Genomic DNA, 243,793 nt, shown 5'->3' with positions numbered 1-243,793 from the left:
GTTATAATGGCAATCGTTTATAGCAGCCTATTCTATGGTTGGTATACTGCCATTTTTATGGACCAACAATGTAACTGGTGCAGTTTGGCTGCTGGATGAGGAGCAGGACATCTTTTCCAACAAGGATATCTGAGGGTGGGGGAGTCAGGAACTGCACTAAACTTGGACGGCAATGGAGAAGACTGAATGACAGCCAAGACTGAAGGACAGTCTGCAAACCTGTGCCTCGTAAGAACCCACCCCAGATCATAACTTCAAAATGAACTGATCTCCCGGGCAGTTTAATCAACTCAAAACAGTTTAACAAGCAATAACTTATCCTTTTTGTTGTGAAACAAAGTGCCGTGTTTGCTCAACGCAATCAATAACCAAACTCCTGACAGCGTGCAAATGAGGGCGCAGACAGAGAGCTGTTGACGTTTCGAGAGCCGGAGCTCCATGAGTGTCTCGTCGCGGGATGGGGGGCCGGCGCACACACAGCGCTTTTTGTACGGGCGGGCGAGGCAGCGTCGGCAGGTCAGCGTGGGCTTCGACCACGGCTCGGCGGGTGACACAGACCGCTCATTGACTGAGGAGCTCGCCGTTTGCCCGTCTTCTGCGGGAAACACGCAGGAAATCTGGTATTCCCGTAGGTTTGGGAAGAATAAACAGGGCACTGACCACCAGGAGTTGGCACAGGGCCTGGGTAGCTCTGGCTGCCAATGTCAATGCACATTGCTCCTCTTTCATGACCAAGAGTACACAGTGTCTCTCCTCCCCTCTGTCCGAGAAACAGAATTCATTAATTATGTCCAGAATGTCCCCAGATTAAGCCCTGAAATATGTGGACAAAAAAATGGTATCTGTTTTATTGAACCGTTTAAAGGCATACTTTGCAGGATTTTTACCTTGAAAATATTATAAAACAACCATGCAAAGGCAGATCTATGAAGAACTGGCAATCTCACCCTTTAGGCACTTTTGCCAAATTTGTGGACAAACACCAGTATTTGTTATTCTAAAATATGTTTTGGACATTTCTTGGCATGGCATTCTTTTCTGTGTGGGGACGGGCGGGTGTGGCTACAGAGTAGCTAGGCGCTGTAAAGGCCCAGATACAGTGAAGCAAAAAGACAAGCTGACAGGGCTAATTCAGGAACTAGAGCTAATCGAGGAATTACTTTTCCTCAGTGATGTCAGGTGAAAAGTAATAGGGAGTTGGCTTGTTTTCTGTTGGACCTGTAAGCAACGTTGTCATACAATTTCCTACCGTGAAGAATGCCTGACTTGTTTATAGCACAGTAAAGCTAAGTGCTAGGTTTTCAGGACTGCCGCCTTATTTGCGAATAAAATGCAGCCACATCACCAACAGCTCACATCTCTGAATGGGGGGGAGGCGGGGAGGTAGGATGATTCCAAGGGCCCTGACAAGACAGGGGCTCTAAGAAATACTAGAACATATGATTTTTTGGGGTTGGGGGGGCCTAATGTGAGATCTTTTCACAGGGATCTAAATCCCTGGTGGCGCCCATGACAGCACAATAATATCGCATACCATAAGAACCCGTAGCGTCAAATACAAATGAAAATGCATAGCAGCAGTAAAGCGCAGGCCTACGCAGCGGACGACCCAATTGTTTATAGCAAGGCCCAATGTGGATAGCTAGGCCTAATGATCTAAATCGGCTAATAACATGTTGCATTAGCATTCCAAGCAGGTCAGGGCTTTAATGAAACAAAAGAAGGTTATCCTACCGATTTTGAAGCTCTTCTTTCTCGCCTTTCGAGCTGAGAAGTCCGTAATGATATCACTGAAATCTTTAGATTAGCTAACAACTCACTTTCTCAGGAGTTAAATTAGATAGCTCAACCTTTCTTGTCTCTTGGTGATCTTTTTTTCTTTTACTTTTCTTGAAAATAACGCTCCCCAGATGCGTTAGTAACAGGAAAAGTTAAACAGATTTTCAAGGCAATGTCAACATTCCATAAAACGTGTAACGATCATTTTCTTCATGAGCAGTGAAAGTTCCATCGCGCGTTGTTGTGGAGGATGATGGCTAAGTAGCAAGCATGAGCTTAATTTAACATATGCAGGGAATTGTGGGTGTGTGCGTGCGTGCGCTAGCTAGCAAAAAAAAAAAGTGATTGCAGAAGCTGAAATGTGTGATAAAGCACACTTATTTTATATCAAAAATCTTGTTACATCAACACTGACTTAGCTACGCCGTCGGGTGTAAATGCGTGCAGTACTTATGCAATTTAGCAAGCGTTCACTAAGTGCTAAATTGTTAGGCTATGTTCTCTACGATTTTGCTACAGTTTTATATCTGTAGTTTTGAAGAAAATGCAATGCGAACCATGATGGAAAACATTCTGAGACCATTTTGACCCAAAGTGAATGTTAATACTAAGTGAACGTATGTTAGTGACAGCGAATTCAACATAAATTACACTGGATTTGAGAGGGACTACAGTTGAATGAGTGCCTGGTTGCCAGGTCGCTATGGTTTAGGCTACGTTATTTGCTGGAATCGTGAGGCAATGCATGCACGTCATATCGCTGAGTCTGGCTTTAAACATTTCTATTTTATTAATAACACTTTTATTTTCATTTTAGGGCCAGTTTGTGCCCTCTAATGTTCATATAGGAACCAGAGTCCCAAACCCCCCCCCCCTCCCCCCAAACTGATTTTGTCTTTAGAAGGAAGGCTGAATCTTTGTCCTCTACATTTCATTTTATTTTATTTTTTGCTGAGTATCTCTTGTGTTTTCATTTATAAGCCAGATTATATATTACAGTGTGCTGTCCCAAATTCAACCCCTCCTGGAGAATATTAAATCTTGAAGAGGAATGAAAAAGCAATAAAGGAAAGCAAAGTCAAACAGAAGCAGCTTTAAGATAAGCAGTATAAAGATATGAAGATCACTTGTTCTGTTGGAAAAGAAAAATGGAATAAAAGTTTCTGTTAGAACTCTCCGGAGTATTTTAGTCTTTGATCTTTGTGCATCACAGTCATATCCACCGTCTCTAATCCAGACGTCTGGTTTGGATCTCCCTTTACCATATTTACGGCCCTGACAACGACTGTAAAACAAACGACTGAATGATTCTGAAAATGCCTCTTAGCTCCAAGGGACTTACGCCATGTTTTTATTAAGGTATTCCATTGCTCTGCCTAAAATTACTAAATTAAATCTCAGTGTTTGTTTCAGCACTTCATTAATACATTGGACAAGGGAATCAAGCTTCCAGAAAAACCTTTTTTTGTATTCGTAGGTGAAGTTTTTTCTCTGGATTTAATCTGAGTGCACAAGTTAGAAAATGCACGTCATACTATAGAGCAACAGCACATGTTATCACACTCAGGGTAGGTAGTTGCAGGTGGTTGTAGTTGTTCCTGAGTCATCAGCATGTACCATCCAACGTGCAAATTGCCATATTGGCTACCATTAAAATGTTAGAGTTTAGGTGATTCAGCGGAAACCTGGCTGAAGTTTACTGAACTAATCTTTTATATCCCAGACCATATTGGTCTGCTTTCCATAGCTCCCTTAAAAATCTTCCGACCGTTTCATTGAAAAACAAAGGGTAGTAAATAGCATACAGCCCCTTCTATTGCCTGTGAGCTTTTGTGTGATTTACCACATGCCAGTTCTGTGCCGCACACTGTGCCTTTTCAGATTATCAGGTCCATACAGGCATCTGCCATGTCTGAAAAGGCCACAGGGCAGCAATACAAATCAAGATACAAAATGGCACTCACCTTCTATTCTTCAGGCCCCCTAATGGTATGGGCGGTACTACCCACAGACCTTGGACTCAGCACAACTCCTCCATGTCTTAAAACATATCTGGAAGTTAGCACACAGGGCGCTCATTAGACTTGTCTCTAGCCAACAAGCTGCTATTTCCCTCATCAGATCTCACAACAAGAAAGGCTGATAAAAGGAGACTCCCCATCACCTGATCTCTTATTACACCTTGAACCACATCATAAACCTATTTTATTATTTTATATACTTTCTATGGTTAGCTTGTCTTGTATCTTTGCATGAAAATTCACATAACCTTTCAGTGTTCAGGACAGTGTCTGAGAACAGTGTTGGAGATTAACTGTGTACCATAATTTTGCCATGAGCTAATATGGATTTTGTGAGAACAAACAGCAGCGCAAGTCAATTATAAGGTGCTATATGTATATAATTTTTTTTTTTTTTACATACATTATGCATGTACCATGAATACTTCCTCTGTTTAATAGGTTTTGATACTTTACCATTGTGATGGTACATCTGACTTTCACCCATCATCCATGTCTCTGCTTTGTGTTGCCACAAAAGTATAAGGTTTTATTTAAAACCAGTGCAAACCAGGTTAACAATGCCTTTTAAGTGCTTGGGGATATAGAGTCACTGTAAGATCAAAAATAATTAGCAGTACAATTCTGATGGGAGATAACCTGAGCCCATTTTTTTTCCTCACAAAAAAGGATGACATCTCTGAATGTAGAAAAAATGGTTTTTAACTGGAGAACTGAAATATATGAAATATATTTTTCACAAAACATGGAAACATGGACTACTCAACCACTTTTCAAAGGTTATTCCTAATAAATTAATCAGCAAAGTATATGTGCGTAAGTAAAATTAAGCATGTTGGAACCATTTTTTTCTCTACCGCAACATAAATGTTAACTGCTGTTGTGTAACCTTTTTTCCACCATTTATTTTTGTTTCTTCTCTACCCAGGAAACAAAGCAAACTCTTCCCCCTTCACTCCAGCTGTTTTCAGAATGCCATGTTTTCAGTGAAAACACACAGAGATACAGGTACAGTTATCTTTGTATGACCCTTCAGATTCACCTTTGAGAAGCATGGTTTGCATTCAGCATGGGAGCCATAAAACTCAATGTGTAATAAATAACTTCTTTTAACTTTCAGTGAACGTAATTTCTGCTTGTTATTTCCATTGGTACGAAAACAGTGTTACAATAGGAGATGTTTTAAGGTTGCACAAACTTCAAAGAGAACTGTAAGTGCTGATATTTCTTAATAAAAACATGGTCTGTCAGAAAACAAATGAGAAATGTGCATGGTCTCAATTGCTCTTAAACATGTAGACCTAAACAACAAAAATACTATACTATATATGTTGCACCAACTTCCAGAGTTTTAGTTTCCATAATCTCAAAAACGTTATGCAGGTGACATTATTTATTTATTTATTATTTTTTAAATGCTACTTATTAATGTAGCAGCAACTATCCGTTATCAAAATGATGGGTTTGAGGTGTGAAACTCTTGTGAAGAAAAATTTTAGCAAGAGTGTGAAATCAAGACGAGAGTAGAGCACTCTTCCAGTCAGGGAGATACTTCTTACTCATTGAGGAAATGTACAGGGCTCCAAAGAGGGTTTTACCCACCCTGGAGTTTTCCTCTGACCTCACCAAAACAACATCAGACTTGGATAGCATTCCCGCTGCAGCCTGGTCAAGGCATTCAAGCAATGCTTAGTGTGCAGACAATTAGTTCATTGGAGAGCCAGATGGCTGTGACATAGTCAGATAACTATTTTATGATATGCTCTAGCAAGACCCGTAAGCACTGTCTCCCTGATTCATGTTACACAGGCAATTTTGTTCGTTCTGACATTTCCATCATGCAAACCTTTAACCTTGAGAAAAGACCCTTTAACATAGAGCTGGGTTTATAAGTATATGGTTAGGCACTTCGCAAGAACAGTATACCAGTTGTCCTACTGTTGATTCGATATGAAGCAAAATCCATTCCCATTTGTCACAAACTCGTGCTGAATGATTGTCTGTCCTAAATCACTTTAAAGGTCAAATCTGTTGGTCTGGCTTCTTTATTTGCCCATTTGAAAAAGATATAATGTGGTTATCTTGAAAAGATAAAACTAAACAAAGTGTTCCACTCATAATTGAGAACAGGCCACTACACATCTACAAAGGGATTTAAATGTGCAAAGATCAGTCAGCAATTCCTGCATGGTCCTGGTTAAGACACAGCAACGCTATGGCTGATTCAACATATTGGCTGCCACCCATTCAGATGTTTTATTGACCAGGTAGAGACCTGCTTCTAATCAGACAGCTGGAAAAAGCCTTTTTGGGCTTGTGTTTGAAAGACGGAATGATTCAGTCTTAATGTGGATGAGAACAGGTCATGGTGGGTTGACGGCCAAGTGACTGTAGCAAAAAATGTACTTTCAACCATGATTGATCAATCAATCCATATGAATGCACTGTAAACATTGCACGTTTTTGTTGCCATATCAAAATGATATTCTTTATTATGCTTATTTAACAGGCGTGGAGTTATTTTACTGTATTGGTAAGCTGAGTGTTGAGCACCTACCTGTATACACACTAGGGCAGTCTCATTATTCACATACATATTTTATAATGGGTCACGAATACATTAAAAAAATTATGGAATACAAATAGTACTATATTAATAGAATTATTTTATACAGTATTCAACAGAATAGTGTCTAAAATAAGGCTCAAGGAACAACAGTAAACATACAGAAATTCTCTCACAGAACACAAATGTCACTGTATAGCACACAGCTCTAATACTGCAGTAGAGTAGAGATCAAACTCAATATAAATAAATCCACTATTTATACAAGGATTTACTGGGTTTACTTTGAAAGATCACTGGTGACTCTACTGTTATTAAATATTATAAATCAATGAAAACAAAGAGTCAACATGACTGTGGAAAACATTATATTTATTATATTTGTCACAGCACATTTATAACTTGCAGACAAGAATGATGTAAGTGAAAATATGTTTATTGAAGTGGTGTAATGTAATGCAAATGGATTTCCCTTTTCACATAACAGAGATCCCATTTAGGATGTGTTATTCAGATTCAATAGTGCACCTTCAGTATCATAGAACCATTTGAATATTTCTTTTCAAAGCTTAAGCAATTATTACTCCATGGACAATAAATACTGTACAAGAATATATCTAATACCAATTTTTCTTTTTAAAAAAGCACAAAACATCATGCTAAACAATACTTACATATCATACACAATTCTTTAAACAAAGAAAATGCAGCATTTTTTTTAGCAAGTTATCCCTTTACATCAGTAACACAAAATCAAAATTACAAAATGTTGGTACAATGAAGTATATGTATGTGTATTAATTTAAGATTTCATGTGTATTATATATATATATATATATATATATATATATATATATATATATATATATATATAAAACCTTTCATATATATTTAAATAAAGTGCCTCTCAAAAATGTTATTTTCAAAATGTGATACAATTTCGCATACATTTACAATATTATTCCTGATAAAAGGTTTGTGACGTAAACTTTCAATTTTAATCCAAGTGTACACAGCTGACAAACCACATCTTTTCCAATGATAGCAACAAAGCATATGTGATTTGGAAGAATAAATGAATATATAAGGAACATTAAAAAAAATAATCCAGCAGGACTGTTTCATATAATCCTATGCTTTTATACTGCCATTTACTTTGTCAGTCCTGCATTCTTGAATTCTTAGATAATTATTCCCCAGTTTCGTACTGCAATAAAAAGCAGGTTATTCTGTCCCAAGATTACTTTTTTAGAAATTTAGCACAGGATTAGGCCTACATGAAACCTGAATGTGACTATGTGGTAAAATCGCACTGGAATGCATACTTATAATCTGCATACAAAATAATAACTTTTTAGATTTAAAAAAAAAAAAAACATAATCACGGACCATAGCTATGCAAACCCTGCCGTTTAGGGGTACGTCTCTGCCGCCGGTGAAAAGAAAAACAAGTGAAATTATATCATACAGATGATCAACTCAAACCCCCCCAAAATCTTTCCAATTCTGCCCTGTGCGGTTCTGAGGATCACCAATGCTGGCTAACCTTGAAAGCGGCTGTATCGGACCTCTCTGGTGACACGGAAAGCAGGGAAATGGTTTTGAAACAATCGCTTTTCAAGAGAACCGGCCAAAGTAAACATCAGTGAAAACGGTTATGCGAAAGCTTGCCCTCCCCACCCCCCTTCCCTCCTCCACCCCTCTGCCCTGCTCAGGGAACAGTGTGCTCTCTCACTCAGAGCTGTTCTGAGCCTTGCTCCACAGTGTCATTTGACTGCAACTGACCCTCTGCCCCTGAACCCCTGCCTCTCGGCCAAATGCACCTGAAAAAATGAAGCTTATTAGGAGGATGAAGAAAAGTTCACAGGTGTTGTGCGGTCAGTAATAGTCTGAGACATCACACACACGCACACACGCACACACACACACACACACACACACCAAACGTGCGCGTACAGTGCACAGAATTCAGTAACATCTTCACAGCTGATGCGTACTAAATCATATTCAAGTCTTTCATGCCTTTAGTGAGCTGATATGAAAATACATTCAAACAAATCTGATGGAAGAGAGTCCTGATACCGGTTACCATTTATGAAAAAGTGCATCAGCTGGGATAAGATGTTACCAGACAGAATAAACTTTTTTATTTAAGTCTTAAAAGCACCAGAAATAATCCATACTCATATTTACGTCAAGCTTGAAATAATACAATGATGAATTTCGTCAGATGCATTCCCGTAATACACTCAAGAGTAGTACAAATACTATGGTTTTAAAGCACTGCTTACTGCTGATAGACGTTTGTGCACATTACTAGTTCTGCAAACATACTCCTTATGTGAGCACTGTTTCTAGAGTTAGGATCCAAAGTTAAACTTCATTTCATTAAAACACAATGATGGTAACACCAGCTTTTGCAGTCAATTCATAAGCAATTCAGAAGACAACTAAGTTAATGCAAACGGATACCTCAGAATTACTGGCCAGGACTAGCTGGATTATATCAGGAATGCACTGGTGTCCTCAGAATTACCAGTACCAAATACCAGAATTGAATAAAACATAAAATATCTAAAAATCTTAAGAGAAGACTGCACAACAGAGAGGTATATGGGTTAGCCAGACATTAGCCAGCATGCTATGGTTTCCTTTAGCCACGTACTTGACATAATTATGACAAAACAGTCCCTGAATATATTGAACAAATTAGCATATGACTAAATAACACCAATCGAACCTGTGTGACAGAGGTAACTGTGTTTCATTAAAGTTTAATAATGTCAAATGCATATGCAGAAGGAATATGGTACAGTCACTGGAGTTCGATTTCAATTTTTCAGCTGTGTTCGATTTTTCCAACTATGGCTGCACAATTTGAATCGTTGCAACAGCTATTTGTGATTGGAGCTCCCATGATCTCAACATCCCTTGCTGACCATTGCAAATCTAAACAGGATCTCGGAAGCAGTGCATTTGGCAGATAGTAGGCTATATGTCTGTGTGTCTTTAGATATTGCCTGATCCATATCACAGAAAAGCACACCAGCAGGGAGAAAGCCCCTAACTTGTGAAATGACACCAAAGCTTATCTGTTATTCTTGGAAGGGACAGGCTTCTGTCAACACGGTCCTTTCAAGCTCAAATCATGGTGTTCCGCGTCAACATGTCTCAATAACACAGCTCACCAAAAAACACAATCTGTGAAAGGGAGGATTTGGGCCTTAAAACAACATTCTACACAATCGCTAGCCTTTGATTGTGATTCGGAGATGAGCACTAATGTTCAAAGTGCTCCCATGTTTACAAAGCCATCCTTTTACTTCCAGTGTCACCTCCCACCTTAAGAGAAAAGCGCAACTCCCCCACCCCCTCCCAAGTGTGTGGACTGCATTTAGCACAAAGGCAGAGCTTGTTAAAAGAAAAAAAAAATCCTAAGGGGACTCAATTATAGCTTAGATAGCATAGAGAAATCCCACTGGAAACATAGCTTTAACTTGGTGCCAGTAGGCCCAGACAATCTATCAGACTACTTCAAAATACTTAATTCACTACCTTTTCAGATGATATAATTATGTCCCAGTGCTGCTTCACCTCAAATAGCAATAATTCTGGATATACCTTTCTGTTCTGACTCACTAGATTTTCTCTTGCCACAAAAGAGTGTAGATCTAAGATCCTAAACATGTAAAACCTGCACACATTTAGTCTGATTTCCCATTTTCTCATTTTATATCTTTTTTTTTCCTACATGAAAGTTTCAGCTATGGTCTGAAATCTAGCCTATAAAATACAAGATTAGACATAAGGGCCAAATTGAAATTGGAGAAATATTGCCTGGCCAAAATTAAACCATCCATGAAAAGCAGAATTGGGTCAATCTGGCCTGTGTTTGATCTATCTGGCTTGATCTTACATACCAGACCTAAGCCAATCCAAGAAGCATTATATATGGGAGAACAGAATTAAATTAAATTTGAATTCATTGCATTTTTAGCAGCATGTCCGGAATTCCTTTCGTAAAACATCTTGAGTCTTGAAAAACAAAATGGCCCATACGATCAAATAAATACAGCGCCCACATTCCAGAAGATGGAGACGCACCACCCACGACCACCCCAAGTCTCTTTTCTTTGTAGCAGCACATATGATTCTGTGAAGTGAGCATTTGGAGGGAAGCAGTGCCTCTTGCATCAAAGTCTGTTGCTTTAGGCATTTCCCAAAGTTTTTAAGCCAGTGTTATTTCTGTTTTGTTGAACATCATCAGTGTTAAAGTCATCCCAACCACTGTCCCAATCCCAAGAATGTTCGAGCAATAAATTACCAGCCTAGTATCTATAAAATGTCTGCAGTTACCTGCAACACCTTTAGTTTCCTCAAAAAATTAGTGGAGGTTGGCTTGCAGTAGGTCACTTCTTTCAAGGAAAAAAAAAAGCCTGCCACCACACCTCTCGGTCACCAACACAACGCGCCAGTAAGATGCGATACTCATGTGCACAGACGTGTTTGAGCATTCCACAGTGAGTTAAAATGGTTGAAATCGCCACGTTTGGTGCCGAGATACGTTTCATAGTTTTGGATGACAGGACACTGGACGGAGGGAGATTTTGGTTTCCCCTTTCCAGGGACTGACTCAGTACTCCCTGGCCTCCTCCAGCTCGTTCAGGTAGACGTCCTCCGCGGGGTTCTCCACGCACTGCAGGCCGTTGTTGGGTGGCCGGACGGCGTGGAAGCGGCTCCAGTCCCCCTTGCACAGAATCCAGGGCAGGACGTCCACCTTGTAGTGGAGCTCGGGAGAGAACTCGGTGCTGATGAGGTTGGGCGCTCCGGCGCCCTTGCCTCGGGTGATCAGCTTCATGTGGTCGTTGTAGCAGCAGTGCTGGGCCGCCAGGGTGGTGCTGTCGAAGGAGAGCATGGAGCGCACGCAGAACTTGGCCGAGGGCTTGTAGATGTCCAGCCGCTCCTTGGGCCCGCTGGCGTCGCGCCACCGGTACGTCTTCTTCAGCTTCTCGTCGTAGATGTTGACGGCGCTGTAGACCACCTCCGAGGGGTAGCTGCAAGGGCAGCTGGGGAGCTCCGTCAGGACCTGGTGGAGGTACTTCTCGAGGAAGTCGTTCTTGCAGCTGAGCCATTTTTCACAGCTGTCAACGTCTGTGGAAACATTGGAATCCAAACAAATTGGTTTAAATGGACAAAAAAAACAAAAAACAATCTATGGTAATGGAATATACATTCTGGAAAAATGTTTCACTCACGATTCTGACATTTAGGTGAATCGCCACTAATTTTATCACATAGTTGACAGAATCAAAGAGTATTTATTAATTTAATAAAAAAACTGAGGAAACTTTGCATAGACATCCATGATCATTCAATCTCAATGCCATATCTTTTCACAGAATGAACAAAATGATCCAGGCTTAATATATTATCTAAAAAAAGTCATTAACTTTCTTGCAACTAAAGGACCGCTAAATTACCATAGCCATGTTCAAAGCTCCTAGTCTCCAGCTACCAGCTGAAATATGGGTATATCAAACAAAACTAAAAATCTTCGCTTAAATTACCCTGGATAAAGAGTCTATGTTCAAGGCTGCAGTTACTCTGGAAGACGCTCATTATAAACATTTATGTTCCATAGTGAATTATAGAAAAAAGATTATCACACTTTATCTTGTTATGTTTTTGTACAACATTATTATTATTGTGGAGTGGAGAGAGCTATCACTTTCAAATTTAGCTGAGACAAGTGGGAGGGCAATAAGAAAGAAATGAAGAAAGCAAATAAAATATTTTCTGGAAGAACAGATGGTATTTCACAGTTTCTGTAATGCTCTCAAAGGAGCAATACCTAAAATCACGAATGTGGAGATTTTTTATTTGAGCCGGACTCCAAGTGTTTTTCTATGATTGCAGCCACAGAAGAACCCCCACCCCCCTCCCACACCCTCCCCAAAAGGAACAGGCTATTTAACCTACAGGGGAAATGTGCGTCAAGGTGGACCTTTCGCAGCTGAATCACAGATTCTGAATTACTCAGCGCTGATGTGATCCACATGCTATTACTCCACATTTTAAACATGCTTTTATTACATTTACTTAGGCACATCACGTCATTTACTTAGGCTTGGCATGACTCCATCGTTTAAATATGCGATGCATAAAAATTTTATTTTCATATCTGATGCTTATCAACATTTATTCATATGATGTCATACAACCAGGTGTTACTGATTTGAAGGGGCAAAAGGCCATAGAGTCTCTGGACACCCCAAAAGAGAGTGGGTTAAACACCTTCCCCACTCCTAAACTGCAAAGTGAATGGCTGGATAGGAAATAGAACACAGACTAGTTGTGAAAGAAAAATGAATTTACAAACAGCTTATTAACGTCTCTTGTGACTCCTGTAAGAACAGCTACGGAAGCAGCATCTGGTGGCATGCTAATGGCTTCTTAAAAAGCATGGCAGGATTCCTCACAAAGGAGTATTTTCTACTCCAACTGCGGTTAACATTTGTTTAATTCCTCATCACAGAGCAACAAAGGAAATACTCGTTCTTTCAAATCATACTTACAGGTAAAAACTGCAATACACTGTTTATTGGATTTATTTTAATTTAGATACATTGTCCGAAAGTCACTTTAGTCCCTTGTGTTTGAGGACAAATGAATGTGAGATCCTAGATGCTAGCAGCCTATGCGCTTGATGTATGTGTGCTCCTCAAAGCCATCCCTCGTGGGATAGAGGAGCTTCTCTTAAAAAATTGCTGATCCACTGACCTGCATCAAAAGGCTCCGTGCCATTTTCTGTCTCGTAGGGCATGAGGTCCGTCACAGCGTTCAGGTCATCTGAAGGGCCAGGGAAAGAAACAAGCACACAGGTGAGAGTTCATCAGGACCCTGATCTCAGGTTAGGTGAGGCTCTGTGTGCAATGGGCCTCCAATCTCATAAAAAATGCTCAAATGGCAGGGGGTTGTGGTTGTGAGTGGGGGCTGTATCTGTGCTTGAAACCTTGCCTGCTTATAAAGAGCATGGAAATGACTGGGGCTGCTGACCGTGGGGCTGGCTCTCTCCCAGGAGAGAGAGGTACTGTAAAAGCTTTCATTGAGCCATCTGCGAGGGCCTGGAGCACTGGAAATGCTCATAGTCCTCAAAGGCACATTATGTGAATGCTGGAGTACGATGGCAGTTTCTTAAACACACCGATAAGCATCATATTTATTTAGCTCCGGGGCTGAAATGACCTATGGTAGCAACTGAAAGGCATGACTTCACTGCAGACCTGTTCAAACACCTTTCATCCCTCATTTCCACCTTGCAGATGTTGCATGTGGCAGAAAAAAACCATCAGAAATGGCCCTCGAATACTTCCACTGAACGAATCCGCTCGCTTCGGAGAGGGGAGCTATGCTTGTAGTGGAGAAGCTGGAAAAGGTGGCTCGTGAGCAGCGATGGCACCGCCATTTTAGTGGAGAATGCGGGTGGGTACAAGATGGGGGCAGAAATACTACCTGGGCATCGCTCGAGGTCGCAGGTCCTGGACTCCGTCGCCGTGCAGGCATAGCCACAGGACCGGATCCTCTTTTGGTTGCCATGGCCACATGTGACGCTGCAGGGCGACCAGGCGCTCCACTCCTCCTCCTCCTCGTATTCTGCGGGAGAAAGCAATGCAGCATAAAATCAAACCGTGCTTTAATTGGGCGACTCCTCCTTATCTTTCATCTAAGCCAGGCAAATTCCTCCCCCAGCTGGTGGGTGTGTAATGCAATAAAACCGCGGTCGCAAATTAGAGCTCGAGTGTACGCCTTTTGTCAGGTCTGCATATGTATTTTAACAAGCTGTAAAAAAAGAGAGAAAAGAAAAAATAACTTTAAACGACTGCTGAAGGTTAGCAGAGAGTGGAGGCCACCATATCAAGGTTATATTAAAAATGAAACATTACTTATTTATTCCTGTACCTGCTGATTTTTGGACCTATAAAACTCCATTCTAGCAGAGAAACTATCCTATTAAGTACTCCTCTCAACTTTGTTTCAACCCAAGGCTTAATGATGCATGACTAAATGAATATTACATATTATTTCTGGGTACAATATAAGCTCACTAATGAACAGGATGTAGGCCCAACTGGCAGGCCCCGTTTTTGTAGCAATAAATACATCAATGGCAATTTTTACTCGTTTCAGCAGGTGAAGTCGGCCAATACAAATAGTTCAGAAGAGAAGCACGGTGTAAATGTCGCCATCAGCCACTTCGCTTGCAGTTAATGCATTTTGGCCGTGCTGCCACAGCGTTGTTCACGGAGAGCTACAGACTGGTGATGATGGAGCTCCGATGCTCGCTCGCCAAGGGAAACAACGGTGCGAGGTGTTGATGACATGTCCTATGCTTGTACCTCTATTCTGGAATGCACAACCGCATGACTTGTTTCTGAAAAATGCACTGCTCTAAAAACGGTTCTGAATAACCACAGAAAGTTGGGCATTCTGCTGCAGCACAGGTTCCGATACTGCTAATGAGGGAAGAGCTGGACCATTCCCATTATGAATCAAGTCCAAGACCAATCCAGCCATGCAAAGTGCACTCCATTCCAGTATAAAAGCCATACAGCTTTTCAACTCAAATTCAAAACTCAAGATAATGACTTTGTTAGGATGACTTCCAACAAAGTCACTGAATATGTTCCAGCAGATATATTTAGAGAATAAAACAGAGAGGAATGGGTTAAGTCCAAGGAGGTCACATTTTATGAGACCTTGTAGATAAGCTACACCTCCAACCGCCTCATGCACCAAGAATCCAATATATTTTAATTACTTCATCTTTGAAGATAAGAACGTTCAGGAGGTTACACAGCAATTATAAATCGTACAAATTAACACATTAAAATGCAGTTAACTGAATAAATCATTCAGACCATAGGCAAGAGGAATGGATTTTGGAGGTCTATGGCAAGTTGTAACAAATGAGGAAGAGGAGACCTAGCATTTCCATAAATTCACACTAGAGTATACTGTGCTTTACCCTGACACACATACAAGAGCTCTTGAACAGACAAACAGAAGTCATATCTGACACACAATTTGAAATCTGCCATATATGTCACTACCTCAGGACAATATTAGAACTCTAAGATGCTTCATACAGAGCACCGATCCAGCCCTATATGAGTGTTAAGCGCTTAACATAACTCCAGGATAAACAGTCATGCACTGCTTCCATTAAGCTATCCAGCTATGTCTCTTATCCACCTATCAGGACTCCACCGTTTGTAGCACTAGGTATTTGTAGAAGGATTAAATAAGCCCTCGTGCTCTCAACACAGCTCTGTACATTTCATCGGCCTCTTGTGCCCAGCCTGGTTTTGTCTTCTTTTATATTCTTTCCTATTCTGAGACTTCCTATTCTGCTTCTATAGGAAAAATCTACACACTCACAGAAAACTGAGCTATTTGAATAGCTCTTCAGCAGTAGCCATAGCACTAGCACTCAATACGAGTCCAGTTTGATATTGCCATTGTTCACATGTGTATCATTTCATTTGTATATATACATCATTTTACATGCATATGTATGTACTCGCACACTCACACACGCACACACACACATTGCTATTGCTATTTTTGGATCCGAAACCCACATCAAGGTGAGGGAAACTGGTAAAGTTTAGTGTCCAAGTTTCTCACGAGAAAGCATAAGTTTACATCACTGCTGGCAAACTATAATCGTCTTCCTATTTCTGGCTTGTGCTAGAACAGATCTGTGTGAATAGCATCAATGGCAGCTGATGCAATCGTCTGCATAAGATAGGAGTTGATATCCACGAAACCAGTTTCAATATGGAACCATTGTGAAGGCTTAAGACGCTCTGACACAACGTGGTAACTATAAAGGAAAAATTATTGTAAATCACACTAAACATTTTCATAATAATGAGTGCAACAGGGTGTAGATACCCAAAACGTATGTGGCATGTTATAAAGGTTGCTGCAAATAAAGTGATACATGCGATAATACAATAATGTCCAACTTTTGCATCATGATTCCGTGATACATACAAAATTATGCTAATGTTAGCGTTGTGCATGAATGCCTCTAATGAGTGCACAGCCAGCCCAAAGCCCGCTAAACTATGAGGACCAGATAGTCTGGCTTAGAACCCAATTTAATGTAGTCTGCAGTTTGATACAACCATGCAGCCAGAAGGCACAATGCCCTTTTCCCACCAAAAGCAAAAGAGAGAAAAAAAAGAGGCATAATTTTATGCACAGGCCTAAAAAGGCCTGGAATTCCTGAACGGGCTCAAAAGACCGTGCCGCGCAGTGCAGAGGGCAGCCAGGGTCTGCGGCTCGGGATGAAAAGAATAGCCCAAGCTCCAACTGTCATCCCCAGTCAGGCCCGCGGCCCTAATCTGCGGTCTAATTGAACACAAATATTAGTTGTTTATCCAGTGGGCCAGGCCTCACGCTGCTATTAGCGAGCCATTCGGACGGATCTTCAAAAGGCCGCTCTTCCGAGGACCAGTGTCAACTTCAAAGAGGGCGCAGACAATGCGCTGACGGTCGAGTGCCCACGCTCAGTCACCAACCCGGGGATGGCCAAGTCTCATTCACCCCCTACTCCCTTTCTCTCCGTGTAACCCACTCTCTCTCTTTCACTCACTCTCTCTCACTATCTCAACGCCATCACTCCCCCGCTCACCCTTGCTCTCTCCCTCACTTCCTTTAGTCTTCGGTCAGTGTTTTCAGGGGGACTTTGGGAGGGTTCAGAGTGCCAGAGAATGCCAGGCTTCGGCAGGGGCTGAGCCCAGAGCAGAGGGCATACAGAAATTACTCAAACATTCCGGGAGGACAACAATGGTCAGTTGTTTCCCTCGGCTATTAATAATTTAGCAGAACCCTTTTGGGTGAACTCCTGCAACTGAAGTCCATGCCCCCACATCGGATGCTAAGATCATTTTGAGGTGGCTCCACAATTCAGACAGTTCAGGGGACTTGGTCCAGTACTTTATATTACATTCATTTAGCAAACATTCTAATTATGTGTGATACTGTTTATGCCAAAGTAACTACAATTAATTGGAAGTGTGGCTGTTTAATGAATGGATCCAAACACCCTGTACATGTGTGTATTTTTATGTACATGAGCAGTAGCACAATTTAACCTCAGTTCCCACATTTTGTTTAAAAAAAAAGAATTATTCCTTCCCATTGCATTAACAGCTTGCACATGAGGTGGAGTAAAGGTGAACAGAGGTGCCTCTAAAATATCTTAAATTGACCCCATGGGATTAATTTACTTTGTGTGATGCCACTTCCTGTTTCGTCATCATTTCAGTGAGGCCCTGAAATGATGGGTTGTTACATGGAGTCTAAACCAATAACTTGCACTTGTTTGATGTCCGGGTTAGTCATGTTGGGCATTAGGATGCTGGATGGGCACACCTGTACCTGAAGTCACCTGAGGAAAAAGTATGAGTTTCTGTGGAAATTCATGGAAAAAGGCTTTCACTTGATGCAGTAAAGTTTACCTACACTGAATGTGATCAGCGAGAACAAAACATAATAGAACAGATTAAAGACCTTCATTCTCTAAAAATAATGTATCACAATGATTTATGCCCCCTTTCTTTAAAAGATAAGAGTTTCGTTAATGAGCGTCTCCTCCGTCAACTAAAACAGCCAGGGAACATGCTCCGGGCTGCGTCTCCACTCTACCAGCATCGTCTACGCGCTTTCATGATAAAGTGCATGACGCACCAATAGTCTGCAGCAGATATTTTTCAAATGTCACACAGAGACAAGGAATTCTGGATCTTAGGTTAAAAAAACACATTTTTAAAAATGCACCTCTTAAATTGGGAATGTAGGGGCTATTGTATACCTTACTAGACACATTAAGTCAGTTTCCCTCCTTTTTGTTAACAACTGATAGAAATCAAAAGAAAATCCATGCGGGCTGCCGCGGGAACAACATGTTTATCTTGCAGGCCTTGTGTGAAACCGTAAAGCATAAATCATGTCAGAGAACAGAGGGTTTTCAAGGCCCGCGCTGCTGTTTTAAAACCAAGGAGGAAATTGTTTCAACAAAAAAACGTTCCGAATAACTTGCCGTGCGCTGCGCTCTGAACTCTGATCGGAATATAAACACGCCCACAGGTACACCTCAGCAAGCTGCAGGTTTAAATGGCTTTAATGATTATGTCAACAAACAGAACCTGGGCCCGCCGACTCCATTCTAACCATCGGCAGGCCGTGCAGCACTTAGTTCCGGGCCCCTCGCGACCAGGCAAATGGCGCCTCTGGTTCCCTGTAAGCCCGTGCCATTTAAGGAGTTTCGCTCATGTGTGCAGGCTCATGACCGTGCCGGGTAGATGTAGCCGGCCGCGTGCTCACCGTAGGTGTCCTTGGAGTCCCATCCCTTGTTCCATCGGCCTTCCCAGTCCCCGCCCACGCCGCTCAGGACGGACTCCTCGCTGTCGTACTCCAGCGTGTAGTCCTCCGCCTCCTCCAGGCTCATCCGGCCCGTCCCGTCCTCGCTCGAGTCAGGGTACTCCCAGAACAGGGGCCAGAACAGCTTCTTGTTGCCCAGCCAGTCCACAGAGGACAGGGACCAGTCGTTCCGGCCCTCCTTGGCCAAGTCCATCTCGATCTCTGTCTGAGGGTTGTCCACGACCTCAATGGTCACCTGGATGACAGGAAGTGCACTTGTTATTTCAGCATTATGAGGTAGGAGGAAATATCAAATGGACATGGACACCAAGGGGACTAAAATGGACACCAATGAGACCTTGGTCCAATAGCCTTCATCTGTTTGCAAGGCAAAATAAATAACTTTTTCCTAATACCAATTTGATTGTAAAAGTCGGCCTCCAAAATTCAAATATAAACAGAAGTAATAATGAATTTATCAGTGGTGAATGTAAATGTGGTGGAAAACTTGGGAGCGTGAAGACAGTTAGGGGACACACACCTGTGCTTTTCTACCATAAATACACAGAGATGAACACTGGGACAGCAATGTGAGATTTTAACACTGGTATCGTTGATCAGAAAGATTTCTTTTGAAAACAGAATTGTCATTGGCCACAGCGTTGATGGGCTCATGAATACCCTGCTGTGTTAAAATAAATAACATAGGTGTGTGTTGACCTTTAGTTATTTCTATATAACCAGCTAATGCATGAAAACCAATATACTGGAACTCCAAAATAAGCAAACAAACTGTTGGCAAGTAAACACTGGTCCTTTAGTAGAATCACATCTCATGCCATTATCTCACGGAGGCTGGTGCCAGTTAGATTCACTATCTAAAGCCGCAAGATTTCGTGATACACCCGAAGACACCAGCACAGATGCTGCAGTCCCTCATGTGAGCCTTCCAGATATTTTCCCTGCTAACCGGTTTGCGAGCAGCATGAACAGACACGCCGTCTCCAGCCGAAGTGGGACCTACGACAGATAGCACCGGTCTTGCCGTCCATTCCACAGACAGAAACAAAAAGCTTCTTGTTTATTTCATTGACAGCATAACAATCTGATGGCTGCTGCAACTGTTTACAAAGAAGAGACGGAATCTAAAGTTAGGGATTACACAACTATATTTGTCCCACATCGGGTACAAGAGTTTGGATAAAATTCTCTGCGTCTCAGCTACAAACAAAACTCGGGACACTGCATTCCCTGTGCGAAGCCTGCTTCTTTGATCTGCTGTGGATGGAATGGCAGTGTCCATCAAATGATCACTATTGACCTGTTGACTCTGATTATGTGACATTGCTGCATGTACGCCCTTTCCAAGCTTCAGGAGTTCAATAAATTGCTCCGGAATGAATTTGGCAACCATTGATTTAAGAAGGAAGAAGCTGGTAAAAAAATATACAGCATGGTGTACATTTGTTGCTTCAACTGTACTTTAAACACTGAAGCACTGTGACTCATTTCCTGAAAATAAGATGACACCAAGCATTTTACATGAAGGCCTACACATTTAATCTAAATTTCTCAAGTGCTTCCTGGCTATAAATGGGAAGGCTTATTACACACATCTACACCCATCAGCCTATGAGTCTTATGACTCATCCTGGATCTGAAGATAAGTGATATGCCTCCATTAACATCACGTTGACACGGGAAGAAGATACTCCTCCTGAGCCAGACTGTAGAATTACATCCAGTTCGCAATGTTCTGATCCTTCACAGGTTAGAACCTATGAATTACTACTGATATGATGAGTTAAGAGGACCACTGCAGCAGTGGAGGTCATTAATAACCAAAACCAAGAAAGACTCGTAAAACCAAATGGCTTTGTGTAGTTCATATACAAAATGGCCTGTTCCCTGAAAATGGAAATATTCTCCTAGTAAGAACTATAGCTCTTTTCAATTTTATATGCCTACATTTTCTTAAGATGTTTCCCCTGTAGCCTGACTTAATTTCCTTTTAAATCCACCCACACATAAACCTCATGCTTGCACTAAAAACAAAAGGCTATTTCTTTATTCAGCTTAAAAATTACACTAATACCGGGATCTGTGTTAAGAACATTAAAAACTGCAGTTTTCGCCCTTGTTAAAATAATATGGTGGCCTTTCACCTTTGAGTTTTCTTTGTCCTTTTCTTTTTTTTTGTACCGTGATGCAGATGTTTTGGCATCGTGGCTGAAATGGACTGCATGACTGTAAAGGTCCAGCGTGGAGTAATTTAAGAGGCCTTGCTGACTGAAAACAGCTGTGACAGAGCACAGAGACCCAATGAGAAAACAGAGGCTCTCCCCTGCGGTATCCCCTCAGCCAACTGCACTATGACAGTGGGAAACAATACGCGAGCAAGTTCATCATATGCAAGAAAAACAGAAGCCCAATGAAGGCGTTTTTATCCACCATAATGATTTCAGAAGCACGGATGTATAATGTACAGAAATGGGATCATCTTTCCAGGTCCCACTACAGTAATTCAAAGCAAGTGAAAATCACTCTGATCGCCACAAAGACACACCAACTGGTACACCACACGCACTCACGCACACACAAGCTCTGTTATTATAATCTACCTAGGAAATTAACCATTCATCAGCTTCTGGTTTATATGTGAGCCATCTTGTGCTGGTTAGCTCCAGGTGCTGTTTAAGACAATCCATGTTTCCTGCCATTATCCATTATTATTTTAATCATCAGACACCATTTACCAAACCTCTCCACTGTGCAATAACAAATTTATTTGTGTTATGTGAGGCTGAAAGAATGTATGAAACAGTCATAAATGACTTCAATTTAAAACCCCACAGGGTAGTTATTTTCCAAACGTTGTGCACGGCTTTCACGAGGCAGAAACTATGCATCACAATATCTAATGGGAAAATGATTCTTATAAAAATCCATATAGGAGGTAGAAGTTGCTCCACCAAGTGCTTTAACCGTAAACAATGTAGGTCCATTAGCATGACAGCGTGTAGTCAAAATGCCAATGCTTTGGGAAGCCAAAGCTAACAGTGAAATATGATATGAGCAAACAAATATGCTTGCTTGGCAACACAGTAGAATATCCACTCATTTAACATCAGTTTCTAAAGCCAATCATCAGAGGCCATTGTGTGCATATCCATTTCCTCATCCTACCTGAATGTTTGGGTTCTGGGAGCTGAGATCTGCATTTGCGAGGTCAGGGAAGTTCTTCAGGTCCAGGACAAAGGGCTCGGCCTCCTCCTCTGGTTCTGGTTTGGGCAGGACCCCGTCCGAGCGGCGCTGGGACCACCGCCTCTTATGCCGCCGGGGCGATGATGGGACGCTCTTCACCTGGTTGTGCTCCAGCAGGGCCTCCAGCTCTTGAAGACCATCACTGGAAGCCGCTTGAGGTTTCGCCTTCTGAACACGAAGCAGAAGAAAGACTGGACTGTGTTGGTTTGCATATTTTGCCACAATGCGAGGTGAACTTCAAAATTTATCAAACAAATGAGAGGACGTACACTGGCCATTTATGAAAGTGGACGTTTTGCACTTCCTGATGGAACTCAGAAATCATCTACATTTCAGACTTCTCAATATGAAGTAACATAATTCAGGCCACTAATTAAAGAATAACTCAAGATAGAAAGCAACAGCACAGGTAAGACTTTGAACGGTTTTGTAAAGTGAAAGACACCACACATCCCAATCATTCCCCAGATTACTCAGATCATTTTAAGTAATTGGTCCATTTCTTTTACAGGAGGCTCACATGAAGGTACTGACAAATGGAGTGCCTGCCAGATTTCCCCATTTTAATGAGATGGGGGGTGGGGCCTAAGGCCACTGAAATTCTACAGTAGGTTTTAATCTGTTGTGCCACAAGACCACAAAACAGACGGGTAGGAAGTTGGACCCACTACGGCACAATGCCACAGGGCCAACAGAGCCAACCTGCCGTCCTGCCACAGCCCACAGACACAGAAGCCGTTTTCCAGCCCTGGTCTCAACTCCCAGCATTACGCAGCGGCAGCGCACCTTTTCCCAACCATTCAGATCTGAGCGAAGCCCAACGCCATCTGCAGCGAAATGGCCAACATGCGACAGTGCTTTAGAGCTGGGCGGGTGCCAGGAGTGCCAACAATGTGGTGGCACTTAAAATAACGAAAACAGTTTGAGCAGTAAGAAGAAGAAAAAAAGAAATCACGGTGCAAGAGCAGCCTGTGCCTTTACTGCACGATTCTGCTCTGTTGAAATGAGACGGACAGCCCAGAGCGGGTGAACAGATGGTTGACGTTAGGACTAATGCCGAGCTAAACGGATGGGAACCCTGGAGGCTGACCCAGGATGGCACACGCAGGTAAATCATTACACATTCTGGGATATGCATCTGCTTCATCTGGTTCACTTTAATCTGGAGACCCAAAGTCTGGGAGAAAACTGTTCTCCCATTGTCCTGAATCCACAACACCACTTTAAAAACATAGCCTTATCCCCTTCTAATTTACCATATGACATAATGACAGCAAGATGAAAAGGACCCTGGTTCCCATCCTTTTTAATATACCATAAACAAGGAAATGTCTGATAGGGATGAGTCAAAATAGGCAATTGCTAGATTATTCAATTATTGCAATATCACCTATGGAGTAATCGGATCAGTACTTGAATGCTGGTCATTGCGCAAGACAACAGAAAAATCCAAGCGTTTATTCATTCTGTTTACTATAATATAATGACAACATTCATGAAGGGGAGTCCAGCTGCCAAAATTCCAAGATTAAGAAATAGATTCATTGATCTCAGTCACTGCCTGGATGTGTAAGTGAGTTCAGATCCGGTTTCTGTGATTCACTATTTCCACATAATTTGAGTTCCATTCAGTGCCCTGGGAATGGACTGGAGAAAAGTGGGATTAGCTTTAGACCATCTGAGCGCTGCATTTTAGGAGCAACAGTACACCTACACATATACTGAAAAACAAATCCCATGGGTACAGATCTGCTTAACGAGTCTATACCAATGTTTATACCTGTATACAATGCTCGTATTTGTTTTTGCTTACATATGAGACATGGCAGTTTAGGTCAGTAGCTCTGAGGCATCCCAGCCCTTAAAATAGCTAATGTGTGTCTTTTACAGGACATCATTACCCCTCCAAGCCTTTTATCCCTAGGCCTGGCTTTGTACCTGCAGCCTGGCCTGTAGGGGAAACTGGGAAGGGGCAACGATGGGAGCACAAAGCTGATTTTACCTGCAATTAGGACCAGACAACCGAGTCCTACCACGGCCACTTTAATCCTGACTACCGAAGCACTTCAAAGGGACGGACGAGCCTGCCGTCAGGCTGTCCATGTGACCCGCTCGGCATCAAAGATAGCCGTCTCTGGGCATAAATCACCGGGGCCCGGGAGGGAACGAGCACGCACACACACATACGCACGCATACACACACACACACACACACAGAGTTCAAGAGGACAGCGTCCCAACAGCTCGCTGCTCCCCTGGGGAATGCAAACGGAGCGTCTGTCCTTTTGCTGCCCCCCCCCGGGAGCACGGACGAGCAGAGGCCGCTCCAGGAGCCGGGAGGCCCGGCCCGTCGCAGGCAAATGTTTTGACATCTCCAGTGCCTCTCTTCTCCGCACATCTGGATCCCTGACCGACCCCCATCCGCCCCCCGGCGGAGCGGGGCGCCCTGATCAAAGGCCCCCGCGCTGATCATGTGTAGCCTGCCTTAGCTCCGCTCTCAGGCTGCATCCCGCGCACACGCAAAACATATGTCCCCCCCAGCATCTGCTCGCTCACATAACCCCATCGCAGCGCGCCATTATGTTTCAACATCAAGCAAAAACACACACACACACGCGCACAAGCACAAAAAATGATGTCCAACACAAATTTTCAGTTTCACACAAACATAACTAAAGCAGAGAGCGTTTCATAGAAACCATCAACTGGTAAACAAAACATCGACATGAGACACACTGCCTTACGTTGGCCCCAGAAAGCTGAGGAGCAGGACGAATGATAAAGGCACAAGCAGCATTGGTTATTCCACACATGACAGGCTCCGTTAAGTCGCAGCCGCTGAAACAGGTACGAAGCGACTCTCGGGGCCTGACTTACGCATCACGCCATATCAAAGGCCCGGGGTTCGCACAGAGCCCTTTCCAAGTCACTGCAGAAGAACAATAAACCGCCGCAAAAAATGCAGCCCCTTTGATCACCCCATGAAATGAGGAAGAAAAAAAAAACCACAAGCGCAGGAATGGACAATACAAACAAACCAGCAAACAGAAACGAGAACCTTTCATCCACGCGGCCGATATTTGAAAATCACCCAACACAAGCGGAATATAGAATAAAACTAGGAAAAGTGAAAGGCCTAACGGGACGGATTTCCCCAACTGCTCTGAAAGTCAAAAAAGCTGAAGCATCTCTGGCTGTGCCTGTTACGCAAGCGCTCACAGCAGCACGACTGTACGTCTGGCAAACCAGTCCCTAATTTCCTCCATCGCAGAGCCATAAATATGCGCAGTCACCACTGTGCAAAACCACGGCTGTCAGCTGACAACCGAAGGGCCCATTTCACGCACGCCTTTCAAACTGACAGACTGACATTCAATTAATGCTAATATACAATGTCACCGGACTTACTGTACATACGAGGGACTATCCACTGTGGTCACCAAAGATGGAAAATGCTTTGGAGTAAGGCCAACCCCAAGCTTGCTGGCTTGTGGATTACAGTAAGTTTGACTGCTCTGCATAGTCTTGCATTGGTTCTGAAATTGCACTCGTTAGTATATCACAAATCTGTGCCCACCTACTGGGTTACTTCTTGGGTGTGTCTGTATGTCACCAGGGCCCCGCACATCTATCGATTACCTTAAATGGCTGAACAGACAGTTCCACTTTCAGTTCAATAGCCTAAATTTCTCATTTGAAATGGTAGTGCTTCCATTCTATTTGTGTGATTAAGAATGGAATTTTGTACAGACCTTTTTTGTACTGATATATCTCGCTCCATTCTGATTGTGTTCCACTTGCCAAACCACATTTTAGAGCCTTTTACTAGTACAGGGAGAGTTTCACTGGTGAGAAGCAAGACTTGCCCAAATACACTAATGCCTACACTATATTTGGAAACAGATTTCTTTGGTGTTTTCACAAACTATTACCTTCCCAAACTGAGACAGAAAGCAAATGGGATACATTACGGCAGAAAACCAAACTGCCTTTCATTTTTCAATAAAATACATGAATTTGATTGCTGAAAAGAGGAAACACCATTTTCTCCTACGGCCATGCATTTATTACCATGTCAGGTTACTTTATTCCACACTGGGCGGTTATACAGTTGTACACCTAAGTGTACATGAAGTGAAACCCAAGAAAAGAACACGGGGATGTATTTTACTGCAACTGGCCTGGCCTGGCTTCTCTCAAATGGAAAGACAGACTGTGGGTGTCAATGTTTATTTTGTACTACGTGGCCCCTTATTCTGTTCCCTTGAGGAAATTCATCCTGACACTTTGTAACTGATTAAACAAATGCATTTATTTATAGAGACATTATGAGGGTATTATTACAGCCCCACTCTGCGCTTAGTGTTATTTGTATTGTGAAGCACTGCAATGAGAAGCCCAAACTTTTAACCCGTCCAAGCGCACTTCATGCCACTTTACTCAAGTTGCTGGTTTTGAGTGTGTGTGAGTGAATGTGTGTGTGCGAGAGAGAGATGCATGCATGTTCTTGAGCACACGTGGTTCTGCTGAAATATCTTGCATTTCTTCATTAAAACCAAGAGCATAAGCCCCACAGTACAACATTCAGCACTGGCCTTGCAGTCTCCAGGCACGTACAATACACTTTCATAGACAGATTATGGTATACAGTTTCAGCTTAACCTCAATTAGAACACAGGACATCTGAGAGCCCTCTACCCTTCAGCTATCCAGCGCAGTGATAAAGACCAGCAACTTGAACTTCTGAACGGATTGAAGAATTTGGCACCCTCACAAAATGTGGCATCAGCATCCGCAAGCTTCTAAGAAAGATCAGCGGTCCGTGATTATTTAGTTTTACAATTACCAGAGCTGTTTTCCTTTCTTAGCCGCACCCCCCCCCCCATCCACCCACCCCCACCCCGCACCACATCCAATATCACTGTGAACATTCCATTGAGGAGTCACTGCCTGTTTGTGTGTAAAATGCGGGGTTCATGTTGCTTTCCACAAACATCTCGCTTTAATGACCTTTTTCTACCCATGTGAACCTGAGCTGCTATGTTAACGAAACCTATCACGTATTTCACTGCAAGGGGGTGCGTTTCAGGCAGTGCGTAACAGACCCTGTGGCTGGAGTGTTACATTTTTAAAGGTTCTCCTAGTGTACCCCCCTTGATCCTCAATGCATTGCCAGATGGCACTTTGTCCATTTCAAATGGCCTTTTCCATCAACTTCCTTAATCTATAAAGGCTAAGCATAAATTAATTATATCAAAACCAACTGTCCCAAAGCCACAGACAATGCTCATGAATAATATGAACTCCACAGCAGGGAACAGGAAACAAACAGAAGTGAGGAAACCTCACACTATTTTTCTCTTGCTGCAGCCAATCATTTCAGTAGAGCAAGAACCCTGCACTGAATGTTCTCCCAGTTAACTGAATTATTCCCCCTATACTGCATCAGATTATTTATGCCCGTGCCTGCTGGACGTGTCAAGGGAAAAAAGCAGTCCTACATGACAGATAGATGTAATGCTCCTTCGCCGAGAGAGGGGAAAGCTCTTTTGATTTTGACTCGAAGAGAAAGAGAGATATGGGATGTTACTCCTCCTCCAATGCTGCAATTCATCATCTTTTTATCACAAAATGAACGTGCTTCTGAGCACATTCAGCCACTGCCGAGTCTGGCCTCTTACAAAGGGTGAGCTGACTTCTCATGCCGCACCATTAATGCATCCCGATAGCTGTCCCAGCCCACAGATTACAGGCTCTTAGTTCTTAAAGTAATTCTGGAATCTGTCTGATGCAGTAGCCATAGTTTGCATACTTGTGTCAAAAGAATCAACATAATATTAAAAAGCCACAAGTTGTAGACGTCAAAATGCCTGAAAACATGCAAACTATTTTATAATCACATTTCCATCACAGGAAATGTACGATATCAAGTGCATCAGAAACAGCCAAAAGCAAAAAGCTATGGAACTTCATTGTGTTTTGAGGCAACACACCTCCCTATCCTAGAGCGGATATTCTCCATGACTATTTCCATCCATTGCCTGAATAAATAATCACATTTACGCCATGATAATAATTAGATTAACAACTGGATATCATATTACTGCGAATTTTCCTGCCCAGCAAGAAGAGAGCAATCCCTCGACAAGGGGGTTTAAACAGGTCTTTACAGTATATAAGCATTATTACATCTAACCATCAATTAAGGTTCTAAAGGTATTTAGTGTTAAATCTAAAGATTCTTCCATAGATTTCTAAAGATTAATTTCATATTCCAATACAGGAATGCATACATGCAATGTAATTTACTGAGTTTGAGTTTGTTTCCGTAAGCATTTGGGTAATTATTGCGGGAGTAGAGCTTATTTAAACGCCTAGGCCCTGTAAGACCAAATCAACACAGGCAAATCAACCTTTTCAAACGTTATGCAGTCCAAACCGACGCTGTGACAACGAAGTGTGACTTTGCAAGTGAATGAAAAAATGAAATGACTGTTCGCTAAATAAGTTTAAAGAAAACTATGAGTGATATGCCTATTTTGTCTGTTATTGTTTATTTAGAGAATCATACTTGCTCAGCATTCACATGGACTTCACTGACGAGATGACAACAGGCTGCTGCACTATCGTTCAGTATTCCATGCTTGTTGATAGCCCACCAGTAAAATCCTGGTCATTTGTCTGTAGAGCCTCTTCAGTAATGAGTTAAAATATGCAATCTTGATTTCATGTTATGCTCAAATAATTCAAAAAGCTATGCATGAATGTCTGCTTACATAGTTATGCAGTTTTAGCACCAAGGTGAAAACTGTGGACTCTAGGCTATGCAAAAAGTAGTTCAGTCCACTTCATACAGCGATAAAGTTAAAGTACATTCCATGTGATTAATTAAATGGCTTTATATGATCACATTGCATGCACAGACGTTGCTTCCTTTCAGTTAAAATGGGCACGAAGACGAGGACATTTCATATATGCACTGAAAAAAGTCCAAACACGTGCAGGCTATGAAAAAGTATCCAGTTGATCAATGTCTATATATCAGTACATCTCAGATCGTTTCGGTGAACTCGAAATAAAAAGAATAATACTGTAACGTAAGTTGAAGGCACAAACACGCTAGGCTACTCATTTAAGCAATTTGACAAAAGTTGGCTTACCTCCAAAAATGTGCCGCTTCTGACCTTTGGGGTGCTGTTCTTGTGTTTTTTTGTGGGAAACCCCTTGACCAGCACCAGAAAAAGTGTCAAGAAGACTACCCCGAGCAACAAATCTTTTCCTCTGACTTTGTGCATTTCTTTACAAAATAAAAACCACCAGCTGATAGCTTTTGCGGCTTAATGGTTCGGTGCTATGTGATGCTTGGGTCTGTAGCAGTCCTTTGAGATCTTCAGCACCCAGTGATGGTTTTTTAAAGCAAGCTCCGATCACTACTCTTAGGCTGTGATTTCAGAGTTGTCCTCCACCTTTAGGTTTTTCTTGGTTCTTATCCAAAATGTACAAACCGACGGGGATATTTAAATGTTTGTGATTTCTTGACCGACTGACGACAAATGTAGCGTTTTCGAAATCCTGCAAGAGTGTTTTGTTTCTAATACCACTACACGTTGCGCTTTTCCATCTCCGCTCCGAAGTTCTTTCAAACTTTTTCTCTGGTACTTAAAACATTTTTGTTTATCCACTTCTCTTTGAGGTATGTCCATATGTTAATCCCGTTAAAATTATGAAGGCTTCATGTGTCTCTCCAGTGGTGTGTATCGCTTTATTTTGAATCTCAACACCCCTCCGTTCCCTCTGCTGAACTGGTTTTGAATATCGTTTTACCCACGCGCTCCTTTTGCCCTCAGCGGTGCACGTCGCACTTTTATGCCTCTAACTTCTACAAAGAAGTTACGGATCGTTTGTGGGAGTTCATGGTTGGTTAATCTTCCAGTTAAAAGGCACATGGAGTTAAAATAGTTGGTGACGAGTTTAATCTCTCGCGCGTAAAGTGGAACAACAAATTGTAAACAACTTCTCCAGATTTAGCGAATAATTTCCTTCTAGCTTTTATTTATTGCCCTTCAGTTATAAACCCGTCAATCTACCCCTTTTTCAGATCTCCTGGTTGCATGTGAAGTGTAGAACATCTCTCATCAGCCCCCAGCCCTGTGTGACGTTGCGGAGGAGGGTCCCAGATAGACGCACAATGAAAGAATGAATGAGCGACCAAATGAATGAATTACTCAGGGGAGGCCTTAAAATGGGGACAATGAAAGGATAACATGATAAGGCCGACGAGAGGGGAACAAATAGAGCAAAACAGCGCGTTAATATTATTCAAGGTTACAGCACAATCACAGCAATGTGAATTCCTTTTACCTAATGTATCGTTAATGAAGGCTATGTGCCGGGAAATGCAAATTAATAACGGTAACTAATTCAATTCCTTTGTTCGCACTACAGCTGTGTTGCAACACTTCATACTTACATATTCAAATTTATAGGCCTATGCTATTAAATTCAAAATGTCAGGCTACTCTATTTGTGCATATAAAGACATTTGGAGACATGGAAGTGTTTAAAACCGAGGGAAAGTATTTAAAGTGAGAGAGGTAATCTGGGCGTTTTAACTTTGCATTCGTGTGAGTTTCAAGACAATATATGCCTATAAAATTATCAGTTGGGTATTGAAGGCCTCGTATTAGTGAATTTATATGGTAGGCTACATTTCATACAGAACAAAAGAACAAAACTATGTCACAGTATATCTGTGTCACATGTAACTATGTCTTGTCAGGGGTAAATCTCGAGACAACAATAAATCTTGCAGGTTCCAGTTGCACAGGTCTTGACACAGCAAAACCACATCACAGAAAACCGCACCACACCAAACTCCCAACCCCTCCCTCTACTGCTGTAACTTGTCACATACCCCATGGCAATAAGGGCAAATAAAAATGACAAGATGTATCAAGATTTAAATAAAGTTGGCATATTTTATATATCACTTGCTGAGCATGAGACATGTAGAAGTCAGCCTGCAAATTATCGAACGAATGCTAGATAAAAACATTAATGTGATGTCTTGGAATGTGAAAGGAATCAATATCCTGGTCAAGCGTGGGAAGATTCTGACACACTTAAATAAATACAAAGCACATATTGTATTCCTTCAGGAAGCACACCTCAAACCTGATACAATACCTAAAGAGAGACAGCACCCATGGAGAGGGATATCTTCAAAGACGGGATAGCAATCCTCTTCATATAAAACATAAATTTAACAAAATTTAAGACAAAATTATAGACAATGAAGGTAGGAACATACTTATCTCAGGCCAACAGGTCAACAATCCTAACTCTTATCACCATACAGTATATGCACTAAAGGGACACTTCTTATGCTTAATGTACAACTGGACATATGTTGTGACATATCATCTCAATATTTATGCATGAAAGAAATATAAAGTAAACAAGATTATGTTCAGTCATATTTTAATATTTAAAAGAAGTGAAACATGAGACATTGAAGTGATTCACCAATATGCAGCAAACAGCATTGATCAAAAATATGTGATTTCTATGCATTATTGGTAGCAAGTTACATTAGAACACATACATGTATTTTAAAAGCAGTCCAATATCCAAGACTCTAATTTACTGCACTTTCCCTGACAGTTTGAACATTCAGTTTTGACAGAAGTTATGCGTTTGTCATTACCATGCCATATTTTCAAAATGCAAAAACAATAATACAAAAAAAAGAAAATATATTACTCCAGTAGTGAACTTTCAACTTTAAAGAAAGTAACAGAATGACTTGTATCATTCATAATATAAATAGACATCTTTTTACACTTAAACAATTCCAGTTGACTTTAGGTTGCAATTCAGACTGGTTATAACGTAAGAGTTTACATTCTAGTCATTACTGTATTAAGTTTCACTCTTTCATTGCTTTCTGTCAGATGGTCATCTTCTGACTTCACATTGTTTCAAGTTCTACTGTCAAGCAAAGCAGACAAAAACTGACCAAACACGTTTGAAATATTTTGATGCATTAAAATGTATGAGCAATGGGGGGAGACCAATTCATAAGATTAAGCTGGTCGTTTAAAACTAAATCTGGAATGACTCCTGGTTTTAAGACAAGTCACAAAACAGTGAAATATGCTTAATTCAGCACCTTTTTTTCTGTAAACTAGCAGCTTCAGTTGACTACGTCATACATGCATTTTTAAAGATTAGAAATGATAAAAATACCCATCAGTAGTACTTGCACTGGGAGCATGCAGTCTGTAAACATGCATGCATTTTGACAGTGTTTGGAGCTGCCATTTTTTCCCTTGTGAAAAAAATATGTGAAACTTTAAATAAATCTGTACATAAAAAAGGATGCATCAAAGGCAACTAAGAGCAAGTGCAAGTCACTTTTAGACCGCTCCATGACCATGAAACCAACGCACATTCCTTCAAAGACTAGAAAGCATTTAAGAACACCTTAATTGTCTTTGGTAATGACAAACAATACAGATGAGCACAGATAAGCTTTAAAAAACAAACAAAAATAATCACAGCAGTATAAAATGTAAGATGAAGAAAACCCTCTCTAAACAGTAGCACTTAATCAACAAGATTGCACTTTAAATATATCTGTCCCGTACTGAAATATACAACTGATAGTTTATTTTTGAAAACAGAATAAAAAAATTAGTTAACAGGTCTTAGCCATTTTCAAAAAGCTCTAAGTGGAATCATTTGGAAAGCCATTTTGACAGCTCTGCATGGCTGTGCATGCTGTTGCTCACAGAGGAGTCATTTGCATTGACATTTCCCAAAGCTGCCGATTTGTGTTCCCATCTAAAACATAAAAAATAAAATACTTTGGTAAAGCAAGAAAGATAATGCCTAGATTCAAGTTAGAGATTGGTCCTGGCAGAAATTCAAGTAATACAAAAAGACAAAACTGAAAGCTAAAACTGTTAACAATCAGATATGTGATACATGAAAGAAAGTACACTTGCATTGATACGGAAACAGAAACTTATACACTTTAGTGGTTTTTGGACGGAAATCAGTTCCTATTTTAAAATATTTTGGTTCTCAATTTCTTATTGGCTCCCTTTTTAAAATGTGGCAATCTAAGAGGTTCAGAGTTGATACTGCACACAATCAATCTGGGTACACAAACACACCGACAATCCGTCGTCTGCAGAGTTCCAAAAATAAACAAAAAAGCCACAAATTTAAGTAACAAACCCAACAGTGCTTCAGACAAAAGGAAAAGAAACAGAAAGCGCTCTCTCTCTGGACACTGCTTGGTCCTCATGAGCTCCACGTGTGAAAATAAGGAGGGTAAAAGGGGCTCAGGCCATATATTAAGTGGTTCTGTGAATTTTCACCGAGTGCTTCAGACGAGCAGTGCACGTTTGGTTGCTGTGGAGGACATTCAATCTTCGCTCTCTTCGTATGTGGTCTCTTCATCAAAGGATCGATCCAGCGAGGGAAGTATCCTGCGTCGGGAGTACTTCACATGCAACAGGTCGCCCACCTCGCTGATGACGCTTAATGCCTGTGAACAGGGAGCAGAGAGGTTGGTCATGGCTGCAATGGCTGGAAATGCAAAATCCGCTATGGTGTCAGGTTAAGACAGGAAAACAATGTGCACACAATGACTTCATATCACGCTCAGTGATATGATTGGGGCACTGTGCATGAGCCTTTTATGTTACCCATTAAAAGGGATCAAATAACACGCAGTTCAACAGCATGTGCAAAGCAGTGGGCAATTAACACACAAGCAGTCATTTCAGGCTGGTTTACCAGATCAAGAATAATATATGTGGATCTCATGTGTGTTCAAAAGTAAGCCAGTATGGAGGGAAGATGCAGTTAATAAATCAATCTGACAGAAACAGATCACCAACAGATTTCAATACCACACATGAAAGATTCCACTCTACATTAAGAACAGCACTAGTAGAACTACAGCTTTTGAAACTGCATGGCAAAGACCATCAGAGAAATAGAAGCCAAACCAAAGTCAAGTGAAAGTATTCTTTCGCAATAGAGAACACCTTTCTGTATTGTGTTACTGCCAGCCATGTGGAAGCAATTTGCCCTTTTCTTTCCTCTTTCCTCCACCCCCCCACCCCAAAGTCCTGAATTAAAAATGTTAACCATTTCATGAACATGTGCTTGAAAGGGGACTTATTTAAAACAAGAAAAATGTGGGGTTTCATATGAGGACTTGCTCAACAAAGGCGATTCTATTGCGGAGTGGGGCTTTTTGGAGGGGGGAAAAAAGCGCAATATACTTTTCAGCATGGCTAAATCAAGTGTCCTTGGGGAGGCAGATTAGATGCTCTTTGATCTCCTGCCAAAAAGCAGAGCAACATGGAAGCCATGGTTACGTAAAGCCCTCCTCTCACACGTGGAACGGGGACTAACTTCTTAAATTCATTCATGTCGCACATGGCCCTTTCTAGCTTTGAAGGGGAGCATTAACACGCCTACAAGCTTTATTACAGACTTCCATAACTGGCCTATGAAATCCTAAAATGTGCTCACTGGCCTAATTGAAGGACTGGGGTTCTAAACCGGTACTAAGATACCGAGCGTTTCATTAAGAGGGCGAACCGTGTTGCTCATTTCATTTTAATGACCTCAGAGTTGTAAAATCTCTCAGCCGGCTGTTCAGTGCATAGCTGTTGCATGTATCCTCACTTAACCTGGCAATGCAGTTCAGCTCAGTTTAGCAAGCAAATGAGCTTTTAACAAGTGCCATGTTTATTTCACAATTTACGCCTTTGCTATGGGTCAGGCCGCTTCCATCAAAGGTCTTGTCTGATGGGGAAATTGCAGCATTTGGATATTTTTTGAAGTCTTAAGATGAAATGTGCTAACAGCACAGAATAACATTAGCAAATTCAGCTTGGATTTGCTTGAAGGATGTAAATATTGGCCAATTCCTATTGGCTGGCTACAGAGAATGCTGAGGGGGTTAAAGGGCTGGCTGATTGTGGGCTGATGAGGTGGAGGGCGCTCGGTTCATATAGAGGGAGACTGAAGGCCCTTACCATGTCCAGCATTTCTTTGGTATGCGCTGCAGAAATACAGAAGCGAGCTCTGGACTCAATGATGGGCGTTGCTGGGAACCCAACCACCACCACCCCAATGTTCCTCTTCAGCATCTCCCGCCCAAACGCACTGGAAAAAACCAGAGGGGGAGAAATTAATGCCCGTCACTCAGGTCAATACACCACCTGTGACACTTAGCGATGCGCGAGGCTGCAAACCTACCCGATTTTCGCTGGCATGTAGAGCATCATGGGAACGACGGGGGAGTCGCTGTTCCCGTAGGTGATGAAGCCCATTTCCTGGAGTCTTCTGCGGAAGTACGTCGTGTTCTCCGCCAGCTGCCGAACCCGCTCACGACCTGCGGAGACCGGAATTCAGACACGCTCGGTAAAACTCACCTTTGTCAATGTTTCCAGTCTTTTGTTTTCAAGACAATTAATTTAGGCTATAACGTTATGCCTCAGAGCACTTGCTGGTAATAAAACCATACGTACACCCTGCCAAGTTCAAAATGAATGAGCAACTGGAAAGCAGAAAACCTCCCCGGTGGCGTAAAGTCTCAGATGAAACGGCCAGACAACAGCTAGTGTCTAATCAACTCTTAGCCAACCACAAGCCTATTGAACTAATTAGAACATGTAGATGCTATTCATCTTAAGACTTAATGCCATTGTGACAACATAGCCCTTCACATAAACCCATGCGTGCCTAATGGACCTATCTGCTAACCTTCCATATGTCCATCAGACACTAATATTACATTTCTTCCCACGCCCTCATGTGTTTGGCAGAGAGATTCATTAACTTCCAAAGCAAAGCAGTGCTCCGTGAGTCACAAAACCCACAAATGAATGAAGCATCAAAGCCATCCATACCACATTCATCCCGCGCCATTCCCAGCTCACGTCTGGATGAAGCCCTTTTCCATGCTTTGCATGGCGGTCCCATTAGATGAGGCCGCAGAAAGGAATCGCAAAACCGCGCTCGAACACATGCAGCCTGACAGGGGTTCCTGAGAATGCGCTCGAGAGCACGCGGGCTCGTCCCGAGCCTGACGGAATTCAGAAACGTTTGGCCAACTGCAGAGTGATCCATTCAAAAGGTTACGTTTACTCGTATTGGTTCTCACTTGTCAAACATTCCATGCATGCTGAGGACTTGCTCAGAGGAATCTCCTTTTCCCCAGCCATCTCTCTCCTTGCGTCGGTCAGGCGACCAACATCAGCTTCACACCATGCAAAATGCACTTTTGTAAGTCGCTTTGGCTGAAATCGCCCGCTTACGGACTAAACTCTAAACTGTACATACTGAATCCTACGATTTTGGCGTGCTGCACCGTGAGACAGGGGATCGGCCATCTGTGGCCCGCAAATTCCACGCAGTATCAAACGAGGCCTCGAATGCAAGAGTTTCCATTGAATATTTTTAGCAGGAAAAAGTAAACATCTGGTACCCCCCACGCAGGTTTTGCTTTACAACACGTCTTTCCTGAAAGGAGAGGGGAAAGAAAGCGGTGATCATTGGCGAGGGGGAAAAGAAAAACAGGGCGCTTAACGAAAGTGCAACGTGAGAGCCGATCGCGTGGGACACGTGCGGTCTATCCGACGTGCTCTCGTGAAAAGCGCCTCGACTGGCTGTGAAACTGGAATCTTCCAGCGACCCCCCACCCCCTACCACCGCCGGTGTAAATTGGCCACTGACAGATACAGCAAGTCGTGACCGGGTCACCGGTTCTGTGGCTGAAAATCAACTCTCTGCAATGCGTAATCTTAAACACGGAGCAATGAAACCAGGCCCCGCCACAAACCGCCCCCCCCCGAAGTGTCCCCTTTTAGGAGCAACAGCCAAGGCAGTGATAAATTACACTGACGAATGAGCAGCTTCCACCAGGACAGATCTCATTTGTATGCAATCAACAGCCATTTAAGCCGTATTACGTAGCACGTTAATGCCTCGTGGATTATGTTAAAGCACACCGAATTCCACAAAATTACCCCCAAACCAAAAATATTTCAGCCCCCCCAGCCCCAATCGTATCCTACATGGCCTAATCACCTACCTCACCGTTTCAAAACATGAGGAATACCCTCAAGGCATACCATTAAAGCACATCAGCTAGATGAAGACATACTTCTGAGCGGTCATATTTGTGAGAGAGGGTCTGGTTTGAGCGATCATTCTTCTGCGACTGTTCCAAGATGGGACACCTTATGAACGCACAGTCACCATCATTTGAGAAGAGCATAAAAAAACAAGGAGGTTCCCTCGGATATCTCACCGGCATCGTAAACCACAAGAAAGAATACATTAAATACTAACATGCATCTGAAAGCAATAAAGATTTTAGGGAAACTCAAACTCCTAACTTCAAACCCTTCAGTCAACGTGCATGTTCTTCTTGAAAAAGGGTGCCTCCAAAAGTAAATCTTTCTGGGGTACACTTTCAGCGACCAGTTTCACAATACACATTCTTAACTCCTTCCAGACACTGACTGGAGATTTGGAGTGAAACAGGCGTCTTAAAGAGCTTCCAGATGTGGGAGCCGTATTCCTTTCAAATGAAGGCTTCTCCTCACTTCCTTTTCATCTAGCGGGAGATAATTACAAACGCCCGCTCGAAGCGGAGCGGAGCTCCTGACGAGGGGGACGCCCCCGCAAGGGTCTCGGCCCGAGAGCAAGGCCAGGAAGCCGGGCTGGAGTCAGACCATTCATCTCTCTGATTCATTTGCCATGTTTGTGACACATGTTCAAACAATCCCATGAAGAATGGATGAATCTCCTCCCGCCTTTCAAGCTCTTTTGTGCGCCGGCAGTTGAAACATGTCGTTATTCCGGAAGGAACCCATGTTAGGGGGTTCAAAAACTGATTTAGCAACACTTAAAACACTCAATCTCCATTATATATCCCACTTACCTGAATACAAGAATCTATTCAAACTAAAACCCAATTAAAAGCAATTTACCCTTTAAAAAATAAAACCCTTTAAAGCAATTAATAAAATCACTCGGTAAATAAATGTGAAAAATTTAATGAATTAATGAAAATTTTCCCTTGCATATCTCCACCCACTCATCTTACACTTGGAGTTCTCACTGGAGTTCCTGCAGTTCTTTGAGTAAATCACGAAACACGTGCGAGCGAGAGCAGGAAGGAACAAACTTATCAGAATCTCGACAAATCAAGGACTGCAGGGTGGCGGTAGAGAGATGATCCACGACTCCCTCGCCCGCGAGCCGGACGGCTCAGAGGCCTGCACTCATCCCAAGAGGGGGTCATGGACAAATACACTTTAACACCTAAAACACGTGTCTCTGGGCACCGGCCCGGCAGAAGTCAACACCTCGGACGAAGACAAATGGCTGTCGCTGGCCGGGCCTGACTGAGCACACAAGGTGAAGCCCATCTCGAAGATGCCCTGAACAAATGAGACACATTCTCCGCTACATAACCCCATTCTCTTCCTCAAACGCCTGGGCAGTCTCAGGAATGACAAACACACTTTATTGCACCTGTAGGAGGAAGGCTGGATGGATTTATGAGTTAAAGTAACTCCTTGCAAAGGCTCCTTTGTCGACAGTTGTTTGCACCTAGTGACTGACAAACAAGACAATTATCTTGAACGCATCTGAGTCACGAACAACTACCCTCTGGCTTCCGAAAACACCAGGCAAAGCCCCCGGATTGAAAACGTTCCAGGTTTGATTCTGAGGTTTACCTTTCTGATTGGAGAACTTAGTCAGCCCACTAAGACAACGAAACTTATCGGCGTTTCTTGCATCTGTTGTCACTAAACATGCACATGCTTACAGCACTTGCATACTTTGCACACATTGCCTACATGTGGGAAGTTTAAAATCTAGGTTAACATGAAACAGAACCCATTTTAAATTTAATTGCCCTAGGGTTTGTGCAATCACAGTTTTAATTCACCACAACACAAACACTTCATTTAGCAGTTCCTTTGGACCACAGGTGGGATCCAAGCACTGGGTTAGTTAAAACCAAAGAATACACGTGGGTTATACTGATGAATTATAGTATTTTAAATATTTGAAAAACAGTGAGTAAATGTTAAGCTAATGGACCGATATCTGAAAACGTTGTTGACTGAGTTGTTAATGTCTTGGGGAAACAACAAACGGATTCTGAAAGATTTAAGTTGCATATTAAATTTTTAAAAAATGTTTCTGTGGACACAATCTAAAGTGCATCTCAACTAGGTTTTGGTTCAAGGGGCTTAAAATTTGACAAAAAAAACCAAACAAGAAACAAAACAACTTTAATCACCAACAGACTAGACAAAATGAAAAGGAGCATAAAACAGCAGTGCATATTCAATGGACACTTCTGCCAAATTAGAGAAAGAGTCACTTGCACTCACTGGCCTAACAGCTCCTACTGAATCCGACAAGGACGAAACAACTGAGCTGAAATGATTCCAGGCTTCCCATTGCCTTAAGTGTAAAACAACACCAGCCCAAGTGGGTCTGAAAGGTGTGTGCTCTCAGGGGGACACACAGGAAATCCGCTCTTTACCACCCCCCAACCTAACAAATTTTGATTGGCTTTGCTTTGTGTTCCCTGTTTTACCAGGTGGCCAATGACCCAATTCCTACTTGAAACAGTGTTAATTCTTCACATAATTAGCATCACATAACACAAACTGGGCCGAGCTCTTAGCTCTGTTACTGCGTCGCGTACGCCTTGTAACCCCGTCACGGTACACCATCCTTCGCAAATTTATATATTTAAGGACCCCGAATTGGCAGAAAAGAAAATATTGCTCCATGTTTTACACTTTAAAATTTGGTGGTTATACTGACATGTTCCAATGATGTGCGTCACAATGCACGTTTTGTGGAGCGTGCATATAAAAGCATCCGTGCACATGTGGCTCATCGCGGTCACTCAAACTAAGATGGCAGGAAGGCGAACTGGACTCGCACAGTGTTGCACCTTCCACACCGATTCATTTTGTTCGTTGGGCAATAGATGGGGAAAGTGGTGATCTAAAATAAACCCCCGCCACCTTAAAATATATATACGGTACCAAGGCTTGGTGTTGGGAATGACGAGTCTTTGTCCGGAAGCTAAGTGTGTGTTACATGCCCATTGCTCATACTTGTCTCTTTCCACTTGAATATGACATGAGAAGGATGGCTGTTTGTTGTAGCGGTCCTGAGAAGGCTGATTGGCAGGAGAAGGTTTAGGGCAGTCTCAAAGAATCTGGATACGCTGCCAATGGCGGGTTATGGGTTAATCGTTTCCGTGCATTAAATAAACTGCCAAACATTTTAATTGGAGATTAATGTATGGAGTATGGAGATGCACATCTGTGCAACTGATCAGCAGTTAAGCTTTCCTCTAACCCTTAGTGTGAGGACTGTATACTTGCAAACTTAGACACACAGTTGAACTGAGGCTCACTCCTGGCAAACCATACTCTTGACAGGCCAATACTGCCACCTTGTGTATAACACTTGTATGGACAACACTTTGGCTCAATCTGGGACACCTTGGCTTGTATCAGCCGAAACTGCCAACAGCAATGCCCCCGTTTTCAAACTCACCAATGGTGGTCCCGTCCTCTCCCATAATGCACTTCATAGAAGCGATGATTTGTTCCACCACGGGGGGTGACATGGACGTGGCGTAGACAGCACTGTGAGAATGTGTACGTAGGTAGTCTATCAGCTCCTGTAGAGAGAACAAAGAGTTCTCTAAACATTCAGTTCACTTACATGATTTGGAGATACATTTTATATCATGACATGACACAAATTTCATGATACAAATACAAGTTAACAAAAGAAATTACGTAAATGCAATCTGTTGAGAGTTCTTTAGTATCAGGAGCAGAGTAAGGTCTTTCTCTCGGTCATCTCCATTTTATCAATGCCTACTTAAGTTTTGGTGATTATTTAGGTCAGGATTCTGAGTATCGGCACTGAACATCACAAAAGGCAGACAGAAAGTCCTTTACTGAAGACCTGACACTAAAGCCCTGGGACAAAGGTTACAGTATGAAAATCAGCACAATGCTGAGAGTGAATGTCACGTTTAAATCTGACTCACGCTTACTCAATCACCCACGCCTTGATACAACAAAGAGAGGAGAGGATCATTTAGGCCTTGCTATTGTGAAAGCATTTAATACCAGAGTGCACTTAGGACTCACCCCAAGGTAGCCTGTTATGACGTCGTTAAAACATAAGAATTCGTTGGAAAAACCTCCAGGGTGCTATAATTTCACATAACTTCCTCAAGGTAATCATGCAAACAAACCACAGTAACTGTGCATTTGCAGTAAATTTGCATTTTATTCATGGGAATGCCACACATTGACATTATAATTTATTTTGTATATTTGAATGTAAACCATCCCAAACAAGATTAATTGGTGCTGTTCATTTTTTATTAAAAATACTTTTTTCCAGCTCATGAATTCTGGTGTCCAGATTTCACACTACTTAAACGTTAACACAGGATTCTGCCAAAATGCAGGGGAACAAAAATACCCCACATCCTATAAATGCAGATATTCAAGAGGTCTTTTAAAAAAAAAAAAAAATTTTTTAAGGTTACAACAGGCAATAACCCAGACTTGAACCACAACAAAATTAGTAATTCTGTTTCTCTAAGCCAGGTGTCTTTAGGTGTCTGACATTTGTGTTGTTTATTGATCATAATATTTACACAACCATTGGCAGCATTGCGAGATTCAAAGAGACAGCGTTTCATCTGAATCCCATGTCAAAAACAAGATGTCACGCCTTAGCTAGCTTGCTCAACGCAAGTAAATTAAAATGGAAATTGCTCCTACGGTCTTTAATATTATTAGTCTGTGTGGCAAAAAATTCTCTTGGTCCAAAACATTATTTGTAGTTTATTTAATCCTGTTATTCCGCCATTTCTTCCCACTTCTGTTACAAGCATAATAACAAAATTATGAATGACATACATTTTTTGTGTTATGATTGTGAGTCACATATTATGGCAAAAAAAAAAGGTATTTTCACCACAATACAAGTGAATTTGTGCAAAACGCAGATTCTGAAATGTCCTGAGTTTCAAAGATGCAGCATTCCATGGACGAGCGCGACTGCTGATAAGCACCAGTGGATGAATCCATTCATTACTCAAGGACAATGCACATACGTAACAACCCATATTCCTGAAAAACAACACTGGAGGGGAACAATAGCCCGCTGAGTTGTCAACATGGTCATCAACAGTGTGTTACCAATGTTATCTACCAATGCAATCAGCCTTATTGGCGTCATGAGGAACACAAATGCCTAGGAGACTGGTGAAGAAATACTTTATGAATGACGCAAGTCCTGTCCGGCTTTACGAGGAGCCACGGACAGGCAACTTGAGACTACTGGCTGTCTTAAAGGAGCCGCAGGAGACATGGGCAAGCAAGCTGCTTTTACATGCGCACTTACCCTGCTGTTTTATCTAATGACAGACCGCTCACTCTTCAGGTTGGAGGAGTTATGGTGATGTTGGACCCATAGCACTCAGTTAATAGTATTATATTCAGAATGCCCTAAAGCAAATAATAAATTCACATGATAAATTGAATGAGTGTAGCTAAATTGTCTGAGGATCACATCTCCTTTACCTTTTTTCCTCCAATGTATCCCCCAGCTGACCCAAAGCTCTTGGTGAAGGTCCCCATCATGACGTCCACGTCCCGGGGGTCCAGCCCAAAGTAGTCGACCACCCCTCTCCCGTTGGGACCCAGCGCTCCGATGCTGTGGGCCTCGTCCAGGTACAGGTAGGCCTTGTACTTCTTTTTCAGGGCCACAATCTCAGGAAGTTGCACGATGGAGCCCTCCATGCTGTGAGAAGAGAAGGGGGTGGGGGGCATGGAACACAACAGCCAAACCACAGGGAGATTATTTATTAAGGAATCACAATCAGTAGATTGTAGCAAGTGCAGGCCTTCTCTTTTGCCCGCAAGCATGTAAAAAAATGGAAGACGCACACAGGAAAATGTTCAGTGTTAAATCAACTCTGACACATTTTACTCCGACAGAGCATGCGATATTCTCTTATCCTTTTCAATGCTTCACTATTTTTGTAGATCTAATTTTATATTCATGTGTTATTTTGGTTTGTTTAATCCACTTTTTTCTATTGTTTTGTAAAATGCCTTCGAGCGGTATGTTCTCAAAAGTGCCAGATAAGTGTAAAAGTTATTATTATCATCATTACCTTTATTGGACACAGATAAACTCAAAGTTGAACGAACACTGAACATTTAACTTGGCACCCGCTCAGTATACCTGTAGATTCCCTCCACCAGGATGAGGATCTTCTTCCAGGGTCTGTGAGTCCGGGGCTGCCCATGAACAATGGCGTCTCTCAAGAGCTTCTCCAAACTCTGGATGTCTGAAAAAACCCAACAGTCAATGAGACTCATTATGACTATTCAGCCCTATTCAAATACAGAACATGGTACACGTATTAGGCCTATTAAAGAATTCAGCATCTGACCTGTCTGACCTTGAAATTTTCATCCAATTCCATGCACGCTATACACACAGATATATTTCAATATTTTCATACAAATTAACTGTCCCCCTCAATTACAGGCTAGATGGCCCAGCATTGCGTCTCTCGCAAAGTTAAAATGAAAACTATGCCACTGATGCATACATATCTATGCATGGCTATCTCAGTCTGTCCCATTATGGCATTGTCCATGTTTCAGATTATTTCAGCCCACAGGAAATTAATGCCACAACCAAGCACAGGCCTGGTTCTACAGTTTCAGTGTCACATTAACTTGAAAACTGCATGCTCCACTCTCCGCTGGTAAAGTTAAACATTTAGAGAAATTAAATGGAGGAAGAAGGCTCAGGGCAGTGAACGAATACCGAAAAGGTTACACGCTTTTTAAGCTTGCGGGGCGAAGAGTCAGTATAGGCCAAACACAGGGGATGTTCGTTGTGGACCTCAGATGCTTCCAAAAGCAATAGCTTGAATTATCATTTCTGCCTTGTTCTGAGTCCATTTGAGATGGTGATATAGCTGTGGCGGCGTGGTTGTTTACTTTTGTATCGGCAACCAATCGCTTGTGTAAGCATGTAGATTGTTTTGAGTGTAAACTGTGTTCAAGCTTTAATGTCCCTTCAGGCAGCCTTATTGGATATGGGTCACTTTTTAAATTAGATGTAAACAGGTGGTCAAAAAATAGGATATAGGCAATCAAAACTGGGCATCAAGAACTGTGGTGTAAACCTAGCCTATGAAAATATGGTAACAAGACAACAATACTCACTGCCACTCTTAGCAACGCAGAGTTAACACTCCACTGCTCTTTGTTGATCTGTTTCAGATATAAACCTTCAGACAGAGACCAGTGCTTTGAACACTTAGGAATGGTGGTTGTTGCTAGGCAGTGTAAAGAGAAGAGTAAATCAGAACAGTGCAGAGACAGAAAGCAGGCTCACTGTTGTGTTTGAAGACGCGGATTGTGGATCTGGACAGTCTGGCTCCCAGCACCAGGGAGGCGTGGTTCAGCTCGTCACTCAGGATCAGACAGCCCTGAGAGGGAGGAGCCCCGAGACCGTGTCATCAGCAGTACTCACTTACGCTAAGCTGCTTCCAGAAAAAATATAACTGACAACACAGAGGGATCAGCGCAGACTGAACCAGCACCGGGACTGCATTGCATCACGCTTTCTTAGCACTGAAGGAGCAACACTCCCATTTCACATCACTAAGATAAACATGAATGAGGCGATTATCTCACTCATTTAATCAGACAAAAGCAATGTCAGATTCACCAAAATCTCAGGATCTCATGAAATATGGAGAGTAGCTATTTTAAATAAAATTGTTTTAACACATATAAATAAACATTAGCCCACATTAAAGTTGTCCCAACTTGGTGTGCATCTACAGGAAGGGTTGATAATGCTTCCTTTAATTTATCAATTTCACAATGAAGTGTCAAGGTTACATGAATTTCCCTCCCTAGCCAAAGGGAAGTGAAAATATGCCTCAATCCTGGCAAGTCAGTATTTACACAATATAAATACAAGCCATCAAAGCACGTTCAGATGGCTTTCTTCCACAACTAATCTTATACATTTGTGCAGTAACATTACCATTTTATGATTAAGTGGACAGTAATCCTCTTTGCCTCCTGACTGCCACAATGTCAATGACAAAATTACAATAGAGAAAGAAACGGCCCATCAAATGTTTAATAAAAAAAAATGAAACAAATAAATAAAACAACTCCTCAATGGAGACTCCCACCTGGCTAACCATGGAGGCAACACATTCACTATTCTTCTACAACTGTAGCTCTGAAACATTTACAATCTAATCTTGAGCAGCAAATAATCAGGAAAAGAAAATTACACTATCACACTGGCAGCTGCTGTGTGCTCAACATCACAATGGGGACTCCTGCCCTAAAACAGGAAGTGGCGTTGAAATGGAAAAAATAAACTACGTTGCTCTGAGGCAATCCCGTATCCTGCAGATATTTTGTCTTATCTGCTTCTCTTCTTGTGCAGTCTCAAGGGCTTGAGGTCATGTGCCGGCGCCATGGAGACAGAACGGTAAAGGAAGCTTGTGGAACAGTCAACAGATTCTGTGCCCAGAGCCAGATGAAATTTCCCTTCCGTATTATAAATACCCTATTTAACATTACAGAGCCACACAATGGTCAGTACGACACAACCCTTGTGAGATGATACAGCAGACGTGTCAATGATCTTTTAACGCATTTTAAAATGGGACAAAGGCAGAACAGAAAAGAAGAGCAAGAGGAAGACAGTGATAAGGGAGAGAAAGGGAGAGAGTAAAACTGAGAGAAGAGCTCAGAGAACCTTGTTGTCTGAGAGGGTCCTTCATACCTTGCCAACAAGTGCCGGAATATTCATTGAGTTGGTTGCAAAACCCATGCCAAAGGCCATGGCAGACTCCACTCCCAGGAATTTTGCTATGAGCTTCTCCAGTTCTTCATGCTTGTCCAAGTTACCTGAGCCAACAATATTACACCAGTTAGACACACTTTGACAATATATTTATCCTAATGTTTAATGGTTTAGCCAACCTTTCATGTATCTGCCTCCCTTCTGGTCCCTTTGAGGCTGGTTATTTGGTAGTTAACTGTACATGAGGACTGCGTTATCACGTGATAACTAAGTATTGCATGTTTACATCTAAACAGCAGACTTAAGCTCCTTGTCAGGCCTCATTGAAGGTGAACATCTTAAATTCAGTGCCACTCATAAGCACATCTGTTGCAATGGAATTAAATGATTCCCTGTGGTAGGAGGGTATGAATGGCTTACCCATCTCTTGCCTCGTGCTGCTCACGCCCACTCCGTACTTTTTGGTCAGCTCTGCAGCAGCTTCAGCGCACACCCCAGTGTTCTCAGCAAAGCCCAGGTAATTGTACGAGCCCAGGTTGATGACATCTTTCAGCACCTTGCCTGTGTATCTGAGGATAAATAACCCTTTTTTATCCCCGCCTTGTGCACATCATTAACATATTTCCTTTCAAATAAATTCAATGAATTGTATGTTCTGCGTGCTATTTACCACATGCATACATCCATGTGAAGGAATACATACTAAAGTCCACAACAGAACTGATACTAACACTCAATAATATCAGCAGAAAAGTAGTGATAATTTAAAACTGTCGACATTTAATCATTTGTGTGGCCAACCGGCTCTATCGGAATCATATGTATGTAAAAGGCCTGAAAGGAATCTTGATTGTAAACACTTGTGGTGCAATTGTGCACTTTTCCTCCTGGCATGCACACTTCACGAGGGTGTTGACTAGAACCCCGTGGACAAACGGAACACATCAGAATATCAATGGTCATGACTGATGGCCTCTACTTGGCACAAGCAGCTGCACTCTGACGTGCAGATCCAAAAGAAAAATAAAAGTGGAAGTTATATCACTGGATGTTCCAATAACAGATCCTCATACACTCTGCCTTCTACCAGTGTCTAACAGGGTCCCTGGAGAGGTACAATCTGTACCCTGTGCTGTGATGGGAGTTCCACAAGGATCAGACCTTGGCCCACTGTCTTCTTCCTCTGTGTTAGCTCCCTATGCTTGTTTTTAATCCATAATACCACGTACACATTTATCTTTCACAGCGGGTATGTTCACAGTTTTGCAGATTTGCACCAAGTTAGTGGTCCAGGCCTTATCACACTGCCAGACATGTTGAACACCATGTGAAACTAACATGTAGTTTAACCAGTTTGTTACTGCTTATGAATTAAGACTATAAAAATTGATTCAAATTCAAATGGTGCAAACATGCCCTTTTTACAATGAAGACCAGTTCAAACCTGTGAATTTATCAGACTTCTTACCATACACAGCCAATCAGCTTTCCACCATTTATTCTCAATAAAAATTCCCTTGATTTTGGTCAACTCCCTTTTGCTTCTTGCCTTTGATGTTGACATTTCGAAGACTGTGTGCATTCTTACTATGTTGTCATTATTTAAATACGATGCAGACATGTAGTAGCATTTTAAATATAACATTTAAGACAGGTGATTCCACCCAACCCTGGTCACATTCAGAAATGGAAGCGCTCACTCACTCAAAGGTCCAGTTGTAGTCATGGGACACTCGCTCCACCAGATCCATTTTGGCCCCCGGAACACTGCATATGGGTCGGTTCCAGCTGTCCCGAATTCGCATATACAAGTTTCTAGTGTAAAAGTTTTCAAAATCCTGATAAAGCGGTACAAAATCCTAGAAACAAAGAAAAAGGTGGATGAACCCAGTGATACATCAGTGGTTCATATTAAATATTAAAAAATGTTTAAAACCAAATATTTGCTCTTCTCAAAAATAGTTTCTTGAAATAGTTCCAATGTCAGAAAAAGCATTTATCTTCCTGCAAAGAAATAAATGGCTGATAGCGAAGCAATGAACTTGAATTAGCAACAGGCAATGTTCAAAATTGCCACCAAAGTTCATAAGAAAATGAAACAATGCACAGTAGAAGTTCCTCTGCATTCACGGAGAGAACAAAAGGAAATCCTACTGAATGACTCCCTAAAAAGCCCCCCCCCCCCCCCAAAGTTTCTGCATAAAAACATGTTTTACACAACTATGTTTCCATTCTTCAAGTCATAAGCATCCCTCGTGTCTGAACAATGAATAAGTGTTTCCTTCCCTTTTAGTAAATAAAACTTGACAGAAAAGCAGTTTTAGTGGATAAAGTCTTTAAAAAGCCAATCAAAATATTTACCTTTTGTTCTTCCCTTTCTCTGGCAATGTGGCACTTTTCAATTTTCCATTCCCTCAGGAAGTCTCGAAGGTATCCAAATATTGTGAGAATGCCGTAACCCATGTACGTGAGGACAGCAACCAGCATGGGAGTCTCCTCAAACGTTTCATTGAACGGCCGGTTATACAATCCTCCATTGCAGGCAATATGTCGGACCTAAACGTTAGCAAGACAGTAAGTACAACACCGTTACAAATGTTTACCATGAAGTGGGAAAAATGGGTCAACAAAACAAACAAAGCAGGGTAACAGACATAAGGCATGTTTCAGAACAAATACACTACATGGCCAAAAGAATGTGGATACTGGATACCCCTCCCAATGAGTGGTTTCAGCTACTTCAACCACACCCACTGCTCACAGGTGTATAAAATCAAGCATACTGCTATGCAATCTGCATAGACAAACATTGGCAGTAGAACGGGCCGTACTGAAGAGCTCACCGACTTTCAACGTGGCACTGTCATGGGATGCCACCTTTCCAACAAGTCAGTTCCTCAAATTTCTGCCCTGCTAGAGCTGCCCCAGTCAACTGTAAGTGTTGTTAGTGTGAAGTGGAAATGTCTAGGAGCAACAACAGCTCAGCCTAGGCCACACAAGCTCACAGAAAGGGACTGCTGACTGCTGAAGGGCGTAGCACATAGCACATATTACGTCCTCGGTTGCAACACTCACTACTGCGTTCCAGACTACCCCTGGAAGCAATGTCAGCACAAGAACTGTTCATCGAGAGCTTCATGAAATGGGTTTCCATAGCCAAACAGCCGCACACCATGAGATCACCATGACAAGAGTCAGCTGGAGTGGTATAAAGCACACCGCCATTGGACTCTGGAGAAGGTGAAACGCGTTCTCTGTAGCAATGAATCACGCTTCACTGTCTGGAAGTCTGACGGACTAATCTGGGTTTGGGGAATGCCCGGAGAATGCTACCTGTCTGAATGCATAGGGCCAACTGTAAAGTTTGGTAAAGGAGGAATAATGGTCTGGGGTTGTTTTTCATGGTGCACTTTGAACTTTGTGGCAACAGTTTGGGGAAGGCTCTTTCCTGTTTCAGCATGACAATACCCCTTGCACAAAGCAAGGCCCATGAAGAAAGGGTTTGCTGAATTTGGTGGGAAGAACTTGGCTAGCCTGTAGAGCCCTGACCTCAAACTGGAATGCCAACTGCAAACCAAGACTTATCGCCCAACATCAGTGCCCGACATCACTAATGCCCTTGTGGCTGAATGAAAGCAAATCCCTGCAGCCATGTTCCAAAAGCTAATGAAAAGTCTTCCCAGAAGAGTGGGGGGGACCAACTCCATATTAATACTCATGGTTTTGGAATGTTCAACAAGCACAAATGAATGTGATGTTAGGGTGTCCACACACTTTTAGCCATGTTGTGTATTAATTAATAATAATTAACATGGGTTTTTACCAAACTCCTAGTAATGAACATTTTCATTTATTTAAAAAACAAAACAAACGACAACAAAAAAACAGCTTTCTTTTAGGCAGTCATTTCCATATGAAATGCTCTTATCTGGTGCAACTCCCTTGGATTAATGAGACAACTCAAGAAGAATGTATGGGCCTATCAAGGATACACAGATAGTTTTGCTCTTATGATTTGAACATGCATCCTTCTGATGTATAAATAAGTAATAAAGTCTATAATAAATTCATACACCAAAGTGGTGCTCACCTTGGTTAGTAACAATGCTGGGAAATTATCTGACTTCTAAAATGCATGCACTGACATATTCGCTGCACATACCCTGTAGAAACTACTAAAAGGACTGCATGCATTGGGCTACAGGAGCCTGATTAACATTCAACTTGAAAAACAAGTTTATGTCCCAGCAATGAGCACCTTCAAGCAAAATTTTTTTTTAAAAACGGAAAGTTCTGCAGGTGCCAAATTTTACACTTTGATTAAAAGGGGTGTGTGTGTATTGAACGAGCCCCTCCGGTTTAATACTTTGTGGTTGGACTCACAAGTCTCAAGAACTGACACAATGCAGACTAATCTTCATATTGTATCATGACAGTTGCTTGCAACGCAACAGACTTTCACGAAAATGCGTAACACATGGTTTCAAAAAAGAAATGTATTTGATCCACGAATATCCTAACAATGGGTAGATTCTCAGGTGTTCTTGGATAGACAGCAGCAATTCGGAGACTGGAAATGTTGTGTGCCATACTAATTTTTTTTCCAGGTCGGCGTGTTAGTGGCACGTTTAGCTTTAATAACGGACGTTGCTACAGTAAAACTGGCTGATCTAGCTATGTGGCTACATAAACAACCTAAATCCGTCCCATTGCCTTTTCTTTGAATTAAGGAGGGGGTCGTTCTTCTCGTCCATTTGGCTGTGGTTTTATTTTAGCTTGTCGTACATACATCGTAGAGCCTTCTGCAAATTAAAAGGATTTCTTTGCTATCGTCAACTTGATATCTGCTAACTTCTTGATCCAAGTTAACGTTAGTTCCATCCTCATCGATAGCACAGTCGATCAGCGTAACATTACGTTGCTTCATTTGTGGCATTATTTTACCAAGTTTGATTTGTTTGTGTGAAATCCTTCAAAAATGTTAACTTGGGTATGAATGAGTTGTGCTAACAATACACTAAAACTACTGCAAGAATAGTTAGGCCAAGACTGTTTCACAGATAGGACGCCAGAAAATACTGTCAAAATTAAACAACAAAGCCACGTAGCATAAGGGGAAAAACACATTTAAAATTAACAATTTTCCAATAAATTTCCCGTTTAAAACTCCCCATCAGGCAATTGGTGAGGTGTTCACATAACGCACTTAACGACTATGACAACACAGCTACATGCCAAGTGTGCTATTCAAAAGAATGCTATGCATTTAGCTAGATATCTAAACGTATACATGACAAAATTGATTCCATGCATTAGTCTAGTCTCCAGTCGGTAGCTACGTCCATGGCAGCACTCTAGCAAACAAGTCCAAGGCAAAGCACATGGTAACGTTAGCTTGTACGATACATGTTAACTGGCTCACAAGCAACATTACCATAGATATATATCTGGCGTACGTTAACATTAACCAACGTAACCAGCAATAGCGCAAATCACTAAATAGCACAGTAATGACTAAACAAGAGACGATGACAAGTGATCGACTTGGGCATTTGAGCGCTAACGTGATGTATACCGTTAGGTTAGCTTTCAGGCACTGGAAAGAAACCTTGCCAGCATCTAACGACAACCAACAGAGTTATCCATAAATAATTGGCACTTCAATAATGATAGCAAACTATTCCGGAAAAATCGAATTGTGAGCAGGCTAAATGGATAGAATTGGCAACTGTAACGGCATTAACGTTACACTATCAAGCTTCTGGAAATAGCCTACATAGTAGTCACAGCCCTTCCTAATGTACACCAAATACCGTTGACGACAGGGCCTCACCTTCTCCTCGGGGTAGCAGTACTTGGGCTGCTCCTGTTGGTGGAGGTAACTGTTCTTCACTAAACCGTTCTTCCGCGGCTTTATGCCGTTTATAGCACGGTGGCACACTTCCCCATTTGCTGACTTGTTTTCTGAGCTTTCAGTCATACTTAATAGCATAGTTGAACATATACATCTACATTAACGTGGGTATGATGGATATGAGACGCAGACAAACTCAATATCCCCTCCTTGAATCAACTCTCAAAATTCCACGAGTAGAAACCTGAAAATCAAGCTCTTGTGATATCCGGAAATAAACGCCTGGTCACTGAGAACAGCCAATTATATTAGTCAACATCTACACAAACGAGAAAAATAGGAGTGGCTTACAACTCTACATTCATGAAGAAGGTGGTCAAAACGTCATTGGAAATAAACTGCAATAACCTTTCCAAGGGTGTGGGCCATTCCAGCATGTGACATAGTCATAGAGCTCACCTGCTCAAGGTGCATTGTTCATAAGTAATTGACCAGAAGCTCAAAATATTTATAGACGTCTAAATTTTTTTCTGACAAGCGGAAAAATAATATATTGCAAAGCAGTTGTCCGTCGAAAGAAAAAACGTTTCAAAACTTTCCAATAGGAAACAAGTTTTTGTCTGTAACGCAATCGTAAAATATGATGAAAGGTTTGAAACTATTTTCAAACTATTGCCCTTGTATCATGCCGTGTCCAGTTCTACAAGCGTGACTGGTAGTCTCCCCAGAAGGCAAACAGAATTATGTAGCTGGCATGCAGGGATACACATTTTGCGTTCGCTTGTTTAACAATTCAGTGAATAAATAATGAAACTAATAAAGACAACAACACTTGTTCTTTTTTACTTCATCTAACGCAGGTAAAGAGGAAGCCATCTAGGTAGTAGTAAAAAAAGTAGAAGCTTAGGCTCTGCCAGTCACCTAAAAATGAATATGAAAACGTTTCTGTAATTTTTCACAAGGGAAAAGCTCACTAGCTTTGACTTGGATCCTGTGTATTTCCTCAAAGCTTAAATACAAAGTAGAGGTATGCACATGGACTATGAACAATTCATTAATTGAAAATATATTTTGCACTGATTCAGCCAGAGTCACATACAGTGTGTGTCCAACCTATGATAATAGTGACATTTAAATTCAAAAACAGTAGTAGTGGTAACTAGATAATTTATCATGGAACAAGAAACAATATCTGACAACATTTCTCAGCTCCAAAAACAACTTAATTGCTGCACAACATCTTTTGAGTTGAAGCCAATAGGCACGGAGTACATGTGTAGGCCAAACCCCAGACAAGGACTTATCTTGCATCCATCCAGGGGCTTCTGTACCAGATTTCAGAGATGTGAGTTAGTTAGGACAGAAACATCTGCTGCAGCATGTGATGTCACTCTTAGAGAATAAATACAGTGTGATTAGTTTCCCTGGCTGGAGACATTGGTCTAGTTGAGCAGGCTAATCAGCAGACCTTCAATGTACACACAAGGTTCCTTTTAGCGGTGGTAATTAACTTAGACAGCACATCTCTGCATCATGGGAGGAGACCAGAGTGCTGAGGGAAAGTCAACAGGGACATAGGGACAGCATGCAAACTCCTTGCACACTGAGCTACCCAATTAGGAAGAACAAAGTGATAATAACAATACTTGATGGAAGTAAATGTTTTTTTAAATTAGATATTTTGAGTATTTATATATACTTAAAACACTTTTTAATAGTATTTTAAAAAAGATTCATTCTCCATTTTACTGCTTAGGCTGGACAACAAGACATGAAATAAAAATAATTTTTAAAAGCATTAATGGTCAGTGTTCACTCAGAGGATTCAAAGTGTTGATGGATTTAACAAAATCCATTCCTGTTCCTGCTTTGGTGAATGGCAAATTAAAAATTCCAGGAATGCAAAATGTATTCTTAGTCAATAACAAAGCAAATTGCCAGCTATACTGACCAATCTAGTGTAAGCTTATTATAAATGCCAGTGACCAGGCGACTGTTTCTTTTCCATTAATCACTTGGAGCATCCAGATGATGATTAATGCAGCAAGCAAATTAGCTGAATACATTTCACATTAAACACTGAACTAGCTAAAAAAAAGTCAAAAACATTGATGAGTACAATACGGTACGGGTGGAGACATTTCAGAAAAAAAAAAAAAAAATGAACACTGCACATGGACAGACGACTGTTCTATTATAAATACCTGATCAGTATTGGTGAGGTGTTGATTCTTCAGCTGGGAAGATAATGCATGAAATTCTGTGACAAAAACTGAGAAGTGCAATTTTTATATTACACCAATAAATGATTGCAAATTCTTCAAATAAAATATTTCAATAATCAAGTTCTGCATGTAGAATGTATTCTGAAATCCAGAGAAGGGATATCAAAACTGATACACAATGCTATCAGCTGTTCTACTAAATATACATAACCAAACAATATTTTTAACTAAGGCCACTTGAGTCAGCCATATACAGTGCAGTTTGTAAGTATTTGGATAGTGACACAATTTTTGTTATTTTGGCTTTCTACTGCAGCACATGATTATGCGGCTAAGGTGAAGACTGCTTTATTTTCATCCATATCCAATGATCCATGTAGGAATTGCAGCCATTTTTATACATAAAGCCCCATTTTAAGAGAGCAAAAGTAATTGGACAAAAAACATAATCTGAAATAGAATTATCATATTACTTTGTTGCAAATCCTTTGCATCCAATGGTTGCCTGAAGTCTGCAACCCATAGACATCACCAGATGCCGGGTATCTTCCCTGGTGATGCTCAGCTGGGCCTGTAGCCTACTGCAGCCATCTTCAGTTCATGTTTGTTTCTGTGGTGTTTTGCTTCAGCAAGTGAAATGCATGTTCAGTTGGATTCAGGGCAAGTGATTGACTTGGCCACTCGAGAACAGTTCACTTTTTGGCCCTAAAAAAGTTCTTGTTTGTAGTTTGCTTTAGCGCTTGATTGATTTAGCACTATGTTGAGCTCATTCTTTTGCTGCAGGGTGAAGCACAGTCCAATAATGACATTTTGAGGCACCTTCATTATGTTTGCTCAGTCTCCACTTTAACATCACGAACTTCTCGTAAATATTTAAACGTGCAAAAATAGAATGACAATTCGACCGTTTAAGAAAATACAGGTACCACCAAAAAATGCATATATGCCACTCACCGAAGTTAGTGAAAACGGTTGTGGGCATAGTTCGTCCACACGGTGGGGCTCTGTACACACAATATTTTTACGCCATCGGTCGGTGGACCTCAGTAGCTACTTGTATCAGGAAACTGTAAACAGGTTACACCTGAAAGATGCGTTTTAGAATCATTTTGCGTGACAACGATTAAATGACGTTAATGTATCAATGCAAATGTGTTTTTTTTGTGATTTCTCTCTTTTTAAAAATAGACATTATGATTGTGAAACCAGTGGAAACCTTTCGACCATTGTTTAAAATTAGGTCACTGAGCATTGGCCTACAGCAGACAGAGAGCCACATGCAAGGAAGGATGTATATCTCTCGGCAATAATGAGAATTCAATTAGTTATAGGCTACCAGTTTTGCTCTAGCCGTGTAAGTGTAGAACTTGTGTAAAACCTGTATACAAGCAATATGGTCAAAGTCTGCTAGGCTACTGAGAATGAAACAAGTTGACGCAAGACCACGTTATATAGACTAATTGATAATCATTTTTAGGATACAAACTATCATATGGATGTTATATTCGAAATGTAAGTTATGTTCCCATTAGTTTAGCCTACTTCATCAGTGTTATCCATAATTACTACACCTAAGGCCCAGTTTGTTAAATATTGTTTTACAAATGATTAGCGTTTCAAAACGCATACCAACTAAAATGCTTGATTATTATTTTTATTATTTTTATTTTATTTTTTTGCAGGTTGGAAATTAATTGCCTACTGCCCCTTTAAGAAGGCAGAGCCTTGCATCCAGAAGGCTTGACTGTACCTTCTATCTACCTGCTTAGACTATTTTTCTACTTCTTGATTGGTCGCCTCAACAAAATCCTCTTGAGTAACTTGAACCAAGTCTCTGAACGACGAGAAGGGCACAGGGAATTTCAACCTGGTAAAGGATTGCGGGCAACAATTTGCCTTCAAAAAGTCCTGGCAGGATGAGCGTGTGTATTCGCTTTTATTGATTAATTAGCATCAGACTGCTGTTTCGGAGCAACACGTTTTTATAGCAGAGGAATTTCCCCACGTAAGTGATAAAGAAGTCAGATCTTCGCTTATGGTAGCAATTGTGAAGTGATTGTTTTAGTTTTCAGTTTGCACTGTGGTTACGCTTCAGTCGTTTGAATTTTTCTAGCTGTGGTATTTACAAACGCGCTGACATCACTGTTATGCTCAGACGGGGAACAGCGAAAGACAACTATTAGTGCTGACCGTGATTATTTCTTATCGTTCTCCTGGTCCAGTGGTCAGGGGAAACACTTGCTAGATTTGGAATATTTCAAGCAGGTACCGTTTTCCGTGTAAGTTATCATCGCTTCAGCACCGGGAACGGGAAACCCAAAGAAGCACTGAAACGGGACCTGTCGGCTTTTTGCCCTTTAGTATAAATTCGTTTTTGCGCGTGCACGGCTATCTATTTGGGTCACCTGCTTGAGCTCCCACGCTTTGATTGTTTTTCACGTTAAATTTATTTTAGCTTTACTTCATGTTTCCTCTGAGCTATTTTCTGTATTATGTGTTTAGATATGAATATAATGTCATCGTTACGCCTGGATTAGGCAGGTAATTAGGCTTTTTAAAACCACACTTTAAAAGATAGCGGAATATTAGACGGGAATATGGCTAAAAATACATTGGACGGTCCGAGGGATGATTTGAGCAAGATTCCAGATGAAGAGTTGTTGAAATTGAGCAAGGAGGATTTGATAAAAAGACTGAGAAAGGCGGATAATGAGAAGATGAACTTAATGGTGGAACACGGCAACATGATGAAAGACGTCAACCGTAGACTACAGGTCCACCTTCACGAAATTAGGGGCCTGAAGGAGATCAACCAAAAACTGCAGGACGATAACCTCGAACTAAGGGAGCTGTGTTGTTTCCTAGACGATGACAGGCAAAAGGGCAAAAAGCTGTCCCGGGAGTGGCAGCGGTTCGGCAGGTACACCGCCAGCGTGATGTGGAAAGAGGTAGGCATGTATCAGCAGAAACTGAAGGAGCTGGAGGCCAACCAAGAAACGGTTGTACGTGAGAACGTGGAGCTAAAGGAGATCATACTTATGCTAGATGAAGAGAGGAATGGGGCTGGATCCAGGAGCTCCATAGATAGCCAGTCCAGCCTGACCAATTTGAACGGCGGCTCAGGCACCATCCGAGATGTCGGCGACGGGAGCAGTACCTCTAGTACGGGTAGCGCTGGCAGTCCGGATCACCACCACAACCATCCACATAAACCAAGAGAGGCCAAGACAGGCACCATCAGGAGGTCAATGGATGACCTGTCAGCACCCCACCACCACAGAAGCATCCCAAATGGACTGAATGGTAAGTTTAGGTCTATGACCCTTTTTATACGCTACAAGAAAAATAGTGTGAAGCATACACTGTTGTGGACTGCTCAATGACTGACGACCGTCTGCAGTTCAGACGTTATTAAGATACCCATAAAATCTTACATCACTTTGACGTGAATTATAAACCCACTGGTTTTGCGCCCAAACAATTTGTTGAAATAGATTTAATAAGTTAATCCATGTCTAAATTATACCATACACAGAAATAATAATTTCTCATAAAACGTCATATAGTCTGGTCTGTCTGCAAATAAACTGGCCTAAAACTCCACAATTTCCATTTACATTTGGGCCCACAGTGCACATGCACAGAAAAGTGTTGCAGTGACATCCCAATAGAGTAAATATGCTGTATGTTGCTTTTCTGTCCCAAGCTCACAGCTGTTCAACAAAGGTTTCTGATAAAGCACACTCTCATCATCTCCATAACAAACAATGCTCTGCATCTCTGATTGAATGGGGTCATGGATAATTTGGAATTTCTTTGAAATTTGATAAGCCAGTGCTATATCGTCAAGTAATTTTATACTGAAAGATTTTTTATTGTAGGTGACAGTATACACACATAGATTAATCAGCAGTTATTTCTTGGACAGTTAAGTAACTGCAGAGAAGAGGCCCTGGAAGGGAAGTGATGTGACAAGCTAAACAAATGCAGACTCTGGGATGGGTTTTTATCAGCATGATGCCCCTTAAAAACACTCTCTGTGGTGGAGTCTGGGATTGACAGAGTGTCACATTGTGCTGTGCTCCCAGGAATTCCGGATGATGGGTCTGAAGGAATGGTGTCAGGTGGCGGGACCTGTCATGGTTTGAGTCCTCAAGTGACTAAGGGAAAGGAAAGGATGCTGTGGTCTAGAGTTCATGCAATGTAATGTCCTTGTTACAGACACCTTAGGTATGAATATAGTTTGCTTGTTTTGCAATATATCAGTGACTCTTTGCAAACATCATTAGCTAACTGATCATTAAGATCTTGAATAGCGCCAATGTTAAATAACATATTGAGAAGAGATGTTTCATTGAAAAGATCAAATCTGCCTCCTCACTGTCAACAAAAGAAGCTTTGAAAGTTGTATGCTGTCTCCAGCTCATCTTTCCTGAGGGCAGACAGAACTGATGTATGGAGACATGTCTCCTGTCTGCAAACTTAGCTTACATGCAGTTCTGTGGACACACTTCAGTGGCTTAAAATAAATTAATGTAGGGTTTTGCTCTCAACCTTGCTGTGTTTTGAAGGAACTATTTTTGTTGCTGTTTATTTTACTCACGGTATGTCTTTTTAAGTGTTTTATATCACAATGATTATGATTAACTTCGTAAAATGAATGAAGAAATCCCATCTTGTGCCTCATGTCACATAATTAGATTTAGCCTGTAATGAAGCGCTCTTCTTAATTGCTTTTAAACCAGATTGAGGAAATGAATTCCTCATGTGCTGCTGTCCATTGTTTCAATGGTTGTCAAAGAGATTTTTGACTTGTCATCGGAATGCATTGAACAAAGTCGGAAACCAGTGACCTCGTTAAAGGCCTTGATATCCGGTTGAGGCTGATGAAAAAGCATAATGAAAACTAATGCTCAGTAAGGCTCTAAATGGAGTTAGGAATAGTGCATTCTGTGAGATAAAATGGTAAAATATGTTAATGTTGTTAGTGCTTTTATGTGAGAAGAAATGTTTTCAAAATGTTCTCCACTTTCCCAGATTTTTTTGTTTTCTGAATTTGGGGGCCTTCAAGGGAGGTGATTTTTAAAATGTAATATGTAGCTGGTAGCTTAACTGGTGTTGCATCTCAGTACAGAATAGACTCCTTTTGTGTGGTACATTAAGCTAAAATGTGAGCTCAGTGTTTGGATGCTGTTCTCTGAGAAGGAGAAGTTAGTAGCTGTCTCTTTGTGCAACAGGGATCATGTGTTTTCTGCATAGAGAAAGTCTGAACCTTTGAACTTCCACAAAGTTTGATGGATCTGTGATTCTTTAAATCTGTGAAGCAGCGTTTCAGGTGTCATTCACACGCACATATTCTGCGGGACGGCATCGATGTTCCGCACCACGGCCAGCTCGCCTTGACCACTGATGGATGAGTTATTTAGCGTGTGACAGATTCATTAATCTTCATGTTATGAAAAATGTCTCAAATGTCTCAGTTTTTCTTGGAGCAGTAGTTTAAGGCTGCAGATGCATGTAGCTCCCTCCCCAGCGCTGTCGGGTTATTACGGTGTAGCGGAAAAACGTCAGAAGTAGCACGCAGGTGCTGAATAAAGTGCGGTGTTTTTCTTGGGCAGTGTGTGAGCGCGGGGTGGAGTGTGCCTGGGGTATGCCTCTGGCCTCGCTGCACAAGTGAATGTTTACTCTGTTGTGTAAAGTGAGCCCGTTGAGGACATAGTGTGAAATACCTTTGCTTAGCGTCGCCATTGGTAACCGGAGCAACACTGATCTGGCGGGTGGGCAGGCTGGCCGGCTGGCTGGCTGGCTGGCTGACTGGCAGGGTGGCCGGGCTTTACTTCATCTTTCAGAAAGACGTGTTTACTTTTTGCTGCTGCACACTTCTTCCTCCTCTCAGCAGCTCGGTTATACAGATGGCAGTATTATAATTACCGCCAACCTTTGATGAGAATGTGCTCATGCAAGGTTCCAGAAGGTTCCCCCTTCAAGCAGTGCCAATAGAAAGTCTGTGGATGGAAACTTGTCCTCTCGTGAAGTAGGCCTATAGCTTACATTTAAATTTATTATGGGGAAGTCATGGGGAAGTCACCCTAAGTCAAGTCACGTAACCCGGTACACGGGAACTTGTTCAGACTTTTCATGCAGGAAACTTGCTTCATGTGAGAACTGAATGAGTACCAACAAGGGGCTCACCTATAGACAGCAGGTCAAGCCACAGCTATATGATCTGACCCTGACCTGAAGTCTACAGCGGCAGTATGCAGCTGGCCTTATCTTGCCAGGTGAACGGTTGGCTTAAGGTGGGCCATCCCTCAGTTGGAGCTGTCTTATGTAGTACAGGGTCCTAAATAATCGCTTTCAGCCCAGTGCCTGAAAGGAGTGCATGTTTCAGCTGCGGTGCTTCTTGCTTGAGTGCATACGACACATCGGTGAGCCGAGAGGCAGTATTAGAAATTACAAATGAGATAGACAAAATGGAAAAAGAAGGATGTAAAAAGTCATGACATTTGTCATTTGTCATTATTATGATGGTGCATATTACATCCTTTCCTTCATGCTTGGGAATGGTGATAAAGGTTCTCAGTGACCCCCTTTCAAAATTGGTAAAGTTTTTCCATTTTCTCTTTAACAATAAAAGATAATAAAATAAATGTGTTTTTTCTCTTGTGTTGCCAGTCAACAAGAAAATCAGATCAGCAAAGTGTACTGGGTACAAATGAACAGAACAGTCTCTCAGTGATATACTGGCTACCACAGACACACACCCCCCTCAGTGCTGCAGATCTGAATACTGCATGCTAGCTAGGTGTAGGCATTTAGGTGTTATCTAGGTTTCTGGCTAGCTACAGCATTTAAAAACCCATTACCCCTCTCCCCCCACTTTATTTTATGTCTTAAAGGAAAACAGTGAGCACAAATGGAGAACCTGTTTAGATTTGGATTGAATGTAAAATGTTTGTTATTTGTTAGCCAATAGCCTAATTCACAAAAATCAGTTTTCTCAGTTTAAAAACTGAAGTGAGTATGAGAATGAAGACTGGGTCCCATTTCAATCCCAGAGGTTTACAATATTAATTTTGTCACTCACATGTGTGTACTGTGTTAAATGGCAAAATAATATATGGGATAAGTGTATTGATTATGTATTATGGATGCATAGGGGGTGGTTATATAATTTTGTAGATATAGGCCTACAGCATTGTGCCAGCTGTCCCACAGCTTATGGTCATATGTTGCACTCCCTGTCTGTCGATAATGGGTTTTGGTGTCATACACTCTCCCCCTTTTAGTGGCTTGGGTTTGGCCTGGAGTGCTCTGATTGGCAGAGTTGCTTTCTGAATACAGTGTATTTATTTCCAAGAATGAAATGCAGCTTCAGTGTGTGTGTGTGTGTATTTGTGTGCATGCGCATGTGTGTTTTATGTTTTTGAATAGGACATGTGTTTGTCCAGCTATCCCACTTTAAGTGAAAGGTTGACCTTTTATAGTGAAGGTGGGGGCATTAGTTGCTGCCTGTATTAGCTTTCTGGAGAAGAGAGCATGATTTTGTTAGCATGATGGCTACAGGAATACTAAAGTGGTGGGGGTATAAATTCTGCCACGCTCCAGTGTGTATAGCACACCCACTCAGAGCACGGTTGAGGCAGAAGTTTGTAAATTTATGGAGTGCCACTGTGCTCTGTCTGTCGGCCTGTGTATGAGGCTGATGATTGGGACTGATCAATGCCAGCTTGGTTAAACTGTGGCTGTCTTTGTGTAGTGCCCCCATCTGCCTGTTCTGGGCTGCCTCTGTACTCTTCAACATGCTCCCCCCCCTCTTCTTTCCATCAATAGCTCCCCTTTTCTTTGCCTAACTCTCTCCTCCCCCCTCCCCACGCTCTCCCCTCTTTCACTGTGTGACTCACTCACTCACTCACTCATTCGCTCGCCATCCCTCACTCACTCCCTGTCCCCCTCTGCACCCCCCCCCCATTCCCTCCCCAGCTCTGGTTCCCAGAGTGAAAAATGCAATGGAGAGCCTCGAACAAAGGCCCTGAAAGGAGCATGACAGTTATTTGGAGCTCTGGGAGGCCACGGGGGTCACCCAGGGTTTGGGGTGGAGAGCATCTAGCGCTGGCACATCCTGCTGTCCGGGTAATTGGATTTTTTGCTGATTGCTGTCACTCGGGAGCCAATGGGAGAAGGGGAGGGGCGGGGTTTCACACCCACGGGCAGAGCCCTGGGACGGGACGGCCCAAACTGTCCCGCGAGCGCCTCAGAAATGCAAATGTTAAGGGTTTTTTTCCCCATGTGTGACTCATTTATGGGCATGGCTTGTGACTGCTATAAGCTGTGTATTTGCATCCATGTATTTGTGGGTAAGAGTCAGATTTGATTCTTGACTTGTTGGCTCCAGTTGCAGTGCGATACAATGCGTTCCCCTTTAGTTGAATTCCGGGTTACTTTATGGAGCTTAAAGCAGAAACCCTGGGTTTGGGTTTGTTTGCAGAAGCATGCCTGACTCAAGGGCATTTTGCAGTATCAGCTCTGTCTTTAAGTCCAACCGGGAGGTCTCACTTTAGATCTTACACAACCCATAATTTGGCTCTCATGCAACCCATATTTCCTTTATTTTTACAAGTTCTACAGTCATTATTACGGCTTGGTTCACACAGTGAGATAAAACGGCTCTCTTCATACAGAAGCAGTGAAAATGAGTTTTTCACTGGATAGAAGATTGAATTGATTTTCCTAGTTTTCAAATGTGTTTTTTTTTTTCAGGTTTAGTACACGTGGTCCGAACGCGCATTCTTTTTTATTTCCAGAAATGGTAAACGCTAAACTGACAGAAAAAGGTCATCACCACGCCAAGCTTCGGCGTGTTTATCAGTCCTGCAAATGATCATCATCAAGCTTGTTTCCAGTAAGCCCCTCCATCAGTGCCTGTCACAAGATACGCTGATTACAGAGGCAGGCCAGTTCCCAGCCGCCCTGACCTCCCGCTGGGATAATCCCAGTCACAGGTTGTGTTTGGAGCCTGTGTCTCTCCTTGTGCCAGCGGGAACCTGTGAGCTCCCGGTGCATAAACACGGGCCCCCAGACAGCCCCCTGCGCCACACCGGGGAGAGAGAGGGGGCCGAAAAGCATCCCCGGCCCCTCTCCGGTTTCCCCGGCCAGATTAACCTTTTCACCCAGGCGCATCATTGCTCACTGCCAGTGCGTTTCGGTGCACCCTGGAACTAAACCTGGATGGAAGAACAAGGGGTCATGAGATGAAACAGATGGCCACCAGAGCGTGATAAATTCTTCTCCTAATGTGGAGAGGGACTTTGTTCACCTCCGCTAGCATAAATATCGGGAGGGCATTCCAGTGTTCTCGTTCAGCGTAGGTGGCCCCAGGTTTTCTCAGAGCACATCTTGAGCTCTTTAAGGCTTTCTCAGATCTGTAATTCTTCAGATCACGCTTTGTATTGGTTCAAAACATATCTGAGTGTCTACTGTATTAAAAATAAAAAAGTGGAAATATTAGACGTCCGTACATTGTGGACACGATAGGATTTGTATCCTGATAAAGTATTCACAATGTAATGGTTCCATAATGCGATAAATTATACTGACTCAAGTTTTCCAATTTATTGAACATTAGGAGAGCACTTTAAATTCAAATCACTGCGTTCTATCCAGGACAACAAATACATAAAAGTTAATTGCGTCGCCTGATAAAGCTACAAAATCAAGGCAACATTGTTTTTACGAGACTATTTTTATCTCTGTCATGAGGTAAAGTAAACTTCTACAAATCCGGCTTCAACGGGAGGAGAGGGGAGGCGGATACTGGAGAGGTAGATTAAACCGGTAAAATTAAAATAAGCCGCCAACTGACACTATTTCAAAATGTGAATATGCAAATTTAAATGATTAAACCAACCGTTTTATTCTCTTTTTGTTTTCACAGTGTTGTGAGCATAATCAGATACGGCGGTGGAGGTCAACTAGTCGTAGCTTGCACAAAGTGCGCAAGTACTATTTAATACTGTACTGTGCTCACGTAAGGTTAAGCTGTCAATTACGATTAGAAGTTAACATTAGCATTTAAATGAGGGCGTTAGGCACCCCGATAGAGCTCTTAAGCAGGAGCTTGTCATTTTATTTCACGATACACGTTTCATATCACCGTTGTTTAGCTATTATTAGAAAATAATATTTTTTGTCTCGTCTATTGGAAATATTCAGTCACGAATCACAAGGTATTAAAAGTTCTTAAGGCACTGAATTTTCCCCTTAATTTATCGAACTTTTGAAGCCAAAGATAAAAACAGGGAACAAGTTCACCATTCATCTAATTAAAAATAAGTTGTTTAAAACTTGTTATACTGACAACATACAATCGTGCCGAAATAGCTTTAGACATACACACTCCTCTTAGCTTTATGTGTGCTTATATTTATGAGTTTGTGTTCATTGTCATGTATAAATCTTCTTGTGTTGTTCAGGCAGTTTTGCTTTGCAGGATCATGTCTATGGCTGTAAGTCAAAACTGCTGCCCAGGTGCCATTTAAAAAAGGCAAACAGTTTCTGTGTCTGTCTGACTAGAGCCAGACCCCCCAGCAGGTCACCTAGGGACCGAATGTCTCCATTTTGGTGGTGGCAGGCTCCTGTTACAGACTGCAGATAGTGTTTCTCCATTCTCTTCCCACGGTGAAAGTGAACAGGATCGGGTTCCTGATCACCAGACAGTCCATCAGGCCCATTGAGTTACTAGCACTAGTAAAAACTACAGATTTCTTTCATGTGAAGCAGTTAATCCCAATATATGAGGGCAGGGGAATGCCTGTCTTTACTCTGCGCAATGTGGTTAAATTGCTACCCACATACACGTCTTTGTAAGATGCAGTTAAACCAGGTTTCCTTGTTTAGGTTTTATACTCCTTTTAATGATAATGATTCAGTGGCTGAGACTGAAGTAATGTATTTGGTCTGTACAGGGCTCTTCAATGGGATTTAATATAAGAGCAAAGATGAAGGGAATAAGACTATCTCTGCTGTATTTCTATGTAGCGATACTATATCCTATCGGTAAGCACTGTTGAGAATGTACCAGGTTAGCTAAACCCAGGTCAAAAGGTATGCCTATCTGCGTTCAATATAAAAATAAATTTTCAGATGGTGAGAAAAGATGTTTTGATTGGTTACATTTGAAAAGCAGTTCTTGATTGTGTATTTGCAGGAGACGGTGTAAGGTCAGAGAGACACTGGGAAAGACACACAGATGAAAAGGGACACAGTGAAATTGCCATCTTTCCAACCTTGAATGCTGGTCACAGGGTTCACAGAGGAGATGGTCAGTTTTGCTGAATCTGATATTGAGGAGTACTTGGCTACGCCCAGCTGTCAGGTTTCGCCTCATAAAAAAAAATCCAGTAAACATTGCAGCCCTTCAGAAACAATATTGCAGTCGGGCTTTTTAAATGAGCTTGTAATTGGCTTGTCCCAGTTAAATCCTCAGGCAGCTACAAACAGTACTCTTGGGATCAAGAGGCAATAAACACTTGTGAGGGCACAAATGAAAAAGGGAGTTTTGTAGATCCACAGAGAATCTTTGAAGATTCCTCCATGTTTCACTGTTTTTAATTTCTGCTATTGTTCACGGAAATCCCCTCCTCAGCGATTTGCCCACAGACGACCGTTTTCCATTTTGTAGTCTTATGTAGTCACGTAGTTCATCGGTTGCCCTGAGCGCTGGTTAAAATTGAGAGCCACAGATGGTTTTTTTACGTATGAAAATAAACACTTTTTTTTGCACACAGACATGTTGTTTGTTCAATGGTGAGGAGCTCAATTTCCTCTCTCTGGCAGAATGAAGGAGTGCTCAGTGCTCTCTCTGAAGCTTGTTTATGCGCGCACAGTGGTTCTTGCCCCGTCTCTATTAGCGTTCAGTCTGCTTGGAAAGGTTTACTGCGCAGAGAAAACGGCTGTTTTGTTATGATAATGCCACCGTGCAGAAAGGCCTTTGTGGGCAGAGATGAATAGAGGCCTGGACAAGAAGGGTTTAATTCTAGAAGGAACAGCCACACCCCCCCCCCCCTCCCTTTTTCAAACTCTGCAGCCAGCCCAGGAGGGAGATAGCTAATGGCCTGTAGGTTATGAGGAGCGATTGGCGGGTTCAAATGATGCTCCATAATCACATTGTCAGGATAATGGACACCCCTGCCTCTGCTTCACCGTCTCCCAGGTTTGGCCAGTAATTAAATCTCGGCTCAGTCTGGCTACGAATGTCTCAGACATCTGGTCAGATCAAGTAGGGGGGGTATGGGGGGAAGGGAATTACCTTGTTTTTCTCTTGAGTTAGCGTCTTCAAGACATCTGCAGTGTCCAAACGTTTAGATAACCAAGCTGAGTGGTGAGCAGGACGTCAAATACATTCAGTGTCTGAATTTTTTTATTTTTTCAAAAATTATTATTTCTTATCTGATTGCTGTAGTCTTTGGTGTTTAATGAGTGTAGGTATAGGCCTATATAGACGATGAGACATAAATGACAGTTAGAACATTAATGAAGTGAAGCAAGTTTTCATGTGGCTAGTATATTTTAGGATTGCAGTCTTCAACAAAAGCCTATCAGTGTAAATTACACAAAAATAAATAACTGAATTAATAAATACATTTGCAGGATGCAGGCAAGATGAGATTTGACTACCTATGAATCCAACATTTTAGGTGTTGTTTTACCTATGTATCTGCCCATGCAGAATACTGGTGGTGTCATTGCTTTGAATTACACAGAAGAGAGATTGTTTGAGTTTGGAAGCTAATCTCTTCAGGGCCAGACTAATCCACTTTTTGTAGCCATTCACTGTTCATTTATTAAAGATGTACAACATTGTTTCAGCCATATTTTTATGTGACTAATACTGTTGCTATCATGAATAATGACTTTGTTATATTATAATTATGGGGGACGGGCAGGTTTGGCAACATACCTTGCATTTTCATCTGTCCGAATATTTACATTTGTTTCTCATCTGAAAAAACATTTTCCCAGGTTCATTCAGTAAAGCAAAAGCATATATTGAAAATAAAAGAATCTGGCTTTTATTTGCAGCCTCTCAACAGCATCTTCTGCTGTCACAAGGAACAGAAGATGCTGCAGGGAATATTTCAGCTGTGTTTTTTTTCAAAAAGCGGGTGTGTCGAGATTTCCCGCATTCCTCTGCAAACAATGGCCAGAGCAGAACATGAACAGGCGGCGCGTGACAGGCTGAACAGTGACAGGAAGTGCGCCGCTGCGCCAATCACAGAGTCCCATTAAACACCTGCAGAATCGTGACTCAACAGGAGAGCGTTAGCTCAGCGCCAGGGCCTGGTGCGCTCCTTTACAGCTCTGCAGTATGAAATCAGTGTCAGGTAAATAAGAGAGTGCATGTGCAGGCCTACGCGAACAGAACTTTCGGTTTCCCTCCGCTCTGTAGCTGGGGACTGCCTGCCCATATTGAATTAATTAGCATGTCGTATGAAGCTTGAGATGTTTCCTGTGGTAGTTTTGTTTCATTTTTTTTTTCCTGTGGAAAGCATGAACTCATTGGAAGGAAAAGGGGGCAAGTGGGAGGGAGGCTTGGATTGGCTGCTCTCCATGTATGTGACTGGTCGGGCCTGGAAGGGGTGTGGGGTGCCATGGCGACGATTAACTGCCAGGTCATTGGTCCCGAGGGGCCTGGCAGCGAAGCCACGCTGGGGTGAAAGGCTAGTGATGCAAAGGGGAATGACTGTGGAGATGAGCTGTGGCACCAGCGACTCCCAGAGAAGGACGTTTGGAGGACCACCGAAGGCTTCCTAAGAGCTCGTGTTGTGTTAGTAGGAATTCCTGTCCCACCACACTGGCTTTACAGCCACGGGGGAGGGTGGCACAGTGGGAGAAATCTGGCCTTCTCACAGGCAAAAAAAAAAAATAAAAATCCCACTCCTCCCCCACTTGCCTTGGCTAATGTCGGGATGGGCAGGCAGGCTGCAGGAAGGAGGGGACTGTCTGCAGGCTTGGGACAGATACTTTGTAAGGTGTCAGAGTTGACTACATTAAATTAGACCTTTTAGACATTTTGCAATCACACTTAAAATGATAATTGCTGAAGCCATTCAGGACAGGTACCTTGCTGAAGGCTACCCAACAATAGTGCCCCACCTGGGAATCTGACCTGTCACCTCAGAGTTGCAAGTTTAGTTCCCTAACCATTGTGTTACACTGCTGCCCAGTGCCGGTGTTTAAACTGAAGTGTCAAAAGAGTTAAAGCGAACAGGAAATGAACCTGATTACAAAACCACAATGAGTCACCTTTCACTAGGGCATAATCTGATGTCTTTATATAACAGCCTAATACTCCTGTGAAATATGAAGCCCATAAGTTGGCTTTTCTCCAGTAACTATTTGGCATCTTGTTTTAATCAGTGACGCATTACTAACAGAAATGGCCTCCTGCTTTGTGCTTTCCTGAACAGTGATTTTATTTTAACCTTCATGGCGTGGACCTGGCGATTGCTTCTGCCAAAAAATTGTGTCACAAATCAGAAGAAATCTGGCAGAAAGTTTTGGTCTTTAGTCACAGTTCTACTCTTTGTGTCAGTCAGTTACCCCCCCCCCCCCATTCCACATTCTGGGCATTGGGAATACTGCTGCCACCGCCTGGCTGGAAAAGAGTTTTGGGGTTCCCACTCCGCACCCCCGGAACGCCGAACCATCTGTCCGACAGCATTGTTCTCCGGACAAAGGGCTGAAGCACCCTTCAAAGGCCGCTGCTGTGAATGGGACTCTAGTGTCAGCCGCCTGGCCCGCGGTGGAAGAGATGTCCCCGGCTATCAGCAGGGCCAGAACTGCTGAGCTAAGAATGCATCCCAGACCTGTGTGTCAAGAGATTTTATTTTTAACTGCGCCGGTGAACCCAGCTTTCAAACATTTTCTAAAATGGCAGTAACCCTCTCAGCCACGCTGCACCAAGATAAGGAGGGAGGGTGGGGTGAGGCAAGGTCAAAGGACTTGGTTTCGCTGAGTGTTCGAGTGTTCTCAGCCCCGACGAACCACCACAGTTCACCGAATCCTTTCATCTCGTGGTATTAAAGTTTTATGGAGTCGTTTAGACTTCAGTGCACAGAGTGCCGCTCTTCCCTCACCTCTGCTAGGAGTCCTCCATAAACGTGAACCTCCAGGTAAATGGCGTGACTGTGTGTGGTCATGTTCAGTAGGGATAGAGATGCTTCTTCATAACTGCAGTTTTGTAAGATGGTCAAAATGGAATCTTTTGCATTCAAAATGGGCACTGGGCTAAGACAACAGCCCAGAGCAGCCTGCGTGAGGGAATTTCTAAATATGTTTTTGTATTCTGAACAGATAATGAATTTATTAACTGGTTAGAAAACAACTATAGCCTACAATTGGAGAGACCAACAAGGCACATGGCTGCACGTATTAAATGAACTTATTAAGCAAACATAATACACTAAATCTATGGTTATCTTATGTATCAGAATTTTCCTGGTTTTACCAATGGCTGTGCCACTGCTTGATGTAAGTATTGCATACTTCCAGTAAGGTTCTCAATTGAATGCTTCAATCAGCTACCTCTCATTCAAATAGATCAAGATAGTAATTAGCAAATTTGTGGATGTAAATTACCTTGCTAGCTTTTTTCCAGCTGTGTGAGCTTTCTGGTAGCTGGATGTTGTCAAGAAATATAATCTTTTCTTGTTTATTAGAACAAAAGAAGGTGAAGAACAATTTCAGTATCTCTTACATTGCTGTTGTTATATTTCCAAATGGGGTTAAGATCACTGATAAGATATTTAAATTCCTAGCTTTTGAAAAAGTGAGTGCTTCTCAAACTGTGGTTTACTTCCAGTAGTATACCAGAGTAATTGTGAAATTGTTCTAAGGCATTGGTCTCCAACCCTGGTCCTGGAGAGCTACAGGGTCTGCTGGTTTTCATAGTGACTCTGCACTTCATGAATCAATCAGAGCAGTTGATTACACAGTTAACTCAACTCACCTGGTGTCTTGGGTCTCAACTGGGTGCTGATTTTAAGGTGAAAACAAAAACCAACAGACCCTGTAGCTCTCCAGGACCAGGGTTGGAGACTACTGTTCAAAGGAGATTTGAGATTTTCATCTTTATCGACAGTGAAATGCGATACAAGACCGAGCAGATAAAGTACCTGTCAGAGACAACATGTAAGTGATCAGAGCAGTTGTGTAACCTCTCATAACAACATTACCTCAAGGTGGGAAATATGATAATCAGTGTTGCCAGAAGCACTCATTGAGAAAGTATTCACTTGCACAAAAACAAACGACCAACTGATGTTTTCCAATAAAAACACGACTCTGTGTTTCCTCGCTGCTCATTTCTGTTTTGTGTTTGTCAGGGAATTGCTTTCTGGGCTACATTTGAGTTACATTAAATTTAGCCAGCTGAAAAACATATCGCTTATATCAACATTGATATAAAATTCTGACAGAATGAAGGAAATACTTACTGCCCCATGGAACCCATCCAAATTTGGCATAACACATTGTCATCATGACCACGACCGTTCTCTGCAGCGTGTGTGGGGAGTCTTTTACAGGTTTTTACCTTCATAGTGACGCTGTGGTTTCTATGATCCAAGTGGAAGAGCTGATGAACTGCCAGGACTGTTAGATTGGAGCCTTGTTGAACGCTTATTCCTGTAAGCAGCTCATGCCATTGGCCCCTGGAACTTTTAGCCTGTGTGCCATAGGACAGGATCCATGGTTGTCCCCTGAGGGAACCAATGCACTGGTGTTTACAGGTCTAAATAGACGACCAGTTTCAAAAGCCCTCATGTGTGATCATATTCTGTTATCACCACAGTATGTGTATCAGTATGTGTAGAAGTGGAATGAAAGGATAGAGGAAATTAATGCACTTCCAAATGCCATGACTGGAATGCTTTTGAGCAAAGAGTGGAGATGTTGACACTATTCTTTTTTTCTGAACTTTTGTTTATTCATTTATGTTTTATTTTTAAAGCTGGAAACAGCCAGGTTCAGATCCCAGTATGTTTTCCCCACAGCGAACCTCTGAGTATTACAAGAATGTGAAGCAAGGTTGCAGACAAACTGTAATTTAACGTGATTGTAATATGAAGAACCTGCAATTTGGAAGGTTTAAAGCTCGCAATTGTCCCTCGTTACGGTAGCTAGCAGCAAAAATGGCAAGATTACGTCAACAGCGGCAAAAGTGTTCTTTCGCTCGTCTGTTCAGCTACAGGGTGGTAAGACATGTTGGTACTTGGAAATCCTGTTTGCTGTGTATTGAACATAATTAGGGCCCTTTAAAGCCCTGCAAGCATGAGGAAAGGTTGTTTCCCTGCTGTTCATTAGTAAAGGACGCAGTCAGCAGCGAATCGCAACATGCAGTGCCACTAATCACCAAATCCCCTGAGAATGGAACTGGAATGCTGTTAATTTGAAGTGCCATTTTCTTATATATGTGTGTATTTGAGAATTACTACACCTGTAATAAAGTAGTAATTTCGTCTGACTAATGGTTCAATTACTGTGAGTGCAGAAATTGGCTTTGTGATTACACCAAGGAATGTGTTTTTCTCAGCTGTGTTATTTAAAAATGTAAGTAAAGTTGTAATGTAAAAATGTGACTTCTTGAGCTTGCGTCTTGCCTGTTGCGATAGCTGATTTGTGTTTGTGCTGTCAATTGGATATGAAAGTAATTAGATCCTTTTACATTCAAATGGTAGCCTAATATTTTCACTGAAAAGGAATTTGGACTGAAAGTATGTATTTTTTGGAATGTATAATGTACACAAGGCACTTTATTGTGTTGATAAGCAGATTTTATATTTCTTATGATGGGCATATCTTATTTTATGGGTATCTGCTTTTGCTTATCGTGTTAATGAGTTTCCCTTTCATTTCAGTGTTGGTTCCTCTTTACAAAAATAATTTAAAAAATGAATCAAAGCTAGTTAGTTAGCTTCTGTATCGTGAGCAGGAGATCCTGGTGGAGACAGGGAATTTAGGACTTACTGTGAAGCAAAGTATTCACAAAACCCTCAGGAGAATATGGTTGTAGAGTAACTAGCAAACTTCAATGCATTTTTTGTCTTTTAATCATTAGCTAGTCACCTATGTTTATGCGTTATATTCATGTTTTCTGTTGTCATCTATTATGGAATTGTTGTTTTGTGTCTTTAGCCACAAGGGAAAGCTAGCTACAGGCTCTGTGACGAAAAGTAAACTTGATTTTTGCTGAGTATGAGAAAAATGCAAAGTATGTTGTAGGAAGTGATGATGGTTAATGAAATAATTGGCAAGTTGGTGGTGGGTGGATAATGGCATTCTGAGTAAACATGACTGCTTCTTTACTGGAAATCGACACGCACTCTTTTATAAATATATAAAGTGGCTCTAGAGATGGAACTAGGTCAAAATATTTTTTCTCCTTCCTCTCTATTCAATAACATGTGGGAGTACCCTCTGCCTGTACTTACGTTTCCTTGGAGAGCGTTGTTAATGATAACCAGAGCTGTAGTTTTTATATGTTGATTTTTTTTGTGTGGGATTGTTTTCTGCTGCTTTACTCAAAGCAGAAAAAGACAGGAAATCGCATGCATTTCACAAGTCTCCCTGCTACAGGATCAGTTATTTGCATGACTCCAATGTTCCTGGAGAGCAAACACACACTCAGACACACATGCAGACGCAGATAAGGTTATACTGTGGTTACAGCAACATCTCAGAAATGGACACAACTTATAATTTATAATCCATGAACAAGTGTGGAAACAGGCTGCTGGAATTTTCTGCTTACATTAATTTCCTGCAGGTTCTGATGCCACCCTCCCCCCCCCCCCCAATAATGTTGGACAGTACTTCTAAAGGCCACTAAGTCATTTATGTTTTATGTTTGCAGACGATAACAAATTTGTAAATATGAAACGCTGTCAATCCTCTGTCTACCTGATATTTAATCTTGTCACAGTTATGTCAAAAGAAACATGTTGCATTCTGGGTAATACCAATGAGAAGCCATTTCACTTTTTTCACAGTTTTTTTGGGGGAGCAGTCCTAGTGGGAGTATGGGAATTATAGGACTGGCCAAAACCTTTATCAAATGGTTTTTTAGGATACCTTAATGTCATTGCGATGGAATGTTGTTTACCTATACAGCAAGTTCATCTTTGGTTCTTCTGTCACATTTTAAGTTTATTTAAAATTTTCATTTTAGGGGAGAGTGAAAAGAAACCAACACATTAGTTACCCTATTTTGTTTCCAGAATAGTGCTGGTGATATTCAGTTCAGTTTCTTTTTTTTTTTTTTTTTTTTACATATGCTACATCCAGTCATTTGGATTTCTTTTCCATCGACCATGGAAAGGGAAAGTAAGGAGTTGTCAGATAACAGGGTCTGTTGGTAAAAAGAGGAGGGAAATATAGCACCAGCAGTGCCAGCTAACTTTTTCTCCGCCTCTTTGTGGAAAATGCGAGAGAGAAAATTACCGCCCGCAGATGAAAATCGTTCTGATGGAATGATGTCAGAGGCTGCTGTGGTCTTCGCATGGCACCGTTACTGCTTTCATGCTAAAAGAATCATATCAGACTGCTGTCCTTATATGTTCATTAAGCAACTGGATAATGACCACATAAGAAATAAGACCACGGACTGTCACTGTTTACCGAGTGTTAATATCGTCCAACATGCGTCTCTTTCCTTTTTGGGCCAGTGAATATGTTTTTTTTGTGTCCCCTTGAGATCTTCTGAGGCTTCATATTCTCACCAATGGGTCTTACTTTGATGCTTTTTGTACATAACCTGTCTTTGCCTCCTTTGCAGGATTATTTGTTTGGAGGGTCAGCACAGCGTGAGGCAGGAAGAGGTTTGGAGCTCTGCGTGAAGTACAGTATCAGGCAGGATGCAGACACAGCATGGCTACTGTGCTTTGAGTGTGCCTTTGAATTTGACTTCAGTGAGAAGTGGCAAAAACAACATATTTTCACTGTGAAAGAGGAAGGAGAAGGGACACATTAACACTGTATCCGAACACTTGGGGTTGTGCGCAGAGAAAAGTTGCCATAGAGAAGGCTTTGGAACATGTCCTAAGTGTAACAGGTTACAAGGGTCAGAGGTCAGAATCGAGTCTGTATTTCCTGAAGTTCATTTTTTCTGTTAACAAATGTGCTGCTTAATCAACGAATGTCAAAGAATGGTGTGAACATTTTTTTGTTTGCATGTAAATGAAAGTATTTCACTTGGATACGGGTGTGGGTGTCATATTTCTTCTCTTTGTTTGGACTGTCTTCCTTTTTAGCCCTGGTTAAGGGGAAGCTAAACACGGGCACATGAGCGGTGATGTTATTGATTAAACAGTTACATTGGTGAGAATATTGCTTGCAGATGGCAGGAGGTTCCACTCTTAAGCAAACAAAGTTTCCCCTTGTTCTGGTTTGAAGTTCAGGCGAAAGTGGAAAGAGTCTAGTGCTAGAGCAGAAAAAGTCTGGAAAGCACAGCTGTATCCAAGCAAGACTTTCAGAGAAATGCCAGACATAAGCACAAGATCTAATGTGTAGCAGTTGTGGTGTGTGGGTAAATGGACAGAAAGAGTTGCGTGCATCTCAGGAATATTAATAAAGTCTGTTTCTGAATCATGGTGTTTGGACAGTATAACAAAGGCCACTGGGTCAGAGCATGGAAACCTTTCTCATGCTCATGTCTGTGGGAACGTGCATGAATAGATCTCTAAGGGTGAGAATTAGACTCCACTGAGCTGCTGAGTGTTAGTCTGTTTATGAAAATCGGGAAGATGAAAAGCTCGTTTGTACTTTGCTGACATGACGCGATGGTTCCCTGTATTTAGGTGAGTGACATAGTGACAGTTTAACCTAGGGATGATTTCTGTGTCTTTGTTCTTTGCCTATGCTGTCTGTGCACATATCTGGTGCAGTGGCTAATAGATATTACTAAAGGATCTGAATGTGTTCCATGAGCAGATGTGAGCTTTATGCATAATTGATTAATTTCATTAAAATATGTGTGTTCTTTTTTGGACTGTTTCTCTTATTGTGTGGTAGGACTAATGCTTCAGAGCATTTTGACAGTCTACTGGGTTTAATAATGGTTATAAAAATGCATGTGTTGTTTGAAATCCTTTGCTTTAAATCACACTGTGACTGCTTCATCTCAGCCAGCCATTTGTGTTTGGTTTTCTTGATTATTTGGTTAAGAGAACCAAGGGAAATGCATTTGTATTATGTGTTGGGAAAATGCCAGTTTTTATACAGAGTGGTGATTCTTGTTCTCATCCCACTCCTTCAGTGTAAATGATCAAATTAACAAAGCTCTGTCTTTGGATATAGGCCTCAGAACGTAATAGCTACAAACACAATACAAACATACGGTGTTGGAACTTTGCTGTTGTTTTTTGCCAGGGACCTTCAGTTCTTCCCAATATTTCTCCAAATTGAAGACTAAAAAGCCATCATCACTATATGTCCGTGGTGCGCACCCCCCCCCCCCCCAGCACCCCTCCCTAACTAATTCTCATTTTAACCAAACAACTTATTTTTACTGAAATTTTCCAGTTTGGTGTGATTTCTACCCAATCAGGGTTGGAATCCTCCACTGGCCTCAGACCAGCCCATGGACAGCCCCAGAGTAATGGCTTGGTACTGGCTTGGAACCACAATGCAGTGGTTGCTGCTCTCATAAATTACGGAAGTAGTCGCAGACTTGAGACTTGATTTGCTGTGCTCTGGCCTCGCTTTGGGAATCCCTGCAAGGCTTGTGTTAGCACGCCGTGTTTTCTCTTGTAATAGCATGTCAGAAGATCAAGCCTCTGTTCCATTCAGGGTGAATTCTGCCGGTGCCATGTATCATATAAGGCGTCTGTTGAAATTATTTACGACCAATGGAACCCTTAGGAAATGGCAGACCATGTGAAAGCCTATACATCGCTCGTTCCAGGCCTCAGTATTCATTATGTTTCAGAAAGCGTTTGTCAAGGAAGGCACCATTATGTTTCATTAAATATTCATCAAGCAAGACCTGTTTTACTGCTTGGAAAAGGAGAGCAAGAGAGAGAGGAGCATATGTCCCACTAAGTTAATCTACAGATTTTCTAAATAGGATTACAGGTTTCATAAAATGTAGATAAAATAGCCACCGCCCCTCTAAAGCTAGTTAACGAGGCCCTGTACTGGATTGGCTTTTCCCTTATGTCTGACTATTGACGTACACACTCATTTAAAAGTTCCATTCATATCTCGTAATGGTCTTTATTGTAGCAGAGGGGAAATGTCGAACTGGACCGTGTAGACTTTCAGCACAAATGAGGTTAATAAATACAAGCCACAGGACAGGCAGGATTGCATTGAAAGTCACAGTCTAGTCATGAAGAAGACCTGCTCTGACTTGATGGCCCACAGAAGGTTTAAATGATTAATCTCCCTTTGGCAGTCGTGCAGGTTGTTTGCAGTTTTTTTTTTCATTTTAATTTGTTTTAATTTTCCCATAGCTGCGAATGAAAATTTGAAAGCTAATTACTTTGGTTTTACACAATGACAGACATCTCAGCGCTTTAATTTTAATCAGAAAATGTATGTCTGCAAAAGGTTTATATTACCCTCAATCAGAAAGGATAGCACTTTGTTACCAAATGTTAAGTCGGATCAGCCTGTGGTAACAGTATTGTGTGGAGATAAGTGACAAAAAAAGAGTAAATGTTTTTCCTGAAGTCCCATGAGACAAAACAAGTGCTCTAACAGAAGCAGAAGTACAAAAAACAGACAAACGAGTGAGATGTTGTTATGACAGGAGAGAGTTGTATTCAGCCCACTGGATAAGTAGGCAAAGCCGTGTTAAACCTGGATGTGAAGACCCTCAGTTGTTAGCACCATTTCTGCAGCCAAGTAAATGTAAAAGGTTTGCTCACAGTCACAATGAATGAGATGTCTACCAGCTTTCAAACTTTCTGCCAGTGGTTATCCTCACAGCAGAAGTTGCAGTGATGTAACCCTGTATAAGAACATTAAAAAAACAAAAACAGAATCTGCTTGTGTTTTTCACCTATCGCATGCATTGTGGTTGGGTTTAATCTGGGGCCAACTGATTTACAGTTCATTTCAGAGCACATTTACATACGTGATTCACAATCTAAACCTGCCCTTCTGCAGCAAAGAAAAAAAAACCAACTTTGCCAACAAATAAAACAAAATGGGGACAAGGCAGTGAACGGTGCCAAGATATCAAGGGCTCTGAATGCAGAAGCACTGAAGGCACTTCTCCACTGCAGTTGTTTCTGTGCAAAAGACAGGGCCAATCAATCTCCTAAAGACAAAGGAAGGGACAGAAAATGAATAGAGAATATTGCACTTTGTCTATTGCCAGTCATGCCCTTGAAAAGATCTCTTTTTTCTGGCTTTGTGCTTTGTGCTTGACATTGTGTGATGTTGCAGTTGTGTGTTTTCCTGCCACAAATGCAACATCACACAGCGGGGGCACCACTCTCCTTTTCAGTGTGGAGTGCAATGCCAGTGTTAATTGAGGTGCTAAAATGGATTAGTCTTCCGAGGATGACTACTCTCAGCTATACCTGTAGTGTTCTGAAGGGTGGTGGTGTAGTAGAATGGTTAGAGACCTAGGCTAGGGAACTAGGGTTGTTACACAAAGGTTGTGGGTTCATTTTCTAGCTGAGGCACTGGCACTGTACCCTTGAGGAAGGAATCTAAATTGCTTCAGTAAATAATCTAGCTGATTGTATATGAACATGTAACATGTAGACGTCTGAATAATAGTAAATGCGGTAATATAATGCGGAGTAAAAGAGGTAAATAACTCCATCTTTGTCTAAACAGGTTAAAACATTGTTTGGGCAATATTAGCTGTTGACTTTTGTGGGATTATAACTGCAAATAACATTAAGCTGAGCTACATACATTTTTTATGTTTGCATAATTTACAGTCTTTTTTTGTTTGCATAATTTACAGTCTTCTCATTTTCAGACAGTTCTTTCTTAGTAGTTTCAAAGAAGGCTACATGCCAACCTGAAAATAATTAAAGAAGTTATTTTGCTGACCTTCGAAACTGCAGTGGAATTAAAATACACATTTTCCAGATAGATGTTGTTTTCCGTACAGTAGGCACTTTCCTGATTCCTTGCATCATTCTGCTGGAGGAGAGAAAGATAATAACTTTAGCTGAACTCAGACTTTTGCCTTCAAACTTCAAACTAAAAAAAGAAAGGTAGCATAATTTTAGTATAGCAGCTGCCTCCTGTGTAGGTCTAATAATGGAATCAAGTGGGTCAGGATTATGCCACTTCAACCAGATAATATTAATAACAACACTGCCTCATATCTCCCTCTGCCTCGATAGTTTCTCTGAGTGCTTATACACGCAATTTCATTTGGACATGTCTTAAATTATATTGGGCCAGTCTGGAGTGTACCTTGTGTAAATTCCCTACTAACGTCCTCATAATTATTTTTGTTATTATATAAATAAATAATCTGCAAACGTCTGTTTTAAAATCAATTCTGGGTGCTTACTCCTTTCCAGTTAAAATGTTTGTCACAGATTTACCATAAGGATGCGATCAGTACTCTACTCCGTGGCTGACGTTGTGTTCCTGGCTTAGTCATTCAGGAGAGACACTGTGGTTAATGAGCTGGGCTTGTATTCGGAAGCTCGGAGAATGTAAAGCGTAATGAAACGATGCCAGTGAAGATGGAATGTTCAGCAGGCTGGATTGGGCCTTTGCTGGATCACCGAAGCACACGCGTGTGTATTCCTCCACCCTCTAACACAACGGGACGTACTGTATCGGGGGTGTCGTGTTTAAACATGTTTAAAAAAAGAAAAAAAAAAGAAAAAAGAAATTTGCCGACAGTAGCAGCAAAAAAAACAAAAAACGAGAAAGGTACACTTCCACTTTCGTGTCTCTCAGTTCAGTGAACGCTTGCGACATGCAGCGCCCTTTGACTCACGCTCGGGTTTTTATCGTGTTTGATGGCTGTGTTCCTTGTGGGAAGGACGGTGTCCAAAGACATGAAGGGCGTGCGGGCGGCGGAAGGGCTGTGGCTTTGACTCAGCCGAGTCACGCCGAGAGCCTTCGGTCACTCAAAGCCCTTTTTTGCATTTTGCCCAGTTAAACGGCTCTTAAATAAACACTGAGCGGTCGCCTTCCTGCAGCGCGCCTCCCAGGTCGATAAATCGAGTTGAGGCGATGGCTGCAGTGATTTAGTCTGTAAGGAGAAACCTGTATTTATTTGAGCATAGAAGTGCAACTGAGGCCACCCTTTAATCAACCTATAATACCCTTCCTCCTTTCGTTTTTGGAGTGAAAGTCCGAGTTCGTGATCCTTTCTTCCTGACTCAGCAGTATGTATATGAGCAGTGGTTGCTCGGATGAATTCAAAAAGTGTGTAAGGCCTGAAAAATGTTCCCATTTAAATGTGTAGCTCAAATTTGAGGGCAAAGTGCCTGGTGGCTGGTGGTTAGATTCAATGGAGGACTAGCATACAAAATGTGGCTTTTTTTGCATTGCGGTGTATTTAAAAAAAAAAATTTTTTTACAGCTGTTTGCGGTGGGTATGATTACAGGGACGCAAGCTTTCTGTTTATCTGGGAATGCCAGACACACTTAACATCCCCGGGCTGACGGAGCCCTCTGTCAGCTGAACATATTTACACTGCGGTTACATAAGCAACGCAGCGCCAGCGCTGAGGTCATTCCCCCCCCTCGTGGAAATGTATTCAAATAACTGAACATTGCGGTCATCTAGTGGTTTCATGCAAAACAAGAGAAGTAGCTGGAGATACAAAAGAAGTAGCCGGAGATGGGATGTTCAGAATATCCTCAACCGTATAGATTTAAGAGCCAGAGGTTATGCGGGCCTGTGGTCTATGTAGGAGGTGATAGGGTGTGGTCTGTTTCTCATTTTATCAGATTTGGTTGTCATGGCGAAACGAATGAAACCACAGAGGTGAGGCATGTTCTTGGGAATGGGAAGGGCACGGCCCTTCAGAGTAAATTCAGGTTGCTTGTGAAGGCAGCGGCTCCATATTTGACGCGGTGCATTGGGACACACAGGCCTCTCCCATACTCCCGGTTAGACCATACAGCCATACTGAGAACGGGGCTGTGGGGGAGATGTTCATTGACATTATAATCTTCCCAAGGGCTTAGTAACATAGGGAGCAGGCTCATCAATGCACTGTAGCGTGTCCCAGCTCAGGCCTGTATTGTAAATGTAACGACCAGGATGAATGTGCTTCTTGTGCTTTTTTATGTCCCCCCTGACTGAAAGTGACACACGACCGCTGACACCAATTGAACGTCAGAAAGTGAGGGAGCTGAGCTGAGGTGACTGCAGAAATGAATAAGGAAGCAAAGTCCTCTTCCAATGACGCGATGCTAAATTCTCAGAGCACTGCTTTCAGTATGTCACGCCATATATCGCAGACTTTTTTTTAATAGTGTTCCCGAGAACGTGAAATTTACGAGCCGATGGCACGTTAGAGCTGAGGGCAGAATGTATAAATCCTGTCGCCTCTTGTCAGTGTTGTCTCATAACCTCTTTTGATCCACTGCTGTAAAAGTCACTTTGTCTGAACCGATGCCCTGCACTGCAACGCAGAGGAAAATTAAAAACTCATTTAGTTTTTATTCTCACGTTCCGTCGTCAAGAGCAGAGCTGCCCAACCCTGTTCCTGCTGGGGATCTGTAGGTTTTAATTTCAACCTTAATTTGGCACACCTGATTCTACTAATTAGCAGCTGAATGAGAGCTGTAGCTGTTGGATGAGGTGCGCTTTGTTAGGGTTGGGGTGAAAACCTACAGGACGGTAGATCTCCAGGAACAGGGCTGGGCACTCCTGGTCAAGAGAGATGCTTTGACAGGGGCCTGACAATTACACTGATTATCCCACCATCCTTAATTGAACATTCATATTCTCATTTGTACTTTGTGTCCTATTCTGAAGACCCTATCGGGCTAAATATTAATGCTGCTACTAACAATTTCATATTGCTTAGAAAATTTTATGGCAATGGACAAAAAGAGAATCCTAATTTAATTCCCTGTATCTGCCTTCACACATCTCTTTTTCATCAATTAGGATGTAACCACACTACCATACAAACATAAATCTGCGTATTTATATTTCTATCACTATAGCTGAGGTTAGAGGGTGATGTTAATGACTAGCCTAAAACAATGGGACTCTGTCTGGCAAATTTATACATAAATAAACGTGGCTGCGTCCGTCGCTGAGGGTGCAGAAACTGAGCTTACTCCTAGCTGTCCGGCTTCCTGTAACCGCCCCCTTTTAGATGTAGATAGTTTTACAGGATGTGCTCACTCAATACTCAAATTGTCATTAGCAACCGTGCCAGACGCCCCGTTCTTCCTGCTGGGCTGTACTTTCTCTCCTCTCTGGAGCAGAATGTTCTGTCTCTCGCGATATCGAGCAAACATCACACCTGTCATATTTATCTAAAGGAAAACTAATGATACGGTTGGTATTTATTGCTCATTTTTAAAAAAAAAGAACATTTCATTAGTTTGACCTTGGCAGCATGTAGCTGAGTGTAATGCTTGTTCATGTTTCCCAAAAGTTCAAGTAGTCAATGAAATCAACTATGTCCAAATTTTATGACATGCTTATTTACATGACTTACTTTAAAAGCTAAAAGCTCTCCACTGACAGAGCACTTTATTGTATGATATATTGGAATTTGAATTAAGCAAATCTGATCCATACCTTTGTGATGGTAGTAAATAATTAAGTAGTATAGTATAATAAATACATCATTTGTGCATAGCCTTATTCGCGGTCTTCTACAGTAGAAATATTGAATGTGAATGCATTTAAAAATAATTTTATTTTAAACAAATTCTATTCTTACATAAGAAAGTTCAGAGACCCCTTAACTGGTAAATAGTAGGTTTATTTAATGTAATGATGAGGGATCGGTTTTACTATGAACAAGTTGCAAAACTGCAGACACTTTTTCTGTGAACATTTACGTGAGTTCAGAGGAAGGTAACGCAATGTTTGCTCCTGCCAAACCAAGCAACTGTGACCTTTAAATCGCCTCCAGATTTAGTCAGGTTGGGTTTTCACACAGTTGTCAGACGAGCCAGAGATCGCTTTGATTGCGGTCCAGAGCTTGCAAACCCCGGGGAAGATCCTTGCGCATGCCAGTCACAAATTGCTTTTTGAAGGACTTGCCAGTTCCTTTACTTAAGACAAGTGTCCTAATTGGCTCGCTACTTAATCTGGTTTTAATGCTTAATTTTCTTGATTCGTCACCAGTGACAGAAATTGGTGGGTTTTGCTATTTCAGAGAAGTTGGCTTTTCTCGTTGTACGTGTTGTTTTGGTGGTGTAATACATTGAACGTGCGCACGATGTACGGTTCATCTCTCATGGCTGCTATAAGGTAGGAAAAATAAATATCTGTAGCCTAATAATTTATTACGTCTTGTTTATTTAGATGGATGTAAACCTGAATTCCTTCTTTGTTCAGGGACAAGGTGAAATAGCAGCATTTACCAGAAATAAAATGTGAAGTTAGGCTTCTGCTGTGAAATACTTGAAGCCTAGTTTAATAGTAAAATCGCATATGTGTACTGATTGCATTGTTTTTGATACTGCCATTGCAAGTTATCTTAAAATGTAAATTCAAATGTAATACTACTACCATAAAATATTCATCCATATATAAATGTACAATACAGTGATTTCACTCAAATGTAAGCACTATTTACATGTTAAATACAATATATAAATGAATAATAAGTACTAGTAATATAAGTAAATTATGTATAGGTGTACAGGCATATCTAGTTTGTGAACTGCCAGAATGAATTGTATCAGCTGCTATGTCAGTGCGGTGTTCAGTGAATGTAAATATGAACTTCTTTTGACCTGCTGCATGGTGTGGTCGGTCTAGAACTGAGACTGGGCAACCTGTGTAACAGTAACTCATTGGCGACTGAGACTTGTGATTGAGGTCCATGGATGGCGCAGTCTATGTAGTAGGCACTTTGCAACACCCTGTGATTGATTCCTAATCCGGCTTCATTTGATATGGAGCTGGAGATCACGGCTGGAGCTGGGAATCAGTCTGTGGTTTTCAGTGTGTGGCCACTAGGGCTGCCGTTCCCATCTGAGAGGATTATCCTGGCAGAACTGGCCGTGTCGCACGCAGAAAGGCCCAATGCCACATACGGGCCAGAGGGCGTGTGTCTTTGCCCTGGAGTGGGTTCATTTGCATGCACTGCTGTGGTGTCTTATCTCTAAAGCTGGAGCATGTCCCGCTCTGAATTTTCTACAGCTGCATGACAGTGTTTGTGTGGTACTGCATGAGCAATTATCTTGCATGCATTGGATTGCCCATCGCACAGTGGGTCATATCTGAATCTGCGGGAGCCGCCAGTCTGAGTTTTCAGTGGTCATACGATAGAGACTGTGGCATTTAATCATAAATAAAAATTCAGAAAATTTGCAAATATTATCCCTAAAGACCAATACTATGACGAAATATGGATTCAGGCCCAACACATTGGCACACCATATTCCAAAGTCTTGCTGTGGTTTTTTGAGGTTTTTTCCACAGTAGTCACATGACAGTGACCTCCAATCGGAACAGACCAGCGATAAACTGCAGTTGAAATATGGAGCTCGGGCTGTCCATACTGCTGCTCGATAGCGGTTAACCGCGGCGGTCAGCGAGACCCTAGGCTTCGTTAGGCGGCGAACGCGCGGCGCCAAACGATGAACCCACTCGCGCGGCAAGTGGGTCACCGCCGTGATGCGATGAGAAGAGACGCGGCGAGGCGTTCTCCCCGTGCAGCCCTGCCTCACACCGCCCGCATTATCCACCCCCGTGCAGACACAGACAAAACAAGAGCGCCGCCGAGTTCTGTTAGCCAGAGACCCGAAAATACAGCGCGTCTGTATGTGCCTGTCTGAAATGATACAAAAATGCAATGCTTTTAGCCAAAGGGGTTCTGAGTACCTCATAGTGAACCTGTTTAAGAGAGCACTATGCTTGTTTCTGTGTAGTGAGAGAGATTTCGTGAATTAGTGATAGCGGATTGCTTGGTGGACTTGGGTCTATGTGGCTTACTTGTTAGCTTGTAAGGGCTATGAGTGTGGAACCATGTACCACAAACAACAGCACGGTTGGGTGCTGATAAACAGGACCCTGCGGTCGCCTTTTGTCACTTAAAGTCATGTCAGACTGTGGCTGTCAGTGTGTGGGAGGAGGTGGGGTGGGGGTCCTCTCTTAATCCTCTATGTTCAAAGGAAAAGCACTCAAACAGTTTGCAGCTAATCTTCTGCCTGCTAAGGGTACTGCTTTCCCTTATGCTGCACACCTCCGTTAACCGGGAAAAAAACCCAAAATCTTTACACTTAAAGTTGTGTAGCATAAAAAAATCATACAGAATCTATGGAAGGAATGCAGTAAATGTGTGGTTGAATCTTGACAATAATCGTGTGATTTATCACCATACAGTTTACAAAAATGTTGAATTGGCCTGACCTTTGCGGTATGGAACTGAACGTACTGGCTGTTCATGTCAAACAAATGTTTGCACAAGTGGGCAATTAAGTCGTAACTGCTTCGCAATATAGTACCAATGGAATCTGACGAGTTAAAGGCCAATCTGGATGAGGGAATGTTTGCCTGTCCCCCCAGCATCCACCGCGTCTCCTCAGGAGCGGTGAGCTGGCCGGCGGTCTTAATACTTTTATTTGTGGCTGTGCCGCGAGGACCGCTTCCTAATTGGATTGGGAGCTGGCTGCTGGTCATGTGACCAGATGTACTCTAGTTAGATTAGCGGGTCACAAGAACGCCAAATGCGATTAACTGCGAGCGAGCAGCTTGCTTCAGCCTCCACCAAAATATTCACTACCGTGAAAAGTCAGGGAACTTATGAGTCAGAGGTTAGTGTACTCCTGACACTCTATTATTATCAATCAGTGATAAAGAAATGGCTGTGCCAGTCTATGCTAATTAACATTAATGCAATATGTACTAATACTATTATGTTACTAAATAATAGTGACCCCTGGTGGTAGTAATGGACTTATTTAAATGATCTAATTCATTGAAATGGTGATGAATAAACATGCAATGAGAAAATGTTAGATCTTACACAGCACATCAGACATGTGTGTTTTCTCTTTATCTGAAGAGGGAAAGGGGTCTAAAGGCAAGGCTGTGCTTCGGACCCTTTCCGAAAAGCATTCATCATCGTCATCATCATCATCATTGCACGGTGAGATATAAATCTTGACGTTCCTGCTCTTGAGGCCTGAGGATATCTTCTGTTCCTTGCTCTGGTGTCCGTTCTGCTGATTTCTTGACTGGAGGTAGCAGGTGTTGGGCATGGAGGAACTGCCACTGAAAGAAGGGGGGGAAGGGGGTGTGTAATCTGACCAAGTTCTCCTATGAGGCTTAACCATGAAAGGTGTGTGCAGGACCCACTGGAACACGTTACCTCTCCACACGCGTGTGACTGGCCTGCGGAGGGACCCTCTCTTTACCTCAGTGGAAACCCTCCCACACCCCTCATACCCCTCTTGCCCTCTTTCCCTCTGCTCTGGGGTGCTTTTCACAGGAGTCTCAGCTGGAAAGACATTTCCTATAAGAAGCAGGGTCTCGCTGTTCAGGAGAAGAGACCTGCTTAGAAGCGTGGCCTCTCCCCTTTTGTGCGGTCTGCTTCGCAAACACAGAAACGTCTTTGCTAAGCGTGAACCCTGTTTCGGGTCCGAACCTCGCGTTGAACCCCTTTGCCGGAAAAGCGTGGGTTGAACGAGCATCCTGAAACGGCTGCGCTTGAAGCCGCTAGCCCGCTCGCCGGCGTTCCTCACTTCCTTAGAAAAGCACATTAGGTGTGGGCCCTCGCAGCCCCGCCGCGCGTGTGAAGCCCGTCTGCCCCTCCCGGGGCTCTCGGGCAGCCCTCATTCCTATTCGGCAGGCTTGTCAGATGAAAGGCTCGCACGGAGGAGAGGAGCTGTCTGAGCGGGCCGCTCTCACTCCGAGATAACATGGAGGTCACAGAGAGGTATGCTGGGAATGTGACAACACCTCAGCCAGACAACAGACGGGGGGGACTCAGGGTCTGAAGTGTCACAAAAACGCTCAGCTCCGCTTATGGCTTTAGGAACCGTATTTATACCGTCCACATTTTCTCCTTTGTTAAACTCAGGAAACGGAGCTTGCTCGAAAGTGTAAGTCAGCAGTGTAGCCCGCACAGTGTAGGGCATTAACTCTCTACCTGCTCCCAGAGAGGCGTAGCTTTGAAAGGGAAAATGCCATCAGAAAGGCAGGAGAATGCAGTCATAGTGCAATTAGAGGTGCGAGCTGCAAGCTGTCATTATTGCAGTAATTCCAGGGTTGAGAAATGAAATTTAGGGAGTGTTGATCCAAGTAACAGAGTTAGAACAGAATTTTACCGCTTGGACAGATGTCTTTAATTTAACTCTTCGTGGGAGGCATGCTGGGTAAAGGCGTTGGGTATCACTGGTTAACAGAACGGAGAGCGACTTTCGGATTACTGGACCTTGAATGGCACAAATTGCCGTGGGCGTGTTAAGAGTGGAAATGTTGACTGAAGGACAGGAGTGTAAGCAGCGGAGCACTGTGCGTAAATGTCAGTCTGAGCTGCTGCAGAGATTCGGAGCAGAAATGCTGCCGTGATCCAATGACACCGCGTGATGCTGCCTTCGGGGGCTCAATGGCCAAATGCTGTTGTTGAACAGTGAAAAAAGTTAATATGTGCTTAATGCTGAAATCTGGCTTTGGAACCGTGTTTGCTGTAAGAGCTGTCCTGGTCAGACTGACCTTATTTCATGTGATTTTTTGTTTTTGTTTCCACAGATCCGTCTTCAAATTACATCCGGCAACTGGAAAGCAAGGTCCGGATTTTGGAGGACGATAACAAGCTCCTGACGCAGGTAACAGAACGGACAACACGCACACGATAACTGACAGCAGTGTTTCAGCCGATTGCAATTGCAGACAGTGAAGCACCACCCTGTAGGGGTGCCAGCCACAGGCGGCACTGGCACGATGAGGGTTTGACTCCAGATGGTGGAATATGCCACTACACCACGGAGGAGTGCTTTAGCCACACATATTAACTGACAGTGATGGGGGAGTACTTTAGCCACACATTAACTGACAGTGATGGGGGAGTGCTTTAGCCACACATATTAACTGACAGTGATGGGGGAGTGCTTTAGCCACACATATTAACTGACAGTGATGGGGGAGTGCTTTAGCCACACATATTAACTGACAGTGACACAGGAGTGCTCCTGTTCTCGGAGGTGGAGTAAATGCAGGGTTGGGGAGGCATTGTGGTGACATCACTGCGGACTCTGTGGAGAGTGGTGTATTGGCACCTCGGGCAGCTGGTGGATTGCAGAGACCCCCCTGAACCACTCCCGTGTGGACTTCCACTCCAGAACTTTCTGAGCCCCATTTAGTCCAGGCTTCACAGAGCTGGAGAGAGCTCTGCTGACATTTATATTTTAAAAACGGTCTCATCATAATAGACTTCATGAATGTGTATCACGTTCAATTGCTTTTAATTATGTCTCTGCTAAATTACTGTCTGTGTGTAGGTGGAAATCTGTCTTTCGACTTTTGTACCTAGCCTATATAATTGCAGAAGGGTTATTTAATTCTTTTCTTTGAAGTCTTGGCAAGATTGCCTGCCTGCATTAAAGTTATATAAAGCATGCAGATTATCCAAAACAGCATCTCTTATCAATTTATCCAAAGATAGAAATTCCTCTTGCTGCCACATACCTAGATGCAGATTTAGATGCAGTTTAACTCTTCTTCTGTGTAAGTGTGGTAGCTGATGGCCTGATGGGGTCTGAGGACTTGGATTACTTCAGTCAGTAACTCCCCATGTAATCTCGGCATCTTCATTTGTTAAAAGAGCGTTTACTCATCAGGGAACAGACTTTTTATTTCCAGCTTCATTATTCATCCACAGCTCAGATCGATGTTTAAAATACTGCGGCTCATTTCCAGTGTTGTTGTATGAAACACCAGAGCCTTGTGTGCAGTAATATTTTTTCCATTCAGCATGTAATAACAAAGGGAGCAAGTTATTTTATGTATTTACGTGCGTGCCCTGGTCATACACTCTATGAAGAGGAAGTGGGAAGAAAGCTATGGTTCGGGGCCATGCTGAAAAATCTCACTTTAAGCATCTTTTTTATAGCCTGTGAGCACTGTGTCTGAGTCAGTTACTTTCAAGGCTGTTTGTTTGTTTTTGAAATATATTTTGGGATTTCATGAGTCAGCATTTTTTTTGCGCTGTCCTGAAATGGCACATTCTGTGTGTTTCTAGAACCTTCTTTCTTAGGTCTACAGTAACCCACTGGAATTGTGCCAGTGTGCACCTAAAACTGGAGCCCACCACCTAACATACTTACTGAAATGCACAACCCTGGAGATTTCATGGTCCCACCTGTGGCTGAAGTGTGATTTACAGATGTGGGGTGTGACCCCAGTTAGAATGAAAACCCCCGCCCTGGTCACATGCCCAAACCGGTTGGGAAAACTTGGCACTTAGAGTGTGAAGTGTAACTGTTAGTAACCCATTGTTTCTCCTCTCTTTCCCCTCTCAGCCACGTAGCCGCTATAGTTTACCAAAGATACTGCCAAAGGTAACCCCCCGTGGTGCCATCCTAAAGCATTCTGGGAAAGGGATGTGTTGGTATCTCTTGGGTGCTGGGGCTTTCTTGTCTTTCTTATCTCCTTCTTTCCTTCCTTCCTGGCCTTGCTGCTTTGTTTGTCCTGGGTGAGGAGATTGCACTCTTTCTTCTTGGTTCTCGGCCTGAAGGGTGGCGGTTAGCATGCTATTGTTCTCTAGAACTTTTTCTCCTTTTCTCTCAGCAACCCTTTAAGCTTGCGCTCGAAAGTGTCCGACACGCTTTTGGCGAGCGGCGGGAATGATCCGAGCGGGCTCCGTCATCCGCATGGAGGGAGCTGCTCGCCGATGCTCGTACGGACGATGGGCGAGCTAAATTATTCACTCCTATGGTGGAGGTGGGATCTGCCTTTAATAATGTATGCTGGATAACATGGTGTGTGTACAGGAAACGGCTTCTGTCAATTTTTCATGAGTGTCGTTCTTTTTTGTCTTGGTTTTGTGTTCTCCGTGGAGGAAATGCTTGAAGAAGTAAGTGCTGCCGCTTTTCTTCTGAAAAAGAACACCGGCCATGAAGTGTGTATGTGTGAGAGAAAAATAGAGAGACGGGAGACCTGTACTGCATATTTTAGTAGATTTCTTTGGAAAAGTCATAGTCCACTGAAGGTGGAATGGCACTATGGACACCTGATATTTCCTCTGATATGAAAGCCATGCCCAGCCCACAGTGCAGTGGTTAAATAATAGTGAAATGTCTTCATAACTTTGAGGAGCCATCGCAGTAAAACTTAGGCAGCAGACCGTAGGGCAGTTAGCACTCCACTGCAGCCCAGGCACCCAGCACTGCAGAAGAAAAGAGAGCCTCTTAGCAATGCGCGACACGCGCCTTGCATAAGTGGATACTCCCCCAAATCAGCACACTGGCGGCTCTGCTCTCCTTGACTGGCACAGAGGACGGACTTCAAAAACCTCTCATCCTCGGTGAAAAACTAACCGCTGATTGGCTGCCAGCCTCATGCTTCAAATCTTCCTTTTACTTTTAACCTCCGCAAATCTCAGGCCTGTCACTTGAGCTGCTGCTCACCTGGAGATGAACCCCAGTCACAGATCTCTGGGGGCGGTTCTGTGGTTGCCAGATTGAGGTGTACAAATACACGTCAAAGAGATCGCAGAAAAAGTCTTCATACCAAGCACTGTGTGTGAATGCTTTAGTATTATAATTCCATGATTGTGATGTTATTGTTGTCTGTTTTATATTGAGATTCCTTCACTACAGTACTTCATATCAGATATGAGCGTAACCTTCCACTGCCTGTCCCAGTGCAGCCGGGGGGAGTGGGGGCGGTGGGGGGTGAACAGTGATGAAGAAGTGCAGTCAAAAAGATTCCTTTCTGCTTCAGCTGCCTGTCTGTATCTTTGCATCGCACCGGGAAAAAGAAAAAAAAAACTGTTTTCGACTTTTGAGAACTCCACACGAACGCACGCGCGCACATACACACACACACATGCACAAACACCTACACACACACACCCACACACACACATGCACAAACACATACACACGCACGCACACACACACACACACATATGCACAAACACATACACACGCACGCACACACACATACACACACGCACACACATTCACATGCGCACGCACACACATACATGCATGCACACACACGCGCACACATACACAAAAACACACATACTCACAGTCACAGTAAACACATAAAACAGTCACAAACACTCCCATACAGCACACACACACAAAGCTTGGCTCTCAAAAGAAATGAAACCTAATGTTAATATCTAGCTCAAGAACATCAACAAATCCCCTGTACACATCAGTAGAATCATATCAGTTTTTTGTTGCAGCTGTGGAAGTCAGACACACCTTCCTCAGTAGACTTCTCTTAAAAGGGCGGGAGGCACCCTACTGTTCCTCTCCTGTGTTTTTGGACTGCCTCAGGCAAGTAATGTCTGTTTCAGAGCAACAACATGAGACCCTGAACGCCTGACGGACCGTGGAAAAATCTAATTTAGCCGAATCACTGAGAGACAGGGGTGCAACACAAAGACCCTGAGTGTGGGGGTTTAGGGCACCTTTAATGTGAGGTGCTGGAGACAGTGACAGAAATCATCATTAGCAGGCCATTAATCGGTAAAGTTGCTAATGCGCATTTTGAGACCCACCAGGTCGTTGAGTTTAGTATGGCCCGTTGAAATTGATCGCAGGTGACCTTTCCTCCATCTGGTCATGTTAAATTTTCATTTGGAGAGAAGCTGTCCAATGGCGAATAAAGAAGGCCCGGCTCGCCAGCTAGACATAGCTGAACGATGGCTGAGATCATGCGCGCCATTAGACTGATTCCATAGGTCAGTGCGCGTGTCGGGCTCCTAATTATTTTTATGGCTTTGATTCAGCAGGAGACTCCCCCTCCATCTCTCACTTTTCCCATTTTACTCCTGAAGGTGGGGGGGGGTTAAGGCTTTCCCTTGAAGACGGACCCTGTGAACCCTGAGCTAAGCCAACAATGTGGATTAATGTAGCTCATGAGGTGACAGCGTAAATATGCTATCTGTAGTCTTGAAGGCAGAAATGTTAAAAGTGCACATTAGGGCGCATATGCTAGCAGTCGTCCGTTTGGATGATTTATCAAAATTCATTCTGTGAGTGAAATAAATGGGCTGTGAAGCTGGCTTTGGCTCATGATGAAAAATTGAGTTGGGAGCATCAGGTTCTGTGGCAACTTGGCCACTGCCGCAAATCTGCTCCCTCCCCTGTCACACAGATTAGGAGAAATGGCTGAAGTGTACTCTCTTTACCAAGAGCCGTGGTGTGTGTGTGTGTGTGTGTGTGTGTGTGCATGCGTGTGCGTGTGCTTGTATATGTGTGCGCACACATGCACCAGATTTTGGAATGGTCGAGTGAGAGTCGTAGGTTAGCAACAGCAGACAAAGGAAAGGTGAGGGCATCTCCCCTAAACCTCCTCTAATCTGCTTTATTATGTGACCGTACGTGGGTAAATCCTGCTTCTTACCAGCTAATGGGGAAGTGAAATGCGCTGCCTGTTGGGAAAGGCAGATAACAAGCGAGACTGAGAATGGTTTATCTGGGAAGAGGATTCGTTGCTGGATGTCGAAGTCATGGTAAAATGCGTTTTTCACGAGCGAGACAGAAGACCCGGTTTTGTTTTTTTCCCCTCTCGTTTGTCAGGAGCAGAAAAGGCCTTGAAGTGCTCGTTTTTTATCCATCGATGTACTTGGGCAAACGTGCACATTTTAATTTCGCACCACTTCCAGCACTTACTGACTTGGCTCACGGGACGAGATAATTGCGTGTGACATTTGCGATAGCACAAGGTGGCGCACGGTAGCATTTGGTGGATCAATACGGACCATGCCTTGTAGGGGCATGGCATTTATTAACATCAGCAGATTTGCGCTGTGTGTCTTTCACCAGAATTTGCTCACCCTCAGCGTACCCTGCGCTGGAGCAGTTTCATCAAATTAATAGTTTTCACCACTCGAGCAAAGCCATGCCAGTGTTTGTGTGGCAACAAAGCTTGTGTGATCCAGGGTGTAGCATGAAAATGAGGAAGGGGAGAGGGAGATGTTATGAAATGTCTTGTTTTCCATGTGTGTGAGTTGAATTGAACAGACCAGAGGCTCAGGTGGAGGAGTGTGTTGGCGTACGTGTGTCCGCTCTAGTCCGGGTCAGTGGAGTGTTAGCTGCCATAGCGGGGGGGGGGGGGGGGTGGGGGGGGGGGTATTGAAGCTCTTTCGCCTCCTCTTCAGTAAAGTGGGGCACCTGTGAGCTTCCGCCCCAGGTCCTAGTACCCCCCCCACCCCCCCTCAGAAAAGACATCGGATTCCTACGAGGAGCAGCTGTGGAGGCCTTGTGATGGAGCCTCCTCACCGTGGCCCATGCTCCCCACCCCCCCAGGGGAGCACTTCTCTCCCCGTAAAATGCACCACGTGCAATTTTATGGACTGTTACAGGATGGATGTTGCCTCCTTTGACTCCTCTGGAGTTCCCTTTGGAAAAAACAAGTAGAGAAATTAACTGCCACTTGTGTGATTGGCTAATTGGAGAGGTCGTTTTCAGGGTCAGCGGAAACGCTGAACTCTCATAGGTTTATTGGCTGCCTCGGCGGATCGCCGCAGTCAGAGATTGGCCGACGGGGCCTCAGCCTCTGTGTCTCTGCTGAGGTGATTCTGCTGAGATCTTACCTACTTCTTCAATAAAGTACATTTCAAGGTTGCATTATAGGGAACATTCATCACAAGAAGGGCGATTAACACAGCCTGGCTGACTCTGGGCATTTTCAGAAAATGTTTACCTTTCAATTTCTGCGAGAGTAACTCGTATATGTGCGTACGGGTATTGATTGTTCCACCTCTCCTATCTGTGAATTGTGAAAAAGAAAGTACAGTTGGTGCATTATTGAATTCCGATGTCACCTCTCTCACCTTGGGCGATGCCGTTAGCTAGCGCTGTTAAGGTCTGGTGCAGGACGTTCGATGGCGGGCCTCCTCTGAATTTTCCGCAACCGCCCCCTCCCCCCCTCCCCCGTGTGTCTTTGCCTTCGCAGCAGGGTAACCCTGGCGACCTGAAGACCCTGCGCAAGGGCCTGTCCCTGTACCACTCCGAGTCCCAGCTGTCCTCCCTGCCGCAGTACCCGGACGCCCTGCAGAACGTGCGTACCCCCACCCGCACCACCCAACGATTCGCACCACCCACACCACCCACACGACCTGTACCACCCGCACCACCCACACCACCCACACTGTGGTCTGTTCAGACGTTTAGCTCCAAATTCTAAACACTGAAAGTTCTGTCTCTCTTACCGCTGATGTATCTTATGAATGAATTGATGAAGGGGGTAGGCAAAGCTGGTGCCAGTGGATGTTATTCACTTGGGCACATTTTTTTGTATATAGTTAGAATCTGTTTAAAAAAAGCACTGAAAACTCTTGTTACCAACTGGAAAAGGCTAGCGAAATTTTGAAGATGGAGGGAAAGTAGGAGGTAGCCATCTGGATGCTGTTGAGAATCTGTGCCCTGTTAAACCTCTCTGCCTTTCTGTGCTGGGCTCTTTTCATTAGAATTAAAATCCCCTGGGGGAAAACAAAACACTCAACATACTGCGAGCTCCAAAATGTAATCTTCTGGATAGATCTTAATTTAGCAATTAGCAATTAGCTGTCACAGCAGCAGGCACTTGAGAGGATAAATTGGGAATTGCTTTAAAAAAAATTTTTTTTAAACTTTCAAAGTGGATAGCAGTTCCCATTTCCTCCTACAGCCAATGGGGGAAAAGATGCCTCAAATAGAATCTGCTCATAGCTGACGATGTGCAGTGGCTCTGACTGACAGGCCTCCCAGGGTCTTTCTGCCGTGGCTATCGGAAAGGTCAAACCAGAGATATGGGCTTTGGTCAAACCTTTGTGCTTTCCCATAATGCAGTTTGCCGAGGCAGTGCAGGGTCAAATGGCAGAGAGATGTTAGCTGAGGCCCTTAAATACATGTTAGCTGAACTGAGGCCTTTTAATATATATAAGCACTCCCTGCCACCTTACAAGCTCCAATCTGGCATGGGCCCTCTGGAACACGGCCTGTTTGTCAGGAGTGATTCACCGGTCTCCGGGGCGATCAGGTCCTGGCTGGGGCTGACTCACTCCCTACAGCACACGGAATGCTGGGATTTAGGATACGACGCTAAGGCTGCCGCTTAAAAAGGTTGGGAAAGGATTCATGGGAAGAGCTCTGGAACGAGGAAGAAATATCAGCACAAAGGAGCGTGGGGCTCCTATGCGCTGTGAATGCATTCACTTACTGTTACAGTGTAATTTTTCTCTCTCGCTGAAAAGCTGCAGTTGGGTTTTGTAATTGGTTTTAGGTCTATATGACCACTCTAACACGTGGCAAATCTCAGAGTCAAAGCAAATTGTATAGTTAAATAAACTTTAATTAACTTACAAGTTTAACTCATGCTCTGATTTACATCGTCATTTTGGTGTGTGAAACAAGGACAATAAGGGAATAATGTAATTTGCACAGTATTGATTTTATTTATGTTTAATATTAGTTAAACAGTTTGGTACATTAGAGTTTGGTACATTAGTGAATAATTTTGGATTTGTTTTAGTTGATGCATTTGCTCCTGTCATTTAATTGCCGTGTTTGTAATAGGGTACTTGCTGTTTCTTAATTAGTGGCAGTAATTTGTGTTTTGGAAGGGTCCCAGTGAAACAGAAACATTTATGTGTGTAGTCTTGGAATTTCATTAAACGGTGTGTCGCGCTGCGCTGAAAATTTGCACCTTTTTAAATTGCTGCCAGGGGCAGTGTTTATACTGCTGTGTAGACAGCTAATTTTGGTTCTCCATTTCATTTAATGCTGGCTAGAGCGTGTGCGGAGAACTTCTTATGTGAAAATAAACAGAAATGAATTTTTTTTGGCTGCAACTGTTATTTCTGCAGTGCACAGAAATGTTTTTTTTTTCCTTAATTCTTATTCACGCAAGATCTGCACACTGTCAGATTTGAGGATTTCAGATTTGAAATGTGTTATAAATGATTTATCGCTGCATGTCATGTGCAGGGTTGACAGGAGGCCAGAGCTCAGTTGTGTTCTGTGTGTTTTTGGGCTCTTCACAATGAGCACATGCACGCTCCGAGCCATGTCATCTTCTCCTCAGCTGAATGTGTGCATCACTCCAGAAAGCCTACAGAGGCCGGGCGTTTGTTCTGTTTCAGCCCTTATCAAAGCTGAGAGAAGAAGAGTCCGTCTATATATTCAGATGGAAGGGCTGGTTGCAGGAGTTAAATACTGAGTGCTTTTTACAGTGTTGTCCTCCTCCTTGTTTGGTTTTCCTCACAATTTGGAATGACCAGTCTTACCCTTCCAGTCACCATAATGCCACCTGTGCCCCTGTAGCAGGAGCGCAGTCTCTCCCTGGGTGCGCCTGGAACATTTCTGTGTGAAACCGATGCAGTGATCTCCCAAATAACCCTGGCAGAGATTCAGCTGGCCTGGCCATATTGGGACAGTCCTGATTGTGCAGTGCTGCTGTCGACTCCCGGTGATAATTGACCAATGACCTGGCCCATGTCCAGGTTCACACCTGCGACTGTAGGGCCCTGTTTGAACGAGCTGCTGGGAAAGCTAAAATTTGTCATCTTAAATTTAGGTAAATTTAGAAATTTCACTCATAACTACTGCACTTCCGAATGTCTTTGGAATATTTGTTACTTTGTGATCCAGCTTGATAACTGCGCAATATCGGTTAGAGGAAATCATTTATACCAATCAGGCAGTAAACATTTATTGTTTATTGTTATGTCCCAGCCTGAAAATGGAGGACATTATGAACAGGACCGCAGTGCGTGTGTGAGAACATTCAAACTTTCATCATACCAGTAACAATGAGGAACGCCGCTGGCTCATAAACAGAGGCTTCCTGATGCTGGAGACCTTTGAACTTTGTTTTTTGCGCTGGGAGGCGCTGCGGTATTGACTTTGGCTCTTCCAGCTCAGCGGCGCGTATCGCCCCTGGAGCAGGCCGGTTCCACCCGACTCCGCCGGCCTCCAGCTCTCATTCACCGCCAGGGCACTTCCCTGAGAGGCCAAATTAAGCCAACATTTCACTCTTCAAAGAACATCCGCTGCATGATCTTTTATTCTTCCCCTCCATCGTCTGGCTGATCCCAGGCATGACTAGGCCTTTATTCCCCCCCCCCCCCCGAAACCCACCCACTCCCCTCGCTTCAGTCTTTCCCTTCTCTCTCCCTGGAGTGCTTCTCCTTCTCTCCAAAAGGTCATCGGCAGCCAAGCAAAGCGCCTCTCTGCGGTTTAGCTAATCAGCGAGCTGATTGGCTGTGACAGAGCCGGGGCCTACGCATCAGCGCGGAGGCGCACTTTTCAGGAGACGTCTCCGCGGGAGGGAGGAGCCCATTAGCGCAGGCCGCGTCTCGGCGACACGCGTTTTATTTCTCTCTGTCTTCCGTTCGGCGAGGCGGGCGGACCCAGCCCCTGCGGGACGGTGGGCGTACCTGAGCCGTCTTCTCCTCACCAGGCCTCTGAACGCTCACGTCAGATCGGCCGATCGCGGATAACGCAGCCGCCCCTGCGTGTCGTGCGCCGGCAATGTTGCCGCGGAGACGAGTCGTCGGGGGTTACCTGAAAGCGGGAGCGACAGGCAGAGACGCTGATGTTTCCATTCAGCCCCCTTTTCGTCCCTCTTTCTCTCTCAGGTCTGACGGCAGAATTAGCATGATGATAATTCCACAGAACTCCGCTATAGGAGAAGGCCTGAGTCATACGGTATATCTTAATAAAGGACAACTTTCAGCTGCAGTTTGAAGAGTTCTCATTCACGTGATGTTGCCTGCATTAATTCACAGCAGCATTAGCTGTTTAAAAGCACATTCACATTCACATGCTGGAAAACGTGCTGCCGTGTCTGAATGGGAAAGAATGGGAAATTAGGTGCATCATACAGGGAGGGCATGGGTGGAGCCATAGAGAGCGTGGGCGGGGCCAGGGAGGGTGACATATCATATCCTGAAGCACTAACTCCCCTTAATTAGAGTCACACAAGTTAATCACACAGATGTTGACATGAGCAGCTTCACACACACTGTCTTACAACCTCGATGACCATGAACTCCCCCCCTCGCACCCCTCACCCCTCCCCATCGCCTCATCAAAGACCTCACGCTGCAATTTGGACTTCAGCTGCCCAGAGGCAATTTAAAAAATGAGGAGCGAGCTCTTGACGGGAGCCTGGATACGGAGGCGGGGGCGGGGGCGGGGGGTTGGAGTTTTGTGGTCTATGACCACGGTTAACCGCTCCCTTGTGGTCGCTGCAGCCAGTGAAAGGCCCTCACCTCGGAGCGGGTGGGAGTCATCGACCGCAACACTCCAGGTTCTTTTGCCCTGTGGCCGAGGAGTTGAAGTGCGGGCAGTTAATTAAAACGGTTCATGCTTTTTATTCATCGCAGCGCTTTCCCCCCTCCTGCAGTGAGATGAAATTGCATTTGTGCAGTTATGGCTCTCTATGGCTTACCCCCACCTCACAAACACTCTGAAGACCGTGAGAATTAATCTTACTGGAGATGTAGCCGGATGCCACCCCCCCCCCCCCCCTTCCTGAATGTCGCTGTACCTCTAGTCTCTGGGGGGTATACCTCTCCTGTGGATAAGCTAGCCAGCGAGGGTAAAGGAACATGGGAGACGTAGTTCTTTGGCACATGGATTTGTGTACAGGGACTCTACTGAGGAGTGGTAATGGAGGTGGATCGCTGTGGGTCTAACACAGGGTTCAGTCCAGGTTCTCCCAGCGCTGTTTCCCGATGCTGAATTGGCCCATTGTGGAGTTCCGCTATGCTCCGGCCCCCTCGGAGATGATGATTAATAATGAGCCGAATTAAAGGAGTTTCTGACGGGACGGGCTTGGAGATGGGCCAGCGGCCTTGTTCTGCCTGTTGAATATGGGGGGGGGGGGGGCAGCACTAATGACCGCCTTACCACATGATGAATGAGCGCTAACCCTGGCTCGCTGCCATATTTGTATTCTTGTGGTTTTGTTTGTCCAGTGTGGGCAATGTCCGGTACGGACTCTACTCCTCTGCCTTTGAAATGGATTCTGTCCCCAGTCACATGGTGTGTTGAGTTTGAGCAGTCACATGGTGTTTCTCAGAGCGCTCACAGGAAATAGTGTATTTGCTGAAGATGTGTCCCCGTGAGCGAGGCGTCGCTGTAGCGCCACTTCCTTCTCACAGCTGATTGGCCCTGGCCTGGGTTAGATGGGTGTTTTCTGCGCATTGTTTGAAATGAGATGCTTTTCATGTCTGATGCCTGAACTTGTACCTGTCTGGATCCAGTGACCCTGGCAGGAGCCCAGGATTCTGTGGGATTCATTATCGGTGTCTTATGGTGCGCAAAACATTTCAAACTCTGCTAGTGTAATGTACAAGGGAAGGTTTATGTAGGAGGCATTTTAAGTATGCATACATTTGTGCGTACATGCATTCTTTGTGTGTGTGTGTGTGTGTGTGTGTGTGTGTGAGAGAGAGAGAGAGACAAAGTGTATAGGTGTAGTTTTGTTTTTATGACTATGTTTGTATGTATGCATTTTTGTGTGTGTGCGTGTGTGTGCATGTGTGTGTGCGTGTGTGTGCGCACGTGTGTGTTCTTGCATGCTCAGGTCTTGTAACGTGTTATGCTCTTCTGTCAGCAGGGTTCTGCCAGAACAGCGAACAGCGACACCTCCCCTACAGTGGGTTACCCCCCTTCTGCGCAGAAACCAGAAGCCGTGGTTCACGCTATGAAGGTAACGTGTGCTTTACGCTCTACAGCATGGGCAGTGCCCAGTATACACCCTCACTGAAGGGTTACAGAAAGACACCACCGACATTTCACTCTGGAGATGAAACAGCTGTCCTCAGTTGAGTTTACTTTATTCACACGTACATTTTTCATTTCTTGCTTGCTCTTTCACCAGGCGAGATGTTAGCAGTGAAAATGCAAGGGTCAGCATCTCCGGAGTGTTATTATTACACATGGTTCAAGCAAAATGAAAAGGAAATACAATGGAAGCCTTCTGCTGAGAAACCATTAACTTTGAATTTGAGTGAATTAGACCTTTGGACCAGCTCAAAGACATTGAAGTAACCTTTGTTTCCCCAACTCGCTGGTTCTACTGGTTGTTATGCTCAAGAGTGCCACCATGTGGTGTACCCGAGAATTAGCTGCTCCTGCATTGATAATTATTCAGTTACTAAAGGCTTGCATTCCCAGCCAAACAACAGTCCATAATTTTGTATTAATTAGGTGACTCGTCCATTACATGAAATATGAACACCAATTAAACATTCATAATCAGAGATTGTGTCTAAATCCCATCCGTTATATAATAAATAACCGTTTTTGATTCTATATAATAATGTTACAAAACCTACCTTTGTCAAACAAACTTCAGGAAATCACCTAAATGGATGGTTCCTTTTTGACCCTTCCCCTAGCACACATAGACAGACAGACAAACAGACAGACACACACACACACAAAGAGCAATTATTCAGGGAAGAGTGGATTTAAATCTTTGTGATTGAATTTTCTGGTTGAATTACTAATACTAATATGTGATAGCTGTACAGATGATCATTATGCTTGTTAGAGGACTTGCTAGCCAGCCATGTTTTTTTAAGCAAATCATGCATGTAGGAGAACACAACATACTTCAGATGAATTTATAATTTAATCTCTTTTCTACTAGTTATGCAACCTTGTTATTTGAGCCATTAGTACACTGAGTACAGTGTGTACTATAATGTAACGGAGCCTGTTAGTGCTGTTTATATAATCACAGTACTGGTGTGGAAAGTCAATATAACTGTCACTACAGGCCTAATTTTAATCTTTGATTTGCATTTGGTGTGCTCTTCCTTTTGTTAGAATGTTAGAAGAAGAATGCTTCTGAAAACTCGTGTTGAGATATGTTTTTTATTTGTCCATTTCATGTAGGTCCTTGAAGTTCATGAAAAACTAGACAAGCAAATACCAGAAGACTATGAGGAAGACCTCAGTGAAAAGGAGAAGGCGATCGTCCGGGAGATGTGTAATGTAAGGACAAGAGGACAAGATTCCAGAATATTCTCTATCTCTCTCTCCCACACACACACACACACACACACACAATCTTTTTTATAGAAACTTCCACAGAGCACTAATGAGAGGTTGAAATGAGCTGAAAGAAGTACACCCTCTGTGTTTGTTTGCCTGCTAAATTTGCAAAGTTGCCACAATTTCTAGGAAGGCAGTGTTTCAATTAGCAACACAACAGAGTGCCTCTTTTCACCGGACCTTAATTGGAAGGGATTTATTGTGAGTAGGACGTGGTTGTCGGTGCAATTAAAACAACGTAACGAGGAAAGCGCCTCGTTCCCATCCCGCTTGCATTGCAGAAACTCCATCCAAGTTATAAAAAGAGGCTCCTGATAACAGTGCTGGGCAAAAAAGCTGGCCCCTCTGCGGAGACAAGCGCAAGAGTGGAATCCGGGGTCCATACAATACAGCACTGTGTGCTGATCGGCGGATTCCGTCAGGCCCAGAGTGACAGCGGCCGCTACATGAAAGGCGGCGACGAGATAAAGACACAATGCGATGATTCTTCCCGTCGAACGCGGCGTCCGAGTTCAGGATTCAGAAAGGAGCCCTGTGCGCGTCCTTATGTGTCTTTCATATTTTAAACATGCCGGTCATTCGCCACTAATGAGCTACAGTAATTACGGAGTGTTGCCTAACTGGTGTTGTGTTTTTTTTTCTTCCCCATGCTCCTTTGTGTTCAGGTGGTGTGGCGCAAGCTGGGCGATGCGGCCGGGTCCAAGCCGTCCATCAGGCAGCACCTCTCCGGGAACCAGTTCAAAGGACCTTTGTAGTCGCCTTTCTGGGGCTCAGCGCGAGGGACGGAATTTTTTTTCAGCTGCGTAACCTCGAAAATACGGCAATTCTCAACCAAAATCGATTTTTTTTCTGACTGCCTACTGATCACAAGGCTCCACCTGCTCGACAAAAAAAAAGCTTGATCTTCCTGGACCACTTCAGCTACAGCATAAGAAACTTTTATTGGTCACTAGCCAACTTTTTGGTACCTCAAGTATTTAAGACTGGCAGCTAGTTTTATTTGCCACTCCAGGTATTGATTTTGGGTAAATACAGTGCTAAACTGTGTTTAACTTATTCCTTCAATTGCTTTTAACAGTTATCTTAGAAGATGGCACTGTGGACGTTATCAGGCCATTTGTGGTTTTTTTCAGCATTGACTTTTCGGACAATCTATATGGACGTTGTTTAATGATCAGTTGTGTTTGTTCCAGGTTAAATAAAGTCAATGGCTATTGGTTCGTTTTTGAAACCTACTGTCAAATAGTCCCCTTTACTTGAGAAATAAGTTCATTATAAATGTAGGAATCACTTTTTAAGGAAATATAATGGAATGTAGTGATATGTAAAATACTTAAAAACCATAGCAATACTTTGCTGTCGCTGTTTTTTTCTAGAATGGCCATTTGCGAGATAAGAATTTTCAGACAAGACAAATCCAAATTAATGTAGTCTATGTTCCCAGATTAAAATCTTGTTAACAAATGATGGTCATGTGCTGTGTGTGAAAGTAGATTGGAAGCAACAGCAAGCTGTGCGCACAGTGAAATCACTATTTTGCTGTTCATATTTGACAATCGTATTAGTGGCACTGGGGAAACGGCTTTACTCTCACCCACCTGTGGCTGCATGGCGGAGGGATATCTGAATGAGGAAGGTGTTAATTCGGAGGCCTACGCACAGGGCTTAAGTCTACTCAGACTCTTGTATTTCTCTACTTTTAATGTGTTTTTTTCCCCCAAGAATTTGAACCTGTCATTTTTCAAAATAATATTTCTATTATCAGTCTGTTTAACCCTTAATGGTCTGCTCAGTCGAGCTGTATCATTTCTCTGTGGTGTTTTTCCTTGCTGTGCCAGTTAAAGGGTTGAAACACTCCTTCGTCCAGAATCTTTATTCATGCCATTCATATGGTTATTGTACTTCCGGAGTTCTGATCACATAAATGTAAACGTTGCTGCCACTTTAAACCTATTTAGAAATGTATATTATTGGAATTCTAAATGTGGATGCAGCGAGTGACTCCGCAGTGTGATGGAGTGTGCTTATGGCTGTTGACTTTTGTTGGCATGTGCGAACAAAATATGCAGGTGTCCTGTGAGGAAGGGTAAATGAGCTCTTCCATGTTTGATTCTCCCATTCGCATTGTTTACCCATTGCTTCCTGAAAATGTGTACCCTGTTTATGGGCTTTTAATGCTGAGGTTTTAATGTATATATTAAAAATGACCACACGCAAATAGGGTCAGCTACGTGTACACTCACCTGAGTCTTCAAAATATCTAATTAAGGAAAAGTGACCTTTGTAAGCAGATAGACCATACAACTACTGACTTTTATATGTTATTTCATTTGGATACAAATCAGATATAAAGTAGAATATTTTCCTAATGTTATTCAAATGCACTGCTTCTTTTGTGGATGAGATTTTGATGTTCAATTCAATGTTCTGTTGTATTTTATGTTTACCGGATACACGATAAACTGGAATCCTGACGTATACAGTGCTCTGTAAATACCACTTCCTCTAGAGTACCTGTAGCTAGCATGCCTTTATAACTTTTTTTCATAAGCTATATGTAGCTGGAATGGACTGGCATTTTAGCAAGTTAAACAAATGTTTTAAAAATCAAATATGAAATTAGGCCACTTTTAGATGATTTTGAAAAAAATAAAAATAAAGTACTGGCTTTGTAGTTCTAGTGTTTCTTTGACACATCGTCAACACAGATCACTGTTCAGATCAACTTCAGCAAATTCTGTTGGATTTTGGGCTAAACAAGGTTGCCACCTGCTGGTAAGTATTAAAAGGGACATGAAACGGTTCCCATCTAATTATTCAAACAGCAGTTCCTCACACCCCCGTCTTGGTGGACTGTGACAGTACTTAGAAACAATAGCTCTTGGTTGTGAATTATGTGATTTGTATTACACACTTTCTTGCAAGATAAACAGTAGCATGTTATGTGAAAAGGCACATAGCCTTATTCAGGTTTATATCTTGAGCTAAACATCGTACTTGTGTGCCTTCATTGGCTAGTTTGAGATTGGCTTCCTGATAGGGTTGCTGGCAAGTAAGCATTTACATTTGGGTCAAGTGACAAATTCTTCAGTACTATGCACACTAAAATAATTAGCTGAAAAGGGCTGAGTAAACTGGGTATTTGTGGGGGAGGGACTGTCCACAAGACCGTTAAGCAGGCTGTTTCTTTATATCTGGGCAAAACAAGAAGCATCAAAGCTTGTCGAATCTAACCTGTACAAGTACGGGTCACACAAGTGCTGTGGCATTGAAATTCTCCAGAAAACAGCCCCGGTGTCTGCACTCTGACAACCAAATAATGACACATTTGTAAGCAGACGTTTTTAATGTTTTTTGCTTTGAGAAAAAATAAGTCACATACAGCAGACTTGGACCACACTTCACATTTTACATCAACTACTTTGTTTTCCTTATGGATAAGCCAGAAGCTCAGTTGGAACGGCTCTAAAAAACAGAAAGTGAGACGATGCCTCCTCTAACACTATTTACAAAGAGGCCTCTTGTGCTGAATGGTTCATTCATTCACATGACTTCACTCTTTATTCTCCACAACAGACCTCGGTCAACATTTGGACACGTGAAGTGCATTTTCCCCCCTCCAGCACAATCTCTAGAAATCTGCATAATCTAGTGACAGAAACAGTCAGGATGAATCAAATTAGAAATGTGTGAATGCTTTACGGTGCCTTAAAGGGTGACCCAATTTGTTTTGTCCCCCTTGGGAGTCCAACAGCGGAACAAGCCCAGTTTCTCAAAGCAACATACTGATAACTGTTCAAGAGAACAGGTACAGAAAGTCTTTGCAGAGGAACACCACACAGGTCTAGAGTTACATAGCACTTTCATTACTGTGCTAAATGGGAATTGTGCATGCCAAATTCATACATGACAACAGGGATGGAAAAACACTGCCAATGCAAAAAGAGTCATTCCAGGTTTCACAAAATGGCTGCCTCTAGCTGGTGGACTCCAGTACATATGCCAACTTGCTTCCATTAAGACCAGAAACAGTTCAGACTGCTAGTCGTCACCTTTGTGATGTTCACTTGGATGATTACTGCAATCAGAAACAAAATATTCACAGTGGGACCTAAACTACTCAACACAAATAGATGGAATTGCAAACACCCAAAAAAGTGCATTACCTTCCATCACCCGTTCCAAAAAATATTTAATCTTGTCCTTTTTTCTCAAAAATTATTTAATGTATTAAAGGCACTGTTAACATCTATATCTGACTGTAGGTGTAGCATCCTTTGCTTTTGGAATAAGCAGGTACATCCTCTCCTGTGCTGTTATCTCATCCAACCTCCACGGTTCATACCTGCCCCAGGGGGCAGGCCAGGGGGCAGGGGCGGGGGGACCTGCGGCTGGCCCCCGGGAGGGCCCGGCGGGGGCGGGTAGCTGGCAGGGGGCATGCCCATGCCCGGGGGCGGCACGCCGTGACCCGGGGGCATGTGCGTGGGGGCGGGTAGCTGTGGTTGTAGCCGGGCGGCGGGTAGGCGGGGGAGGGGGGAGGGAGGTTGGGGGGGGGTAAGAAGCAGAAGGCGGGGGGACGGGGGGTGGAGGGTTGGGCGGGTACACGTGGGGGTGGTACTGCATGGGCGGCACGTAGGAGGGGGGCATGCTGCTGTAGGAGGGGCCCTCGGTCTTCATCATGGTCTGCAGGCTCTGGTAGCCCTCCCCGGACATGTAGGAGCTGGAGGTGGGGATGCCCATGATGTAGCTGGAGGGCGGCGGGGGCGGGGGGCGGTGGGGCAGAGGCGGGGGCTGGTGCACGGGGGCTGCGTGGGGCGGAGGGGGCACCGGCCCCTTGGGCACCTCCGCGGCATCTCCCGGCCTCGACAGCTCCGCCTCTACGGGCGGGGCTGACACAGTGGGCGGGGGCTTGCGATCTGCGAGCAAAGATCATGTGACGGTCAAACGCATGCAAAAAAAAATAAATAAATAAAAAGTTTCAGCTCTTCCACATGCAACACCCATCCGCTACATCAATCTTGCACCCAGACAGATCACAACACAAAGCTGTCTACTGTACTGGTTACTCTAAGAACTGTCTTAATGCGCTAAGGCAATAATCAGATTTGCCTGAAAGGTCAGTAGCCGTGCAATCCATTGTGCAGTTATGCAATGTATCACTCTGCAGTCTTGAGAGTCCAACTCTGGGTCATATTTCTGAGTTTTAAAGGCAATGGGTAACATGCGACCAGCTGCTGCTATAAAAAACTGTGTGGATACTTCGTCAGAGAAGTAATTCTCTGGAAAATGACAATGCTGTACAGTAAGCACAGTTCTCGGAATACAGAGAATGGAAGAGAAAGGATTATAAGATATGGCTTCCAATGGGCATTTGCAAATTCATCAGCATGTTCACGGGATAAAGTATGAATTCAAAAAAATAATAGTTTTCAAAAATACAAAGGAAGTTCAATTAGAGATAGAACAGCAAAATACCCTACATTTGTGGAAAACCTCTCTTACAGGGGAGTTGGTAAACAGATTATGAATTAAACGATTTACTATTAACCCAAATTCAGGAAGCAATAGGTATATTTGCACCAGGACTTGTTGCAAGGCAGTTTTACTTTTTAAAAGATCAGTGCATCATGTTCCCCGATATGAGCAGTGTGGGTGAAAGGCATGGATTGATACATCTCCAGGGTAAACTCACCAGGAGGGGGCTGTGCTGGGGGAAGCGGGGGCATCGGACTCTCCAGACGAGGGATTTTGGAGCCAACTTGTTCTGCAAAAGTAAACAAACCAATCCCTACTTTTTAAAAAATGTATGAATACAAATCAATAACAAGAAAACAAATACAGATACTTCTTTAATTCACTGAACTGATTAACTGTCTATAATGGTAACATGACACCAATTTTACTGAAACGAAATGGTAATATTACCTGATGCCTTGGGTTCTTCTTTAGGAGAGGTGGCCTAGTGACAAAAATAACATCAGAAATAACAAACTCTGTTTGAGAACAGCTGGTATAAGAACCAAAGTCTTTCAGTGTGGCTGCATCTGTATCTCAGAGATTTCTTATGGTGGATGAGATTTCATGATTCTCCCACAGTAATAATAATTTTAAAAAACCTTAAAAATTTGAAGGCTTCTGTTGGCTTAATTTTTTGTATATTGTCCTACATTTTTGTATAGCACGGAAAATCCCTCAGTTGCAGGTCACCACACTACCTTCATTTTCACTTGCAAGAGGCAAGACCTCAATATCAGGATTTAAGAAAAAGAGAGGTAAATTACTCAAATATTAATTAGCCAACAATTATAAAATACCCTTTCCGGCTAGCAAGCCAGCTAACTGGCGTTTATCAGAATCAGCTAACAAGCAATACGCAATTAGTTTTAAGGTCATCTTTGCTCCTTTTACAGTCCACAAACCTACAATCAGTCAAAACCATGCATGTGTAGAGATCACTAATCCTTATATTATAAGGATGCGCAGATCTAAATTAGCATGATCCCTAAATTGACTGGAATTATCTCAATATCACAGGATCTGTGCAGTCCCTGATGTGAACTGACAACTGAACATACAGCCTGAAAATCAGTCAGCGGTACTGAAAAAGCACATGGTCATGTGATCTGTGAGGAGCCATTACAAAAAGGGGGAGGAGCCACTTCGAACCTGACGATGCTGCGGTCCACTTACATGGGGCCGCTTCAGCTGGCGTGGAGGGCTGGTCTGTGGAGAGGTCTTCTTGGGGGCAGGGGGGAGGGGTGGGGCCTGGGCCTGCTGTTGGGCCAGGGCTATGGCCTGCAGCTGCTGCGGAGTGGGGATGGCCTTCTCTTTTTCTGACAGCTGGGGTTGCTGGGGGATCTGCTGTTTGCCCTGTGAGTACAGGTCCAGGATCTGGTGGCAGATGTCTATGGTACACAACAATGTGCCAGGTTACCCGACAGCAGACCTATGTGACTATCTATGAAAGCTTATCAGGCAATACAAGGAAAATACTTGAGAGAGTAAACCCATGGACACTTGCACTTAATAAAATAAAACCAAATACATACACCAATTTGGGAGGTGTTTGCATGCATGCATGGCTTTATTAGCTCAAATCTAAGTTCATATAATTAATTTTTTATCCAAGTACTAGTGTCACGAGCATCTGAACACAAGCATATTTAATCTCCACATCTCAAAAGCTTTCAGCACCTTCCAGCAGCTCCACCGGGACGTCCTGGACAAACTGCTCCCACCAGCGGCGGGACGACTGTTTGGAGGTCCACTCCTGGATGTCGAACTTGCAGAGGCGCCCGGCAAGGTACATGACGGCTACGGCAATGATCTCTGACTCCCACTGCAGCGACAGCATGGTGCACAAGCTGTGCAGAGACAGAGATAGGTCTGAGCCTTATGCTGCAGGGACTGGGGATACGCATCGTTCTCAGGACAAAAAAAATCACACAGTGCATCGTGCACATCAGGTCAGAAAACCAGCCCAACAGTATCTCTCACGTACCTGTCATTTACAAAAGTCCAAGCCATCTGCAACAGCTTCTGCACTTTATTCTTGTCACCTGAAAGAGATGAAGCCATGTTTATAAGAGGATTCCTACGAGTCGCTGTCCATAAATGACTATGAATTACATGACCGTACAAGTTAAAAAGTCACTATACAAACCTTTCAGCTGCTTGACATAGCGAAGGAGAAATTGGTATGGATGCTCCACTTGCAAATCAAACTTTATTGTCTGCAATAATATTCTTTCCAGCACCATGACCTCTTCCTGGTGTAATAAAGTGGCACAGAAAATACTTAATAGCACCACTTAAAAGCCAAATCCCCAAAGTAAAAATGATTTTTTTTTTAATCTTAGAATTTCTTATGACGACATAACTGTCAAAGTGATGCAAATGTTATTTTAAAATTTTATTTATTTATTTACAACAGATGCAGTACCTCACCTTAGGGTCATCCCCAAACTGCGCAAACTGCACGTCATTCAATAAACTGCGAGCTGTTTTTATGATGTCTTTACATTTCTTCGGGGTCTCCTCCACTTTGCCAGCAAGGAACAGACAGCACGCCCCAGTGACCTGCAAGCAATATGCACCAGTTGAATTATTGACATTTACAAGCAAACACTCCCTGAATTTATTGGCAATAAAACTAGTTCATCCAGCTGCACTGACAATTAAATGTCAATAGAGTCTGCAAAGATTTAATCCTATACCATGAAACTTACATATCTAGGGAACTGCTTAAATGAGTGAAACATATAGAAGCGATGGAAATAGACGATTCCAGTTGCCAAAGTGTCATAGTGCCTGATAATGTGTTAAGGGCAAAAATGAAATTAACATGCTACCTCTTCTCTTACTACGTAACTATGTTGAAATAACTGCTAGCCACGTATAATTTTAACATACAGAGTTAACATGTTTATGTTATGTCAACAATTGAGAGCGATTTGAAGGCACACGAAGTGTAGGAAAATATGGAGTACAAAATGTAGTCAAACTAATCGAAGAGCGAAAAAGTAAAGGGATCCGTGGAAAAGGATACAAGCCCAGGCGCGTCCCAACGTCAAAAATGAACCGGGCTCCCTCGCGCCTGTATCTGGCCTCAGTCGCAGGATCGAGACCCTCCGACTGAGAGGGCGTATGCGCCAAGTCCTTCTTGTCCCAATACCAACATGGCTTTATGTGGTCCAGGCTTGCAGTCGGATTACCAGGAGTTGAATTCTCCTTGTTTTCCTTCATTTATTGAAGTAGCCAGTCAATCAGCCAGCTAGCTAACAACTTCAAAAGTTGGATAACAGCCAGCCGTAAAATCCCTTGTCTTGGCTAGGTAGGGGGAAATGATAAAACAGAGTTTCTTACAAACATAAACAAAGTCAATTTATTACCCAGAGATACTCACGCAGTCATTTCTAGCACTACCTTAAAAGGAGACTACAATGCAGGTCGTAAGTCTATACAATGCATGCACTTCGAGAAATCGGTGTGAGGATTGGCAACAAGTTGTCTCTTACGACCTTACTGTTGATGGCGATAACCAACTAGAACCCTTAACGTAGCAGTAATACAGTTAGCTAACCAGCTTGAATTCGTCTCATTTAACTTTGCACAACATTTTAATTAATCATCTAGTCAGCGATCTTATGTACGATTCCCGGTAAGAATTGCAGTAGCTTGTCATACTGTATTGCTATAACTGGGTTTAGTTAACCAAGTTCGCCATCAATAAGTTAGCGCAGCTATCTGAACTTTTCGATACCTAGCACGAGTTAATTCAGTGTTAGTATGAAGGGATCTAAACATACCTTGTTCCAGACGAAACCAATACAATTGTTCAAATATGATGATGATGAGACGGCGACAATTCTGATTATTCTTTTCCCGTGCTTTAATTCAAGAAAAACCGCTACTCCTTCTCACAGGGGGCTGCCATGTTTTATTTAACCAACATTCAAGCGTCATCTAACCTCGCCTCAAGCCTGTTGCTCTTTTTTAATCACCCGATTGGCGTATAGATTAACCAATAATAATGTTCGGATCACAGCCTTTTTAGGAAATGTTGTGTCCCCAAAGTAAACCGCCAATCATAGGACACAGAGGGTAGGCTTGGCTGCATGCTGTTGCGCAGTCAAACTTGTTGTGATTTGCAAAAGCCAAATGGACGTGTACAATTGACCTATAAAATCCAAAAGAGCTGAGAGAAAGTAGCAATTTAGACCAATCAACGTAAAGAAGATGCATATATATACATATTATTGATTGAAGGGTTCTGTAAACCTATTGCAAAGCAAATTAACCGGGCCGTACCTTATTCTGCCAATGACAGATTAAATGCGACTCTGTACATATGACGATGGAAAGCCTAGATCTGCCAATTATTGCCACGGAAAACCGTATTGCGGGCGTGGTTTGGTAGTACTGAAGGAAGTTAGGCTGCATTCTCCGAGCTTGTGGGTGAAGAGGATTGAATTCCAGGCTGACAGGAGGAGCTGTTGCAGTCAATTCAATTCAATTGGAAGGTAGTTAGCATGCGAATAATACTGAATAACACTTCAACATAACACTTACACACGCCTTTTTTATAACTGTTGTTCTAGTATAAATGTATGTCAATTGCATTCTTTGTTGCCGCACAGCATAGTTTTAATGTCGCGTGCATAATTGCGAACTAGCTAGGTAGGTAGCTAACGTTCGCAGTCAGGCTAGCCAGTTAGTTGACGTTCACCCAGCCAACAGCAAGTCGCCCTCCGCCCAAAAGTTTATTGGCTAGAAAGCGAAATGCTTGGTCTACAAGATTGTCATATTCTTTCAAGTATTAAATCGCATTTCGCTTTCATAAATGGGTGACATCAAAATGAATGAGGATGACACTACCGTCCGCGCTAGTTTTCTGGCTAGCAAGCAAATCTGACTGTCTAGTAGAATAGGAAGCTAAATTAGCTAGTTTGTCAGATTAGACGTGATTTTATTGCTTGCAAATTGCTCACCACCCGGGTAATCAGATGCTGCGCTAGCAAATGTGCTTGGACGCATGTAACGTTAGTTTGTTTACAGTCGATAGTTAGCTGTTGCGACCTAGTCTAGCTAGCTAGCTAGCTTTCTGTATAGAAATGTCTTATTTGGGATTGAGCTAACGTGTACTAATGCTATGTCGTTGACTTAATTAAGGAAGTAGTAGAAGGGTGGCACTAGCTGGATAAATGGATGGATGTTTGCGATAGAAACGTTTAATTACGTTGATAGCTAGCTAGGTCCCCCCCCCCCCCAATATACTAGTGCACGCGGTTGATGGTAGCGATATTGAAATTGACAAAGTTCATTGACCTATAGCTAGGAGCTGTAGTGAATTTATTGTCGGACAAGTCAGGACGTTGATATATTACCATTGCTTCTGAAGTTTGCTACGAGATGGCCAGCTAGCTAACATTAGTGTCGACTGTTCTATATGCTTTACTAGGGAGCTTGATCATTATTGGGGACTGATATTGCCGTTTTATTGTCGTCAGTATATCTAGCTAGCATCTGTAATACTGCTTGTTTATAGCCTGGTTTATTAGCCGTATGTCATTCGTAGATTGCTGGCGATAAATCGCAAATAGAAATACTTAATTTGATAACTTTTCTTAAACGTAATAAAGTTAACAATTAAATATTTTTGATGGACCGGTAGGGGTTGTCCTCCATTTTGCCTTAGCTAACTAGAGCTTATTCAACCATTTGTGTCACTTAGCAAATGAATGTTGGGCATGCTAACCACAAGTCAGAGTTTAGGATTACTTTTTGCCTCGCAGCCTAATGGTGCATACTTCGTTTCAGCGGTTGATGCATTGGCTGCTTCTTGGCAGCGTCTCAAAGAGCGTGTCGGTAAGGGTGAAGTATAGCCCTCCTTTGTGGACGAAGCTATTGAAACGACTGGAGGCTTGTGCGTCTGACTGGAGAGTGGCAGTCATTTTAGAGGAGAGGAACTTCATGCTTTGTTTGAAAAAAAAGCGGCTTTTATAAACACGAGCCTTGTTCTCATAAACGCATAGTGGTCTTGATAAAGGCTCTGAGTGTATGATTTATTTCTGGTCTCTTATATTTTGCTTTAGCTGTCACAGAATTGACCCATAACTTGTCATTTTGACGCTTCGGAAGAATTGTTAGGTTTACCATCTGTGGTCAATTTAATAGACACCCATGCAGCTGTCTTGGTAACATGTGTTAAAGCAATCAGGTAACAGGTCTGGAGACAGCACAACCAGAGCAGGAACTTAAGAGAAGCTGACACTTGTTGACTCAAAGTGGAAGAATTTTCCCCACATACTTTACAATGTTTCATTCATAGAAAAGCTCCCATACTGCTTGTTTAGTGCTATCAACATTTATAAAATCATCAGCAGAATAAGTTCAAAATGGCATGTAAAAAGAAAATTCTTGTTTTGTTCTTCTTACCCAAAGCAAAGAGTGAAGTGTAGGTGTGAAGTTTTCTTATTGTTGAGCAACTCTATCCATCCCTTACTTTAGAATGTATCCCTTTTCTGTTATTTGACTCTTGATCACCAGTCACAACATCACCACAGGACTGTGTATGTGTGTATGGCAGGGTGCTTGTGATCAATTTAACCCTATTTCTTACAGAAGCATGAGTGGTTGAGGATATTGAGGGAAAGTTATCACTCAGAGATAACACTCGCTTATTTGATGAGTGATGCGTGATTATGAGTTATACTGGCATTGTCAGCCAATCTCTGCTGTCATTTTGAGATTTGAATACTTTATGTTAATGCTTTTTCTCATGTTTACTATCACCTACTGGATAAAAGCATTTGCTTTATGGATGAAGCCCATAGATTGAATAGGCTAGTGTATTGTTCAGCCTTTATTACCTGCATGTAATAAAACACAATTTAAACAGTGATATAATGATTGTGACTGTCTGCTGTTGCCATGGTAACTCAGTGCATTCTTTTATATAATTGAGGCATCCCTGATTTTTGCACTTGGGTTTGCATTGTAAGGTGCTCTGGATAAGAGTGTTTGCTAAATGCTAGTAAAGTAAAGTGCATTTGCAGAGCTTTCTTGATGGTGTGGGATGGTCAGTTTGCACAAAGTGCATGCTTTTGTGACCAGATTATGCCAAGAGTTGACAGTTTTGCATCTCAGAATTGCACTGTACAGCATTTAATCCTGATTACTGACCTACGCTGAATTTGAAAGGGCTGTTTCGGATATAACCTCGTAGCTACTGATGAGACCTGGTCATGAAGTATGTTTAAAATAGTCTGAATACAGTACTTTGTTTCTTGTGAAATTGTACAGATGCCCCATGATTTCATTATAATCAATTTCTGTCAAGGAAACTGGTTGAGTTCTTACAGCAAGTATTGTGTTTGGAGCACAGATTTTGGAGAAAAAGAAATTCAGTGATTCATGCAAGCCTGAAATTCTGCCAGTTCTGAGTTTCCTGTCATTGGACAGGAGTTGTGTATACACAGTGATTAGAGGCTGACTAAGGGGGTCTGTATTTCCAAGTATAGGCCTTTTAAACTGCTGTTGCACTGTGTAGTGCGCCCCCTAGTGAATACTGTGTATAATGTGTATAATGTTTGAGTTGATCTTGGAATACTGTAGTGTAAATTTTTTAAGATTTTGCTCCTTTTTCATGCAGCAATCCTGATCACTGTCCAGGCCAAACATGGGAAAGAAGAGCAGAGTCAAGACCCAGAAATCGGGGACAGGGGCCACGGCAGTGGTGTCCCCCAAAGAGATGATGAACCTGATCTCTGAGCTGCTATCGAGTAAGCACTTTTCATGCAGTTTCAGTCGAGAACGGTTTGAGCGCCTGTTCTGTTATTCCATGCACATTGTGTAAGTTCCATATTAATAATAAATGCCACGTTATCATTGTGCTTTTGGATCGGTCTGAAACTTTCAATGGCGGCAGGTTATTTTGGAGTGGTGGCCCACTAGCGGTTGTTTTCCTTTGAGCCCTCTTCCTCTGGGACAGCGTCATATTTCCTGTAGCAGTGTGGACAGTTCTGCCGGAGGTGTATTTTTCTGGGCTTGGGAACTGTGGAAAATGTGGGGCAGCCTTGCTTGACACCCCACATCGCTTGATTATTATTATTATTTTTTTCTCCCTTTTCCCAGAATGCAGCAGTGCAGCCCCATCTCCAGGGAAGGAGTGGGAGGAGTACGTGCAGATCCGAGGCCTGGTGGAGAAGATTAGGAAAAAACAGAAAGGTGCACTGTATCTTCAGTAAAACGCACACGCTGCACCACTTATTGCTTGTGTAATACCTGCTCCACCGCCTGCTCCTTTTTTTTACTTCACAAAGAGTTCACTGCATACCACATGGTGGAAATGACTATGATCTGTGGCATGAAGTGTACTTTAAGCATTGCTATGAGCTACTGTACGGTACTTCCTGGGAGTAACCGGTAAGTTGAGAGAGGTGGGAGGCTGTTGGCTCATATTACCGCGCGTCACGTTCGCAGGTTTGTCTGTCACGTTCGACGGGACGAGAGAGGACTTCTTCCCGGAGCTGATGGCGTGGGCTGCAAAGAACGGGGCGTCGTGCGAGGGCTTCGAAATCGCGGACTTCGCGGAGGAGGGCTACGGCCTTAAGGCCTCCAGAGACATTAAGGTCTGTGTGCCTCTCTCAGCCACCGCCCTGTTGTGCAAGCGATCGTATGAAACGCATTGTCATCCTCCAGAGCCAGCCATGTGTACCACAGCTGAGGGCTAAAAGGAGCTCTGCTGGAGTGCTTTGACTGATATGAAGGAATAGCTGTGTCATCAGCTGGTAATACACATTTGTGGCAGGTTTTCATTTGGTCAATGTGAAAGTGTGGAAAGAGAACTGTAAATCAAGGGTTTATTTCTGCCTCAGAAGTGTGTGTGTGTGTGTGTGTGCGCATGCGTGTGTGTGTGTGCGTGCCTGCCTGTGTGTGCCTGCTTGTGTATGTATGTGTGATTGTGTGTTTGTGTGTGTGTGTGCGCATGCATGTTTGTGTGTGCATGCCTGCGTGTGTATGTATGTGCGCTTGTGTGTTTGTGTGTGTGTGTGCGCATGCATGTTTGTGTGTGCATGCCTGCGTGTGTATGTATGTGCGCTTGTGTGTGTGTGTGTGTTTGCATGCACACATGCAGAGCCTGCCCTGAAGGATCTGTCCCTTTTCACAGGCAGATGAGTTATTTCTGTGGATCCCCAGGAAAATGCTGATGACCGTAGAATCCGCCAAGAACTCGGTCCTCGGTGAGTGCGCGTGAATAATAAGCAGCTGGAGTCGGCGTGACCCCCCCACAGGTTTATTTTTACCCCCCCGGCTTTTCTTCCTCCGCTTGCGGGAGGTACTGTTATCTGTTTCTGTGAAGTCCGGCAGAACTGAAGAACCTTCCGGAGGGTTCCGCTCTTGCTCTTGAATTCGGGCCCAGGGCCCGGGCCCGGTCTCGGCGAATCAGGCCCAAGGGCCAGACAGAGCATCCGAGAGAGCTTTAGCAGCATAACAGGCTTTTAAAACGCGGCTGTATGTTTTTGCATGCTCGCCGTTAAGGCAAGCAAAATGAGATTGAATTGACTTAAGAGGGTTAGACGGAGACAACTGACTCCCCGTGCCGTCTCCCCAGGCCCGCTCTACAGCCAGGACCGGATCCTGCAGGCCATGGGCAACGTGACGCTGGCCTTCCACCTGCTGTGCGAGCGGGCCGACCCCGCCTCCTTCTGGCTGCCCTACATCCAGACGCTGCCCGGCGAGTACGACACGCCGCTCTACTACGAGGAGGACGAGGTGCAGCACCTGCAGTCCACTCAGGCCATCCAGGACGTCTTCAGCCAGTACAAGAACACCGCGCGCCAGTACGCCTACTTCTACAAAGTCATACAGGTGCGCCCGCTCGCTGCCCGTACCTCAGGACCGCCGCCGTGTCCCCCTCCCCCCTCTCCCCCGGAGGCCAATCGGGTCGCGCAGCCCTGGTCCGCGGTTCGGGGGATATCCACAGGGTGCGCGGACGGGTCACGATGCCCCCATGTGAGTTAATGCGAAATGGGCGCTAGTTGTGGCTAATGAAGCAGAGTAAACAGATTCTGATGATTCACTGGAGCATAATGCGGAACACAAGCTATTAGGACAGCTCATCTTTGCATGCAGAATGAAATCCATATGTGTGTGTGCGTGGGTGGCGTGGTGGTGCAGGCAATAGCACGGTCGCTTCACAGGGAGAAAATGGAGACTCGAAATTGCCCATAGGTATGAGAGTGTGAGTGAATGGCCTGTGGGCCTGGCCATGGATTGGCGACCTGTCCAGGGTGTATTCCTGCCTCCTGCCCAATGCATGCTGGGATAGGCTCCGGCTCCCCCTGTGATCGTGGCTGGGAATAAGCAGTTTAGAAAGTGGACGGTTTGGATGTGTGTGTTTGTTTTGGAAGGCATGTGTACATGATGCTGAAATTGCAGTTGGATTCATGCAGAAGGGACTGAGAGTTTTAGGAGAGGTAACTTCCACTTTTGAATGGTGCCTCTATACACACTAATATGAATATACTGGATGTCCAGTACACACACACACACACACACATACACACACGCATTATTTTTAACTTTGGGAATTGCACATTAAATTACACATCAGAATTAATGGTAAATTATTAATTTATAAAGTAATACATCATTTCGGCTTAGATAATATAATCTTTGGATCCTTGTGAGGTGTGTATTATTGCTACTGAATGCCCAGTTTGTATTTCTTGCTATTTTAAGTCATTTCTGATTGTTGCTAAGACATTTGAGATTTGCTGCTATGTGAAGCAATGCTTCATCCTGCTGTTTACAATAACTCAGGCGGTTTGCTTTTTCAACAAATGCTCCAAATATCTTTCTTCTTCTCTGAATATTAGTGTTAGTAGTAAAGTTTAGTTGTGTTTCTGGAATATTCCAGCACTCATTTTAAGAATGAACCAAAAATAACAAAAATGAACATTCCAGAGTACTTTCCTTAACATAGCCCGTATAAGATTTCCAGCGGGCGCAATGCTAAGTGGCACCATGCTGAACATGGGCTCACTTCTGAGGTATTATATATTATGCTATTTATCAATGAGTTGGTTAGCAGGTTGCCAGTGTTCTCCCAAACAGTCCTGTAAACACACACACGTACCATTCAGTTGAATTATTTTTTGTGTGTACAAGACGGTTTTTGAACAGTATTTGATATATGTTTGTATATCTGGGCAAGGCTTATAGTGAAGGCATATGAAGTCCATATCAGCGTTGAAACACAGTTCTAGCTGGGTTTCTAGCCCAGGTCTTCCAGTGGCCTTTGGCCAGAGGATCTACCTGTTGTTTTGCTCCAGTTAAAGAGGCGGTGTCTGTGGGATCTGGCATGTGCGTGTTGCCCCTCCGAGCAAACGGAGGATGGTGATCCTATATGCATATTCAGATGGAAGTCTATCTCTCTGTACTGCGTGTACACGCATTAGGATCATACTCCCTTCATTAAATATGGACATCCTGTTTATTTGGCTGAATATTTATTTGCATGTTTTTTCTTTCTTCATTTTTAATCCTCTGTGGATTAAGCAGTGCTGTTATTCACTTAACTGGATTGATTTGATACTTTGCCAGATCCCAGCGTTTGACGTTTGTGCTTTTTTAAAGTAAACATGCGGTGGAATTTACTGACTGCAGAAATCTGCGGAAAGCGTGCTTTTCTTTTTCCAGTCATCCAGAGACATTTTGTACTTGGGCTGCTGCAGCAGGGAGTGTGCATGTTTGGCACAGTGACATCAGGGCCAGGAGCAGCAGCTACAGCAGGGAGTGTGCATGTTTGGCACAGTGACATCAGGGCCAGGGGCAGCAGCTACAGCAGGGAGTGTGCATGTTTGGCACAGTGACATCAGGGCCAGGGGCAGCAGCTACAGCAGGGAGTGTGCATGTTTGGCACAGTGACATCAGGGCCAGGGGCAGAAGCTACAGCAGGGAGTGTGCATGTTTGGCACAGTGACATCAGGGCCAGCAGCTACAGCAGGGAGTGTGCATGTTTGGCACAGTGACATCAGGGCCAGCAGCTACAGCAGGGAGTGTGCATGTTTGGCACAGTGACATCAGGACCAGCAGCTACAGCAGGGAGTGTGCATGTTTGGCACAGTGGCATCAGGGCCAGGGGCAGCAGCTACAGCAGGGAGTGTGCATGTTTGGCACAGTGACATCAGGGCCAGGGGCAGCAGCTACAGCAGGGAGTGTGCATGTTTGGCACACTGGCATCAGGGCCAGGGCCAGCAACCTTTGTGTCTTCTCGTGATCCCGGCCTCTGAAGCTGTGTGGACATTCACACCCTTTACTGTGCCGTTTCCCTGCTTTTCTTACCCACTGGTTATCCTCATTCAGTTAAAATGGCTGCTTTGGTGTTTGTCGTTAGTAGAAGTGGCTTAGGCTGGGCTGGATTGCGTAACGTACTGCGGTTTGGCGTGGTCATCCTCCTACCTCTCTGCCTGCCGAGGCCGTGCTCTCTTACCCACAGTTACCAGGGTGACTGTTCACACGTGGTCTTAACCACGTATTGCACTCACGCTTGTATTGGACTGTTGTTGCTTTTGCATGCTTTTGAATTAGAATTTACAGTAATTGTTTTACTCATGTGTAGGCATAGAAGGTAATAAATGATTAATTTGAATCTCTTATTAATTACCTATTTAGTTAAGATCATGGGCTGTTGATGCCCATCACCACTCTTTCTACATACTTTGAGGCAGGAGTCAAAGCTTTTACTGCAAAAACACCTTCCTAGCCACGCTGCGGCTAAACCAGACTGGTTTTTGTTGGCCTTTTAGCACACCCTGTAACAGCTATCTGGACTTCCTCTGCCATGTGGCCACAGCCGTCTTAACTTCTTGTGACTGGTGAAAGAAATAAGGTTTTAAAAGGTTTCCAGCTGTTAGGAGCACATTTAAGATGGGTAAGAGCTGGTTTATGATGCCCTCTTGCACTCAATTTCACTGGTGGTGATAAGCTGCCAGTGACACTGTTGAAAGCCGTGCTGTGCAGTGGCACTTATCGACCACTAGAGGGAGACATGAAACCTACAATGTGACAAGCCTTTGTGCTGTTTAATGTGCAATGCCTGTATGCTTTTAGCAGGTGAACAGATGATTGGCACCTTCTTTATTTTACGCTTCTAGTCCTTATTATCTTGAATTGTATTGTACAATAATAATGATAATTTTTTCCCTCACTCCAGCTAAATTAAAGCTCAGATGTCAGATTTAACAATCAAACCTTTCATTTCAAAGACTGCAGTGGGGCTGTCTTTTATTGCCATGTTTATACTGTAGTTATATTATACAATGGTAGTAAATGTTTTGTAGAGTTGGAGTTCTATTTTTTAAAGGTGAACTATTTACTTATATTTACTTACATGCAAACATTTTACTGCAATTATTTTTTTTTGCACAGATGTTTAGCAGTTGCTACTCTTTGCTGTTAAACTTTGGGCTGGTGTCTGCTTTTCTGACTCTTATGCAACACAACATTTATAATAAAATATAAAACCGTATGGGTGTTCAGAATGCCCCCCCCCCCCCCCCCCCCCCCAAGATACGGTGCTCATTGTTCTGTGTACTGTTTCTTTGGAACTTTAAAACATGGCCTACTTGCCATTCTGTTTCATGCACATTCTACCTCTGAGGCTACTGCATGTGTGGATTGGGGTCATGTGTTCAGTGATATATTCTGTATTGTTTTATACAGATTGCTTTGTAGGAGATGTCGTATTTATGTAGGCCTGCTTCTTATAATTTTGGCACAGGGTATTCCTGTTTCCACTACCAGTACATTATTCAATGCACGCTGAAGTTGCTTGTGCAGGGTGTAGTGTATCCTGTGGGTCATAATATTTGGTTTTTGTGAATATGTGACCGGGGTGAAAAAAACGAAATGGAGGTGAGTATTAATTATTAAATTTTTTTATCCTCCTTTATGATGCCCCAGAGACCTCTTTAATAATTCCTCCCTACAACTCCACTTCATTTGTTTCAACAAAGGAACAAAAGAAAATATTTCTCCCAAGTTATGTGTACAATCTTTGTTGCTGTTTGTTTCTTTCATTAAATAACTGTCAATTAGAAATACGAACATTTGAAATTACTGTCAAGATAAGGCATCAAATATTTATCAGAATGGTAAAATTGTTCTGTGATATTTAATAGTTAATGCATTTGTCATTTTTTTTCTGCAGATATATTGACATGTTTTTCATTAAATGTTTGTTCATTTTCAGCTCAAGGTGTTTAAGAAATTAGAATGTACTTTATTGATTTTTTCTCATCTCTCCTCCTGTCTGTTTTTAATCAAAGGGTATTTTGTTTTAATTTGAAGAAGCTGTCATTTTAAATGGTCTGTAGTTTTGTATTTTAATTTCCTTGCGTTAGTCTTGACGATTAGATTAAGAGACCCTTCCTGTCAGCGTATCAGTTGCTTCTGCTCCTTTGTTTAGTCCTGCCAGCATAATAGATTCCATTATGGCCCGTATACAATTACCTTCCTCCAAACGCTGCCGTGGGAATCCGTGGCACCGTTTAAGTTTTTGGGTCTGCTTGGCCTTCTCTCGTTTCTCCCGTATTTCAATATAAACGATTCAATTTGGTCGAAATACTCGCAATCCCGCCTCGTGAAATTAATTACCGTTCGCCCGCTCGTCTGAACCGCCAACGCCGTCCGTGTCAGCATTTCAAGTCTGAAAACGTCCAGTAGGTGGCAGAAGTGAGCTACAGTTCGAAGGCGGTTTCCTTGGCAGTCATTTAATTGGAAAGGAAGCTTATAAGCGCCTCCCTTTTTAAGCATATTCTGACTTTGGTGTATTGAAATTCTCAGCAGTGTGCAGCTGCGCAGGGCAGAACTGGCTTTGAGCCACGGGGGCAAAGGCCAGTTCTGGCTGGGTTTCTAGCCCAGGTCTTCCAGTGGCCTTTGGCCAGAGGGTCTACCTGTTGTTTTGCTCCAGTTAAAGAGGCGGTGTCTGTGGGATCTGGCATGTGCGTGTTGCCGCTCCGAGCAAACGGAGGATGGTGATCCAGTATGCGTATTCGGGCGGGGCTCTCTTGAGCCAGCGGTGAACCGGGCCGCGCTATTGGGGTTGTACAGCGGGCGGGGCGTGTGGGCGGGCGGGCGATTGGGCGAGCTGAAGGCCCTCTCTCCGCCCCTCTCCCCGCCCCTCTCCCGCTCCTCAGGTTGCGAGCCGGTGTCACTGTAAATGACTAGCGTCAATGTCAGGCTCTGTGAGCCGGCCGCAGATGACCGGACTGGAAAATGAGCCTGTCGCATTGGCTCTGAATTGAATTGACCTGATTGCACCCGCCGTCCACGGCGAGCTGGGGAGAGTGACAAAAGCCCGGGCGCCCCGCTCCTGGAGCCCGGCCCCCCCACCCCCACCCCTCTCCCCCCGCCCGGCGCGCCGCGTCCTCAAACGCGCGCGGGTCCGATGCCACCCCGCCCACCGCGATGGCGATGGTGGAGCTGTGATTGACACAAGCGACGGGGAGCTTTGGCAGAACGCCAGGGTGGGGTGGGGTGGGGTGGGGGGGGTCTCTCCAGATGATCCTCTTGGTGACCCCTGGAGGGCAGCGTATGCAGTATAACCCTGGTGTGCTGTATCCGCTGCCAGTGACGAGCAATTATTTTATTATTATTATATCCACAGTGGAGTAGGAACACCCCCCCCTTTTAAAAACATAAAAAAATATGTATATCTAGCTATTTTTTTTTGCCATGTTGTTGTGTTCAGTTTTATTTTGTTAAAGGACAGCTGACACTGAGCACACCTAGGTCGGTACTTATAATCTCTGCAAAAGCGAAAGCCAAATCAGTTAAAAGGGCAACTGGAAATGGGAAAATTAAAGCTGTACTGCCCTGTGCCTGCAGTGTGGAGTAGCACAGCTGTCTGCTGCGCCTGTGTGTGCGGCTGAATGGCGCTTTGAGCGTTGGGGACGGCCTCCTGAAGGCTAGCAGCCAGTTAGCCATCTTTGCACAGGCTGGCTTTAGCAGGCCTTAGCTGTGCGTGGGGGCTTTGTTTTCTAACTGATTTACAGGAGCAGTCCCCCCCCTCAGCCCGCTGGCTGTGCCAGTGCCCATTCCAGCACACCAGTGAATTCCAGTGAATTACTTTCCACTTGTGATTCTAATGCAGCCAGAGCTCTGCACTGCTCTCTCTGTCATGAAACCACGGCAACCCCCTCCCCAGCCTGAAACCCCACCATGCCCCCCCCCAACCCCATTCTAAAAACACATCTGCCTTGACCATCCCCCCCCCCCCCAAACCCATCCAAGAAAATGCACAAGCTCCACCCCGTCCAGCAGTTGCTCCTTAAACTAGAGATACCCATACCCCCCTCCTGAAACCCCACCAGAGCCGCCACCTTCTCCCATTTTCGCTCCTTAAACTACTCTGGGAATATTGTCCCTCTCCCCTCTCCATCAACTGCACCTGGGTTACTGTTTCTCCTCTCCTGAAGTGACACCAGCCTCCTCTCCCTCCCCCACCCCCACCCCCATCCCCATCCCCTATTTTCTTCACTTGTCTGACCAGGAGGGAGGACTAATGTCTACCCCCGTGCCTGATGGACTCCATCTGTATCATTAATGCATATTCTGCAGTGCTGTTGGGATCATTACTATTATTCCTGGAGATGCTATAGGAGGTTGGCAGTAGGTGGAAAATGGAGAAAACCTCCATGTGCAAAAGATGATTACAGCTGTCAGTGGGGAGATGTTTGAGAAGTTAAGGCGATTCGTATTATTTTGGCCTCCATCACAATGCTGCTCACGAATTTTCACAGCGATGTATGGTTTTGTAAAAAAAAAAAAACGTGTTGGATGTGATTCCTATGCATGCACAATGCCCTTAAAGGTACATCGTCCCCGTTATCGCCATCGGACGTTTGATATGGAGTTAACGGCCCCGTTTCTGCCTCTCCGCTCGGAAGCGGTACGGCATCGCGCTCAACCCCTGGAATTTCCGAGGCCCGGGTTTCCGCTCGCCGGCTCGGCCCGGACGCTTATCTTTTAATGGCTGTCAGTCAGCGCTTGCGAGCGCCACCGCCTTCGTCCGCTACCGTTTTTCTCATTGGGCTGAATAAGACCGGTCTTCCGGAGAATAATTATCCCTCTCAGTAGTATTTAAGGTTGCCTCTTGGCGAACTTTTTCCCCGCGCCACGAGCCGGTGAGCGGGAGAGGCGGGGCAGCTGTAATTAAATGGCGTTTTTTTTCTCTGGGTTAGGTGAGGCAGTGTGAGGCGCGCGGCTGGCAGCCCGCGCGGCGGCGCGGCGCGGCGCTATCCCTCACTCCGCTGTGCGTATGAATCGGCGTCAGAGCCGGACCGTCTCTATTACCCGCGCCGCGCCCATCTCTTCTTCCAGGAGGGGGAGAAATATGATGTGACCACTCACTTACCTTTAGCACCGCCGCAGCCCCCCGCGCGCCCAACCCCCAGTCAGGCGGCGGGGAGAAAAGGAGGCGAAATCAATTCACATCCCAGAGATTGATTCAAGCGGAGAAGCGAAGGGGACTGGGACGACCAGCCATCGGGAGCCGGATCTGAGGCGGGCTCTTTATTCGCCGCTCCGCTTGCCCCCTTGTCTTGCGGAAAGAGCGCGCGCGCTAAGCCTCCGTCTCGCAGTTTGCCGTTAAAGAGATGGATGTGGAATTGAATCGTTTCTCGCGTTTTTAGAGACCATCAAATGCGGCGGGTAGTTGGGCATAAGAGTCGGTTCCTTCAAAATATCCGTCACAACAGATTTATGTCGCGAAAATTAAATTAGCTCGACGCACTACAACTATTATAATGTTATATCCTTTTTTTGTCTCGTGCTCTCATCAAAAACAAGACAAGGTGTCGGGGAACAAAAATGTAAACTCATTGTTGGCAATAGGCTTCCGTTCGGTGGCTGGTGAGGACCACATAAACATCAATAAAACACGTTCACCAAAGCGTCTATATCACTCTCCGATGGATTTATGGCGCAGTCTATTTTTACGACTCATTTTGCATGTTCAAGAAGGGGCTTCTGGAAGCAGAATTAGATCCTGGCGTGTTTTTTTTTTTTTCTCTCTCCACCGGAACGGGAGTTTTTCCTGACACGCGGTGCAAATGAGCCCTTGGAGGGAGAGAGTCTGTGGCTTTAAATGTAGATTTCTGTGGCACCAGTGGCTCTCTGTCTCCCAAATTGATGAAGCAGATTTATGACGGCTGCTGGGCACAACAAATTAAGTTGACAGTGATGTATGGGAGGCTAATGCCATGATGATCCCAGTGTAGCACCACTGGACGCTCCCTGCTTCACTACGCTCTTGTTAGGATCTGTTAGGCAGCCAGATAATGAAATTCCAGTGACTGATTTTTTCCCCTCTTTCTCTCTCTCTCTCTCTCTTTCTTTTTCCCTTCTCTCCCTCTTCTTTCTCCTCTTTTCCTTTAATTCTTTCGGTGCGTTTCTCTCCTCTGCACCTTCAATCCCCAGACTCACCCGAACGCCAGCAAACTGCCCTTGAAGGATGCCTTTACCTTCGATGACTACAGGTTGGTGGTGTGGGTGGGAGAGGCGAAGGAGGGAGAGAAAAAGGAAAAAAAAAAAAAACGCCGCTCGGTTAAAATTGCCTCTTTAAATTAAGAGCGTAGATCGTAACCATGATTTAGAACTGCCACCCAAAATGGGCTTTTGTACTCATTGTTCTTTCATTAGCATGGCATTATCTTTGAGGGAATTATTCATTGTGGGTCTCCTTTTATCTCCCGGTTGTTAAATCTGATGTAAGCTTCTGCAAAATGAGAATAAAATCAGCTTTTGTGACCACAGAGACGTTGTGCGTGTTCTCACCCCCCCGGCTCTGAATATGTTTATCAGACCTGGCTTTGGAGGCGCCAGGCTCTAGCGCAGGCCCGTGTTATTCCGTAGCCTGACTCCTCCATCTCTCCCTCTGCTTCCCAGGTGGGCTGTGTCCTCCGTAATGACCCGGCAGAACCAGATCCCCACCGAGGACGGGAGCCGGGTCACCCTGGCCCTCATCCCGCTCTGGGACATGTGTAACCACACCAACGGGCTGGTGAGACCCCCCTTTCCCCCCTACCTCTCGCACCTTCGGGCTCTACGACATAGTCTGTTCAGTTTGCTCAGGTGCCATCTACTGCTATAATCCACAGCGGGCTTAGTCTTAGTGGATAGATTTTATGAAATGGGATGTTTTAAGGGGATGTTTGATAAATGCTGTTTTGCTATCTTTGAATTTAATTATTGTTAACCACACTCAGTTCTCTGTTAACTCTTACAGACTCCTGGCCTGTGTTTAAAGAATTCATTTATTGTAAAAGTACAAATATATATTCATGTATTTTTGTTGTGAGGTGCACTCTGATATGCAGTCAGATTAGCCTTCAGAGGCACCTCTGCCTTAATGGTGGTGATGGAGCTCAGAGACAGAGAATTAGAGCGGAGAATGTATTCCGTCTCGTCCTAACAGTTTTTCATGCGATTACACACATCTCAAGTGGCCTTTGTTTGAATTGAATTTATACTTCATAGTGCTGGGTGTTTGATTGCAACAGAACAATATATCACCTCCAGTAGGCTTCTTACATATGCACACGGAGAGCTTTTGCATCACGAAGTGAAATTTTATTTTAAAACCGCGAATAAAATCAAAGGGCTAGTCATTAAGAAGTTTAATGAAATGGCGTCCTGTGTATTCCCCCTGGCTTCGGTTTAATGAAATGAGTTGCAACTTCTTCAGATATTTTTCTTTGTTTATTGCTGTAATACATCCGTATATCCCTCTCCAAGGAGAAATTATAAGCAAATCTATGGGTTTATTTCATTTTCTTAATTTCAGCTCATTTGTAAAGTTTTTGCTAACTCAATTTTGGGATTCATATATATGGATATGGCCCTTAATTACACGAGATGCTAAAACAATATTTTTTTCAGTCACTTTCAGTTTGTTAGGTTTATTGTGCATTGCTTCCCTGGAGGCTATGTCATAAAGGCAAAAACCCAAACAATGGAGCCTAAAGATATTTAGTTCAGAAGAGAAATTAGTCTGTTATGTGGTTCCGTGTGGCCGTTTAATTTCATTTGATGTAAAATTTGCACAAAATTGATCTAAAGTAAGTCTAACTCTCTTTGCAATTTTGGAGTATGAGATTGGAGGATTCCTGAATAACACAGCAGTTTTTGAAAGCTAAGAGCAACGTATCGTACAAACAAAATCTGAGAAGCCACCTTGTATTTTTGTGTTTTGAAATCAACGTTTAAGCAATTTAAGCATAATTTAATTCCAACTTATATATTTGCCTTTTTTTCTCCTCAGATCACGACTGGTTACAACTTGGAAGATGACCGGTGCGAATGTGTGGCCCTGCAGGACTATAAAGAAAACGAGCAGGTCAGTGGCGGCTGTGTGGTGTGTGGTGTTCTCTGTGTGAGGGCCGGTGTGCACTCCTTATACGGGCCCTCGCTGGAACCGCGGGGCCTGCCTTTCTCCCGAGCGTCCGCGCTCTCCTCGTGCGTGTGCGCGTGTGCGTCATTCACCCCCGCTCCTCTCCCCCCCCCACCCCCCTCCCCCACCTCTGAGCGCCAGATGCGTTTATCAGCGCGGGACATTACAGGATCCTGAGTGTGGCGATGCCGCAGAGCTGTTCAGGTCCGGCCGGGGGAGAGCGGGTATTGGGGGGAGAGCGGGTACGCTGAGCAGCGCGCAGGCGGGTCAGCTAGCGGCCCGCTCTACTGATTGAGAATCGCGTGATAAGATTCGGGGAGGCGGCTCGGACGGGAAGACTGCGTGGCTCCGGAGCGGGGGCTGTGCTCGGGAGCGCCTCGCCCAGCTGCTCCATCCCTGATTCGTACTTTAGATTTCATGCGTTTGACCCAAGCTCTCAAGGGCTCGGCGGGTGCGAGCTTTAGCAGGTGTGAGCTTTAGCGGTGCAAGCTTTAGCAAGCCTCCCTCCTGGCTTCCCCATTCGCACTGCTTTGGTGGGTGTGATGTAAAGGACTCATCCCCTGCAGAATCACAGTCCTGTGGCCCACTGCTGCCATAGCCCAGCTTCTGTCCTGTTGACCAAAATATCTAACCAGTTTGAACTGCTGTTTTCCACTAAAACTCACTCACCTGCCTTATTCCTTCTTTCAGTGAGTCTAGGTGAGTCTCAGCTAACGCAAAACATCCTTACGGTGTTGCTGCCACGAAGTGCCAATATTATAACCTTGACAAAACATTCCAGTAACATTATGAAAACATTTTGTGCCGGCTGGATAGCCAGGCTGCCTCCATTGGGAACAGCAGCACGTTTTGGAAGCATGTATTTAGAATTTGAGCTAAGGCTAGGTAGAACTCCAAAGGTTTGCACATGTTCCTGATCAAGGCTTTGCACAGCATGGAGGATGGAAGAGCACAACATGGCCAGTGAGCTCCATTTGCTTTTTTTTTTTGTATTTCAGCAACACAAATTATTTTCTTTCTTCTGCCAGTACAGTCCCTTACATTGAATTTGGTCAGTGGCAAATATGTAACTCTAATAATATCCCTTAGATGGTTTGTCCCAGTAGCCAATAAAAGCTTTGTGTATGTTGTGTGCCATTTCTGTAGATTTCCTCAACATAAAAGTTTTCATCCAATTGCATTAAATTGCAAAATGGTGGAAATGTACTGTACTTACTCTTTTGACCCTGGAGTAAGTCTTCTTTCCACATTCCCAAAGGAGGTTTAGAATCAAGATTACTCTACCTGCCAGCCAAATGTAGCCACCGTCATTAAATACATTTCTTGCATTAGATGATATTTTTAGTTTACAAGTATCTACATTTGGATATGTGGGTCTGTTTGCAAACACAACTGGCGATATTTCCTTTTGTGTTCTAATAAAATGGGGATTGGTCATTTAATCGATATTGTGACTGCATTTTCATGCATGTGTGGGTATGATTTGTAATGAACTTTTTTTCGTCGTAAGATGGATTATAGTTCTTTTTATTGCAAGAAAAGAAAATGGAAGTGAGTGAACCTACTACAAAGTGTTACTTCACACCTTCCTTCCTCTCCAGTGAAATCTTCTTCAGTCCAGGACAGTGAGATGCACTTAAACGGAGTCCTTTGGACTCATTTGTCTGACCTGTAGACAAAACACACTATTTTCCCATCTCATGTTCCTTTCTTTTTTCTGCTCCTTTTTAAAAATGTATTTGTGTGGTTCTAATTTTAATTCTTTATCAGTGTTTTTCCTTTGTGCAGGGGCGCTGTCTTACAGTCTTTGCTCTGGGCTCTGTGCCTTTTCTCTGAGGTCACAGACACTCAAATAAAGGGACCTCATAAGTCCTGTTCCCCTCCGTGCCATTGATGGAAATTTAATTTAATAGTTGGCTAAAACCTGTTCCCTTGTTTCAGTGGAAAATGTGCCATTTGTCAAAACTGCACTCGGGTTTTACATGGCAATTCCTTTGCCTGTCCCTCAGATATACATTTTCTACGGGACGCGGTCCAACGCCGAGTTTGTGATCCACAACGGCTTTTTCTTTGAGAGCAACGCCCACGACCGGGTGAAGATCAAGCTGGGGGTGAGCAAGAGCGAGCGGCTGTACGCCATGAAGGCCGAGGTCCTGGCGCGCGCTGGCATCCCCGCGTAAGTGCCGCACACGCACAACGGCTGGCTTATTTTGTCATTTGCATTGCTTATTGTCTCTTGTGAAAATTAATACTGAGTTCTCTTTTTACTGTATGCTGTATACGACAAGGAGCATGCATATGTATATACATACGTAGATATTTACACCATATGCACACACACATACACACACACAGACATGTATGATAATTTCATTAAACTTAACTTTAAAGTATTGGCCTGGGACAATTTTTCAAACTGCTGAAAGTTTCTGAAATCTTTCTGCAATAAATTCCCAGTGAAAACATTCTGTTGGTGAGAAAATAAAGCACAGTACACGGTCATTTGTAAAGTTTGTTCGAAGAAGGATCAATAAGAGTTTTTTTTATGGTGTACTGTAAGGTGGTGCATTCCTTCTGTGTGCCTACTGTAAAAGTCCCTCTGCTCTGCGGTGCGCTATACGGGTTAAATGTGTTTTCCGCGGCGCGTGCTTGGTGAAGCGATGGGCAGGGATAATTTCATTGCGGAGCTGCAAGAGTTCCATAATGCGTTTTCAGAGCAATAATGTCAGTCGTGTCCTGTGCGTCGCCGTCACCGTGATCAATACGCCGAGATTCAGGAAAATATTGCCCTCCAAAAACAATTATTTTCCTTCTTTTTTTTTTTCTCTTTTTTTTTTTTAAAGACGGTGTCACGGTGATGTCTCTCTTTCTCCCTCAAACAAAAAAAGTTATCAACAGAAATGTGGCGGTGGAATCTTCCCAGTCATTAAGCGGTAAATTATAAATGATTGAGTGAGTTTAAAAATGCATCAGGTGCAGTGACCCCTCATCACTTCAGATCAATCAGTTGTCAGGCGAAGGGTGAGGGGTTGGGGGATGGGGGTGGGGGTGGGGGTGGGGGTTGGGGGGGGGAGTTAGGGGGCGGTGCCGGCACCTGAATGGCCGCGGTTGCCGTTGGAACGCTAATCAGGCTGCCAGGTCCAGAGGCGCTCAACCGCGCCTCTCAAACCACCACTTAATTTCGCCCCCGCGCCGGGGCTACCTCGTCCAGGACTGGCCGCGAGCCGGGGAACCCCGCCCATAAAACCCGAATGAACAGCGACGCCGAGAGTCCGTCGGCTGCTTAATGGGCATTAGACGGTGCCGTAATGGAAGGGTCTGATGCGGTTGGCTGACGGTGTCGAAATGGGTGTCCTGCAGGTCCAGCATCTTCGCCTTGCACTGCAGCGAGCCGCCCATCTCCGCCCAGCTCCTGGCCTTCCTCCGCGTGTTCTGCATGACTGAAGGTAAGGCCTCGTCCCGTCACCCTGTCGCCGCCGCCGCCGTCGTCCCCCCGCTGAGGAACGGGGGCTGGCACGCACGCCCCGGCGGCTTCCCAAAGGGTCGCCCGCTATAAAACGGAAGCCGTAATGACTCCAGTCCCGCTCCGAGCTGCGGAGAGCCCCCTTAGGTGTTTAATTGATCAAGGCAGTCCAACAGATGTGGCAAAGAAATGATTCCTGACGCCTGAAATATTTATAAACGTGTGTACAGAACATGTTTGTGTCATAAATTCTCTGAAGCACGACCGTGTCCTCTGGCAAGAGCTCCAAGGCTGCGATATATTATTCAGATTTTCTATGTTAATTTTTAAATGAGCGTAGCCCTGTAGTAGCCCCCTCTTACAGCTCGAGCCTCTTGCTTAGTGTGCGTGTAGCGCAGGGCTTTCTCAGCCCTGTTCCATCTCATTACCGGCTGTGCGATCGCATCGTTCCCCCAGCGCCGCCAGAGCGGTCTGCTTGCGTAATTACCGGAGATTAGGCCGTGGTCACGGAGCCCAACGGGTGTTTCTCACGAGCTGACCTGGGCTTGCGTTCGCAGAGGAGCTGAAGGACTACCTCGTGGGCGACCACGCCATCAATAAGATCTTCACCCTGGGCAACACGGAGTTCCCCGTCAGCTGGGAGAACGAGATAAAGCTGTGGACCTTCCTGGAGACCAGGGCCGCCCTGCTCCTCAAGACCTACAAATCCACCTCTGAGGTGAGGCCCAGCCCTCCACTGTGTCCTTCTAGCGGGGTCTTCTGAAAAGCCCTTCCCAATGGTTCTTCAACTAAAATGGCTTTCATACCTCAAGTGTCGGTTTCACATTCTACTTTTCTAGTTCCTTTTCATGTATTGGGGGGGTTATGAAGTGTTTGCATATATATTGTCTATACCAAGTCCCTGATATGCTCCTGGTGTCTTGGAGCTTGTAGTTGATTTGAGCAGGGTTGGGGCAAGAGCAGGTGGGCCTTCGCTTATGAGTAAAAGGGCTAGAAGTCCATACACAATTACAGTGCTGCCTTGATATAATTTATTCATGTACATAGGCACTTGGTCGTTTTGTTCCACAAAGATCTTCGTCTGGATCTTTTGGCCCTGCCCCTGCAGCGTAGTTTGAGTGCGTCTGTGACATTGGGTAACTTTTTTACCCAGGAGGACCGCCTGCTCCTGGAGAAGCCCGACCTCTCCTTCCACTCGCGCGTGGCCATCAAGCTGCGCCTGGCGGAGAAGGAGATCCTGGAGCGCGCGGCGTCCGGCGGCCGAGCCAAGCGGGAACACTTCCAGAAGCAGCTGGAGGAGGGGGCGCCGCTGCCCAAGTACGAGGAGAGCAGCATCTCCCTGCTGGAGAACTCCGACTCCGACTCCAAGCTGCCCATCATCCTGCAGAAGCTGGAGGAGGCGGAGAGCGCCGAGCGGGACCTGGGCATGGGCGCGGAGCTGGTGGAGGTGGAGGCCGAGGCCGAGCCGGAGGCCGGGGAGGGGCCCCGGGCCCCGCTGCTCAACGGGGAGGGGAAGGCGGTGCACGAGGACGACGCGGACCCAGGTCCCGCCGGCCAAGAGACGGAGAGCGGCGCCAAGCTGGAGAACGGCGGCAAGCTGGAGAACGGCGACGCCGCCTCGCAAAGCGACGACGACCAAAGTGCCAGACGAACTGGAGACGAAGCCAAAGACGATGGTAACTAACCCGCCCCGGGCAGAGCTGCGGCCCTACGGTCCCCTCATTATTTATTTATTTTTTTTCGTCTCTCCGAGTGACTAAAAGAAAAAAAAAAAACAAAAAAAAAAAAACCACCACACAGAAAAGGAAAAAAAAAAAGTAACAAAAAAGGAAAAAAAAGAATGGACTGAAAAGGAAGAACTTGCGGCGGTCTGTTTGTCTCGTGTGGCTTAGATACGTGTGCGCTGCAGACAGAGCCATTCAGCTTAGCGCTGCTCATACTGTATGCACTTAACCAAGCCCTCAGAGATGTGTGCGAGTCCGACATTTTATCTCCTTTTTTCGTTTTTAACAAAGCCACACTGCTGTCTGTTGCGTTTGCATATAGGACAGAAATGCGGGATAATTCTAGGAACACATTTTACTCATAATCAAGGCTTTGTATTTCTAGTGAAGTAAACCTCTTTATTTGAAGATGAGCCTAAGGTAGACCTGAGCTTTGGAGGAACTGCTGGTGGGTCCTGCCCTGGTCCTCAACCGGCATCAATGCCTGAATCATCCTGGGGAACAACCTCAAACCATTCAGCAGGTTATTAAAAAGCAGCTGGTTACCGGTTTGGGTTTAACAAATGATCCGGTTAAATTATTCAGTCAGTTTTTACAGAGTTAGGCAACCTTTTACTTTAAAGCTTAAATTAACGTTTTTCCTTTTATCCCTGAGTAGAATTAGAGTTTTTGGATGAATGTACCTGGAACAGAAACCTGCGTCTGTTTGTTTCCATGTCTCATACCTGGTCAGTGAATTTATTTTCAAACGACAATCTTTCCTTTTGTGTTGGTGTCAGTTCCTCTTTGTTGAGATGGTCACTGTTTTCATCTTGCACTGGTGAATGTGAAGGATTGATTTTTTTTTCTCCCCACTGTCCCCAGGCAAAATATTTGAAATTGATGTTTAAAAATGATCCTGTTATTTTGTATGAAAATATGTGCAGGTATTGATAAAAAGAAAGAAAAAACTTGACAGGTAATGGAGTTACCGTAATTGCTAAACTGATTTGTGAATGTAATTCAGGATTTGAGGTATTGTATTACATAACATGTTTATATTAGCTATATAAAGGTCACTGATAAGCAACAGTGGCAGCACTGCTGTTACCCCTTGGTAAAAAAGTTTAGGTCTATGGACAAGTCGTTTTGGATATTAACAATGCAACTCTCAAGAGCAAAGAATTTTTCTGAATCACATTTCTTTGTGTTGTTACCAGTGTTACATTTTTCATTTGCAGATTTTGTTGTATCGGAAAGCCTTAACAATCTGGTATTCTGTGTTTTGTTTTCCACCTAACAAGAAATATAAATCACAATGCAGCCTTGGCTAAAGATGTGGGTGTAGTATATCTACTTCTCCACTGTAGTGCACCTTCACCTTTTAATCATATCCTGTCTGCACTGTTTTATTATTTTTATTTTATTTTTTTTTAATTTGTCTTTGCCCACAGACAATACGCTGCTTTCTACTATGCTTCATTTTAAGATGGCTTTTGACCGTCAACCTTGCAACAATCTTGATGTAACTGCAGCTCTGTGTATACATTTATAGTCACTGGGAGCCTTGGAGCTTTAACAGTGCTCGAGTCTCATTGTTCAGGGCCCGAAGCGTCGCTATCGAGCCGCGAGCGGTTTCCGGACGGATCGTTCCGCGTTCGGCCGCTTCGCGCGCGAGGCTCGCCGGAGTTCGGCGGAGAGGAGTCGCTTTGCGGAGGATATCTTCAGCGAGCGGGTGGCGCCCGCTCCTCCTTTCAAAACGGGAGATTAAAGTTGGACTCATTTTCCACCCGATTCCTGCGCAGTGTGTTCTTTCCCTCGCGCTTCAGTGCCGCACTTTCGCTTTCGTTTTTTTGCGGTCCGTTGCAGGCCGTTCGGAAACGTAAGAAAACTGCTGCTTTATGTTCTTCCTCTTTGTTTGGGGGGGAAAAAAACTTTTATTTAATTTTTTTTTTCTCCTCCTCACCCCCTAGTCCCATTACAAATTTATAAAAGAAACATTATCTTGAATCATTTAATTCGGGGCAATTAAATTTTGAAATTCCACATTCATTATTCATCCGTTCCAAGATAAAACCCTTTAATTCTTGAATATATTATTGTAATGGGCAGTACTATGGGTAACAGTAAACTATTGCAGCCCTGTACATGTCCAGAATTGTTAGTATTATGCATGTCATGGTTGAAAGCAGGGGCATGTGCTTCGGCTAGGTCTGGGACACTTACACAAAAGTAATCTTGTGCATGAATAATGCACGGTCCCTCTATTAATATACAATAGCACTGGATACAGTTGAGTGGAGATCCCCTTGTTATGCACATATTTACCAGTGTCATCATGTGCCCTTTGCCTAAATAAGGAACCCTTTTTTGTTGTTGTCTGTAGGCATAGTTTATTAAAACACTGACATGGACCCCATGTTCTTAAAATATGAGATTATCAGTGCTGCTGCTACCGTATTTGCAAGGTGAGCAATTCTGTGTTTTGATAGTCATCCAATTCCACCACATTGTGAAATGTGCATGTATTTACTACAAAAGGAATATTTAATGGGTTAGAAACAAAGAATTCTCCTGCCACACTTGGGTGAAACAGGTTACTGTGGGTGTGTGCGCACGTATGTTCGTGTGTCTGTGTGTGTGTGTGTCTGTGGTTGTGTGGTTGTGTGTACGTGTGTGTGCGTGTGCGTGTGTGTGTGGTTGTGTGTGCGTGTGTGTGTGTGTGCACGCGGGGTGGGGGCACCTGATTCCGTCGGAACTCATCAGCACTGAACTTACCGCTCCTGGTTTTCGCTGATCTGAGGTCAGTGAGACCCATTCATTAGTGCCCCGTCTTATTGCCAAGCCAGCCAGTCATACTTAATCACCCGATCCTGGCTGAGTGAATGCAGGTGCATCTGGTGCAGAGTTGGGCTTTCAGGCCAACCATGCATCTGGCTAGCACGAGCATTCACACTGTTTCAGCAGCCAGCGACAAGGGCAGGACGTGTTCTGAAGGCTCTCACGGCGGATGCTCACGCAGGCCTATCTGAGAGCGAGAGAACAAAGGCACAAAGAGCCAGTATGGCTTTGTGCTGCAGCGGTGTGCAGAAAGGCCTGTAGGTCATGCATGCAGCTAGCAGAAGGAGAGCAGGCGTTTGCTTGAGGTTAACCCGGAGGCAAAATGAATGCACGTTTTTTCTATTATGTGTGAAATTAGCCGGGTTCTCTGAGCAGTGTGTATTTTCTCTTTTTTTTTTTTTCATGGTCCGACTTTCCAGTTCCTTTGATGAAGCGTGATGCGGCGCGTATGAATAGAACGCTACCTCTTCAGAATGCAACGGCGTCGCTTCTGTGCGGCTGTCCGTTACCCAGAATTGCAGCCATTACGCAAACCCGCTAACGGTCACATTCGTAAAGCTCACCACCACGCTCATTTCAGCAGCCTTAATGGCCCGGTTGGCTGTCTTCTCTGAGCCCTCCTGAAATGAGGGAACCCGTTTGCCTTCAAACACGTTTCCCCTTTCATCTCGTCACTTCTGAAGAGCCAGGGTTTTCCTTCAGCAGTCGTGAAGGTATTGTTGGCGGCGGCCACCCATGGCCACGGTGCAGTCCTTGAGACGTGTGAGAAAGGGGGACCTCAGAAGTGCTGCAATTTGGCCTCCGGGTAAGGATGCGGACTGACGTTGCCGTGGTCGTTCTTAAAATAAATTTGATGTCAGGAAGTGGGGCTGCTGCGGAACCTCTGCTGAAGTCCCCCTAGCATGCGTGTGCTCTGGCCTGCAGGCTGCTGCAAGTGCCCGTAATGGAGGAGGCCATGTATTATTGAAGAGCCGGAGCAGGAGGACGGCAGGCTCCAGGGCCTGGCTTAGCGTGACCAGAGCAAGGCTCGCATCAGCCACCCGCTTCACGCACGTGACACGCGGCGGAGGCGACCGGAAAACGCCGGATTTCCGTGGAAAAGGTGCGAATGCCTCGCTGCGGTGGAGTTGGGGAAAAAAAACTCGGAAATGGGGGAGGGACTGGAAGCTAGGGCTTCCTGGAGCACCATGTGACCGAAGTGCTCCTCCGCTGTTTAAGATTTAAATAGATGAACAGATACCCACAACAGCAGCAGGATGGCTTTAGATGCATCATGTGTATGATCACCCACAGAGTAACAGAGCCCCTCTGAGCACGCTCAGTGAGCAGCAGTGTACGGCAACTAAGTGAATGTCAGCGCTGCTTTTAAAATGAAATATGAAGGCGATCTTAAGGGGGAACTTTTTGCCTCAATATTGCCCCAGTGCTATTTGTTCTTCTGATTTGAGCAAATGTCACATTCTTTACCCCCGCCCCATCCCCCCCCCCCAATCCCCCCTCGGATCTGGGACAGGAAAGTTTGAGTTTAAAAGGAAATGTATTTAAATTGAACATATTCCGTTAGCTCTCTGCTCACCTCACCACACCTAGCTCAGTTTTAGGTAAAAATGTCTTTGAGGCTTTTTCCCGTTTAGTTATTCTGTCTAACCTAGAATTGTTTTGAAAAGTACAACAACAGCCATTATGCATCCACTTCAATGTGAACCTTTATTTACATTAAGAACCAAACGAGAGGCTATTCAGAATATATATTCAGGAGGAGCTTTCCTGATTTATGCTTATTCAGTTAAGATCATTCATTGTTCACAGTTCTTTGGCTTTTTCTTAATATCATTTTCTCACCTAGTAATTCTCAGAAAATAAATAGACTTAATGTTTTTCTCTGAAGTCCCACCAGCAATTACCACTTGATAAGTTTATTCTTTAACATACACCTGCTTATGCTGCTGTCCTTCCATCCTACTGCATTACACTGATAATTGCTGTTCCCAAAAATCTTGCCAAAGAACAGGACTCTATCCTCAGGCCACCTTAGTTTCCCTGCTACCTCGTCTGCAATACTCTCATTGTCAAGCCTATGAGGGAATATTACAATCAGTTGTATGTCACTCTGGATAAGAGCGTCTGCCAAGTGATTGCAGTGTAATGTAATGGAATATCTGGTGCTTGGGAGCTGTGTGGTTTATTCAAATTCCCATTGTTATCAGCCATTGTCATGAGATGAGACAGCTGGGGGAGGGGAGGACCGTGACCTTAGACTGCGGTCTGGAGTCACTTGCATGTTGAGTGGTCATTCACACGGTGGCTTCCTGCTTCTCCGGTTTCAAATCACGCAAATGTACACATGTACACTACATACACATACCCCGTGTCTCATAACCATCCACTGACCAACTGGCTTGCTCTGTGTGTGTGCGTGTGTGTGACTGAGTGTGTGCTTTTTCTCTTTCCCTTTGTGTGTCTCCAACACACAGACACATATCCATATTAAAGTATGCTGTGACTCCGTCGGATGAACTTAAAATTTCAAGCTCAACGGCAACTTTAATATGTTCTGCACCAAAGTGTTTTATGAACAGTACTGAACAAGTTGAAAACCAGAAACATTCCACATCCAGCGGCATTGGACTATCTTGCTCAAAAGTAGGAGTTCAGCCTGATTTCATATTCTTTTCAGCAAGCGTTATTCAATTTTTAATCATATTTTAGCCAGCTGGAAATAGTATTTTGCAACAGAGAAACTGCTCCATGTATAATTTATACCGAGTCTTGGCTAATGCACTGGGAATGTTTAGCAGCAGAAAAAAACAGGTGATGCAAAAGGACCTCTGGAGAACACTGGGGACATGCAGACATGTCCTGTAATCACATTTGTGAATATAAATATTAAGCTCATAAACAGCTGATAGTGTGGTACCCATAGTGCCCTGCTCTCTGCAGCTTTGTGTAAGCCCCAAAGAGATGTCCGCTGTATGCACCTACTGTAAAAAAAACAACGCAATCTGCAAGGAACACCATCACGGCGAGGCAAAAACTGCATCAAAGCCTCCCATTTTCCTAAACCCCAGATGCAGTCTGTGTGTGAATTCTCTCTCTTCCTCCATTACCGGAGCTGGATTCCGGATTGTGCCCTAGAAACAGGAGGGAGGGGAGGGGAGACGGAGGAGAGGTACGGGGGGGGGGGGGGTTTGTAAGAGCCAGAGTGACCGCTCTGGCACGGCCATCCCCACAGAGTTGTTAATTCTCCCCGCCCCGCGTCTCCGCGCCTCCCCGCGCCGGGAGAGAGGCACATCATTCTCTATTCTCCCAGGTCAGAGTGGGAACAATTAAGTGTGGAGGGCACAGAGAGCGCGCGCGGGCTGGCCGACAGTTGATGAATGTGCGGGCAGGCTGCAAGTGACAATATGCAGACAAGCGAGATCATTTGCAAATGGATGCAGGGAGACAGGAGGAGAGGGAGAGAGGCAAAGTCAGGGGCAGCGGAGAGGGAGATTTTAACCCTTTCCTGGCCTTCCAAGGAGAAAGGAAGACGGCTCCTACCTGTGCGGAGAGAGGCACAGGGAACTGCGGTTTGCTGGTATTCCTTGGAAGGGTTCGTACGCTTTGCTCGCAACAATGAGGGGAACACAAGAGACGGTTTGAATCAGAAAGTGAATTTATTCCCCGTGTCTATTTATGCGCTTTCATGTTTCTTTAAGTCGTGGTTTTTGGACGGTTTTGTGCTTTGAGGCTGAGAGGGAAGAAATCCAGAAATCCCTGCTGGAATGATGCAGCCTGGGTAAATCACTGGTTAAATCTTGATCACTATCAAATGAAAGCCCATTAGTCTAATAGTGATGGAATAAGTAGGGGTGCTATCCAGTCAAGTCCCACATTAATCATGCCTTCTCATAATACATTCATCCAACGCTATCTATATTTAATGCTGAGAAGACACGCTCCAATATTTCACTAAACAGACCCTGTAAATAGACTCATGTAGGAGTGTCAATTTGTTCTCGCAATGAGCAGCAGAGTGAGTCCACTTTACACCGCTGAAAAAAGAAGTCTCACATATAAAATAATAATAATGAAAAAATTACTCAATGATCGGCCGCAGCAGACAGGACTTCATGAAGTCTTAGCTCATTAACCATTTCGACGGGCTCAGGCGAGGGCCCATCACACGCTATATTAGGCCACCTACTACAGTGTTTTTCTGTCACTTAACGAGGCCACTCATTAACCCCCTTTTGACAGTGAAAAGAGGTGAGCTCTTGGTGCTGTTTTTCTCGGGGCGTGTCGTGAGACTCAATCTGACGGCTCTTCTCTTAAATCCATTGTTTTAGACGAGCGAGAAAATTCGTCGTTGGAGCCAATGAGGGTGCGGATCCACCGCGTGGTTCCCATCCCACGTATGGGTCGGTATGCGAGATAGGACCGGCAGCGGTGGACGTCTGGGGGCGCCCCTCCCTCACCTGCCCGCCCACTAATTGACCTCCGAGTGGTAAAATGAGCCTTGGAAAGCGGCCCCCGAGCTTCGATTACAGATGTGACATGTGATCAATCATTGTGTTGATCCTAACACCCTTAACAAGACGTACTTAGGCTTTAAAGGACACTTCCATCGGTGTGTACGTTAGTTAATGTCTCGTGCGCATTTCAACGACCGTCCTTTCTTTGGAACAAACCACTGAATGGACTTTGGCCGTGGTCGACTGCGGACGAAGTTCAGTTTCTCTGTGTCTGCAGCTGCTCTCAAAGCAGCTCACTCTAATTTATTGCACGCTTCAGTTTTTTTATTTATGATATTTCCGCATGGTTTTCTTTGTATTCTTGCGGCTTAAATGCATCGAGTCTGACATCTGATCCAAATGTGTAAAATCATCATTGAGACATTGCAATTGGTACACCATTGTGAGGCATTCGCAATTATCTTGTTTATTTATTGTACACACAAAACATGAAATGAATAATTTGTATAACCTTACTTTTGGCCCACTAAGATTATCGAAAGAAGAAATTTATAAAGCTGAAATCCAATTGAAACGAGACAAACTAATATGACATTTCATTTTTATAAATAATTACTGCCCCAAAACTCCCTGGCGGCCTTGCCTGAAAGAGATCAAACTTCTAATGCTCTTAAAATTGTCTGCCATCTTTTATTTATGACATTTTATATACTTTGTTGCCTCAGAATCCCTCGGAACTCTGCTTCATTGTATCTGATGCAGGCTTCCTGTAATAGAATTGCAATGTGTGGGAAGTGTGCAGAAGTGCTTTTACATTGTGGATTTTTTTAATAACACAAGTGTAATCTTCCTTTATATAGAAAATGAATTTTGTCCCTGGAGATCAATATTTGGACAGGGAAGAGCATGTAGCAACAAAGCAACACAATATGTGCAGCCCTGCTTTTCGTTCAAGTACAATCAATTGCGGGGAGAAATTTTTTTTTTTTAAGGGAGCATTTTATATCGCAGACCAGCTCTGAAATGCCTCCAGAGGAAGATTTGCACATGAGAACTCTGACCTCTCTAGAGTGGACAAAAAACCCCCCAGAGGAAGCGTTTGTGGTGCAGGGTGGTTGTGGTTTGACTTCTTGCCGCAGAACATTTCAGAAAGAAAGACTCGCAGAGAAAGAGAGAGAGAGAGAGAGAGAGAGAGAGAGAGAAACGGTGGGCTTGATACCCAAGAGCTCGGAGGAGTCCAAGTCAAATCCGTTGAGCCATCAAAGCTGGAATGCGAAGGCGGGCTCCCAGCAGATCGGGGCAGTGAGGCTAGAGCAACGTTCTCTGAAGGGACAGTCATCTCCTCTACTGTTTGCACATGCCATCTGTCCAAAGACAGCATCTTAATTGGCGATGGAGCCTCAGCTTATGTCCACCATTGCACTGATTCTGTGGCGTAGGCACCGATGTAAAGCTAATAACAAGCGCTCTGTGTTCTCTGTGCCAGGTTTCCAGTATAGCGTTCCTCTGGCCTCTGCTTTCGGTCCAGCGTCAGTGTCGAAACTGGGCATCAGTCTCACTGTCTCAACCCCGTGTCTGCGCCATGATGTCCTTCCACTGCGCGGGGGGTGGTGGGGCGGGGGGGGGGGGGGGGGGGGACGAACGCGTGGGGTCAGCCTCCCCAGGACACCTCCCCGCCCCTCCCGCGCGTCCCTCCCCGTCCGGGACATTGGGCCTGACAGCCAGTCAGCCGGGCCGGCCGGAGAGCCACCTTGCCACTAGGCATCTCATCTCCTTCCCCGCTACGCGTCCACCTGAGCGGCCATCTCCTGTCACCCTGGGCCGGGGAGCGACACCAGGCTCCGCCCGGGCGGTCAATGGCTACCGTCCCCGTCCATCGCGGGGCCCCCCATTTCTAGGTCAGGCCGTGACGGAGATGTGGTCGGACACCGCGGCCCCTTCCACGGGTCGCCCGCTAAAAGTGCAGTTCACCGACGCCGTGTGAGGAATCAACCTTGATATGAGCCCGTTCTGCTCTCTTTTGTTCTTTACAAAGGGGGAGACAGACGATGGCAGAGAGGCTCGCTTATGCCAGGTCTTGTTGTTGAAGTGATCCAACTTATTTCGCATTACGAGTTACTGGTTACAAGTGTCTGACTTTCCCCTTATCCCACCAAGTAATAAACAGCCAAGCAGTAAAAAAAATATAATTACTCCTGCAGCCATAAAGGAATGTGTGCTGTTGGCAGGCGTAATTTAATTATTGCCATGATAGTAATTGTTGTGTGATTACATCAAACTTGTTTTAGTTCAGACCTTTTCACTAGAGCGCTCTGATAGGGGAAAGTAGAAATTCGCTATATTCCTGGTTGTGTACAGCATAATGCATGTGTCAGCATCACAATGCTTATTGCTTCATTAAAGACTTATACTTTATAGGAATTAGGCTGGTGAACTGTACACAGATGCTATTTATGTATTATTCAGTGAACAATTAATATTTAATTGTGCTTTCATATTGGTCAAATTGCAATCCTTTATATATGAATGTGCTACCTCTCCTGTTATTAATTAGAGTGCTGTTGAAAAAACACATTGCTGGAGTAGTTGTCTCTGTCATAAAACAGATTGTCTTGGTGGAGTTTGGCAAGGCATTATGTTTTTTGGAATCCACATTGTCATTTGAATTTTGCAGTGGAATCAAGAAATGCATTTTTATTCAATATTTTCCATTTTGTATCAACTGAATATTCTAACTCTAGACAAAGCACTATACAATGTCCTTCTGTATGTGTGTGTACCTGTGTGCAAGTGTTTCTGTATATACTAAAGCAGTTACTTTAGGAGGAGACCAGACTCTTTTTAGAACTGACATACTGGCCAAACATTTTCCATGTACTATTCATAAAACATCTGAATAAGCTGTATTGTACATGTACATAAACAAATTAGTGGCCCTCTTAAAATATGCATAACTATTATGAATGCATTATTCTGTCACTTGCAGGAGATAAGCTGACACTTTGCAGATGCACACCTGGACATTATCATAACTTTAAAAGTATGTAAAGTACTTTTTTCTTCTTCTCAATGCCCCAAAGGCCAGTGCGTTAATGGCGAGCTGCATTTGGTCTGTTGAGCTGCCAGTTTTATAGCCCTATTCTAAAGCAGCCCTGGGTAGCCCTATCTGTCTTTGAGTTCTCAAAATGAGAATGGCTGACCAGAAGAGGGCAGTGACGGACAGTTAATGAGATGAAAAGCTTAATTAGTGACACATTCTGGCCTTCCTTGTAGTACAGTAGATCTGATCAGCTGTGCTTTTTTTTTTTTCTAAAGAGGAGAATTCTAAAATTCAGCATTAAGTCAAATAAAGTTATCTCCTGAATTTAAATCAGAGCCTTGCAAACTATGTACGCTCACTTTTAGATAGAAATATTCTTTTTTTTGAGAGTGGAGGACACACAAGCAAATTGAATGAATGTTACAGCACTGCCATTATTAATGCCAAAGAGAAATAGCAGCAATTTCACTTGACCGTGAAGGACTCTTTTGTTGAAATGTGGCAGAATACTTAATAGAGTATCAGTGCAAGTAGAATATATTGTGCCATTTATTTCCCAGTCAGAAAATGTCTAGCCTTATGAGCCTTGCGCAACTGAATCTGTGCATATGGTTGCATGGTTCTGCTCAAGCATGTGGTGCATTTAGACGGACAATAAACCATTGATTTCAACGTCTGCCTAAGAATGAATGCAGGTGAACACGATTCAGCTCTAATTAATTTATCAGCCTCTATAATCTGACTATAATGAGAGAGGAGGCTCAGTATTACCAATGGGTCAAAGCTTATCCAGATACATAATAGCGCATTTCCTAATACCACCTCCTTTAGACTTACAACCTGCATGGCATGCAAGAAGCGATTAGGCTAGAAGTTCAATCAATGCAGACCGATAAATAGCTAACCGTCCCGCTATTTCTCGACTTGAGCTGCCTTTTGATTAGCATATTTGTATTAGCATTGTAAATATCTCTTCCCTCAGCGCAGGCAGTGTTAGGAGGTTATGCCAGAAGTGGGATGGTACGGGGGGGGAAAAAAAGCCTTTTTTTCAGATGCCGAGGAGTGACGGATTCCATAAAACGGCGCGTTCGGTGTGGAAGAATATTGTTGCTCTGGAAGGGAGACTCCGGATTCTGCCGCGCGCATGAGTCGGACGGATGACATTGAGGTGGGAGATAACGCTCAATGACGGAGTGCCCATTTGCGGCAGATCCGCCGGTGATGAATCGTGGGGCCAGCAGGAGCGGGGTTGGGAGCGTCGCAGGAGAAACATGGAACAAGCAGATAGGAGCTCAGGGGCCAGAGCCGGAGCTCTGTGTAAAAGGAGCAAGGTAGAGGCGGCGGCACTGGAAAGGAGGGGGAGGAGGAGGAGAGGGAGGGTTTAGATCCTGGAAGAGAAAAAGAACTTACGATACGGAAAGGTGGGACTTAATCTGCTGTAGCGCTGATGGCAAAGAATACTAGCGGAACTGCCATTTTCCAAAGGGGACTTCATTATTCACCATCAGAAACAGGGGTGTGTTTGAGATAGAGGGGCAGGGGACTTCCATCATAAACACTCCTGATCGCTGACCACGTGTCGTCGTGGCCACGTAATCGTAAAAAAAATCAGCCCGAGGGTCACCCGCCCCCTTTAAAACTTGCCAAACATTTAAGCGAAAGGTTTCAAGCGTCGGCGTGGGCTGTCTGAGGTGAGGATGTAGGTTGAAGCTGGGGAATGTGTGCAGAGCACGCACGCTGCCCAGTGTCGTCCGACTCTTCTGCATATTTATGGTTTTCTCCGCAGGAGGAAGTCACAATTAAAATTATGTTGTTGAAAAACACTAATTTTATCTGCATCGCTGAGCAGCGTTGTTGCCTTGGAAGTATGGAAAGGCCTGGAAAGCAAATATTAGCCCCGCGTATAATTGCACCATAATAGCACACCTCAAGCAATTTCCAGCTGCTTCACACCAGCCAGTTGTGTGAGAACAAAGCCATGTAAGAAAACATCCCTCACCCATTTAGAGGCAGTTTATTGGTTTAGTTTAACGTCGTGTTTTTGGCCGCCCCACTCACACACGGTCCTATAAGTCACATGTCCCCTCAGGTGTGGTCCACAGCACGCCGCAACACGTTTACCCCACAGGCTTTCTTATCACTTTAAACTTCGGGTGACTTCCGTGTTGAGATGCTGGAGTGTGCGGACTGACCTATCCATCACGGTACATTTCCATAGAGCCGTTGCCCTCCACGGTCCCTCTGAGTTGTTAGCTCAAGGGCAAGCAGCCCGGAGGCTGAAGTGCTGCAACGTGCCCCATCTTTTCCTTCACACCAGCCCATAATTACCTTGATCGCATCACTTATCAGGCTTAATTGATCTAGAATAACCGAGCGGTCAAGGTATCAGGCATCTGGTGATTTGATGATTACAGTATTCCAGGAATAGTACAACGGTCCGCCTGCTCTTAAAGTGAACAAACATCCCTGCAATCACGATCTTGTCAAACCGCCGTCACAGATTCTCGTCATAAGACCTTGGATTCTCAAAGCAAGTCTGTGGCCATCGCTAATACCTCTTCCCAAGAGATAAAAAGAAATATGGCCATACCAGTGACCTGTTGGGGGTTTGCGTCTACAATGATTCTTTTGCTTATAATGTGTGTTGTCTAAAAATGACCGAAAGAAGGAGAAAACGGGAGAGAAAATCCAGCACAAACTGCCCCAAACGCCGTACGAGTGGAGTGGTGCGCTCAGGAAGGAATAGATGGTGGCACAGACATTAAAGGCTACTCGCTCTGTGTAATGCGTGGGCCTCCAGCTAAGTTAAATGAAGTTATCACAGCTGTAGTGTTAACAGAGCTGCACGTAATGAGGAATGTTTCTTCTGCTCTGCAGAGGAATAGTGCCCAGGAGGCCTCCCCACTTCCTTCTACTTCCTGGGTAGAGCTGGGAGGATGTTCTCTCTGATCAGAAATGGAACCGTGGAGCGAAGAAACATCCATTCACAACAGACCCGAAAACTTGCATTCACAACAGACCCAAAAATGCACTCGTCGCTGGAAATGAATGCACAATGCAATGGTCATTCTAGTGACAGCATGATAATTGGCATATGGTAATTATAATTGCCATTACCTGATCAAATTTCAATGGTTTTACACAAGTTATTACTAAATTTATTACTTGGTCTTTTTTTCTCCCCCGTTGTCATGCCGGAGAACTGGGAGACAGTGTGAAGGAATGACTAATTAGGTTCCAGTGGTGGTCTTTGTGTTGGCAGAGTGAGTCGAGCCAGTGCTCTTCATCGTGAGGGGACCAGCCGCCCCCCTGGGGTGCAGATCTCTCGTCACGGCACAGCACAAGGGGACTGAGGCGCGGGTGAGGAGCGGACAGCGATGGGGGGGTGGGGGTTGGGGGGTGGTTCAGCTCTGAGCCGCTCACATCTGGAGCAGACACTGTCAGAAGCCATCACAGGCAGCAGTGCCAGCCCCCTTCCCCGTTCCGCTCCCAGGTCCCCCGGCCCACCTGCCAGCCTGCCACAGTGTCCAGGGCTCCGGGACAGGGGTGACAGGTTCACCGCACTCCCTCCACGCCGGCCCAGGAGCGCCCGGGGGCGGCGTCACCGGCGAGGAGCCCCCATCCGCTCCTCTGATATCTCAGCGAGGACCCGTGCTTTGCCTTCCCCCCCCCCCCGCCCACCATCTGTCTGAGGAAAGAGCCCTCCCACCAGCCACACGGCTCCATGCACGTACCCTGCAGAGGACATTCACCCCAAAACCCAGCCAGGTGCCAGACCTGCCGCGGGTCACCCCCTCCCACAGGCTGCTGGAGCCCGAGCCCTCCAACTTTTTATTTTTCCTCAACTCTCAACAGCCGGCCCAGGGAAACAACTTTATGGGATGTTTTTAAACCTTGGGTGAAGATTTCACAGATAAGTTTCACAGATGCATTAGACAAAACTTACCCGTGAGATCCATTGTAAACGCAATAGAAAAAAACGTAAAGATTAACTGAATTTTCCAGATATGTAGTTTCTTATATTGTATTTGACAAATTAGGGGCGAATGGAAATTGGACATCGGCTGGAGAGGATTGTACGGTATTGGAAATGACAAGGATTATTCTATTTGCATAATCAATTTCAATCTCCACCTTTTCGGCAGAATCTCAGAGGGGCTTCTCTGGCTGTGCTGTTCTGTTCCACAGTGTTCCCTATGAGTGAGCTAACTGCTGCATCCATGTCAAAGGCAAGCTGCAGAATAAAGGGAAACGCTCTCCTAAACAATAGTATGTGATTAGATATCTACCTACGGGACAGGAGCGCCCAGAGGACGGCGGCTGAAACGTACCTAATTGTTGTGAATATGTGCCTTTGGCAACATTAAACTTTCCCATTCGGTGCCAGATTTGTGGGCCGCACGTCTCTCTCGGGAACGGTGGAAGTACGCCTGCATCTGACTGCCAAGCAAACGGGTTTAGTCACACTCCGCTGCCATTTTTCTTCTTAAACAATCACATTGCTCCCCGCGTTTGCTCGGCGGGTTCGTCAAAGTGCGAGCCCAGCCGCCCCGCCGGGGATCTCCGAGAGGGGGGTCCTAAAGAGATCTGTGGCGCCCCTGGCATCGGCAACCCAGTTTATTTCTCATTTCGGGGCAAGGGGAGCGACCCGGCGAACTGGCCTCTCCTCTGGCAGTTGATATTGACACGCAGCTGAAGCATGGCGCATCAGAATCCTTTATTCCACACATCTTTTATCGCTTGACAAAGCTTCATCTTTCTTTTTTTATTAAAAAGCAATTAGGGAACACATTCCTCCAGATTAAAGGGAGATTAATGCTTCTTTAAAGGAATGTGACTCGCTTCAGGAGTGATTATTGTAAACAATATCAGTTAGCATACATTGGTGGTTCATTTTATTGGGCGATATGAGAAGTGGAAGTTCAAATTCTGACCCCAAATTTCTTATGTATTTAATCCCACTGGCCTTAGAATCAGAGCCTTTAGCTACAGCTGTACACAATCCTGAAATATCACACGTAAAAACATCTATATCCTAAAATTAACTCCTTACACCATTTCTGAACACATGCCTGTGGGTAGTTTATTTTTGCTGTTAACATTATAGTAACAATGAATTAACTATGTTTTATCGCCATTCATCTACATTATTATTTTTGCTAACATTTATACAAGAAGGCTTTTCTCTTGTCTATCCTTCATAATTTCCTTTCTCATCAAAGAGTGCTCCACTAACTAATTAAAAGACATATGGTTATAGGCTGTAATTGCATTTCATGCAGGTGAAAGACCTAGTTAATTCTGTATGAGATATGTAACTGCACTTCATAATGTAGTCCTTTATAATTATACTTTTATTCATAGATATCTTTGTTGTTAGATGCACATGTAATTAAGTTGAAACACATTACTGCTTTGAATTCCGACTAAATTATCTAAGTGCTCTGCGTTTTTAAAAATATAACTTCAATGCGTAATGCACATCTGATAATGACCAACATGTATATTAAGTACCAGCACCTCCTAATTGTAACAACATTAGTTATTCTGAAAATGCGGTCCTTTTGAAGAAGAAGAAAAAAAACTTACTGATTAAAAGCAGCACAAGTGAATAAGTCAATGCAAGTGTTAATTATGAACACAGCTGAGCTACTGAATGTGGTAACTGCTTCAAGATAAACCTATCATTTGCATTTTCACTTTTAAAAGGAATAATTTAAACTTTGATATTGTTAATTGCTCTTAGAGGCTTGTTCCCTCTCAAGCATTTATTCCCTCTTAAGCACGTGCAAGAATGTATTGAGTGAACTTTTTTTTTTACACTTAAGGGTTCATTTGAATATTCAGCTTCAACACAGATGTGATGTGAACAAATCTTTCAATGTAAAAGTAACTTATGTATATGTATAGGTATGCCCACAGGCAGGCACAATGGCAATTCAAGAGTAGATTGACTTGAAAAATCTTGTAAAAACACACCTAGGTTGAGATGTTTTACTACAGTTCTGTATTATTTGAAAACAAAAACCCTGAACACTGTTAGCATAATCTGAAAATTCAGTAGTAGAACAAGATAACTGCTCCTCCTTGGGAAGAAATTAGGAAACTCAAATGGATGAGTTTAAGGGAAATGCTTTTGTTGGCAGTCTGCAGAGTGTGGTTTAACTGACAGTAGCATATGGAGGTGTTGCTGAACGTAGCATCTCATTGGAAGGAAGTTAAGGAGACTGCCTGTGCTTTCTGCTCCCAGTGCAAGCTGCAGAACTGGGCCCTTAAGTCCCCGAAGCAGTATGCCTCTAATTTGCATATGACAGCTGTTAGCCAACAGAGGGTACTGTTGTATTACAAGTCAGAGGGATATCTCACAGGCCTGAGATGCTAACACCTCTAATTTAACTATTAAATTGATATCGCTGAGCGGTGTTCCAGGTTCAGCTGAAATCAGTAGTTCATAAACACCTCCCTGAAGCTTACCATAACTTGCTCTCCAAATCTCATCCTTTGTGTATATTGTATAGCTTTCAATTCTCACCACATTTCTATCAACTTGACATAAAAGCAAACTATAGCCAACAGAATTCAAAAAGTTAAATGACATGTATTGGCCATTTAGCAATGATTGAATTACTGGAATTTATAACATGTTCAACAACACATTAAGAGGATGTACCGTTTTTCAGCTAAGTTTGAAGACCATCTGTTTGAAAGATATGAAAGTGGGTGCTGACGTCCATTGTAACATTCACTCAGAATATACCTTCAGCTGCTATGTACTTTATCAGTGTTCTGCGTCAGGGAGAAAAGCTTCAGAAGGGAAGATACATGGAGCCTGGCTTGAAAATTAAAGGCTTTTGCATAACTTAACAAGAAAATAATCATTCATAACTACCGCCAATGCATATGAAAATATACTTTGGCACAAAGCTTTAATTTGAATGAGTTCTTTTTAAAAGTTATCTTATTACAAGTTCTAATTTGCACAAACTCGTTCAATAATTTCAACTGGAAAAATGAAAAAGATTCAATATCTCAATGCAAAACATTATGCCGTCAAATTTATCACTGATACCTGAGGTTATTTGTAAGACTTTTTACTTTGTTGTTATATGCTTGTAAAATTCAGGTTTGAACAATCCCCTTATTATGCAAATACTTGTCAAAATCAAGATATTCATTAAGGGTAATTCTACGGAATTTTAATGTAATGTGTCATTTGGTTTTAAGTATTGAAACGAAAGATATTTTACCTGCATCCAATTAAACTCTGATTACAAAGCAGAGGCATTGCAGAAGGAAGGGTTTGTTTAGCATTAACATTAAACCAAACACCACATATATATGCAAATTAACAAGGGCATAAACAGGACATTCTAGCTGAGGCAAAGAATATGGATAACCTCACTTAACTGTCTATAAAAAAGATTTAAATTTTAAATAAGGAGGAAAAGACAGGAAAAATAAATAATATACAAGGGCTTGTACCTGCTGGCTACTTGACTAATGACCTAATCAAAACAGAAAGACAATGAGCCCGTTGTTAGCTGGGACTCCCATGCATGATATTCAGTCATTACTGTACATTATATATTATTACATGATATGTTATTCTGCCATATTTTATGATTAGATAGGAGCACATTTTTTGTGAAACTATTAGAGCATATTAATATATTAATATCTTCCAAAATTATATATACTGTATATTCCACATGTTTTCCCAAAATTAAGACTTCAAGTTTCACTACTATTAATAATAATAATAATAATAATAATAATAATAATAATAATGATGATGATGATGACCACATGATGAAACCACACAATGAAAAACAATGACAATAAATAGTGTGGCACTTATAAATGTACAAATATCCACATTATCATTACACTTTGACTTATTTATTGCATTTATAAAAAGCAATTTACATATTAAACATTTTGCAGAAGTATGAATGTTAACTGAAGCTCTTCAGCAGGAGTACACTTTCAAGAGTAAGGCCACATATCCCAGGACTCAAACCTGTGACCCTCCTGGCAAAATGTATGGTCATTAGCCCACTTCCCGAACAGCTACTGTAGACTGCTACCCTGTTGTGTATTCACCCATACTTCACCCATAATTAATAGAATTTATCTTTCAATCCTGTTACATTAAAGGTAAAATGCAATATTTGCATATGAACCATTATAGCCCTCCTATGAATGCTAAGAGGACAAAGCAGTTCAAATTCTCCTCCAAACAGACGTGGGTGTCCTGTTATACGTATAACAGATAAATCTTTTGGAAGAACATGCAATCCCCTTTTTATTCCATCTTTTTTTGTAAATTAGCTGGAGGAAGCTATTTATATCTCCCCACTGTTGCTGGTAGATGGAGGAAGCGCTTGGCTCAGAGAGTGTCAAGCTGGTACTGAAAGGCTGGTTTCCCGGCCAAAACTACCCTTGAAGAAAAGACTATTTATTGACGGAGAGGAGCGCACCGAAGGCAATATGGGAGAATGAACCGTATAAGAGTCCTATGAATCATTCAATGTAAAATGAATCGCAACAGTGGGCCACCTCAGCTTTCCGAGCATATTTCATGGCTTGCACAACATGGTGGTGTGCTGCATCAACAGCACTTTGCAAAGGCTAACTTTCCTGTCTCGACTGGCGCGCGGCAAGACAAAGAGGTGGGCCAGGGGATAGGATGGCCACGATTTCAACTCTCTCTTCTCCTGTGCGCGAGGAACGACTGCAACTGCTTGCAGTAATATTTATGCAATTGCATCAATTCCGAAGGGTACAATGTCTGAATGTGCAGATCTAAGGTCCATGCAACCTGGAGGAAAATTAAAGACTTTTTATGGGGCCTGCCTCTCTTTTTCTGGGGAAATGAAAAGATAAGAAATCATGCATGCGTTCTGTACAAGTTTTGACATTGACATGGAGCTCATTGACATAGACCTGTGTCATAACCAAAAGCACAAACCTATGATTTTGGATTTGTGGCTGAATAAGTGGACTGTGCGCTGTTCGGGGTAAAGCCTCAGTCCCTGTTCTTTCATGTGCTTTCATACTTTCCTGTCTCCATTAGAAAGTGCTCCTGTGAGCAAAAGATGAAAGACATGACCAGGCCTGAGACTGAATATACAGTCTCGCTAAATGTTTCCAGACTCAGAAAATAGACACGTGACCCTATGCACAGAAATACTCATCTGATATTCACTAAGTCACTCGGTCCCCTGCATCATTTTTGGACATCTGAGAAGTTTCATAATTATACCTAAAAATGATTGTGTGATGCATAAAATAAGCCTTAACTCTAGCACCATTTACCATGAGCACCGCTGCTAGAATTGTGACAGAGAAAGTGACAATGGGAATAATTAATGTCCAGATACAGTAAATGCAGTGGATGTGACCGCGTTCCTGTAAGAGGAGGTCAGGGGTGAGGCGGTTCATCTCAGTGACACAGGCTGGGATTGATCCTGGAGTCCACAGTAAGGGGGGGGGGTTTGGATGGAGCGAGAGGGTGACAGTCTATGGGCCTCGCTGACCAGCGACACACTCCACAGATTGCAGCAAGATGGATCACCACAGACATTGTTTCATCTGATAGAATCAATCAATGGGAGCGCAGCATGGCTCTGCACCCCTGCCCCGCTGCCCGCGGTAACCCAAACTCCGCCGTATCGATAGAGATGGAGGAGCTGCTCCACATCTGTCTGAAAGCAATATCCTACCAAGATGAAACCGGAAAGGATTTCTTTTTCGGTTGATGTTATTTTTTTTATATAATTATTTTGAATATTTTATGGATGTTTGAATAATCTGCCACGGCAAATTATTCTTTTTCCTGTCGCACCACCACCCCACCCCCGTCAATTGACAGTATATGTAAATGGATTCAATGCCCCAGTAGATCTGTCAAGGATCATCACGTGACATTCAGACACCGCATCTCCAAGACCTACGCATCGTTTCTGGGACTACTGTTATTGGCAACCTTCTCCCTTCCAGGGCTGGAAAAGAAAACAGACAACTGCAACAGCCACACTATTATGGAGCCCCCCAATTACTGAGAATGTTATAAACACAGTACACAAGCTCATGGTGAGGAGAGTTGAGTTTGACATCGTGTCTTGCTTAAGTTACCCTTGGCGCTCATCGGTGACGAACGCACATATTTACATGAAGGCTATGGAGAACACACACACAGACACACAAAATAAATAAAATAGAATTTTAATAAAGTTAAATAAATTTTAATTAAAATATGCATTTAAGGCATTTTTGGTATGGAAAAAAATTATCATGAATTAACAAAATGTTTTCAAAGTCTGAAACCAGCAGCAATAAGCATCCCTGTTGGTAGAAATGCCCAATCATGTAGATTTTATATGCTTCAATAAATTTGTAAATCCCCATTTTGATCATAGCAGTCAGATATGATGCAGCCTGTGGAACTTAAATTTGGATGAAATATGAAAACATTCCAGTTTAAATATTCACTATTACACAGTTGTGTAATCAGGCTATAACCTAGTGCTCTCATTCTATGTCTCAATAATAATTTATTCTTAAACCTTTTTTATCAAGTCCAGACTGGTTCATGCAAAATATATTTTGCACACTCCAGTACATAATTTTCCCTTGATCTGTGCAAGTTGATAGGTAGGCCTATTGCACAACGGAAAACTAGTCCATTTTAAAACGTAACTTCTATCCCAGGCATTTGGAATCGTTATTCTTTACAAATAGGCCTATCCTCACGAGCTTGCTTCCAGTAGTGGATTTTCCCCCTTTCCTACAGCTGACCTTGTTTAAAACACCCTAATAATTCAGCAATATAAATGCATGCATGCAAGGCATAATACATGTGGGCTGTCTTGTGCCTTCTGAGTTTCATTTTCTCACGCGCCATACAAGACGTTTTAGAGCACGATATTGTTCCTTTCCACTAGTAAGTGAAATCAGGCGAAGCGTATTACATGTATTCAGCATGTTCATGCGACTCTGTCCTCGTCTCGAGACACTTATTTAAGCATCATATAATGTCTCGCGAATGCAGTGATCAGTCTTTACACACATGTAATCAAAATGTTTCATACTTAGGAGAAATATCAATGTCAAACAAGTAGTAGTGCGATTAACATCACATTGTAACCGTCCACAATTCAAGTTTCCTTGTGATAATGTCCGCACAAAATGGTTATTAATTATGACAAAATGCACCAGTTTAAATCATTTTAAACGAATGTCATGTATTATGCATCTAATTAGACAATTTGTAAGTGACCACGGATGTCACAATATTGAGTGCCGATTTTTTCAGGCGTAAAACAGGTGACCATTAAATGATCCGTTCAAGGACTATTGTTCCAATTTCATCGTATTCTTCGTATTTCATAACCAGGTTCTCGAGATTCCTCTTCCATTGAACGAGACTGTCCCCTTAATTCAAGACAGCACCAACACAAAATAAAACAGCACCTTCTGCAATTTACAATGAATAATAAATCCAAGGCCAGTTGCGCGCGTTAAGGTTAACCACCAAACCCATTTAATGACCTTTTAAAAAAAATCTGCCTTTCAATTAAATAACAGTTAAAATTATTTAAAGGGTTTTCGATTCTGCAAACATATCATATGAAACGCATATCAAAATGTGTGTATGAGGTGGGCTATTGTAAACTTCATACAAAAAATGTATTGTGTTGGGTCAATAATTAGTGCAAAGTATATCTTTTAGTGTTATTAAATCATTTGAACGAGCTCATTCAATATTAACGTAGATTATGATGCATAAATATGATCCCACTTCTAAGAACTGTATAGCAGTCGGCGAGTCGCTCTACTGTTCCCTGCGCGAGTCAGGCGCGCGATGTCCATGTGTACACTCTCACTCCGCACTGCTTTTCTGATGATCCGATAGTTGTAAAAGCCACCACTAGTCGCCCCCAGTGCTCTTGCAGTCTCTCGCAGTCTCCAATTTTTCTTTCTCACTGTAGACTTAACGTCACGTCCGCACTTGAACTTGAATTTTATCCCATTGTACAGAGGCAGACCCAGCCACAGAGAGACAGAGAGCTCCCGGAGAAGCAGGACTCCGCCATCTTCATAGTGAAAGAAAAGAAAAAAAGGCAGGTCTTGTTCTATTTTGAAAGGGGGTGGCAGTGTGTGTCCCCGGTCTCCTCAGTGCCGTACAAGGGGAGCCAGTGTAAAGAGTTGGAGAGAGTGAAAAGTATCTGGCATTCCATACTCTAGGGTAGTGCCAGTGTACAGAAAGAAGAGGTGCCCATCGCTTGGCAAACCCAAGTGCCGAGAGGACGTTGGATTCTTTTTTTCCATTTTATTGTGAATTGTTTTATTTTTTTTCTTTAAGAAACAAGCAAAAGCAACATTAAACCCAACCAAACACCTGAACCACTGACTTGGCGAACAGTGGTGTTCACCGTACCCCAGCTGTCAAAGCACTGCACAGGGCATCGTGTTTTGATTGTCCAGAGAGATAAAGAGACACTCGGAGTGGTTTGCTCGTAACTGTCATTCAGAGGCGTGAAACATCAAGGATATTTCCAGCTTTTTGTGCCGGCCACAGTCACTCGCCATGCACCTTTGCCAGATGGTGTGACTGAAAGAACATTGGAGGTGAAGCCGGGCTGCCTTAGGTCTGGTCATCGGGAAGACTTGAGTGGACTTCAAGGCTAAGTGCTAAGACTCTCGGTTTTTTCGTTGCTTTTCCTTTTTCTTAGTTTTTTTTTTTTAAACAAGGGACCACTATAAAGTCTGACTAAACCGGCGATCCAAGCAACTGACCAGAAGCAGGTCCAAGGAAAAGTTACTGAAGGAAAAACGAACGAAGAAAAGGGGGAAGCGAACAGATCCTTCTGAGTGCAGGTCTCCGGGCGATGCGTGTGTAAATGCCAGGGCAATGTCCCGTCGCAAGCAGGGAAACCCACAACACTTGTCTCAAAGGGAAATAATAACACGTAAGTTGCAGTATTTGTTAATGTTTATGCACACACATGCACCTGAACATTATAATTTTATTCTGCATTTAAGATTTCGATTGATTTCTGTGTTTCCTTAAACAAACTTAAACGACGAATGCATAAGGCTAGTACGACACATGCAATAACATACATCGGAGATGTTCCTGATGTCTTTTTAAAAAGTGAGGGTGAACTAGCCTAGAGTTACATATACAGCATGTAGTTAGGCAAGTTACAATAAAATCAATAAGTATGCTAAAACTTGATATCAAGTCATGAGTAGCCTAACTAAGAATGCACACTTATGATCCATGAATATGCTATATTCATAATTATGGCAACATGCAGTTTATTTAGCCTACTTTAAAAATCATTTCCCTGCCTCACTCTTTTGGAACAAGTCTTAATAAAATTAAGCATATATTTAGTAGTCACGATGGGGATGCAGTGTATTATTAAAGACTAAAATGAAAGTTTAACAACAACCAAAAATAATTTTTGTAGTAAATTGTCTGAACGCTTTGGGGTTTGTTAGGCCGTTGTTGCTTTATTATAAAATATGTGGGAGGAAATGACAACTTTCTCTTAAATAATGGAGGATAATACATTTACTTTACGCCATTAAAAATAAGTGTAACGTTAACAGGGTATGTAAGACTTTGATATGGATAATATAATGAAATTCACACGAGTAGCGTGAACGGACTTGCGCGTGCTTGCAGTGTGCTACTGGTGAATTAAGTGTCGGTGCACCATTCTGGGTTCAGGAGTGTAGACTATCCTCACTGCACACACATTTTAACACAATGCTCATTTAATTCCACTCACTCTGCAACACAACAGCATACGATAGTGACCCCGTGTAGATATCTCTACATGCATAAAACGTGAAGATAAAAAAGAAATAATAATAATAATAATAAATAATAATAATAATAAAAATAATTTTTAAAAATAGGATTATAACAATACTGAAGTCGGATACATTTTACATGTGGCGTATTTTCAAACGGAATAGACGTTTCTCTTTAGAAATATTAGTCTACAAAATGCAAGGAAACAACAAAAAATAGGTAGTGGAAAAAAAAAGCTTGCTCGGAAGCCCTTTAGGCTGAGAGCTTTCCTAAACATGATGCTGGCTCTCCGAATATGTATGTTTTGTTTTACGAGAAAATTAAAATAAATAAATATTATTGAGTTTTCTCCTCCCAAAGTAAATACACCATTCAGAAACCCCCAAGCATCGTGGTGAGACGCTGCCTGCCACCGACGGTACTGCTTACTCTTTTATTTTGAATTTAAACACCATTCAGCATCTGCATTGTAATCATTGTAAGATATTGAGGACAGAACCTATTTATAGAATATTATAGCAAAGGGTCCTGTTTTATCTGTAGGTGTTGGAACCCATGCATGGAAACTATAGACTACCTCAAATAGGTTAAAATGTTTATTAATTGTTTTTACTTCTGTGTAATTGTGGGCCACTTTGTCATTACAGCATTACTTATTTTGGTCCTACATAGATACGTTAAATGTCGGATCTCGCTGTTTTGATATCCAGCTCTCAATTGCTTTAGCACAAACATTTCACTTAATTGCAGGTGTATAGGTAGGTGTAAAATGTCTGGAAACTAAAATAGACGTCTTATAATAATTGTTTCAGGGAAACTCAGTTTTACTTTCCAATTACGCATTCATTAAATGCATCTCATAACGATGTAAGCATTTGCTGGGAAAGCTTCTGAATGTTGTGTCTTACAGTGAAGTGTCTAGATTAAAGCTGTGCAATGAAAGGCATAGCTAGCACAGTGGAAGACAGGAAATTCAGACATTTTACGAGAAGAGCTTTATCTTTGTTGAAGTACTTAACTTAAAAAAATACCCAACACATCCATGTGAATAGCAATACTTTCTTTATTTAGTAGTATGTAATTCTGTTTTTACTGATGCCATTTTGACATAATGCTGCATACATTCATAAGCATGGTTCCAGCTAGTTTACCCAAAGAAATGTGACACTTTTTATGCAGTTGTGCTGTTGATTGCCTCTGAGCAGGGCACTTTTCCCTCTAGCTGTAAATCACATTTTAATCCGTCTTTTGAAGGCATAGGAGAAACAACTTTGAGAGAATCCAACTTTAAGTCAATTAAATCAATCCAGTATTTTCCAAGTGTTTTCCAGTGCTTAAATGCTGTCTTGTTGTGGTCTAATCCAGCTAATTCATAACAGAAGAGTATGATGTAATCCAGCTCAAATCTGGTTTGTGTTGTGTAGGGTTAGAACTGTGTATTCTGCACATTCTGTCCTACACACCATTCTTTCATTTACAGACTAATAATTTTTTGGTGTGCTTTTTAACGGGCTGGCACGTAACCTCTTATTCTGGACACACATTCATCTCCTGTGGGAACAGTTAACAATGATTTAATAACGGCTTTCTGCCTATTATCCAAACTATCATTTTATCCATTCATTTTTTTTGCTGTTGTTCTGATGCAAATAGATGCAAATGACACCATGGGCCAGCACACTTAGGGGCAATAAATAATGAGATTATTCTTACCAGGCCGTGTACGAGGACCTTTCCTGGTACCTGTTAGGTACTATGCATTACAAAACAAAATGGGAACACGCTTATGAGCATTTGTAAATTGCATCTGCAGAGTGGTCAATTTATTGCAATATCATAATTGTGGAGTGTGAATGAAATGGCTCCAGTGTGTTTAGCATTGTAACAATAACTAAAAAGGCCCGTTTTTGATTTTGTGACACAAGGACCTTATATTGTACGGCTGCGGTTATAGTCCATCAATTAATCACACAGACAATTGCGGTGACGATTAATCAGATTTAGTATTCCTGGGTTCTTTTAGAGGCGGGAGTTTTGTGTCCTGCCCCTCAGAATTTGATACCTAAAGAAGTTTCTGCTTGCCTCTCTGTGTTTCACCCATGCCAAAGCTCACTAAAGTCTAGCCCTATGTGATTTAGAGGGACAGATAGAGTGGGACTCCATGATGGCGAGATCATCTCTTTTCTAATGCCTATTTAACGAGGCTGCATGATCGTGCAGGGCCTGTGTCTAACTTGAGCTGCCCTTAGCCGGTATCTGAGGGTCTTTGAAGGAGGGCAGGCGGAAGAGCGAAAGCTAAGGGCTAGGTCGAAAATGTTGATACATGTAAAAACGTTTGCAGTGCACATAGTGCCTGTGATAAACCTTGTTAGTGAATATTGTTTTGCAAGAGGGCACTTTGAAGAGTCTGTGTACACATAGACACAATGGAGAGGTTAAAAATACGCTGAGCCCTTCAGGTTAACCCACGAGGCAGATAGGGAGCTTGAAAGCTGTGGCAGCAGAACCTTTAAAATAGAGTTATAAATTGATAAGCTCATATCTGTACTCTCAGTAAAAAATAAAAAATAAAAATAATAATGAATGTGTCTCATTTGATTATAAACATAGATTTGGCAGTTTTGGGGCTGCGTTGAGGAAAAGCTCACTCCAAAGTGATATGCCACTAAAAACATGGGTCCACAGGTGCATTCACACAGTCTACAGAGAGGTGAACCAGAATTTCTGCATGTTTCATCACTGATGTACAGAAGAAAGAGTGCTCTGTGTTCACTGTCAGATGCACACACACAAACTTACATGCACACATGCATAATACATATAAGCTGTCAACACACAGTCTACACATTGAAACCGTGGTCTTAAAGAAAAGGAATGTATTGTGAGTATGGCAAGAATTTTAGAAGTCTGTGGAAATGTTATATTGATATGGGTTCGTTTTACAGTCCCTTTGAATTCAGTAAAGAGGCTCCTAAATGCGCGTTGTTGTTTGAAACTCTGGGCAAGTGTATTGCAAAATGCTGTAGCTTCAAATGAAAATTTTCATCAAGATAAAAAAGCGTAGCCTCACCCTCCTCACTTTAGGTTTGTGGGAGGTCTTCAGAAAGCTGCAAAATGTGAGTGTACGTCAGCAAGCCAACATGTCGTCTGTGGTATTTAGATTTGCTAACCACTGGTCTGTCAGTGGAGTCAGTTGGAGCAAGTTTTCTTTCAAAGATTCAGTTACACAAGTTATATATATTGTGTGTGATCCCAGCACGAGAGGGCTTCAAACTTTGCTGTGGATGTATATCATATCATATTATTACACATAACTTTTGTTTCTGTGTATGGAGTTATACAGATATGTGAAACATAACCTAGAATTATATGTATAGACATGCGTATGCATATATCTTTGGAAGACGTGAAGGTTTTTGTTCAAATGATGCAATGCTTGTAGGGAAGAGATGTATGAAAATGTGCACACACGATGAAATTGCAGGCTACTACCTGAGATGCATATTTCACATTTTGTTCAAAAATTCAGCGACCGACAGAGAGAGAGAGAGAGAGAGAGAGAGAGAGTGAGAGAGAGAGAGAGAGAGAGTGAGTGAGAGAGAGAGAGAGAGAGAGAAAGCGCGCGCACTGCTACTGTACTCTGCTTCTACACGCCACCTGAGCCACTCATTTGTTTTGTGAGAGACGAATTGTGCTCAGCCATTTTCTGTGTATGTCTGAATATCCGCTTTCTGACTTCTGGTGTAATGCAATCCACCTTCACCTTCAGTGATATGATTTTTTAAAATTTTGATTCTGAATAATATACACAGATTCTCAGAATATGTTTGTAAGCATTCCATTGAATTTTAAATGCAATCATTTTTTCTTTAAAATTAAGGTCTTTATTGTTACAGTTTTCATGACTTTTCATCTATTTTATGCGTTAAACACTATTTATTAGAAAATCACCTTTAAGTCAGACAAAGTGGGCTCAAAAGAGTTTAATAAGATTTATCCTGTTAGCATGGTCAACACTGTTGTGAAGACACTGAAGCTTTGGTTTGAGACTATCTTCGTTTTTTATAGTAATTTGGCAATTTGTGTCAGTAAAATTATGTTTGCCTTTATGAACATTTAAATTTGGTCCTCTTTAAATTGTGGATTGCAGTTCTGCACAATGTGTACACTAATGCACACGTGTGTGTGTGTGTGTGTATGTGTGTGTGTGTGTGGGGTGTGTATGTTTGTGTGTGTGCGTGTGAGTGAGAGAAAGATTGTTTGTGTGTTTCTGTTTGCATGCACACATTGTCCAGAATAACTCGGTAATTACTACATTTCAATTACAGGTATTTCAAAGGACCAAATTTCAATTAAGAAAATTAAAGAATATAAATGTTTAAATTTTTTCATTAAATAATGTTATGTAATGACAAATGCATCAAGGTTGGAAGTTATTATCATGAAGTCTTTGCATTGCATGGGTTAAATTTGGACTTTTACACCTAATTAAAATTTTTGCACTTAAATATATATCAAATACTATTTCATCATGTTCAAAGCAAGAGAAAGAAGCAAATGGTACAAAAGTCCCTTTTACACTTTGCCGAAAGCAGTATCATTTCCCTTCGTAATCCTGATGTCACCGGTAGTGCTAAAAAAGAGGTCTTCAGTCCAGTGAATAATTTAATCGACTCAAAATACATGTCTCTATTTATTTTACTGATAAAAGGCATATTTTCCTGATGTCACACTAGAAATATTGCTGGACTAATGCTATCTGAAGTACAAAGACCTGTTGTGTCTTTCTCCTATAAATATTGTATTCCTACCTTGATTTGATTAGTTTACGACAATTTGCTTTCTTATCATTATGGGGGTTACCTCTTCACATGAGTTTATTTTAATCCTTCCCAATTCTTTGGTTTTGGAGGAATGGGCTCCCTTACAGCAAGTGTGCTGTGTTTGACCTGCTAGGGGGAGCTCTTAGCCTGTGAGTTAGGGTTGTATGCAGTTGTAAAAGTATACAAACATATTTCCTAAATCTTTGTTGTTATGGGGGTTGGGCAAAGTAACTTCTAAGCAGTAGGCTAGTTTTTGATGACTTTCTGGATCTGTGTTCCAGTTGATATTACTATTAACATACCGCTTAGATTAGAAGCATCTTCACCTTAGCGGCAGCTGGTCTTTCTGCATGCTTGGACTTTTTTCCCTCATGTCAATTCTGACACTGAAGGTACAGCTTCAGCAGGCGATACAGACAGTCTCTCTTCTTAAAACTTTCTCATTGTTAAATCATACATTTTCAACCAGAAAAAAAAAGTCATCAGATCAAACTCATTCACAAGCATGAGCCACTATGTCCTTACCCTTGTACATTTTAGTAACGCCTCATTATTGGCACACATTTATACTGAACTGCTTTTTAAATCGAAATGCCTATCAAGTGTTCTAAAGTAGCTGTAAATATAATTATCAATGAAGTGCTAATGACTTGACTGTTTGAAGCCTCTGACAGTGTACCGTGCGTAGAATCAATGTAGATATTCACAGTAGATATGTTTGTGGAAAAGCCTGTTCACTTTGTGTGTGTAAAAAACATATAGTTGGACTTTAGATGATGGTGAAGTGTGACACGAGACAACATACTTTCCCCAAAAGCGGTTTGACAAATTTGTCTGCCTTTTTAGTTTGATTAATATGCACACCGCTTTTCCTTTGCGTCGTCGGGCCATTGCTTGCTCAGAAGGAATCTTCATTTTTGCCGTATTGTAAGAATTGCATGTCTGTTAATGTAAACACTTTTTTTTTTACATTAATAGACGTGCAGACTACTGTTGGACAATAGCTATTTTAATTCTTTTTAACATTTAAAAAAAAGAAAAACCAACTTGGAGGTTATGTTTTGCAGGCATTCACACACCTCTGACCGTGTTTATGTTTTCTGTGACTTGGGTGGGAGTATATTTGTAATGTTAGCACTTAAATAATGCAGCATTATTTCAGTGATACAGTTCTTAGAAAAAGATAAGCTCGGCCGTTTCAGTTGCCGTGCGTTTTGATTCACATTATAAATGAATACCTGATGTCGTAGCGGCCCTAACACCACGACCGGGCTTGTAGCGATGTGAGATTAAGGAGCTTGCTGTGTAACCCCTTTTCTTTCCGAGTGAAAATATTTGGTAATGTTTCCCTGATGAGATTTTCTGATAGAGGGTTAACACAGCTCATACTCCCTCCCACTGGATGTCTTTGTGTTAATCTCATTTTACCTGCAAGGAGACTCATTTTCCTCTTTTTTAATTACACTAAGGCACACTTGCAGTGGGTCGTCTTGGTGCTAGCAATTCCAGCACTGTGCTCTCTAGATGATCTCTGGTTTCATCCTGTTAACAGCTTCACTTACAATACAGGACTATATATATATATATATATATATACTCTATATATATACATATATGTGTGTGTTTAATGTAAATAGGCAGATTTGACCCCTGTTCTGGCCTTGTGCATCTGCTTGTATTGTTCTGGGCCCCACATTACTTTCCCGGTGCATTGTGGTGCTGTTTAACCTGCGTAATTGCACTTGGTATTATCTCCATTTTGTATTGTCTCTGTGCCGCTTCAGCATTTCCAATAATTTCAAGCAGGCTACTAGCGAGGATTTGACATGAATACTAAAAGCATTTTCGATCACCGTAAAACGTTTCAGCAAATACAGCTTTGATTTTTTTATTTTTTTATTTTTTTTGAAGCAGTGGGCATTTATGTCCGATTATAATTTTTTTGTGGTTTTGCAGAAATGGAACCCCAAGTTAAAAATGTGGGGAGACACAGGCTTAGTTTTCATCAGGTATTTATAGCATCGTTGTCTTCGATCTGAATGCGGCCTGGTCACGAGATTAGAAATAATGGTGGCTCAATTAATTATCTGATTAATTTCTCTGAATGCACTTCTCTGAGTCTGTTTTCGGAATTCTGCAAGCTGGAGTGAGTGTGAGAGAGCGTGGGAGCACTATGGGAGGAAGGGCAGAGTCGAGTCTGCATGCTGCACAGCCTTTCTGATAGATGCTCCTGGTCGCTCCAGAGAGGGCACAAAGGGTGTTGCCATACAAGCTTCACAGCCTCATTACTCAAGCTTGTTTGTTTGTTGTGGACTATCTGAACGGGAGGATTTGTCCAAATGCCGCCTGTCAGCCCCCATTCCAAGTTGGGCTCCCAAACGCGGGCTGAATTTCCCCATCTTGATTTGGCGGGGCAGGGGGTCACTTTCATCTCTGACGGGGGTTCCCATTTGCCCTCCGGTGACAGTGAGGTTGGGGGTGGGAGGTGACGGGGTGGGTGTACGCTTGCCCTGGTTGCAGGCTCATCCGCAATGCCTCCAACTACACATATTGCTGTTTTGGGCTTCTGTGGGGCAAACACTGCCTTGGGAGAGGTCTTAAAGGAATTGCATAGACACGCAAGAAAACCCAAGCAAACTTTGCTGCTATACGTTGATGTGGCCCTTCTCTGCCTTCATTCAACATACGGACAGCTTGCAATTGGTTGGTTTGGTCATGTTTTTGTATCTGGAGAAACGCACGGTCACATTTTAAAACAAAATAAAAGCAGTTTAAATTGCATGTTTTCTAATTAGTCCCTCACGGCTGAACAGGAAGAAAAGGTTGAAGAGCATCAGAGTTGAAATGTTATCACTTTTAATCTGAACGAGCGGTTATCTTGTACGGAAAAAATGTTTGATAGTTTTACTACCTTAAAGATGGAGGGGGGTGGTCGCTAAACAAGATGATGAAATGGAACTCTGGATGGCTCGTAATGAGATGGTGAGGTGACATTCCTGCAGCATTATGACCGTGGCAAAAGCATGAATATTGATGTGATCCTAAGGCAATGTTATGTAACCCTGCGGGAATGTATTTTTGGGCAAAAAACTGAATTCTGAGACTGAATTCTGGCAAAAGTCTGTCCACAGGAATATTGGCCTTTTTGGCACTGAAAAGATACTTGCATTTTCAGAATTGTGTACACATCGTGACAGACGTGTTCTAAATTAAACTGTAAGGATTTAGAAATGTGCTGTCTGTTGTTCATTTTTAGATACTCAAATGCCTTCATTTTGTGCTTTACACCAGCAACGGAAATCCTATTAAAGTGTGCGCTGAGTCATCTAGCCTTATTAGGTAATTAGGCCAAAGTGAGCAGACTTTCAAATCTGCCATTGCGATTGTACTCTGAAACACTGAATGCGAACATTTGGTTCATAAAAATTAATATAAAACTTTACTAATGAGAGAAACTGCAGATACCTGTTACCAAAAATAAAAAAATGCATGCATTTATTTATTATTATTTTTTTGATAGTTCTTGCAATCTCTGTGATGAAATACCATGGAAAATATTTGTAAAACTTATATATGTAAAACTTTGGAAAGATTCCTCTTCCATTCTCTCTCAAGTTCTGCTGGGGAATGCTGCATAAAGACAAATAACATTTGACATTTCTGGCCACTGATAGAATTATATGAAGTATTTGTTGAGGGATCAGAGAAATGATGAGGCGTAACGTTACCTTGGTGACAGCATTGTTGCCAGGAGTGGGTGGGAAAGTGTGTGTGCGCGGTTGCCATATGGTGGCTCCTGGGCCTGGTGAAAGGAAATACGTGTTGAGGGACACGCTATGCCAAGATCATAATCATGGACAATTTGCACAAGTGCGCCGGGCAGTGATATAAATGGACACTCCGTGCAGCATCAGCCTCGTTTTCACGGATTAATTATGGGATGCAAACTGGTTGTGGGTGACTGCGATGCCTGCTATAGTGTAAAGCACTGGTCGCATGGATTCCTGATGTCTTCCCTTGAGTTGCATTGTCTCTGGCCAGTGTGCCTGTCTGCTCCCTACATTGGCAAGTGGGAGCTGGACATTTAGGAGCAATTTTAAGAAGAATAGGGTTCATTGGTCCTCACGCAGGCTACTGCATTTATGGGCATAAACCACAAAGGTTGCCATTTTCACCTGTAGTCCTGGAATCATCATGCAGTTTCAGAGTAGTTCTGAATGTCTCTATCTCCCATCCTACCTGAGAGCCCACGTATATTGATGGATCACAATTGATGCGATTGTCAGTTAAGAACTGTTTTTTGCTTTCAATCACTGACCTGCATTTATGTAGTATCAATTGGAGGGACTGTACTATCGCCTGTGTTAACCAAAAAGGATGGACTTAAGGCTCTCTCGCGCTTTAAAAAGAGTTGGATATTGTTCTCACTGTGCAGGACAGCGCTTAGGCTATGAAGTGTATGTGTGTGCACAGTACACACATTAAACATCTGTGCTTCTTGCTTCTAACTGCATGTTTTGCAAGACTTTGAATAAAGCAAAACTGGGTAGATTCATTACAGCATTACATGAACATTCTTTGTTGTTTTCCTCTCTAAATAAAAATAAAGTTTTTTATGTCAGACATAATTTAATTCAGTTTTAGATTAGTTATTTAATGCCAACAGTTACATTTGCAATAGCTACTCTGTATGTGTATAATTTTGTATTACAAGTTTGTTATATGTGACTTAAGTGGACACAATTGCTAGTTGCATCTCAGTGAACATTTGAAAAGTCAGTGAAAAGTTGATGAAACAGCATCTAGGCATTCAAGTGAAAACCCTTCCACATTTGTTTGAAAAGTGAAAGTTTTCTAGCCTACTAGGACGTAGCCAGGCTATATCTGAGTAAAACCTGCATTACATTGATGTTAACCTAGTCTGTTTATGTGTCTCAACCTAGATTTCCACCCCTCCAGATGTCTAGATGTCAGCTTTTGCTCACTGGGATACTGTGGCTAACTATTGAAACATGAAATGTAAAGTTAACATTGTTTTCTGTCACCTACTACTAGACTGCGTTAGAACTTGTGAATGCACGTAATATTCACATGCAAAAACCACACGTTTTGACGTCAGCCATATTTGTGAATGTGAAAACCACTTTATCCACACCATGCCTCATGTTGCGTGTGACTGCTATAGGTTGTATGCAGCTATGATATCAGTAACATTATCTATGATATAAGATTATTATGCTTGGTAATTATCTCTGATTCATAAGAAAACAAAGAAACCAAAGCAAAATTGTGACATGTAAATGTATATTGCTGTGGGTAGTGTTTCATTTGACAGAAGGTGACAGTTCTGCATTTATAATTTACCTCACAGATAAATTGCAGAAGGTAGTGTAGCCTTATTGTAATTTATCATCTAAAATTAGTTCTGATGTGAGTCCCCTGGGGAAGATAAACAGTGCTACCTGTACTGTGAAAAAGAAGGGAGTTTTTGGTTCAGGTTCGGTGTGTGCTCGTCTCTGCAGCGAAGGTATTTCCTTAGTGCGCATGTACTTGGTTCCCAGGCAATATTTGTGTCACGGTTGTAGCTCACCACAGTCGCTTTTGCAGACTCTTCAAAAAATGCAGACTGAGCCCACAACAGCGGCGGAAGTCTGTTTTCTTCACTTCACTGACAAAAATAATGCTAATAACTTACCTAAAATCGCTTGGGTCACGGTGACAGTGATAAACAGTTTCAGGTAATAAGAAAGGTAAAGTGGCACTATTAATAATATGAGCAGAAAGACATCCAGCGCTCATTCAGATCTTGGGGCAGAGGATAAGCTGTCAAAAAAAAAAAAAAAAAAGAAATCTGACAAAGATCCCTGCTGGGTCGAAATTTATGTGCAGCCTCACTCACTTTTTGGCGGCTATTGATGAAACTAAGAAGCTGCTAAGGATTGGAAACTACAAAGCGCTGATTGTAATGACATGTTAAAACGTGCGGGTGAAATTCAAAATGGAGGCTGAAGGAGTCCACGGCAGAGTGGTGTGCTCTGCGGTTTGTGCTCTGGCCATTTGGAGTGTTTATCGAGGCGACACAATCAGCAGGAAGATCTGCAGGGTTTCATGTTTTGTGGTCATGCAAAGACCTCTTTCACCTAGTGCCACCTCTCTCTCTCCTTCTCTCTCTCACACCTTCTCTCTCTTGCTCTCTATATCTCTCTTTCTCTCTTTCTCTCGCTCTTTCTCCCTCAAAGTCATTGGTGCAGCATATTAATAATGCTGACTTTTGTGCTCGGTTCCAGCCACATGCATATTTATTAAAGCGCTGGTCGCTCCTAAAACTCTGGCCCTAGATGACGTGCAGGAGAACTTTGACAGGGATGTGGTCATCGGTGCGATCAGACAGACGCTTTATCTTCTGTGAGGGAAAGTTTCATATCTTGGAATCTGTTTCTGTCTTTTTAGTGCAGAAGTCGACACACAGACTGGCTGTGGAGTGCATTTGGTGGTTTGTACCCAGAAGGGATCTAGATACTGTTCTCTGGCTGATGTAATGCGATGAAAGCGGCCAGTAAGAGGGCACAAAGTCAAGGATGTCCTGTAGAGGTCTCAGGCGCCGGAATGTGTTTTTCACTTTGAGTAAGCCTTCATGAATGGTTATTATTAGTTCATATAACCTGATAAGCATGAAACATTAATGAATTTAAGTGCAGTGTCAGGTGCTGATGACGAGAGTGACGTTTTGCCCATGTCTTCCTCTCTCCCCGACAGCGGTAACCGACCATGTGGATGTGGGACTGGCGGTGGCCGAGGCCCATCCCTCGCTGGACGCCACCATCTCCGGCGCCCTGTCGAGCGGCTTGGGTGACCACGACCTGCTCACCTGCGGTCAGTGCCAGATGAACTTCCCCCTGGGGGACATTCTGATTTTTATCGAGCACAAGAAGAAGCAGTGCCAGGGCCTCATGGGCGGGCCCGGCTGCTATGACAAGATGGTGGACCGCAGCAGCCCTTCGCCGCCGCGCCCTGAGCTTAGGAAAGTGGTGGAACCGGTCGAAATCGGAATCCAGGTGACACCTGAGGAGGAGGACGAGAGACTGTTGACGCCCACAAAAGGAATTTGCCCCAAGCAAGAGAGCGTCCCGGCAGGTAGGTCTCCCTCGCTCGGGACTCTGGGAGAGAAAACCTTCTCCACAGTAACAGGCGAGGAGAAGCTCAGAAGCAGCCGGGTCAACATTTGAGGGCTAGCCCTACATGAAAGTGAAGCTTTGCAGCGTATCCCGTGCACAGGCACACAGAAACCAATCCTCCTGTGTGAAATTCACAGAAATAATACTCAGCAACCCCTCTGAGAACCAAACTGAATACATGCATATATTGCTGAGATTCAAGTTAAATACGCACATCCATAGTGAATCTTGCGGTTCTCTGTGAGAATCAAATGAGTGATTCGTAAAGTTTCTTTGAGATTCACAAGTGAATCATAAGCTTCTCTGTGAGATTCACATAAGTGACTCACAACACTCTTTTTGAAATTTGTACTAGTGACTAACAACCTTCCATATAAAATCTGTATAGGAGACACAGGTATCATGGTGAGATTCATGCTGCAGGTAATACGCTGTCATCTTGGTGTGATTCACACCCAGACATGTAGCCAGCTGTATGAAATTTTCACGAATGACACACGTACCTCACTGCGAAATACATTTCTAAGAACATACCTCTGTATACATGTTCACATGTTTAAGTCGCACGCAAGACACATGGTCACCTCTCCAAGATTCACACAAGTAACATGTGACCACACCTGTGAGATTCACACAAACAAAACACATCCACCTCAATGAGATTTGCACTAAGGATGCGCACCCACCTCAGTGGGACACACACTGCTTCCTGTAGAGAGTTTGATACTGCTCAACACAAACCTTCAAGAGAGATTGTTTTCCTTTAGCTGATTTCATTAGAGGAGTCTGCTGCTCGGAGTGAAACATCACATTTCAGACTCAAAGCCCTAAAACCCCCCGAAGGACTCTGGAGGTTGAAACAAATTGTGCAAAACGTGACAGAGAACTCACCCTACTTTCATGGAGAAATCCAGCCTGAGCCATCTGCTTAAAAGGTGAAAAGCTCATTAAAATTCAAATACTCAAAAAAAAAAAAAGAAAAAAGAAAGGGATTAAAAAGCTAGTTTCCTATTCAATAGGGTAAAGAGGCAGTTTAGTTTAGACCAGCTGCAGGGAAAGAACTCTCATACTGTAGTTATCTTGCAAAACAGTGCAGTCAAGTCCTTCACAGAAAAACCCAGAGGGATCTTGGGAAATGGGTCTCGTGAAATAATATTCAGTATTGGACAAAGTTACCAGGCGAAAGCAAGGGAATGGCAGATGAAACCAGCACACAGTCTTAATAACATTGTTTTGCATCAAGAATTCATATTTATGAGGTCTACCTGCGGCAGCGAAGGCAGTTTATTCTGTGGAAACACAATGCAACACATATTTGAACATCTTTAAAATCAGGATAAGATTTAATTACCCAATACAGCACATGCCACACACAAAATTACTAATTTCTACATAGGGAAAGCTCGCAGAAGGTGTTGCGATCTTTTGGATTTAAAATTTAGCAGAAGTATTTTTCTGTGTGATTTAATGCATATAGTACACTCCTTACGTTCCTGTCCTTTTTGTATAAAAAGCCGACGCAATATTTACTCTAGTTGTTAATACTGTGTAGTTTATATCTACAGAATATAAATTCTATAATAAAGTACAACTCTGACTTATAATTTGGTGCATTGTATAATATGAGCCAAATTCTTGCATTGACAAGACAGTTTCTATATTGCCAGACAGGGTCTTGAATTGATTTTGCACCTCCAGCTGATGTCCATTGTGTGCAGTGTATGCTACATATACTAATAAATCAGTTGAAAAAATATTCAGTTATATGCAGAAAGGTCTGTGGCCATTAACATACAATGATCTGTACCTCTCCTGAGAAATTACTACTATTAAATGAAATACTGCTGTAACTATTTATACTGTGACTTCTACTGCTAATGACAGCAACGTTAAATAATAATAATAATAATAATAATAATAATAATAATAATAATAATAATAAGTATTTTTTTTCTGTTATTATTATTAGTAGTAGTCATAGAAATAGTAGTTGTAGTAGTAGCAGCAGTAGTAGTAGCAGCAGCAGCTGAAATAGTAGTAACAGTACTAGTAATAGCAGCAGCATGCAGTATTATTAATAGTGGTGGTAATAATAATACACCCCGCAGTATGGTAGCATCATTATGCCAGACATCTAGCAGAAACCGTGAAACTGACATTGTAAAAAAATAATAAGGGCTTGGTAGGTAATGCAATCACAGCTAAGATTCGGGGGAATGGGAAAAGTTTCAGGGATGCTGCAAGTTAATGCATTAAGGAAGTGCAACAATACAACAAGGGAGAAAGTGTGAATTCTGCAGTTACAATCACGTCTCCTGGGTAGTCAAGATAATCTTTATGCCAGTTAAAAAATATTGTTGTTAGGAAAATTATTTTGTTAAATTAATATTACTAACATGTAATGTCTATGGTACAATGCTTGCATTGATAACATTCACAATATTATGACTATAATCACTACTACTACTACTACTGCTGCTGCTGCTGCTGCCACTACTACTATTACTACTACTACTACTAATAATAATAATAATAATTCCTTAAATTCAGTATGTAGGTATGCATACATGGAATAAGCCCTTCAGCATTTGGTTTTAGAAATTTAAGAATTTCTTAATTTAACATAGAAATCTTTTTTTATAATAGTAAATAAGAATACTTTCTTTAAATTGCTATAAGAAAGTTTTATTTTTATGATTGTGTTCATGTATGCACTTTTGGCTTTCATGTCTAATTTGTAATTTAGCGATAATACAGTTAACAAAAAGCTGTACACTTATTTGTTCTTCAGTTACAAAATAATTTTATTATCAATTAAATAATAAGGAATGAATTTCGACTGGTCAAATGTACCTTTTATAAATAAGATTATAATTATTTTGTAATTTATGCATCTTTTATTTTCGATGATATAGACAGGAAATATTAGGAAGGAATTGACCCTTCAGGAGACACAAGGTGCTTGTAGATTAAACTAAACATGCACTCATGGAGGTACGTTGACTAATTCCCCTACACCAGGTGAAAGTGTTATTTTATGCTGTAACCGTGAGCTTCCCTTTTAAAGACAGCTGTGAATGTCTTTCCATGGAATTATTTTTTTTTTTCACAATTGATCATATGTGACATGTGAAAAAATAAATATGGTGAGGAAGATTCGTTTTTAAACTGGGAGAATAAGGACAGTACACAACTGCTATCCTTAAAAAGAATGCTCAGAATGTTTATAAATGTATGTAAACACCTGTCAGTCTGTAGTATGTTAAGACGCAAGGCCTACAGACAGGCCTGCACCGATTTGACAAAATCAAAAAGCTGGTTTTGAGTAGAACAATGTTATCTGAGTTATATATTGTATAAACAGAAATGGTTAAAACCTGTTAAAAAATGCAATCTCTTTGAACTCATTCCTTATGCACCCATGGCATGTAAGCAATGATTTGGAAAGCTTCAAACCAGTTTGCACTTAAAACTATATCCCTTAATTCCTCCATAATTCATTATCCAATAAGCTGGCAAGTGGTGAGTAATGTTGGACTTTCAAATAGGAAGGGGAGGGACCTGTGAATGTGCTCACTTCCTTGCACGAAATAGCCAAATGCAAATAGAATTAGTAAATAGGAATAGCAATTAGTTAAATCAAAAGAAATTACTAGAACCATGGAGATTGTGCAAATTGTTTAGCTGGAGGGTGGGGGTCTCGGCGATATCAGCACTATTTATTTTGCATTGACCACGGTGACTTATTTTGGTCCTGTGTGTCAACACTAAAAAAATCAACCATGTTATTAATGTCAGCTGTGTGGAGGCAACCACTGTTTGCGTGATCCTGCTTTATACAATGCTTATGGGGAAACTGGATGCTGAGAATATCAGAAATTCTGCATTGAATTACATATATATTTTTATTTTCCTTTAGGGTATTTATGAAAAACAAAGCGCAGAGCCTTTGATCTTGAAAGTCTATATGAAGAAAGAAATGGCCAGAAGAAAAAGCCCTACACCTCGCTCTAGTATTTTATTCCCCTTTAGTGATAATTTCCCTGATTTTACTCCAGGAAAAGTCAATGTTATCTATGAGTATATAGGACAGCCATTGAAGATGAACCACTTGAGGGTTGAATTCAATATTTCTCCCTTAAATATCAGCAGGACACGGGCTTGCTCAGCACCGCATTATATTGCCACTTAGCCGTCTTAAGTTTCAGCAGAATTTAATTATATTTAATAGCCCTAATTAAATAAAATATGACATTCTGCATACCCCTAGGCAAGAGGAACAACTGCTGTGGGCAAAGAGAGCCATAGTGCTGGAAAGGCCCAGCAGAGCACTTTTTGAAGCACATCCAGGTTAAAATAGTGTTCCTTAATGGGAATGACAATGAAAATTACTGAGGCAAAGCGCTGAACAATATTCAATTGCATGCCATTAGTAATCAAAATGTTAAAAAGCATTTCCAATCAGTCACTTTTTTTTCCACATACATATTCACCACCCTTAATGTACCTGGTTGGCTCAGCTGGTTATTCTAATGAGTGCATTAAACATAATTCACTCTTTATCATATACAGATTGACAGCCAGAGGCATATACATCAAATTTTATATTTGTGATTGCAGAAAGTGTAAATACAGGTGTTACTTGCTGAGATGTGGTTTCACAGTTCAAGGAAATTCAGGTTGATAACAGGAAACATTTTTTTTTTTTTACAGTCAGGCCTTTGGTTGTCATCCATTGGCTGTGTGATTAAAGAGCTGCAAGGTTACTTATTTGCTGGGGACACAAATGAGGATATAACAGTGAGCAAATTTTTGTACAGGAAGGAAGTTATCGTCACTTGCAAGAACAGTACATACGATGAGTGCCGCTTGTGCTGTCTGCCACCATGTGTTTCATATCAATCACTCTCTGTTCCTGTCGGTGCACCCCGATATTTACTGTATATCACAGCAGCCAGGAGAAAAGGGGTTAAGCGCGAATGAACCTGCTGTGTTTGGTTAGGTCTGGCGTGGCGTGGAGGGGAAACAGGGTTGAAGGCTTTTGTTGTCACACGAAGATTGGAGGGGAAGTGTCTCAAGCTGTTTTCTCTCTTTCTTTTAAACTAACAATGCTGCCCCGATTTGGATGAGTCCCAACACATCGCTTCGGCTGTGGAGAGCCACAGTGACCCATTGTTACTCCGAGTGAAATGGAAAGTGCACGAGGCCCCCGATTGGAGATGGGTCGTGTTTACTCCCAGTTTAAGAAGCCATTCGCGCATCATGGCACAGACAACAGCCATTGCAGACCATGACCTACCCAAAATTTAGCAGAATCTGAATTTGTTTTTTTAAAAGTAAATGCTTGAAAACGCTTGACAATCACATTTCCTCCTGCCTTCTTAATACACTTGTGACTGCTGTATACTAAACAATATGCCTCATCATCATACTGGTTAAGTTGCTACACACAATCTATCTCAATGCGTGCCTGTTGCCAACACACCCATGGCAGGCTCTTCCGGTTGACTCTAAAACTAACCAGGCTTTTTGAATGGTTTACAGGGATAAGGTGTGCAGAAAGAAGTTATTTTGACCCTTCACTCATACTGTCACACCGGTGAATATTTCATGAGACTGCTATATTTATTGCAATATTTACCTCAAACATGCTTTTGCCCCCTTGCTTCTCTGTGGGTTTGATCTCATACAGCAAATTCACATTTCCAACTACTGAACTGGGTACTGTGAATCACTGTTGTATAAGCATCGTATTTTGAGAACCGAATGCAAAGGAACGTTTTTTTTTTATCATCAATTAATCATCTAACCAGTGGGCATCTTCGTCCGGTTGCTTTTAATATGATATTGTTTAAATGAGCACAACCTGGCAGAGGAGGCTCTCTTTCTGTGAAAATCAATTGTGATATTTTTAGTAATCAAACTTTCTTTCACAAATATTTTGATAAAACATGGGGCACTCACTCACTGTCAGTAAGGGCTATGGGCTTTGCCCCATTCTGCAACAGAGGGTAATTGATGAAAATAACCTTCAAATCACATGATGGATGACTGGATAAATAATGGACATTATGACCTGTCCCAAGCTCTGTTATGTTGTTATACTGCCCCTCATCTGTGTAGGGACTATTGATTCTTTTTCTATTTGTCTTTGCATATTGGGGTATGATGCAGATTGTGTCTGCATTCAACGAGTCAATATTTCATAAAGGTCATTATTTCCTAACTAATGAATTGGCCAGAAGAAAGTACTGCTGCTTTTTGAAGCATTAGCATAACAAGTGATGCCACTCTGTGGTTATTGCATATTTCTCAGTGGGGGTGTTTTAGGAATTTGGGAGCATTTGGTAACATTTTTGACACTTCGGTGTCTACATTAGAGGGAAATTATTTATCAAATTAATTAAAAGGTAATTTCACAAATTGCAATCAATCCCACTCATTGTGTGTTTGTTTTTTTTTCATTTGTGTAGCTCTTTTACACAAATGTATAAATTATCAGTATCTGTCACTTTGTACTCTTGGTGCACAATTATTATCCAACATCAGTATGTTTTCAGCATAAATTTTCATAAAATGATAATACAGTAATTGGAAATGTTCTGTGGTGGTAATGATTTATTTTCATTTTAACGGTATTAATAGTATTTTAGAATAATAATTAAATAATAACAGTATAATGTATGCTAATTATTGTAAAAGCAAACAGTGTTTTATATGCTATACTTTTTTTATTAACTATAATATTTGTAGATTTAGATATGTGAACACATCGCATTAATAAAAAGAAACCTGACCAGTTTTCTGCTAAAATACAAAAAAAAAGGTAAACAATCAAGTCTCGTGTTAATAATTTATCATGTGGCATTTTTCTTTCTAATTTTTGTGCAACTGACTGAGGAGCATTTTCGTGTAATAGTGCAAGATAACCTAAGTTCCTGTTTGGCTCCCACAACACAGCAACTGCCCAGCAGATATGACTTCCTGTTTCCAAGCCCTCTCTTCCTACCTGCTTTTGAGTTCTTGCCCAGATAGATTTGTTTTGTCAGAAAAGTCTCCCGCATGCCAGCTGCCAGGTCTGACTGCCAGCCTCATTTCTGGATGGCGGACATGAGTGACGTTTTCCCTCCCTTTTTTATGCTTTGTATGAATTTATTTTCGAACTTTCGTTGGGGGGTTTCCTGAGGCTCTGCTAGTCTCTCTCTGTTTTTGGCAAGGTGCTTTTTTTTCACTGTATCTGCGCATTCACACCTAACCGTACGCACATGCACACAGGCATGCATTTGTGCACACTTGCATGCACAAACACTCACTCTCCAACAAAGGTAATTACCTTCTAAAAATATAGCTGTCTTGTGACAAAATAGATTACCATACAGGTCAATTCAAATACGTTTCTAATAAAAAATTACACACACACACACACACACACACACGCACACACGCACACACGCACACACATATCTTTATATATAGATCTAGATATAGATAGGTGCTTATAATGTACGCGTGGTGTCTGGTGTGTGTGTGTACTGTGTACTGTACTGCAGTAGGGAAATGAAGGCCAGAAAAGCGGTGATGTCTGTCCCTTGATAATACAGCAGACATCCCCCCGTGAGTGGAGACACACACAAGCCGTCTCACTCCCAGTTTGATTCCCTGCATTTTAGAAAACATCTCAATTGAGAGGCACGCTTCCATTCCAGACTCAACACATACAGGGAGAGCTCTTCAATAAATAATGATACAGTACAGGCAGTGAAATATTGAAAATGTGTCTCCATATTACTTCACATATGCTTTTTTCAATTAAAATTTACAAAGGCTGGGGGATGCTGTAAGGTTGAGACGGTGCCAGAATCGATGTGCTGAGATTATGTGGCGTAGGGAGTGTGCATCTGATTTAATGTGCTGTTTTGTAGCGATTACTCCTGCTGGTGTTCTTGTTTTTTGTTGTTTCAATAAAGCCAGGAGTGCTGGGATGTTGCAGGGGTTTTGAAGTGGTAATTGCTCACTTTTGTCTTGCTCCCTTTTCCACGGCGTTCACATTTTTTTTTTTTTGTTATTTAAGCTTTTGGCAAAGTTCCGATGAGAGTTTTTTTTATATGCATTTCAAATGAAATGTCACTCTGTACGATGGAGTCCTGATGCATATTTAATGGGCTTGTAAGTCTGCCAGGCTGGGTTGTGTGAGTGCATAGATGCTGGCACTTGCCGGTGAACGTGTGTGAAGAGGTGCTGTTTGTCCTCCTTGCCACATTGATTTCAACTGAATCGAGAATTCTGTACCTGTACAGGATGTGTGTCCTACTGAAATCATGTACCTATTTAATATGCACGATACTTCTAAGAAAGGAAACTATATACCATTTTAGTTTTATATTTTTATGCCCAGTTGAATGAAGTCAACTAGCTGGGTTGCTATCATTGAAATGACAACGGATCATTTTCATAATGGACGATATGATAAAATATTTAATTATGATACTTTTTTAGTGTATAATTTGGTGAGTGGCTTTCAGGCATTATTGCTTATTGCAGATGATCTTGGTGCCTTTTTGGGGTCATCCTTAAAGCATCTTTCACAGCAGACCTTTACCAAAAGTGGATGGGGGCAGTATTCTCTCTTTCATGGGCAAGATCTTTCTGGCATCAGCGTCTTCATGGCATAGTTTAGTGTAATGTACAATATTTATTGTAATGTTCCAGAAGCTGTAGTGTTCACCAACCCAAGCCATTTCTCATAATACATGTGACTCCATGGGCTGTGTCCCATAGTACTTTTTCTTACGGTAGTGATTCACACTTGCCACCTCTTTCAATACTATTTACTAGTATCGTCTCAGCTAATCGGTAATGGATTGTGCAGCCTGTGTGGTGTATGTGAAGACAATCTCCAGCAGCGATTAGAATGCCTGACTCATAGTTGAAGGCCTCTTGGTGAGACATACATTTGCTGTGCTTAATCCACCACCACCACCCAATCCAGCAAAGCGGTACTTTTACGTGGTGTTTGAAATGATTTCAAAATCCTGATTCTTGAGCCAAGTCCAGCTACTGAAAGAAAGGAAATGAGAGAGAGAGAGAGAGAGAGAGAGAGGGAGAGAGAACAGTTTCACTCATTAACATGCCAAGGAAAAGGAAAGCTGCATCTATATACTTCTTAGCATCTTCAAATCCTTTTTATATTTTTGCCTCGTTGCTTTTTTTTTTTGTTAATCACTTTGCATGCAGTCATTTAAATATTAAAATTTTCTTTAATCATCAAAGGCAGCGGGCCTCATGCATATTCATATTTTCATCCCCCTCCACAGCATTACAGGTTCATTACCTTGCTCCAAAGCCAAACAGTCATTACCAACAGCCAGCTTTTTAATTGCTGATGCTTGGCCATCATCGCCTTACCACCAAGATTTTCAGTTTTATATATATATAATATATATATATATATATATATATATATGTATATGTATATGTAGTATATAATGATATGTATGTACGTATGCATGTATACTGTATTTATGTATGTATATATATATATGTATATATATAAAATGATAAGAATTCTTCAAGTTTAAAATAACTTCACATACTTTACATACATTCTGTCTGCTTTGGGAAAAAAAGAAAAGGGGAGAAGGAGAGAGAAAAACCTGTTCTCTGGCTAGGGCGCTGAATATTTGTCAAGAGGCTTGACGAAAGTTTCATTTGCATAATGACTTTGTAGTTCTGCATTAATAAAATTTGCATATGAAGCCGTGTTAATTACTCCTGATCAGGCTTTTTTGCATTCATGCATGGTAATTTTCTGCGACTTGCGAGAATTGATGTCCTGGCGTCAGGGCTGTGATTGGTGGTGGCGGTGGCTGTTGTCGGGCGGAGGGGGGGGGCAGAGGGGGGGAGGGCAGGGGGGATGTGGAGGAGGGGTGGAGGGTGGATGGTTAGAGGGGGAAGGGGTAGTGGGTGTTGCGAAGAGAGGAGGATGGCACATTTGTGTGTTTGTGCTAGCTTTTTATTGCACTGCTCTCTTACTGTTCTGTGCCATCTTTAATTGGTGAGAGAAAAGGGGAGCCGTTTCGGCACCATCCTATTTTGTGAAACATCACAAAGGAGTGAGACTAAAAAACCCTGCCATATGTTGACAGGCATCTCAGATCTATTGTTTACCTCTTCATTATTTATTTCAAAGCGAGGTATTATTTTCACCAATACAGTGAGAATGCGGTTTGTGTCTTCAGTATGCTACATGATTCTAATGGAGGGTACAAAATGAACAGTGCATAATTGGGTTTAGAGGCACTATTTCTTTGTTCATTTATCCAGGTTTTGTACTATTTACTATATTCTTTCATGTTCTTTGTGTTTATTTTCTTCAGACATTATTTTATAATTAGATAATAATGTATGCCTGAGCTCAGAATAGTAAATTATATATTATTTTGTCATAAACTATGAGCTCAAATAATGCCTGTTATTTTTAAAGTTGCAAGAGTAGTGATGTAATATCTTCAAGAAAACGCATTTTTTTATTTTACAAGCAGTGCCATAAAGAATGTAGTCACAGGCCCTTAATCAAGGAAAGCATTGGCAGAACATTACTCAATACTCAATTTTATTTTAAGCTTTTCTCTATAGGTTGTGTGTTTTATATTTCCCATGGGGACTATCATATTGTTTTGCAGTTAAAGTTAAACCTTTCATTTTTGTTTATTTTTTGTTAGAAAAGCTGCTCACCCCAAAATTTTGCTTGGTACTCCAGGAGGTCAAGTATTAACTGAAGGAATTTTTCCCTTTACTTATGGTTTTGGAAAAAATCCTCACACAGCTATGTGCATGTGGTTGTGTGTATGTGTGTGTGTGTGTGTGTGTGAATGTGACCGTGTGTGTGTGTGTGTGTGTTTGTGCATGTGTGTGTGGGCATGTGTGTGCGTGCATGTGTGTGTGTGTGTGTGTTTATGTGTTTAAATCTGGTGGTCCCCCAGTTGTTTAAAATAAAGGCAGAATTAAACACAGTGCTTTTATCAGCGTGGAGAGGCTGGGGCCAGTGCCAAAACAAAGATATGCAGTGCCCACAGACACTTAAAGCAGCAGCACTCCACTGCAGACCAGAGTGTGTTTGACAGATTTGGCACAAAATAGTTCTGCAAATTAAAAAAGGCTTGCACTGTTGTCCTTATTGTGATAATTGCACTGAAAAATACAGTAAAAAAAAAAAAAACTATGTGAAAATTGACATTTCAAAATCTGGTTGTCATCCTATTTTCATTTCAAAAGATGAATTTCATAGAAAGAAGCTCAGGCCTTCTGAACATGAAGGAACTGTACCATTCATAGGAGTTAATAAGCTGAATTAATATGATATATTGGAGGGAGAAAGTTAGCCCATAATGGAATCTTTATGCTCTTTTTCATTTTATTCTAATGTTAGCCCGAGCTTTATTGTGATTACTTGTTAAACAGGTTAAAAAACACTGATACCTGACAGCATTGTCCTAGTAACAATAGATTTATGCAAACTGAAGAATGGCTACTTCCCTATTCATTTGTAAAGTGAATGCAGCAACATTATCAAATGATATTTTATCTGTTAGCACTCTAGGAAAGATCAGGTTTCTGTTTTGTGCTGTAGCTGCAAACAAATCAAATGCCCTGAACCCAAAATCCACATTTAACTTTTGAGCAGAAGCACACGGTGAACTGGTGTAATTAGATATTTATCAGTTTTATTTTTCTGTAAGCTTTAAACTGATGTAAGCTTGATTGTGATCACTTGTGCAAATTTTACAGTCAAGGAAATATAGTGGAAATTTGTGCATAATATAATATATAATACAGATCGTCAGCCAGAGATGAGAGGTAACTGCTGCATCAGGGTTTTCTGATGCAAATTAATGTTAGCACCCTGGTGCCTGATGATGCCATTACGGCTTCTCTCACCCAGCTCAGAATTTTCTTTGGGGCCCCGTCGGTAAGCGAGGGTCAAATCTGTTGCCGAACCCCTCGCTCGGCGCGGAGTCGAGCCGAGGGGGTGCTGTCGAAGCGTCCCGCCCGCCCCGTTTGCACGTTTTTGCATTCGAAGGCTCGCCGCGATGACACGTTGACGCGGTGACGGCAGTTCGGCGACGAGCGGGGCAGGATGTGGCGCGGTGGCAGAGGGTGGCTGTCTTTCTCGGAGACAGCGCGCCGGTGTTTTCCGGGCTCGCCGCTGCCAGGGCCCGTGCCGTTTGGAACCTGTCCGATCCCATCGCTGCCGTCAGGTGGAAGAGGGTCTTGTTGAATGTGTCACCTCTTATAGATGAATGTGCACCCCGGGCTGCGAAATCTTCTAACCGCAAGGGGTTAAAATATCCCCTTAAGACTTCAAACAAGCCACATGGCGGTTTATGGTAGTCACATGCCAGGAGATTTGGTATTTTCCTACCACAGCAGGGAATAAAGTTGCCACTAAATTGGACTGTGAATGGCGCTAAAATGTCGGCATATGCTGATAGTTCGCTTTGTATTTGTTGATTCTTTTTTTTCTCATTAGCTGTCTATATAGTTAAGTATGCGGAGAAATAAGCATGGCATCCAACTATGCCACAAATATTCCGGTATTGAGGAATTTTAAAAGCTAACTGCATGGCTTTAATTGCGTTACGGTGGAAATTGAAAACAGTTACGGTTTATTATATGCAAACTCTGTCGAACGTCATTATGCAGGGAGCTCATTACACGTGAAACCATTCTTGATTTGATAATGTTTTTCCTTTTTTTTTTCGTTGAACGACCTAAAATGCAAATAATCATGTGGCAGGTTTGAACGTATGCCACCGCAACAATCAGAAATAGCACTTGTGCACCAGTGTAAACCGCTACAGTTATTATATTGATCTGAGGCTGTTTGCTTTTTACCAGTCATCTCCAGAAAAAGATTTGATTTATGTAGGGAACACACAAAGTCCCTGGAAGGTAATGCAAGCAAGAACCTCCTCAGAATCTAGGCTAAGCGGGCCTAGTCTGCAGATCATATGCATTGCCGTAAAGCAGCTTTGCGGGGAAGGATTGGTGGTGCAAACAGTTATGTTTGTGTAGAGCGCGGTGGACAGGATGGGATTATCAGGTCGGTACAGGTTCTGAGCGGCATCGCGAATTCCTTGGTCAGGCCTGCTTTTGACTTGTCCTCAGAAGGAATTAGTCGATCTTTCTGTTTACTCCTTAAATCCCACTGTCTAATGAGGCCTCTCAGCCCAAAGTATTTCTGACAAAAGGGTGTTGCCATTTAGCAGGAGAAATCACCACTAACAAAGCAATTTTCACTGGTTAACTGGGGGATTAAGGCCGTGATGAATAATTAAATTGGAAGGGTGGGGGGAGGATTTAAACAGCATTACAAGAGGAGCTTTTGTCGCGGAGTAGATGTGCAATGCTGACGACAGTGCATTGAATTGCGAGCATTGGACGCGGACTCAGCTGACGATTCGTGTTGATCCCTTTAGGGTTAATCTGCCAATCCCTGCTACAGTCGCCTCAGACTCCGCTGCAGAGCGACGGCTTGCAGTTCTCGAAGCCGAGGCACGTCCTGCAATATTGATATTTGCTCTCCCTCAGTTTTTCGTTCTCTCTTTTTTCTTCCCCCCCCCCCTTTTTTTTTAAAGAAATGCTCTGCATGTGTAAAGGAGTGAATGCCAGTCCTGTGTGGATATGGCAGAACTATAATCACGGGTCTCTTGCGGTAATTGCTCTCGTCTGCGGAGTTCAGAAAATGCGCTCTGTCGAAGTGGGGGCTGGAGTTTCAGAGCAAGCCTGGCATGGCTGGAACAGCCCCTGGGACGGGCTGGAGAGCACGGTTAACCCTTTCGCCCAAGGTGCTGGCCACGGGCTGCGTCTTGTTTTGTTTGCTGAACCCCCATTTCTTAATGCCCACCCCCCCTTAAACGCTAAACCCGGAGGCGAATAGTATGGTACACAAATGCAGCTTTTAGAGGGTTGTTTTTTCCCTAATGGCAATATGCCATCAACGTATGCCTTATTTTTTTCCTGTTTGTTTTATATGGGGACATTCTGGGTGGCAGTGCAGTAAAACAGGAGCATGCTTTTGCTTTTTACTAAGAACCAGATTTTGGTCAAGTATTTTACGTCTGGGCCTGGTTTTTTCATGATTAACACTGGTTGGTCCACAGAACAGTTTTCCTCAGGCCTCGGGCCTACCAAAGCACATATGTGTTTCAGCGCACATTCAGATTGCCTGTAGTAATGCAACAATAAAAAGAAATGGCAATCCTAACACAGCAATTAATGTAGCACAAAAGGAACGTTAGTATGAAATAAAATCTAAGTAAAAAACAAGAATTGTTTTTCTAAGAGCTAAATAAGATAAAACTTCCTTTATTTTTATTAATGTAGGCAACACATGTTACAACCTGTAGGCTGGATGCATTAGCCCATTGGTTTGTAAACTAATGCATTTGATAACTGACTGTAAACAATGCTGGAGCCTGGCCAACCACAGCCACTTACCGCTCTCCCTGTACGAATAACAGGAAAATGCATCACCGCAGAGGACCGAAAGCCGCAAGAGAAACCCTGGGCTTAATCCAGCGAAATTGCTGATCGGAGTTGAGCAGGAGGAGAGAACCTTGTAATTTTAATCTGGCAGCTCTGTCGTCTGAACGAGGAGGTGTTTAGCACACCTGGCATTAGCAGAAGGTAGTAGCCCCCAGATAAAAGGCATAGCTTAAACCAAATTGAGGGTTTGAGCATTTTTGTGCGGTTGCACTTCCCCACCCTTAATTAAATTAAAGTTTTCATTTCATTCTGATCATATTATTTAAGCTGGCCTGTGGAATTTGCCAGGTTTGGCCACCCATGTTTTCACCTGTGTTACTGTTTTTTTTAAGACATGTTTCCTACCTGGACGAACTGTGGGACGGTACTCTCATTTCATTTCATAAACTCTGTGTAGCTGTAGCTTTAGCTCTGGAGCTGAGGGAGTCCACATGCAAGGTTTTTCTGGATCAGTGGCCTGCTGTTTTCGAGAGGGATGCAATGTGGAAATCTTGCTGCTGGCAGAACTTTGGCCATTTGCCTAATTTGGAAGTGAGAGGTGCCATGCGAAATTAAATTAAAGGGACATCGCCGCATCATTTCATCTAATCACGGAATTTTCCGTCCGCTGTTGTGTGTAATCCGGCCTGCACGGGTACACGCGCGGCCCTGCTGGGGCGTGCCTCAGCCATTCTGAGCTGGTGCCCAACGTTCACCGGGGCTAAATGCAAGGTACGAGTCAAGTGCCCAAGCGAACATTGCTAAGCTTAATAAGGTTGAACCGACACACAGCCAAGCACTGCTTTTAGATAGCGGAGTGACTTTAGCCGCTGGGAATTTCGGACAGAGGCAAGAAACGGGAGCGTGGACCCGGAGGCTGCCGCAAGCGGGGTCGTGGGATAGCCAGGTGACGGAGAAAGCGGGTGTAAAAATGCGTGCGTGAAAATCGCGCGTTAGCGATCATTACGGTGTCCGCGGTGCGCGGGAGGAGAGATTCCTGCCTGCTTTGTGCACGCATGTGGGCCTGGCCCTCATGGTGGGCCCCCATTCATCGCAGCCATGGTGCTGGGGGAGGGGAGGGGGGGGGGGTGGATGAGGGGGAAGGGGGGGCAGCACCAATCTGTCAACGAGGCCTCTGAAGAACTGCAATTTACAATATTGTTATTTTAAGAGGAGTGGGGAGAGGTGGGGGCGCGTAAAACAAAACAAAACAAAAAAAACAAGGTTGCACCATCAACATAATGCCGCCCGGCCTCGACAAGCGAAGGCTTGGCCATTTGCATAACGTTGCTCCCCGCAGTAACAATCGCCAGCTCCCACACATCTGAGGGACATTTTATAGCATACCCCCCCCCCATTTTTTTTTTTGAAGGCATGTTGAATGCCCCAGCTTTTTATAGTTACATTTAAAGGGGGTTGGATGCCTGGTGCAGCTGGGGCTCATTATGGTATATACTATCCAAAAATGCATGTGTAATTAATGCACATACAACCCGCCTGGCCTCTGCTGGTTTCCTGTAGGAGACCTTGAAGGACTTCTCTGAAGACAGCACGAGACTCTGCTTCAAGATCAATACCTGGCTTCAGGGATAACAGTCATTGTGTGGGACTGAAAATCCCAGTTAGCCATTCCTGCAGTCCTGAAATTTGGGAGGGGAGATCTGGGCAAATTACACCGTAATGAACTCAACCTTGCATCGAGAAAACCTTTCCTCATATATTTTTTGTAAATTGTTCTTTCTTCTCTGCCACCTCCCCTGGTCAAAATACCGAGCCTGATCAGCCAAAGCTATTTCACCATGGCAGGGGGAAGCTGGAGTATCAAGCGTGCAGGACGGTGCAGAAGCAATGATTTAAATTCCCTGAAATGAAATGAAAAGCTTAGCTAATGCAATTTTTGAAGTCCGCCTTTTTTTATTTTACTGAAGCAATGCCAAGAATCATAGCTCTCACTGACAGAGAGGTTTTTCCAGCTATTTTTCATTGTCTCTCTCCGCCCCTCGGCCTCTACATATTTCGTTAGATGAGGAGCTGTCGTCGTGTGAGACCACACCGCAATCTTTTGTTGTTTTGCCTTTTCTCTTATTGCTCCTACACCTTGTTTTCCTGCGCTGTTGCTTAGATGCACGCTACACGTCGCTCGCTCCCGTGTCGTACCGTTCTGTCGTGCCGTATGGCGCGTATAACGTGTGAAATTTATGGTTTTTCTGCGCTTGTGATGCAGATGAATTCGGCGGAGAGCGCATCGGCGGGTCCACGGCGCAGGCGGCTCTGGCGCGCGAACGATGGCGTATTTTCAGTTTTACGGCGCTCACCTCTTCCCTCGTCCTTTTCCGCGCGGACCGCGGAGCCTACCTCCGTAATCGCGAGGGAGCTGGAATGTCAGCGCTGTTTCTTTAAAGCCGGAGACGGTCTGTTATATTTTTGAAGTCCCTCTTTCTGTTCGGGGGGTGGGGTGGGAGGGGGGCAAGCACTGTTTCTTGCAAATGAAAACAGATTGGACTAGTTATGGGAGAGGGCCTGGTTTGAGTTATACTGGAGCCAGTCGTACTGTGTGTGTGCCATACCCCCCACCACCACCACCCTTTGCTGGGTTTACAGTCTTTGACATGTTTTTTCCAGCATTACTCTGGAGTGGACTTTTCTGAGCTTCAATTTTGAGAATTAAACAGAAGTAAAAAAAAAACAAAAAAAAGATCTAAAATATATGATCTTGATTAGGTTAGATTAGCTTGTTTAATTTTTTTTCAGTCATATTAAAATGCTTATGAAGAGGAGTATCCCCTTCACCCCGAAAATGAATTTTAGCTTGTTGATTGTATGGTTGTTACCAGAATAAATAGTAAATTTAAAATAAATCCGCAATTGATATTGTGGACAGAAGGCTGTTTAAAGCTTCTGCTAGCAAGAATTTGGAAGTCAATGTGATGCTATCCAGACACTGTTAAACTCCCTCAGGTAGAATAAGCCTTGTTCCTTTTATTTGCACTGGGCTGTGCTTAATCGTTGCAACCTATTCCGCAGATTAAAATCTACTTTATTCCGCTAATTAATTACAGATGCACCTTTCCAGTTTCCTGGATGTGTTCTGGCTGTGCTGTCCGCCGTTGTGTTTTTTTTTCGTAGGCTGCAGATTGTTTTGTCGAGGGAATTTATTTTCTAAAATAACATTTGTGTGCGGAGAGCGCACTTTTGTCAACAAGGAACCAGAGGAAACACAGCGATTGTGTAATTAGTCCATTATTGCCGGCAGTTCCCCTTGTTTAGGAATAGCGAGCGGGCCCGGGCACAAAGGCTGGCACCATTATTGAGTGCATTTGGTACGCCTGATTACGTTTTACAGGTGCTTGTTAAAAGGACGGTTCACACTCCACAATGCCTGGTGACGGAACATTCTGGAACGGCGCGGGCGCGGGAGCGGGCGCGGGAGCGGGCGCGGGAGCTGGAGCGCGCGGCCGTCTGCTCGTTTTGGTATGGCGCTCCCCCCCCCCCCCCCCCCCCGAAGCAGGGGACCAAGGGCATTAGGATAAATGGTGTTACTGTCTCCTGTCAGATGCAACGTTCCTGCTATCAGCGCCTTATAAGGTCTGCTGGAACAGCGCGTCCCCTTCCTCATCTGGTCTGGATCTGTGCTGCAGGGCCGACCGGACCCCCTCACCTCGCTCCAGCCTGCCTGCGCTGTATAAACTCCGAGCCCTGAGCTTCTGACTGCCTGCACTACGTAAACACACGAAAATAAAAAAAAACAAAAATCCACGCTGGCTTCAGCTACAGGTCTTCAGCTGGACGACCTCACTGAGCAACACTCACTAAAAAGTGATAAAGCCTGGTCTCTCACTTCTGAGAATGATCTTCAATTTAGTGTTTTTCTTCACTGAAATGATATGGTTTGTTCCGACCTCTACTTTGTGTATTTTTTGAATTGTTTTGGAGGCACTGAAATATAATCCAAAGGTAATAATGGCACCCGGAATGTGTTGAATGTAGGCCTATTTTATTTTTAGGAATCTGACATCACTAATCTCTCCTCCTGGTTTGCTCTCCCACTCCTTCCTTGAATTTCCTCGAATCCGGCGTCTTCTCGGGTTTCAACTGACTGTGGTGTAAATGAGCTCATCCCGTTCCCCTCCTCTACTGTGGGAGGGTTCAGGGGTTGCGAGTCTTTTTTTTTGTGAACGAGGCAGTCAACGATGTGTTTTGACACTTGGAGGAGTCTAAAGGCTCCATGGCAGGTTGTGACAGGAAAGGTAGCTGGCTGATCCATCTGTCCTAGAACCCATCTGTTTGTGAAATGTTCCCGGCATAATTTTAGCTCATATTTGAAACATGCATCCGCTTTATTCAAATAGCCGCTATCTAATAGCGCTAACCCTACCCACATGGATGTTACTGCTACCGCTACTGCCTATACGAACACTTCAGGATGCAGCCCACACCACGGCTTAGCATGTCCTTCCGTGTGTACTTCAGGGAAAAATGTGATTTTTCTATGGCGGTTTTCAGTCTGTTTGCCACGCAGTGATGGAGGCTGTTCCCTGGCCGAGCTCGCCCTTGAAAGGCGCATCCTTGCACTGCTCCTTCAGGAGGGAGTGCCACGTCCGATTACATCACAGTTCAGGGGGATCCGGGTGATATGGAGGGAACGTGCTCGGTGAAGATCCTCCCACTTTTGCTCTGGGTTCACTTTCTTTAGGAGGAGGCGATCATCCAAAAAAGTGTTTGCTTGTGTTCCCTTGCAAATTGGGCTTATAGCAGGTTTATTCAAGCTGCCTCAATTGTGTTACAGTGGCTAATTTTTAAAACTACATTTAAAAAATGGATTGTAAATAAATAGCAACAATTTCAAATGACTGCATGTTGTACAGAACTAGTTTCCTTAGCTGGCATTATACAAGATACCTTACAAGCACATTCAACCACTGAGGGAAATCTGTGGTGAGTCTGTGAGGTGTGACGTGTACAGGTGAGAGTTAGCAGGTGATCTGGGCTAACGCTAACCCGTGTGTAGCGGGATTAGTCCAACACCGAGAGGGGATTATCCCCTGCTGGGCATTTCCTGTCTCCCCAGGTTTTGAGTGGACCCAGGCATGGGATAAACCCGGTCTGGCATTCTGCTTCTAATCCCTCTAATTTGTTAACGTGACACATGCTTTCCCAAATGCTGCCTTTGCAGACGGTCTGGAGTAGCCAGCGCCTTGTGCTGGGCCCGTTTGCCTTGAACTGCCCGTTCCTGCGAGGTTGTCATGTAGAACTAAACAGAGCTACTGAAAGCTAGCTGGGGGTTGCTTAGGTGATATTGAGCTTGACTCGCTCCAGCAGCTTTTCTTCTCACCTGAAAAAGAGGCTCACCGATTCCACCACTCACAACCGTGCTTTCAAAGGGAGTGGCCTTGGTCAGCTGAGAATATGTGTGGCCACACGCACTGACGCTTAAATAACACAAGATGTTATAAGAAGAGATGTCCTGCTCCACTGTAACTCTCTCGGACACACATTTCTGACACATTGGCTCCAAAACGTTTAAAAAGTCTTGACTCCTGAAACCCCCAGGCCCATTTCAAGCGGCGCGTCCTTATTGGAGAAAATTGCTTAATTCCTTTCACAACGCTGCCACGTTACAGTTTGCTCTGCTTTGGCAATGGACTTAATTCATTATGATTTCACTAAGCTGTTCAATTTTAGTTTAAATTCAGAAAGGGAAAAAAAAATGCAGGATCCCCTCCCCCACCCTGCTAATCCTCTATTCTCTTAATCACACGTGAGAAGACGGGCGCAAACGGCGCCATGTGTACCGAGATTGCTTGTCATGTGTCCAAATGGGATGAGTGCCTTCGCGAAAAAAAGCCAAGCCTTTACACAGATTAGAATACAAATGTCAGTCCTCACACTCTTGCATTCTTACACTCAGAAACGAAAATAAATAATACCCCCAAAATTATGACACCGGATAGAACCTGCGCGATAATGTCATATGAATTCAGTTTTTTGTTGCTTGGTCCGTGGACATATTTTTGTAAAAACCGCCAGCCAGTTTGGTGCCGTTGACTTCAGACGCCTGTCTATTTTGTCCCCAAAATGAATATATTTTAAACCTCTCACATTTGTCAGTGTCATCCATTACGGTTGGACCACAGTGAAGAAAACAGAAAGCATGTGGATGGCTATGGTCTGGAAGTAGCCAGAAGTGGCCTATACATTTTGCATGGTCCATAGATTTTCTGTAGACATGCACATTATTTTCTTATTTAATTGTCTATTTTTAATTAAGCGTGCTTGCGTGTGGGCTTATTTTACAGTAGCATCACACACATTCAGAAGGCCATAAAAAATTTACAGAATTAAAACGGCTATGTAAAAACAGTCAGGAATAAACAGCTTTTTTTTCTGCTTGATAGTGACGACTGTGCCTGTTATAAATTTGCTTCGATAATAAAGACTAGAAGGAAGAAAACAGGAGAAAATGCGTTCTGTTCCTCAGTGCCGGAGCTGTCCGGTGAAGGATTTGGACTGTCTGAGTAGGAGAATGCAAAGCAGATGCTGGCAATGGGAAACTGTGCACGCTGTCCATTCCAGGTCTCAACTAGTATGTCAAACAGGCTGTAAAAAACAGCTGCTTCCAGATTCCTTCGCCTCATTTACACTTAGTAAATCACCCAGGATCCCCTGCACGGCTCGCAGTCTCTCCGCAGTCACTGTCTGCGGTGCTGAGGATGCCTCTACGCATGCCCAGAATGCACTGCGCCGTTAAGACTGCTTCATGCATTCGGAATATTAACCATGCGATGGCATGTCTTTCACATGTTACTCCCAGTGGCTACACTTTATAGACAAAGGACACACATGGTGCGTACAACTGTGACATAATTAATGCATTTAGGTATGTGCGTGTTTGTGTGTGTGTGTGTGTGTGTGTGTGGGTATCAGTGCATATCTATTGTGTGTTTGCAAATTAATGTTGACTTGTACTGTAATGGGTCATTTAATTCAGTGGTACATATGCCACTAATAAAACAAGTTTATAAATATATACATAAATAAACTGAGACATATACATACGTGCTAAACGAAAGTCAGATTCAAACAGGCACAGGGTTCTTCTTTCGGCTTTTCTCACAGTAGCTCGATACCTGATTTGCATGTAATTGTTGCCTCCGATTTGCTATTATAGTCATAAACAAGACATTAGCAATTCAAGGTGAGGAATTAGAAGCTTCTGGGACCTGCACATCACACACATGGTAATGAAGGCCCGGCTTAATAATGCAAGAAATGTCAGGAAACTTTCGACAAGTGCAGCGAACGGGAGAGAGGCTCCTTGTGGCTCCAGCCCGTGTCATCTTTGTTCTAAATGCAAATGGCTTGTCGTGACATTGACTCCGTAGTATGTACAGCATTCTAAACTTGAACCTTGGGAGCGGGCCGTCAATCTTCGGGGTGGCCGGTGTTCTGGGGCCTGCTGCGCGCATGCAAAGGCCTGCTCTTCCCTATGGGGCCTTGTAAATAATATGACCCTGGTATCGATTCGCTCCTTCATTTTCATCGGGCGTTTTTTAAGCTTTAGCCGCAAGATAAATCTCATCACCGGACAGCAAACCAGCGGAGAAAGAGGGAGAAAAATAGGATGTAGAAATCAGTATGGATTTTGGTTTGAAGGTAAAGGAAATTTAAGCTTGCTCTTAATAATTTAAGCACCTTAGTGTGAGAAATTCCGGTAGTTCAAAGGAGGTGGTTCTGGCTTAAGGAAGCAAGGTTCTAACACTCTGGAAATTCCAAGGTTATCTGAGTAAGCTCTGGTTAACAGGATGTCCAGTTTTGAAGTGGGATTTGCAGTCCCTTGCCATCACTTCCCCCCTCCCTATTTCACTGATCATCAGAGTGAAAAGCTGAAGCCACCAGAAATAGCTTTAAAGGTTATTATATTAATTGAGTATATCAGACTGAAGGAGTGGATGGAAATTGCACAAATAGACTGGATCTGTCTCAGTCCTGAGACCCCTTGAATGGACAAACAGAATAGGCCACATGCATGATCTGGTAAGCTCCCATAAAACAAGGTTTTACTAAGGGTCTGCAAAACAAATACTGATCATGGCAACCGATCAGAATATCAGATTAATTTTAATTGAGCAAGAATAAATGACTGTAATAAAATCTGTTCCTCTTTGAATGAACAATCTTTATTAGGTGACCTTTATTAGGTTATTATTCAACGAACCTTCGAATCAGATGTAACAAATATCCATATGTAGTGGACAGGAAAACTATGCTGTGGAAGGTGGTCCACCAGTAAATTTATAGGATGCTTAGTTGGTGAGGTTTGGAACAAAACCAAATGTAATTTCAGAATCAAATGTTACCCATAATGCACTCTGAAGTGAATTTCATAACCTGGTGAATTATTTTCTGACCATTAAAATATTGTACACTGAAATATATGGGGGAAATGTTCTTTGGATGACCAGAAGTGAAATGAAATGCTTTAGGTTCTGATATGACTTCACAAATCCTGCTCTGAGTAGCCATAGTTGAGTGTAGCAAGATAGATGATTCGGAACCACTTTGCAATATGCAAAGATCTGTTTTTTTAAACAATTAGTGCTGCAGTTTTTTTTTTTCAAACTTCCTCCTAAGCATAACAAATAGGGCCTGGTGACTTTGCAATAACGCAACCCTGGCGTACATTTGTCTTATTTGGAGAAGCGCGGAGGGGGGAAAGGAATGTTATAATTTGATCGCCTCAACACTTGTGACATTAATCGTAAACCGTCTGGCTATTGGCACTTCCCCTGTAATTGAACAAGCAGAGGTAAACCTGCTTCCCTCACAGAGCAGTGCAGCCTACCATAATAGCCATGATTTAATTTAGCTATTTAACCTGTAATTCCAGCAATATTTATTGAAGAGCGAGGGGAGAAAATTGGGCCATTAGGCGCGGAGGATGAATACATTGAGATGAAAATGAACACTCCTAACTGGTAGTTGACCTTCGCATTTTGTAGCAGTTTTTATTAGCGCAGGCCACAGTAATTACTGCAAATTGAATCATAGTGAAAACTGAAATCATTCCATAATGAGCATTTTTATTCGTTATTGCACTTTCCAGCTATGCTCTGAAGTATGACGTCTCACCGCTCGGCTCAATAGGCTCCTGGTTGCTGTCTGCGGCTGGGCTCCATGCTAAATTAACAGCCGCGGCTATTTATTTTGATGCATTTGGTGAATGGTGTCAAAACCGCCTCCCCGCTCCGCCACGTCATACAGAGGCCATCATTATAAAACGCGTCTCCTTCTCCATTATCGCTTGCGCATTTTTTTTTTAGACCGACATGATTATCATTATTATTATTATTATTATTTGTTTATTTTTTTTGTCTGTTTGGGATGTAGATGGAATGCATTCCTGGCTATCCTTAAACAGCCACCATTCCTTTCTCAGATGGCTTCTTTTTTTTTTTTTTTTTAGGGGTGCCAATTTATTTGCAGCCATTGTCTTTTAACGACATATGGCACATCCTGTAAGACGTGGCGAGATGCAAATTCGGGGGAGTCTGACTTTAAATTAGGCAGCGACAGTGACATGAGCCTTTTGAAGAGCGTACATCACAGTATTCCGGGGAGAAACAGCGGGGAGCCCCACAATGCCGAGCGCTTTTCACCACCCACCTATTCCTTACAGTACAATAGCATTCATCATCCTGGTCTCGGGCCTACTGTATGCACACGGCGCTCAATTACATTTTCATCTCACTGCCCATGCTCCTCAAAAAGAAATATAGGTAAATTAGGGACCGTCTGAAAATCCTCGAATAATAAAAACAAATGACTCCTGCATTTGTGTTACCCCCCCCCCCCCCCCCTTATAGCACAAAAACATGGTCGTGTGTACATTTGCTATTGGTGGACAAAGCGCACACGGTATCCTTGCGCAGACAGTGGCGCGCACGTGCGCAGACGTGCGCGTAGCCGTCGCGGATGAGCGTGCGGACGGGGTTCGGTGTGTGCGTGGGCATCCCCCGCCTGTGCTCGCCTCACGGCGAGGCGCGTAATAATCTTTATTAATCCACCAGATTCAGATAGACAAGTATTTGCCTGACAATTACAGATGCGTTTGACGCGCTCATCTGCTTGAATAGAGCGGGAGCGATTGTTCACGGTCAACTGCGCGGTTCTCGCGGTAAGATATGAATTGCGATTGAGGCTGCAGCCAACGCACCTCACACGGGGCCCCCTCATAGCAAACAGCAGCTTGAGTTGTAATTAATAGGACATACGTCTTTCTGTATATCTTACTGGAGAAGATCTAACTTAATTCTGAAACGGTGCGTCCACATGAATAATCATTCAACAGAGCAGCCATCTCAAAATCGTAGTGTGTAGTCCCTCTAAATTATCATCAAGGGCAGAGTGTACTTAATCAACATTAAATGCCCAAGAATGCATCAGGCGAGGCTTAGCTGAATATACAGTAATAATATGAAGCTATTGCTCGATGAAGGGGCCAATGATGCATTGGCTTACTTTTACGCCTTTGTCAAGAAGAAATGGATCTGCATTCGTTTTTTTTAATGGTTCAGGATTATCTGTGAAAAATTCAATAATATTTCTTTTAATGTAAGCTGCAACCTTTAAATGGATTTCGTTTGAAGAGTGCAACAAATCTTTTTTGTCTCATTGAACTGGAACTAGTTCGACTATGCATAAATAAATTGCTATACTTTATGTGATTTATCCGTTGCAATATATGTTCTTTATGTACATATGTAGCACACTCAGATGCATAAATATATGTGTTTCATTATTATAATTTTTACATGTAATTATTTATTTATTTGTATATATTTTTATTATAAGTTTGGTTCACAAGAATTGCTGAATAAAATATGTCAGCATGACAATTATAGTCTTCTCATCTTGTGAAATTAACATTCCATTTGGACCTTTGTTTAATATATGATAGCGTTATGTAGCATAATATGATAGTTACTGAGATATTGTACTGTTGATAAACAGAGTTCAAGAAAAAGAGTTCAAGTGGAAATAACCTTCCCTTGAGATATTTTCTCATCAGTCTCTCATCACTGGTGGAATGTCCTCCTGATTGTGTTTGATAAAGACCCTATGTGTAAATTACAGTAAATTACTATTTTACTAAATTAAGAATGAGTATTTATGTACAGTTTAATATTCAAGTTATGTAGGATGTATTGAAAATATAATACATAATACTAAATACATCTCAAACATGTATATCTGAACCTTGGAAAACATTTTGCTTTTGTACATAATTAAATGGTATTCCATAAAAGAAACAGAAAAGAAGCAGGCTTATTTAGTCCCAATAGCTAGCAGAACTACTTCAGTTAATCAGCAATTACACAGCATTGTCAAACATGCATTGTGCATGTCATGTACGTCAACATTTTCATTATGCATTTTTATATTTTATCATTGTTTAAAATGACAAAATATATTCTGTTAGAAATCATTACTATTTAATTTCTTTATCTTCTTCTCCAAAAAAAAAAGGAATTTCCAAAAAGTTTCTAACAGTGAAAATGACAGAATAAATTTGGAAATCTTTTCAATCCAAAACACTTTTGTGCAAGAAGCTGTTTTTACAGTAGGAAGACAGTATTTTCTGCTTGGAGGAAAACATGGACTCCCATACTGTACATTACAAAGAGCCAGAGATGGACTCCCATTAGATCGAGTGTGCTACCGTACACTAGTGATTTTTTTTTCTCCCTCTCTTTTTCCCCCCTTCTCTCTGTAAGCCATCCAAGAGCTCTCCTGCCAAGGCTCTGTGTGAACCACAGCCAAACAAAACACAGGCAGTCTTCCAGCCCAAAGCGGCACGCTTCCACTAATAGAGAGAGAAAGGCTTCCAGACCTAACACGCTACTTACAGGACGGCAGAATTCTTTACGCTAGATAATAGCTTAATGACAGCCTAAATGAAGTCCCCATAGTAAAAACCAATGTCAGCAAATGAGCACCTCATTAAGGGATGCAATATCCTTTTTTCCCTTCGATTTAGAACCAGGCTTTATTGTGTGGAAATCAGAATTCCAAGAGATTTTTGGCCCCTTTTGTCCCCATGATTACAATTCAGTTCAGCTGCTTTCTCTGCGCATCTTTTGCTTTTAAGACAACAAAAAAACAAAAGAAACTGTGGCTTATAATGACAATAACTGTCAATCTGCCAAATAAATAAAAATAAGAAAATGCCTTTCTTGCGCACACCAACAACCAAAATGATACGGAGTAATGATTCTGGGGTGTTATTTTAATCTTATGAATGAACAAATAACAATCGAGTCCCAACAGTGGCACAAATATGACTAGTTATTTTGGAAGATGATTTGAGAACAAACGCACTATTCATATTTTTTCTTCTGCATTGCTTTTTACTGACAGACAAAGATAAAAACATGATTATTGGTGAAATCTGTCAAAATACCTATTTAAATTTTTGAAAAAAAAGAGAAAAGACTTGCTTTGTTTGTTTGAGCCATGTGCGCAAATAAAACAGGCAGACAAATCATGGCATGAATGATTTACCTCAGTGCACAGTGCGCCATTGTAGTTTGCCAAAGTGATGGCGGATTGGTTATTCCTGTTGAAAGAGTCCAATCTCTTTGCTAAGTGATTAGCATGAAGACACATTTAAAGACTTTTGTGCTGTCTCGTCTAATGTGCCGTTGTAGCCTGGAATCGTATGCACGGTGTTTGACATCGCCTGTTTTGAAACCTAAGATCATTATTAGCAATAATTTCTGCTTAATTGAATCAAGTCCTTCATGGCGTGCAGTCGTGCCATAGATGACACAGGCACAGTGGCATTTTCAATTTTCCTCATCCAAACAGCTGGTTCACACTGTGAATATTTTGTCTAGGAAAACACAATCATGATTCTTCTTTCTTTTTCAAAATGCTTACTGACATCTGATACTAATTCAATGACTTAAAAGTTGATTGTAATCCGTTAATATTTTCAGATAAAAAATCTCACTTTTAGCACAGAATAGCTTCATCAAAATGCATGAAAATTGATATTCATAAAGTGAGCAAAGTAAAAACTATAGACTTTGTGTTGGTGTGTCAACAGTGGATGTTTACCTATTTGTGTGCATGCATGTGAGCGTGTGCGTGTGAGTGTGCATGGGTGTGTGTGTTTGTGTGGGTTTGTGTGTGTATTTGCGTGTGTGTGTCCATGCGTGTGTGTGTGTGTGTGGTGCGAATGTGTGTGTGTGCGTGTGTGTGTATGTGTGTGCGTGTGTGTGTGTGTGTGTGTGTGTGTGTATGTGTTTCTATGTGTATGCATATGTGTGTGTGTGGGTGTGTGTGTATTTGTTTCCCTGTGCGTGTGTGTGTCCGTGCATGTGTGTGTGTGTGTGTGTGTGTGTGTACATGGTGCAAAACCACAGAGCTCCTCGCTGCCACACTGCTGTGCAGGGAGCCATCCACCACAGCAGTAGCTACACTGGAAGAAGTGCCGCAGGTTTTTCTCCCTCACTCTTTCTCTTTTTCTCTCTCCATTTCTTTCTCTCTCTCTCTCTCTCTCTCTCTCCCTTTTTTCATATGGAAATGTGAAATAATGGGGTGATTAAATAGAGCTGTATATTAAAGTACAGCTGACATTAGAATTAGCATAATGTGCTCTCGCCTCGGGCTGCATACTTTATTTGCCATCTGCGTCGGACTCCAATCCCCCCGGGAGGGCAGACGCTGAACAGTTCTCAATAAACTCACGCCTGAGTCCCTTTATCGTGAGGAGAAATACCATTTCAGGCAGCGAGCATTGATTCGTCTTAATTGTGGGGCAAAAATGAACATTCGGCCCCCCGATGACTTTTGTTGGTCTGTGAGAAGTTCAGCTAGTACAGTACGTTTTCACGCCCCGGCAGTTAAACCAGAAACAAGAGCAGGAGACAGAGAGCGAGAAAAGGGGTGGGGGGGGGGGAGAGAGACGAGTAGAATCAGCCTAGTAAATGTGCTGTTGTTATTTTCTTGGGCCCTGTGTGTGTGTGTTTTTTTTTCATGGGGCATTAGTCCTTTGAAAGCCTTGGCCATAAAACAAAAAGGGGGAGGGGGCCAGCCGACTATAGCCCTCTGAAGGCCTGGTACACACAAAGGGCAGGCATTGTCTAAGAGCGTATGCTCTGTCCACTGTAATTAAGCCAAAGGGTTTCCAGGACAAAGTCTCACTGCAGATGTGAACAGCTGTTTCACCCCTTCTCTTTTATAGACATCCGCACAAAATGATCATTTAGCAGTGAATGCACTTACCAAGAGACTTCTTACATGCATTTGTTAAGTAGCTCAGTGTTGACAGTCTTGATTTTGTAAGTTGTCTGCATAATGTAATAGATTAAACCTCTCTCTGCATGGACACCCAGATAGAGGTTTGTGTGACTGAAATATTAAAGACTGTGCTAGACATGTTGGCTCTAACAACCTTCATTTCACTGTAGCGCTTGAATGTGGCTGCAGATTATGTATGCTAAAGCACCACCCTGCAGTTTGACCAACTTTTTCTTTGGTAAATGTGTGATGTAATATTAGAATCACTATTTCTTCAATATTAGAATACATTGGAGCTTCACAAAATTCTGCTGTACGTGTGTTGTTGTGTAACATTTACAACTGGAAGACAGTTAGTTGGAAGACCCGTGTATCATGTAATTCAGGTATGCAATTATGCATGCCTTAAAGATGACGGTGTTTCTCACGCAAATTGATATACAGAGAGCACATGTTTGAAAGAAAACAGCCTACTGCAATTTTGCATATGTGAGTACTGTAATACATTCAACGCGTTGTGTAACATTTTGTGCACTAGCCTATCAGCATTATGTTGTATCGTAATGTATTAATCAAATAATGTATAGTATAACTATTCTCCCCTTCATCCATACTGGAACCTTCTTTACGTACATGGTGACTGTCCATGGAAAGGATTGAGCCAGTCCACTCAAGTCATCCAGTTCATGCCTCAGATTCCTGACAATAGCCACTGTTAAGAAAAGCAGCTGTCCGTCAGAGCGCTCTGTTCCAGGCTCCCGCGTACCTTACGCACGCCCGTAGTCACGTCGCTCAGGGGGCGCGTGCAAATGCCTAACCAAATCAAATACCAAAACAATTACCACAGCATATGTTTTCCTTAGTCTTCCAAATTGCCGCATTAGGTCAGAACAGCGAGCTTTCATTTAATAAATAAATGAAACTCGTTTTCCAAGTGCACAATTACCATTTCCAGTGTATTTTTTAAAATAACAATCCCCCAGGAACATCGTAGACTCTGCTTAGCATCCTTTTCTAGTGAATACACTGTATATCGCTGCTTGTTTGTGCCACAGCTGTAACGAGTCCCCTTTGCATTGCAGAACCTGTGTAACATTGAAGCAGCATCATCAATTAGTCATGTATACTTAAAGGTACAGACCTTTAGAAGTAAAGCGCATATATTCATGCCTTTTTACTGGAAAGCGGTGGGGTTTGATCATAGATAAGATTTTGTGTACACCCTCGCACCTCCCATAGATCTCCGCAAGAGTGAAAATGAAGACAAACATATGGTTAGAATCCCAGTTTTTCTTGTTGTGCTTACTATTTCGATAAACACTGGCCTTGTCTAGAGAGAAAAATTCTGTCTACTTTTTTCCCTGGCAAAAGTAAAATGAATTAAAAAAAAATCTCAAAAACTTTAATATATTTTCCACAAAACCTTGATTTCTGTTCAGAATTGATTTTCCCCATCCCAAAACAGAACTGCTTCTCTAAAATCCCTCTCAGCCAATGAGTACCCAGTCAATATTTGAGCCCCCGCCGTACTCCATATAATTATTTCAACCAGCTATCTCCTTACACAATTAAATGAAAGAGATGGGTAAAGGGGTTGTGCTACTCTTGGGATTCTAATAATAAAATGAGCGGAATAGCTTTGCAGGGGGAAAAAAAATCTCCCTGAATAATCCACAAAGGAAGAAAAAAAAGCTGTGCACTATAGCCATCTGCAGTAATTGATTAATTTTGTGAGGCTGAAGTGACACGGAATGCCTGCAGGCCCTGTTTTAAATACCAGTGACTTAAATACTAAATAACAACCTTAGACCAGCAATAATTTACTCACAGCCTTTTCCACCTTATTTTTTATTTCTTTTTTTTTCCATTCTTTATTAGAAACCATTTATCTTAATGCTCGCCATTTTCTATCTGTTTTTTTATTTGTTTCCTGGAGGGGGAGAAAAAAAGAGAAGCTTTTACTCGCTCCTGATAGCAATGCCTTGAATCGCAGTTTAGGCTGAATTTTCTTTATGCAAGCTCGGCGCTTGGCGTCACAGATTTGGTCAGGATTAAGCTGACTCCATTGGGAGAGCTGGGAAGGCGGACTTGCCCGGTGTTTGGCTTGTAAAATAACTCAGTGATCTGTAAAGATGGTGATTAAAAAGTTCTTGAATCGTGCATGCGGTGTCCCTGCGATGTTAGCCCACCCTTACAGACTGCCGAAATGTGCGTGCTGAGAACACGTAAAGCACGTCCTATCCGTGTGACAGCACCGTGAGTAAAATAGTGCCCGGGCCCAAAGTATTAGGCAAATTCAGAGCTGCGGTAAATGACTGAGCGGTGGACAAAGGGCTGCGGTGTTCCCGGTGATAAAAGCTTGTAAGAAATACGGTAACATATTTAATGGTATTGAATATATTGGTATCTCATAATGCAAGAACAGTAGACTTTGACGCACGGCTCATTAATTCACGCTGCGCATAAACCCACTGCTTTACCCTTTAATCATCCCCGCTTTTTCTGCACACCCTTTACAATTTTGCACTTTGTACTGATGTGCGATGGTTTTTGAGTCCGAAGATGATAGGCTTTTATTTGCGGTGACACATTTTGTAGGTGAATTTGGAATTTTAAAAAAAGTGTGTTTCTTCGAATAAATATGCCGATGAAATTATTTAATTAAATTTTTTTTTTTAAAACACTCGTGCTTGCTGTTGCTAAATAGATTGTGGTGCTTATGTTTTTCTGCAGGTAGAGACGAACCTTCTAGTTACATATGCACAACTTGCAAGCAGCCGTTTACCAGCGCCTGGTTCCTCCTCCAGCATGCCCAAAACACACATGGGATCCGTATCTACCTGGAGACCAACCCCTCCAGCAGCTCGCTGACGCCCCGAATCACCATCCCTCCCCCGATGGGAGCCGAGTCCATACCCCAGTCCACTCTCACCAACTTCCTGGGGGACACCAACCCTTTCCATCTCCTTCGAATGACTGGACCCCTCCTCCGCGAGCCGCCGGGGTTCGTGGAGAACCGGCTGCCCAGCACCCCACCCTTCGTCAGCCCGCCACCCCGCCACCACCTGGACCCCCACCGCCTGGACCGCCTTAGTGCCGAGGAAATGGGTTTAATCTCCCAGCATCCCAGTGCCTTCGAGAGAGTGATGCGCCTGACGCCCATGGCAATAGAGTCCCAGTCGATGGATTTTTCCCGCCGACTCCGGGAGCTGGCCGGGAACAACTCCACTCCCCCGCTGTCTCCGAGTCGCGCCAACCCTATGCACCGTCTCCTCAACCCCAACCCCTTCCAGCCCAGCCCCAAGTCTCCCTTTCTCAGCACCCCTCCGCTGCCGCCCATGCCGCCCAACAGCACCACCCCTCCCCAGCCCCAGGCCAAGAGCAAGTCCTGTGAATTCTGCGGGAAAACCTTCAAGTTTCAGAGCAACTTGGTGGTGCACCGGCGGAGCCACACGGGCGAGAAGCCCTACAAATGCCAGCTGTGTGACCACGCCTGCTCCCAAGCCAGCAAGCTGAAGAGGCACATGAAGACGCACATGCACAAGTCCGGCTCCATGACTGGCCGGTCCGACGACGGCCTGTCTGCCACCAGCTCTCCGGAGCCGGGGACCAGCGACATCATGGGGGAAGGAATGAAAAACAGAGACGGGGATTTCAGGGGCGAAGGCATGGGACCAGACAATGAGGAAGAGGAGGAGGAAGAGGAGGAAGAGGAACTGGAGAACGAGAGCAGGCCGGAGTCAAACTTCAGCATGGACTCTGAGTTCAGCCGCAATCGGGAGAACGGCTCCAAACCGCCACCCGACGAGAAGTCACTCTCCTTAGGCAAGATTGTAGAAAATGTAGGTCTAAGCACTATACAGCAGTACAATAACTTGATAGTTGACAATCGGAAAAGGCTCCCCTACTCCAAGAGGAGCTCAGACGGGCAGCGGGACACGGGGGACGATGACTCTGTGGTGGGAGAGATGGAGCCGGTGCAGCAGGCGACTGTAAACGGAAGGAATTGTGGCTCAGGTGACTCTTTCTCAGGCCTGTTCCCTCGAAAGCCCACCCCCATCACCAGCCCCAGTTTGTCCAACTCCTCAGCTAAGAGGATCAAGATCGAGAAAGACCTGGAGATGCCTCCTGCTCCCCTTATCCCGTCTGAGAACGTTTATTCCCAGTGGCTGGTCGGCTATGCAGCGTCACGGCACTTCATCAAAGACCCCTTCCTGGGGTTCACCGATTCCAGACAATCTCCCTTCGCCACGTCCTCTGAGCACTCCTCGGAGAACGGCAGCCTTCGCTTCTCCACTCCGCCCGGGGACATGCTGGACGGGGGGCTCTCGGGCCGCAGCGGGACGGCCAGCGGCGGCAGCACCCCCCACCTGGGAGGTGGTCCCGGGCCGGGCCGGCCCAGCTCCAAGGACAGCCGGAGGAGCGACACCTGTGAGTTCTGCGGGAAGGTCTTCAAGAACTGCAGCAACCTGACGGTCCACCGGCGCAGCCACACGGGAGAGCGCCCCTACAAGTGCGAGCTGTGCAACTACGCCTGCGCCCAGAGCAGCAAGCTCACCCGCCACATGAAGACACACGGCCAGCTCGGTAAGGAAGTGTACCGCTGCGACATTTGCCAAATGCCCTTCAGCGTGTACAGTACCCTTGAGAAACACATGAAAAAGTGGCATGGAGAACATTTGATGACGAACGAGGTAAAAATTGAACAAGCAGAGAGAAGCTAAACCAGTTCCCTAATCCTCCTCGCCACTTCTCGAATAAAGTGGGTAGCTGGATATTCTTTTTCCTAAATATTGATTTTGGGTTAATTTTATGTTTTGCCTAAGAAACTGCCACCTGAGAAAAAAAAACAGCAAAAAAGAAAGAAAATACAGTAACAGGAAATTAAAATTAAAGCCGGCCTAAACTGCCTCATTTGGCATTGCATTTTTAAACAATCTATCAGAGGATGAATTAAGCAGTAACTTACTTGGAGCCTTTTAACTGTGCAATAATTTCTGTATTTATTGGATTTTTGTAATATTTTGGCATGTGCAGGTACATTTTTATTTCTTCATTTTCTTTGTTTTATTTTTAATTTTAATGGCTGGGATTTTAGTTCTTAAACCCAGAGGATATCCTGAGATTTTTTTAGTGAAACAATACAATTGTTATAAAATAATCTTTAGGCCGCTGCTTCTAGACAATTGTATATTTAAGCTACTCGTGTAATTTCTTGAAGAGAAGCCGAATTTAATCTTCAAATTTAAAAGCGAAGCTAAAAAAAGCTATTTTTTGGTTGTTATACGTAATAGGCTAAGAGCGGACAACAATCCTTTAACATTGTAGCGTGTACTGATTTTAAATGTATCAATCTAATTGGGTATGTAGCACTGAATGTCACTTGTGACAGTAAAAGCAAAGGTGATTTGAGGGTTCTCAAATCCCCTAGAATACATAAATTATGGAGATACAACTGTAAAGAGATCATTACAAAGGCAGCTGCTTCTAGGTACCAAGTACCAAAACAGACAACGCTATCAATAAACTTTACTAGTGTATTGCCATACTGGTTCCCTAATTGGAGTATGTTCAAACTGTTTACACTGAGACAAACTAACCCTACTCCTTCTCAATTAATTTAACAGGTACATGCTAAATCAATGCAAATATTTCCATTATGACATTTTGAATTATGTTGAATCATGCCGTTTGAGTCTAAAAATAAAACTGGCCATATAACCTGTGTGGAACGTTAAACATCTCAGGATCAGATGAATGGCCTGCCATTTTATTTAAGTGAGATTCATTCTTTTGGTATCTTTCAGCAGAGTAGTTTAACAAAGTTTGATCATGCCAAGAAGTAATCCCCCATATTTCTTTATTTCTGTACACTGCCAGGTACATGTAACTTCTAATTGAGTGACTTAAGAGCATACACTAAATTGATAAAATCTTGCTGTTAATTCTAAAAAGTGGGCAATCTTGAAGCAAGAAAACCAGGTGAAAGGACTGGAAGCATATCTATTAATGCATCAACCAGTCACTTATTAGTCACTTAAGAAAAATATCCAAATCAGGACATTCTGACAGTACAGTATTTCTTCATTTATTTTATTTTTGACAGCATCCTGATATTTACGATTACCATTTGTAATCTGTTCATGTCATGGATTACCTTGTATTATTTCTGGGTGGGGATGGATCATTTTCTCAGACAGCCATAGTGAATTCAGCCATTGTGGATGTCACCTCACTAACCAGACACATTGGTATAAAAAAAAAACTTGATTAAACTCAAATGAAAGATACTCTTTGCATTCAGATATCATGTTTGTAATATCACTTGAATATAGCTTTCCCTATGCATTTTTTAGATTTGTCTATAGATCATTTAAAAATGAATTTATATTGTACAGTAAAACCTGATTAATTAGTGTGCCATAGTCAAAAATGTTTATACTATTCAATTTTCTGGTTAACCTGGTTTCTTCCCATCTGAACATAAGCAATGCCAATTACTGTATGCAGATCAGTTAAATGCACAGTATCAGTGTCTGTAGAAATCTGTTGAGCATGTACTAAAACAGTAAGACTATTTTTCTTTCTTTCTTTCATTTAGGACTTCCTGTGATGTGTAGTTGAACAGTCTAAGAAGTAGCAACTTTGTCACATAAAGAATGCACAGCTGATTTTTTTATTTTTATTTTTTGGTCATTTTTGTTTGTTCGTTTCTTTGTTTTATTCGGTCTTCAGCAAGCACCACCTATGCCTAAATCCCAACTCTGCATTATTTTGAATAATGCATTGCATTCGCCTGAGTTCAAGTATCCCAAACTGTAGCATAGAGGGAAAATATTAATGAAAAAATTGAAAAATGACATAGTTCTACTCAGCTGACCCGCACTTTATAATTTGTTTTTACACACACAAAAAAAGAAATAGGGAAGAAACGGCTTCTGAGCAAGAAATTACATTTAATGGATTGACCTGGCCTTGCAAAAGGGTTATAGTACAAGGGAGCATCTGAGATTCAAGTGCCAGTGTTGCTAGGCATGGCATTCACAATGCTGGCACTATAAAAAATAATAATTTATTGGGACAGTTTTTGTACTGCCATTCAATTTGACATGAGTGTGCCTTGAATACTGATCTTCCTATTTATTGTCTCTTGAGACAAATGAAACTCTTTTGTGAAGCAAATGGAGTGAAAAAAGAAAGGTACAATTACTCAACATAGTTCTAATTTGCGTATAAGATTCCATTAGAATATCAGAAATAATTTCTAAAAGGAAATGAACGAGGCATTTAGATTTTAAAAAAGTACCCAGCACAACATTTATGTGTCTGTGTGTGTATATATGTATGCATATGTACATATAAAGGCACAAACATATATATTGAATTCTTCACTTCAGGACAAGACTGCGTCCCTCGATAGAAAAATCGCCGGAGTGGATTGTTATGCCACAGATAGTCAAGGAAGAGACTGGACAAAAATCAGGAACAGCAGAAACTTAAAAAAAAAAAGAATTTAGTGCACTCTGTCTTAAAAATACGTTTACAGTATTGAAACAAGTACAAGGGTAAAATAATATTTGTGTGTATGTGTGTTTTAAACAAACAAGTATTTTTTTTTTTCCAAATTTGCTTATAAAGTTTCTCTGAATGCCATAGTGGCTATGTGTATATTGGTTTTTTGGTGACGGGGTTTTAGTATATAAATATATATAAATATATATTACATTTTTCTTGTTTACTGTAAAAGTATACCAGTATTTGTAATATTGGAGAATGCCTGGGCATTTTACAAAAATAGAAAAAAAAGTTTTTTTTTTAATTTTTATTTTGCAGTTCAATTTGAATTGTGGGTCTATTAAAATGTTTTTGTCACTGTAACTGTAAAAGTCTTGAGTTTTAGTAAAACGTTCATTCTGCCTTGGGTGTAAAAAATAAAAATAAATGAATAAAAAAAACCGAACTGTAAAGAAATCTTGGGGGGCAATGGGGCCAGCTACATGTAGAGAAAATCCCTGGTAGAAAATATTGCATATTGTTATTGCTTTGCAGGAAGATACTGACATTCCTGACCTGTACCTATTTTTCTTCTTCTGGAATGGATATTCTTAATGGCTGGTTTAAATACTTGTGTAGGCACTTGCTGTCTTTTTACTGGAGCTTGTATTTTTTAACTTGTATGCGCATCCTTTGTGAGAAAAGGTACTGTGGGTACCTCATGTCATTTTCTTTTTGGAGGGGTGGGGTGGGGTTAGGGTAAATCAATGAAAAAAAACATTCAAGATACAACACACAAGCTGCCACAATATATTTTTTTAATTTGGCAGGATAAAATAGTGCAAAAAAAAAAAAAAAAATTCTGAAGAATTTGTATTCTTAAAAGGAGTCATATTGTACAGAAGGGGTTAAAAGGCTGTCTGACAGCCTTTTTATCTACAAAAAATACAAAGGTAAATGTTTTGTTTACTATTATATTGGTTGTAAATATTTTTTATGATGACCCTGTTCTTATTTTGGTTTACTTTTTTTTTTTTTGTTTATACGTGTTCTGGTTGGCCCTGACAGCGCTCTCTGCTTTCTGGGCCACCTCTGACCTTTTCTCTTCATTTAAAGAGTGTGAAGCCTCATTTTTTACTGCCACCTGCCCTTGAGTTTTCTCAGCATGAAATGCGTAGAGCACAAATACAAGCTGTTCCAACTCTCTCATTTTCACTCCGTTGTGCTGTCTCATTTGCCTGTGAATCTGTCTCGTTCCGTCGTGACATGCAAGTGTCCGAAAACCGGGGGGCCTTCAGAGTGAACGGGGTTCCCGGTCAGTGGAGAACCCGGCTGGCTGGAATGCGCTATGCACTATTCAAAAAGACACAGCCATGGATCAGTAATGGTAGAGGCAAGTAAATGTGAGTGGGGGTTTATTTGGGGGGAGGGGGTGGGTTCATGTTGTGGCATCAGCACAGAAAATTGTGAGGACTCTGGGAAATTTGGTGAAGTGTAGAAGTGTTGAATGTGTCTGGGAATTCTGGCCTTTTTTTTCTTTTTTTTTTCTCGGTGTGCTCTGATTACAGCGCAACAGAAGCTGGATCAGATCAAAGTGCAGTTAGCCACTAACCATAGGGTACAATTAGAGGTGCTTACTGCTGCCGAAACTGACCACATTCATATGGATACATATCAATCTGTCCTACACACTGCCCTGTAATTTCCAGTACATTCAGTCAGACATCTTGGCCTCCATTTCTTTTCCAGGAGGGACCCTCATAACTGTGTTAAAACAGACAAATAAATAAATAAATAAATAAATAAATACATAAATAAAACTTGTCGCTCACAAGTGGTGCTTGGAGAAGTGCAGAGATGTGTCATGTTGACTGCACTGCTTGTTCGTCCTTGAGCACTGCAGTTCCCTATCAAGCAGAACAGAACTGCTGATGATTTTCTCCTCTGTAAATCTGCCTTCATTCAACATGACCCTTTGTTTTTTTTTTGTACTAATTTGGCATTTTGTTTTATATTTCATGGGGAGGTTCAAACTTCAGGAGCTATTGCCCTTCTGTCAGAATGACAGGAAACGTGCTTTGCTGCTGTTCACCCTTCAGTTGACAGTCCATAATTATGATTTTTTTAAAAAAACAATGTTTGTATTTAAAACTTATACAGGGTTGGGATGAGAACACAAATCTGTAATTTTTGATATGTCCTAATGTTCGCAAAATGGGGCTGGGGTGGCAGGGAGGGGGGTGGGCCTTTCAGTAGGGATGTTATGCTGTGTGTGATGTCACTTTATTTAAATACATGAATTGATACGGCGTGTGTTGTCTATGATGTCATTCCAAGCTGCAGACAGTCAGCATCCTCAGGCCTCGTTCCGCCAACATTGATTCACAATAGTAAAACATTGCATTCAGACTTCACCGGATGTGTCTATTTTCTTTATTCACGCAGGGCCTTGCTTCGCCTGCCACAAAACATGTACTGTACATTCATTCCATTTTCGACCTGATAAATCGTGAATTTTTTCTACAAGGCTGTTTAGCCAAATATAGCCAAAAAATAATGACACAAAACTCTTGCACAACAAAGCTTTCATTCAATTCACCGAGATAGTGTATTTCGGTGCTTGGCCAACCCCATGCATGCAATCAAAGAGAGCGAGAGAGAGAGAGAGAAATATATATATATATATATATGTATATATATATATATAATTGCACACTTAAACTCATTTTAACATCCATGCTTGGGTATTAATTCTCTACATGCGGGGCTAATTTCACTGGCAATTTTGCAATACGATATTCTGATCCATGTGACAGTGTCTATTCACGTTGTGCTCGGGGGATGTGCGGGCCTCCTAGGGGCCTGTTGAGGTTGGCTAAGCTGACTGACGGGTGAAGCTGCAGGTGTCTGATCAGCGCTGCCGCTGGACTGCGAATTAGCGCTCTCCCTGCACACTTCCATCATTAAGACCCACTGATAGTGTACTTTCTGCGGTATTAAACACCTCTGCCATCTCAAGACTACTGAGCAAACTAGCCGGAAAGCCCCGAGGAGCTACTTGAGCTGAATTTAAGGGCATTCTAACTTCACATAACGTGCCTACACAGAATTTGATACGAGGAAACAAACAAGTCTAAATGCTGATTCAATGACTATATATATATATATATATATATATATATAGATATCATGAAAACCCAAGGTGTAACAATGATGTGGGTAGGCTCATTAATCACCAGAGAGATAACAGGACATACATGCATAAGGATGACACTCTTCTTATGAAAGTATGCGTGTAGCACATTTTATTACTTTTCAAGATGAACTGAACTGAGTTTGATCGGTTTCATTTACTGCAGTATCACTGGGCCAGAAATGGCAATGTCAGTTTGATTCATACATAAAACCAATTTAGAGCAGGTTGCTTTGCACATAACATGAATCTTACAATCACGAGCAAAATGCTTTTCTTTCAAACACTTGACACAATGCACACAGTTTTGAAGGATACAAATATTATTGCCTCATCCACTGTAAATACACGTGCCATTAAAATTGCAGTTTTGAGATTTGAGGTGCCACATCAACAAAGCATAACCTCTGCAAAGAAGAAATAAGCAAGTAAATTAACATGAACATAATCCTAACGACCGCCATTTGCCAGCATGTCTGCTACATAAAGTGCAGGTGGTTCAGACAATACTCCCACCTCCTCGGGACTTGAATTTAAAGTGTTCCTAATTAAACAAACTGCTTACATCACAAACGTCAACTGTTTCTTCAAATACATTTTTAGCTGTAGGGAGATAACATTCCATCCCAAAGCTGATGTTATCGCTTCAGAGATAAAAATCCCGGTATCGAGTGGTATACATTTCGCCGCATTTCATGCTTTCTAAACTTAAAATTCAAAGTAGTAAATACAGTCAGGGCCATTATGTGGGTTGCCTTGCCTGTGGGATTTTTCCTCATTTTTCTCATTTTGATTTAATTCTCTTTTTTAATACTGAAAAACCCAGGCCCACAATTAGCCCTGGCGAGACAGAATTGAGTCGGACCCGGGTGAGTCTCGATTTGGCATCAGTTTCAAGGCAATTGGGTAATTAAGCCTATCCCTGACTGGCCTGCTCTTTGAAGTGCCCTGTAGGGGGGATTATCCCTAGTGAGGAAGGGGGGAGAAAGAAAGAGAAAGAGGGAGGGAGAGAGAGAGAGTGAGAGAGACAGAGAGAGGGAGAGAGAGAGCAAGAGAGCACGAAGTGCAAAGTTGTGAGGTGCTGAACCAGCCTCTGGATTCTGGCAGGATATCTTAGAAGAAAGTGGCCATTCAGGATTCAGGAGTGGATTTCAGCATTGCAGTGTGACTGGCTACAGGATGTCCAAAACAGGAAATGCTCAAAACTCTAATCAAGTACCGTGTAAGCGAGTCATGCAAAATCATAAAATCACCCACCCTTCATAGTCTATATTTTAAACCTTTGTGTTGTACTGTACATCAGGACACAATTCATGTTACCAGCAGAAAGTAAAAGCTATGCATTCCTATGGTACACATAGCAGGTTAAAATTTTATTGCATTGCAGTGTTCTTTTTTTTAGTTTTACCAACCAACATACGTTCAAAAATTCAATTCAAATTATTCAATTAATTAGTTTTTTTATGACCACCCCCACTCCCCTCCCCTCCTCTCCCCCGACTCCCACACTATTCCCCACTATTCCCTGAAAGAAGCAGGCACTGAAAGGAAAGAGCGCGGGGAACACACAAAAAAAAACAGCAGCGCGCGGACGAACGCGCGCACGTCCGCGGTGTTAACATGAGCGACAGGGTCGAGCCTGGCAGGGCCGATACCGCGCGGAGACTCCGCGCTCCGCGTCCGACGCGGCCTCGCCCGGTCTGTCACCAAGCCAGCACGGATAAAATCCAGCGCAGCGCGGCTGACACCGCGAGATTGCACAGTCAGACAGCGCCGTGAAGAAGAATGGACCAATTTCTGCAGGTCAGTGTCTGAGACGGAGTCGTGCGAAAAAGAACTGGGGCGGGGGAGGGGTGTGTCGGGGAAAGGGGAGGAGTGCCAAAATCCCTCCTAAAAAAAAAATACAAGCGCAGTTTGTTTAGGCAGAGCTAACAATCACGCCCAGCAGCGGAGTCACCAGTTAAGAAGATATCTGATGCCATAAAAGAAAACTAAAGCACTAAGGAGGTTCCCCAACATGTCCTGCTTTTCAATTAGCGTGGCCTACATATCTAAGAAACACCCTGACAACTGGAGCGGAGGAGTTGGTCTCTGAGTCAAATACCTTCAAGAGTTTGTCTGGATTGAACAATGCAGCACTGCTACTATCTTCATAATGGCTGCGGTTTCTATTTTCAAAACATCAATACAAACTCTGAAGTAGCTTGCGGATGAGTATGAATGCACCGAAGCACAGCCTTTCACACAACCGCACCTGGTTCTTGCCAATATATAAATCACACAGGATTAAAAGGCACACATGGGTTATTCAAAAGGTACAGAATTATTTCAACTCAGCCTGTCAGAATTTGCAGGGCCAGTCTCATTAAAGGCAACTTCAAATGACTAAAGCCACGGTCTTCATCTTAAAGCCAGGGTGTTGACAGGTACAGTAGGTCTTAAGGCTTCAAGATCAACATGGCTATTCTCCCTGACAAAATCCCCAAAGGGCTTTAAATGATGGCTCAGGAATTTGCCATCGGACTGGCAGAGGGTCATGATTTCCTATGGCTGAGAGCAATGCGTAAATAACAGACAGCATTCAGGGAGTGGAAAGGGGGATTTTTTTTTTCCCTGCCTACCTTCTGAACACTCAAAAGAAGGGGCTACACTTAATTATGGTAACAGAACAAAAGTCTCAATGGAGAATCTTTCAGTGAGGGTGTCATGGCAAATCACAGGATTCCCTAGACTTCCGTCGTAATTATTACCATTATTATTCACCAGGCTTGTCCTTATCCAATTGATTGGTATGGCTGTTTCATGCGTATCTCCAGCCAGTGGTATCACACTCTCCTTTCACACATTTTTTTCCCAACAATGTTCAAAGCATGACAAATGTCGACAAAAGTAATTAAAGTCTTATTAGGAAAACTGTATCCTTCCAAAAAAAGAACAAACTCACTGCATCGCAAAAATGTGAAGTGCGTAGAAATATATATTTGTGCTTGACTGAAGAGATCACAGCTGAAGTTTGTGGTGACTTTTCTGATGATGAAAGCCTTTTACATTACAAAAAGTATGTTGCACAATGTTAAAATATGGAGTATGAGTAGACATAACCACACCCAACAGGTCATTTTTCACAAGTCCATTACAAACTAAAACTCTTTTCCCTAAATAATATCTGCTTCCAAGTAAACACATTAAATAAATAACAAATAAAAATAAATCTCTGAAATGCTTCTCTTTATACAGATTTGTAAATAATAAAATTAAAAGTATGAATTGCATTAATTTTGAGAGGTGGGACTAATTTTTATTCATTTATTTATTTTTTACAAATTTAATGCAATCATTCAATTTATTACTGTCATCATCATTACCATTATGATCATAGAATTATTTATTATTGCAATGCTTTTTTCTTGCTAGAAACAAAGACATCTCCCACCAACAAAGATAAGTAATCATATTGTGTTTATCATCCAGACAGTTCCCTGGCTCCTCCAGTTAATATCATGCTTTGTTTTTAACTAAATTACATTTTTAAAAAACGTAAAAAAGAACGAAGCCTCTTTAATTATTTCATTTCTGCATTTCCGAAGCTACAAACAGCAGCAGTCGCTCAAACATCACATTTATGTGATTTTTTTTTTCTCAGCTAAGTGACAAAGGGGTGAGTTCTTTAAAAAACTGCACTCAGAAGCGAACCGAGAGCAATCCTGAGGTGCGTGCCGTCTTTTTGATATTCAGATTCGCCTGCCTACACGGAGCATTATGACACATTTGGATGATCGCATTGTGGGATTAAGAGGCTGCCTTGTCATTTTCAACAACAATACCACGATTTAGGAATGCTATTTCTCACACTGCGCCTCGCATTAACGCCCGGCCTAAAGATTTACATAAATCTTTGTCTTAAGATGAAAGAAAGGTTTGAGACAATGAAGTTAAGCTTTAGAAATGGGGAAAAGTAGGGGGGGGGTGGTTGGGAGAAAGTTTTATTCTAAATCATCCACTGTACTGTTGATACAAAGATACATTATGCCCCCTTTTTCTGTTCTCTGTCGTAAAAAAAAAATGAACAAGAAAAATAAGCATTAGCGCTACAGTACGGGAGAGAATGCAGAGGAAAGCGCTTCATTCATCGCTGATTTAGAGGTGCATTTTTACTGGATTGCTGGGCTCCTTAATCATGTTGCCTGTAGCAGTCATTTTGAAAACTGACCTAGATTGTTGCGCCTCCTCTCCCTGATTGGATTTATTCTACATGATTGTGAATCTGTTTATATTAAGCCAAGAGATGGGATCGGAATCTGACCACTGAAGGCAATTAAAAACAGAGGACGTGGCAATTCTGAAATGGACGTTTCTGCTAAGCAGGTTAAGGCATTAAGAAACTTCATAGTATTATTACCCACTTTTTCTGTACTTAATGCACATGAGTGAAATTACTTATTGTGTTTTAATACTACAGTTAAGCAGATGAGCTGACTCTATACCGTTAACTCTTACTTTTAAAGTGCAGACAGGTTTTTTTTTTTTTAGAATCTGCCCTTTGATTACAAATCTAAAATTGTGCAGCACAGAGCCAAATCAAGAAATTCAAAAATCATTTTTTTTTTACAGTTTTATCTATTTATGCATTTAAGTACACATTTCAATTCAAGTGCTGCTGTCCAGTTTATATCATTTTTGTAAAATTTCTCTCCCTTGCTAGGTTATTTAGCCAGTCCTTGATCATTTGTATGGCAGGGCTTTCTAAGAAAAATCAAATGAGGAATACTTCAGTGGTGTGTAAATCTTTTTAATTTGTCATTGGCTGTGACTCAGAACACAATGTGTAAAAACACGTCTATTACAGAATTGATAAGATCTTTTGTGTTTGTCCCAGGGCTAACCTAGTTAAGGTCCAAGGGCGTGGAGGCAACCTCTCTATTAAACACTGTCCAGAAATATACATAATTTAAAAAAAGAAAAAAAAGTTATGACCTTTAAAGTCAGTAAACAATCACAATGCATTTGTTACACACGCTGCATATTTCCGTACTGTATCTGTGAATTTTCTTTTCATGGCATATGCAATATTAGGCCAGAGCTGAATCCATATGTCAGGCATATGCCTGGATTGTCTCCTGCTGGTGAGATCAGGAGCCACTGAGCACAGCCATAGCAACACTTTGGTGATTATAATTCCAATAGAAAGGTCGTTATTTATTGCTTTTCCCCTACGCTGCGGAGCAACGCGCTGATCCTCCAGTCGGCAGTAATAAAATAAACAAATGACAGTGGCCAACATCCCACCTTGAACTACTGAAAAGGTTATTTACATCTCTGAAACTTATAATCAGTCTGCGCTAGATCATTTAGGCCTGACAGGTCCTGCAAGCAGACATCAGATAACAAAAAAAAAAAGAAGAAAAAAAAAGAGACAGGCTCTCTTCCCCTGCGTTACAGCGCTCAGGGATGTTTTTGTGCATTCTGTTGTGATCAGTTCCTGGGGTCTGGAGTCCTCAGGAACATGACATTGTAATCTTGGCCATGTTTTATTTATGGACCTTACTGAAGCAGATAACGGCTGTTTTAACAAACAAAGATGATTGCTTCAGGGGCCTTTCACTCGTCCTGAGGTAATTAAGACAAAGTAGCTCCCTGGGCCGGAGGTGGGGTTTAAGCAACCAGGCAGCTATTATTTCGTTAAAAAAAAAAAGAAAAGAAAGAAAAGGTTTGCAGGAGACTAGTAAAAAAAAAAAAAAAAAAAAAGGTCCGATTCAAAAGGTCTTTTGTCATATTTTATCTTAGCTTGAGCGTGCAGCCACCGCTGACTGGTATGAGTGCCGGATCTATTCAAACAGAAAACACAGAGGCTGTCCGGAAAGGAATCCGAGCGAGATCAGGAGGTGATGTGTGCATGGGGGTCGCCGCGCTGCACGTTCGCTGCATAGCGGCCGAATTCCGGGTGATGCGGGCGATAAATGGCGCAGATAAGCGGAGACTACCTCCACTGCTCTGGAAATGAAAGCAAAGCGGCAAAAAACGCGCTTCGCGTTGGCCTGCCCGCGCAACATAAACAATGAAAGGGGCTATCTGTTTATTAGAGGCCTCATGCACGGACATGTTTATTTGTAAACTGAGCAGACAATATGAAAGCTGCGCTGTACAAAGGCCTGAGACTGCCAGCTGGCTGACTGTGGGTATTTAGCCCCCCCTACCCCCGATGCCAGCCCCCTAGCAGACTCAGGCACACACACGCACGCACACACGCACTCGCATACGCACACAGTATATACACACACACACACACACAAATGCACAAATACACATACAGACACAAACACTCCCCCCAAACTGAACCAGGGCAGGGTTAGCAGGAACAGTCTGAGTGCTCGTAGCACTCCTGTGACCCTGTCTTCTGTGCCCCAGCCTCTGTCCACTTGTCTCCCCAGACGGCACGCGCAGGACATGGGTAGCCTCGGGTCTCCCCACTGCTAAGGCACCGCTATCCAGCAGCGCCAACACCCAGAGCGGGAACCTATTTTCTCTCTGCCTCTCGGAGGGGGACGGGGGACGGGGGGACGGGGGGGGGTTGCACCAACCAGCTTCCAGCCCCCTAGTGAGAAAACAAATTGGTCTCTGTTCCTGTTCACATCAATTGATGTTCTATTAGGACCAGATGGCCTTGATGGGCATAAACCTGTCTTGCAGAAAATACATACAACACGCAAATCTCTATTAATTTTCTTTCTTTTTTTAATTTTCGAAGAAAATTGCGACATTAGCTGATGACAATCTCCCGAAAAGAGTGATTACATTTTTTTTCTTTTATTTCCCTTTCTACTTCTTCACTCTGATTTTCACACACTCTAGTACCTAAGACACAGCACTCTTCGGGTTAATGTACATCTACGCACACAATGAAAATCCGGTTTGTGTTACACGTCTTCAGTTCAGTAGCTGTATTTAAAAGAGGCCAGACCCGTAATTTCAAAATAATATTCCAGGTAAATGAGATCTGAAGAAGGATAGCAGCACTCAAGGCTGCCTCGGCATGTGACGGAATGACTTCATAAAGCTGAGCACTGTGAAATGATGCTAGACTGCATCTCCAGTGTGACACGCCAAATCTCATGTGTTCCATTTGCTGCAGGACATATTGCATTTCAACCTCTTTGTGCCTGCAAATGCCTTGATGCACTGCATGTCACCATCATGCTGCCATTTGTGTTCACACTATTATGTATCAGACTTCATTTCTGACCTTGCGCCAGCAAAAATGCAAGCCTTAACAATTTTGGGGTGATACTTTTACTAGACAGTCTTTAGGGTATATAGGCAGTGTTTCCCCTTTATGTTTTTTTTCTTTTTTCTGGCATAGTGGCTCATGCAAAGCTAATGTTACTTTTGACTCTAAACAATTAGCATATGAGAAACAAGAGCTCAAAACATAACAGGACCCACTTGCTTGTGAGCTTAAAGTAGGCAGTATAGTCCAAATGACGTGCAAACCTTTTGAAAACGAACCACGGGCAAACACATTGGGGAACACCGTGGCCACTCTGTGTCCTTTGTTTTATGTCACTCCAAGCCGCTTACTTCCTAGCATTACAGCATCGATTTGTGCACCCACAGAAACGTAATTCCATAAATATTATGAAACCATATGTTGCAAAACTATTTTTGTTGAGATAAAGGACACAACTGAGTCAATTTCAACAGTTGTAGGCCTATTTCTACATTATAGCGTTTTGTTATGTGGACTAAGGGTGAAATGTATCAAAGTATATTACAGACACAAGTTCGACTCTGCATAATATAGATACAACCAACCATGTTATATTTGAATGGATCAATTGCAGACAGAGGGAGATCTTGCATACAGCTTATACTGGGGGTATGCACATACCTCGATGTTCAAATTGAAAACACCACCTCTTTTTGTTGATCTCTTGATCGATAACGGTCATTTCAAACAAAAAGTTTGATTTCATTCATGCTACAGCGAGAATACTAGTGACAGGTTCAGTTAGCTTTAATTTAGCTAGCTGGGCAGAAACAAATACAAACTATATAGCCGATGATAATCTATACATACAAATTTACATATGTATGTCCACATACCATAGGGTTAAAGCTAATGTTACTTTTGACTCCAAATAATTAGCATATGTGAAACACAATCTAAAAGCCATAACAGGATTCACTCTTTAGTGAACATAATGATTTCTACAGCTAGAATGCTAGTGACAAGTTTAGCTAGCTTTAAATTAACTAGCCGAACTGAAACAAATACTAAATATAAAACCATTGTTCATCTTAACATAAAATATATATAAATGATTATTTGGCCAAGTACCATAGACGTAAAACTAATGCAACTCATATCTCTAAATAATTACGTATTATGAAACAAAAGCTTAGAACCGTATCTAACATGATTCACTCCCTAGCGAACATGCCAGCTTTCGTGCAGTGGTTAGCACAGCCACCTCTCCTTGGAGAGACGTTTGGGACTTGCCAGAATGGGACGTGTTTATGCACACAACGACACATTTTCAAAGATTTTGAAAAAATATGTAAACAGAAGTGATGTCTACATTATTCTAATTGTTCTTGAGACAACCGGTTGATCGTTAATGTGCTAATTTTTAAACCTTTGTGTACATAACCTTGTGATGTCACAGAAAACAATCCAAGCTCATATCAGTTAGAGGCAGTTACAGTAAATCAACAGATCAATAGCTAGCTAGCTAGCTACCTAGATAACAGACAGGAAAATAGATAGTCCAGCTGGATGTCAACAACAAAATAAATTTGATAGAATTTTGGCTTGGCTATCCTTCGTTCCCATTTGAGTTCAGCCTGCATTGTCAGTAGCAGATGTTGCTAGGGAACAGCGTGATGGAATGATGAGGAGAAGCTATTGATCAAAGCTAGCTTGAATTCAGCAAAAAGCTGAAAATAAATGGGAGTCAATGGGCATGTGGAGGCTGAATTGGTGCAAATAAAATATATCTATCTCTAGTACAGATTATCTCTGTATATTATATATTAAAATGCATATCTGTCTATAAATCTGTAGTACATCCAATCACAATTTCACAAAATGGATATGGCCACTGACATCATACATGACCCTGCCTCATTTCATGTATTATCTTTCAGCCATATTTATTTAAGCACAACATTTATAATTGCTCAAATGTGTTTAACACTGTAACTAAGCAAGGGATCTTTGTCAAGGGGGGAAACAATCTTGGTGGTACATAGACTAGAACTGAGAAATTATAAAATCCATACCATAATGTATGGAATTTATTTAATTGTATACTTATTACTAGAACAGCCTACTCTACCTACTTGTTGAGAATGGCGAGAACTATAAAAGTTAAACTTCTTAAAACAACAAATAGATGTGAATTTCTTCAACTTAAAGTAGTTTTCTTCCATAAAAGTAAACATAATCATGTGTTTGCCAATGACTTCTTCAATAAGGTCTTAAGATGATAAACATAATAAGGTCTTAAAATGATAAACACGATTTAATGAGACTCTGAATTACAGATTAATTAGTCAGTGTCCACGAGGTTTACGCTGTCTATTCCATGGAAATGTATTGGCCTGATTCCAAAGGGTGTTTTGAGAAACACATTGCATTTCATAGGAATTGAAAGTCTCTTTTGTCCCGAGGTCCACTTTGTTTGACCTTTACATAAACTGCCCACACTGCGCTTCAGGCAGTTCCACAGGTCTGCAAACATCCAAACCTGCATTTCACTTTCAGTATATTTGAGCAAAAAGAAAGGGAGTTTGCAACTGAGCATTTTGTCTCAAATGCATTTTAGCACCCTACAACTGCATCGAGTTTGCCTTGAAGTGCAGATCTGTAAATCGTCACCGCCCTGCAGCTGACAGACTGCACAACTGAGAGGAATCTGAGAATCCCTTCCTTGGAATCAGTTTCAATGCAGGGTTTCAAGGTTCCCCAAGCTGTAATTATGACAAGTCGCACAAATGTGATACTGTACAGATCCCATCCTCAAACATGCTTGTGTCACCACAAACATAAAACACTATTATCGCTATTACACCAATGCAAAAATTGCAGTCCTGCAAAGCTTTTGTATCGTTGGTAATGGAGTAAAATGGCTCTCTTGTATTTTGCGAATGGTTTGTCTTTTTTGAACTTGAGTGAGTCAGTTATGCTTCACTCCCAACTCGGGAGCTCGAGAAAGTCTGCAAGGCAGAAGTGACAGAAATGAGAGGACTGGGTAAAACCACACCCTCAGCGAACAGGGTGTTTTCAGGGTTTGTGGTTCAGGCTCCACACAGATCTCAGTCACCAGGCTGGCTCTCCCCACTGCCTGTATCCAGTTACTAATTGTTGTCTAAGTGGTCAACGTCTCTGACCAGCTCACAATAAAAGTATTCTAAACGAGCAAACTGAGACAGATTGCAAATCAAGAAAATGCACAGTGCTTACATCCTAGAATGACACTGAACTGAAAAATGAAAGATCATAATTATTAAGCAATTGCTACTGGATTTATTTATTTATTTATTGCTTGAACATTTCATTGGAGAATGGAGGAAATTCAGAAATATGTCTTTTGAGTATTTGTTTTTAGTAGATGATGAAAGGCAATTTATGACTGCACAGTTGTAATGTTGGGCAGTTCATTACACCACCAGAGAACAAAGGAAGGAAAAATCAAGATTTCGAAACAAAAGAACAAAGGAAGAGTGATTCTTCCATAAGATTTTCTCTGTGGACCAAAGGGAATGGAGAAAAAAACGATAGACTGAACATAAAAGCATCAGAACTGTTCACATTGTTGTAAACAAGAGCAAGGGTTTGATAAGAATTCAAGCAACAACAGGGATCAAATAAGAGACCTGTGCAATGGAGTATAATAAATGGGGTTGTGTTTGAAGACAAGCTGAGTAGCAGAATTTTGTATTAGGTGGCAATAACACATTTCCATACTATATATCAATAATAATTCTCATCTCACTATTTAGTGTTTTCTGAACATTCTAATCACTGGGTCCACTGGCTCGGCACTAGCTACTTGCTAACATGCTCATGCCACTGTGAATTTGTGGCCTGAACTTAGCCAGCTCAGTCATCTGTATTAAAGTGTTCTTACCTTTGACAAATAATTCTGTCTTCTATTCATAGACATAATTTGGCAATCACTAAAATTATCACTAAAATTATTTGAAATACAGGAATGATTGAAGGATTTAACCCAGGCATTTTTTCCATTAAAATGAATAAGGTTTAAAACCTAGAGCTCATGCTCCTCATAATCCATTGTGAGTTATTATGTTACCATTTTAGCAACACTAAATGCATTTGTTGGTATACAAACTTGCATATATAGTGGTGTTTCCCCCCAGATGGTATTATGTGGGCAGACCATGATATGATTGGTTGATACTATATACTGTAGTTACCAACATTTTCTTCTACTCTATCTGGCTCCCTCATGAATATTCATAATATAGGATTGTCGCATTTGCTACTTAGTTCCCCACATGAATATTCATAACATGGGACTGTTGCTCAGTAATGGTTTTGATCCTTTGATTTTGCAGAGATGTTAGTACATGGATGCGATCTCCTTCGTGTTGGTTATTAATTTACTTCATTTATGACCTAAAGCATTGTGAATGTTGGGTTTGTTCTGCAGAACTGGGCAAAAATGTATTTATTTATTGAAAAAATATTGGTACCCTTATGTTGAATACAGTTACATGCACATTGCTGAATTTTGGTGCTCTTCTGATTTTAAAAAGAAGTAAAAAAAAAAAAATCAGCTCTGTGAGCAGACATAACACCCCACACAAAGCATATTCCACAACAAAGACCATAAATATATAATATATTGGCAATGGCATATCAAGTAACCATATTACTGCCAGGGATTTCACAACACAACGAGTTCATGCACCCGTCACTCCAGCACAAATGCATTTATTTTAAAAAATCTGATAACTTAAAATCCAACTGAGAGCTGGCTAACTAGTCTATCCTAAATATGACAGCTGGTGAAAATTCACATTTTATAGCACCGCTCAGTTGCACTAAGTAATTATAAACAGGGAGCCATTTTACGAATAAACAAGGCCAGATATTGCTTAGTACCATGCACTTGAGTAAAATTACAAAATAATACAAAACAAATCTTTGTAACTAGAGCGCCATGCAATGACGCAGCAGTCTGCTAAAACCTGTGCTTCCTCACAGATTATCTAACTACTGTCTCTGACTTCCCTCAACAATTACACCGTTCTGTATTACCATATTATGAATATACATGAAGGGGGCCAGCTACTCCAAAACAACAAGCTGGCACCGGTTCCTCCAAGGTGCAACCAGTAATGATGATCTGCCAACACAGTATCCCAGAAATACCGGCTGCTGGCAGACTACGCACTGCACAAATTATTGTTTTTTTTTTTTTCAATGCAAAATTCCTTTCTCCCATTCAATAGCTAATTCAGCACTTTCTTGAATGCTTTAAACTTTCAGAAATGTTAGTAGGCCAGCAAGTTCATTGACTCCTTATGTCAGAGATAGATATGCGGTTACAACCTTTTCTTTAAAGAAGTCAGTGAAAATAAAATTAAATAAAATGAATTAAAAATGATCTCCTTTTGACCACAGACCATACCTACAAAACGTCTGCAGTCCTGTAATGTGTGCAGATAATGCTGATCCACTCATTTAATCAATAAACTGTTCAATTAAATACATTAAATATTTGTTCCTCTCAGTCTCAGAATATAATGTGCAGCAGGTGTATGCATAAAGTATCATATGATATCAGTTGAGAGATAAAACAAATGAAAGGATGTTTAATGTTAACAATGCCTGCCTTTGCAAAAACAAACATTTTTTGGATTTATGCATCCACCAATGTAGCGGATTCCCCATTGATACTTAAATATACCAACATTCAATGGACAATATTTTACCCTTTATCAGGTGGAGACTGATGCTTGACTGATACATTGATGTGGCTCTTAAAGACCATCGGTGAGAACGATGCAAAGTTTCTGGAGAAAGTTTAATGAATACATTTATGGATACTAAAGTTAGTGGAGGTTCAAACGACATGCAAAAGGGAGCACCTCTTTATGAGTACAGCTAGAATGAGTAGATAGAGGGAAGTTTCCCATGCAAAAGAGGGGCAAAAATCCATCCTGGAGAGGACGTTCAACAGGAAAACAGGATGCCCGTAGAGGAGTGCGATCACAGTGTGGCATTTAGCAACAGTGCTGGAGACAGGCTCCTTTGAAGAATATTTGACCTGAAGGGCATCGCGTGATAATAGATCAACCATGGCAGTGACAGGCATGAAGACATATTTTGAAGTTGATATCTCTGGGAAATGCAGGTTCATTAATCAGAGCAAAAAAAAAGGTGCATGTTAAAAAAAACAGACACATTTCTCAAAATGTGAACGGAAGAATCTTTGCGCGGCATGGATTGTACATTTTATTGTGTCTCTTATGCAGTTTGGTTGGCCATTTGGAGCTGTAACTGGTGAAATGTCAACCATTGTTCCTTGCATTTTATATGGTGAATTGTGTGATTTCTTGTAAAATGAGGTTTGGTGCAGAGAAGATACAAAAAAGGCATTAATTGAACTGGAGCAAATCCTTGAAAAAACTGAATTCAGCACTAGGCTCTTCTTGCCCTGAGGAATTCTTGCACAGATGTCAGTATGGTCTGGGTGAACTTGACCACGGTTTCCTTTTGGTAGAGGAAATGAGTGTAATTGGTCAGACCGTGAAGCTCTTTGTGAGACGGACATGTGTGTTCTCATGGGACACGTGCTTGGCTGGGCACAGAGGGGTTAAAGGCAGACATTCGTCTGAGCTGCTCTGACCTGTTCCGAGGGTTTGCATACCTTGCAGTGCCAGCCACCTAGCCCCAGGGCCAGCGAGGAGTGAAACCTTAGATCTCGCGCTCGCAATTGAAAAGGCCTGGCATTGCTTTTGTTATTGTCCTCAGCCTGTGGTCACTGCCAAGTCTTTCAGATCCGAGACTGCACCTCCTCCAAATACCTCCCCCTCGCCGCCACCACACCCCCCCCCCTCACTCCCAGAGAAAAGTGGAGCCCTTTTACATTTTAATGTGACCTTAGATGGGGCTTTAGAAAAGGAGAGAGAGAGAGTGAGAGAGCAAGGGAGAGACAGAGAGAGAGACAGAGAGAAAGAGAGAGAGAGTGGAGGGGGGGGAGCTCCACCACATCTGACTACTCTTGAACAGGGTTCAGACTAATAGTGTGGAGCTGTTCACCTCCTCTTCCATTGCCAAAAGAGATGATGAAAGTGTCTTGGGGTATGGGGGGGGGGTGTCGAAGAGGTTGGTGGCGGGGGTGGGTTGTGTCTTTCCATCTCCCGATTAACTGTGATAAGCAAAACACTTTCCTTGCCAGGCTGAATCTAAAAAACATGTCCCTATATGTATATATTTTGTTTAATGATAAAAATCTTTTGCTTTCATTGTCTGAACTGTGAATTATCATTGCTTATATATTTTTTTTCTTCATCGCTTGCATATGTGTCTGTGAGATAAGCTGACCTTTTGGAAATCTCAGTCCAAGATCAGATGGAATAGTTATTGCAATATTCCCATGCAGCAAGATTAAATGAAAGGGCAGTTTGTGAGTCTGTTGTGGTATTTGTACATACTGTTCATACTATCAAAGGGAGAGGTCTGGCTTTTTTGTTCAGCACTCTCCGTGCCATTTTGTCTGGTCACAACCACATTCCAGCAGAACAAGACCAGACAGCGATACCTTGATTTAATAGAGACTTTCATTTTTGAAGGTAAAATATTTCATAGACAGGTTGGAGAAAGAGTATTTTCTCTAAAATGTAAACCTACTCCACTTTTAACAAGAGAAAAAATACCTTCTAGTATTACACAGGTACAATAAGCAAAATGTCAACGCTTTGTAAATCTCTTTCTTTTGAATGTATACCTCAGTGTGTGTGTGTGTGTGTGGGGGGGGGGTATTTAGATCTAATGTCAAATGTGAAGCAATTCTACTCTGAAATATTTCTATTTGAGGAATACTGTAGATCAAATTGTGCATTGTTCCTTACCTGTGCTCACACTGGTGCATTCCATCCGTGGAAACGACAAGGAGGAAAACACAATAGTCCCTCGCAACATTAAAAATGATTTACATCTGTTTACATACCAGGCCTTCGAGGGGTTAAATTAAAATGTGTGATATTCACGAGTGGTCAGAGGCCTGAGCAAATCTAAGCCGTCCTAGTCATTATATTTAAAATAGGCCTTGGAGGGGTCAAACCAGCTGAGATATTGGAACTAAGGTGTACTCAAGCGTGCCATTAGTCTTCATAATAAAACACATCTCATGTCTGCAACCGCTTCTATTAATATTCACTCCCCACGACCCGCTGTTGTGTTTTCCCTTAGTCAGACTGTCCCAGAACACCCAAACTGAGAATCTGCCACTGATAATTAGAGTGATATATAGGCTTGTGCTTTTTTCCTTGAAGGGTGAATCTACCTTGGAGTCATTATAATGGCTGAAATTGGACACATGCTTGTCCCTGTAAAATGTTTCGTTTTCTTATTTGATTTGAACTATAATTATGTCATAAAAGCAAACAAGCCGTGAAACCGTACTGCACCACTGGAATCTGCTTTCATCTAGTGTGGACTAGTTTAATTATAACCTTCTTGATAACGGATCCTTCGTTGTCTCTCCTGTTGTCTTGGAATGCGAGTGGGGATTGCTGGTTTAAAGGAATCGTATTCGGGTTGGCATGGAAATAGAAGTATAAAAAGTTGTTAATGTTGCTGTGTAATTTTCAGTCTGGTTATGTTTCCTAAAATTAATCCTCTAGGATTCAGGATATCCATAACCCTCCATATTTTGTAAATCAATTTAGACTCTGAGGCAGATCAGATATAATCAGTTCTGATGATATCACAGATGGAACGCTTATGTCTGAAAAAAACCTTTCGCAATGGTAGACTTGCTGATGCGGATATCAGTGTTCAACTAACCTCTTGTAATTGGGAAGATACATTTATTTATGTATTATTTGGAGAGCCCAAATAATTATTTGTAATTACATTGATTTATTAATCATACATCAGAAAACAGAGTCAGATCTAACAGGCAGATCTTGAATATCTATTTCAGAAAGCATGGTAAAAAATATTCTGAAATGAATGGCCTTTATGAATACCCTGATCCAAGGTTGACAATTTCCAGGAAGTCACAGTGCTTTCAGATTGTAATAGTTTTATTATTTAAAACCTCACAATATCAACAAGAATGTGTTTATTGCTAACCTTCGACAAAATTTATAAAAAGACAGGAAAAAAAAATCATCATGCGGTGTTTGACATCATCTGATGTTTAACGGCAACAAAAAACTTTTGCCTTTAATAAAGTTTGCAAACTGTGGCCTGCACCTGTTCTTCCTAATATCAGAATATGAAAGGAACAAATCCAGCTAGTTTAGCATCTGAGGAAAGAAGTCCTTTCTCACTAAGTGCTCTGATCTGAGAAACAGAGGAGAGACCAAGGAAATATGACAAAACATTTTCAGGTATATTTATCCTCCAGAGACCTGTCACAAAAAAGTTTAAGAATTTAAATTTTTTGTCATAATAAAGAACATGTTGTGGTGAAAATATTTTCAAAAATATTATCTATTTTATTTTTATTGAATGTCCCTAGTAGCGTAGGTTTCAGTATAGTATAAAATATGCATATTGAGATTAAGACCAGAGACTCATGTCCCACACAGGGGACAAAAATGAATTGCCAGGTCTTAGTATTGATAAACAATCACAATGTATGTACATTGTTCTGTGTGTAGATAGTACTAATTTGAAGTAGGACACTCTGACTGTGCTGGCAGTGTGAATTATGTGCAAAACCATGTTCTAGAGAAGGAGTAGCAGTGTAAATAATACATTTGTTCCACTTTCTCCGTGAACGGGGAAGGCTTTGTGGGGAGAACGTCGACGAAACCTCCTGCAGGATGCGTTTACCGCTTCTCACGCCGTTTCTTCAGTGCGAAGACGTTATCAGCACTTTTTATACGCAATTAATTGTTTGTTCATCCTGTCTGGGACATCATCTGGCGAGGAACGGACTGTGTTTCAGATTTAAGTGGTCTTCACCGTGAGACGGATGAAGAGTTCGGTCGGTTCTGTAGTCGTTGTGCTGATGACTACATAATCCATAGTCACATTACATATTCAGTGCTTTTTCCCACTCCAGTGGCAGAACACCCAAAGCAAAACAAGGCCATTGAAAGGTGTCTGCCATAGTTTAGCGCAAACGTCCTAAAAAAATCATAAACACTCAAAATGCCCCAAAAATCATGAACATGCTTTAATTAATATTAAGGGATGGCATGTTGTAAATTATGTATTAAATGCAGTGTGTCTGGGAATTTCTCAGTAAAAACACAGGCTGGCAAACAGTCACATTCTTTTAGATCAGGACTGTAAGAAAGGATCACGGTTTGGCCTTATTTCATTTGTCGACAGTGCTCTTGGGTGAAGAAGGAAAATGAAGTGAAGGCAAAGTGTCGGTTTCACATGTATGGTTCATTACTCTTTAACACACTGAGTGCATAGCTGGATAATTTGCATGGTTGTATTTTGAGCTACTTTACCATGTATGTGTTCAGGATTGGACTTAACAATACCCTATTTGAAACTGTGGCAATTCCTTTCAAGTCCCTCATGCAAATAACTACATTGAAGTAGTCACAAATGCTACCCTATGTGAAGCTGTGCTTCCTCCCGACATATATACACGCAGAATGGTAAATGGTACACAGTGTAAGTGAGAAGATGAGTGGAGACATGTTTAACTAAATTGAAAATAATTTTGTGCTATAAGATTTTTGTGCTTTTATGTTTTGCTCTTTGTCATGGAATCATTGATAAATAAATAATGTGCACTGCAAAAATCAAAAAATAAGTCGAAGGTTAACAAGCATAGTCTTATATTCAGACTTAAAATTCTATGAGGTGAGACATTTCAAGATTTGCCAATAAAGTCAGACAATTTCATTTGTCAAGTAAAAAACAACTTAAAAAGTGTTTATTTTCTACTTTAATGAAAGAAATAAGATTTCTTTAAGAAGTCTCATTACAAGACTAAAACACTCAGACTTTTTTTTTGCATTGCACCACTAAAGTGCTCATTTGAATATAATTGATAAATTCGTTAAGCAGAATGTTGGAGCTCTTAAATTGATTTTTCCCAAGGAAAGCATACACTAATCCTATGAAATAACAAGTATCCCTTGTTAACAAGTACATACAGCTATCCTGGCCATGGTGATTATAATGCTTAAATAGCCTCCCAAATTTACAAGTCTCCAATGATTAATGTGCTCATGACAATGCATACCTTCAGTGGTGTGTTATTCTGTATTTTCCCATACAGTACTTTAAGGGATCCTCAAATGAAATATCAGCATGTCAGACTTGATAAAGCACTCATTAAGTGTGGAACGTGCACGTCCGGGTATTTAAAAAAGGATAAAGACGAGGCGCGGGATTCGGAGAGGCGCGGAACATAGCGTGCTAGCGAGGGACGTCTGTCCTGAGCGGCGCCTCGCGTGCTTTCTCGAATGAAAGGCTGCGAGAGAATCGGGAGGAGAAAGAGGAGGAGGAGGAGGAGGAGGGGAGGAGGTGTAAAGAAAAGAATACGGGGGCCGTCTGTGCACCGACCCCTCGAATTCCCAGGCAGGGTTTGATGTTGGAAAAGAAGGAAATGTAAGGGGGTGGGGGGCTGACCATAAGGGTCTCCATACGGCCAACTCTTTTGTGTGAGAGAGACCGGGGTCCTTCATCATCTCTTCACCTGCGTTATGACAGATGGATGGAGTGGGGCCTGCACCCGCCTTAATTGCCCTTTTCCTGCTTTGTAGTGCAGTGGTCCTCAGGTTCAGAAGGCCTCCTCTAATTAAAGTGCTTTGAGTGAGAGAGCCGGGCATCTGGCCGCTGCCATTTCCATTCTTGCTCAGAAAATGGAGCGGGGAGACAATGATAGCCAATTATCTAATTTATTAAAAAAAGAGGCTTTTACGAGCAATCATTGCTGCAGATTGGAGGTTGTCTGCTGGGCCTGCTTAGCTCAAGCATGGAGCCGGGTAACGTACGACAAGGGTCTCAGCTCGCGGTCAGAAAATACACTTTCCACGGGAAAAAAAGAAAGAGAAAAAAAACGTCACGGCGTATAAATGCTGCCCGTTTTCCGCGACTGTCAGCAAGACTGCCCCGCTGAAAAGAGGAACCGCAACTGAGCAATGCCTACCTACACATGACAGACATTTTTACCATTCAGTGCATTGTGCCCCACTCATATTGCACTCCAGGTGAATGCTAAGAATTGCATTCAGGTGGACACAATAGGCATGGAATGCAGGTAAAAAAAATGATAAATATCAACAAGGAGAGTTCACCTGGTGATGGTGCCACACGCACATTGGTATGAAGAGATCATCGCCTTCAAAAGCCACGATGAAGAGGTTTCGCAAGAACAGACGTTACCGTGTGGACCACCACGATGTTCTGCTTCAGTAGGGCCTAAATATTTTCTCTGATTCATAATTATGTATTAAAATCTACTGCCAGAGCTCCATGGGCCAAGAATTACAGTAAAACCTGTCACGTAATTTGTGAAGCACACAAATTCCTTCTGGCTTTTTTGTGAGAAAATATGCGGACGGAGTGTAGCACAGTGGGTAAGGAACTGTGCTTGTAACCGAAAGGTCGCAGGTTCGATTCCCGGGTAGGACACTGCCGTTGTACCCTTGAGCAAGGTACTTAACCGAAATTGCTTCAGTATATATCCAGCTGTATAAACGGATACAATGTAAAAATGCTATGTAAAAGTTATGTAAGTCGCTCTGGATAAGAGCGTCTGCTAAATGCCTGTAATGTAATGTAATATGCTAGAAGAGTATAAGAGACAATGCAAGGACCCATTCATGGCATTCAAAATAAGAACAAGGATAATAACAAGAAAATAAGTATAATAGTCTTATTTTATTAAAAGTAATTGAACATTTCTGCTTACTCCTATCATGAACAGGGCAATGTTAATCTCATTTAAAGGAATAGTGTGTCCTGGTCTAATTCAGAAAAGTCCAACAATGATTAATATTCACTCACACACACACACACGCCGCTCTAAATATAGCTCTGAACGCTCATACTAAAATTTATTTTAGCTTAAAAATTCTGGAGAAAGTGCAACACTGTTTGTTTTTCCTGTGTAAATCGTCCACAATGATGACAAAAAAGACACCAGCAGTCAATCAATAAATTAGCAGGACAAACTATACTGAGTGGAACAGGGTCAGATGGGTATGAAAATGGGAATGAATTATATGATGAAGACCAGACTGAGTCCAATAGTGCACTAACAAGGTGTATGGTAATTTGCTTAATAGCACATCGTGTGGCGGAGCATGGAGCAGAGGCGGATGTCACTTTGTGGAGATGAGATCCTGTGACCTCGTGATAAATTGACATTCAGCCCGATGGGCAAAAAAAAAAAAAAGGCTTGTCCATTCCAGTCTTGCAGAGAGCAATTGTCCTAATGGACAAGGGCTGCTCTCTAAGTTCCTGTAAGGCCAAGTGTGATCTGCACAATGGTTCTGCATGCGCTTGGGCTGGACTGAACCTACAGGCACACCACCATGGCTACTGTGATGGCCACTTGACAAGAAGACAGGCGGTGTAATAAATAATGGGACTGAATTTTCTAAATCAGTTATCCGTTAATGATTTCTTTTTTGTTAGTTTATGCTGCATTCTGATTGTTCCTTTTCACAATAGCAGTGAAGGAGAGATACAGACTGTGGAGAGCGGATTCTGTTGTGTGGTTCTGATGCTGGGCTTAAAAAACCATACAGGCTTCTCTAACTGTTCAGGCATTTATAAAACCGTGTCAACAATTGTCACAATGGATTTTTGGGCAGGATGTTGGTCTCGTTATATGAGGGTAAGGAGGCTGAATACTGGATAGATCCTGCTATAACCTCGAGCCAAGGAACTTTGGAAACAGCCCCTCCATTAAAGACCAAGCAGTATGATTTGATTCCGGGAGGGTGTTGCAAGTATAACATGAATGCAATGTAAATCAACTCCAGTAACGCCAAATACTAAGCTTTCACATATCTGTCAGATGTAATGCATAGAAATGCTCTATTCGAGACAAGCAGGTAAACATTCACAAACAAAAATGTATTGTATTGAGTGAAACATAAGCAAGGACACATGGAACACTTTTGCTCCCTCCAATGCAATTTCCTGTAAGTTGGCATCACCATTGGCTATGTCATTTTCTGTTCCAATCAGGCTTCTACAAGGACTTTTCATGTTTCCTTGAACACAGTTTCCTTGAACAAAATTCATGCGTGTTCAGTTTCAGCAAATGAAATGAAAAGTACTGTGTGCAACATTTTACTTTAATTACATCATAATCTCTATTAAAATAAAATAATTCATTTCATGGTTAACGCTAAAATCTTGGAATAAAAAAAACCCCCATCTATTTGCATAAAATATATAATTCCACATTTAAGTACAACACATAATTACAATGCAATTTTGTCTTAGTTTGGAGGGACTGTAGGGTTGCTCATCCTGTTGAAATGCTAGTTCTCAGTGAGGTGATGCGAATGGCCTTCTTTCAAATCCTGACTGTGCCACACTGGCTGGTAGCCCCATAGGGTGGTATGAAGATGATTTTATTTTAGCCCAAGGAGAGAGGGTTTCAGTTGGCAGGATACCTCCCGCTTAATTCCTCATTTCCAAATCTGCTGGTTGATATTGCATCTAAAGTCTGCCTGTGCTGAGTGCACAAGTGTAGTCCTCTGATTCCACGACTGGCAGCATGTGCTCAGGAAGAGAACATATGCCATTCTGCCCTCTCCCGAATTCATGGATGACATGGGGTCAGGAGGGGATGGGGTTGGGTCAAATGGAGACGAGCATTCCAAATGGGGCGGGAAGGAATTAGAAATTCGATTTTAATAAAAAATAAACATAAAAATCTGTTTGGAGACAACAAAGCCTGATCATTGACCTTGGTGTCATAAGAATGTACCCTTGTTACAGTGTTTTGCACATTAAGTTATGGTCTATTAAAAAGTTAATTAATATTAATGATAAATAAATTTGACAAAAGACACAAGAATAACTTTATTTCGAACTATGAAATGAAATACTATAAAGAAGTGTTATTCAACTACATCGAGGTAGATAAATAATAAATAAAATAAAATAAAAAAATAAATATCCCCATATGGGGAGGGGGGGGGGGGACTAAAAAAACAACTGATTGATGTCCATGAGGGGACGTCTCTAATGGAGCCTGCTTGACAGTGATTGTGAAAGCCCATTTAACAACTGATGTTTTGTTATGATTGGACTTGTCATTCTTCTTTTACTGATTAAAAAGAGAGGGGGGAAAACTAAATGCGCTTCACGTCCTTTGTGCATTTTTTTTTGCCTCAGCAAAAGCGATGGGTGCATATTATTTTGTCAATCCCGAGGAAACTGTGACATTCAGGGGGACGTCAAGACAAGCTCTGCCCTTTTCTCCCTCAGAAAAGTGACTTTACCGAGAAGTTTGTTTGAAAGGTCCCTTTTTTTAATGGCAGGTCCAAGAAAGATCATGAGCTGTTACGTGCAGATGTTGTCTTTTGTCAGTGTTTAAAACCGTCATAAACACTGACGACTGTACGTACTTTGCACCCTAAAATATTGAATTATGCCCCCATAATACTTCATAATATTTCAAATGAGCTTTACTTGCAGTTCACAAATTCTTATGATATCATGCTTCATGACAGAAGATGCCTGTCATGCTGTCATGATCATTGCTACACAGTTGTCATATGCTGTTTGGCACATTTGAGACGTGTCATGGAAAAAAAAGAGATGTTAGCTTCATTTGAAAATTGAATACTTTGTTTGTGAACAACAGATCAAATCCTCAGTTTGCACAATCACAGAGTTGTTTTTTTTTGGTGCCAAAGATTCTTCTTCTTCTTTTTCTTTTTATTATTATTAGGATTGTCTGTATTGGACAATGTCGAGCGATTCTGCAATGCTGATGGTATTGAGCAGTTCATTAGACGAGAGGCCAGCGAGGAATATGTGTCCACACAGGGGAGGATCTGATAGGTGACCAGACATTGCTGCATGGCAGGATGCAGCAGGTGTGTAAGCTCTGATAATTGATTGACAGTGAAGAGCCATGACCTGGATTGTCAGGTAGTCTCCCAGAGGGGTGTACAGAATAGTGTACTGCATACCCAAAGTGATTTATTTTCATACGGCATCACAGCCTGGAGGGGACTATCGTGCCATACTAGGGCTACTTGCCATAGGAAAATGCACATTCTTCATTTGCACATCCACGTATCACACGGTCTCCCATTTTAACTGGACCATAAAATAAAAAGTACACAGTACCTGACTTAGCAAGATTGTCTAGTCACGTCTAGTTGAAATTAAAATGGTATCTAGCAACCGTCTTTTTAATGTTGACTAAGTTGCCAAATCTAGTGAATTACAAAAAACTAACCTGATGGATTTGCTAAGTGTTGATTAAATGGCACAGTGAGCATTGGGAATATAGTTTTTGGTTATTTCTGTTGCATGTTAAAATTTTAAGCTATGTAGATGACTGACAGGGGCCCTCCATAAATTGTACTGCAATTTTGATTTAATTTGTAATCTGTTCATGGGGCCCAAAATCCCTGGCAGTGCCCCTGTGTATGAGTGTGTTTAGTGTGATGTAAGTCTGGCTTTAATTTCAAGGGCTTTCAAATTTGCTGTGCTGGAGTTGTGGAATAACGTGTACCATCAGTGGCCCTATTATACCAACCATGTGTTGGATGGAGCTACTGGATGTGTACACCATCCTTTGTTTGAACAATATATTAGAAGCAGTAACAGTAAACAGTGAGGGAATGACAGGTTTGTGTGTGTGTGTGTGTGCGCGTACATGTACATGTGTGTATGTATGTGCGTGTGTGTTCATGCGCGTGTGCGTGCGTGCATGTGTGTGTGTGCGTGTGCATGCGTGTGTGTGTGTGCGTGTGTGTGCATATGTATGGTGCGTATGTATGTGTGTGCGTGTGTGTATGTGTGCATGTGTGCGTGTGCGTGTGTATTTGTGCGTGTGTGTGCGTGCGTGTACGCCTGCGTGCGTGGGTGTGTATGCGCACGTGTGTGTGCGCGTGCGTGCGTGCGTGTGTGTCTTCAGGCCTGTCATGTGTAGTCTGCAGAGATTAGCTCTACAGGGGATGTCCTTGTTATCGGGCAGCACTTTTGTTCCCTGCCAGTGCTTGCAGACTCCCATTCACACAGACACAGGCGCACATTTGCGATAGCGCCTTACATATTTCTCTTTATTAATTTACAAATGCACAAACTGATCAATCAGACCCTTTAGAAAGCACCTGAGGCTATTTTCAGAAGAATGATCAGAAATATTAATTTTAGTTATTCTACATGTTTACGTACCTCATTTGATCAAGGAATTTTTGGTCATTTTTGATTTTTTGGGAACAAAAAATATTTGAAAATCCAACAAAATCTGACAGGTGGATGTACTGTATTAAAAAAGGTCAAGTCAATACTAAAAGAGCTATTGATAAATGGTTGATGCTGTGCATCTACCCAAATACTTCTGGGTTCTATATTATAATTTAACCATCTGAGGTGGTTAAATCTCAGAGGTCGTCTTTTAAGATAAGAGCTGCGATTTATTTACTTTTTTACACAATGATTTGCAACTCTCAGACGGCGGAACTCAGAATAATTCCAGGAACAACATTATTTTATACAGTCAGGTTTTATTAGGCTTAGTTACAGCTACATACTCAGGGATGTGAATCCGGAGACAAGCGGACAGTGACTGCTCTACCTGGCTTTTACTGCCGAGCGCTCAGTGGCTGCGTTTCGTTCAAAGACGGCCGCGCAGCGGTTCTGCACGCCAATAAAATAATTATAAAAGTGATTAACTGGGACTCCTAATTAAAGATCAATGGGGTGTCTTTTTAAAGTGATTTGTTAAATGGATTAGTGGGTAGACCCTGTCCATAAACGGCATTGAGCAATGTCACGGCAAACAGATGTAATTTCGATCACCCCTGTTATGCCTTAAATGCATATTATCATCAACGGAGGGTAAAAAAAAAGAACTAAACTACGCATTATTCCAAATGCACTAGGGCAACAGGCAAGAGAAGAAAAAAAGAAAGCTTCCAAAGGAGAGTTACGTCTTAAAATGCTGTCAGAGAGTGAATGCTTCGTCTTTGTAACGTAATCATCATTTGTTGGGGGGGGCGGGGGGGGGGGGGGGGGGATGTTAAATTATGCCAGTCAATACTTGTTAGTTGGGCCCGGTAATACATTATGCAGGGTTTCGTTTTACAGTTAAGGCTAGGAATGTTTAAACTGCACATGTCATTTTAATGTACTGTTTTAATCATGGCAGGGGATGTTAAGGGCTCAGGCGAGCACATTTGTGATACATTTCTCGATATTTCAGAGATTTGTGTGGGGCACTAAGCCACAGAGAGTCCTCTTTTATTATTATTATTATTCTTGGTATCAAACGTGCCGGGGTGATATTCATCCCATACTTTGTGGCCACCACAGGGCACATTTATATTTTCTTTTTAAAATTAAAAAGACAAATGCCATACGTGAGGCAATAAAAGGCTTTGATGTGGAATGATTCTTGTACACTTTTTTTATCCTGTTATAAAACCTTTGTGTGGTGGCCTGGGTTCAGCCTGTGCAAAGGGGGCTGAAGGAAAGACAGACGAGGAAGAAGTTGGATGTTAATACCGAGATTGGCCAGAGATTACACCGAGGTTCAGGGAGATTCAGTCATAAGATTTAAGTCTCAGCTTTCTTCACTGGTAACCATGCCAACTACATTTGAAAACCACTGAATTGCTCTGCATTCCAAAAGAGGGGACCGGCAAAAGCCAAAATGATCACCTATTGCCAAAAAACATGCTAAGCTTCTCATCAGTTTTCAAACTTTCGATGCGCATGTGACAAAATGCACTACTCAGAGAGGATTTTGATCTGAAACTCATTTTCATATATATATATTGTTCTCCAGCCTCTGACATTTTGATATTAAAATATACTGAACTGGAGTATTCAAAATTACTGTTTTGTTTAACAGCTGAACCCAAATCTCCTAGGGAGAAAAGGAGGGAAAAAAGGAGGGAAAGAAGTTTCTGTACCCGAATGATCAAAGCTGTTATGCCTTTTCAGTTAGAACTGACCAGAATAAATGCAAAACAGAGAGCTGCACTGCACAATATCTGTACAAGAATGCATATTTAAAATCTACGAAAAAAAATACACTGCTACTAAGTCAGATATATGTCGTACCACTGATGCAAGAGACAACATTTTCACATTGGTGAAGGGGTACGCCTGACCATTACGGTTATGTAGAGAGAGGGCCCCCCAAACGAGGGGGGTATCCACACAAATAGCAAAGCCCATCCAGGTCTTTTTTTCATTTTCTCTTTTCATTTCTCTTTTTGAGGGGAAAAACAAAACAAAACAAAAACAAAATTGTGGTGGAGGTGGCTTGCCAGGGTATTATTTTACATAGGCCTGTGTTCGGCTGACAAGGGGTCTGCACTCTCCTTTTCTCCTCCATCAAAAAGCCAGGCAACAGATGTCAGGCTTTAGAATTTTTCCGCAGAACGTGACCTCCGGGGTCAGGGCCTATACATGCTACCGCGGCCTCAAGCTGTGCTCGAGCGCTGTCTGTGTGGAGGGTTTCCCTGGGCAGGCGGGCCACAGCGGCCAGCGATCCCAGGGTGGCTCCGCTCTGGATGCGACTCGAGCGACTCCGTCCCTCCGCACATCTTTCCGCCGCTCGCCCGCGGTCTCGACGTGCAGCGGTTCCCCCCCCCCCCCCCTTCTTGGGGCAGCGGCACGAAAAACGGTTTTCCTCCGCGGAAAAGGAACATCAATAGGGGGGAATTAGCAGAACTGAGACAGAGGTTGAGGGAGAATTAATGAACTTTCAGTTACACTTCTTATCCCTATATTGACAGCAGGTCCTTGGGGGGTGGAGGTGGTAGTGGGGGGATCGGGGGTTGTCAGTAAAGGGGGAGAACTGTTTCTGAAAGAGAAAGAGTTCCCTCATAAGGTCTTTGGTTCAAGACCGGTTGTAAGGGCAGTCGTAGAACAAGGCACTAACTTAAACACTTTGAAAAAGAAGCTAATAAAATAAATCTATAAATGACCAACTGCACGCTGCTCCCAACCTTGTTTTGTAAAGCACCATTATATGAAGAAGCTAATCATAACATAGCATCCGGGCTAAGGAACCTGGGAGCTGAACGTGATTGACTTCCATGCTCATGAGGTGTTAGGAAAGGTTGTGCGGAACGTTTCTCTTACTGGATATGGACTGATTTACTACATTTGCTGAACTGTGCTGAACCTGAATGGTTTTCATTCTACTGAAGGGATTGTATATTTTCTCTGCAGTTTAAAATGACAGGGATTCTCTTCAAATAACCTCAAAGCAATACATACATTTTATATACTGCTGTTATAGTTTTTTGTACAGTTAACACATAATTTATTGACTTAAATGTGATATTTCATGCATATACGGTATATATATCACACACGCACGCACACGCACACACACACACACACATATATACATATGTGAAATGCCATTACAAACATCAAAGGAAATCAAATTGAGTCTTAATTAAAATACAAACATGTTTTTTTTTTATTAATTCAGCGTAAGTGATCTGTTTAATACCAAGCACAGCAATCTCACTTCACTTTTAATTAATTTAATCGTGATCCTGCGGGAATCCTGGTCAGGTTATTGTGCTTAACACACTGTATTGTTATTTTACTTTTTGCTTAATCTTCATTCCTCGGTCCATTATAAATTTTACCTGATACCTGATATGAGTGGGGAAGCAGCCATGTCAGTCTCCTAAACTTCAAAGTCTGTTCAATCAGAATCTTTTGTTGCAGTTTCAATTGTGGGACACAGAAAATAATTTTCTCTTTATGCTTGTAAAGAGAAATAAATTCCCTGACCTCCTTTTAATTAAAAAGAAAAATACAGTGAAGTAAAGAAATGCTTTACATGTGTTGTGTGATCCCTTACCCATTGCCACATATTAAGACTTTTTAAATGAATAAATTAATGTGCGCTGGATCGAGGTAGCCAAATCCTCCTTTGTGATTAAGAGGACTCCATCAGATTTGCTGGCTTTTTGTTGAGGCTTGTTGCAAAGAATTGAAATGGCTTTCTTTGGATTTCTTGCTCCCCCACCTCCTCCACCCCCTTTCAACACCCCTTTCCTTTTCCTTATTCATCATTTGTGAGGGGCGGTTGGGGAGGGGGGGTTTGGTTCCCCCAAATAACAGCAGTCTCTCTTGGTGTAGTCTGCGCTCTGAAGTTTAACAGGTTCTGCTAAATGACAATAAGGAAAAGTTTATACGTACACACATACACACTTACAGCACACTTAGACTTATAATGCATCATTCATAATTGATATACCGTCTTAGTGGATTATATAATTACATACATTTGCTTTTGTTTTTATAGTTCTCTGGGTTGGTGCGTAAATCAGTTGATTTAAACTAAGTGCTACAATTGTGATATGCTACTGTCATTGTAAATATGTCACTGTAAATGTGAAAGGAGATTTTATAATCTATGTACGAACTTGTAGAAAGTATAAACAAACGTGTGAACAAAGGCTGTCTTCAATGTAACACGTGATACACGTGGATACACATCAAAACAAAAAAAAAAACAACAACAACAACAACACAGAAGCGACTTCCCCCGTTTTGTGTCTCTTCCCTCGTCTCCATGACTGACAGACGTCACCGACGAATTAAGGTGGGCACCGCTCTTGCGCGTTAACGAAACTGTTCAAAGCCCTCCTTGGCAAATCCAATTACGCACGGGAGAGGGACGCGAGCGATTACCTGTTCCGGTGTTGCCGCGGCGCCGGCAGTTCCGGCGGTTTGCGGTGGGGGCCTCAGACCAACCGCCGCAGAGCAGCCCGCGCGGGCGGAGCTGTCAACTTTGCTGGGTGGTTGTCAGTCAGCCGCTGCCCCCGCTGCGGAATGCGCCCCATCCTGCATTAACATCCCGCTGGGATAATTCTTTCTTATCCTGCTTATTTCCCCTGCCATGGAGAAGGGCTGCCACCGCATAGCTGCGCTTCATCTTCTTAATTGAGTCATTTATTCTATTTAAATGTGACGCTCTTTTGAGATGTACGTGGGGAGGGCTGGGGGTTGCAGCGGTGATGGTGCTGGTGGTGGTGGTGATGGTGGCTGTGGGGGTGGTGATGATGGGGTTGGGGAGGGGGGGCGAGTGTTGGAGGTTGAGGGTGCTTGTGGTACCTGGGGCAGACAGAAGAGGGTGCAGTCAGTCGTGGAGGGCACGCAGGGGAGATGGTGCCCTTATGCAGTAGCTGGGGGGTCGCTCTTATTAGCTTGCGGGGACGGGAGCTGACGGGAGCCGGTCCTTACGCGCCAAGGTGAAAGCGATGTCCGGCTAATTATACATCAACACAGAGACATTTCGCTTTAGCAGCTCTGCCCGTGATGAGCTGACAGAAGAAAGTTAAGGATTCCATTTAGAAGAAGAAGAAGAAAAAGTGGGGAGAAAAAAAAAGAAAAGAAGTGTCTTTGGTCATAATGCCTAATCCTCCGCTGTGTTGTTCAGCCCTCTTTTTCGTGTGAAATTTCGCCCGCCGCTCGGAGAGAGGCGCCCCGGTAAGCCTCAGCGTAGCGGAGGCGACGGCAGCGAAAAAATTTCTGCTTCAACAGTTTACCTTTTGTTATGCGTCTAAGATGCAGAATTATTCAAATCCCTCTGCCGGTGCCTTTGTATCCGCGGCTACGGCGCGAATGAAAGCGAGGCTCGGAGCCGGCTACCCCTGGAGGAGCGCGGGGAGAGTTGAATCAGACTACACAGCGCCACCTTGAAGCGGGAGCCGTTTGTCCCGCGCCCGGCCCGGCCCGGGCTGGCCGGCGGGCATGGGCTCGGCACCGCGCGGGGGCCCCGAGGAAGAGGCGCCGCGCCTCAACTTCCCTCGCTGACGCGGCGTCGCTCCGCTCCTTCCTGACTCCGCATACCAAATCAAGAGGCCGCGCTCTGTTCCAAGGGCTGCTTTTACAGCCGCTAATAGGACGTGCGCTGTGTCCCTGGACTTGCTGGTACTGTAGGCTTGTTGTCGTCGTGGCTGGAATCACGGTGCGGAATTTGACTGAGATCTGCCCGTAATCTGAACAGTCAGAACGACTCGGTGGCGGGTCTGACTCTTGGCAGTTGTTTTTAAACGAGAGGGAAGGTTAAACAGCGTTCTCCCGTAAAGCGTGTGTCTCTAGAAGCCAGTACCCCCGGATCAGGAGCGGATAAGGAAGGGAAAGGACCGCAGAGTCTGCCGGCCTTTTGGCCTCGGCCACCCGCAGCAGCTCGAAAAAAAAAAATCAAAAAAAAAAAAATCACTCAGGCTTGCTTGCCATGCGTTAGCTATCAGATCCGTATCTTGGCCCTTTGTCTCTGCATATCGGTAAACAGAGCGTGAATGCGTTTGGACAGCCAGAACCAGATGATCGGGTCAAAGGGGCCCAGATCACCAGATTGGATGATTCTGGGCCAACGTGAGCCCACTGCTCCTCGGGTACCTTGAACTCCCAACCTGCTGTCATGACAATAAGAGCTACATCCCAGCAACAGCCCGTACCAGGCGCCAGGCAGGGGAACAATGGAGTCTAAAGCTGGAAGCAAGAGGGTTATGTTTCTCAGAGGTTATCGCGCTGGTTATCTTCCAGTTCTTAACATAATTACACATAATCGCCCTGCCTGCGTGGAGCACAGTGCAGGGATGGATGGCAAGGATAAACACATGGTGTTTATGCCGGACTATTCATAATGCTGTCTTTTTCTTGAAAATTGCTCCTGACACGTATATGCCCTGAAAGCCAGGAGGTGTTACTGATGCTGCTGGAAATGTAGGCTAGAGTTCAGTGGCACAGAAGAGCTTGCCCCTGACGTCCAACCCCGGCTCTCAGCAGGACTGCATATGGCAGCGTCCGCGGCCATCTCCAGAGATTTGGCCTGGAAAGAGGCGACTCTTAATGGTTGTGTAAAGGGCAGCAAATAGCTGGAGTTGACAGTGAATGCCCTGGGAGGAAGGGGAAAAAAAAAATCTGAAGAGTGCCCAAAGAACGTTATGGCTAATGACACAGAGAGTTTCCGCTCTGGGAGATAAGGCACTCCATTAATTAGGCAGGGAGCTGATGTCATCGCGCCTTTCTTGTGGCGAGAGTCGAAAACTGGTGGGGATATTCCTCCTCCGGCATTATCAGTGGAGGACAAGGTGCTGGCCACTTCAGAATTAGCGTCGGAGTGATTTGTGTTCTCCGAGTTTAATGAGGTTTATTTCTTTATTTATTTACCGCGAGTTGCCCCCATATGCTGCCGGAGAGCAAGGTCTGTGTGGCTGTGGTCTGAGAAGGAACATTACTGAACAGAGAGCACCTGAATGTAAAAAAAATAAAATAAAAATCTTTAGCAGTGGATTGAAGCTGGGCTGGGAGACATCTTGTCACCGCAGGAATGGTATGCATGAATCCTTTGCGTATTGCTCCAGGTGAATCATTCGGTAATTTGTGCATTTAACCTTTTCAAACCAGCCATATCTAATGTGGAGCACCGTACACTTGAACATTAACGCCATAAAAAGGATCTGGACCATGATGCAATGTGAGCTTTTGAAAGGCGAAAATGGCTGACCTCGCCTCCCATTTAATAGTCACCACTCCCAAATGGAGGGGTCAATGCTAATTCCACCCACTTTTACATACCCAGCGTGAACAATGGCCTCCGCTCTCGCTCTCAGGCACCTCCGAGCTCTGCAAGTCCCTGGCCTCTCTGTCACTCTCTCTGTGCATCAAGGTCTCATATCCATTCTCCACTTACGCACTTATTCCCTCCTCTTGGCCTCTCCAAGCCATGACTGCCAGAATTAGGGAGCAATTAATGTCAGCGCTGATGGCAGTGGTTATGTTAAACTGACTTCTGTCTCCCAAATTTAAGCACATTTATTCCATTATTCATTAACTTAGGGGGCTAAAATTACTGTCAGATGAAGAAATCACTGTCAGGTAAAATGGCTGGGCTGTCCAGACTGTGGCTCAGGCATGGTCTTATTCTCTACCCAACCACTCCTTCCTCTGCAGAAATAGACATGCGTTGGTTCATGTACTGGATTAAACTGTGAAAATTCACATACTCTAAATTACAGTGTATACGTTCAACAATGATGCAAATCATGTATTATGTTCTCCTCTTCTGGACATCAGTGGACTGTGACATCTGACCCTTTCCAAGTGTCCTAGAGGAGTGGCCAGTTCCCTCTGTGATTAAACTTGCTTCTATTGTCAGGAGTCCCGTAGAGACATTTTAGAATACAGTATGTTTGTACACAGGTTTTCAGAATTGATTTGTTAATAGTGAGATTTAAGCTGCTATAGAAACAATTCCTAATTAATCACAAAGAAAAAAAATGTGGATTGAATTAAATGCTACCATGAAACTGAGCTTTCCTATACATTTCCAAAACTTTTTACACGTTCAGTCCATACACTTTTAATTTACAGTTCATTCATGGGTTGTTTTTATGCCATTTGCAAAACATACCCTGTTGGTCTAATGGCAACAGCCAGATAACAGATGACTGTAGCATAAGTCTGGAGGTTGTACTTGTTTTCAAACCTATATTCATATCCCTGAACATGAAGCTCTGTACCATGAGCAGCGCTTGTTCTGAAATAATGCAGTCCAACTTGGTTTGGATGTCAGCACTGAGGGCTCCTGTGGGTATTGTTTGGCTGCCGTTGTGTCCACTTTGTACGCATTTCGTGGCCAAATTTTACAAGCGCTGCTTAACAGAAAAGGGGAAAAAAAGGGAGAAAAACGGATTTAATTACTCGCGGATAAAACAACGAACGAAGCCATTGTGGTTTTGTTTTTTCTCTCCTGTCTTCCTCCCCCCCCCACCCCCCCCACCCCTTTCCTTTATTTCTGGCTTTCAGGGGCTCTGGGTCGCACACGCTTGCGGCTGACCAAGGCCAAGACGGTAACGCCAAGCTCAGACACAAACCAATCGCGCTCGGGCAAATCAGAATAGCAAATCCATTAAAAAGAGGGGAACTATAGAGAGGTGCTGAGCTGGAAGCCACTCATTAAGGTGAAATGTGCCAAGGTCTGTGTGCACAAAAGGCTCTAATGCGCCCGTCGCCAAGCCCTCTTTGTGTGCTCCCGATGTCACTCCTTATGATGCAGAGCGCACTTGTGCTGAGGTCTGGGAGATCTCTCTGTTCCGACCAGGAAGGTTTTATATTCTTTTTGTCTTGCCTTTTAGTGTAATTCTTCCAGATTGCTACAGCAGGGGGCAGCCTGGCATCCGCGTGAATTCCTGGCGATGGTGGCGGCTGCTGGCTTCTTCGAATGCCCGCTTTTTAGTGCATGTGTGTGTGTGCGCGTGTATATGTGTGTGCCTGTGAGTGTGTGTGTGTTTTTTGTCTTCTCTTGGACAAGGCTCATGCCAGCCGAGAAAGCTCAGGAATACCTTATGGAACCTACTTCAAAATAGTACAGTTCTAAACCCTTCCAAATGAACACATATCTGGGCAGGATGCAGTTTGGTAAGGATGAGAGTGGGGATTTGCAGAACAATGCCTTGTAAGTGTTGGGAAAAGGGAGTGCTCGCATTCCTGGCAGCAGCCACACATGCATTGTAAATACACTTTAATTTTTGCCCCGGCTTATTGATGGAAATATGGTTTTCATATTTAGAATGGGAAAAATATAATAATAGTAATAATAATATGACATGCACTTTTGCGTAAGATGGCAAGCTCCATCTACACCGCACACTTGTTACCATGCTAGAAATTCCCAGTTTTAGCAAAAATGCAAGACATGTAGTGTCATTTTTTTTAGAAGGGAGAAAATACATATATTTTTGTGTATGTGTTCGCGCACACACACACACACACACACACACGAACACACAGGTTTGAATTACTGCATATTACCAATGTATGAGAAATGTGTAGTACGCTGGGTAACTGCATTTTGGTGGTTTGTCTGTGATGCTGAGATCACTGGAGTGAGGGAGAGAAATTGTAAAGAGGGACACATTTAATATTAATCAGGCTTACCTCCTTACACTGTCTGGGCTAATTTGAGTCGTGGGAGCAGCGGAGAAAAGGAGAAAAGAAGATCATGTCATTGTACATCCTGTGTGTGTGTGTGTGTGTGTGTGTGGCAGGAAACTCAGGGAGCATGTGACATTGTCACTGTACGCTTCATGCTCGCTTAAGCAATAAGGCACAGGAAGGTGGGAGTTTATCATCCATTTTGTCCCCAAGTGATTGTGGCAGGGAGAAAAAATGTAAAAGAGTTTTCTTTGATGACACAAATTAGTGACAGACTGACTTTCCTTGCCTTAATATGGGGAATAGATTAGGGACGATGCAACGTTTGAAGCCCCAGCAGAAATATTGTATTCATGAATCATATTGTTTTAGGAAATTGTTGCCACAAGTGCAAACGCAAATAAAGTGAAATGTTTTAGAGAGCTGCCTTTTCTGTTGGATAAATGCATTAGTTCTCAACCGTCTGCACGTGCCCACAGGTTACCGGTTATCATAAAAGAGGTATGAACCTCCTGTGATTGGTGCTCGCTCTTCTGTAGTACTATGTGACCTGCATTGACGGAAATAGCTTGGCTTGTGGCGAGTGCATCGGAGGAGTGTGTGCACTTTTGCTGCAGAGCTCCTTGCGTAGTGTGTGGGTGACACAGTGGCATAGCGTATATAGATGCAGATACTGTACCTTTCTAATTGGGAAGAATAATGTGGGGGGGGGACAAGTGTTAAAAAGTACAATCTATTCCATTATCTCTGCTTATTAATAATAATAATAATACTGCTGCTGTTGCTGCTACTACTACTACTACTAATAATAATAATAGTAATAATAAGCATTGCAGGGATATTATCGGCATAAATTATGCAAGACAGGTGAGAAGATTGGGTATTGAGCTAGGTGGTCACTTCTGACTGGGCAAAATTCCATGCTTTCTTTACCCTGTCCCCATCCGCATATTTCAGATGAATGGAGTTCTCTATCTCAAGCTGAAATCTGTTACTGTCACATTGATTCATGAAATAGGTCAAAATGGTGCATGCCGGTACCTCTGGATCTGGTGAGTTCTAGTTTCTCAGTGGCAGTTGGACTGTGTTCAGTTACAACGCCGCTTTACTTTGGGTTGGTTAGACAGGAGGGGGAGGGTAAGCAGGTGTTGTAAGGCTTGAAATAAGTATGTCAGTGGGGCGTATCATAGTCAAAGCTGAGATAAAATACTCCAACCTCATCATTACATCCAAAATTCCCTTTAAAAGTGTTTTTTTTTCTCCATCACATTATGAATATTTCATGCTGTGATATCTGGGCCAATTAGGTGTCATATCACCCTATCTGAGTGCACTTTATCGTGTTTCATTTTCTTCTCATCTTCAGCAGCCTTAAGCTGCATTTAGGAATGTATGTTTACTCATGATTTGTACAAACAGAAAATAGCCATGTTGCAATTCTCCTTTAACAAGATTATTAAGATAATGGTCAACAAAACAGCTACTTACTTAACGTACTACAGTAATGTAGTACTTAGTAATTAATCTAGTTCTGTAACTCATTAGGTCATACGATATAAACAGAGCATGATTAGCCATGGTTTAAATTTGTCACTAGGAGGAACAAATTATACAGGTCAAAACTGAAATGCAGTACATGTTTGTAAGTATATAGCTATTAAATAAATATATTTTTTTCACTCACAAAAGCAGTGCCTATTGAGAATGATCATTGATTATGTTAATATTTTCAAATATTTGTATTATATATTTTATTAGGAGAGCATCTTTCTAGAAGAACAGTTTATTTTCACTCACACACACACACACACACGCACACAAACACACACACACAGACAAACAAAAGAGTTGGGGCAACAATAAATGAAATTAAACACTAACTGACTAACTAACCTAACAAACAATCAAACTAACTTACTAAATAAATAATGTCCAAGGTGCAGTCCACATCACTAGTCAGAATAAGGTGAAATGGATGTGATTTTCCTTGGGTCAGTTAGGCTGCTTATTATCTTTGTGACTTATTCTAAGATGAATGGATGGTGTATTGTTAAATTTACGCACTCCATTGTAGCTAGCCATTATGTTTTATGTTCACTTCTTTTATGTTCGATAGCTAGCTATTATATATTATGCTTAATTTTATATTGTTCTATGGATTGTACCTCCATCGTTACTGCTATTCTGCC

The 243,793-nt window shown here is 42.6% G+C and overlaps 6 protein-coding genes across 23 annotated transcripts; 3 read left to right on the top strand and 3 right to left on the bottom strand.

Moving 5' to 3' along the window:
- Nucleotides 1-6,717: 6,717 nt before the first annotated feature.
- Nucleotides 6,718-30,225, bottom strand: ism2a (isthmin 2a). The gene is made up of 6 exons (XM_064322444.1): nucleotides 29,223-30,225; nucleotides 21,985-22,230; nucleotides 18,763-19,054; nucleotides 13,879-14,019; nucleotides 13,147-13,215; nucleotides 6,718-11,517 (listed from the first exon to the last, which is right to left on the bottom strand). Exons 1-6 carry the CDS (start codon nucleotides 29,355-29,357, stop codon nucleotides 11,000-11,002), a joined length of 1,401 nt encoding a protein of 466 aa, XP_064178514.1. The 5' UTR covers nucleotides 29,358-30,225; the 3' UTR covers nucleotides 6,718-10,999.
- Nucleotides 30,226-31,525: 1,300 nt separating this feature from the next.
- Nucleotides 31,526-52,162, bottom strand: LOC135248143 (serine palmitoyltransferase 2-like). The gene is made up of 12 exons (XM_064322432.1): nucleotides 51,866-52,162; nucleotides 48,394-48,588; nucleotides 47,737-47,891; nucleotides 46,453-46,601; nucleotides 46,012-46,136; nucleotides 44,593-44,686; nucleotides 43,423-43,528; nucleotides 42,756-42,975; nucleotides 40,699-40,825; nucleotides 35,350-35,485; nucleotides 35,127-35,256; nucleotides 31,526-33,619 (listed from the first exon to the last, which is right to left on the bottom strand). Exons 1-12 carry the CDS (start codon nucleotides 52,022-52,024, stop codon nucleotides 33,497-33,499), a joined length of 1,719 nt encoding a protein of 572 aa, XP_064178502.1. The 5' UTR covers nucleotides 52,025-52,162; the 3' UTR covers nucleotides 31,526-33,496.
- Nucleotides 52,163-55,853: 3,691 nt separating this feature from the next.
- Nucleotides 55,854-103,162, top strand: LOC135248081 (coiled-coil domain-containing protein 85C-A-like). 15 transcript variants are annotated; one of them, XM_064322312.1, is made up of 8 exons: nucleotides 55,854-57,414; nucleotides 85,317-85,400; nucleotides 87,005-87,081; nucleotides 88,774-88,812; nucleotides 93,395-93,496; nucleotides 99,041-99,136; nucleotides 100,330-100,428; nucleotides 101,154-103,162. In XM_064322312.1, the coding sequence occupies exons 1-8, from the start codon at nucleotides 56,709-56,711 to the stop codon at nucleotides 101,241-101,243; spliced, it is 1,293 nt and encodes a 430-aa protein (XP_064178382.1). In that variant the 5' UTR covers nucleotides 55,854-56,708; the 3' UTR covers nucleotides 101,244-103,162. The 15 variants fall into 15 exon arrangements, with proteins under 15 accessions (XP_064178382.1, XP_064178444.1, XP_064178417.1 ...); XM_064322294.1 differs by having other exon boundaries at nucleotides 55,856-57,414; nucleotides 93,392-93,496; XM_064322322.1 differs by having other exon boundaries at nucleotides 55,858-57,414; nucleotides 99,044-99,136.
- A 653-nt stretch (nucleotides 103,163-103,815) lies between these two features.
- On the bottom strand, nucleotides 103,816-109,982 carry ccnk (cyclin K). The gene is given in 13 exon segments (XM_064322284.1): nucleotides 103,816-104,971; nucleotides 104,974-105,033; nucleotides 105,036-105,404; nucleotides 106,181-106,252; nucleotides 106,414-106,447; nucleotides 107,179-107,393; nucleotides 107,683-107,852; nucleotides 107,990-108,047; nucleotides 108,152-108,257; nucleotides 108,436-108,567; nucleotides 108,717-108,798; nucleotides 109,037-109,317; nucleotides 109,797-109,982. Coding segments are annotated over 12 exon segments (1,662 nt in total). The 5' UTR covers nucleotides 109,234-109,317; nucleotides 109,797-109,982; the 3' UTR covers nucleotides 103,816-104,804.
- Nucleotides 109,983-110,353: 371 nt separating this feature from the next.
- On the top strand, nucleotides 110,354-133,408 carry setd3 (SET domain containing 3, actin histidine methyltransferase). 2 transcript variants are annotated; one of them, XM_064322261.1, is made up of 13 exons: nucleotides 110,354-110,510; nucleotides 113,642-113,771; nucleotides 114,124-114,216; nucleotides 114,472-114,620; nucleotides 115,160-115,232; nucleotides 115,604-115,860; nucleotides 124,477-124,535; nucleotides 124,945-125,059; nucleotides 126,320-126,394; nucleotides 128,458-128,624; nucleotides 129,809-129,894; nucleotides 130,469-130,629; nucleotides 131,065-133,408. In XM_064322261.1, exons 2-13 carry the CDS (start codon nucleotides 113,669-113,671, stop codon nucleotides 131,593-131,595), a joined length of 1,869 nt encoding a protein of 622 aa, XP_064178331.1. In that variant the 5' UTR covers nucleotides 110,354-110,510; nucleotides 113,642-113,668; the 3' UTR covers nucleotides 131,596-133,408. The 2 variants fall into 2 exon arrangements, with proteins under 2 accessions (XP_064178331.1, XP_064178342.1); XM_064322272.1 differs by lacking the exon at nucleotides 110,354-110,510 and adding an exon at nucleotides 111,313-111,855.
- Nucleotides 133,409-153,882: 20,474 nt separating this feature from the next.
- Nucleotides 153,883-206,516, top strand: bcl11ba (BCL11 transcription factor B a). Of its 3 annotated transcripts, none has more exons than XM_064322247.1 (4): nucleotides 153,884-154,923; nucleotides 167,360-167,741; nucleotides 199,346-201,195; nucleotides 204,006-206,516. In XM_064322247.1, exons 1-4 carry the CDS (start codon nucleotides 154,866-154,868, stop codon nucleotides 204,026-204,028), a joined length of 2,313 nt encoding a protein of 770 aa, XP_064178317.1. In that variant the 5' UTR covers nucleotides 153,884-154,865; the 3' UTR covers nucleotides 204,029-206,516. The 3 variants fall into 3 exon arrangements, with proteins under 3 accessions (XP_064178299.1, XP_064178317.1, XP_064178308.1); XM_064322238.1 differs by having other exon boundaries at nucleotides 203,210-206,516; XM_064322229.1 differs by having other exon boundaries at nucleotides 153,883-154,923; nucleotides 199,346-206,516.
- Nucleotides 206,517-243,793: the final 37,277 nt, after the last annotated feature.

This window comes from Anguilla rostrata, chromosome 1, assembly GCF_018555375.3.
Source record: "Anguilla rostrata isolate EN2019 chromosome 1, ASM1855537v3, whole genome shotgun sequence".
Classification (NCBI taxonomy): domain Eukaryota; kingdom Metazoa; phylum Chordata; class Actinopteri; order Anguilliformes; family Anguillidae; genus Anguilla; species Anguilla rostrata.
Note: the sequence above shows the minus strand (reverse complement) of the source record. Positions and strands in the feature narration are given on the sequence as shown.

Coding starts and splice junctions, on each gene's coding strand:
- setd3 (XM_064322261.1), top strand. CDS start 113,669: ATGGGAAAGAAGAGCAGAGTCAAGACCCAGAAATCGGGGACAGGGGCC. Junction 126,395..128,457: donor ACTATAAAGAAAACGAGCAG/GTCAGTGGCGGC, acceptor CCTGTCCCTCAG/ATATACATTTTCTACGGGAC. Junction 128,625..129,808: donor GCGCGCGCTGGCATCCCCGC/GTAAGTGCCGCA, acceptor GGTGTCCTGCAG/GTCCAGCATCTTCGCCTTGC.
- LOC135248081 (XM_064322294.1), top strand. CDS start 56,709: ATGGCTAAAAATACATTGGACGGTCCGAGGGATGATTTGAGCAAGATT. Junction 85,401..87,004: donor ATCATCATCATCATTGCACG/GTGAGATATAAA, acceptor TTGTTTCCACAG/ATCCGTCTTCAAATTACATC. Junction 88,813..93,391: donor TACCAAAGATACTGCCAAAG/GTAACCCCCCGT, acceptor TTGCCTTCGCAG/CAGGGTAACCCTGGCGACCT.
- bcl11ba (XM_064322229.1), top strand. CDS start 154,866: ATGTCCCGTCGCAAGCAGGGAAACCCACAACACTTGTCTCAAAGGGAA. Junction 154,924..167,359: donor TCAAAGGGAAATAATAACAC/GTAAGTTGCAGT, acceptor TCTCCCCGACAG/CGGTAACCGACCATGTGGAT. Junction 167,742..199,345: donor GAGAGCGTCCCGGCAGGTAG/GTCTCCCTCGCT, acceptor TTCTGCAGGTAG/AGACGAACCTTCTAGTTACA.
- ism2a (XM_064322444.1), bottom strand. CDS start 29,357: ATGCACAAAGTCAGAGGAAAAGATTTGTTGCTCGGGGTAGTCTTCTTG. Junction 19,055..21,984: donor CCCAGAACCCAAACATTCAG/GTAGGATGAGGA, acceptor CCTGTCATCCAG/GTGACCATTGAGGTCGTGGA. Junction 13,216..13,878: donor CGACCTCGAGCGATGCCCAG/GTAGTATTTCTG, acceptor CTGGCCCTTCAG/ATGACCTGAACGCTGTGACG.
- LOC135248143 (XM_064322432.1), bottom strand. CDS start 52,024: ATGCTATTAAGTATGACTGAAAGCTCAGAAAACAAGTCAGCAAATGGG. Junction 48,589..51,865: donor ACTGCTACCCCGAGGAGAAG/GTGAGGCCCTGT, acceptor GCTAACGTTTAG/GTCCGACATATTGCCTGCAA. Junction 42,976..43,422: donor CTGGTGGAGGGAATCTACAG/GTATACTGAGCG, acceptor CTCTTCTCACAG/CATGGAGGGCTCCATCGTGC.